The 288,358-nt window shown below is 45.1% G+C and overlaps 5 protein-coding genes across 11 annotated transcripts in view; 3 read left to right on the forward strand and 2 right to left on the reverse strand.

The window, feature by feature from the left end:
* Positions 1 to 3,027: 3,027 nt before the first annotated feature.
* Positions 3,028 to 119,781, forward strand: LOC146222202 (phospholipid-transporting ATPase ABCA1). The gene is made up of 50 exons (XM_084691923.1): positions 3,028 to 3,133; positions 7,350 to 7,482; positions 12,195 to 12,288; positions 12,668 to 12,809; positions 13,145 to 13,272; positions 14,958 to 15,085; positions 16,048 to 16,251; positions 19,360 to 19,446; positions 19,635 to 19,845; positions 23,865 to 24,004; positions 24,847 to 24,963; positions 28,538 to 28,735; positions 31,730 to 31,935; positions 32,204 to 32,380; positions 37,845 to 38,067; positions 41,305 to 41,526; positions 44,234 to 44,438; positions 44,814 to 44,930; positions 45,616 to 45,787; positions 46,999 to 47,130; positions 47,872 to 48,011; positions 48,975 to 49,112; positions 53,706 to 53,917; positions 55,066 to 55,147; positions 56,137 to 56,339; positions 57,096 to 57,144; positions 57,467 to 57,574; positions 57,831 to 57,866; positions 58,628 to 58,767; positions 61,988 to 62,115; positions 65,837 to 65,935; positions 66,868 to 67,057; positions 76,249 to 76,343; positions 76,479 to 76,584; positions 79,749 to 79,823; positions 81,264 to 81,430; positions 86,109 to 86,286; positions 86,973 to 87,088; positions 87,627 to 87,771; positions 92,559 to 92,682; positions 93,959 to 94,088; positions 94,247 to 94,373; positions 98,680 to 98,742; positions 100,038 to 100,144; positions 102,244 to 102,385; positions 103,563 to 103,697; positions 105,655 to 105,758; positions 107,813 to 107,905; positions 114,899 to 115,142; positions 118,834 to 119,781. Exons 2-50 carry the CDS (start codon positions 7,417 to 7,419, stop codon positions 118,960 to 118,962), a joined length of 6,774 nt encoding a protein of 2,257 aa, XP_084548049.1. The 5' UTR covers positions 3,028 to 3,133; positions 7,350 to 7,416; the 3' UTR covers positions 118,963 to 119,781.
* Positions 119,782 to 119,861: 80 nt separating this feature from the next.
* On the reverse strand, positions 119,862 to 140,856 carry LOC146222203 (trans-2,3-enoyl-CoA reductase-like). The gene is made up of 12 exons (XM_084691922.1): positions 140,528 to 140,856; positions 134,650 to 134,701; positions 131,086 to 131,130; positions 127,886 to 127,989; positions 127,550 to 127,659; positions 127,179 to 127,284; positions 125,040 to 125,112; positions 123,537 to 123,580; positions 121,172 to 121,229; positions 120,761 to 120,846; positions 120,589 to 120,634; positions 119,862 to 120,481 (listed from the first exon to the last, which is right to left on the reverse strand). The coding sequence occupies exons 3-12, from the start codon at positions 131,093 to 131,095 to the stop codon at positions 120,351 to 120,353; spliced, it is 768 nt and encodes a 255-aa protein (XP_084548048.1). The 5' UTR covers positions 131,096 to 131,130; positions 134,650 to 134,701; positions 140,528 to 140,856; the 3' UTR covers positions 119,862 to 120,350.
* A 5,215-nt stretch (positions 140,857 to 146,071) lies between these two features.
* Positions 146,072 to 148,152, forward strand: caap1 (caspase activity and apoptosis inhibitor 1). The gene is made up of 6 exons (XM_084691593.1): positions 146,072 to 146,281; positions 146,556 to 146,747; positions 146,871 to 146,955; positions 147,078 to 147,141; positions 147,265 to 147,329; positions 147,474 to 148,152. The coding sequence occupies exons 1-6, from the start codon at positions 146,171 to 146,173 to the stop codon at positions 147,932 to 147,934; spliced, it is 978 nt and encodes a 325-aa protein (XP_084547719.1). The 5' UTR covers positions 146,072 to 146,170; the 3' UTR covers positions 147,935 to 148,152.
* Positions 148,153 to 242,848: 94,696 nt separating this feature from the next.
* On the forward strand, positions 242,849 to 264,827 carry elavl2 (ELAV like RNA binding protein 2). Of its 6 annotated transcripts, none has more exons than XM_084691643.1 (8): positions 242,854 to 242,983; positions 250,752 to 250,842; positions 252,026 to 252,269; positions 256,095 to 256,198; positions 258,473 to 258,626; positions 259,596 to 259,821; positions 260,427 to 260,465; positions 262,132 to 264,827. In XM_084691643.1, exons 2-8 carry the CDS (start codon positions 250,771 to 250,773, stop codon positions 262,460 to 262,462), a joined length of 1,170 nt encoding a protein of 389 aa, XP_084547769.1. In that variant the 5' UTR covers positions 242,854 to 242,983; positions 250,752 to 250,770; the 3' UTR covers positions 262,463 to 264,827. The 6 variants fall into 6 exon arrangements, with proteins under 6 accessions (XP_084547772.1, XP_084547769.1, XP_084547774.1 ...); XM_084691648.1 differs by having other exon boundaries at positions 259,596 to 259,782; XM_084691645.1 differs by having other exon boundaries at positions 259,599 to 259,821.
* Positions 264,828 to 280,258: 15,431 nt separating this feature from the next.
* The window catches only part of LOC146222206 (glucosidase 2 subunit beta-like), a 112,688-nt gene continuing 104,588 nt past the window's right edge, over positions 280,259 to 288,358 (reverse strand). For both annotated transcript variants that reach the window (XM_084692180.1, XM_084692179.1), the window contains 2 exons: positions 284,385 to 284,484; positions 280,259 to 281,016 (listed from right to left, as the gene is read on the reverse strand). In XM_084692180.1, coding sequence (XP_084548306.1) covers positions 280,879 to 281,016; positions 284,385 to 284,484 — 238 coding nt within the window. In that variant the 3' untranslated portion in view covers positions 280,259 to 280,878. The remainder of the gene's footprint in view (positions 281,017 to 284,384; positions 284,485 to 288,358) is intronic.

The raw sequence follows: 288,358 nt of genomic DNA on the forward strand, positions 1-288,358 counted from the left end.
AATTATGTTTTGAGCATTCACACACTGGAGAGTTTGACTTAAAAAAGTGCAATACAAATTGCAATATTCCTCCAATACACTTCCCAGAAATAACCCCTGTGTAAACCTCTTCAAAACAGGAAGCATACTATTAATGTTCAATTATGACTTTTTCTATACCTCACTTTAATGGTTTGGAAAAAAAATAGGTATGCTTACCATATGGTCATTATATTGGAACCCTGGCGTTGTAGCAAAAAATGGCAACAGGTGAGTTGAGTTAATACGTAATTAAGTGTAGAAAAGTCTCCAGCTGCTTTAAGATTGGCCTCTCAGCACCTAGTCATTTCTATGACTTCAAAAACTAATATTAACTATCGCACACCATCCTGGAGATCTTGTATTACTAATTTATCAGTTTCCAGGGGACAGAAAATGAGCTAAAAATGTAACGATATATCCCAGATCTCCAATTAATTTAGTGTCCTACAGCTTAGGAAAGTAGAGATAGGCAAGACCATATTTCTCTTTCCAGGTGGGTTCTGCACTTGTGTGAGTAGTGATGCATCATACTCTCATAAGTTTTGAGGGATGAGAAAAATTGTGCCAATCATTCTGCTGAAGTATCTTGAAGGAAATGATTAAAGTAGCCACGCGAAAGCATCGACACTGAGCAAAGTAAAGAATATTTCAGTTCTGATTATCCATTTATACAGTTGTAACACCAATCAATAATATTGAGACAGGAGTATAGTTGCTTGTTTGTTTTTTACGTAAAAAATTGTGGTTATTTATATGACCTTGGTTCATCAACAGTCTTATCTTTATCCACTTCTACCCTGGCTTTCATATGCATGAGTTCTCCGAGGATACGGTCATAGTATGATTAAAACCAACTCTGCGCGTGTTGGAGCCGGATGTGGAATCACTGCATTGGTATGTAGCAGTAGCACCCACCTCACCAGGCGCGCGGCTCTGCTCTCTCCTTGTTGCCTTGAGTCGGAAAACACTTCATTAGTCCAAGCAATTACTTTGGGCATTGGAGGCTTCACCTTGGTGCCACACATGCAGTGCATTTCTAATTGAGAGTATGGACCTATAGCAGACACCCAGAGGCACATACACTGGGACCCCTGAGCTGGCACAAACCAAAAAGTAATGGGGCCGTTTTAGGAGAGCAGGCTTTAGTCATAGCTTAGGCGATCGTTTTTGTCACTGTGTGAGACGGTGTCGTTTTTGTGCCCACATTTTCTTTAGCAAAAGCCTATTTTCACGATTGTTGGATATCATTTTAGACTGAAGAAGACTGAAGAATGCAATTATTAACTTGCTTCAAAGTTACTTTCTTAATAAATGAGGACTCTCCTGTGGTAAGAGTGATGTTTCCTGTTTGTTCCGGTCTGCCTCCACAATAAACACCCAGCTGATTTGCATAATGATTCCCTCCCTGTGCACCTGTGGTATTATGCTTTATCACTGAGAACAATAAACCCTTGGTCCCGTTGTTACCAAATTATACAGTCACCATAAAACTCAACAGCAGATGCACTTAACGGCTTTCCCCAAGTGATGCACCCACTAGTTGATCCTCAGCAGCATTATCAACATTTTCAACTCGGCTGTGTCTCATAACTTGGCTCTTCTTGAGCCTATCGGGTCCACTAATGTCAAATATTTGAGTAATTAGGCTAAGTTCATGCCTGACATACTGGTGAATTATTCATGTTTCGGTGATGACGTGTCACTGTGAATGAATGATTGATCAGCGATTCTTTTCACTCTAACCCGGAGGACCAGATCGTTTAAACACAAGCACACGGTGTGCAGCACCAACATCAACAACAGGAGCTCATGTAGAACATGTGTCCCAGCATCACTGACATCCAAACAAACAATCACTTTGTTCTGAAAGATTTTTAACATGACCTGGGATACGTGAAGGCAATCCTCCTGGCCCATGTTTACATCAGGTCAAGTAGTCTCCATGACGGGGCAAGACCACGTGCTTGCTGTGTACGCCTGGGTTAAGCTTGAGAAAACCTGTTGTGTAACACCACCTGAATCCTACCTGGATTTACTACCCTAGGCACAGCGTCTCCATGGCAGTCATTTGCATAGCCTGCTCTGGGTAAAAAGGTGACACCGAGGGAGGAGGGAAAGAATAACTAGAGAGAGAGCGAGTGAGAGAGGCAGCAAGAAGAAGGGGGATTTGGAGTTGGGCTCTGAGGGAACGGACTTGTTTGGAAGTTATTACTGGTTTATTTATTTTGTGAGCCCTCAAAATGTGCTGAATGCGATAATTATTTCCAAAACGCCTGGAGGTAGGTCATTTATTATGTTTATTATTTTTGATAGAAGGCATTCCGTTTCCTAGCAAGGCCTCAGAGGTTGCTTTTGGTTTGTTGCCGGTGGGACTGCTAAGCCACTGCTGTAGTCTCTAACAAGACATGCCTGCCTTCCTGCCTGCCAGCCTGCCTGTCACTGGACCTTCCTTGAGGCTTGGTGTCATGTTAGCTGGGCCTGCTAAAGCACTGTACATAATGCAACAGCCAATGCTTTGGGGCTTGAATGGAAGTGTGGCATGTTGAATCTATTGTTGCTCACTGTATTTTCTTTCAGCCATGAACATGAAAATGTTCTTGTCGCCACAGCAGGATTTACAATCAATAACTTGACATGCAGCGTAAACATTTTTGCATGATTTATGAATATTTAATCTGGCTGATTTATTAGTCATGGTTCCAGACAGCTGAAAGTCGGTTTGAGGTAGAAGGGTACAGATATCCCTGAACGCTGCATCATTGACCGTACAAACACTTTATCTTTGGGTTCCTTTGTTTTGAATCAAGGTATTACAGTCAATGTTTTCATTCTTTGACCGTAACAAGCACACTGCATCCGGATTTATCTCCAATTATATCACGCACTACCTATACGGAAAGCAGCCGGCTTTTACCTTAGATTGAGCGGAAAATACGACAGAGACAGTGCTGGACTTCAGACTTTAGTGACAAGGCTGAACTAAATGATTTACCGAATGGTTGTGAGTGTAGCTTATAGATTGCAAAATGCAGGTCACCACAGATAAGGACATATGTGATTGGTTGTATATATTCATGTGCCCATGCTAACTACGAACAAGAAGAACTCATGAGTGAGTATTCTAATGGTCCTACTTTAAGAACAACATAACCAACTGTGGTAGTGTCACATGTCATGTTTGCTTTTCCATATTGACACGAGACATGTTGATAAACCCTAAGGGAAACTAGGTATTCTACAGGGAATCATTTGTTGGCATTTGGTTGATAACATGTAAATGAGGAAAAACAAATTATTTCCTTGAAATAATGTGCTTTTTGTTTCACATGTGTTAGCATACACGTTTGTCCAAAGTAGATTGCAGTTAGTGCAGCAAATAATCAAGACAGTCAGTTTTGGGAAATGAGCATGTGCATTCCATGTTTTGCATTTCAAATCAGAATTTGAGTGTAAACCAATATTATTCAGTGTATTTTGACACAGTAGGCCTATGCACCGACCAAAAGTAGTGAAAAGGGTTATTATTTTGCCAGTGTAATTGATCCTTTTCTGAACTATTTCATTTTGCTCTGAATTTGTATGTCCATTGTCCTGTATGTTCAAGACTAAAAATGTGATGCTGGTGGATGCTTGTCAATTCCCAGGGTCAAAACAACACGTAAACACACTAAAAAACAACATTCATCTGAGGCAAATTGCTACACGTCTTGACCTAATTGCTTAGATGCAAGTGCAAACCCCTCAAGACCACCCGTTTACGGTCCATCTTGAGAATGCTTTTTTCTAAATGGGAAAATTACCCCTTTGAATTTTTTATAACGGTGCATTTTAGGCTCAGTTTTTTTCTTCACTATAAGGTTTTCTAGGTGGTCATGATCAAATATTAATAGCAAGACGATACAACTGCTTTGACAAAGTGTATACAGAGGCTCTTGAAACTAGACATGCAGTAGATATCGAAGACAAATCTAGTAACAAATTACACATTGTCTTGTATTTTACAGTCTAAGTACTATACAGGAAGTTTTACTTACAAACCTTAAGCCGCTTCAGGGTTGGGTTCATGTGGAGGTTTACAACTTCCTTAAAAGTCATGTCCCTGAGATGCACAAGACTAAATATTTGCCACACACAAACACACACACACACACACACACACACACACGTCCTGTGTTCTCACCACATCACACAGACAATGGAGTAGAAGGGGCTGGCTATTTGTTGTTAAAATGTAGTGTCTTGATGGCACCTGCATTGTAGAATTCTTACCAGATGTTCAGGAGGAGAATGGTTCTGAGATGAGCAAATCCTCAAAGTATCACTCTGTTTTTTTTCTGTTTTTTTTTGTCACCTGCACAGATGTTCCACAAAATCTTATTCACAGGTCCTTAAGAATCCTGGAGATGTGAGAATGGCAGGCTGAACAGACGGGCCTTACTGCCTTTTTGTTGTTGAGTGTTTTAGATATGTATGCCCAAACCAACCACCATCCACATACAAAATACTATATCCTTAAAGCAAAGCCTTCATTTAAAGCGATTTTAGGGACATCAACTTTTAATGATAATTTTTGTTCATCTTATCAGGTTGTAATACTGGTGATGGTGGTTTGGTTCCATTGCGCTCAACGGGTCAGTTTTATTTATTTATTATGTAAATACATTGAGCATAGGCAAATCTTTTCAGACATCATCCGAGTCACATGCACAGCACACCTGGACTTTCAGGTTATTTTGTCTGCTACACTTTGCGTATATTTGGTGAACAGATAATAGTTTCCTCCATCAAAGGAGTCATTTAAGATTGACGCCTGATGGAAATAGCAAACAAAGAAATCACAACAGAGCCGTTCAAAACAAAATGGCATGAACATGTTTCAGGAGCTAAGAAATAACTTCTGCAGAGTTCTCTAGAAGGTTCCTGGTAGAGCGGATCCCAATGGTTGTGCATGACCCGCAATTTCACCTCTCCCCGAAGTACTAATTAGAACAAACTACATTGTGAGCCGTCCCCTATAACCTGCCCTCAGAGACAGATTCAGCCCTCTTGTGCAGAGCACGGAAGAACGTGATGGAGAGAAGAGAAGTATGAAGAGAGATGAGAGGATGAGCAAAAAGGAGAGGAAGAAGGATAGAGAGAGGAAACAGAGAGAACATGTGCTCTTTTGGGGGTGTATGGAAGAGCCCTTTGTAATGGAGGCTTGCTACATTCCCCCTTCCATTCCAAAGACAAATACCTGTTTACTCGTTTCATCATGGTAGGACCTGAAATAATGCACTCTCATGTAGCAAGACCCCAAATGCCAAGCATACATCAGCGCTTTTGTCCCCTGGATGATTTATCTTTTTCTCTCTCTCCCCCCCGCCCCCCCTCTCCTCCTTTTTCTTGGTTGCACATTGAGAGATGTCCTTTGTCCCTACCTGGAACAAACGGCACCATTGAGGTAGCTCACGAGTGCAAAATGTGCCATGACAACATATTTCAATTATTCAGACACATTTCTATAAAACAAATGTAGTGTCCATGCTGACCATGCGGAGGTATTGTTCTCACTAGAGGGTCCTTTGTTGTGTTTGTGTAACTGCCAGAAAGCAATGCCACTCAATATTCTCCCCTCATTTCCTGTTTTCGGAATCTCTCTTTTGATGCGTACCTCACAGATAGAGGCTGGACCCCAGGATATTGTCTGTCAATGTATGGGCTCCATATTCTCCCTAAAAAAGTGTTGTTTGCCTTTCACGGATGACGGGATTTGAACACAGACTCTGTTTCGAGCTGTCCTTTTCTTGGCACGTTACTCGTTTCAAAAGACGTGGCTTGAAAGCTGTGCAAGCAAATGTGTTTATGTGCAAGGCAGCTGTACAAGGACACTGGCTCTGACACTGTCATCCTTATGGATGACGTTTGTCATCTTGATCCAACTGTAGCCATTAAAAGTACATAACTTATTTATTTTTTAGAAATGTCGAAAACAATTTTTTTCCAAAAGATTCAGTAGACACAAAAGACCATTTAGCTACAAGCTGAACGACGGACTAAGTTGTTGATGTTCTTCCATTCCTGGTGTTCCGGGACTCAATTCCCTACACCATTAGTCCCTTCCTGGCCATTTGAAAGTACAGTTCTTCCTCACCTTTAACCAAGACAGTTAATAAACCCTCCTATGAGGTTGTGGTAAATAATGAAAACACACAGGGGGAAGGGGGGTGGGGAGTGGACCCTGGACAGGAAGAGGAAATGGAGCGTTAAAAGCAGCACATTTGTCAGGACTCCCCTCAGGCGAAAAAGTGCATCTTACCCCTCCCAAACACAAACAAACACCCTCACCCATCCACCTTGTGCTTCCCAAGTTACTTTGCAATAATTAATTGCAAGCTGTGAGTAGGACGGCTAGCATTGAGGGGCGCAAAGTAACTTGAGGAGCACAAGGTGGATGGGCCTTACAACGGTCTTCTACGGCTAGTTGGGTGCTGTAATTGAGAAACATTGTGCTGATATTCCTGATTAAGTTGATAAATTGCTCATTGTTAAATAAAGTGTTTGTCTTGGAAAGCACTCAGGTCTAATGCACGCTTAATAGAATGCAGGGAAAAGGCCATACCGATGATGGGACCATAATCTAATGAGGCTCTGTTGATCAATTATTGGGTTTTTAATAAAGGTCACAGCGCAAGTGTAAAATGCCACAGCAGATCAATCTGTGTTTATTATCTGTTTAATCAGAGTGCCAGGACCTGTAAAATCTGTAGATAGTTTTGGGTGTAATATCTAATCAACTAAATAAACAACGGTCTCCAATGACTTACCCCAAAATATGTTGTTACTTGTGTTTTAATGGTCAGGATGTTTATTGTAATGAGAAATATGAAAAAGTATTGAAGTACAGTACAAGGTGCCACTTATTAGGACAGATACGTTACATTTACAGTCATAAAGTTAATGCATGTTACTTTTGAACCTTTTTTGAACCTTCATCAATTAACCAATTACAGCCATTCTTAAAGAAGATTCACATTGAAGCCATACCGTCTCCTTGACCTTGATGTTACACTGTTCAAGCAATGCAGGACTGTGTGTGTGTGTGTCATTGCTCTGCGAAGGCTTCATTAAATGCTAAAAAGAGCCTATTTCAAGAGGGATCTAATGGATACGCATGCACTACAAAACCCTATACATCATCGGCGAGTGGTGACAATAATTCACAGAACAGGGGCCTCGCCACCAGACCAGTGGCCTGGGGAAGTGAGTGATTAGTGACGCTCCCCCATGATGCATGGCTCTCTGTAATAAAAAAAAAAAAACCAACTCCTGCCTTTTATTCCCTCCAGGGTTTATTAAGCGAGGCCCGGTTGCCATAGCGACGCGTTGGCAGGATATTGCCACGGATAAGGCATAATGGGTCTCCTGACACAGCTGGGCCTGCTACTCTGGAAGAACTTCATTCTCCGAAAGAGACAAAAGGTACCTGCGCCCCCACCACCACCACCACCACCACCACCGCTCCCCCTCCCCCGCAAATCAACCTCCACACGCCTGCTGAAGGTGTCCCAGCAGAGGGGTAAAACAAGGGTGTTGTCACGTCACCGCAGCTTTCGGTGTCGGGGCAACAGAAGTGTTTGTCTTGAGAAGGAAGAATGGTCATGGATTTGCTTTGATGGTTGTCTCTTGGCAATGTGAGCTGCATTAATTCCCTCCTGGCAAAAGAAGCGCAGTATCTCTCCTGCCTGTTCTGCCACAAGCTCATACGGTAGATTCCGTTGTGACAAAAGCCAGCATGCTGCTTATGTATAGAGTCAGGGTTTTAGGTCAAAGGCTTTTCTCACAGTTTAGCCACCTGTCACCCAGTAGAGCTTGTAAACGTTCACCACATTATGACACAGGCTGCCCTGGGTGTCATGTGGTCAAAACAGATCTCATTGTTCCATAACTTGGGCAGTTATTGGCCATTTACAGTGTTGTAAAAAGACAGCATCTCATCAAAAACAGTCACGTGTTTTCATGATTGCGTCCTGGATCATAGTGGGTTCAAGGCCACTTATGAAACTTGTAATATGCTGCTAGCAATGATAACGGCATTCGCTTGATATATTGTAGCAGTTTTTTGTAGACAAGCTTAAAAATAGGATGGCTCTTGATGCGTTTAGTTTAGTTAATTTGTCATATTTGTTATACAAGTATTATTATTAAATATGCCTGGTAAATGGCCTTGGCCTGGTATCTGAATGTATTTATTTGAGGTTCAACTTTGCCTGAAAACATCTCATGTTTATAATGGTTCCAAGCTGGGGTCAAATCATCAGTTGGGGGCACCAGAATGTCAGAGTGTTAAATAGCTGTTTCCATAGTGCAACACACACACACCAACATACACGTACACACCTTTGTGACTCATTGTCTAAGGTGACCGCCTTGGACTGTAGCTGCAAGGTTCAGTGACCATTATGTCTTTGCCCCGGCTGATTCCCTCGACCCTAGTCATTAGCTCCCTAACTCTGTCTCATTACACACACACACACACCCTTCTCCCTCACGCATGAGTCTAATGTAACAGCTAATGATGCACACTGGGTATAAGCCACCATAACGTCTCTACCGCGCCATAGGCTGGCAGCCCCATACCAATGCCTGATTTTCCTGTCAGGAAAAAAAAGACCCTGGTTGTTTTCATTGTCATTTGAGCTTTTATTTGGTTGATGTAGATGTTTATTGTCGTGTTTGGATCAGAGAGGCCCAGAGAAGGGCTGTGTATCAGGAAATGTACAGCTCTAAACATAGACTTAATAACGTGGTGTACTGGTGAACCACTAAAGATGTGGCGATGCTTTACATATAGGTAACAGTAATTACCATGTAACTATACATACCAATAATAAAAACGTTGGAGGCACATAACATACAAATTGCTGTGTTATTAAATGGTATTTAATGGATGCTTTAAAGGGGCAGTTGAGAATTCACATCCACTTGCTGTCTGGAAAGCTAAATCTCCCCTTCCCCTAACAAGCGTCACCCCCTAAGTCACGTGTCAAACTCCGGTCCTCGAGGGCCGCTGTCCTGCATGTTTTAGATGTTTCCCTGCTCGAACACACCTGATTCAATTAAATGGGTTGTTATAACGACCATTCATTAGAATCAGGTGAGCTGGATCAGGGAAACATCTAAAACATGCAGGACAGCGGCCCTCGAGTACCGGAGTTTGACACCCCTGCCCTAAGTGTTCCTACTGTTCTTATGCAACTACAATATTGTTAATCAAGTTATAGGGAACACTCGATGCCAAATATCTGTGTGTTCAAAGTTGGGTGAAAATTGGATGAGGACAGATTCAAATAGTCTGATGCTTTGTTCGTCCTGTTTTGGCCGGACGACATTCGATCGTTCATTTAGTTGACCGCTGCATGACAGAGATGTGATGTCACAACCACATTTCTATGATTCTGGAGTGACCTTTGCTCAGGGTTTTTTACATGGGTGTTGTTACAACAGAGACAACAAACATAGAAATGGCACACAAGCATTCAGTCTGTGTCGCTAAAAACATGGGGATTGGGTTTTGGCAAGTCTGACGACAGTTAACAAAGGACAGTAGGACGTCTGGAAGGCTACCGGAGGTTAATGACCAATTATATGAATGTCTCACCAAGCATTTTAGGATTTTATAACGCGGGCATGAAACCGATTTTATGGTTCAGTATTTCACATAATTTCATAGGGAGAGATTATCTAGTCACAAAAGACTAGTGTCCAATGGCAAATGCCTAGAGAGCCTTGTATTCAGAAAGCTCTCTCTCTCTCTCTCTCTCTCTCTCTCTCTCTCTCTCTCTCTCTCTCTCTCTCTCTCTCTCTCTCTCTCTCTCTCTCTCTCTCTCTCTCTCTCTCTCTCTCTCTCTCTCTCTGTCTCTCTGTCTGTCTCTCTCTCCCCCCTCCCTCCCTCCATGTCTACTTTTTCTCCGGAATATATGATAATTGAAATGACATGAATTTCACACAGCTCTCACTTGGAGTCAGATCCCCTCTGCCACAAGAAGGACTTTGGGGGGGTTGGGTCAGGGAGAGGGGAGGGGGGGATAAAGGCACTGAATGTGAAACGACGCAGAATGTCTTAGAGAAACAGATGTGACTTCCCGATGGTAGTTAGGTGTAAGTGTACGACAGCCCCATGTGGGACATAAGCACCTTACAACACATTAAGGGACCTACTCAGCTGTGGTTTTTGCTCTACGTACCACAGCAATCGTTAGGGAATGCTTTGACTACTGATTGGATTTGACTACTGATTGGATGCTCTGTCGCCGAGTTGAACCGGGACAAAAGTCGCCTGCCGCCGACTGTGGCACGTATTTTACTTCCTTACCATGCACCTGACCTTTGACCGAGTGTCGCCACCGCTCCGAGCACACAGCTTGTGTGAGAACCTCATTCCAGGTTGCTGCTAAGCGGGTCGCTCCACTGAGTCGAGTGAGGGATGGACACATGCTGGAGAAAATGATGAGAGAGAGAGAGAGAGCACAGGAGAAAAAGAGAGAGAGCACAGGAGAAAAAGAGAGAGAGCACAGGAGAAAAAGAGAGCGAGAGAGCACAGGAGAGAGAGAGAGCACAGGAGAAAAAGAGAGCGAGAGAGCACAGGAGAGAGAGAGAGAGAGAGCACAGGAGAGAAAGAGGGAGAGAGAGAGCACAGGAGAGAAAGAGAGAGAGCACAGGAGAAAAAGAGGGAGAGAGAGAGCACAGGAGAAAAAGAGAGTGAGCCCAGGAGAAAAAGAGAGAGAGCACAGGAGAAAAAGAAAGAGAGAGAGCACAGGGGAAAAGAGAGAGAGAGCACAGGAGGAAAAAAAGAGAGAGAGGGCACAGGAGAAAAATAAAGAGAGAGAGAGCACAGGAGAACGAGTGCCTGTCTGCTCCTAGGATGCGTGAAAGCCTCAATAAGAGAGTGAGGTGAAGAGTAGAGACGCTTTGTAGCATTGTAAAAACATCTCCCGCACAGCATGTCCTGGAACCATGTAGATATGTAATGCGTCAGACCACCCTTTTATAGCATTGTTGAGGCACTCCAGCACAGGGATGAGAATAGTGCCACAAAACATTCTAACCTTATCATTCTTTCACACATCATCACACTGAGCTCACTCCCAAGATGAACTGTGTCGATTTTGACGGCCGCTGGTTTAGGGACATAGGTTGAAGGCATGGACGTTGAAGTGAAAAACACAAGAGACAACTTCACTTCGAGGTAACAAAACTGCCAGTTCTCCGAAGGGGAAATGACGTCTAATGAACACTCTTGCCACGCGCACACACATAAGCCATCATGTCCTCCATTTGTGCCTTGTTTCTCTCTCTCTTTTTCTTCTTCCTGCTCCCTGGGGTTGTTTACTATAAAAGCCCCGGCATGGCTTAGAGGATGGTAGGTGGTGAAGTGGAAGCAGAGGAAACAGCCAGGCACTCTTGTTTAGGTTCCAATTTAAAGTGGGGTGGACACAGAATACAGAGACGAGACGGTAGAGAGAGGGGGGGGGAGGGGGGGGGGGAGAGGGGGGGGGAGAGGGGGGGGGGAGGGGGGGGAGGGGCTGGGGAAAGGAAGGTGAGGGGGGGGGGGGGCGTGGTTCGGGGCAGACTGAGTAGTCAGGCGAGCTTGCAGTCTCATCCCCAGCAAACGCCCGGAGCTACAGTGGTGCCGCCGAATCCGACTGCGACAGACACTTTGAGGCTCGCACACATTCAGACAGCAACACATGCTCGGGTGCACCCTCCCTCCCTCCCTCGCTCAGCTGAGCTGGACCCACTGGTCCGAGAACAACAATTGCTCAGAACTGGTGCCTTTTCTGGTTGTTGCCGTACCGCGGTCTTTAAAGAAAGCTCTTGTCAGTTGCATGGTTCAGAACTGTGTTTTGACTTACTCACTGTATTATTTAGCAATTCATTTCATGTTGTTTTTATTCGTTTGTTGATTCACTTTGACTATTTAGTGGATAATATTGAGAAACCATTTCAATCCAGCAGTTACTGTATTGTGGCTTGACACAACCTTTTGTTAGGGCTTTTTATCAGTGGTGAGGTGAGCTTGTATCGCTTAGATCTATACCAACAGAAGAGGCTGTAGTACCGAAAATGACAGCTACACACAGGGAAGCGACAACACAATGCAAGTTGACCCCAATCGTCTGTTTTCTGTGCAGATCCGACTGCTGATCGAGCTGATATGGCCACTTTTCCTGTTCTTCATCCTGGTCGGCGTTCGCTCCACCAACAAGCCCATCTACAAAGGCCAGTGTAAGTACACACAAGCTATCAGGGTGAAGTCGTTTCCCCCTCAAAATATCCATGAGAACGTAAGCATGTCACAGTTAACGAGGTGCTCGTGCGACTCGTCCAGCTGTTGTGGCTTCGCGAGCATCCCTGTTACTTTTCATCTGCTTCTGCCACCCAACTTTGTCAACTTTCTGTACTGTCGATACTTTGGAAAAGTCAAGATGACCTCCCAAATGGTGCCCAGCTGTGTTCCTCCTATTGAAGGCCTGCTGGGGATATGTGACAACGGAGACCCATTACAGCAACAGAGGGTCCCCCCCAAACTGGGAATTGGACACCAAAATGTATTTTATTTTTGTATTACTTCCCTATTTCTCTCTCTCTCAAAACCCTATCCTAGGTCATTACCCAAACAAAGCCATGCCCTCCGCGGGCGTGTTGCCGTGGTTACAAGGGATGATGTGCAACATCAACAATCCCTGCGTGAGCCACCCGACGGCAGGAGAGACCCCGGGTCAGGTCAACAACTTTGAAGGCTCCATGTACGTCCTTCTGAGCTCTGCTCTTTGGTGACTCGTGACTGTGCACATACATGTCATTGGGGTTAAGGAGTGGGTTGTGAGTGTCTCCCCCCCCCCCACCCCCCTCCCCGTTACAAGAACACTCCATCTGAAGTGTTTGCCGGTTTATCCTGTGTAGCATAGTCACTCCGAGGTCAAACAAGTCAACATAAATGCTGCGCCGCGACTCATACATTTAACCTTTTCAAACTCTGAACGGTTCAGTACAGATTCAGCCTTCAGATTCGAAGCCTTCCGTGCATGTGTGTGATGTATGAGAAACCCATCTGACCTGTTTCTCCGTCTTGTTCGACCAGAATCGCAGGGCTTCTGATTGAGCTTCAGACCCTCGTGGTCGAGCGATCCATCCTGACCAAGGCTCAGCGTCTCTCTGGGGATCTGGACCAATGGGCTTTGATCTTGGAGAAGTCAAATCCAGCCAATGGTAGAGTACTGATGTTCTGATCCTACGCACAGATCATATCTGTAGATTAGTAATTGGCGAGTGTGTTCGCGGTCATGTTGCTCAAAGATATAGGGTTCTGGCAGTCCATTAACAACCGTAGCAACCACGCTCCCAGCCAAACAGAGAATGATGAAGCTGTTATCGTTACCGAGTAATGGTTCTGCGGTAATTGAAACAGTACGTACTCAACAACGCTGACAATCACTTTGACGGTGGCCTTTTATCAACGGAAGTAGCCCCTTCACGTGGATGACAACCCCAGAGGATTTGTTATCCTCCCAGATCCCTCAAAAACAAAGTCGGCCCGTTATTTATGATGCAATTTGCCCCGCAGACTGGCAGATCGTTTGTCTTTATAAGTTGCCGCTCTGCATTAGGCTCATTTGGTCTGATGATATTCAGAAATTCATAAGGCACCTCATTTGCAAATAGGCAAACGGCAGTCAGAACGCCGCCATTGTCCAAGCCTCAACAAATGGCTTGAGAGTCATTTGCATTTTGGGGTCACGGGCTTGTAATATACAAGATTAAATCCATCAGTGATCTAAGCCGCCGCATAATTAATGGTCCACGCAGTCTGAGGCGAAAGCCTGAAAAGGTCATTAGGGAGAAGGAGAAGCAGAGGGATATCAAAGGATAGCGATGGCAGAGGTGATCGTGTGGTGTGGTTTTCTTTTTGGGGGGCTGCGATGATTAAAAGATGGAGGTGAAGACTCCAATCTCGAGAGAAACAAAGTTCAGAGGAAGGCCAGAGCGTGTTTTGGTTTCGACCCGCGTCCTGTCGTTTGTCCGCCCTCATTGATGGCGTCGCGATAATAGAGTAGGTAATAAAAGGTGCTTCTGGGAAGTGGTAATCGTTTGAGCAATGCGCTGAATGAATCGATCATTAATTATAGTTTAAGTAATTAATTCCATTCAAATATTGATGGCGACTTTCTCCAATGCGCCAAAGGTGGCTTGGCTGTAGCATACTTACCTTGCCTTTTGTTGCTGTCAGGTTCCATATAGTTCCGTGTAGCCTAATCTTAACTCTTTCAGGTGCCGCAAGCAGACTGTATTTCCCATTTTAGCCTTAGAGTAGCGTAGCATCGCAGGGTACGGCTGAGCATCTTTCAGCCTCGAGCGCTGTCAAAAGGGGAGGACAACATTCAACAGTCGATTGATTTTGATGCTCGTCTTTTAAACCAGGATCATCAGTGGACCTAATCATGAGTGGAACTAATCAGGACAAAATGGCTGCTTAACAAGCTGATGCATGTTTAGCCATCAGGTGCCAGCTCCCCCTCAAAAAAGGCATTAAACGTCCTCCTAGCTCTTATCAACGTTGTAATTGCAACATTTGCCTGGAGAACATTCTTTCAAATCAATGCTTTATGACCAAAGACCCCCAAAAGCATTGTGTTTCACCAAATGAAAAGGGGGAAAACCCCTGTTAAAGCAAACCATCGTGGATATGCTGTTTATGAAAGTATGGATATGAGAATACCCAACCCTATCCTGGTTTCTATGTCTGGTTGGCACATGACATCCTTCCCTTTGAAAGACTGTTCTAACTGCAGTTTAAAAAAAATTTTTTTTTACTTGAAATCCATTCTTTTTACTTGAAATCCATTCTCCAATCAAGCAATGATATATTATTGCTTCTTCTTCTTTTCCGGTTGAAGGTCAGCCCATTGCCCTGAGGAGCATTCTGAATGACAACGAAAAGTTCACCGCGTATCTGAGAGGGAACCTATCCGTGCCCTCATCTGTCGTAGACGGGCTGATGTCTTCACAGCTCCGCATGAATCAGGTACGTGCCGTTCCACAGGTGCTAATAACATCACCACATGTGGTCGTTTGGATCTCTGAATGCTGTACCACACGTCAGGTACCCAGCTAACCTTTCAGGCTTTAGTTTTTGGTTTCACTGACGCACCTGTTGGAGATTCAAGGTAACTGGGAGAAACTCATTGGCAAATACAAGTACAGGTGTATTCTGTGAAGGTCATCCACTGTTAATGTGAATGTGTTGGTGACTCATACTTAATCCCAAGAAGTGTTTTGGAAACACAAGAGCAGTTTGATTGAGCAATTCTGCATCAACTGCATTGAACTGCATCACTGGAGCACAATTTCCCGCCATTTGCCATCAGTCGAGGCAGGAAGGCAGTCTTTGAGTGGCGTGCAAGGAGTATCCACCTAAAAAAAAGAAATGGATTTGCGACCACGTGTGGTTCGACAGAGTGCAGCTGTCACTGAGATAAGTGTGTGTGTGTGTCTGTGTGTCTGTGTGTCTGTGTTTGTGTGTCTGTGTGTGTGTGTGTGTGTGTGTGTGTCTCAGACATTCTCCATTGACATCCCGTCATGCTCTGAGAGATATCAGATGAGTTGGAGGAAGGGAATTATGTTAGCTTCTCATCGACAAGGGTGCTCAGATAGAATGCGCAATGATCGTGAGATCTCCCCTCAACTGTCTCTGCCGAACGAGGGTGTGTCCGTCTACGTAAATGTGTTTCAAGATCAGAGATCTCCCATTTTAACGAGCGATGAAAACTCCACGCGTGCCGAATAAATTGCGTCTTGCTTTGCTGCTTAAATTGCTGCTTTGCACGGCTCCCTTTTCCTGACACGCAACCCCCGAAGAGGAACTCGCGCAACTCGAGCCTCCAAAAAAAGGGGGAAAACCAACAACTGTCAAGTAAAACACTCTCTGTCTGTCCCCCCCCCCCCCCTTTTTTCTCCATCCCTACTTGTACACCTTTTGTTCACCAGGCCATGGGCACGGGCACATTGGGCCCAGACAACCTGAAGACTGCGCTGTGTGACGGCGCCAGTCTGGATAGATATGTGCTTTTCACCAGCCCTGCTGACAAGCAGGCCTTTCAGAACATCAGCTGCTCTATTACCCCTCAGCAGCTGACAGGAGCCAGGCGCGCTTTCCTGGAGAACCTGGACTCGAGGAAAGTCGTCTCTGCGGTGAGTCAACTCGTCTCCCCTCGAACCAAGTCCCCTTTTTGTTGTGTTTTTCTCGGGTCGTTGCATCATTTATATATCAGTTCTTTTGGTAAAAGTTGTACCTAGCTTCCTTGTACTTAGCTACAAGTCCACCTCGACTTGTTCAAAGGATGCATTGGTTTCCAGGAATCAATTGTGTATCTGGTGAGTGGACCATTTCTCACCAAATGCACAAGACCGGATTCCAATGATTGAATCCTGTGGCTATTCCATGCTCACAGCATTCCAGTGCATTCTGAGGTCAAAGCTGTCAGCCTGCTCCGTTTATTGCGCTTTGGACAACGAGAGACAGGGACTGTCAAATGTTGGCTCGTTTGTATTGCAGCTTGGGCAGTCTAGATATTCAATTTAAAAGAAAAAAAAACCTGGGATACTGTGTGTGTATACACTCACTCACACACACACACACACACACACACACAGAAAATGTATACGTATAAATATATGCCTTGTATTGGGACAAAGTGCATCTAGGAGAATCTGTTGGTGTCTTAGCATTGATATTTACCGGATGCTACCGAACCCCTGCTCCCCATTGCGCCGATGAAAGAGTGCACTCTGCTTCCAGAGTTTATCTTTGAGAGGAAATGTGTGGGACAGCAAACTCAATGAATAAGTGATAAGGCAGAAGTTCACAGGATGAGGAAAAAGCCATTTGAACAACTTAAGCCCAGGGGCCTCTTCACTCATTGAAGAGAAAGCCTCGACAAGATATGACGAGAAAAAAAGAAAAAACGTCTCACTGGCCCCTGGAGTAAAATGGAGGCAAGAGAGAAAAAGAAGTCCTTCACGATCTGAGCCATGAGATTCTGGAATAATGGCGATAACAAAAACATAGAGATGGACTAAAGGGGGAAAAAAATGGGTCGTGTTTATCGCTGTTGTGTTGAGTGGAAGTGGAGTGAATCAGACATCTGTAAGAGGTGAGCGTGCGCTGGTTGTCTTTATACGTAGGCTATAATCCAACAGATCGAGAGGGCAGAGAGGGGGGCAAGGTCCAGAATGTAGGTGGTGTTCAGATCACCTGAGGGTGTTGCTGCATACATGCAGCGAGGTCCTACTTCAACTAAAAATGATTAAAAAAAAACAAATCAGACTTTTCCCTTCAGCAGGCATTACATGTGGTATAGTAAGTGTTTCACAAACCCTCGCTGACCCAGTGCAATGCACAGTGTTTGGAGTGTTTACCAGGGCAAATGGCTTGCTTAAAGGTTTTCAGTCACAACACTCATACGCCTTGGCTAATTCAATGTGCGCACGGCGTGGTGAATAACTGCAATTTTCGAATTTGACTACATTTTGCTGTCAAATTTCAATTCTGGGATTTAACTGAAGGTCACGTGAGAAGGTTTTGTTGCAAGAAACTTTTATACACGATTATCCGTAGACCCAATGGAGGTTGGTGGGGAAGAAACACATTGTGAGTAAAAAGATGACCGTAAAACCTGTAATGCTGTAATAATACCTGCCATGACATACATGTTTTGGGTCTTGTTAGGTGCCAAAAACCTAGATCTAATCCGGTAAACGGATTTCCTTTGATGGAATGGAACATTCCTAAACTCCCATCCCATTGCTTTTGGGCTAACATACTGTATGCAGTGCAGCAATATCCCCTCACCAGTCACACTGTCAACAATGCAATTACCGTTTTGTGTTCCACAAAAGAGTGGAGAATTGTGAACATTTTGCATTCCATACGTGGGCTGTCGGACAGGGTCGTGCCGCAGGTCTCTTTATCTATCAAACAAATATTATATTGCCTCAAGTTATCTCTGCCCATTGAGTACTTGGATGTGATTTCAAGCAGTTTTGCTCCAAATTGCCAGAGAGATATCTAATCAACTGGTCTTATAGCTTCTGTATTGCTGCCGAGGATAAAATTGAGGCAAAATTAATGTACTTAGAACTCAATAATGGAGCCAGAATTTGCCAGGCTAAGCTGCAATTCATGTGACAGCCAGTTGAATTTATAATGTCTGTGCCTTTTTTTAAAGAATACTGCAAAGAATCTGGGGTTTGATCTTTATTTCCCATAAACATTCTCCCAATCTCTTCTCTCTTTCTCCCCTTCCCTCTCTCTCTTCTTTATCTCTCTCTTTGTCTCACTCTCTCCTCTCCCCCTCACTTTCCCTGCATGGATTTAAAACTGCATTGTTTGGCTCTGTGAAGGTCAACAGGGACTCATGTTAGCATACTCTTGACACATGAAAATGATAGGGTTTTAAAGGGCATGAGTTGCTGCCTAAAGCTATTGTGATGTCTTCCCAGTATGCATATTATGCACTGTATCATTCCCCCCCCCAAAATAAAAAAAGTTCTAGCAAACAATATAATAAAGGATTGTTTTGCTTTAGAAAACCTACTATTTTCATTGTCATTTTCCGATTGTCATTTTCTTGTTACAAATGTCAACAAGGTCTTTAACTTCATAATTCCAGGAATTGAGAGAATTGCTTAACATGATCATTTTCATATATTTTCTAGGTCATCATGGCAGAAGTGTACTGTCAGATTGACATTATTCAACAGGTCACATATTCAACAGTCCAAATGTAATCATGCAGAGGCAATCGTTACAAACACGATCAATAGTTCAAGGCTTTTCACAACCTTCTTGGACTGAAGAATGAATAATGACCACCTACCTCGATGAGTCTTACACGTCATGTGATAGGCTCACAAGAAGGTCATGTCATTTCTGCCCTCATGGTTTGTGCCAATGAGACTTTCAGTTGCATTGTACAGAAAGGTAATGCTTCCAAAGTGGAGACAAATTTGCATTCCAAAAGCATCTGAAGATTTGAATATATCCTGAAACATTGTTACATTGTTGTCTGTTACAGTACTTGCATTTACTGTTGGCTATGACTATCAGTTTAAAGAAACCAAAGTCTAGAGACTTGCTGCAAACCCCAACCATAATATTTTAAATGAGTCTTCAAAGTTCTAATGGACAAATGGACCAAAACTACCTGTTTATACCTACCTGGATGCAAAGAACTGTCAAATCTAACATGTGTCTTCTGAATGGTATACCAATATTTCTTTCCTATTCTAACCTTTCAGATACCACAAACCTTGGCTCTGGATCCAAGAGAGACATTTAACTTGCTGTCCAAAACATCCATGGATGCAATACCAGTGATCGGAGAGGTAGTTGTTTCTCTAAACGTGGATGGAGAAATTGTGCTGGGCTTGATCTTTTGACTCCTAATGATTCGCTTACTTTAGAATCAAACACGATTTTTCCCCTCCTTTTGTGAAATCCTCAACCGATCGATAGTCTTGAAGGAATAAACGTTGTCTTGTTTGTGACCCTTCCGACCTGCCTGTCTTTATAGATAGCCGCACTGCAGAACTCGGATGTCCTGAAGGCTGCGTCCGAGCTGGATTTCAGCGAAGACATGTTTGGCAGCATCAACACGCTGCTATGTGGTCAACAACCAGACGGCAACCCCACCAACACGACCAGCGCTTTCCAAGGGTTCGGAGGGAGGCAGAACAACACGGACAGCAACGACACGTTAGCCGGCGCTGGAAATCGAAATTCCAGTAAGTTTTGCTCAGATAAACACATGGAATTATATACAAATTCATACAATCATACAAAGGGCAGTACTCACAGCAGGGTAAGACTTCCCGCCAGAATAAAAATTGGATTTTTGGGAAGCTTTAGTGATCATTGGCTTTTCAAAGTTTGGGTGGTCTTGTCTCAACACATGTACGTCAGTACTGAATGTATAAACAGTAAGATTGCTAAGAGGACCTTCTAATGTGCATTTTGCTCCTTTTTGCCATCCTCCGCCCAGTAGCAGTAGCAGTAGTTTACGAACGCACCAAAACATGGCACTTCACCATGACGGGAAAAGTGGCATTCATAAATGCTTCAAAGGTCAAGCTTGTTGTCGCTCCCCCCCCCCCCCCCAAAAAAAAAAAACAACCCTTATGATCACGGGTGTATTGCTCTGTGAAATTGATTTTCCTGTCGTTGGGAGCGGTGCACTGCTCCCGCAGTACAGTGCTTCACTGGGCTGCCATCACTGGGCTGCAGTGCAATACACAGCCTCCTCCGTCCCCTCAGTTCGGAGACATGCAGGAGGTTAGGTGGAGATACAGGGAATCACGCAGCAAGGAGGCACATTAGAGAAAGATCCAGGGTGTAATTTAGACCGACAAGTCCCGAGAAGTAGCTCATCATCATGTGATCTTATTATGTCACGCAATGTTATATGTAACTTTGTTAGAGAACAGAACAGCCGTGCGCATCCGTTTCCTGATCAGTTTGAGAAGGCTGTATGTTCCCTTTAAACTTAATGAACAGATTCACCAGTGCTGGTCTTCCTTCCTCTTTGACATCTCAGCCAGGGCTTACTCTGCCATAACAGGCTCCAACTGGGAACACACAATCGATAAACACACACGACCCCATGAACTCTCTTCATAACCCGCTAGTAAATACCATTGAAAAGCTTGAAATGTGATGGTGTGGTGGGCAATGGGTTTAAGCAATTATTTGGTTTGGAATGAGATATCGTTATTGTTGTTTGTGTGTGCTAAATAACTCATATTAAGGTCAATAGGGAGCTGAAAGACTAGGTAAGACATGTGATACCCTCAAACCAGAAAAGACAACTCACCAGTTTATTTCCTTGCTGATTATAACAGAATGTGTTTGTCCCTAGGCTTGCCTCCTAGCACTGGGTCCAGCGTCACTTCTCAGGGACCCTGCTAATTGGGGAGGGGGGGGGGGGGGGTGCACTGTTCCCTATTCACTAACTGCATGTTCTTTGGAGAATCCACAATAAATTACTGTTTTTTTTGTAAGCAGCATCACTCGTTACAAATGAGTGAACCAAAATGTGGTCGTGATGAGACCTTGCACCTCTGTTTGCATGCTGATAGCTCTCCAGTTTGGCTTGACCCTTTATTGTCATCTACATTGCGTTTACAGTTACAATGTCTCTTTGCAGCCATAAATCTCTCATTTGAGGGCCTCCAACTGTACTCTGTGGGATACTGAAATAGCAGTAGCAATAGTCAAGTATTGGTGAACATTCAGTTCCCTACCCTATTCATTTATTGGGGCATTAAGGCACGTCAAACTGTGTCATTAAACGAAATAACAGGGGACAGCTACTGCTGCCTGTGGCAGCAAACAGCAATTATTGTTTTCACCTTTTCAAAGAAGTACAAAGCATGAACAGAACTCGGATCCATCCGTTGCACCTTCCCTCCCACGAGGTGCGGCGTGGCTCTTCATACGCCACGTCGTTTGGGATCCACGCAACTGCTCCGTTCTGAATACAAAATGTCGGTCAAAATGTAATTGTGTGCGGGAAGAGGCTTTTTCTTCCACGTGGTGCCATTTTGCGTGGCGTCGCACAAAGAAAGGGTTTGCTTGAAGTAAACGAGTGAAGCACACGATTAACCACACTGAGCAACATGCAATTGCAGATGTCATTTCGAAAGCCTCAACAGGGTTCTCTACTGCTTCAACACCTGAGGCGCTGGTAATAATTACCTTCTGCAAGAGACACTACTTGTGATCCCGAGGGCTCGGGGTACGAAAACGTCTGCTCATTTTAAAAGGCACGGTTTTGTACTGTTCACTCCGAGTCATTTGCTGCTCACATCACTGTGGCAAGAGGGGGGGGGGGGGGGTCTGTGTTGAAACAGCGGTCTCAACAGAAGCTCGTTTGAAGGCCGAGTGAGGGGATGTTGGGGCGCGCTCACGCACTGCATTAGTGTTGTGTACGTGTTTTTGCCCGGTTTGTGTCTCAATCTGTACCACTGCACCTGCACCTGCTAGCCTGTGTATGTTACTCATTGTGCTGGTCCCATGTTTTTGTGTGTGTGTGTGAGTGGGAGGGGGGGTGGGGGTGGGGGTGGAGGGGTTGGGGGCCCAGGGGGTTGTCCATGCAGGTGTGTGTGTCTGTGTGTGTGTGTTTGTTTCCGCAGCTTTCATTTGCTTGACTTGATCCTCTCTCCAGGGTGCAACTCAAATTGATTAAATTCGCCAGGTAAGACGAGAGGCTGAACGGAGCCTCCGAGCAATTACCTGGCAGCACGCCTCACGTAAACTATGGATCCTACACCTTCCTACCGTCCATAGTGTGATGGAACACACACCTTTTTTATTTTATTTTTGGATGGGGAGGGGTGGAATATAAACACCCACATGGTTCGGGCTCCGCTTTTGAACGGCTCGTCCACATTCATCTAAGCATCAATATTTATCGACACGCTAGCCCCTGAGCCACCGGATACTTCCTGTTTCTGGGGAGCTAAAGCATTACGATTATAGGAAGTGACATCTGTGTGGTCAGGGGAAACGGCTGTCTGGTCTAAGGGCTGCCGCCATCTCTCCGTGGGGCCTCTCTGGAGCGCCTGAGCGCCACGGCCTTGAAGCGAAAAGGCACACGTTTATCCAACTTCCTGCATTCAAAATGGGGTGGATAAAATGGCCAGCTGGGGCATTATGGGTAGTTATGATAAGTGTTATTGCTTTCTTGTGTGCTTAGTTTTGACAGCGGTGGACGTATTGTTCAGGCTTGCTCCTAGGACTTTTCGGGCCTTGCCTGCTGACATACAACAGGCGATTTTCCTGGTTGTGTGCTGGGGTGGCAGTCTTTCATACTGTGCATCTCTATTTGTGGCTTGTGCTGAGAGCGGAATAGACTTGACCATCGCATCCTCTCCCGGATTTGAAGGAGCGCTCATAAAAGACCCGAAGAAAGTTTATCCCGAGGCAGACAGATACAAACATTCGAAACCTTCCACACATCAAGAGCCCGCGCACAAGCTAGCCCCGCTGCATCGCCCCAAGCCAGCGCTGATCCCGTCGATGCAGGCTCCTTGTGCAGCCCACCGAACCTGGCAGCATCTACATTGGCAGATTGGTTAAATTAATAATGATCCTGCAGCAGCTGAGCATATTGACTTGTTTTCTTCCTCTCGTCTCCCAGACCTGGCTTCCAAACCCCTCTATTTACACAGCTGGGCTAGATTCAAAACCGTCCTCCACACAATCGCAGTGCTCCGTTCCTTCCCCCAGTTCACTCCTCCTCATATACAAGTGGCAGGGCTGTATTAGCTACGAGCTAATGGAGTCATTCTTTGAGAAATAATTGAGTCTTTTGAAGTGTCTTAATTGCATTAAAATCCTCCCCACAGTGAGATGTGTAAACCTAGCCTCGATGTCGCTGCATGCGCTACTTCCAGTGCACATGTGGAGTGCAAACGTTTATTATCTTGGCGGTGGATTGCGGGATTGTTTTGATTGCAAAGGCGCTGTGTGACTTATCAATTAGGTACCCATTGTTCCCTCCCTGCATCTTCTTTTACCCTTCAGCAGAGCGTGGCAACTTTGAACTCGGCGGACATGATCTCAATTCCTTAATTCTGAATTCCGTCATTCCTAAATCTTCCATTCCTTAATCCTCTCACAGTAAATCAACAGTCCTGGTCATGCAATGCAGTACTCGCAGATTCATAAACATTTGGCTGGTTGTGTTTATTTATTGTAAAGGGCTGTTCCTTGGATTCTTCTAGAAAAGTCCTTACTTTTTCAGGTGCATTTTGCCAGACCTTGGTGGAGACCCTGGAGGGGACCCCTGGTCTCCGGGTCATCTGGAGCACCTTCAGACCTCTGCTGCAGGGCAAGGTCCTGTACACTCCAGACACACCTGCAACCCGACTAATGGTGAAAGAGGTGAAGAATCCACCCCACACACAGTCACACACACACACACTCCCCTGTCTGAATGCAATCTTAACTCGAGTTGCCACACATGCCAAACCTGTGAACTGCTTGGATCCCTCTGGGAATAATTGAGCAAAGTGTTTGGGATTCTTACTAATTGGATATTTGAACTCGGTAACCTCCATCCATTCCAAATGGGCGAGGAGGCATCCACATTAACAGGAACTAACATGAACCAAGATGTCACCCACCACAGACCCCTCCAGAATCCCTCCCCCCACCTCCCAAAAACAGATCACAATCCAGCAAGAGATTAGCTCAGGGAGAAATGGAGGATGTCATGTATTTTTTTTCATGCCATTTCTCCAGATATTGACATCATTTTTATAAACCGCATAAGCAAAACAAACACATGGGCACAGCTGGATATTTTAGCTGGGAATATTGAGTGGTAGGTATCGAATAGGAGTGCTATCCACAGGCTTCACTGTGTACACGACTCTGGTCCTGGCATAGGAATCCCCCTCCCATTCCCTCCCCCCCCCCCGCCTCTTCACACCCTGGCAGTGCTGGATTGTTTACAACCCAGCGTTCGGGGGTAAATAACCCTATTTACATTTGTCTCCGCGGGAGGTAGAATCTGATGAGGCTCTCCAGGGAATAGGTGAAACGCACAGAAGCTGCACGCTCTCTCAAGGTCGCTCCGGCGCCAAAAGAAAATGAGTTGACTCAGTGGTTAGACTCCTCTCAGTAGGACGAAGGAAGGGGAAGTGTAGTTGGTTTTCATAATCACCATTCTGTATTTCAATATTTTTTTGTCCTTTTTCTTATTTATTTATTTTTCTCCCAAGGCGAATAGTACATTCAACGCCTTGGCCATGTTGAAGGAACTGGCCGACGCCTGGGAAGTTCTTGGACCTCGGCTTTGGAACTTCCTCCAAGATGGCCGCCAAGTCAATGCACTGCGGGTAAGTTGAGCTGATATTTGAGTGGCACTGCAAGTATTTAGAGGTGCTTCTTTGATTTCTCTCAATTTACTCTGGAAGAGCTGATTTTTTTGAGGGTCTGAAATCAGAGCTAACCAGTCAGCCTGTCAGCTGTGTGTGTTGGATATCAAATTTGAACAACCCCATCCATGTGATTTGAAGATCAATCATGTGTTTCGAATGCACTTTTTTGATCTAGTATTGTGAATACCTTTTCCAGTTAGACACATTTCAGATATATAGAATGGCTATTCTACTTTGTTGCATTTCCTGCAGGGTAGTGGAAACTGAGAGGGAGGTGTAATAATGGATAAGTGCAGGATAATTTTCACCTTACCGGTCAGGCGGAAGGGATTAGCTGCACACACCTTCCCCATGATCTCTCTCTCCCTTTCCTTTTCTTTTCTCGGTCCCTCTCTCTCCTTTTCCCTTCAGCCCATTCTCCTTTTCTCTCTCTCTCTCTCTCTCTCTCTCTCTCCCTCCCTCCCTCCCTCCCTCCCTCCCTCCCTCCCTCCCTCCCTCCCTCCCTCCCTCCCTCCCTCCCTCCCTCCCTCCCTCCCTCTCTCTCTCTCTCTCTCTCTCTCTCTCTCTCTCTCTCTCTCTCTCTCTCTCTCTCTCTCTCTCTCTCTCTCTCTCTCTCTCTCTCTCTCTCTCTCTCTCTCTCTCTCTCTCTCTCTCTCTCTCTCTCTCTCTCTCTCTCTCTCTCTCTCTCTCTCTCTCTCTCTCTCTCTCTCTCTCTCTCTCTCTCTCTCTCTCTCTCTCTCTCTCTCTCTCTCTCTCTCTCTCTCTCTCTCTCTCTCTCTCTCTCTCTCTCTCTCTCTCTCTCTCTCTCTCTCTCTCTCTCTCTCTCTCTCTCTCCCTCCCTCCCTCCCTCCCTCCCTCCCTCCCTCCCTCCCTCCCTCCCTCCCTCCCTCCCTCCCTCCCTCCCTCTCTCTCTCTCTCTCTCTCTCTCTCTCTCTCTCTCTCTCTCTCTCTCTCTCTCTCTCTCTCTCTCTCTCTCTCTCTCTCTCTCTCTCTCTCTCTCTCTCTCTCTCTCTCTCTCTCTCTCTCTCTCTCTCTCTCTCTCTCTCTCTCTCTCTCTCTCTCTCCCCTCTCCCTCTCTCTCCCCCTCTCCCTCTCTCCCTCTCTCCGTCACTGGGAGCTGACATTACTCCCGTGTCACTTCAAATGAGCTTATAGGCAGCTAGGGGAGTGGGCGCCAGAGCTCCATATAGCGAGGGTATTCATTACCCTAGCCCTAACCTTTACACAAATGGGCCGGCAATTCTCCTTTGTCTTCATTTTCCTCCACCCGAGTGAAGCAGACTCCCCACAAGCCTGTGGACCCAGCAGCACATGTGCTGTGTCATCCACAGAGGTCTCTCAAGGTTTTTCTGAGACTTTTCCACACTTGATGGAGCAATTACCCCACCTGTTTGAGTTGCAGCTGGGTGGCTTATCGTTGGCGGGAGATGGGAGGATAAACGCACGTGTCATTCTCGCCTTACAGCACAGGGGCCGGGAAAGTCACGTGCCGTATTTCAATGCGGTCCTCAATTCACATGACTTTTCAATGTCGTCCTTCCGTTTTCCATCTTTCCACAGTCATGCCTCGGATGAAAGTGTGGGCCAAATGATTAAAATGTAAATGTTCTCGATACTGCGACAGACTCTCCGATGAAACATTCAAACACATGCTATGTGTTCAGAGCAGTGTAAAACACCGGCCAGTGTGATTTTGGTTACAGGATGTATTCATTGTGTTGAATTGGACATGACTCAACAGTTGGTGAATGATATCAAGTTTTTAATGAGGAACGTGCTTCTGATAATTATTGATGATAAACCATTATATCCCTATGTCTGTTGATAAAGGCTTAAAAAAAGAACAAGTTTTACCTTCCCTGTTCGCCATAGGAATCTGACAGTTTTGCCTCTTTCAAAGGCCGTGGATAAATGGGGGGGAAACAAGTTTTTTGTTTTCGGTTAAAGACCTTTTCTTGTTAGATAATCTAATCTGACACATGGTCAACAAGGTTAAAAAGCATATCTGCAACTATCTGCTCCAAATGCCACTGAGCATTAAGAACAGAACGACATGCTTACGCATACTTGTTTGTAGCACACAAAGAAGTTTGCCGCAATTCAATTAATCAATTCCATTCTTCTTTTCCAACCAAGTCGCTATTGTGAAGACTGAATACTACATTTACAGTCGAGTTTTATGGTTGCATGCACCGCATTGAATTTCTGATAAAGATCTTGAAATGAAATGTATTGCAGCCACTACCATGAGGCCAGAAGATATGGTAAAGCTGATTTTCAGAAAGGTCATGGGCAGCATAGAGATTACCTCATTTGACTCTTTGACCCCAGATTAAACAGAATATCATCAGAACTGTTGACACTGAAATGCCAGCACACACCAGCCCCAACATGTTTCAACCTCTGCTAACGTACTGGTCTGCCTAGAATTTAAAAGGTGTAACTGATTGACCGCTGACCCCAAGAAATCGAAGAATAAAGGGAAATAATCATGGCGTCTGGAATATACATGTACAGTATATAGAGTAAATGACGCGGAGACGATTCTTCATGAGGTTTCTGCGTTAGTGTTTGGTATTCCTATGCGCTTATCGATCATTGTTGCCATGGTTGTATTTATTCACGGTGGCGCTGCGAAGCCAACTTAAACAGAAGGTGCTCAAACCGAACCCGTGAAGGAACCACCTGACCAGAAGCAGGTTATGGAACACGTCACAGCTTGACAGGGTCCAGCAAACACAGACCCACTGACGGAAGTCCATTTGAATTCAGATTAGCATATCTCCTCCTCAACCTATGCCGTGCCGAGCGGACTCATGCAGTGAAGGCATGAGCTGACAGCGGGAAAGGGAAGGGGGGGGGGGTGTGCAGTGGGGCGTTCACATAACTGTACATACAGTATGGATGCGTGTAGACGGGTGCACGCCCGTCCGTATGTGCATGCATAAATTGTACTTCTGTTACAGTGAACGTGTGTCTTTCGATGTGGATGTAAATGTGCATGGGGTCTGTATGTTTTTCTCTGTGCGTGTCTCTGTGTGTGTGTGTGTAGCCTGTCAGAGAGTGTGTATGAAGACGCGCATCTGCGCTCTGTGTGTCTGACTGGCGAGATGCATGTTGACGTTCAGGTCCTCCTGCTTGGCCGTGCCGCGCGGCCATGAGAGAGAGAGCCGTGGTGTAAATCACAGAGCTGGAAGTACAACAGTGCCATCTAGCTTTAAGTGTCTTTTAATTATGTCTGCTTAAATGACAAGAGCACCGCACTGTCCGAGGTCAATGCAAGTCTTCTCTCATCGCGAGATGTATTGGCGTAGCCCGTTTGACGCGCAATGTCACAGAGGGCTTCACACCCGCCCGCAGATCCGCACCGATAAACCGACTGAGCCCTCGGAGAAGACAAGGAAAAATTCCCAAAGCTCCATTCCCAAATGGCTTCCCCGGGCCTCCGTCTGGCATCGCATCCATCGTCACGTAATCGGGAAGAGTGCAAATGACCAAACTCCTAAAGCCTTCCTTCTGATTTCCAAATCAGACCCTGTTGGCTAATCCGCTGTTTGCCGTCGGCCTCAACCAGCAACTGACGGGCTCAAGATGGTCGGCCGAGCAGCTCGCCAACTTCCTGTACAACGGGCCCCCGGAGGAGCGGCCCGCGGGCATGCCGCCCTCAGACTGGCGCGACATGTTCAACACCACCAGCCAAGTCCTGCAGCTTCTCAAGCAGTTCATTGGGGTAAGTCTGTATTCACTCATTTTATCTCTACAGATTTGATTTCTTTCAAAATCCCTATTCCAGTCCATGTTTAGTGTCCTTAAAAAAAAAAAAAAAAAGTCTAGTTAAGGAACTTTCCCATGGAGTCTTGAAATAATATTTGGTTCTACAAGTGGACTGCTTTGATGTGTGGGAACTTCACCGAATGTTAGCAGTAAGCTGTTACTGTGTTTGCTGTTATGTCTGGTATGATTGAAAATTTGTTGTAAAGTTGTTTTTGTGTGAATCCCTAACTCATGAAACATAAAGTATTTTTCTCCGAACAGAAACACACAGGCAGGTACTGAGAATTCGATATATTGATCTCTGAGGTTGTGTGCAGTCATACATCAGGTTCGATTTATTAGTCACGTTTCAAATTCCTTATAATGTGTCCAAGAGGACTGAATGGGAGATGGCAGGGACTGGCTCTGGGGCTTAGCTACACATGATAAATGTATTTCAGGCTGATCTGATCGAGTTTCTGTCCCTAACCGTCATCAAATGTACAGTTCTAAAAATGGATGTTGGGTTGTAGAAATGTTCTGGCTAATCGTGGTGTTGTTTTGTTGAGGTACACCTTATGCTGCGTGTGTTGACTTGGAGAATATTGGTAATAGAATATCCGTGCTATTTTATATTTACATTTACATGTAGTCATTTAGCAGATGCTCTTATCCAGAGCGACTTACAGTAAGTACAGGGACAGTCCCCCCGAGGCAAGTAGGGTGAGGTGCCTTGCCCAAGGACACAACATCATTTTGCATGGCCGGAAATCGAAACAGCACTTTTTGGATTACTAGCCCAATTCCCACAATCTGTTTATACATGTCCAAGTCAACTGATGTTATATTCTATCTATCTATCTATCTATCTATCTATCTATCTATCTATCTATCTCTCTATCTCTCTATCTATCTATCTATCTATCTATCTATCTATCTATCTATCTATCTATCTATCTATCTATCTATCTATCTATCTATCTATCTATCTATCTATCTATCTATCTATCTATCTATCTATCTATCTATCTATCTATCTATCTATCTATCTCTCTCTCTCTCTCTCTCTCTCTCTCTCTCTCTCTCTCTCTCTCTCTCTCTCTCTCTCTCTCTCTCTCTCTCTCTCTCTCTCTCTCTCTCTCTCTCTCTCTCTCTCTCTCTCTCTCTCTCTCTCTCTCTCTCTCTCTCTCTCTCTCTCTCTCTCTCTCTCTCTCTCTCTCTCTCTCTCTCTCTCTCTCTCTCTCTCTCTCTCTCTCTCTCTCTCTCTCTCTCTCTCTCTCTCTCTCTCTCTCTCTCTCTCTCTCTCTCTCTCTCTCTCTCTCTCTCTCTCTCTCTCTCTCTCTCTCTCTCTCTCTCTCTCTCTCTCTCTCTCTCTCTCTCTCTCTCTCTCTCTCTCTCTCTCTCTCTCTCTCTCTCTCTCTCTCTCTCTCTCTCTCTCTCTCTCTCTCTCTCTCTCTCTCTCTCTCTCTCTCTCTCTCTCTCTCTCTCTCTCTCTCTCTCTCTCTCTCTCTCTCTTTCTCTCTTTCTCTCTTTCTCTCTTTCTCTCTTTCTCTCTTTCTCTCTTTCTCTCTTTCTCTCTTTCTCTCTCTCTCTCTTTCTCTCTCTCTCTTTCTTTCTCTCTCTCTTTCTCTCTCTCTCTCTCTCTCTCTCTCTCTCTCTCTCGTTCTTATCACCTAAAAAGCACACCACAGCAGCAAATGAGTATGGCTTCAGGAATGAAGCCATATGATTGCCATGTCTTCGAGATCCATGCTAATCTTATCAAGCTGGATGTCAGTCAGTCGCTCCCTTGCGGGGCCCATCGTGTCAAGGCTGCGCGTCCCCCCCAACTCCTCACGGCAAAGGAAGTGATCGTGGATGAGCCCAAGGGGGATTTGGGGAAGGCGCCCCCCCCCCCGGCCATGTCTCTGTCAGGCGGAACCTTCCGCGGTGTGGGAGTCTAACTCCTCTGATCGCTGACTTGTGAGGGCGAAGACGACATGTCAGGTGTTTTGGGGCGGGGGAGATGGCTGACGCTCTATCGAGCGCGTTTTCCTTCTCAGCCCATGAGATTCCCGGGTAAGGTGGCTTAGGGGTGCATTGCTGACTGGATGTTTACGCCGTCACATCTGGTGGCTGAAAACATCCATATGAACTCTGCGTCAACCGTCTGTAACGCAGTCGACCCAGCTGTAGGGTATTCTAACTTTCAATCTGTAGATCATTTCGACACTGAAGTGACATTTTACTACTGATTATGATGATTAGTGAGTCTGAAATCATCTGCTGAACGAATGCCTCATTAATAATATGATGCGTGGGAAGAGAGATGCGCCAAAGCATATAAGAGAGAGAGAGCTATAAGAACCATATATATGGAAGGGAGAAAGGACAAAGATTGTAGATGGAGGGGGGGGGGGGAAAGGTATCATAACAAGCTGCAGGGATGGTGTGACATGTGGACAGCTGTCAGGTTAGACCGCCCTGCCTCGCCGGCTGACTGGATCATTACAGTCCACGGGAGACTGGCTACAGAACCGTGCTGCATTGCTCGTCTGAAACCCCGGGAAAAACACGAGCGACGTCATTTGTAACCGGGCCTTCCTCCGGCCCCTGCCTTGCCTAGCAGTCCAACACATTTACACCCCTTCACCATCTCTCGGACTGCCCGTCTTCCACTCTCTGCCCAGTCACTCCTCGTGATGGATGAGAATGTTCCAGAGTTACAGTGTTATCCGCAGCCCTGCAGGGGGGGGGTCGCCATATGTCGTCTCTCGTCGCGTTCGTTGTCGCAGATCGTGTTCGTTTAATGAGATTTTGGGCAATACAGAAACAAAATATGGCCTGTTAAAGAAATGGGGGGAAGGTGAATGTTATGTAAAATATACAAAGGAAAACAAGCAGGTTTTACTCCTGTTCTTCCAGGTGAAAAGACAAATCATGTTCTACTCCTCCTCGTTTCAGCGGAGACTTTTCTGGTTCTCGTTTACAGTGTCTGGACCTAAATAAGTTTGAGGCCGTCCCCAGTGAGAGGCATCTGGTGAACAAAGCCCAGGAGCTTTTGAAGGAGGACAAATATTGGGCCGGTATCGTGTTCCAAGACCTGAAGAACGACGCCAGCCCCCCCCCTCCTCACGTCAAGTACAAAATCCGCATGGATATCGACGAGGTGGAACGCACGAACAAGTTAAAAGAAAGGTATGCCGTGCTTTTCTCCAAAGCAAGTAGGGAATGCACTACTGTACTGTACTGTACTTAACGGCCTTAAACGTATTCCATAGAAATTCAATATTGGAAATAGTGGTTTTGCTGTCATGTCTCTCAAACCTCTCTTAGCCTTTCATGTGAGAAGGGGGACAGCAGAAAGAACTAATGTTGGTTAAACGTTTGAGACTGTGTTCCCCTGCGGTTTCTCCCCTGTGGCTTTCTCTGAGACTCCAGCTGTGGCGCGTGTTGTTTTAACTAGGTTATGGTCCCCGGGGGCCAGAGACAACGCCTTCAACGACCTGCGCTACATTTGGGGAGGATTTGCCTACCTCCAGGACATGATGGACCACGGTATCATACGCACACAAACAGCCACGGCCCAGCCCCTCGGTGTGTTTGTCCAGCAAATGCCATACCCCTGCTATGTGGATGACGCGTGAGTGCCAAAACCTTCTTGTATGTGCCGGTTCATGATTAGAGCAGGGAGGAGGCGTTACCGCAATAAAGATCCGCTCACACTGGGAGTTGACACTCGGCGTTATCACAGACCTGTGTAACGGCCGTCTCAGTCACTTAAGGTCTGCAGATTTCCCAGTGGAAACTTGGAGAAGCTACCTCTCTTCTTCTTTCTTGTTTTTTTTTGTTATTTCTATGTCGATTTTTGCTTGTAACTGGTTTCATGTGCCATTAGTGGCTTCGGAGGGAAGAGAGAAACAACTTGTGTTAATATTGGAAAAGCAAACATGAAACTTTAATGAACTTAAGGTGTTTTCTGTCATGAATTGTGGCAAAGGAGGATTTTCTTTTTTAACACACAAAACAAGTAAGCAGATCAGTGAAATACAAACACAACAGTTAATTATTCTGCCAAACCACAAGTAATACCTCAGTACCATCCAGTTCAATGGTTGATGGATCGTAGATTATTCAGTCTACCATATTTGGTCCAACCATACCATTCCATTCCATCTCTGCTTCACAAGTAAGACCGCAAACACAATTCGCAACCACAAGTCCTTTGTGTGCGGAGATGGATTGAAGCACTCTATTCTCTGTTACTCAGGTTTTTATCAGTGGTGCTATGTTATATCCCATTAGAATACCCATTTCTTACCAAGGGAGAAAAATGAGGTGGTATTGCTCTCAATCTTCCGCAGCAACGATCTTCAGTGTTGAGAAAATGACTGCCATCTACACGGCACTATCACCTCAATTAATAAACTCAAAGCCCAATGATGTCATTGGGGAACCGATAATTACAAGGGAGATTTAAGTCCAAGAACACAATATAATCTTTCAGGGAAGGATACAGATCTTTCCCCCCCCTCACCCCCCACCCTTTGGATTTCACTGGGGCAAAGACCATCGATTTAATTTAAAAAGTATACACCATGTATACCAAACCAGACTAATATGAACTCCAAATGATTCTTGACTTCCATATATTACAAATGGCCATACTCTAGGAAGAGCATGCATTGAATGGTAAATATGAACAGGATGTTGAACTGTGAATGTGGCAGCATAGCCATACATGTACCGTACACCAATACAAATGAATTTGATAGGTACCGTGTTAATTTGTTTTCAGGGAAATACTCAGTCTTCCAATAGTCTTCGAAACAGAGACATTGAAAGGATGACATTGTTTCAGGATCCAAACAAGAAGGCGAGCTCATTTGCAGAGTTGCTAATGTAGCTATTGATTTGGCTTCAACAACAGGACATGCAAAAGGTCCTGCAAGAAGAGATTATTTCTTAGGCTGATCATGGACTTGTTTTCAGGTTTTAGACAGTCGTTTTTGACCAGGCAGCACACACATCCTCTAATGACTCCGTAACACACCTGTGTGTGTGTGTGTGTGTGTGTGTGTATTTGTAATGTTTCAAAGCTTTGGCTCTCCGAATCACACATTTGAAACCGGAATGTCTAGTTCCTCTAGCAGCCGCTTGTGCGTGCGCTCTCTGGGGGGTCTGCAGCCAACATGCAGTCACATTCTGGTGGGCTTCTGTTCGCTCCCAGGGCGCTTAAGGCAAGAAATATGTTTCCTGTTCATCATTTGCAAGTGAGTGTTGTGAAATGAGCTGAAATGAGGCAATCACACTGACGCATAAAGCCATTCCACCGCCTCAGTTTCTTTTTCCCGAAACAAAGGATTCATAATTACGTAAGATAAATGGGAGCCATAAAACAGTGCAATACCCTTGGTCCCTCCGCCATTTACTCTTTCGCCTGCCTAGCCATTTGGGCATTTGCGTAAATTATTAACACTTGAAAACTGTTATTTCATTCATTAATAATGAGAGGAGAATTGCAAAAAGGAAGATGCACTAAGATTCAGGGGGACACGCTAGAAAAAAGGACATCTCTGGTAATCATTTGAATCTGGGACTGTGTTGCATTGGTGGCAGAGAAAAAGCAGACAGGGAGTTGTGCATTCAGATGAACATGGCTGTAATCTTCTGTAACTGTTCTTCAGGTTGGAAAAGGCCTGATCTGACTTTAAAATGCAATTCAAGAGAAGCAAGAGCGTTTCAGATGTATTTATACCGCTCATTAACAATTGAAAGAATGGCCCTGTCACTTCAGGGATATAGAGCAAATAATACATTTGAATTAATACTGTAAATAATACACTAGGTTGGAACTTGAATAGAAATCGTCACACTTTCAAGAGGGCATTATGTGATGCTCATTCTCACAAGACTTAAGGAGCAACTTTACATCCCAATTTCAGCCTTAACACGGCACTTCATTTATATATACATACACACACTGTGTATATAAATATACAGTATATATATATTTTTTTTTTTTTTTATGCTTTCTGGTTGTGGTGTGGTTGAATTTTTAGCTGTATTTATTCTTTGGCCTTCCTCAAATGCACAGTGATAAAAGAACACTGGCAATGTTCATACACAGCCTGTCCCTATGATGTCCAGTATCTTGAAAAGGCACTCACATTTCGCAAGTGTATTCAAATGTTTTGAACTACTCGGGACAATAATAGATCTAAAAATGACACCAGACCCAGGTTGATAACCCGTGTTATGTGTAATCAGAAGGGCTTCGGTGTTTAGTTACTCTTTGTTCCATATGAAGATATACACATAGTCGTGATGTTGGATTAAAATGTCAAAATACTTAAGCAATCATAATGGAATGTCAGCAGTGGAACATGGATATGGAGTGCTATACAACGTATAACAAAATAGAAACAATGATTTAGAAACAGATTTGTGAAATGGCACAACATTGGCCGACCAAGCTGTATTTTGACTATATACACGTGCAAACAAATTATTACAAGTGCACATACTGTTACATCAAATTATTTTAAAAACGTGTTCAAACTCCCCTGATGATTTCTTTTGCTGAAAGCTAGTCAGCATCAGTGATGCATTTGCTGAAAATAAGACAAGAAGACTTTAACATAATTACCAAATTCACTTGGGTTAGAGCTGCTCCTCCATCGTTTGCTTCGGTTGGAATCTAGTCTCCCGCCTCTCCTAAATTTAGGTCACGACTGCCGATGTAACTCAAGCCACGTAACATGCACCCAGTAGGAGTTATATTACTTAAGCACCCTCAATCGATTGAAAATGTATTATTCAAGAGCATCTGGTGGCAAGGTTGACAGTGTCAAACGTGCTGAGGGTGTCTGATCTTCCTGAGTGTCGAGAAGGGGTTAACAGGCACAGACTGTCATTAACGAGACGTTACTATAGAATCCGCGCTCGGTAATAACGGGATTAGTATTCAAGCTGATGCAATCATTACCTGAGGCATGGGGTGGAAAGAAGTCTTCCCTAGAAGCATCTTGAATCTCTTCAGGAAAACTTGTGTGACATTGACAGTTAAATCTTCAAGTTTAAGTGATGCCTGACACACTTTTTCAAAACTGTTGGCTCCCGGTTTTGAGTTTTATTTCTTCTTCTTTTGGGTGAGAAGGATAGCTTAGTTGCTGTTACAAAGGTTCCTGTGACAGCAAACGTTCCTCTGGGAGAACAGGAAGACTCCAGCTATAAGGCATGCATCTGTGTCCAATACGTGATGTGCTGTGCATCTCTGGTTTTCAATTCCAACTGAATCTAGCATCTTGAATTGTCGACTTAAAGAACCATAGTGAGTACAAGGACTGCACTGATAACACATGGTAAATGGACTGCATTTATATAGCGCTTTTCTACCCTAGCGGCACTCAAAGAGCTTTACAACGTTTGTCTCTCATTCACCCATTCAGACTCACACATACCGATGGCAGCAAGCTGCCATGCAAGGCACCACTCTGCCCATCGGGGGTTCAGAGTCTTGTTCAAGGACACTTCGGCACATGGCCTGGGAGGAGTCGGCGATCAAACCGCCGACCTGGGATTAACAGACGACCTTCTCTACCCCCTGAGCTACAGCCGCCCCAACATATATTTCTCTCTGCTCTGTGAATGGCTTTTGACATTTGATGGAGGATGGGGAAGAAGAGGCCTTTTCAGCACTTTTCATCCTGTAAATTGATTTATCACAGCCCTGGGACATTGAGCTGTAATTTGTAGTTAATGTGAGAAGTACGTCTGTGATCATATCAGACAATATCTGTGTTTTTTGACCATCTCGAGGGAGCAGATTACCCAGGATGTCTTGCAACGAACAGCTTTTCCAGGTGGAAAAGGCACTCAAGAGAGAAAGAAAGGCTTGAACTTAAGGCTCTTGTAAAGAAAAAGAAGACAAAAAAAAGACTCTTATTGTTCAGGGGCAAATGCCCAATCAAGAAAAGTAGGCTTTTGTGCTGCTCGTTTTCTATTGGCTGGGGTTCAGTAGGCCCATAAGCGAATCAATCCCCTAAAAGTTAGTGGAGAAATGAGCTCAGTGTAAATGTACTGGAAATGTACTTTGATACATTCTCTTAAGCGCAATGCCTTGGAAGTGGGATGCTATTCTGCAAAGAAGTGCACAATCCCCCCTCCCCCCTGTCCACCTAGCTATGAGAAGATGTGCTTTGCTTGCAGGATGTGGATTGCATTTTCGGGCTGCAAGCATAATTAATATGTGAAATCCATACTTTGTCAAATGTTAAGGCCAGTTTATACTCCTTTACTGTTTGATAGAGCAACGACAGCACTCTGTTATATTGGAGCCTTACAAGATATTGACATGGCATTTTGGTGGCATTATGAAGCTGGGTTTAATATGGTCTTATTGTACTGTTACGACATCAAATCATACATCATTGTGGACATGACATGGAGCACTAAATGGCTAGATTGAGCTGATGTGCCAGCTTTATGAAGGTTAGCTCATGGTAAAATCCACCTCGTCGGTGTTGGATCTTTCACTGTATTGGGTTCCTGATTAAAAACCATCAAAGTGTTCGGCACCGTCGCACACACGGTGTGACGATGACATTTACTGCATCAGCGTAAACCTGACTTCCTCTTTTGATATTGAAACCGAATGGGTCAGTTCAGTGAATGGAAATGTGGTCGGGGGGCGATTGTGGGTAGGGTTAAAATTGATTTGATAATCGATCATGCAGCATTTTAAGACAATTTTTTACGACAATTTAATGAGAACCTCTCAATTCGATAGCACGTGTATTTACGTCTAAACGCTTTATAGGGCCGGTACCTTCATTTTTTACAAAAAGACACTCTCAAATTGATTCAGTTATTGATGCAACAAGCTTTTAAGACTCATCACTGCACATCCTGTTCAAACATCTTTCGGTATCGGCACAAAGGGAAGTCTACAACAGATAATCAATAAATAATGCATTAAGTCCCATCCTGTTGCATCTTCTCCATATCAAACGCCGGCCAGTCGATTTCCCCCCCCCCACACGCACACACACGCCCCCCAGCCGGCTGTTTTCTGACCTCTTCGATCCACCTCCCTCTGCTACCAGCTTCGTCCAGAGCATCGGCGGCATTCTCCCCATGTTCCTGGTGCTGTCGTTCATGTACTCCATCTGCATGATGATCAAAGGCCTGGTGCTGGAGAAGGAGCTCCGGCTCAAGGAGGTCCTGCGGTCCGTCGGCGTCTGCAACGGAGCTCTGTGGCTGGCCTGGTTCGTCGAGAACCTGGCCCTGCTCGCGGTGCCGTGCGTTCTCATGAGTGTCCTGCTTAAGGTCAGTATGGAGGGCGGATGTGCGAGGCGGTCCAATTCACAAAGCGCACGTCATGGGCCTTTCTTCGCTACTTGTTTTGCGAGGGGGTGCTGGTTATTGGGTTGTGACCCTGTACACTAGTGTGACCTGTTACAGTATCCCTTGCTCAGTGTCCACTGGTCGTGTTGACTTCACGCTGTAAGCATGTTCGCCACTCTCACTCAATTAGGTTAGGGGTTAGGGGTTAGGGCTAATCCTAAACCTTTGCATTTAGAAAAAATAATTGCTTTAGGATTTGAATTGGAACAAATAAATACATTGTTTTAGGCGTTGTTTCATGCCGATGTTATTAATTTCTGATACACAGTCACATTTTGAGACCAGTATCAGAAAGCAATTGACAAACTTCAGACAGTTAGTGGTTTTGTATGTTCTAGATGTATACCATGACTGTGCTTTGGAGTTGGTCTGCCCCTGTTAATCACACAACAACTGCAGTAATTGAAGAGAAGCTTTGAGAAGAATCAGTCTTGACCTTTCATTTCTCACATCATGCCTCCATGCTGATGATTGAGCGTGGTGCTAAAATTGTAATCTTGCTTAATTGGAAATCAGCTCTATTGTGTGTAATTCCCGCTCATTTCTTGTGATTGCATCACTCCCTATTGAACGTGACACACATTAACCCGACCCCTACTGATAATCGGTCTTGAGAAGATATGGCACTGCAAAACGTAGGGCTGACGGGAGCTTCAAAAGTGGGTCAATAACAAATGTGGGTTGTGTGACACATCGCTCCTCTTGGAAGGACCAATCAAGGAACACCTGGAATGCTCAAAGCTGCAACCCATACTGAAATTGTGCAAAGATCTTCTTGAACAATTAGGGATCTAATCCATATTTACAACTTTTTACATCTCTTTGAAGAGGACATATAGTACATGAAGTCTTCACTTAGTCTCAGTGTTCTGGTTGAGGGAAAGTGCATGTTGCCTCCTTGCAATGGAAATAAAAACACGACTAAAAGAGATTCTGAAAGAAATTCTGCAGTAAAAGCTTGGGACCACAATTCCCCTCTCTGGTTATAATGCCTTGCCCTGAACTGAAAGGTGTCTCTCAACTGGATTCATAAGTTGATGCCATGTTTGTGCCCCGGGGTCATTGGTCCTTTGGCATGTCATGGAGTGGCCTGTGGAATTCACCCCCCATCTATGGAGGGAGGGGTGTCTAAAGTCAATTGAGGGACACATTGCAATGGGCCACTGTTGGTGCTCATCAATATTATCTGCCAGTGGGGCCTTCTCCTCTGCCTCTCTATGCATAAGCTAGTCAAATAAAAAGAAAGATTCTTTATTTAGATCGGTTAATCAATTTTTGCAGTTTAATTAGAAAATGTTCCTGGTAAATACAAACGATATTTGAACAGCTGAGGAAAATGTAATTTCCCATCCCCTTAATGTGCTTGCCAGCCATCAACAATTTGTAAACATTAATAACAATAAATTGAGTTAGGTGGGTGCCTTGAAGGAACGATCGAGCATGATGTGTATTCAAATCATGGTCCCATTCTAAATGATAATTTCACGGTCATTTTCAGCACATTAATATAACAGGGAATCAGAAGGTAATTATCCAGTGGCTGTGTATGGATTAGGTGTGACCAGTCATCATCAACACCTGAGTCCTTTTTTTCCCCTTCCACCCGTTGCTGCGGTCTGAATGTGTATAGCTTTTGGAGTGTTATTATTTTAATAATTGTCACATGAGTGATGAGTTGATCAACTTCGGCCTCAATTTTGACCTATTTGTCTTCCCCTCAGGGTAACTCTAAGATAAGGTAAAAAGAAAATAAACAAGAGGTTTTTTTTGCCCGTAGTGAAAAAATGTCCTTAAAACAATCAGTTTTCGCTGTCCTTACAGTAAAGTTAGTATACTCTATTTGTTGTTTTTCGACATGGTTACCCTGTTCATCTTCTAAATGATTTATTGCAATGCATTCATTGTTTACATCAGAGGAACGAATACCCCTAGTACAACCGTGAAGACAAAATCACGACCCCTCAATCTACAACAACCTCCAATCACAACAGCTTGCTGTAATTAGCCAACAGGCCCCTCTTTCCATCCTGCACCCATCCCAACCCCCCTCCCCCCCCCCCAAACCCCTCATCCCACGTCCCTAGATTCCTCCGCACTCTGGCGCGCTCCCTGCCGCTCTACCTGACTCTGGCCTGGATCTACTCGGTGGCCATGATAGTGAAGGGCATCGTCCAGGAGAAGGAGGCCAGGCTGAAGGAGACAGTGAGGATGATGGGTCTGAAAAGCTCCACCTATTGGCTGAGCTGGTTGGTGTCTAGCGGGCTGCCTCTTGCCGTTAGCGCCCTCTTCCTCACCCTCATCCTCAAGGTGATTTGTTGCTAATTCTGCCGTGATTCGAGGTAGATGCTTGTCTAGTCTTGGAGGGCTTTGTTCGTTAGATCATTTTGAAGTCAAATTAGTGGTATAGTCATAGTAATCATATGAGTATTAGTGTAGACCTCATATTAGTTATATTCTCATGTTAATGCAGATCTCTGGTTGTGTACTATTGGAAAGCAAACCTGCTTGTAAAAGTTGTGTTATGAACAGTGATGTCATGAGCACTAAACTGCACACAGTTTTACTTTTAAAAGTTGAAACACACTTTAACTGCAGGACACCAACTATGGTATTACTGTGAGATACTGTAGGTTGAAGTTCTAGAAGAATAGAAAAGCTTTTATGAATACCCCTCCTGGATTAGAAAATGGTCTCCCTTAAATTTGTGGTGAGCAGATTGAGGTGAACTCTGGGTGGTACATTCAAATCACCATTACTCTTAGCCAGACTGTAGAATAAAAAGAAAATGTATGCTTAGAATTCAAGCCTCGTAGATTGTCATCCTTTTGGATTGCAGGATTCTTAACCACCCAGTGATTCACCCCTCTCTCCTCGTCGCTTTCATCATCAACAAGCTATTTCAATCAAGAGCTTCATTTTCTGCACTGACGCATTCTTTCAGGGAATAATACACTCATCACCGTCCATCATAATTGCTCTGCTTTCTCTCCGAGTGACCTCGTCTTGAATGTTTGAAACGAGACAGGGCGTGTATCCACCAGCCATGTTCTCACGTCTGTTTGAGACCGCCCGCTCGCTCCACCTCTCTCCACCATGTCGCCTCAACCTGTCTCCTCCCCCCCCCCCCCCCCGGATCCTGCTCCGCCGCACCGGGAACAGTACGGCAAGGTGCTGCAGTACAGCGACCCCTCGGTGATCTTCGTCTTCCTGCTGGTCTTCTGCCTGTCCACCATCATGCAGTGTTTCTTCATCAGCGTCTTCTTCTCCAAGGCCAACCTGGCGGCCGCCTGCGGAGGCCTCATCTACTTCGTCCTCTACCTGCCGCACGTCCTCTGCTACGCCTGGCGAGACGTCATGGGCTTCGGCGCCAAGATCGCCGTGGTGAGTGGCTTCCCCTTCTGGTTTTCAGCAGAGGAGTCTTTCCCTTGAATGGACTGAATGGATGAACCTTTTGTTTGAGGTTGTATTTTTGATTTGTTTTAAGTTGGGGGTGGGGGGGGGGGGGTTCATCTGAGTCTTGATTATGCGGTCATCGGTGCTGTTTACGTATGTTTACCATGAAGGAACTATTGTAATGAACGTCTGACGTTGTTTTCATACTGGCACAAGTTCTCACCTCATAACCAAAGAAAGTCTGGTTTCCAAAAGTTTGAGAGGAAAATTGTCTCTGACAACTTGAACTTTTGGCTTTATTGTATTTTTTAAGAACAGACATGCTGTTTCATATCCTATATAGCAAAGTTATTGAGCTTCTAAGGTCTTTTTAAATATGACTTTGCTGTCATCTGTGTGTAGTTAATGGATGATCCTTGGTTGGAGAGTGAATTAATCTTTGGGAGGGTATTTCAAGTGAAGTGGAGAGAAAGAACAAATCCTTGCTCAATTTTCAATGTAGCCTTTCTGAGTGACCAGTTTCGGTCTGACGATTTGTCCTAAAGCTCGTGCCGACAAACCCGCTTCAAATCGAAAGTTTTCATAGCTGGAGGGCCTCGATGCATCTTCTTAAACTTTGAAGCAGAAACACATTCCATTGTTTATAGAGTGTGGCACCTTGCTATAGCCCAAGAGCTATCTCGCTGTGACATCTGACAACACTTTTTCTGTGTGTCTCTTCATCTTCATAGAGCACCCCATCTCTCTGAACCTTGTATTGCGACAGAAGTAATGACATCGTTACAACTCCAGTGTTTGGTTTTTTTCTTTCTTTGAGATGTCTTTGCAGTGAGGTATTTGCAGTTGTCTGTTTTGATGCTTTCGTCTGGGTGTCATTCCACATTCCCGTTTTCTTTTTGGTCATATCCATTGTGCATAGACAGAAAGAATCCCCCGTTTAGGAAGTCATTTACATCATGCTCTCTCTTCCGTCAAAGTGCCTTTGTGGAGGTCTACCCCTTTTTCGCAGCCCTCGCTGCTCTGCTAATTTGCATGAACAATATTTCTCTGACAGACATCCCATTCTGTCTCATAGTTTATTTATTAGGGATCCCAGGTTGTATTCCCCTTACCGATGAGATGGCCAACAATGCATGCCTCTGCATTAAACTGGCACCCACCAACCCACTGTTGTATTCATTGGACTACATTTGGTGACTCCTGAGGTCCACTTGCTTGTAGCCTACCAAACACTTGTTAATAGGGAAAAAGGTCTTAATAAGTTTGTAAGTTAACTATATTAAAATCAATAAGCATCTTAAAATGGCCAGATTACCTAACAACTAATGCTTTTTCATCTTATGGCATATCATACTTAACTGTAACTCTAATATTATCACTTATTGTTTATAGTCTTATTAACACATGAAAAGCAACTTATAAGGGTGTTGCAATCTATTCATTATTGCTTATTACAAGCACCTGGATCTAAAGTGTAACCGTAGATTTCGAAAAACATGTAACAATGAGGCAAAAACGAGACAAGGCAAACGATGATTTTACATGACAGATTTTGCATGCTCTACCGTATGCTGAAATGGCAATCTTCAACCATTGTTTTGGTAAGATTTTTGTGTTTATTTATTTCCCCCTCAATCAGCACTCATTGTTTTCTTTTGTTGCCAGTTGCAACTCTTTTCCAACTGCTTCTCAAAATGGCAGGGTAGTTATGTCTGCTTCTCTTTCTCCGTCCCAAACTCTGTCCTTGCTCAAAGTCAGACGAGCTGTCCTCGTTCCTCCGTCAGGGGGTCAAAATAAGGTTACCGCCTGCACTGCTATTTTGTGATTGGCTGTCGATTGGGTCAGCTGAAACCGTCCAAGGGGTGACTGAAGGCATTGTCCATGGCTGTGAGCATGGAGGGCGGTCAGAGTGGCACTGCAGAGCACAGCTGACTCTGGTTGTCATGTGCAGACAGACAATGGACCCCTTTGAATTTCCACTGATGTCGCGGTGGAGTGGATACAGCACACTTCCACACAAGGCTTCTGGTTCTTTTTGGACGTTAACGTCGAACTCTCTGAGGCCTCGGCAATCGTTTGCGGCATCTGCCTCTGGGTTTAAATGTGGAGACTCAATGAGGCATGACCAAACAGCTGGCAGGCTGCATGGCAGGGATAGACTGATGGGCCTTCAACAAGGATGTGTCATGGGCAAAGGATCATCGAAAACGTTCCGCAGTGCGATTGCTTCAATCTTTATTTGTAAAACATGGTGTGTAACCCTATGTATTTAGTTATTTCTTTTGTCATTCCTGGTTTGCCTTGTATCCATAAACAATCAGTGCCCAGATAATAGTTTAATAAATTGACTATTTAGTGATTCTTACTTTCTGCATTGTAAACTGTTTGTCGGTGACACTTAGGATCCAGGTGCTCATACTAAGCATTGGTTAATAGATATTATTACTGCATATTAATGTTGATAAGCATCTTATAAGGGCCTTATAACTAACACTCATCACATGCCACTGAATCTAAAGTGTTAGCCTGTTCATCATGTATTGATGTTTATAATTTTCAGTGCACACAGCAGCTTCCTAATCTATAGTGACAACTGACACGCGTCGTAAAAAAGTGGAACTTGAGTTACAGGGGGAAATCAGTTCATTCGATTAAGCACCACGTAACCAAGGATGTCCACGGGTTCCTCTCCCAGAGTCTGCTGTCGTGTGTGGCCTTCGGGTACGGCTGTGAGAACTTCTCCAAGTATGAGGAGCAGGGCATCGGGATCCAGTGGAGCAACATCCGCAGGAGCCCAGAAGACGGAGACCGCTACAGCTTCATTGTGTCGATCTTCATGATGCTGGTCGATTCCCTTCTTTACTGGTTTCTAACTTGGTACATCGAGAATGTGTTCCCAGGTACTCACGATAGTAGCTTCATCATATGTTGTTTGGGCTTGAGCAATAATTATTCTCATAACGTTGTGGAAATATGTAGAACTATGTCATGGCAGACTCTGAACAATGTACAGTGCAGCTATATATTTACAGTTTTACAAGTTGAATTTAATTGTTATCATGCCAACTCATTCTCTGCACTTAATCAAGCATGCCATAGTCAATAACCCTTAAGCACAAGGGCCTAGTATTAATTCCATTGGTTCTATTTGGAATAAGAGGGAGGATTTGGATCAGGCTTGTCTGTGGAAAGTGCTCATCCACCCCCCCCCCCTCCCCACCTCCAAGCCAACTTATTATTAGAGTGTGAATAATATTGCCCATGCTTAATCACAGGCCAATATGGAATCCCCAAGCCCTGGTACTTTCCTTTCACCACCTCCTATTGGTGTGGGACGACCTCCGCCAGTGACGCTGACCTCACTTTGCTCAAGGAGCACGGAGAGTATAACGGTGAGGATTTTCTGAGCTCGCCTGTGGGTGTTACACAAAAGCGACTTTATTATTTGTCGCACTCTCGACAGGTCATTCCCATCACCGGGAGAATGGGATCTCAATGCAGAAAGCTAATTGGAACGGTTGCCACTGAATGTTAACACCTTGCCGAAGGCTTGGGAATTGGATAATTATAGAGCAGAGTGTGCACGCACACAAAAAACCCACAGTTCAGCTTAGTGTCAAGTCCGTATTGGTAAATTAGCTTTTTATAATCAACATTTGGTCGGGGGAGGTGAGAAGGTAGTCTATTGTGAGGCTTGTTTCAAATTGTCGACTTCCTCTGTGTTAATGGTAATGTGGGTGGCACCATGTGAACATCACACATACTTGTTTTAATATGAAAAGAAAAAAAGATGAACCTTTTACAAAAGAAAAACAATACCACACTTTGATACATGGCAAAAAAGCTATCATACAATTGATTTGGCACACGCATAAAATACTACGGAAAAATACAAGATTAATACAGAAAACGTTATCCACTGAAAACGTTATCAAGGAAACAAGGAAAGGAGGGAAATCTAAATATGTAGCACTATTTTAGGGGTGTATCAAAGGAAACTATTGGCTAGTTTTTTGATGTACCTGATTTAGAATGACACAAGGGTACACTGTATTTATTTGATGTATCGTTCCAAAGATCGCCTGGAAAAGCCAGCTCCTGACATGAAGGCAGGGGTTTCAATTAGGAACCTTGTGAAGATCTACAAAACGGGTAAAAAACTTGCTGTGGACGGCTTGAGTGTGGACTTCTACGAAAACCAGATCACATCTTTCCTTGGTCACAATGGGGCCGGGAAAACAACCACCATGTAAGTACGAGGCACACTACACGGGTGCGAAAACGCGTGTCCAACGACCAATTATTTCCATCAAAGATGTGGCCTTGCTCGTGTTCAGAGGAGTCATTGAATGGTTTGACCTCAGATACTGTAACTAAGAATGTACAAACAATTTAAAAAGTTCCATTCTATCTTGGTTTGAATGCCGGCCTGAAGGAATGTGTTCCTATGTGTCGTCCATCAAAATTAACTCTCAAATTCCATTTCACCATCACATTTCCTACCATAAATAACTTGCCCTCTGTGTGTCGCACACCGTGTACTTTGGTAAATAAAAGTTACAAGATCACCAGACTGGACCTACTCTAAGTTCTAATGGCAGGATTTACTCTGAGCACCCAGCTTACTGCAGCCCCAAAGCAGGGCGGTCAGTTAATTGCTTGTCAAAATGGAGTAGAGAATTCAGAGTCACAAAATGGAGACTCGACTCAGAGAAGGAGAGAGAGAGAAACAGACGTGGGTGTGTGTGTGTGAGCTCAAATAGGCAGAGAAGAACAAAAGAGGAGGTCTTGGGTGAGTAAGCGGAACGAAAGCTAGATCTGTTGGGAGGGGGAGCAAAGCATGAAGGTTAGCGGACAGGACAGAGAGCAGCTTAGTCACCCTCTGTAGACGCGTGACCACCAAACAGTTTGTTTGAGGCTGACTTGAGTTTGACAGTACAGATGTCTAAAGGGATTGTCTGGAGGCGTATGGATTATTCTTTTGTACAGTTGTCTTGTAGTATTAAGTTGCCATGCAGTGTTTATATCATACAGTGAGCTGGATGGTCACTGTACACATATGTAGATACAGGGTGCCAGTTTTCCAAATCACTAAGGGGGGAATTGGTGGCAAATAATATACAATTATTTAAGGTGTGTCTATATGTAATGTCTGTATGTAATGTCCGTTTCTACTGATGACAATATGACTGCATAGGGTCTACAATTTTTGTCCACAAACCGTACATATTATTACCTTGACATGGTTATGTATCAATAATGTCATTCTGCCGACATGCTCTGACCTTTCAGCCTCTGTCAAGCCCAGCATGCCTGGATCAATCCCGACATGTCTGTGCAGAACCAATGTCTCGCACAGTGCATCTTTTTGCATTGCTGCGTATAGTCATCACAATGGTGTTGTTGATTTATAATTCCAGTCCAGAACCTGTCCTCCGTTTCCCTTCCCCCCCCCCCCAGGTCAATCCTGACGGGACTGTTTGCACCTACATCTGGGACGGCGTTCGTTAACGGACTTGATATCCGGACAGACATGGACACCATCAGGAAGCATTTGGGAATGTGCCCACAGCACAATGTTTTATTTAATGAGTACGTTTTGAACTCTACCCTCCAGCACACACATACTGTCCCATGCATTATATTATAAACACACACACACACACGCACGCTCACACACACTTGGCAGCATTTGTTGAAAATGTCTTGGTAAGGTTATGAGCAATACCAATTCTTCTGGAGGCGTAGTTTCAGAATGGTGTTATACTCATGAAGACGCCTTTACCCCGAGAACGATTCTTCCAAAATATGATTCAGGATCTCACTCTGTTGCGTCTAGTTGCATCATTGCAAACCATTATTCTCACTTTCAGGTGATGGAGTCGGTCTCTCTCTCCTATAACTAGTTTATCACTCGTTCTCTCCCTTTCACCTGAGTAATTACCTGTAGTCTCACTTCTCCTTTATCTCATTTACGACTGAGCACCTGTGAATCACTACCATGCATATAATTTGGTTTCCGTACAGAGCCAAATGTCTGTACTTTGAGTTTTATTTACAGGCACGCTACAGGCAAAGATGTTAGGAAAGTCGAAACAATACCTTTACAGTATATGACTTTCGCCAGGTCTTTAAAGTGGAAGTATAAGTGCCCTGTTGGTTGCATTGTTGTGTGACAGCTTGATAACAAATTCATGTTTAATTCAAAATCAGCTAGCACCGACTTCCTGAGAAGTTCTGTCCATTTTTCATAAACCCTGGAACTTGTGTGGGAGGACTAAACGTGGATAACCTTTCGGGAAACCTTTTCCCCACCTATCCGTTTCCTCTCAGCTTGACTGTTGAGGAGCACATCTACTTCTATGGCCGTCTGAAGGGGCGCAGCCGCGCCGAGGTGAAGATCGAGATCGACCAGATGATCGCAGACGTGGGCCTGCCGCACAAGCGAAAGGAACTGGCCAAGAACCTGTCAGGTCTGTGTCATTGCGGATCCTAGTGACAGCTCTATCCTGGGAACAAATGATTGCAATTACACACAGATTAGACCTTAACGTGATGACACTTGATACACTGAGTGTGGCTGCATGTCTGTTTTGTGTGTCTGCGTATCCTTGGGGTTTAATGTGTCATGGGGAACTCCCAAAGGAGGCTGATGTAGGTTTCTGCCTGCCCCCACACCAAACCACTTAGAAACATGTCAAAGTATAGGCATTATTTGTCTGCATATAGACATGCCTCTGTGCTTGTGTGTTTAGGGGTATAATCCATTGTCTAGGGGACAATGAATGACGTGTATGATAAATTGGCTCCAGTTATGGGGTTGCTAGTGTACAAAATTGCTGAAATATGACTTTCAAGGTTCATCTGGCCTGACATTTCCGCTACATTAGCACAACATAGGAAGCATTCAGCTCCATCTCCAGGGTATCAGGTGTGCTGGTGTCATCGGCAGTCACATGAACCTGAAGCTGTCTCGCCATTTCATGCCAGACTAAAGGCAGTAAACACGTTTTGAAACACTGACTAATACTGAACAGGTCTCTTCGAATCCTTCTCAGTCGAATACCATTCGTTCCATACTGAATTAAATAGAAACAATATCCGAACATCCATTCGGTTCTACTGATTTAGCTCCACAAGTGCTCAGCAATTGTGACGGTAAATAATATATTCTAAATGGCAGTAAGAATCCTTGCAGAACAGACAGTAAAAGGTGAGTGATATCAATTTGAAATGGCAGTTTGAAAAAGAAAAAAAAGGTTTGTATTTGTGGAAGATTATTATTTCAGTTACATTATTATTACATTATTAATATAGTAAGTTACGAGTTATACATGACTATGATTATGACTATATTATGACATTTTTTATAATAAGTTATTATGAGTCAGCATTGTAATGTCCACTGAAGGCGCGCAACCATTTTTGGGTCTTAGGTGGGATGCAGAGGAAACTGTCCGTAGCCATCGCTTTTGTGGGCGGCTCCAACATCGTCATCCTGGATGAGCCCACGGCAGGAGTGGACCCCTATGCCCGCAGGGGGATCTGGGACCTGCTGCTCAAGTACAAACAAGGTCTGGATCCTGCTCCTACGCCAGCTTTCAACGATGCCATGTCGTTGTTGTTTTTTCCTTTGAGTTTCCTGGAGCACTGTTGAAAAAGTATCCCTGGATAAATGGGTCTCGACTTTTAAGAGTGAGCGTTTAACGTCGTGTCTGACCTGCACCTGCTAAAAGAACTATTTGACGTGTGACTGAAAAAGGAGCTCTTGTATAGCAACGAACTCCTGGCTTTGTGTCTTTAAATATATATTGTGTGTTCCAAACCACTTTCCTCCAATGACAAGGACTGTGGCCAGATTATCATCTTGGTCTTCCATATCAACGCAATCGAGGTAGAAACAGATGGCCACAAGCCCTTTCAATCAACATGACATTTTAACACACTCAATAATTGTCTGCAATTTCTCTTTTGTTGTTGCCTTGATCCGGCCATTGCCAGGGAGCCATACACAAACGTTATAATAACACATTTCCAGTCGATGTCTAAATGTTTAATGTGCATCGAGCGACATACCGCCCTCGCTGTGTCATTAGCCGGGCTCTCTAATCAAGCCCTTTCACTGTGATCCAAAGCTCAAGAGAACTCTTTTAATGAGAACACCCACATCAGCTAGCTTGAAGTGAGTCATATTGTAGCTATGCTAAGTGCCCATGCTAAGTGACGATGTCACACAGATTTTGAAGCAGGAGTCAGAATGTGTTGAATGTTTTTGTTTGATTCCCATTCAATGTATGGTGTAGATTTGTACTTATTTGGTGCTGGTTCTTGTTGGAGCTGCCAGAGTCTGACCACTCACTGATACCATTCAAGTAATCGCCACCGCACTAATCCTTGCCCTGGGCTTATCAGTCAACAATCCCTTTTCAAATGAAAGAGTCTGGGAAATATTGTAAGCTTATTGAAACAACCTTTTTGGATCTCAAGTCAAAGTGTTGGGTGTCTATTTTAGCTGTCTCTCTCAATGGAATGGAGCAACTTGTTTACATGTCTTAACTGTCAGAAAACTGCCTCCTTTGATTATTCTCTGAGGTTCAACATCAACGATGGCTGTTTGCTTGCACTTCTGATGTCATTAGCAGGTGCAGCTTTGAAGTAGCCCAGCATATTGCATTTCTGTGTAGTGAATAGGTTATGAGAGGCAGTTAAATGCTCATCACTGAATGAATATGAGTATCAAGGGGAAAACATCTCTTAAAGGAGAAATGTTCACTTTAAGGGACCAGAAATCCATACAGGGTGTGCTGGTGGGGCTCCTAAATCGCAGGCAGACTCAGAATGTTGTCACCAGCCCAGCCTCTGAACTATTGATTTACACTTTTCACTCCATGAACAAGTTTTGACAGCCCTGCTGTGCAGCTAAGGGAGATGGCGTGTCATGTCATGTCATGTCCAACAGACAAAGTACATTAGATATAATGCAGATATCATAATAAAACAATTGTTTTTCCATGATTTGTAATATCCCACTATCATCCCTAATGTGGATTATTATCTATTGTACCTCTGCAAAGTTGATTTAATCACATTTAGAAAAGGTTTAGGTCTGAAAATAGACTCCCGGCTATCTGCAGCGTGTTTTTGGTTACCGGCAAGGTAATACAGCATTGAGCACAAACATCTGAACATAAAACAAAAACCCATGAAGTTGTTAGCAAATTCTAAATTCATGAAAGAAATTAAGTTGGATTAAAGGCCTCATCTAAGATACATTCCCAGAAATTATGTTGATGAAAAATACTAATTAGCATGCCAAAGAACTGCCACAAATTCAAAGCAAATACTAATATTCCAAACATCACAGCTGGAGAGACTAACACACCAGATACCTTTCTTTGTCTCACTTCATAAGCAGCTCTTTTCTAACAGGTTAGTGTATTGTGTACTCTGGTTGTGTCACTGTGGTGCTCGACGGTACTGCTTCAACCTGCCCTGTACTAAAATCCATCTTTGGCACTTTGACCTCAGAAAATATCTGCGTCACCTAAAAGCTACACATGTTTATACATATGTCTAACCAACAGCTGAGTAACACTTGGTCAAAATTGGCAGTTCAATTCAAATGATGTCCCTTTTAAATGTTTGAAATTGTAACGCAGAGTTGTTCGATCTTATTTGGTATTTTCATGCGAGAGTGAGTTGCCGGTTGAGTGGAAAGAAAGAAAAAGATTCATTACGTATTGAGACCTCGACACGTATGCGCGCACGACGTCACTTGAAGCGTTGTCTCTTCGCACCCCACAGCCAGCAGCCACAACTCTCCATGCTAAATGAGTAAACAGCCAGCGCACCTCTGGATTATGAATGAAACTGTAAGGGGTTTACCTTGTTCAAGATAATGGCACAGCATAGAGACAACGTGAGAACTCTAATTGTAGTCCCTATGAAAGAAAACAAGCAGACCGACTCCAAACTAGATGAGTGCAAATGGAAGAACATGCTTCTAATTGTGGCCTTTTAATGTGAATCCATTAGAGTATCCATGTTGAGTAGTTTGCCAAATGTCTGTTTCATTTATTGCTTCAGCAATTAAAAGAAGAAAAAAAAAAAGTTCAAATCCACACATCTTTAGACACAGAAAAAAAGGGGCTTGGTGGCACATTAGTGGCAGCGTGTCAGAGTAATTAGAATTTGAGGTTATGGATTCAGACATTATTGATTTAAGTTAAACAGCCTCCTGTCTCAAGTGTCAATGAAACAACTGATTAAAAGTTTCACCAAATGATACATCCAAATATAAACGATGTTTCTTGGTTCATTTAGACAAGTTAATGTCCATGTCCTTCCACTTGATTTACAAGCCAGGGGGCTTCTCTGGTTCCTGATCTCTTCCCAAGACCATGTTGTACGTAGTCACTGCACAAAAGATTTACCCGCGATTTCCACACTGCTTTGATGTATCACTTGGTGCTGTAATGCAACACAACATGCCATAAATCAGCGAGACTTTGTGGGCTGTGCTTCGCCCCAGCACATTTATTTTTCTCCTAGCTTCCGTACGATGCACCGGGTGTTTATTATTTCACCTTGTAAAGTATGATACTACCTCGGGAAACCAACCACAGCCACCAAAACTGAACCTTGCACAAACGGAATTACCCAGCCTCAAACAAACTGTTTATCCTTCAAAAGAAGCATGTTTTCTCTGTATAGTCATCAGTGCTTGTGTTCAGCTTTCGGAGCTGTATCACAAGTCAAAACACTGATTGCTTGGTCTTTGCTGACACGTTTCATAATTTCAAAGAGGTGTGATTGGCTAGGCAGCAGAGCTGAGAGTAGTTGCGCAGCTCTGTATAATGACCTGTGTGTGTGTGTGTGTGTTCGTCCTGGGGATAATGCGACCAGGGGAGATACAAATTGAACAAGCTCAGAGGAAAGAACAAGAACAAACGTATCGTACTCAGCAGTCGACCCTGACCTCCAATAATAACGACCCCCAAAATATAACATAAACAACAGGGTACGGTCAAATCACGCAGCTAATCAACAGATACTGGTGTGTCATAACGGGTGACGGCGAGCCTGACGCTGTCACACCTTGTGTCGACAAACACAGATGGCATAGGCTGATATCTATTATTATATATTATAACGGTCAAATCCTACTCATTTAAAATATGTCAGTGTCAGGTCCATAGAGTCATAATAATGCAAACTTTCGACAAGTGCCCAATTTTACAAGCGTCCAATTGTCTGCCGAATACCTCATACCCACAATGCCTTTTTTTCCCACTTAAGATTTCATCAAATCTGTCTATTTGAAGCTGAAGGCTTACCATCGTGACAAAATGAAAGCAGGAGGTAGATCTGTGTGTTTGGAACACATCCCAATCAACACACCCACAGTGCACAGTAGCAGCAGGTAAATGTGAATACTGGCAAACATGCTACCAGCTAACGACATCCAGTGAGATGACCATGCTGTGACTTCATCACAGATCCTGGGATGATTTCCTGGTTGCCAAGGAAGGTGCTGATTAAAACACGTTAGCTTCGGACACGTGGTACATTATGACCTCACTTACCTCTGTGAAAACGTTGGCTCTCTGGCTGTGTTGATATATAGCTCCGGGCATCATATCAGTAGCTCTTATAAAAATAAAAATAAAATTAAAAAATGATTAGACAAATGAATAAATATGGTCTGTGTGGCTAGAAAGATGTTTTCACGGTTTATTCCATTGGAATTGGATTGAAGTAGTTGAGTTATAATGTAATAACAAAACAAAAAAACACCCACACAGTCTTCCACTGCATTGATATTAAAATGGCATGAATTGAGAACTAGAGGGTGTTGGCAGCAAAATGTTGATCAGTCTCATGAGCTTTGTGGCTTTGTTTGAAAATAAATCGCTGCAGATTGTGAAATTGTCTCTCGTGGACATTTTTTCCTCCACCTTCTCTTACTTCTGATCATTGTTGACAGAATAAACAATGTAGTACCATGGCAGCCGACAATAGTTGGGCGTAATCTTTCACTCAAAAAGTCTCCCCAACACCTCACACACACAAGTACTCTTTCTCTCTCATACACACAAGCACACACATCCCCTTCACCAACCTCACCCACAGTAATAGTTTTGTTTTGCTTCATGTCCCTCCTGCAGGCCGCACAATCATCCTCTCCACACACCACATGGACGAGGCGGACATCTTGGGAGACCGCATCGCCATCATCTCCCACGGGAAGATGTGCTGCTGTGGCTCCTCCCTCTTCCTGAAGAAGTGCTTCGGCAGCGGCTACTACCTGACCCTGGTGAAGGTGGCAGAGGGGATGACCCTACCGCACCCAGCATCCACGCACACTCAGGTCAAAGAGGTAACTCGAGGAAATGCAGTTTGTGTTGAATTGGAGAGACAGTAACAATGGACCTAGTGTCTATAACCGAAAGCCTTTAGGATCTAACATGGCAAGGTAACTACTGCGCGAAAAAGTGAACATTTTACAGAAGTTACAAGAGTCCTGCATTCGGTTGTATAACAACCACAAAGCTAAAGATAACCTGTTGTACGTACTGAAAAGATGCCAATACCAATGTCTGAGTCTGTATGAAGCCATGTGACTGTACACATGCACAATGAGCCAGACAGTGTCCAGTGATCAGTTGAGTGAGCTCCTTTCTGCACCCAGAGGGAGATGGTTCACTAGTCCATTATCGACACACTTCTCCGAACTGCGCTCCGACGCCTTGCCCTCCCCTGTAATGATCTGTGTTTAGTCTCCTCCCAGCATGAAAATTGGCAGACACCTCCGCGCTGGATGATACTAATTGTCGCGAGGGAGGGGGGCGAGTACTCAATCTAGCCTTGCGCACTTAGTTTTAATCAATAGGAGCAAATGAACAAGATGCACCCATGCTAGTGGGGCTACGGCAATTACCATTAGTCCACAGGCTCTTTGTGGAGACTCAAGTCATTGAACACCGTTGTGGGAGGAGGTTCAGCAGCCCTCCACCCTGCCCTGTCACGCCCGACGCTTCACAAAACACATTTAGTGTCCAGCAGGTACATATCGAGCTACAAAGAGGACTCGGTTTTAATAATCGGACCGTCCGTCAACTCAACACTGAGGAAGTTAAGGAAGTTACCCGACATTTCAACAAGTCGTTCCCCCAGCCGTGGCCAACATTTAATACCAGTGTTCATGTCACTTTTGTGGAACTGCAACCAAACACGACAGAATAGCAAACTGGCCAGATGAAAAATGCAGCATCAATTGTTACAACATGGGTTGGAGCGGAAACCTGAACCTCATCTGTGCTTCAACCGAGAGAGCCTCGGCGTTATGGTTCCTTGAAAGTGTACGCGTTCAACCTCATCATGTCATGAACTCCATGAGCACAATCATGCAAATGCCTTGCATCATTACCGAACGACTGCTGAGAGCAGACTGTGAAGGGGATGATGTTCAGGCTAAGAGGCCAACTGTGGTGAAGGCCTTTTCCTTTGTCCCTGGGTCATGAATAGGAGGAGGCCTGTCCCTCCACGAACAGCAGTGTGGATGAGGGGATCGGCAGCCAGAGCTGGGACAACTCTTCGGAGCCCTCAGGTACGCTAAACACTCTCCCAGTGCTGACGCTTATCCCAACGCTTAACGGCACAACATTTCGGTGGACTTCTGCACTGACTTTTTCTTCCCTTTTCTTTCTAGTCCCTAGTTTTGATTCACAATACACCATTCCGGCAGCGTCACAGTCGATATCACTCTAGTTGTTCTACCCATCTCACTTCCTAACCTGAACTTTCATAAGGAGTGGTGCCGACCGCCTGTTGATTGTTACTAGCTGACTGGCTGTCTTGTCCAACTTGCAGCAGTGGAAGGCAAAGAGGTCTGGCCCCCCCCTCACCCCAGAGGTCTGGGGCTGCAGTGCGAAGCTCTGATGAGACCACCCATGGTCCCTTGAATGCCTAGCACACCCTTCAAGGACTTTTTCAACATAGTTTTTTATCAAACTAAATTCAGTAGAAAACTGTTCATGGTTTCACGAAGTGAAAAAAAAACAACATCTTAATGCAGATGGTGACAGGGTCATTCCTCTCAATTACAACCACGGGCTGGTAGTTAAGGCCAACGTGTGAGAACGATCCATCTCCCTACCTCCTCATAAAGCAGCTGGGCTTTGCTTGGTTGAGCAGCTGTGATTATCTATAAGAGCACCGGATCGATAACGGAGGCGGTGTTTGGCTCGACGCTGGTGCTGATTGATTCTAATGGAGATGTAGCTCCTCGATAGATGAAGGGGAACGTGTCCAAACTCTGGGCCTCGTTTAGAGAGGTCATGGTAATGGTGATTGTCTCTTCTTACGACAGCAATGTTCTGTTGTTTAATCTCTATACCCAAGTTGTGGCAATGGTAAGTGAGTCATTTGCGTCACACAAAGTCATTCCTGAAAGGTCCTTCAGTACCTTTACTGTGTTCCTAACGTACGAGGCGGGAATCGAGAACCCGGGGCGGCTCGTGGTTCAACGAGAAAAGAAGAAATGACACCGGAGGCCTTCTCATTGTCATCACTAAAATGGTGGTTGTTTCCCTCCAGACCTTACAGCCATTAACAGGCTGGTGCACAGGCACATACCCGAGGCAGTGTTTCTGGAGCACATCGGCCAGGAGATTACCTACATCCTCCCCTACAGCGGGGCCCGGGACGGCACCTTCGCCCTGCTCTTTAAGGAGCTGGATCTGGAGATGGGCGACCTGGGAGTCTCCACTTACGGAATCTCCGACACAACACTGGAGGAGGTAGGAGACTCTCCATGGAGGGGCCAGCTGCAGTGCCGCGCAAAAGTCTTAGGCGCAAAGAGTTCAAAAGTACTGCAGAAAATGCTTCAAGAAATCATGAAAAGACGAAACAATTGTTTTGTTTTGCAACAGGGCACTTAAATACTGCCACACAAATTCAGAAGATATAAACATGCATATTTAAGACAGCATTCTTGTTCAAAAAAATCTTGGGTGCCTAATCATTTTGCACAGTGCTGTATGTGCAGGCAAACATGTCCATACTCTATGCACACTTTCACACAGGCACAGATAGACAAATGCTACCTCACTCAAATTCCACATTTTCTGTCTCTTAAACAAAATGGTTAATATGCTAAAGAGAGCATGGTCCGTGTAGGTACAACCAAGAGACGGTTGGAAAACAAGCCCAATGCGTTTGAGTTGTGAGGTCGTCATGCCCTGTGGCTGTTTGAATAAATCTGGTTGGGAGTCTGACATACAGACACAACAAGGTTATTTTAAAAGTGCATGCCTCACACATTTACTGACAAATAGAAACAAGATGTCAGTCTGGCATTTTCTCATTCAAAATTCAAAACGCTTTACATGTATTTATTAAAAGTGATAAAGGCTGATTCAGGGCCAATTAGTAGTTGAATCAATCATGTATTTCCATCGAAGTCACCTGAACACACATAAGTGATTATGACAACTGTGTATCTTGTAACGGTCTAGTATGTATCTTATAGTCTGACAACTGCTTCCATTCTGTAGATTTTCTTGAAGGTAGCGGAGGACACGGGTGTTGATGTGGAGGAGCCAGGTGAGAGGACAAAGGCTTCCTGTGACTGTCTTCACTTCCGGTTGTTTTCAATCCATTATCTTGCCTATCAAGCTATGCTATTGGTTAGCTTGTTGTTCCATTCATTTGGATACTTCTTGTTTGGATCAATAACACCTAACAGCTCTCAGCCTTCTCAACACTGTCTGCTTAAGTCTTTACATTCCCACTTCCATCAATGGAGCCCCATGCTTTTGTATTTCATAATATACAACCTTATAGGTTTGTGTCTTTCTGCCCTTTGTTATTTATAACCTCAAAATGGGTCAGGGCAAAACTACAAATCATATGTGTATTCCCACAGCTAAAAATGAAGCATTGGTACGAGACTGGAAAAGGAGTTCCCGTGAATCCAAGCGGAACAGTGTGGCTAATGTCAGGACAGATTCAGACCAAGTCCCCATGAAAAGTGGTAAGTACTTTTTTAGTACCTTTGGAACTTGCGGGTAATTTAATGAACATCAATTTACCTTTCACAACCATTGCCCTTAAATGAGTTTATAAAGAATTTGCGAAACAGTAAATCATATTTTGCAAAGCATAGAAAACTATTCTATTACTACTATTTTAATACAATTCTAAACAGATTTATAATGCCTTGCAGCTGGACGTCAGTCTCAATCACTATTCTCTGTTGATTTCTCTATCCCTTTTTGCTCTAACCAAAGAGGATTTTAAGGGCCGGTTTACAAGCAAAGTGGAAGGTAAGTAGTGAGGACCAATGACTTATCTTTTTGAGGAGACGGCTTGAATAACTGTGAATATTTCTTTAATTTATCAGTGATTTCAATTAGTTTTGACCTTGAATAGAACATGAATAGGGTTAGCCATTGTAGTAGCTTTATTACTTTATCTCCTCATGTGAAAGTCATTTTTCCTCCAGATTGGACAATCGTAGTCTTTTGACCTCAACGGACCTCTTGAAAACTCTAAACCATGAAGTCTTCTGAATTAGTAATACTCGCAGGAGGACTTCATTAAATTCCCATAATACAATATTAAAATTGCCTTTTCAGTGTTTCTTAGCCATGACATGAAATTCAATCAATGTTTTGTTTTTATGTGTGGTTAACTCCTGACTCTCCTCCATTCTGAGTCATATCGCACTTTCTTTTTGGGCGAATAGATCATTCAAAGGATAAATCATGTTGTGAGTCATCATGCCTCTGCAATGTTGTCAGCTATGTGGGAGAGATGTGTTCTCACCATGTCAGTCTGTTTGCTTATACCTGTGGAACAAACAGAACAGCACATGACCTCTAGGTGATATGGACCTCTTGATATCTACAGATCCCTTGCCACCGCAAGGAACGGTTTCCGGTGTCCGGTGTTTGTAACCCAAGAGTCAATCTCCTCGTTGTTTGAGCCCTGTGGATGGCCGAGCTCAATAAATCATCGAAAGCATCTGTTCAGATTAGCCAATCGCAACGCCGTCACCTCAGCTATTGTCCTCCCTCTGTCGTAGCCTCTGAGAAGGTGGCCAACACCAATGGCAAGGGCTCCGTGGTGATCACCGGCTGGGAGCTGATCCGCCGCCAGTTCCTGGCGCTCTTCATCAAGCGCTTCCACCACGCCAGGAGGAGCCGCAAGGGACTCGTCGCCCAGGTAACGCCCGCTGACCGCAACCCAGCTAGGGTGCACTACCGTTATATACCACCGTGCCGCGGCGCTGTATTCATTTACAGTGTTCCTCCTCCATGTCACCGTGGAGTACGTGGAGGCCACAAAGCGAATTGGTGCGATAGCATTCTGAGGTCTTCCATTAAACCCCGAAAACCCCCATCCGTGCCTCCTAGCCTGTTGGTGATCTTACCGGCTCACAGTGTGTTGCTGTCGAGATGCTTTAGAACCGATCCCGCCCGACCCGCGCTTGTACACACACGACTAAAGAAAGTGTGTTTTCTGCCAAACTTCACCCCGCTAACCCGATAAGGTGTTTTTAGGACACTCTCTGAATCTCTCCCACAACCCACTCCAGATGCGTCACCGTCTTAGTATTGGCAAGTGGGTGGTTCATCCAGCCCGAGGAGAATGCTCTCCGGTTACCAAGGAGACCGAGTTCAATGTTACTTTTGGAGAGCAAAAGGTGCAAACTTCCTTTATAATTTGGAACAACTTAGACGGAAAGGAAAGCCAATGAGAGACATCCACGGTTTATTTTCCTAATTTGCAAGTATGCAAATAATGTATTTTAATTAGGCGTGCATCAGATATCATTATCATAACAATTAAGCATCTGACAGGTTGCTATTAGCCTATTAAGTGCATGTCTGTATCATTTTGTTGATTATAAGCATTATTATTTTAAAAAGTCAAAGCCAATAAATGAAAATAACTTTAAAAGTCAATACCAATAAAAGGATATCAGTTTGCATGACACGACCAATTTCCTTTTTCAATATTTTGTCAAACGAATACACAATGATTTGCATACAACATAAATACATACAAGTTTTCCTTTGAAACGGCGGAGCGATCCCTCACATTATCAGCCATTGCGAAGCCAATCCCATATTCATAACACGTGTGCGGACATCATGTAACCCCATCAGCTATGAATGTTATCTTGACATTGAATTAATTACACTTGAAAGGCATTGTGGAGAGTCGTGTCTCTCCTCCTCCTCTCTGCCTGGGTGCGCACGTTCCGCTGCCTGTTTGAGACAACGTTTTCTCCTGTAATACGCCGCTATACCAATCCCCATTAGTCACTGTCAATCCACATCATCCCTCCGTTGTATTTGCCGAGGTGTGTGTGTGTGACCAAGACTGTGTACTCCAACACACCTCTTTCTGCTCCTTTGTCTCCATTCATGTGTCAATTGTGAGCCGGACAAAGGGTTTTTAACATCATGTAAACAGCTCCCATTGTGAGCAGATATGACTATGGGGCTAGGTAATCTCTTTGAAAGGAGCCCGTTGGGAATACAAAAGAGATGATGGCGTGGAACTCAACAGGAGTGATTTATGAGGGAGGAAAGTTGAGGACTGGCTCTTGTAACGTTGGCTTCAGAAATCTGGTGGGCAGCAGATCCGGTGGTGGCACGCCAGCCGGGCTGAAAGAAATCCGTCCGCCTTCTCCGCTCTTTGCATGCGTTAGGACTATCCCATGCAGTAGGATTGATTGATATGGCTTGTTTCGTCCGATGGAAAGGCCACGTGTGTGACATGGTGTTAGAGTCTGGAAGGCGTGACCCTTCGACCAGGCCGTGCAACCTCGTCCCAAGACTGAATCTTCTTATTCACTGTTAACAGCCAATTTTTTTTGGTGCAGCATTCTGTTTTGTTTGCCCCTTGCAATAGTAGTTAATTACAACTATAATGGATATTAAATGTCACTTGCCGTCATGAATTGAGTCAAAGGGGATGGCAACATGACGAGATTTGAGTTTAAAATGGGACTTGATTATGGCCATTGCACGGTTGAAACATGACAAGTTCATTTGAAAAGCAAATAGGAGCCAACCATCTGCAATTATTCACTTGACTATGCTGTGAATAAAACATTCCCTAATTGTGTTTTGGTGTTTACACCAATTTGGAAAGTATTCCATCCTTATTTTCCTGAGGAAGTTGAGAAAGTGACAAAGTCATGCATCCAGTCCGCGAAGTACACAAGCTTTGACAACGTCATGACATGTCTCCAGTGTGCTCACAATAGAAGAACTACCAGCTGTCACCCTCAATTACTGTCAGAGGGAGGGAAAACGATGGAGGGAAAGAAACTGGAAGAAAGGAGAGTTCTGTAGTCATTTATTTTGTGCGCTCTCACTCATTAGCCTTTCAGTCTCTTCGGCGTGCGTTTTCCTCTCCACACACACACACACACACAAACACACACAGACACACACAACATGGAGTTCTGTAGTGAATATAGAGCCCTCCTCCCTTTTGTATTGTGCCATTTCGAATTGAGCTCGGCAATTTCGGCACCCACAATTAATCAAGTTCAGCATAGCTCCCACTCCTGACGAGCACCTTCCGAACAAGTGATTAAACATTTAAGATATTGTGCATTTTCTCTTTAGACCTCGTTCTCTTTTGCCAGCTCCCCAAAGAAAATGAAAAGAGAACACGAGGGAAAATAAAATGGAGTGGGGACTGCAGAAGTGGAGGGCAGCGAAAAGTGTGCCGCTGCTTCGACGAAAAAAGAGAATAGCAAGAAATTAATTATGCTTGAGTGGGCGGGCGATGGTGCCAGCGTTTGGAAGTGTTTAATCAAACTCCTTACACATGCACAGCAGCCAAAACAAGTTCACGGTGAGCATATTAATTTCCACGGCTACGCGTCTCTCTCGCGTGTGATTGGTTGCATCACTTAGGTGCTTGCGTGTAAGAGCGCTGGGGGTTGAGGCAGGGGAGAGACGGAAGGTTGGAGGGGAGACGATGTAACCGGTCTTCTGTCACATTTTATGAATTGTTTTCCAATCTCAGCCATGCACAACAGTGGAGACGCACATACCCATAGTTGATTTGTTTTGATAATACTTTCATACTTATGTACAGCAGGGCATAACACAACTCCTCCCACCCCCCCACACCCTCCAATCTCCCCTCCCCCTTCCCCACACACTTGTATACAGTAGGTTGTTGGGATAGTATTTGTCATTCATTCAGCCGACATCAGAATGCCTTATTGGTTGCTTTGCAGAAGCCTGTACATTTCCAAGCAAAACCACCCTCTGACTTATTCAAAAAGCCTCAAACGGCATGGTTTTCGACCGGTTTCTGACGTGACCATGCGTGTACGATGCCGGTGTGTTCCGCGAGGTTGTAAGACGCTCCCCGTGCTAACGTTGGTGCTCCCCCCTCCCGTGTGTCCCAGGTGGTCCTGCCAGCCGTGTTCGTCTGCCTGTCTCTCATCTTCTCCCTGATCGTCCCTCCCTTCTCCGAGTACCCCAGCCTGGAGCTCCAGCCCTGGATGTACGGCCTCCCTCAGACCACCTTCTTCAGGTAGGCCTCCCTCAGACCACCTTCTTCAGGTAGGCCTCCCTCAGACCACCTTCTTCAGGTAGGCCTCCCTCAGACCACCTTCTTCAGGTAGGCCTCCCTCAGACCACCTTCTTCAGGTAGGCCTCCCTCAGACCACCTTCTTCAGGTAGGCCTCCCTCAGACCACCTTCTTCAGGTAGGCCTCCCTCAGACCACCTTCTTCAGGTAGGCCTCCCTCAGACCACCTTCTTCAGGTAGGCCTCCCTCAGACCACCTCCTTCAGGTAGGCCTCGCTCAGACCACCTCCTTCAGGTAGGCCTCGCTCAGACCACCTCCTTCAGGTAGGCCTCCCTGCTGGCAGGCGTCCAAAGTGTCGAGAAGAGGAAGAGTTGTTTTTTTTCTTGCGCTGAGAAGCCGTTTCCCTCGATGCTGTGGAGTGGTGGGTGGGATTCGCGTCACTCACACCCAAGCGTGCATCACCCAGCTGGGTGCCCGCTAGGCTGCCGGTAGGCGCAAAAGCAATTAAGTGTGCATACGAAACACTTCTGGGCAGGAGTGTAAGACAGCTTTCTCTCAGCGCTGTGCCCAACCTGACAGCAAGCTCATTTGGCCTCGTCCCTTACACGAGAGAGAGAGAGCTTCCCGTGCACATCATGAGCTCCCCCTCCTTCCTCGTCTGCCCAAACCCTCAACAGCCTGTTGAATCACGTTCCGTCCCTCGTCGTTTCATGAGATGTAGACGCTTTTTTAAACATTTCTTTTGGCAGTACCATGTCACCAGGTTATTATTTATGGGACAATTATGTTGAGTAGCTTGTTAGAGGTGGTGGATGTTTTTTGGGTGAAGACAGAAAGTGGCAAAGCTTGTTTGAGTCCCTTATTCCACATGCACACACAGTATTGTGTGATAAAAGATAAAGATCACATTTCCTTTTTTTCTTGCTGTAGCTACACATTAAATCAGAATTTTCTAAATCACAAAAATAGACAATATTATATGAGGGGGAAAAAGCCATGCTGAATATTCTATGTGTCTCACTATGCATACTGCAATACTGTAAACAACTGCTGGCAGTGACCAAAGATTCTTATTGGATTCCTATAGCTCCTACTCATTGGTATTCAACCTGGGTTTCCTTATCCTATCCTGGGGAGATCATTGTATTGTAATAGATCGATCTGGTAGGATGACTCAAATAGACTTTCAGGCCCTAGCATGTTGCTATGGTAATCACATACTGGTGTCAGACTGGCTGTTAAAACTACACATCCTCCAAAAGAAAGTGTAGTCCATGGTTTTCTCCCACACACAAATCCTGACCCAGTTCATTTGTTTTGTTTTGTGCATTTGGGTGTTCCAATAATAGCAATCTGAATCATAACGGATGTTGGTTCAGCCTATAGGTATCGAAAATGAACAGCAAATATATATGAGGTTTGGGTGTCTGGGAAAAAATAAAGGATTTTTTTTTTTTTTTTTTTTTTTTACAGCTGCCATAGATGGCCTGAAAGTAAATGTAGACACATTTTCACAGCAAATTAAAGCTGCACTTTGTAATATTATTAAATAAATTCAAATATAAGAAATGGTGCTCCCGATTTGTCTGAACTTCCACACTTTCCTCCAGCTTGAGTTTGATTGACAGTGATTTAAAAAAATAAGACAAAGAGGAGATCTTGCCTTGCCGATTGGCTGGAATAGGATTGCTGGAACATAATTGGCTAGAAAGTAGCGGGCTTCTCCAATTACTCTAAATTAGACATTCCACTGGCAGTAGATTGTCTGGGTTGCTAAATGACTCTCAGATGTCAATGTCAGATGCCCATTATCTTACATGTTTATAGGGAACATAATTTTCCTTTGTCCCCAAAACAAGACAGTAAGTTATTCGAACAAGAAGATATGCTCTTCAAAAAAAGATTGCCTTTCCAGGTTTCCGACGGCCAGTGACCACCAAGTAGCCGTGTTACGGGTCACATCATTAGGGAAAAAAGTTATTTCTTTACTGCATAATCTGACATTCTACCCATTCAATTATCGCACATTGTCTTTTCCCCTTGAATTATTTGAAGACACTTTCCCTTAGCTCTCTCTTGTCCCTTGTTACTTGTTTTTCCTCCCTATGATTTCACAGCTTGTGTTGAACCAGTTAATACCCCAACCCATTGGAAGTGTAGAGAACCAATTTATCCGGTGTTAAAAAATAATGTTGACATTGTTAGTTTTCTGTTAGTGTGTAGAATCTTAAAATGTAATATATATGCGAAATTCTCATGTTTTCAACAATATCGTCCTGCTACATAAAATGAAGCTTTTTTTTTTTTTTTACTGGGACTCCACGGAATCAACAGTAACATTTTCACCTTTCCATTTCTACTTTGTATGCCTTTAATGTAAAAAATATAAATGAATAGCACAGTGCAAGTGCTGTTTTGTTCAGAAAATGTGTCAAATACCAATAACTTAGTTTTTTTTTTTTTTTTACTTGGACAATGCAAGCAATTTGCTCACAATCTTCCTCTGCAGATGATTGTTATAGGATACCATACTTTATTGAAGTATTTTCCTTTTCAGTGGAGGAACTACAAAGGAGTTTTTATTTCGACGAGTATGTTTCAATCTTGCAATTGTTCATGGAAAAACAGATGGCTGAACATAATCTATTTTTACAATCATCCACTTCGATTGCTCTTGCTCACGGCCGACCAAACGATAGCCTGACCTTCATGGGAGGGCCTCTAAATGATACTGTGAACATTGTATTAATCCCAACCACCATCCTTGACCACAGCTGGAGTCTGGCCACGATCTGTATAAAAGTTGCCCCCCCCTTCCCAGAGAATGCTTAAGATAAAGGGCAGACTTTTCTATATCCACTGATTGTGTAGAAAATGCCCTTTGCGGTCCTCAAAGCAGTACATTTACGTGTGTAATAAAAAGGTACACAAACACATTTACTGCGAACATGCATGTCGAGAGGGGCCTTACCTCTCTCTAAGGTACTGACACAAAGCCTTTGTTTGGCATCTAGACGTGCACTTCGACCAATGTGTGCACACCTACACACATTACATACACACCTATTCAATTCAACTGTGTAGTTCAAACTTTCTTCAACAAAGTTTGATCCCTAGCGTGTTGGAAATGCGACTGATCCCTTCCCCAACAGAACGACTGTGTCATGCAATGATTTTTCTCTCATCCTTGATTAAGCTAAACCCAGTAGCCTTTTTTCCATGGTAACCAGCACTGATTTAAATGCAACACCACTATGCACACTACAATATATCTAATTTCCTTTTGGATCCCACCGCTACGTCCAGATGGATCAGAGTATAACGATCATGTAATCCGTTCTGATGCCAGGAGCCAAGCCCTCAGTGAACTAATCAATGCTATGGCACGCTCCATCACCCAAACGGACAGCCTGCACTTTTACACACGTAGGCTTCAAAACCACAACTCCCATAGTTCCATAGGGTGTCAGGACATTGGCCTACAATAATGAGATTCAGCAGGCCTTGACTCCACTTGTAGTTCACTGGAAAACAGTTTTGACTGTTCTTTTTCTTTTTTATAGACCAGATTCTGGCAAATTACTCTGGGCAGCGTCCTGTGGGGAGTTTGTTTGGTCCAAAATGGCCACTAATTAAAAGATTAGAAGATCGCCTTTTGGATCATTTTAATTATTGGACCTCCTGTAAGGAATAACAGTGACTAACTACAATGACATTTATCACAGTAATGACGGGCCTGATAAGCTGGAGGTGTCTCGTGTGGTCGACTCGTTGGTAAACAAGCCTGGATTTGGAACTCGCTGCATGACTGGGGACCCCATACCGTGAGTAATCTGTGAGGATATTTTGGCACTGCTAAAACATTGCCTGCATGTGTTTTTGTGTGTGTGGGAATGTGTGTGTGTGGGAATGTGTGTGTGTGTGGGCATGTGTGTGTGTTCTGTCAGTATGTCTTATCATGAAATTGAGGGTATCCAATTCAGTGACAGTGTCTAGTTCTTCAGATCTATAAGGCCAAACCGAATTTCTTGAAGCCAATTAATAAGTGGTTAACATTAGCTAGGAACACATTTTTCTAATCTGTTCACATCTGACTAAGTAAGATAATGAAAAGCTATCCTAGCCAAACTTCCAGATAGGGGGAAATAATTCATAGAGCGACAGTTTGAGCTCCCACACCATTTGAATGCAGTGGAGCAAATTCAAGAATCTACCACAACACATTCCTCAAATATTCATTGCATACAACATGAGGCATTTACTCTCTGCTTAGTATGGTCGAGATGAGAACATTCATTATTAACCATATCGTTATAACTTATTCACCACAGTTAATGTATTCATCCCTTTAGAGGCCCTAAAGGAAATGTGTGTTGTTGGTGGTGCTACACCGTGTAGCACTGTTTGATTAGAGGTTAAAATATAGTTGTCATCCGTAGGCAACACCCCAGGTATATAATGTGATCTCATCCAACTGTACTCTGTCAAGTGTGCTCAGTGGAATATGACTTGGCAAGCTTCACAGCTCCCTTCATGTAATCGAGGTGAAATGACGGAAAATGCTGAGCTAATGCTAATGACAATTAGCACAATGTTGACTGAGAGAGTGAAAGGTCAAGGTGTGTGCGTGTGAATGAAGGTTTTTGTGTTCACAGTATGTTATTGTTTAGGTTGCTGGTAACCACAAGCTGGGGAGTACTTTATTTGAGCTGCATCCATGATTGTGATGATGATTATTTTGTATTTTATTTTAAAGGAAGTTGCCGTGTGCCTCAAACGCCTCTGATTGGTTCACCCCCTCTGTGGATCCATCCATCAGCGACATCTTCCTCAACGGGAATTGGAGCATGGCTAACCCCTCCCCTTCCTGTCAGTGCAGCACCCCTCAACGCACCATTATGCTGCCTGACTGCCTTCCAGGGGCTGGAGGTCTCCCCCCCCTTCAGGTGGGTTCACACACCTGGCGATCCCAGACTTGCCTAACCCAGTTCTGAACTGCATTCATTAAGGCTCTCGTTTGGGGTGTGACAGTGTTTATTAAGATCCAGAGACGGGTCATTTGTTGTTCAGCCAATGTTCCTGCTCATGGAGTGAGTGCTGGTTATGTTGTTCATGTCTGATCATCAAGTCAAAGTCAAAGTGAACTTAATTGTCAATCAGACCATGCAACAAGTAATTAAACAAATCGAAAATGCGTTTCCCCATACTCAAAATGTGCATGATGCAACATTTTAACGTTTGACATAATAGTGCAAACAGACGTCGACAGGTAAAAAACAACATATACGATAAGAGCAACATATAGGAGTAAAGTGCAAAATGCTGAATAGCAGCATGGATACTATATGTTATTGTGCATATGAAGTGCATTGAGCTTACAGAGTAAAAAAAAAAAAAAAAAGAAAAAGACATCATTTAGCAGTCACTTGGTCCTTAGTGGGTGTATGTGGTGCAGGAGCACCTGTTCATGATATTTTCTTGAGTGTGTTAAGTAGTCTGATGGCCTGTTGGAAAAAGCTGTTGCTGAGTCATTGTTAGTGTTGAACCGCATGCTGCAGTAGAACTTGCCAGATGGTAGGAGGGTGAACAGTTAGTGTGCTGGGTGGGTGGGGTCTATGGTGACGGTAGGAGGGTGAATCAGCGTGAACAGCAGAGGGCGCACAACCCTGGGGGACCCCAGTGTTCATGACGGTGGTCCCTGAAGAGTTTGGACCAGCTCTTACTGTCTGTGGTCTGTCGGTGAGGACGTCCAGTAACCAGTAATCATCTGTGGAATCTGGAATGGGTCAAGTGTAGTAGGGAGACTGGATGTTATATGGGCCTTGACCAACCTTTTAAAGCATTTCATCATGATGGGAGTGAGTGCTAAATGATTAGGTCATCATCTAACGCCTGTACAGCTCACATGCCAAGGAAGGAATTGGACCATTCCATCCATTTTGTATTTTTCTCAGTTTACCTGGCCCAGATCTCACAAGATGGCATTGGAGAGAAAAGTGTATTTGGTGTGATTAAGTTTGTCATATGTTCAAATCTTGTGTGCCTTGTTGTTTGGGTGTGATGTGACATGCTGTAGTAGTAGTTGTTAATTTGAGTGAGGTGCGATTGCAGGAAGTGTTACGTGATAATTGTCAGTGAAGGCGTTTGTTGGGAAATAACGGTCGCCTCCTGCTTCCGACTCGGTTCCTCTGCGAACCTCGGTCTAATTGGTTTGACCCTTTAGCCTAGTAGCATCCAGTCAGCCAATCCCTCTTCAGGAGAACTGTCCATGTTCGTTGTGCTGACTCGGCAAACTCTCTGTCTAACATGAGTCTTGGCTGGGCCATGCGTCTGGGCCCCCTTCCCCTCCAAGGAAATCAATGCCAATGTTTTATAGGCCATTACCCTAACAACATACATGGCCGAATGCAGGGAGGGGTGAATGATCCCAAGCTCTCCCCAGCAGATGCGATCCTGGCTGGGGATCGATCGATGGGCCTCAGCTGTTTGCTTGGATTCTCCCTTCTGACCCACGGCACTCTAGATTTCCTGTGGAGTTTCGAAATAAATACATTTCAAAAAAAGAATGTACTCTATAAGTGGGATGATGTTGGTAAGCTCCATGCGCCCCTCCCTCCATCACCCAAAACAAACCCCTGCTCCAGTAAGAGGTGCGCTCCAGTGACGTCTCTGGCCTAGTTTAGCTGTTTGCTTTTGGGAAGGTGTTGTATAGCTAGGCTTTCGCATTTTGGGCTAAAATGAGTTGTACGTGACTTTGCAAAGCACAATGCACACCCCGTAGACTGTGCTAAATTATTAAAGCGCTGTGATTTAAGATTGGCTTCATCATTATTCATTGTGAACGCCATCAATACATTGCTGTGTTGTTGTGAGTTGTTTACTCTCATCAAACACATCCGTCCAGCAATGGTGCTTTGATTCGAAACACATCAAGGAACTAAATATAGGAGCATCGGGAAGATTTTTATGATTGAGGTTATGGAAGGTTATTTGATGATAAACAATAACTTCCTCCTTACTTGAAATCACTTACAACTGCCAACTTCTGCCAACAAAAGATCCACAGAGGATCAGTGTCGATTCTTTTTTTTTCTGTCAAGGTGATTCAGCTCTATGTTTGAGACCAACTTGGGAATAGATCGTCCATTTTCTTCCCAGCATAATCAACAAAAGTAAAAATCGGTTCACTCAGTTTGACCTTTTACCACAAACGCATCAAATTTTGATGACATAAACTTAGAAAATAGAAACCCTAGCCTGGCTGCCAGCCCAACTTCTCCCCACCCACAAAAGAATTTGGTCGGGAAGTTGGGTCTGGAGGGTCTCGTATTGGGAGCAACTATATAAAACCAGGATCTGGGCGGACCAATGAAATTGCCAGGGCGGGCTTTATAAGATGATGGACAGATGATCAACAGTAACGTAATCAACGTCACAAGAGCCCTTGGGTTGAATTCGTTTTCAACAAACAACATATTACGTTGCTCTGATTGGTTGTAGGTCTATCCAATTGAGCGAAGAGGCATTTGTTTTACGAGTTCGGTTGAAACACGCCCCATAGTCACAGCCCGACGAAGAGTTTTCAGACTCATATTCTGACAAGAATTATGAGTATGACAACGTCAGGCTATAGAAACCCAATGGGAGTTGTTAGTTTTTTTGCGGAGAGGAGGGATGTGCCTGTGGGGTGGGGGGGGGGTGGGGGGGGGAGGAGACGTGCAGTAAACGCCCCGAGCCAGAATCAAACCCGGGGCGCGGTGTTAAGGTCTTAGCCTCAGGGGAATGAGCTCATACCCAGTGAGCCTCCAGGGAAGCTCTGTACTCTAATATTCACTGAGGGGCCAATCTGCAGTACATCAGAAGGAATGTAGCAAAGGTCTACAAATGTAGAAAGAAAGTGTGCCGCCTTCACTCAAACATTTCCAAAGTGATAAATGTTTGATGGTTAACATCATCATCTGAATCATCCATCCATCAAGCTTGGAATAAGTTGGAAGTGTAAAAGGCCGTAACAAGACTGACCCAGTTTGCAAACAAAAAACTAAATGTTTGTGTACTTCATACCTGAGGCCATAAAGCGAATTTACCAAATAAGCCAGACTTATATCAGTCAGTCAGACTCATTTCTAGTTCATTCGGTTCCATAAAGCTAGTTTAACGTAGTTCAAACTCAGTTACTATGGTAACTTGTGCTTCGAAACTAGCCTGGTCCGGGTCAGGCTAATTGTCAGGCTTAGACCGTGCTGTTGCTTAACCAGACGTTCCTGTAACACTGACTCAACGGGAAAACGATGATTTACCACAGACATTCTCATTTTCGTATTCTCATCAGTTCAATATGTAGGCTACATTTATAGAAAATCAACTAAAACACATAGACTACAACATTTAGCCTAATTAATTCAACATTGATGAACAATGATTTGATACACACCATAGGCCTAGCCTATGTTAAATGTATGGCTGTGGGGTAGTTTGTGATTTCAAATGTTTAGGCATCAGGCATAGGCCTATACCTCAATCTAAATTATCCAAGCGTATTTATCATAGCTATATAATTGTTAACAGTAGCCTCCGAATGTGAAACAAACCTAAACACATCCATCTATCCTCCACAAAAACCACGTTAAAAGGTTTGCTACTGGATATAGTATTGATTAATAGTTATTATAGCTATTTATTTAAAACAAGGTCAAAAAAGTCAATTTAGATGTTTAATGGTGTCAGTTTTTTCAACGTCGTAAAGGTCTTAAAAAGTACCTCGACCTACGTAGCCTATTGTTCATGTCAATCATGGAGTGTCATTTTATTTTGATAAAGTGGTGGATGAGGGAGCCGTCTTAGTACGCGGCTTAAAGGGAATGTTCTTTCTGGAAGAAGTAATGTGGCCGTGTGCATTGTTTTTTGCTGTGGTGGATCATATGATCCATGTTCTACCTCTCTGGCTGCTTAAGAATAGGGTGCACGCGCAATGAGCTTGACTACTTAAATCTGACTTGAATTCGTAGGAGTGCGTGAGCTGAAATCGGCCTTTATGGATCCGCTTTAGCCGCGCTTGACTAATGAAACTAATTCAAGTCAGGTTTGGGACTTTTGAGTCCAGCTTTTTTGAGCGGCCTTTATTGGAACAGGCCTCTATACTTTAACAGGAGTTTTTATTTTTATTTTTATCATCCCGTTCACGTCATCTTGAAGGAAAACACATGAAGCCTCGCTCTAAAGCCACGGAATGTCCTCTGGTGAAGACCCTGGGACCAGGAGTTGGCATTTTGCACTGATGGCATTTCTTACAATACAGAGTACATTTCTGTGCTGTGTGTGTGTGTAAGTGTGTGTGTGAGTGCCTCTATTTGTGCCGAGCCACCTCACTCTGAGAGGCTCTCGAAAGAAGCCAATGACTTCCACTAAGCGGAGCCCATGCTGTTTGAGGAAATGACCCTCTCTGAAGATGGCCTGCTCGTCTACCTCTCCGTCATTTGTTCTTCGTCCTCTCCTGATCATGAGCCCCTGCTTCCACGGCGGCCGATCACATGCCCGACCACTCACCCACCGGCCTGGACGGACGTGTGACGCCTCGTTGAGCCTGCGGAAGTCTTGCTGTGCTCTCCCTTTCACTGAAGAGGCTCAAGGCCTGTGGGGGGTGGGGGAGTGTATTATGGGATGGTTGTCAAGACAGCTGGACAAAAGCAGCGGCCTTTGCGTGACCTTTCGTTTTTTTTTTTTTCTTCTTTTGACGCGCTCGTCTTGAAAACGTCCTCAAGGTGTTCATGTTTTTCTTTCTGCTCCACGGTGCTGTGCGGAAGACTGGAGCCTCTATCCGAGTAGCTCGCCTCCACGTCAGCCCATCTGTTCTTCCAAGTCCCTCATTCTTTCTCAGTGCCTCTCTAATCGCCCGACATCTCTCGTGACTGTCTCCCCTTAACCGACACAGCTTTTAGTTTCTCGACTGAAATCCATGTGTTTTTGGAGTCTGTATTTTTGGAATGTGCTGGAATGCGTTGCGGAACCTTTAGTGCTGGTATACAGATGGGGATCTAGTGTAGGGGGCAAAGGTAAGTGTTTGCTCTGATGTACCAGTAGCATTTTGCTACGCGACACCATTCGCCAGCCACTCTCCTTTATCAGTTCCCTAAACGACCCATCTGTTCGCTACTCTGAATCGTCCTTGTTGTTATTTGTCGTCCGATGTTCCATGCCCTTCGAGTGTAATGCTTGCGACATATATAACACTCAGAAGTGTATTACGTGTGTGTGCGTGTGTGTGTGGTGGAGGTAGATAACATCTCACCAAATCTGATATCACCTTGCAGACTGAAAGAAACATATGACTCACAAGATAGGGCAGACAGTGCCAGAGACATGGGGAGTATATCAAGATAGATGTGCCCCTTTGCAAGGCGAAGCCCACCCAACGACCCCTAATACACACTAACACACACACACACACACACGTAAGCTGCACGCGCACACACATACCCAGGCGGAACACACACATTCGCGGGCGCACTCGGGCGCGCCGCGCAATCGAGGCAGAGCGTTCATTTATCACGAGTGCTCTATTGCTTACCTCCAGTCTGCGGGCCTGCGAGCGAGGACTAAATTGATGCGTCTCCCAGTGGCAGACCACCAACACAAGCCCTGGGACACCAGGGAGTATCTATTCCCTTTGACCTGAAAGGGTTCGCTGCTGAATAAACCATGACACCTCTCTCCCAGACTTAGTAGTGCATTCTTTTTATCTTTTGTCCTTTTCGACCATCCCAATATGCCCTTGAAAAACGACTGAAAAAGAGGGGACAGACTATGCGTTGGTGGAGGGAGGGGGGGGGGGGCAGACACACATTGAAGAGCGTGGGGAAGGTGGTGTGAAAAAACATTGTTTCCATGGAAATGGCATGCAACAGTAAGCCCCGTTATCAATTCTCAGGTATTGACTCTCGTTAGCCGAGCGATATTTAACCTTCGCAGATGAATAGACGGCGGAGCGTGCCGAGGAATTGATAAAGCCTCTGAGGGGGTTCTCTAGTACAATTGATGTCTCTGTCGCGTCCAGATTGCTCTAAGTAAGTCCCGTTTGCAAATGACTCTCCTTAGGCCTAATCTATCAGTACCCCCTCCCACACACACACACGAAAGTCCTTTGGAGTCAGTCGGATAGATATCACCGAGCAGTGAGTCTTCCTGTAGCAGTTGGCCTGAGGTATCCAGGCTGGGTTCTGTAGCAGTTGAATGCTGATGGGTGGGGACTTGAGGTGCAGCTCCGAGGTCAGGACGATGTCCTCCATCCGTTGCGATTGCCCTGTCATTCACGTGGCGTCTCTGGTCTGAAACGGATCCGCGAAGGAGGCGAGAGATACATACTCAAGGTTTAGGACACTTGGACAACTGAAGGACTTTTTCAAATGCCCACACTCCCATTTCAGTGTGGTGCGCCTTGGGGGTCTGACAGAACTCAAGTATTGATACAATGGGGCTTTATCACGTTTTATGTAAGAACAAAGCTCTTATTGGGGGGGGGGGGGGTATTTTGCGGAAATAGATTAATGAGAACCACGGTTTATCGCCAAGCTGGTCAATCCCTGCCCAGGACTCACAGAGGGAAACAGATTGCCATATCTTCTGTGTAAGAGCTGTTGTTTTGGGCTTCTGTCCCCGCCAGATCCATTTTGGTTTCAAATGACCTGTCCGGAGCCATATTCCGGGATTTGGCGGGAGACGTGTTGGAAGTAGGAAAAAGGTCGAGCGGCTGTGGGATGACGAGGCAGATGGTGGATGAGGCACTGCAATTTGTTTTCCTTCTTTCTTTTGTTGTTGTTTTGTTTGTGTGTGACTGAACAATACAGCAGGGGTTTCTCCCCTCTGCCACCGTCTCCACTGTTGATTCTGATTCCAAAGATGGCCGTCGCAATAATAGACCGCCGTTGGGGAAATGCTGGTCCACGGCTCTGTGGGTTTGGGAGGCGGTTTATTGGATCCTTCTCTCTCAGGGGTGAACGCTGTGACCAGCACATATGGCTGTGTTGGACTCAGTTGGGGATCCATTCACGGGATATAATTGCAGGGAATCAAAACTGGACAAGCGAACCACGACTGCGTTTTGATGGTTTAATAAGCAAATTCGCTGTGGGCAGTGAAGAGAGAAACTTGCAAAAGCTTGCCTACGGAGATCTGTGGCAAGTCTCAAGGTCTCTCCTGAGAGAGATGTGCGTCCCCCCCCTGTACAGTGCCTTCTAGATTCAGTTTTTTTCTACAGTGAAACCTGTACCAACCCCACAGGCCCACCATATCCCACTATTCCCAACACATACGTTTGGAATCTGACTGTTGGTTGAATGACACTTTCCATCCACACATTTACGGTAGATGACCAATTAACAAACAAACCCCGACACTCCTTCTCAGAGACAGACATGCAGGCAGACACCTGGAGTGCACCCCCAAACCGCCTCTCTAAAGACAGTTTCTGTTTCCAGCGAGTCCACCGCCCCTTTCCTCAGCAGAAACATAATTAACCTGATCATCACTTAGCACATCTGAGGATGCATCCGGAAACAAGATAGTGCAGCACAACTTCACAGGCAGCTAGACGCGCGCGCCAAAGAGGAAGCTGCATTCGCACGATTGGGCGTCTCTGCCAGGTAGAATTTGATGATGTTGCCTTTGAGGTTCGCCCAGATTCCGCCCGCCGCTGAGAACGCGAGCACGTCTGCGCCTCTTATCGTCTCACCGACACTCAAGTGTGTGCCAGCTCATTCCCGGGATTTGATTTCTCGCCGTTTACATTCACCCCTTTGTTTGCCTCTACTCTGTGTGCGAGTGTTTGTGTGTGTGTGTGTGTTTGGGGGGGGGGGGTTGGTATTTGGGTGTTGTTCGTGCCTCTGTTGAGCATGTGCACACATCTGTGTGTGTATTGTGCGTACCCATCCATTTACAATCATTTAGTTAGGAGTGACATTACACCGTCGGTGAGCGTGTGAGATAATACACTGAGATTTGGATCACCTTGAGAAGGAACCATTTGGAACGAGCTCATTTTAATTAACACATTCTGACTAAGTTGGAAAGCATTCGTTCTTGTGTTTGTTAGTGCCTGCTTGAGATGCCTGTATCCCCCAAGAGAGGAGCATGGTAGTACTGTTTAGTCTGTTTGCCTTATGCCTGCACCTCTTCTTCCTCCTCCACTTCTTATGTATGCTTTGTTGGAGCATTTCTCCAGCCTACCCTCCTCTTTCAGCCCCACGCCTCCCACTGACATGTGACCAGCCTCTTTGGAAATTCATTTTCAAGACTCCATGCATATCTCTAGCCATTAACCCTTACCACATAACAAGGTGGGAAGAGGCCAAACACACACTGCTAATCGACACAGCGGGGAGACTGTTCAAACAGCACTCCTTAATGGCGTGTTTACCCCTCGTGAGCATGCGTGTGTGAGCGCGCGTGTGTGTGTGTAAGGACATTGGGGAAGATGGGAGGTTCTCTGGTTCCTGGTATGTAGTCCCCCATTAAGCTTGACCAGGGATCATCCTAATCAACGGCGTAATGGGGCCCTGACACGAGCCCGGCCTGAAGTGTGTGTGTGTGTGTGTGTGTGTCAGCTCGCGTGGTCGGCGTTGCATCCTCCTCTAATTGTGTGTTTGAATGGTGCCAATTTATGCAGAGAAGCGGGCTAATTACAAGACTCTGACATTGCCCATGGCTTCAGCCGAGCGCTCTAATAGACTATTACCGCGAGGGTGAGGACGCCTTTCCTGAAGCTTTGCATGGAAACGAGGCGAAAACGGAGCTGGGCGCGTCCCGTCCAGCGCGTCCTGTTCTAGACCCCGGCGGTTCGTTTGGGAGACCTTCGCTTCGCGGACGCTTGCTGCTCGGTCAACCTTCATCGAGGTTGGGCCTATACCGGTGTCGCTGGCCGTGTTTGTTTAGGTTCATTTGCGCCACACTGTTTGTAATTGTCCGTGTAACCGGCCTCGGGGACCTAATTGCGAAGCGCGTTTGATTCGGTGGCACTTGGTTTTAAATGAGCATATGTTCTCAGTCCTAACTGACCAGGTGGAAGGACTGGGTTGACATAAAAATGGGGGGGGGGGGAAGAGATGGGAAGTAAGCCGTTTCTGTGTTGTCGTTGTTGCTGCAGAGGATACAGAACACCACAGACACACTGCAGGACCTGACAGGAAGGAATGTGACTGACTTCCTGCTCAAGAAGTACGAACAGTCAGGCCGAAGCAGGTACAGTCACTGCGTGCGTGTGCGTATGCACTGTGTGTTTGTGTCACCCTGTCATGTCAACTCTTCTGACTTGCAATCTGATCTCGCACTCTCTCTCCTCCCTCCCACCTTCACCACCCCCCCCCCCACACACAGGTACGGAGGGATCTCCGTAGGAGGGGTCAACTCCCAGGTGCGGATGACGGCGCCGGAAATTGAAGCCGTGACCAGGGATTTGAAGATCCTGTTCAATTCCTCCATGGTAGGCTGCGGTTACTGGAAAACATGAGGGTGGATTCATAGCCGTGACTTTGAAAGGGGATAGCGTGTGCGCGCGCGCCTGCTTGGGTGTGAGTTTTGGTGAACGTACCTGTTATCTTATGTGCAAGTGAGTGGAGGGACTCGGATGTTGACTGAAGGAAATCATTCCTTTCCTGAAGACCTCAATTTAACTCATTTCAGCTCCCGCATTAATGTAAACCATGGCCTCATTTCAAGCCCCTTAAAATGCCCTCATGTCTACCGTCGGGCTTCCAGGATTTGAGGAACACGGCTCAAACATGATTTGAGTGGCTTTCAAATGTCTGCATATTACCTTGGAACGGAGCTATAACAGAGCTCCCAGTACCTTTGTCGGGTGTCCATGGAAACTGGGCACCGGCGCTTTAAATGAATTTACCTCTGAATCTCTCAACTGCTTCTCGCCTCACTCTCTCCCTACTCGTCGATACACACACACATTCTCTTGCCAACACACGGCACTTTCCCTTCCACACACACACACGCACAAACACTTTCACAAAATGTTTAAACCCAACAAAGGACTTAAAACTCTCCCTCTACCTCTCTCCAGACGCCCCCCTAACACACAAATCCCTCGGTAATAACAACTTTAATTTGCGGCCCTGCGATATTACACCCTAACGACTCGCAGCTCTGTCTTGTCAAAACTCTGCGTTGTCTACAGGACATGTCGAGTCTGTTTCTGCAAGGGAAGGTGGGGAAAAGAGAGCGACAGAGATAGACATAAATGATTACTGTTCTTCCTCCTGCAGACTTTTGGCCTGGCGGTTTTCTTTTTCAACTATCCACCTTGTTTTAAGTTTGGGAGAGGGGCAGGGGTGGGGGTAGGTGGGGGAGTATCTGGTGAAATGAAAGGGGAGCATGGGTCTTATGCTAATGAGGTAGTTGACACGTTTTGGAGATTTGGGGGATTTTCAGGAAATGAAAGGATAACCTGGGTAAACACTGAAGCTTAGGTCTTAACCTGGGACTCGCATCACGTCACACTGTTTTCCCTTGCTGTTTAATTCATCCCAACGGCATAATCTCAGAAGTTGGAAGAAACACCGGAAAGCCAAAGAAACAACATCCACCACAGTAAGATTATGAATTCTTTAGCAGAAAAACTTCGTAAACAATAGGCTCTAATCCCACTTACTATAGTCTGGGACTACTTTCTGGCTAATGCGGCGTGCCGTGAGTGGTCAAACACCGGTCACACCCACTCAACACGATGAGCGCTTACGCGTGGTATCATTTGAAGTGGCAGAGGCAAGCTAAATTGCCGTCATTCTCCTTGAGCGCAAAATGGGTTGGTCAGGGATTAGACAAAGTATATTTTTCGGAATCTTCATCCGCGCGCACGGACAAACACGCGCCCGCAGGCACACTGTCGACAATTCCACTTTATATTTGGTTTGTCACTCACAAAACCTCAAATTACCCCACATATGGGGTAGTGCGCCCACAGACACGTGCACACTGGCACACGTTTAAATGCACAAAACACACACACACACACACACTGATTCTCACACTGTGTGGGACACACAAAGGGACACACATCCAAACGCACACAGGCATTAAAGCCAGAGGAAGCAGCTTATCCACAGAAAGACCGCCTGCCCGCATCCCCCACTGTTGTGCGAGTCAGTAGGAGCCTCCCTCTCTCCCCCTCACCCTCTCTCCCTCTCCGATCCCTCATTCCCTCCCCTCCTCCCTCCCTCCATTTCCCAAACGAGAATGGTAAAACAAAATATGTTAAAGACCCCGTCTTTGCAGAAGGCAGAATTATGGACAGGCAGCAAAGCCTTGTAGTTTGTCCGGCTCATGAATAGGTAATGAGATGGAACAGGGATGTTATTTAACACAAATATTTCTGTCAGTACCACCGGCGTGTGTGTGTGTGTGTGTGTGTGTGCGGATACGTGTTTGTGCGTGCGCGTGGACGCATGTGTGTTTGCCCCCCCCCCCCCCCCCCCCTCTTTGAAATGGAGCGAGGAAGCGTGCGGGTATGTAAATACTGTGCAAACACTGTTTCATGCCAACGGCAGAAGATGTGGCGTAAAGAAAGATGGCCTACATAAAATGTTCAGAAAAGACCAGCAGGATCTCCTCCTCCTCCTCCTCAGTCGCCTAGCAGTCCTCCCCTAGCCTGTGCCATCGGGGGCTGAGCCTGCGTCTCTCGGTCCTTATCTCTCAATCTCCAGGTTCCACCACCATAAATGCACGCCCCCCCCCCCCCCCCCCGACACACACACACACACTCGCTGTCTGCCAACGTGTTTGACTGTTCCTTTCTTCCTCTCCTTATCTTTCTAATTTGTGTCTCTCTCTCTATCCCTTCTTTCTCTCTCTCCCTCTCTCTCTCTGTCTCTCTCTCTCTCTATTTCTCATCCCTCCTCACCCGCTGTGGTCGTGTCACTTAGACAGGAAAGGCCCATTTCCGTTCACATCACGCGTGGGCGCGTGGCGCAGGCAGAGCAGCGTAGCACCGCTGGTGGAATCACCCCGGTGGTCCACCCCAGTCTTCCCGCCCCCGCAGCTTCCCATCCGGAGGCCTCCTCGCCAACAAAACACAGCCCCAGCAGATTCTTAATGTGACCCTGCCGCCCCACCAACCACAGGACCCCTTCCCCCGCGCCCCTCCTCCCTGCGCCCCCCCACCCCCCCCCCCCTTTAGATTCCTCGGAGCACTGCATAAGCAGCTCTGTCACTGTACTGTGCTGTCCGCTCCATACGGAGTCGGTCCTGACTGTCAAGTCAGGGCTTTCTACATTTTTATGTCTGTGTTGAGGCTCTCCATAAAGAAAGTGTGTGTGTGTGTGTGTGTGAGCCTGTCTTTTTTTCCCCTTGTCTCCCCAAGCTTACTGTAAGCGCCTGTATGTACGTGTACCTGGGGGTGGGGGGCGGGTGGGGGGTGGGTGGGGGGTGGAATGGTGCAGAACACATTTGCCCGTGTACAGAACGCGAGGCTCAGCGAGGACGCGGCTCTCGCTGTTCTACCCCTCGCCGTCTCCGACATGTTTCGCATCTCCAAACAGGAGACGTGTTTTTTTCCCCGAGCGCGTCCAATTAAGTCCCCCTCACTCTCTCTCTCTGTCCCTCCCTCTCCCTCTCCCCCTCCCCACTCCTCTTCATCAGGATAACGCCACTGATCAGATCCTGCAGAATGCTGAGACCCTGCTGAAGGAGCTGGGAACGCGGGAGAACCTCAAGGTACTCCATCACTGGCCCAGAGAGCAGAGCCTCCGACCAGGACTCGTCTGTCTTCCTCGCTCGCTCGTCACGCCTTTGTGAACCGTTTGTGACGGTACACACGCACGCACGCACACACACGCTCGCATAGATGATATGTAAGAGAGCAATATGCGCCGCTTTTTGAACGGTTTTTGTCTCTGAACACTCATCATGCTGAAGCGCTTGTGAAGAATTTCCACTGATGTGTTAGCTGGTAAGGTAAAGAAACGCTTGCAGATTTTCCACTTTGGCGGGAGCTGCACACTGCCGTACTGTTGTATAATGGGGTTTAGTCAGAGCAGCATTTCAGCTTCCGCAATCCCAGAGCAATTCTCAGCCTGAAGCAATTATGCACTATACGGCACTGGTGAATTAGCACGCTTTTCTTTTTTTTTACTTTCCAGCTGAAATAACTCCCAATCCCTTTTTATGTCTTAAAATGTGACTGGACTCAATGGGGACAAACCCAAATGGCCTCAGGAGGATCAAAGGGAGGAATTTATGTTTCGATATGGCTTCGTGAAAACACACACATTTGTACCCTCTATAGTGACGTCGATTTGAAACTGTGTGTGTTCCTGTGTTTGTGAGTTTGTGCAAGCTTGTGCATGTGTGCAGTGTGTGTCTGTCTCGTGTGTATGTGTGGGCATCTGCATGTGAGCGAGCTGTGTATGTATACACTTCCAGTGAGCGTGTTTGTGTCTGTGTGATGCAGTGTTATAGTATGCCCACGTAGGGGGCATCCACCCAAACACCATCCAATCCTAATTAGAGCAACACTGCCAGCAGGGGGTCCCTCTCTTTCCAGAACATTCTTCATCCTCCTTTACAGCAGGAGGCACCAGCACTGGGAGCGTTGCACAACTGAGAGAAAATACTGCTCCCTGTAGTTATTTATCTCGCTCTCTCTTGCTCTCTTCCTCTCTCTCTTCCTCTCTCTCTTCCTCTCTCTCTTCCTCTCTCTCTCTTCCTCTCTCTCTCTCTCTCTCTCTCTCTCTCTCTCTCTCTCTCTCTCTCTCTCTCTCTCTCTCTCTCTCTCTCTTCCTCTCTCTCTCTTCCTCTCTCTCTTCCTCTCTCTCTCTTCCTCTCGTGGCAGTTGGTTGTTATCCTTATTCTGCGCTGTGTAGTTGTGTAACGAAAACATTCCAGTTTGCTTGATCTGTCAGGCTTATTAGGTAGCGTCTCAACAAACAGTTGTTTGATCACGTCACCCTTGATACGAACTGTGAACTCAACTTTTCAGCTGCCGAGTCGTCAACTTATATGCAGCCTAATTTATGAAGTTAGTTACGCGGTTGTTTCCATCACTTTTTTTGTATTCCTCAATGTCGCATACTCTCTGCCACTCTCTCTTCTCTATCCCTCTCACTTTCTCTGTCTCTCTCTCTCGCTGTCTCTCTCTCCCTCCCTCTCTGTCAGGTGTGGTTCTACAACGAGGCGTGGCACAGCCTGGTGGCCTTCCTCAGCGTGGCCAACAACGCCATCCTGAGGGGCAACCTGTCGACGGGCCAGAGCCCGCGCGACTACGGCATCTCCACCTCCAGCCACCCGCTGAACCTCACGAAGGAGCAGCTCTCCATGGCCCTGTGAGTTAGCTGCCCGCACAGCTGCAGTGTTGGCTTTCCGGGGCCTTGTGTTCCCCATCTCTAATGACCTCTAATTGGAACACAACGGGAACCTGAAAAACGATGTTCCGACCTTGTTCCCCCAAAGATCTACAATTAAGATTATTGCATTTATGAGGTATTATAACTTGAAACAGGTCACATTTTGTTTGCATTTGGGTCCAATGTGAGGGTTAATGTGTGTTAGCATAATATTGAAATCCGAAACATAGGATCTTGGGAACGATTGACCTTGGAAACTTAAGACCCCTAGGAACATAAAGTAAGATCCTGGGAACAAAGATACACTCCCTCTATTGTCACAGTTAGTTAGCATTGTTGTTAGCTTGCATTGTTGTTACCAGCTAGCATTGCTGTTAGCTAACTGACCTCAGGGGTCCACACAGGAGGAGAGCAAAAATATTTCCTATTTGAACTGATGTATAACAGGGCAGTGATTGTCCTGTATTGGAGATGAAGCTGGGATGTCACAAATAAATATTTATAGGTAGGAGGGGGTGTTGTTTTGGAAAGGATAGAAAGGTAGGAGAGATGAGAGAGGAGGGGGCGTGAGAGAGTGGAAAAGCAGGAAGGAGGTAGAGAAGGAGGGAGATGCGGGGGGGGGGGGGGGAGAGAAGCAAATGTGAGGGGAAGAGCCCACGTGAGGTATCCCCATGGGATTAGCATACTTTAGCCTGCGGTTACCGGTTTGTAACCCAGTGATCAGCCCTGGGCCATGGACAAGATCTCCCATGAGACCCGGGGATTAATGACTGCCTTGCTCAAGCACTAAACCGCAGCCCTATACGGTCTGTCTTAATGCTGAGCATGAACATTCCCGCTTTCCATACTGACCTATAGGGCCTCCGTATCCCAGCGTCTGGGGCAGATAGTGGGCTCCGCACACCTGACAAAACGGGCAAATGTATCGCAGAACAGGTGTGACTTTGCAGCAGACAGAGAGCACCATACCCGGTTCGCTCGAGATGACAACCCAGCTGGCTGTGTCGTGCCTCGATTAAAAACAATCTTTAAATAGTGGATGCAACAACTCCTGCAGAGAAGGCCCCCCCCGCGTGGGAGAGCACCACAGGCTGGTATTTACGTAGCGCTCAGGTGCGAGACACAGCGCTGAGTTCGAAGACCCGCTGCGGGAGGGGGGGGGGGGGGGGGGGGGGGGGGGGGCGGGGGGGGGAGACACAGTACTTACGGCGACCTGCCACTCGTAGATTCAGCCCTAGCCCCCGTCGCTCTCTCTGCCTCGACAGTATCTCTCCCGCTCCCTCCCTCCTTTCATTCACGCTCGCCAATGAGTTATCCCTACAATTGATTAACCATGATCCAGAGCTTATCCTGGGATCTCACTCGCTGTTAATGTGTGTGGGGGTTAGAGGGCTACGAGTCATCACGGGATCACAGTGAATAACGTTCTCTGCCGTTAATCGAGGTACGGTGTCGACAAAGGTCGTTTTGACGCGTTCCATTTTGCCAGGACACTGTGCTCACTGTGGTTAGGAGTTGTGAATACCCCTCATGGAAACATCGCACGGTTGAGTTATTATTAAAAGTGTCTGTCAGGTGCAGTGAGGGTGGAGGTTAGCCCATAAACATGGAGTCCAGACAGCTGTCTGGACCGGGCTGCCATGCTCGTCGAGTGTAAGATGATGAGTCATGGTATATTCCTGCACCACCCGGAGCTATTCCTATCTCTGGTGATGCAGAGCTGCCTGTTGAGTTGGTCCAGATGTCCTTTAAAACAAAGGCTGACATTTAGTCTCCCGTATGCTTGTCTATACAAAGGCGGCGTTTCAAAGCATCCTTGAACGCAAGCAATATTATTCCGCGGTGCGCTTGGGATTAGAATGGACTTTAACAAAAGATGCTATCGAAATGAACTCTTGAAAGTGGCTTAACTGTTTATACACCGAGTTTTTAGTCTTTCTCTGCATGATAAACATTGTGTCTGAATGTAAGCATTCGAGAAATGACCAGCGCAGGTCATTACGTTCCTAACTGTTATTGGACACATTTCTGTTACCGCAGCATGGTCCCTGACCTTCCCCTAGCTCCATCCCCCGCAAGGGGCGACACCTGGAGAACGGCGTGTATGTAAAACCCCACCTCCTCTCTATTTATCTCAAACCTGTTTCAACTTAAAGCTTGATTAGCACGGCGGCATGTCCCCCCTTCACATCAATTAGCCACTTTCAAACGTTCGAGGTTGCATCATTAGCGATCCCGGCGCTAAAAACAGTCCACCGCGCCGCAATTTCGATAAGCCCTACTCAGATCTGGGGCGGCACCCACGGCGTAAATGATTTCATATTTATGTCGTCCTAATTGCGTCTGGTCTTGTACTGATAAATGCAGGGCTACGGCGTCGCGGGGGTAAGTTAGTTAATATGTTAATCACACGGCAGGTAGCCCACCGAGACGTTCCTACAGGACAGAGGGAACGGGTGGATGAAATATACCGTCGTCTCGTTCCTAGCTAATTACGGCCGTGCAGCAAGGACGTCCCGATAACCAAACAGCTCAAATGAAGATATATCGTAAGGAACTGAAGGTCACCGTCTCGGGAACAGGAAGATGCAGCAGCCGAAACACTTTGTGCTTCGCGTGTCAGAAGACAACTTCTCCGGATCTCCTGTTTTCTTGTAGCCTATTCTTCGGAGACTTGACTAACACAGCTTGACGGAACACCTCCTTCCAGGGGCGCCGTATAGGGGGGAAAAGTTAGGGCGTTTCCCTGACTGACAGGGGCCCCAAAACATTGAAAAACAAATAGATTTTTTTTTCATGGGGCACAAAATTCCTGGTGGCGCCCCTGCCTCCTTCTGATCAATGCCGTAGCTAACAATCCAAAAGAACTAAGGTACCACAATAGCTAGTCCCCGACCTGTACAATACATCATTCATCTCGACTTCTGTGGAGACGAGTGAAGTCTGGAGAAGGGTTTCATTAGTATGCTCTCCTTGAAAAATGCAGGAAAGTGAATTATTCAAGTTCAGTTAACTGACCTTTGAATGTACTGTAAACTTTGGAATTATGTGTCAAGTTTCCAGTTCTTGCTTATTGGCCTCTAAATCCTTATAATGTATGACTAGAGTTTGTGGTGGCTTGAGTGGGGGTGCGAGAAGGGAGACTAGACCAGCAGGAGCTCAGAATTGAAGGAATACGTAAGTTGGGACTTTAAGTGGAGTTGGCAATGTTCCAGATATATTTTTATGTACAAACAGCATAGAACATATCTTTTCCGTTTCAAAAAATGAAGGCCTAATTGAGTAATCCACTGCATGAGAGCACAGACTTAAGAAGTTCTCAAATACACACATTACTGTTCAAAGAAATGAGAGGTTATCTAACTGGCAATCTCATGGCACTCACGCATTTCATAAGAAATGATTGACCTTGGACACATTTCAGCATCAATGGCTTCATTCTACTTTTGACAAGATTACATGAATGTTGTGCAAGTGTATTATATCTTGGCACCCAGTGCTGAGATAGAAATAATAGATCTGGCTTAGTCCTAATCACCGTAGGAGAGCTATGTTTTTGAATAAGTCGCAGATTCAAATCCCCCCTAAACTGTACGTCGCTATGCTAAACAAACACATGATTTCTTACGACCCTAAGAGGCCGTTTGTATAGTGAAGTGTGAAAAAAGTGTAAAAAAGTGTAAAAAAGTTTGAGTTTTCTTGATTTTAGGGGCAGACTGCATAGTTTTAGTTGTGACGTTCCCATGAGTCGGTATGAGTGGGTCATTCATGCCGGAGGACCAAGTTGAAATGACAATTGAACATGCGCATTTACCCCCAAAAAGCTATCAAAACGTACCTTTCATAAATCAGGGTTCGAGCAAATGGTAGACCAGTCAATAACTATTATTCAGTGCCTACTAATCAGACTAGAATGTTCTCAACCCTTGTATGTTCACATCTGTGTTACGCAACCAGTGTTTGGGCATCTGACGGATCCATAACGTTATTGTGCTTTGAAAACGTTCCAAACGCAACTTCTGTCAACGAACCCAGAGTGTTGTATTGCAGTACTGTTGTGCGGATTCCCGCAATCGTTGAGTAGTTCCCCACGCTTTGAAGCGCGGGGAACTACTCAACGATTGTGGGAATCCGCACAACAGTACTGCAAGAGACGCACAGACAGCCAGGGAGATGGACAGGGTCTTGGTGCCTGTTCAAACAGCTGCTCCAGGGCACAGGGAGACAGAGTGATGGCCCACAGCAAACCTTTTGGTTCCACGTCCACCTCTTTCCACCTACCTACACAAACAATGTATTGCCCCCAGGTCCAGTGAAACCCGAACACCAACTGTATTAGAAATGGGTAGGAAGGGGGGTACACGGTGAGCACTGAATGAACGGTGTCGTCTTCCTCTCAGGAAACACAGAAAATGGGGTCCCACGGACCCAAACCCACGCAGGGGTCAATATTTCCCCTTAGATGACACAGGCAGGATGCAGAACTTATTACTATCAACCCACTGAACCGCGTCCATTAGCAGAACAGCCAGGGCACGTTCAGGGCGTTGTCGCAGACGGAAAGCGCCGGAGAGAGCCGCGGCCTTGGCTACACGACCCCCCCCACCTGACGCTCCCTCGACACGCCTCTTCTCCCGGCGTTTGTGTTCATCTGCAGGGCCACGACCTCCACCGACGTGGTGGTGTCCATCTGTGTGATCTTCGCCATGTCCTTCATCCCGGCCAGCTTCGTCCTCTTCCTCATCCAGGAGCGGGTTTCCAAGGCCAAACACCTGCAGTTTGTCAGCGGGGTCAACCCCGCCGTCTACTGGCTGGCTAACTTCGCCTGGGACATGGTAGGTATTAACCTCTCCTGGTCTGAGCCCCCCCCCCCCTTCCCCCCCTTTCTGCCTGGGCCACACGTCACACACACACACACACACACCTCTTACTGTGTGGGGTGTAAGTGAGATGGAATTTGAAACGGGGCTGGGGGAAGAGGGAATATGAAACAGAACTTGATCTCAATGTCAACTTTGTGGATGCTGTGTTTCTGAGGTTTTGCTTAAATGATGTTTGAGTTAAATGATTTGAAAGGAAGAATATATCTTGGATCATTAGTATTATTAGTGTTCTTTATTGCAACTTTCTATATATTCCATTGCATCATTTAATGAAGTTTGCCAATATGGTTGCAAAGTAAATCCTGACATGTTGTAATCAACCTGGGGCTGTATCGAAAGAATATTCCAACAGCAGTGATAGAGAAGTGCTCAATTAACTCTCTTGCCTGCAGGATGACTGAATAAATCGTTATGGACTTGAACTGAATTATTGACATTGCCTGCTACTATTGGTGAAGCTAAATGAGTTTTGTTTGTCAAGTCATGATGTCAGCACGGCACTGCACCTGCCGTTGGCACCCACACACCTCTCCGACGTCACGTCCCGTGAACGTCAGTCCGGCGGGCCCCGACCGAAAAGCACCACAAACCAAACGGCTAACGCCAGTGTCTCGTCGACCTTGTGTTTGACTTCCCAGTGCAACTACATCGTCCCGTGTGTCATCGTCATCGTCATCTTCCTGTGCTTCCAACAAAAATCCTACGTGTCACCGGCCAACCTGCCGGCGTTGATCCTGCTGCTGCTGCTGTATGGGTAAGCAACCTGATGATGCCGGATTGTGCTTGTCTAGGGTCCGCCGGCCCGCCTCCCCGATCGTTAAGCTGCCTGGCCGTTTTGGTGTGATAGGAAGAAGGAACATGGGGGGGGGGGGGGGGGGGGGGGGGGGGGCTTGGAGAAGACGAAATCCTGAATACAAATTAATTTGTGTTGATGTGTACAAACACGAGAATGAAAAGGCAAAGTGTAATAATGGATGATGATGCTTTTTTGGGGGGTAAAGAAAGTTGAAAACGTTCCCTCCAGCTATGTAAAGGCCCCGCACTGTATTGTTAATTCAATCTTACGGTTATTGTTTTATTTATCAAGCCCGGACTTCACCGTGGTTTTAGCTTCTGCATGGTTGCCCACAGGAAAAACAAGACTGACTAACAGGACGGTTAATGTACAACTGGCATCAATTCAGCATCTATATCGTGTGGAGAACAGCAACCGAAACCCCGTGCCTGTTCCTGTAGGCCAGGTGGGGGACCCTCTCCTCACCCCCAGCTGTTTGTCCCTAACCCTAACCCAGGTGGTCCATCACCCCCATGATGTATCCGGCCGCGTTCTTCTTCAGCGTCCCCAGCACGGCCTACGTGGTTCTCACCTGCATCAACCTCTTCATCGGCATCAATGGCAGCGTGGCCACCTTCGTCATGGAGCTCTTTGACGACGAGGTGGGTACACGTACACGTGCGCGCGCGCGCCTCGTCGTTTACAGCACCACACGCACTACTCAGACATGGAAACAAACACAGGATCAAAGTGTACGTGTTTTCGTCATCCTTTGCACAGATGCTGTTACATTCTTGTTAGGTCCTGCTACATAGTGTAAAACAGAAAGGACAAGGGTTTCTTGTGCCATCTAAACACTTGGTATAGTACAGGAGGTTCCATCATTTCAGTGTTAATGTTGCACATGTGTAGCAGTAGTGATGTGACAGTAGGTGACCCAATCTCACACACACACACAAGTTCAGACATACACTCACTCATGTAGAATGCTCACACACACATACACACTTTGTAAACGACACACAGATTTGCTCTATAGTAGAATTTATATATCTGAGATTTAAACCCTGAAAAGCAGTTTATTTCTCTCTCTGTCTCGCAAACACACAGTCTTTTCATTAAAGGAAGCATTACTCATGAAGTTCTTATAGTTGGGTAATGTGGTTATATCTGGCTAATTGAACCCATTTCCAGGTGTACATTCTCCTGAGGTTAGAGTAAAAATAAATTATTATGCCCGCTATAAGAATTTTTTGAGGTGGTATTTCTCTATTCCCTTTAATGTTTAATTGTTAAGGGAGAATTGTGTCTTTGTAGACTGTGTTTCATCCATCTTTCATCCAGGTTCATTTAATGTGAGAGCTTCGCTTCTCTTTTGGGAATCAAACAGAAAGAGAGAGGAAAGTTGGGAGGTGTGAAAAGAGGAGAACTTTGGGAACAAAGAACAGGAGGGAGATTCTTCCTGTCAGGCGCTCCTGTTTACTTTTCTATTAGACATCTTAAGCCTGTCAAACTCGCTTTTCCTCTCGACTTTGTCAGCAACGTTGTATTCTCAGCAGTTTCTTTTTTTTTTTTGACCTGTGCCACCAAAGCAGATCGAATATGCATTATTTCGGCAGTTAACTGTTTTAGTTTGCATGTACTTCGCCCTGATACATTATGTATCTGTATCTATATGCCCTCCACTTGTAGTAGGCTTTCCAAATTATCATTTGATATTCTGTTTTTTCTCAGCACTGTAACTCTGATCACAAGCCCCCCTAATCTCCATCTCTGTCCATCTCTGAAATGCATTTTCTGAAACCGCTTCACTTCAAACAATGTCTCCCTCATTGCAAGAGTTCCTCTTTTGAATAGCGATGTCATTATCATCGCCGTTCGCCTTCCTTTCCTGTTTCTTCAAACAGCGGGCCCCGTCAAACTATGTCAACGCGTTGTTTTTGCTGTTCGAACAAAAACATTTTACCGGCACAGTTTAAAAGAACGATCCTAACGAGAGCTGTTAATGCGGCAATGGAACGGCGCAAGTGGCTCTCCGCCATGTTGTGCCAGCGACCTACTGAAGTCCTGCTTGTCAAGGGCATTGCTGCTGAGTTCGAAGCCTGCCTTGTAGCTCTCAGGGTCAATAGAGACATGACAGAGGGGAGGGGAGGGGGGGGGGGGGGGGGGGGGGGCGCGACAACCCCTAGCAATCACTTCCCGTGATGTCAATACAGATACCGGACCCCTGTAGCTGCCCAGGATGGACACATCAGCGCCCCCCCAGCCCCCTGACAGCCACAGAATACATTTTGCTGTGACGGGCAGACGCATCCAGGCGTCCATATTTCCCTCTGCTCGGTCCCGATAAACCCCGTCGGACAGACTCGACGCTAAAGCGGCCGCCGTAGATAAGGCGAAAACAGACCACGCCCCAGTTACTCCTGACAGGTGGTGGTGGTGGGGGGGGGGGGGGGGGTCTGTATCTGACAGCTCAATCTTTTCCCCCGTTTCTTTTCTTTTTTTTCTCCTCCCCCCCCTCCTCCTCCTCCTCACTCGTTCATGCCTTACTTCCAAGCATGCGTGGCGGCGACGGCTAAATGAGAGCGGCCATGTAAAAGTACACCGCGGCTTCTTTTCTTTTTATTTATTTATTCCGTCTCATCCAAAAGGTCGGGCGTGAATAAATCTGAATCCCCGACAAGAAGACATCTGGGGGAGGGAGGGACGAGAGTTGAAAAAAAAAAAAAAAAAGAAAAAGAAAAAAAAGGCCCACAACCAGAAAGGGAGGAAAAAAGCGGAGACTCACAACGAACTCCATGTCCCAGTTTCATCTGGAGACTGAGGGGAGCCTGGGATATATTTATTTGGTGTCCAGCTCCCCGTGGATTGCATCAATCCCTGTCTGCCTTGCATGCATGAGATGGTGCCTGAGTCAATACATGAGCCTCTAGCTACTCAGACAGAGCCACAGGGCTCCTATAGATCTGGTAGGGTAGGGGGTCAGAGAGGAGTGTGTGTGTGTGTGTGTGTGTGTGTCCGTGTGGGGTGTGTGAGCTCTCGGGGTAGTTGAAAGAGCTGCATGAGTTCTGCTGTGTCACAACCTCTTGGCCGGTGTTGCAGCATACGAGTCCAGCAGCCTATCCCATCTCTGCGCCCCGCAGCTTCATTGCCGCACATGGCCGCAACTTTATTTCGATACGCTAAAATCTAAAAACGCAGGAGAGGTCATTTTCCAGAAGCGAGTGGTGACCACTTGACTTTACGACTTTATCTTTGCGCTGCGCTCCCTCCCTCTAATGGACACCAAAGCATGTAGGCCTCGTGACAGCACATTATTTTCGCGGGCACATCAAAGTTTTGGATGAACACTCTTTGGGATTCGCAATGTGCAGCGGGGGTTGGAATGGTTTATGGTTGGCTCTCCCGTGCGCCTGCTGTTGAAGCTGGTTTCCCTATGCGAGTCGTGTCCCTGCGGTGAGGGAGGCAAAGCTGGGGGAATAGAAACACTAGGCAATATGGGTCAGACCAGGGCCTTGGAGACTCTTCCCCCCTCGCAAGCTTTTGAAAATGATTTATGGGCACGTAGCAGAAACTTGGGGGAAGAAAGCGTCCAGCGTTTCATCACGGAAAAAGCCCTTCACGTCTCCCCCACGCACCCAGAAGACGCGGGATTTGGAGTATCGATCTCGAATGAGGTCTCGCCTCTCTCGACGTTCCCATCCAAGACGGACGGCCCTTGTCCGAGCGAGGTCATCCCTTTTCGTGATTTGTTGATTTATTGGAGGTGTTTATTTGAAGTGCAGCGAGTGGTGTTTTTTTGTTGTTTTTTTTTACCTGTCCTTTTTAGACCAGTCCTGTGCAAAAGTAGGACTGCGCGGCATGGTCCACGTCCACATTCACTCGCTAACACTTCCCGGCGAGGTCCTGTTTGTCCTAACCAGTACGGTGACGCACAACGCCACACACAGCGCACATGGCCCACGTTATCCTCCCCGACATGTTAGCTTAAGGGATCCCAGAGCCTCTAAGTCTTCCCTGCAACGCCAGGATGTTGATCTGGATGTTGAAGCGCGGGCCAACACACAGCTGGACTTGTTAGACTTGCCTTTGACACAGTGATCGACGAGGTGTTTGGCTGAGGCATTCACACCGAGACCAGGAATTTAGGCCGGCGATCAACACCGTCATGAGAGGAGAACAGTCCGTCAAGTTGCACCTTCTCAACTAGAACCCGCTATACAAACAGCACCAACAGAGACTCCCGAAGCAAGCAACGCGCTACGTTGCGCTGTGGGAGTGTATCGAGTTTGGCTCTCATCACCGTGCACATGTACTGAGCCCAGCCGCTGAGGTTGTTGTCGGGCGAGATATGGCGGTTGGAAAAACCGATAGAGGGGAAAAAGCTACGTCTATGTATCATGGCAGAGACTGATCGACAGCATATGTTGGTTCCCGAGGGGTATTCATCACAATGGAAATTCTCTTCATTTACCGTACCGCAACAAATCCAATCTTAAAGGAGATGTAGACGTCTGGGAGTAAACAACTGTTCGGCTTTAGGTGTCATCGAACCATTGTGTCGAACCAACCATGTCTGCCCGTCTGCCTGTCTGTCTGTCTGTCTGCTTGCCTGTCTATCAGCATGCCTGCCTGTCTGTCTGTCTCCCATCAATCCACCCCTCTGATATCAACGTGTCTACATCTCCCTTTCTCTCCCTCTCCTTTTAGCCGGCACCCTCCCTGGCTAATGAGAGTGCTAGTGGAGACCAGGAGCTGCAGCTGCAGAGTACAGGGAGAGGCAGACAGACTTTCATTTAATTAATTAGGGATTGTGTGCTATAAAAAGGCACCGTCGCTCCGTGGTAGCCCGGGGGGAGGAGAGGTGGGGGAGGGGGTGGGTGTAGTGTAATCTGGATGGGCCCGGACACGATAGAGGCTGACCTGGGTAATGAAGCTTCGGCGCACCGAGCGATACGTTTCGTGGGTGCGCGCGCCGCGCTCCAATCCGTCGCTTTTTTCTATTCCTGTAATTGTGTGCCTGTACGACTGGGCCTCAGAGAATGGTTTTGTGTGTGTCTGTGTGTGTGTTTGTCGTGTGAGAGAGACTCCTCGCGAGCGCCGCTCTCTCTCATCAGACGCGAGTCACGAAGGCTCTTGTTTGCCGCGTCTGCTCCGCCGCATCCCCCCACTCCACAGCACAATTCCCCTCCGCTGACTTTCAGAACGCACAGCACAGAGGATGTTTGTTGATTACCCAGGCTGGCGTCACAACGCCACAAGCACTTTCCCCCCTTCACCGCCCGACTCTTTCCCGAGGCCACTCGACAGATTTGCATCTCCGCGGGCGCCGCAACTATAACCCCCCCCCCCCCCCCCACCTTGTATGTAGCTAACGTTTTTGTGTGTGTGTCTGTGTGTTTGTTTCTGTGTGTGTTTCTGTGGGGGGGGGGGGGGGGTTTCTCAACAGAACATCTCCCACATCAACAACATCGTGAAGCAGGTGCTGCTGATCTTCCCTCACTTCTGTCTGGGCCGAGGGCTCATCGACATGGCCAAGAACCAGGCCATGGCCACGCTCTTCAGCAGCTTTGGTAGGGAGACCGCTCCACACCAACACCTTTCAGGCCACACTGATTCCCATAGGCCCCTTTTAGACATGGACGGTCACAAATGGCTTTTTGGGGAAACAACGAGATAAGAGACGAGAAAGAACTTGGTGAGGCTGGGAAAGGGAAACCATTCGGGGAAAGAGATGTGGAAACTTTAGGTGTGCGTTGTTTTTCTCAAAATACTGCTGGGTAGGTACTGGCTCCTGTATCTTGCGTTCTTAGGGAATTTATTTTGGAGAGGGAAAACAGTTTTATGAGTTATAGTGAACAGGATCACTCGGTTAGCACAAATTGTGGGGAATTGAATCATCATCCTTATCGGCGGTGAAGATCAAATGAAATGAAAAGACCAGAATCACTCTGTGCCATGTTTTCAAGGACGTAGAGAGAAGCCATTCAAACTTTAATCGTGTTTTAGCTCGTGAATGTTTATAATGTTTATAGCATAGTATTCTGTATTCCGAGAGTTCACCAACTGAGTGCACCAAAGGAATTTACGTTTCCTTAATCTCTAAACCCTACTCCTACAGTTGTACCAATACTTCATTGCGTTCGTCCTTTCATTGCTTTAAACACACTGCAACCATTCCACACTACATTCAGCCAGATTTCCCCGAATGAGTTGGGCAGACACATGGCGAAGGGTGGGGGGAGGTGGCTGGGCCGTAGGGGGAGGGGGCGGAGGGGGGGGGCAAGGTTTATCTGAAGTGATGTGGAAGGAAATAGCAGTTTGAGGAATCATTTTGCGGCGGGAAGGGTAATAAGGAAAGCTATCATAAGTTAAAAGGGCCAGTCTTGAGAGAGGCTATTTGCCCGTTAGAATGAGACGGAAAACGTTTAAGTCGTCCTCTGTCTTGTCCCCCTGAAGCAGAAATAGAGGGGGGGGGGGGTGGGGGTGGAGAAACGAAGTTTGGGCTGTCAGTATTTCTGAAATCTATGCATGGATGAAAAGAGGGCTTGGGGAAGGAGAGCGTGTGTGTCAGGAGTCAGAGGAGATGAGAAGGCCTTGCCGAGCTGCGGGCCTTCGCACAGGCAGTGAGTCAGCTGCAAAAACACGAAAAAAAGAGGAGAAATGGCAGCCTCTGCCTTCAAAACTGTTTTCTTAGATCAGCGTAGATATCACACACAGATACCCCCCCCCCCCCTTTCAGAATGTTTTTTCCCCGACCTTTTTAATCCCTACAGTTCCTCACGAGTGACGCGTTACCCTGCTGTCTGCTTGTAAACCAACCTGCCCCCCCCCTCCTCCTTCTTCCAGGGGAAGACCGTTTTAAAAACCCTTTGGGCTGGGACATGGTGGGGAAGAACCTGTGTGCCATGTCCATCCAGGGACTAGTCATGTTCACCATCACACTCCTCATCCAGTACAAGTTCTTCTTCAAACCCAGGTACTGCATGAGAATACAGCTGAAGGGGTCTTCAGGTAACACGTATACATTTATTGACGTCAGACCTAACGAGAACAATCCACAGCTGCTGTAGGTGACAGTTGATCCAAGTCGGCGACATGTGACTGGTGGGTTCCCAACTCTCTTTCCGTTTGCAGACTCTTTTCCGGCGAGTCGCTGCCCAGGGGGGATGAGGACGTGGACGTGGCTCGGGAGCGACAACGCGTGCACCAAGGGGGCGGCGGCGGCAAAAGCGACCTCCTGCGAATCTGCGATCTCACCAAGGTACCGACGCGCTCGCGACGGGTCGGGCCGTGCGTTCACTGGGTCTGGGCTCCGGGCAGGTGTACGAACCACGCGTGACCATGGGACTCACATTCTCCGTTAAGTTTGAATAAGTGGTCGGTTTCGGATCATAAAAAGATCCTCACCCCTCCCAAACATCTCGCCACACCGCCAAAAGCCCATTTACTGCCACTCAGTGTCAACAAACGAGAAGGCAGGTTGGGCTAAGCTTTGGTAAAATGACATCCAGCCCTGGAAGAGGGTCTCTGCTGAGTCGGATTGAGACATGACTCCAATTAAAATCAGACGCGCCGGTGTTGCCAGCTGTTTCTCTCTGGTGGCTTCCTAAGTATGTCATCCAGTTTTGGATAGGAAGCGAAAAGGACTGTCGAGCCACAGCTGTGGGCACATTTTATTGAGGGGTGTGTGTGTGTGTGTGTGTGTGGGAGGAGAGGGAAGAGGGGGGGGGGGTAGGATCTTCTTTGAGGAGCACCAGCCATGGTTCTCAGGGGTGCTAAAGCCTTAGCCAGCTGTCGCTAGGTCTCCTCCCCCACTCTCACCCCCTCCCCACCACACCTCACCAGCGTCAAGTGAGCGAGTGCAGCTCGGCATGCTGGGACGGCGCGAGCCTCATCACCGCCCAGATTAACACCCTGGCCGAGAGCAGATGTTCCTCCCACGAGCGCCCGGGAGAGGAAGCGAGCGTGGCTACGGCAGCCCCCATTGCCCGACATCTGGCCAGGCTTCAAAACCCTCAGACAGCTCTCTCTGACGCCCTCGCTCTCTCTGGCACTCAATCATTCACCGCCTCTCGCCGAGGACACCTCTGCACACTGCCGGGGTAATTAACGAGCAGGATTTGAATATAACAGTTGGAGGAGGACTGTAGAACTTGCAGACTTTCACAAGGTGAAATGAACTGGAAAGACGGGGAGAAATGACACCTCTGGTTTCTCGCGACGTTTTCAAAGTTACACTTAGCCTCCGTTAACCTTAGCTAATCAGCCTTAAAGCTATGCATATTTAGTCTTCCCACGTATCAAAATAAAGAGCATCTGAAGCATCATACCGTATCTATTCATCCTTTCTTCAAAATACGTTTCAAAGAGACAAAACAAAGTCTCCTTGGTTTACGTTTGTGTGTGCACACCCAGCTACCGAGACCCTCTACAACAGGAACAGCAGGCATCAGAACATAGCCCTCCTCATCAACGCCCACATCAGCTACTCGCTATCCGAGCGGTGCCCAGATAACGGTTGATCAATGAGCATGCCAAACCAGACCGCCGGCCCACCATAAATCTGAGCCATGTCTCTCAAGCGATTGACAGGAAATCAGTCATATGACACTGTCCTCCCCCCCCGGTCTCCTTCTCCCAGGACGGATTTACAAATGGCCAACGGCGGGCCGAGGGCCTAGCGCTAGCCTCGCGTTAGCCTAGCGGTGTAATCGATGGGCCGGGGTAATTGCGATAGATACGACCCCCTTAGCGCTAGCAACGCCCCACTCGCTGTCGGCGTGACCTTACAACTGCTCTGCGGGGGGGGGGGGGGGGAAGTTTGATGGAAGACAGTGACAGCTGCTTGGAGTGCAGAGGAGACTTGTGAGTTATGAGTGCCGTGGCACCGCTTCGAAAAACTACACAGAGATCTCGTTCAGGCCCGTTTTAGAACTTGCTTTGATCATATATCAATGCTCTGAAGTTTTCAAGTCGGAGTGTTTAACTTGTGAAAGCCACAAGTTATTTTTTCACTCAAAACGTGCATTTGTAATGCCAAAAAGCCATAAGTAATGCAGATGTATGATTTATTAATTAGCCTTAAATATTTGATTGTGATAGCGTTGATGTTACTTGTGGTTGAGCTCAATTAAGGTAATCCATCTGCAAATTAAACAGAGATTCCCCGACCCACTCTTCCTTTGCGTTTGAGGCTCTTTTCTCTGGAAGTTTCCCTGTCGCCCCACATCAGGCTGTCATTCCACAGCTGGTCTGATTCTCCAGCTGGTGTGTGCAGGATACTGCTTGGCTCTGTGAAGCCCTCTGTCTCCTGTGTAGACCAACAGCATTCTCCCTCAGTTTGGCTCTTTTGGTTAAGACACTCGCCACCCCCCCCCCCCCCCCCCCGGCCCCACACTTACACACTGATTCGCTCTCACACATGCTCTCACTCTTTCTCCCAAACACATACCGACACACTCACTATCTGTCAAACACATACTCACGCTCACTTTCTTTCCCTCCTGGATATACACCCCCCCCCCCCCCCCCACTCTTGCTCTCTCTCTCCAAACACATACTAACACTCTCTGTCTCTCCCAGATATACCCACGCTCTCTCCCTCTCGCTCTCTCGATATCGCTCTCGCTCTCTCTCTCTGTCTCTCTCTGTCTCTCGCTCTCTCTTGCTCTCTCTCTCCCTCTCCAAAACACATACCAACACTCCCTCCCACGGGTTCGGCTTACAATGGCTTTATTTGATTTATTATGCCTTTTTCCCCCAAACAAAACTCCTTGTCTTGAGTTAGCAGTGTTTCCCGGGTATGTGAAGGAGAGTAGTTGGTCACGATACTGACAAAACATCCTTGATACAGTTAATCCAGGGAACAAATAAATGCAGTAAAACGCCATCTTCAGCCTGCAATATAGACTATGACACGTAGGAGAAGCGTGTAATTTCAGAAGTCATTCAATATTTGTGGTTTATTGTTTACACTTTATGGGCCATCTTCAGCAAGACCCAGAGCAGGGTTCACCCAGACATCACTGGACTTGATATGATCATATACTTCAAGAGTGTTCACACAAAATACCCCCATGCAAACATGGACATTTGACACTGTCGTCTCTTCTCGGGTGACTGTAAGACTTTAATGACGCCAGGCCCAAAGCCCTTCGGTCTCACCGTGGCTTGGAGCCAGACAGACTAATGCAGGAAAAAGTCACTGATGGCACTAAAGAAGCCAGCATTGAAGAAGCGTTCAATCCCCCCACCTCCCACCCCCCACAAAACCACACAAGCACGCACAGCTGGACTTCACCCCTCCCTTCCAACCCGACCAGACCCACAATTACCAGCCAAATGATGCCGTGACACTGGATTATCAGCTCCCCCGTGGCCCCTTCTCCAGGAAAGGTGTGATTTCATCCAGCCAAGAGGTAGACACACAGCTGACAATGATCCACGAACCCCCGGCCCCCAGAGCAAGGCAGAGATGTGGCCCTGACTTTGAGTGCTTAATGAGTTCTAAATCGTTCCTCACACCCACCATGGACCACGGCTGGCATTGGCTCCTCCCCCCCCCCCCCCCAAAGTTCCTTTCGCACCCGCATCCAATCTATTCTCTTCCTCTGCGTGCATGCCTTTTGTGAGAACCCTTGCTTGGTGCAAAGTGCTTCATCCGGTCGATTTTCCCCAATTTGTGTGTTTATTCCCGACAAAACATTCTTTTTTTTTCCCCCTCCCCCAAATAGCGGTTTGTTTACCTCTTAGAAACTGCCGGATGATGCTGACTGAGTAAGGGAAGTCGTCCTGGGTGATTAGCTTGCGCGCAACGCGCTCCTGCGGATGATGTTTGCAGGAGGGGGTGGAAGAACTTTGGGAAATGCATAAATCGTTTTGGAGATCTGGTCCGAGGGGCTGGACGTTCAGGGATATGGATGCGTTGTGTGGGGAGGGAGTTTGTTGTGAGGGAAGTCTGGTTTGTACTCTGAATACCAGATACACTCTCTCTCTCTCTCTCCCCCCCCGACACTCTCCACGGCATGGAGACGAGCTTCCCCATCTTTCACTTAGCTTCTTGATCTCGGGCGTGCGTGTCAGGAGTGGGGAATTCTCTCAGCACTATCAAGCCACACTCTGCCAGCGTTGCTCCTCTTGATACTGGGGCGTAATGGAGCTTCTGCCTGTGTCTGGAGGGAAGAACTTCCATCTCTGTTCCACCTGAGCTGCCCGCATCCTGCCATGTTGTCTCATTATCTGTTCCCGTCGACTGTATTTTCTCTCTCTCTCTCCCTCAATCTCAGCATCCTTTCTCATCTCCGCCATCCCTCTCTCTCGGTTTCTCCTCCGTCCTGCATTGTTTGACTCTCTGATCGTTCCTCAACTCGTTCCCTCGTTATCCCTCCCCCGCCCCCTTCTCTCTGCTCGTCCACCCTTCCTTTCATCCCTCATCCTTTCCGTCATTTTTCAGTCGTCGTCCCCCGCTCCACCCTTCCTCGCCCCTCTCTCGCTTTCTGCCTCCTTCTCCTTATCTCTCTCTCCGTCTTTCCATCCCTCTGATTAATTTCCTTGTCTCGTCGCTGCAGGTGTACCGAGGGAAGAAGGTTCCCGCTGTGGACAGGGTGTGTGTGGGCGTGCCCGCCGCTGAGGTAAGCCACACGTTTGCAGGAACACGCGTGCGTGCACACACACACACACAGCAAACACCAAAACAAAACAGGGGCCTCTGGAACGGACTCTGTGGAGTCCTGAAACAATCCCCAAAAACAATAAACACACGCACGTGCCGCAAATAAACAAATGGAACGTCTCTGCAAGAGCAGTGAAGCCATGAAACACACATACCTACACCAATCAACACCCAAATATGGATTCCGCCACAAATATGACCAGAGGGAGTATAGTAAAAAAAAACGAAAACAAAAAGACCTCTTCCTCTTCCTCTGTCTCAGAAGTCTATGATTCCCACTGCAACATCACACACACACACACACACACACACACACATACACAGAACAGGCCCTTATCCTCTCTCATTGCCATGTTTACACCTGACTCAATGTAAATGCCAGTGGGATAATGTGAGCCAGCGCCTCACCGATCCGCACACTGTGTTTCATGCATTATTTACCTGCAGCTTAGCCCCTCTGCCTCGCACTCACAAGGCCCACGTCGCAAACAAGCACGGATCGATGAATGACACGAATCAAATATTTATTCGGCGCGAGCCACCCCTCTCGCAGGGTGGGGTCACCTGACCGCGGGACCCCTCCCCCCGCGGGGGGCGCTCTTCCGCTAGCCGACTTCCTGCGGGAAAGGAGATCAGTAGTGGCAGAGAGAGGGAACCAGAGAACCGGAGGGGGCAAGAAGGAGAGAGAGGGGGAGAGAGAGGGGGAAAGAGAGAGGGGGAGAGAGAGAGAGGAGTGCTCCAGTAGAATGGGAGGGAAAGGGAGAGTGAGAGAAATGTGTCTGACTTATCGAGCGGCTGATGTTGATCAGTGCTTTTCAGACACAGCTAGGGGGAAACCTGCTTGGGGATTTTCTGTTTTGGAGGGGATTTTGCGCGTGTTCGTGTGCGCATCTGCGCGCGTTTGTGCTGGTCTCGATCTCTTTATTCTGAATGAGTGTCTGCTCCCCACACACTGTGCCTGTGAGTGGAGACTTTGAGTTGCGTGTGGAGCACATGCATGGCATGAGTTGAATTTCAACATGTACCCCATCCAGGAAGTTGATCCAACCAGGAATTGGTTTCCTCTCCCGCGCTCAGAAAGAGGTTACACCAATTATAAATAACCCGGATCACCCTCCCCGTGACTCACAGGCGCTCAGCGCTGAATTACAATGTTATCAACGTGTACATTCAAATTCAAGCTCCGTCCGTCTCCTGCGGTTTCTAACGAGGCCTGTGTGTGTGTGTGTGTGTGTTATTCTTTTTGGTGGGTAGTGCTTCGGCTTGCTTGGAATCAACGGCGCGGGGAAAACCACCACCTTTAAGATGCTGACTGGAGACATCGCCGTCTCCGGAGGCGAGGCCTTCCTAAACGGATACAGGTGAGGCGCTAACAGCTGTTAGCCGTGCGCTAGCCCACTCATCATAATTACCCACACAAGATGGCTGCTCATGAGGGGATTGAGCCCAGGGAGGTAGCTGGCCAGGTTCTTCTGTTTTCTCATACTCACTCTTTCATGTCTCTCTAATGATTTGTTTAATGTTTTGGGGGGGCGTTTTTTTAAAAATGTTTTTTTGTTGCTGTTTTCAGTTGTCACATTCTCACTGTCTTGGTCAGATTCTTTTTTCCATGTCTGGCTGTTCTCTTGGTGTCGTATATTACTCGGTCACTCTTAGCTCCTTTCTCTTGAACTCTCTTTATAGCAATTTTCGACCCTCTCTCTCTCTCTCATTATATCTCACTCGAGTGCTACCTATGTTAGGCCGTCATTCTTTCTCTCTCCCCCTGCCCCTCTCTCACTCATTCTTTCTCTCTCCCCCTGCCCCTCTCTCACTCATTCTTTCTCTCTCCCCCTGCCCCTCTCTCACTCATACTTTCTTCTCTCGTACACTGTATTTCTCCCTCCTTTGCTCTTGTTCTCTCTCTGCGCTACACCGTGCCTGACACATTCCACATTCCCTCTCTTCCCTCCATCTCTCACATGTTCCGTTGCTCCTCACATCTCCTCCCTGCCTTTCCCTCTATCAACCTCTGCCGCACTCACAGCCAGACACCAGAAAAGCCTCGTACAATCTGTGAGGCAAGAGTTTCTGTGCTCAAAAATAAGACACTTTCATCCACTCGAATGCAGCGAGTGCAGTTCTTTTTCGAGTTTTTATTTCTATCTCACTTTTCTTTCTATTCTTTTTTTCGAATTCCTTTTCGCAGCTCTGGTATCTCTATGGAAACAATCCGAGACGAACGGCCACAGCCAGGTTGTCTGGCGTCACTCGGTTGTTGCTATAGTTATGTATGTGAAAAACCTGTAATTGGTTTTGTGTTCAACAAAAGCGACATTGAGCTGGATAAGGAGAGACCCAACACGGCAACGCTAATGTTAATTATTGTTGCTAACGGAGATCAAAGACAATCTCAGAACCCACAGGGAAAGAAGAACAGACGAGGGGGAGTTGACAAAAGTCCCCCCCCCCCCCCCCCCACACACACACACACACACACACACACACACACACACACACACTTTTTGTTGTTTTCAGATCGAAACAATGCATAAGATGTGGGGGGAGTTGTCAGAATCTGAACTGTGGGAACAGCTAACAGAGAATAACATCCTGCCCCACAAAATCTGAAATGGGTATTGTCTAAGTTTAGGTAAAGCGTGACGCAGATACAGCCACCCTGCGAGCGATTACTTCCTATTGTGTCACAGCGGGGTGACGTTTTTGATGTCATTTTGAACCCCCCCCCCGCCCCCACCCCAGCCGTCCCCCACCTTGGGTGAGGCAGATGAACTCCAGTCTCTATAGACAGCAGGAAGCTGTTCAGTTTACCGACACGTTGCTTTGTGCACGTCTCTTCCCCGTTTTTGTCCTCCACCTTCCAAACGACACACAAAGATAGGCCCCATGGTGTGAAGCCAACACGCATGCCATAGCTCGCCTAATTTTAGATGACAGATAGTTGAGAGGCGGAGTCACTAGAGACCCTCTGTGTTTTCTCACACATGCACACACAAAACAAAAGCCTTTTTTTTGTGGGGGGGGGGGGGGGGGGTTGGGGGATTTATTTATTGCCTTATGTCGCGCCACGTTCCATGAGTATGGAAGATAGGGTCTTTTCATCACATACGTGCGTGAGATGAAATATCTGAAATTCTCAAATACCGTCCTCACCTCCGATTTTCTGTAGGCCGCCAAATTGATTTCTCAATCATACCATACCAGAATCAACATTCGAACAACATTCATTTGAAGCAAAGTGGTTACGATATGAGTGTAAGCCCCAACCTCCTAAAGCAGCCTGAAGGAAGCTGATAAACTGCAGGTCGAATCCCCCAAAATCAGAGCAGAGCACAGCAGAACACGTCAGCTTAAAGCAACGATGTGTTTTCACACGTTTGCAGAACCACGTTTCCGAGCACTGCCTTGTCTCCTTCCTGTCCGCAGAAAGCCATCTAACGCCCGTCTCCCCCTCCCTCAGCATACGCACGCAGATGCGGGACGTGCACCAGAACATGGGCTACTGCCCGCAGTTCGACGCCATCAACGACCTCCTGACCGGACGCGAGCACCTGGAGTTCTACGCCCGCCTGCGCGGCGTAGCGGAGAAAGAGGTCGCCACGGTAACGTCTCCCCCTCCTTTTGACCTTTGCCCCCACCGGATGCGATTTGTCCAGTCCGGGCGTACGCCATCGTCGCCCGGCTTGATTTAATTAGCTCTACGTGGGAGCGCCTCGTGTAGGTTGGTATGGAGACAGAAAACAAGACAGACAGACAGCGAGGCCATGGGGGTGCGCTAAATATCTAAACACCGGACTGACACCCGTTGTTATTGGCGAAATATGTACTGCAATCTAACAAGGAAACTGACATGTCATGAAGTTTGCCTTTGCAGTGAACAACACTCGTGTTTGAGAAGTCCCCCCCCCCCCCGTCTCACAGCGGCAGGAGTTTTCCAGAAGCACACAGAAGTGTGGACAGCCCTATGGTGGACTAGCGCAGACTAAAGAGATAGATCACCTCAATGGAAACAGCCATATATTATAAATAAGGGTAGCTGGTTGAAGAGTGCTGGCCACAGGGTAATGTCGTTCTATTATTCACCCGTCCCCAGTAGTATGGCCAACTCCAGCCTGCCTCCACTACCCCCCCCCCCCACCCCCCTTCCCCTCAACAGCACCGAGATCAAAAGGGAAGAAGCCTAGCCTCCAGCCCCCACCACCACCTCCTCCCCACATCCCCATCCAGGCCCTCTCACCACTAGCCAGGCCTTTGATCTAGGAGGAGCACCACGGGGGCACTGGGACCCAGTTTCATGCCGTCAGCACCGAGCCCAAGGCAGTCAATAGGACCAACAGTGGCCATTTTGGCTCTGCACCCCCAAGGGGAGGCTGTCAAGTTTGCAACATTGTCAGAGGGACGTGTCAATTCACTGTAAATGAATGCCTGGCTGGGTTGGGGTGGAGCCTCTGGAAGGTTGTGGTTGTTGTGATGGAGTTTTTGGAAGTCTCCCCTCTGGCGAATGTGTTGGATAGGGGGCTGCTGTTGTGGGCCTCTGCCTCACTGCGGTGGCCCTGGATCAAGGTTGTGTGTGGGGATTTCCAAACAACATGCCTGCTCCTCCGAGAAACTCACCCTACACACACCCCCTCCCCCCAACGACCATAAATCAGGTTCTGGAATGACCGCAATGACTGTGTGTGCATGTGTGCGAGCGGTGGTGTCTATGTGCATGAGCAACAAAAAACCAGTACGATTTCCAGAGAATGAGAAATTGGGATTTGTGTTTTTATTGATCAGGTTGCCGCATGGGGGATCCAGAAGCTGGGCCTTCTCAAATATTCCAACAAGTCTGCCGGGACCTACAGCGGCGGGAACAAACGCAAGCTTTCCACCGCCATGGCCCTGATTGGCTGCCCCCCCGTGGTCTTCCTGGTAAGAAGGCGGGCCTCGGGCTGAGATGAGAAGCATCTTGCTGCGGACTGGACCGAATAATCACAGTTAACGTAGATTAACGATTAAAGAGCGTCGTTAGTTCTGCACAACAACTTCATTTAACTGTTGGGTTTTCTAGCTGTCGACCATCCTAAGACCTTATAGTCTGTAGTTCACCCAGTAGTATTGTGATTTGAAGCAGAAGAGGCAAATTATAACAAAAATGAAATATTTCTCTTTCCTTTGGCAGTTACTCTCTTTTTGCTGTAGCAATGCATTTGAACAGACCCAGCACTTAAGCCAATTACAATTTGAATTCATATTTGTTTGCTTTTCACGAAAGAATGAAAAATGAAAGGTAACAGACATTGTAGGGGTTTTCTGGAGGCTATTTGGTATTTTCAATAAAGGAAAGATGGTTCTATCCTCCATTTGTTTTCATCCTACTATCAAATCCTTATTGGATTTCCTGGAGGATTAGAAGTAAATTAAAAGAAGATGGAAAAGGGATCAGTTTTTCAAGGGTCAGCCTCTGGTCACGTTCTCATTTATTTTTCATGGACTGCTCAATCTTGTTCTGAGTTTAAAGCATACAGATCGCTGTTTGTCTGGTATTTAGAACATGCGGTGGGCCTTAGGACTTTAACAAGGACGCTTAGTGGCATTGGCGATGTTCTAGAACGTTCTTTCTCATGGAGACTAAATGGAACCTTGATTGGCCCTCATGCCATCCTTTATGATGAGGGAAGTCTTTTTGTCATTTTTGACAGAGATTAAACGCATGGTTGATAGAAAAACCTGCTTACAAGTCAGTGACCTTAAAAGTGATCTCAAAGTACTGTCATTGAAATCTTATCTTTTCAATTTCAAAAAGCTATATACCTGGGTTTGTTAGCACCGTCTCTGCAGAGTGCACACAGAATAACATTGAATAAACAGTCACAGGAAAATAAACTCGAATCCACATGCTTGTGCCCAGACGGCTTACTGTATTTCTGTCAGCAAGCCAGGTCGGACTTTGAGTCAGGGACTGTGTCTGTTCTGTGTGGGAGAACACAGAATCATGCCCGGCTGGCCTTAAGGTACCCTGGAACCCCCGGATTTGCGCGGGGACACAGTCGGCATGGCGATGTGGATCCCTTGTGGGATTTGTCTGGGGTACTGGCAGGGCCTGGAACACAGGCAATGGACTGAATCCTGCCTCCCTCCCTAATCGTGCATGGGCAGACTAGCCCGAGGTCTGACAGAGACATGGAGAGTGTGGGGATGCTGTGTGTTTGAGAGAGAGAGAGAGAGAGAGAGAGTGAGAGTGAGAGAGAGATTGTCAGGAGTGTGTGTGCGTGCGTATGTCACGTCGAGAGTGCCAGCTCTCGTGCACAAAATTCCCGTGCATGAAATACTTGCATTTTCTATGCTTTCAGATTGTGTGTGTGTGTACAACAAGTGAGTCGATGTGCATGCATATGTCGTGTGTCTGGGTGAGAGGGAGGGAGAGGAGAGTCTTGTGTGAATTCATTTGGCTGCCTCTGAAAGTGTCTGGCCCCTCCGGGCTCCCTCTGGTCTCCCGGCAGCTCTCTGAATGTAAAGCTCCTCTGCTCAGCTTTGATCGCACTGGTCAGTGTCACAGAAGCCTCCCCAAACATAAGCACACTTTCATGTGAAAACGGCACGAAAAAGCTGTTATAAGGCAGCCAATTACAGAGTCGTTTCAAAAGTGGTCTCCAGTCATAAGTTGGTCCAACGTTTGTCACCATGACACTTATTTAACGCACTGAAACTTTGAAATGTCTTGACGGGTACCTTCTATTTCTATAATGTATGTCTATATAATGTATGTCTATCTCTTGAATGTATGTCAAGAGAGCACGAGTCCGGTCTACATGATGTATGTCTACTGTACACTAAGATGGCCTGTGAGATATGCGTGGAGGTGACGTCTGGTGTCGTGTGACTGCAGGATGAGCCCACGACAGGGATGGACCCCAAAGCTCGCCGGTTCCTGTGGGACTGCATCCTGAGTGTCATCAAAGAGGGACGCTCGGTCATTCTGACGTCGCACAGGTGACCCACACAAGAACACGCCGCAAAGATGGCATACACTGTGCATTTCATACATGGTACTAGACTGGGGGTGACTCACAGTTAGACGTGTATTCCGAGGATCTGGAAACGATAACGGGACTATACCTCTGGTTACGTTTTCCGTTTGCCCAAATCCACACGCATTTCCAAATCCCAAATTCAGTTGGATTTACAGCAGATAGGACGGGAACAGTCTTTGTACGTTACAGCTCGGAATTCATCATCCATGTCCCCCCCCCCCCCCTCCACCACCAGCCCGCCCCCCCATCTTCAGCAGCCCCAGAAAACAAAGGGGATTTGTTGTCTCAGCGTCAACGCCTGACTTGCGTCCAATCGTCCATGTCGACAGCAGGTGCTTTTGTTTGTCAAGCGGACATTCACCAGGTTTTACAAAGTCATAATCCTAATGACGCCATCCTTCATCCTCCAACCAAGACGGCGGAGGGAGCAAGGAAAAGAGGCAGGAGGAACGCAGCACACCAGAGAATAGACCTCGTGTGCAGATGTTCTCTACCGCCCTGCCTAATTGCTCTATTTGTCGTGGGGCGGGCCCAGGGGTGTCGGACGGAGGAGATATGAACAAATGACCACGCGGGGGGGGGGGGGGGGTCGTGGAGCATGCCATTACCCAAGTGGGCGGCGGGAAAAGCGGATTGGGTCTCATGCCTCGCGTTATTAAATGAATCACGGGAGGGTAGATATTTGTAATCAACGCACGCTGGCACCTACTCTGCATAGTTGACCTGGACACCGTCCAGGTGCGTAGGTAGGCCTTGTTCACACAGAGAGTAAATGCCTTTTTTGGGAGCGAAATCTAATTGAACTTGGTCCTAGAATTTGAATGAAAATTAATAATCTGTTAAACCTCTGTTTCCCCTGAAATTGATCCATATCCCTGTTCCTCCCTGTTCCTCCCTGTTCCTCCTGTTCCTCCCTGTTATCTCCTGTTCCTCCCTGTCCTCCTGTTCCTCCCTGTTATCTCCTGTTCCTCCCTGTTCCTCTCTGTTCCTCCCTGTTATCTCCTGTTCCTCTCTGTTCCTCCCTGTTATCTCCTGTTCCTCCCTGTTCCTCCCTGTTCCTCCCTGTTCCTCCCTGTTCCTCTCTGTTCCACCCTGTTCCTCCCTGTTTCTCCCTGTTATCTCCTGTTCCTCCCTGTTCCTCTCTGTTCCTCTCTGTTCCTCCCTGTTATCTCCTGTTCCTCCCTGTTCCTCCATGTTCTCTCTGTTCCTCCCTGTTATCTCCTGTTCCTCCCTGTTCCTCTCTGTTCTTCCCTGTTCCTCCCTGTTCCTCCCTGTTATCTCCTGTTCCTCCCTGTTATCTCCTGTTCCTCCCTGTTCCTCCCTGTTCCTCCCTGTTCCTCCCTGTTATCTCCTGTTCCTCCCTGTTATCTCCTGTTCCTCCCTGTTCCTCCCTGTTATCTCCTGTTCCTCCCTGTTATCTCCTGTTCCTCCCTGTTCCTCTCTGTTCCTCTCTGTTATCTCCTGTTCCTCCCTGTTCCTCCATGTTCTCTCTGTTCCTCCCTGTTATCTCCTGTTCCTCCCTGTTTCTCCCTGTTCCTCTCTGTTCCTCCCTGTTCCTCCCTGTTCCTCCCTGTTATCTCCTGTTCCTCCCTGTTATCTCCTGTTCCTCCCTGTTCCTCCCTGTTATCTCCTGTTCCACCCTGTTCCTCCCTGTTATCTCCTGTTCCTCCCTGTTCCTCCCTGTTCCTCTCTGTTCCTCTCTGTTCCTCCCTGTTATCTCCTGTTCCTCCCTGTTCCTCCCTGTTCCTCCCTGTTATCTCCTGTTCCTCCCTGTTCCTCTCTGTTCCTCCCTGTTCCTCTCTGTTCCTCCCTGTTATCTGCTATTCCTCCCTGTTCCTCCCTGTTATCTCCTGTTCCTCCTGTTCCTCTCTCTTCCTCCTGTTCCTCTCTCTTCCTCCTGTTCCTCTCTCTTCCTCCTGTTCCTCTCTCTTCCTCCTGTTCCTCCTGTTCCTCTCCCTCTCTCTGTCCTCCTGTTCCTCCTGTTCCTCTCTCTTCCTCCCTTTCCTCCTGCAGCATGGAGGAGTGTGAGGCTTTGTGCACCCGCATGGCCATCATGGTGAACGGACGCTTCATGTGCCTGGGCAGCATCCAGCACCTGAAGAGCAGGTAGGCTCCACGCGGACACCGCCTCATTCTGGCCCTCTCTGGCAAAATCATGATGACAATGGCTTCCTCCAAACGCTTTCCCCCCCTCCCCCTAAAATGTGTGGCCTGTTTATGCTCCATCGTGCTCTGACTAAAACCCAGTTTTGAGCACCCAGGACACTCTACTAAAAAGCAAACGGAACTCCATTAAACGAAACAAAGCAGGTTTTATGTGTTGTTGTAAAGAGTGTGTAACTACACAAACGGGGAAAGGGACTCTTTATTTGATTATGAGAGGGCAAGGCACTATCCCTGAGGCTCATGGGTAATTTGTGGCCATGACTCCCTTGTCCCCCATTCATGGTATTTTGTTCTAACCTTGTCTCAGACATGCGTCAGGCTGAATGGTACGTTTGCCTGTTCTACCTTGTATTTCTTGCCAATTAAACTTGACTTCTTTGAACATTATATAGGATGTATGTTTTTTTGAAGTCGTATTCTGCTTATTTATTTTTCATACCGGCCGTGTGTCTGCAATAGGAATCAACTTCATTCTGCGTCACGGCTGTTGGACCAAACCATTTGAAACCTCCCTCTTCTGTACTAAACGCCGCTTTAAATATCTGCCTTCCTCTTTGTGGCCGTGAATCTTTTTTTAACTCCTCCATCTTAACACATCCACTCTTAATGGCCTTTATTCTAGCCTCTTAATACATTGTGCCAGGTCTCGATTACCAATTTCCCCTGACCTTAACTCACAGCACTTAACTGTGCTCTCTGGTATTCACCTGACATTTTCCTGGCCTGCCTCCTGCCCCGGCACCCGGTCTGGTGGTAGGGGCCGTGCATGAGGTCAGGGCCACCTCTGTGACATTATCACAGCTGAGAGTGTGTGATCATCCATCGAGGGAGAACATTGCACCGTCAAAAGGGAGAGTTCATGTGTGTGCATGGAGGACACTGTGTGTAGAGAGAGCAGTGTGATCGTGTGTGCAGTGGCAGGAGTGTGTGTGTGTGTGCACGTGGGGGAGAGTGTGTGTGTGTGTGTGTGTGCACGTGGGGGAGAGTGTGTGTGTGTGTGTGCACGTGGGGGAGAGTGTGTGTGCAGAGAGAGCAACGGGAGCTGTGATGGTGCCACACCTTCAGCCGGGCAGGGAGGGGGGGGGGGGGGAGGATGTGACGACCAACACCTCACCAGGTGTCTGGGGCAGGATGGACCATTTGTCAAATTGGAGAGAGAGACAGGGAGAGCGAGAGGGAAAGGTAGAGAGAGAGAGACGGGGAGGGAGAGAGAGAGAGACGGGGAGGGAGAGAGAGAGAGACAGGTAGAGAGAGAGAGAGAGAGAGACAGGTAGAGAGAGAGAGAGGGACAGGTAGAGAGATACAGGGAGAGAGGGAGAGGTAGAGAGATAAAGAGAGAGAGACAGGGAGAGAGGGAGGGAGAGGTAGAGAGAGAGGGAGAGGTAGAGGCAGAGAGAGAGGGAGAGGTAAAGAGAGAGAGACAGGGAGAGAGAGAGGGAGAGGTAGAGAGAGACAGGGACAGAGATTGGTAGAGGTGGAGAGAGAGACAGGGAGAGAGAGGTGGAGAGAGAGAGGGGTGTGCCGACCCATCCCTCCCAGATGTTAGGATAATGGACAGATCCTCCGTGTCTATTACATCCCGCCCTCACGAGACGGGAAACGCAGCCACAGAAATCATTTCATGAACACCACCGGAGCGCAGGGAAGGTGAACGGAAGAAGGGACAGGAGAGGGGGATGGAGGGAGCGAGGGAGGGAGGGAAGGCAGGATAGGGTTAACAAGCTCTGCTATCTCTCCAGCGTGTCAGACCACACAAATCACTCACTTCGGAGAGATAAACAGAGAGTGAGGAATCCATTGATGTTTCTTTTTTCCCCCCTCCCTTTTTCTCGTGGTAATTGAAGTCCTGTGAAAAGGTTGTTGGGGGGGGGGTGTGGGGGGGTTCCTTTAGAAGGTAACGATATTGCTTGGTTTGCACAGACACAGTGAATAATTTCCAATTAAGCGTCCCTATCTGGTCGGCGGTCGCTGTAATTAATGTTTCATGAGGTGTGGGCTTTAGTAATGACCGAAAACGCAATTAAGGGACTGTCTGTTCTGTTTTCGTTCCTCCTTGCCGCCACGCGCACGCACCTGAGAAATGCACTCCCCCCCCCCCCCCCCCCCCCCACGCCGTCAGCAATGAGGACAGACACCCAGAACTCACCAGGGGGCAGCCCATGGCGTGTGATCCAGGGCCTTCTCACGGCGCTCGCGAGTGACGTGCGGCCCAACGCAATCCGTCGCCCGTCAGCCACGGTCTCTTACGCTGCCGCCCGCGAGGTGACGGGCTTCCCGCCACCTCTTGCTATCACCCGAGCTGCCGTCGATTTGGCGGAGAGGAACATTTCCATGAAGCTAGCTGGCGGTGTGTGGCGGCGCGAGGGGCAGCATGCCGGTGGTGCGTTTGACCTGTGTAGATGATGGTGTTTCCCCCCCCCCCCCTCCTCCTTCCCACTCCCCCCCCCCCCCTCCCCCTTCTTTCCTCCATCCCTTCATCTCGGCCCGAGGGAGAGTGCTGAGTCTCACTGCAGGCGTGGGAGCTCTCACATGCCGACCCCCCGTGGGGTGTGTGTAATACACGCTAGCCCCCTCGTCCACCACTCGCCCCCTCCCCTCCTCCTTATCCTGCGCCCGTCTCCTCTGCTCACCTACCTCCTGTCCTGCGAAAAACCTCTTGCCACATTACACTCATTTATTCTCTCTCCTCCTCCCCAGCACTTTCTCTCTCTCTCCTGCTTCCTTTCCCTAGCACCATCTCTCTCACTTTCTTTCTCTCTCTCGCTCTCTCCCTGTCTCTCTGTAGCACTCCCTCTCTCTCCCCCTCTCTCTGGTGGCCAGGGCTCGCCCGGCCCGCTGTTGAGCTTGTTAGTGCTGCCCTCTCCAGGACGTCCGTGAGCCTGTCTTTACGACGGTGCTGCCTGTCAGACAGCCTCACAGCACCGCTGGCCCTCCTGTATATCAATCAGGCTTAACCGGGACAGACCGAGACAGTGGGAGCCTCTTAAGGTGGGTTAGGGGGCATTGGACGCGGCATTGAACACGCATAGTCCATCTCTGTGATTGTTGGGTTGTGAAAAAGACTGTTCCGGCACCACCACCTTCACCCCTCCCATCTACTCAATGCAATGCATTATCTGTCAAACGCTCACAAGGGGTTAGGATTATTTATGAAAGCTACAGCCATGAGAAAAGGGGAAATGAATGAGAGGCCGTAAAGTCTTTTTTTTTTTTTTTTTCTTACTTTACAATCCAGAGAGCTCCCAGGTGTTAAGTAAACCAAAATGAAGTGCACTGCCAATAAAAAAGTGCCAGAGAAAGCCCCCCTTCCTGTAAACTTGTCAACTGGGAGCACCACGCAGTTTCTCTCTCTTCTTTTTTGACAGCCATCTCTCATATTGCTAGTCTGCTTATTGAGGCTGTTTCAGTGCCACACATGCACTGTCGGGCCTGCATCAAGACCTTTTTATTTTCTCCCCTCGCTCACTATGAGGACTGAGATATAAAAAAAAAAAAACTGCAAAGTGCCTTTAATGCATTAAGGCAATACGGCTCAGAGTTTTATAAGACCGCGGAGAAAGTTTGGATCAATCCTGTAGAGTTGCCGTTGAACACTCCAGTAAATAAAGTCTCCTCCTTGGTGGATTGACTCAGGTGCACTGTGGCTAAGTGTCTGTCAGTCGCTCAGATGGATGGGCAAATAATGCTGCTCGCACTTTACAGTGAAACAGCGTTGGAGCTACAATTAATACCGCCTGTGGCGGACCGATACTACAAATCCCATGAGGCCGTTGGTGGTAGGACTTGAGTCCACACGTGAACTGTTCCTGTGTGCCCAAGTGCTCAAGAATAGCCAGCTGTAAAAGTGTAAAAGAGCAGTGTATCCATGCACATCATTACAAATGGGCATTGTTACATTTTGAACAGTACATGTCCTGTACTGCCTGTGTGTGTGTGTGTGTGGTGGTCTGTGTGTGTGTGTGTGACCATGCTTGAATAAAACATGCATCCAGCCGTTGATGTGGCGGTGCCATCCACAGCTCTGCCCGGCAACCCCACCGCGACCCCCAGGAAGTCGACCTCCAGCCTCACTCCAAACTCCTCACGCCGCCAGCCCATGGTGTGACTCCCTCCCCCTCCACACGTCAAATACGGCGGTAGTCAACGACTGGGGTGGGGGGGGACCTTCCTGTTGTCCCAGGTCACGGTGGAAACGCGCCGTGTCTTGGTCCCCTCCCCCTCGTCTCCGAAGGCTGGCTGTTATTCCTTGGAAATGACCCGGAGCGTGGGCTCTCCCGCCGGGCTGAGAGGAGTGTAATCAGGGAGCAGAAGCAGCGGGCGGGGTCAGGGGCCACAACCACACTGAAGGGGTCCGATCCCCAGACGGACACAACATCCCATTAGTGGAGACCGCCTTCATTTGTCCACGGGAAGAGAGAGGGGAGGGGGGGGGGGGGGAATGGCATCTTAAAGGTATCCGGCACGGACGTCAGGGAGAGGTTTCTGAGGGGCCAGCCAGGCGCTCGTTCAATATTCATGCCGCTACCTCTGCTCCTTGTACGCTGTGTTGTGGTGACCCACTGTGATCAGTGGTTTCACGTCTCTCTCTCTATGAGGCGGGCTCGTGAATATAGCTTGTTTAAGGGACCGACGCCGAGAGGAATGAATTAAAAGAAAAGCATTCACCTCCTGCTGCTTTCCCTTTTAGCCCAGACTGGTGACGGCGTGGAAGACAGAAACATAGCGGGGCGACAACTAGGGAGAGCTAATTGATGTGCCCTTAACAGCCATCGGTGCGCCACGTTTGATTGCCGCGGTCGACAGACACCCTTCAGCAGTACTCTACAAAATACTTCTGGAGCGTTCCGTCGCTGTGAAATCGTCGCCGGTCCTCCGACTCTTGATTGGCTGGTGAATTGAGCTTGATGAGGGCGGCTGGAAACGGGGAGGGATGTGCAATAACAACGACTGAACGCTTTTGTGTTTTGTTAACTTTGCGGTTTGTGCACAACACATGCATAGGCCTACTGAAACGATGTGCTGGCAAAGGAATTAGATGGGTGATGTTTTGATTAATTCTGAGAGGTATGTTGTGGGTAACTTTTTTTTTTTTATTCCATTACTCTGTGTTTTGCTGTTTGGGTGTTTTGCCGTTGAGTGCTTTAATCGTTACGATCCCCTTGCCGTCTCTGAGCCATCTTGTTACGAGAGGACTTGCCTCCTTTTCACAAGGCCTGTAGCCTACTGACCACCCCCCTCGCTCGGCCCCCTGGGAAATGGAGGCTGCCCATTCACCATAACTCTAATTGCCACTGAGGGAGCCCCTGCCTCCTCCTGCACGTAGCACTTACCAGGCACAATGGACACTTCCATGAGTAAATGTAACATTAAGGGATTAATTAGGTAGAAAACAACGGGTCATAAGAGTGCTAACGACAAAATAACAAGGCAAAGTGTCTTGCTTCTGTGCACGCTAGACTTAGCATTATGCAAGGACTATTGCTGAATGTTAATTATTGGGTTGTTTTTAGCACTCTGTGAAGTATTTTATACAACAATAAGCATCTGCTTTTTATGCCTGGCCCTGGTTTTGGAATATTTATTTATTATCTAAGAAACAGACCAATTTCATTCAGTCATGTAACCAGATTGGAGCGTTTGATAATGGGTGTTTAAAAAATGTTAATTTAGCAAGACCTCCTTATGACTCTGCCATACATGTAATTAACTTGCCAAGGTCTTCGTAACAATGTTTTGTTTATACATTGAGTACCTTCTTTGGAGACATGGGCATAATGAGAAACCAGTCATTTGGGCCAGCGCTAACCTCCAAGCACATCATTAATCTTCATTGCCACCTTCAATTAATTTCCTAAGGTTTCACAAAAAACCTCTGACTTTTTGTATCTTACTTGTATCTTCTTAGGCCTCACTGTGGTGTGTAGTCAGTGGTCATGCGACTCGTTCTGAATACGTGTCGTTTTTTTCAAGCATCGAGTCAGGAACAACACATCCATGGGAAATGAATCTTACCTTCAGCCGGTGTTGTCCAGCAGCTCTTGAGCTCTTCCACCCGGTCACGACACGGCGTCCCATCCGGCCCCCCCTCCCACTGTGCCCAGAGGGCGAGCCTCCTGGAGCAGCTCCCACTGCAAGCTTTCAGCGCTTTGGTCTCAATTTAAGCGCTGACGTCAGTCCTCCCGGCGCGTGCACCTGATCAACAAGCACAAGCCGTGCAGGGATAAGTGGACGGAGAGGGGGGGGGGGGCTCATTCCTTCAGACGAAAGCCTGGCGGATGTTCCGGCACGCAATTTTGCGGTCTCACGCCTCTCTCCATCTCTTTGCCTCTCTCTTTCTCCCCCTCCCCTCTCTCCCCCTCTCTCTCTCTCTCTCTCGCTCACCTCCTCGTCGAGGCACCTGCTCCTCGACTCTGAGCACCCCGACACGCCGGGAGCTTTCAGCCAGCCGGGGAAATTAAGATCAATTATACATCCTCCCTACCTCCCTCCCTCCACCCCTCACTGCAGTCCTCCATTCCCAGCCCCCCCCCCCCCCCCGTGATAGCCGTGCACATGCAGCTACTGTGTCATGCCACGTACAGAGAAGGGGAAATGCAAGCACTTTATTTAGTCTCCCTCGTCAGAACTGTGAACTTTACCTTGGATGTACAACACGGTACTTTGTGCAGGTTTGAAAAGCTACAATTGCTACCAGTCTAAATTAGATTTGGAAAACACTTTCTTGTGTCTGTAACTGGACTCGTATCTGCTTAAGTCAGTCCTCCCTTGACGCTTGTGTTTGTCCATGTCAGTCATCTTCATGACATCTTCAAACAAATCTGCTTTTCATTCTTTGGATACTTGCGTACGTACATCACTGTGTCTGTGTGTTGCGCTGTCACCGCCCCTGGTAATATATATGTGTGTGTGTGTGTGTGTGTCTGTTGGGATCAGGTTCGGCGAAGGCTACACACTGATCGTGCGCGTCGGAGGGTCTCCGCCGACCCTGGCCCCTGTGGAGGAGTTTGTCCAGGAGACCTTCCCCGGCAGCGTCCTGAAGGAGAAGCACCACAACACCCTGCAGTACCAGCTCCCACACAGCGAGGGAGCCCTGGCCACCATCTTCAGCCAGTTCACCACCCACCAGGAGAGACTGGCCGTGGAGGACTACTCGGTGTCGCAGACCACCCTGGATCAGGTGGCCCCCTCACCTCCTCTCAGCCACGACACATCATTTCTCTTATATCCTCACACTGATTTGAAGTTGTCCTCACAGTGTCAGGCAGGTATTGAACTAGGAAGCGTGACAGAGGCAGTGTTGACGTTCTTTGTGGGGACCCAGTCTTATCATCCAGGACTGTGGCCTGTATCCTCTTGCAGTGTGTGTCCTTGTCACCCACAATGCTCTGTGTCTACAGTGACACTACTACTCTGTGATGATCAAGTTATCTGTAACAGTGGCACAGAGGCTTGGAAAACGGATGATTGTAGCTCACCTGTGTTCTCCAAACCAATGCCTAGCATTCGGCTTGCTGGCCCAGTGAACAGTAGAGTCCAGCGAACGGTCTGTCAGTCCCAGGTATGAATTGAATTCCGTGACAGTCACTGCACTTGTGTTTTCTGAGTGAATCTCAATCTGATGCAATCCGGCTTCTCAGCAGCGAGTGTGTGCGTGTGTGTCTGTACCTCAAAGGCGCCCATTAGCTTGGCAGCGGAGGACTCTGGGAAGGCGTGCCTTCGGAGGAGGTCAGGAAAGGTTTGTTCGCCCGCCCCATGGGGGAGGTAGAGGAACTGCCTGGAACCAAACAGCCCTCTTTATTTTTCAAGAGGCTCTCCAAGGCTGTGTGTGTTATCGTGTCAAACCCAACCCCCCCCCCCCCTCAAATAAAACAAAAACAAACGTGAAAGCTGGAATGCAGTAGCTTCTATTTACCAGATCAGAGGGAGTAAATAAATCATGGCCAGGCTATAAGGTCAGCATGTTTAAACACAATACTGGAGACGAGAACAGTACTGAGACCCAGACGGTCAGTTTTCAGATGTTGATTTATTGAGGGCAGCAATGACCTTATAGTGTAACGCCCGTCTTGCACTACAATTATTATTGATCCTGCATCAGACACAGGCTTCTGGGCTTGGTGTTGACTTACACAGAGCTCACGTGAACTCATGGGCCACTGGTAGGGTTTGACTGGAGAGATATTTAAACTGAATGTTAGAATCCAAGGAGGGGGGAAATAAGCATGTTAGTATTCACCTTGAGCAATATACCGCGCTATCAACATTACCCGAAGAACACTGGGTAGAATCCTTCCCACACATCCACTACTGAGATCGAAAATATACAACTAAGCAGTTGCCGGACTGAGATTCTTTGGAGTCGACAATCCAGCTTGTCATTCGATAAATCCCTTAAGGACGGATGACGCCTGCACACTCCCCCACCGAAGTGTGTTTGATAGCTGGAAGTGGACTAGGCCTTTAGTTAGAGTATACCTTTGTCCTGGGGAAGACACTGGCGCACATGGGTGAGGTTAATTGAGCATGGCTGTGTCCTTCCCCTCTCCCTCCACGCCTCAACAGCCATCTCATAAACACCCAAATGCCCCCTCCCTACAAGAATGAATGCCCAGATCCATCTGTCATTAAGAAAATGTCACTCATCAGCACCAGAGCATGGAATGGAGGTCCTCAACCTCGCGAAGATACACGAGCTCTAGTTGATGAGGGGAAAAAACATGCATGGATTATCTGTGTGCTTTAGTATGTCGAGCAGACCTTGTCACAAGAACATTTTAATGAACTATTTGAAATATATTTTCTTGGGAAACGTTGACAAGGAACAGCCCGACTGACGAGCTGCATGTGTCGTTTTTCCTCAGTGAGTAAGTAGGAGGTTTTTTGGTTTCTAGATACCTAGGTACGCTGCAGCAGATGTTTCAAGCCTCAAGTCTTCAGGCAAAGTGGAGCCAGCAGAGTCCAAAGGGAGATGTTTGTTTATAGCAATGGAGATTTTTTGTATGTGTTATTTTGAGTCTTCTGATATGGTCACAATGTTTGGTTTGCAGACTTTGACGAAAGGTCATGCTGAGGTTTTTCCACGATCTGTGTTTCACGTTGGTTCATTTCCGGCAAACTCAAGTCTGCACTTGGTGTTGCAAGCATCTTTTAAATGGATCTTAGGCCCAGGGTTGTCTTTCAAAGGTATCACATACCTACCACTCTGTCCTATGTTTCCCCGAGCCGACAACTTTTTTCTTCCAATTAAGATGGCAGACATTATCTGACACCAGAACAGATTGGGAGAAATCGGCAGAACAATCCCTTTCTACTGAAATGAAATACACTAGGCTGATAAAAAACTGAGTTCTGCGCTTTCTCTTTGACACAGAGTTGGTAGAGGAGATATCATTTCACAAGGGGATTCAAAAGGCTGGAGGAGGGAGGAGGCTATTTTTTATTATTCTCTCACGTCTGGGCAGTCTAGGAAAGATATAAAAGAGCACTTGTTTCATGCCTAAAAGTCTACTGTATGTTTATGTGTTCTGCACCCAAACACTTTATGGGCTGTAACTGTTGAGAAAGATATACTTCATAGGCTGGTCCTAATGGACAAGGCGGAGCAAGTGAAAGTTGCCCCATAAACTGTTTTGTTTGTAGAGAAAAAGAGTTGAGCATAAGTGCTTATCATTGGCTCTGGTAACACTAGTCAGGAAACATCTAGACGTTTGTTCTCTTCAGGGACTCGTTTCCTCTTTAAAAATATATAGAACTTTAATGAAATAGCAGTGAATTTTCATCTCACGTTCTTTTCTTTGTTGCCGCTTTTCATGAATCAAAGCAGCTCTTTTTACTCAGTGACTTTGAAACTATTGTTGAAGAAAAAGATCCGGTGTTCAATATTGCCAGGACGTGTGAACACTCAAAGACGAAACAATAAGGAACTCGTAATAGATCTTGTGTAAGACACTTCCTTGTGTCATTGAAAAGGACAGAACACAAAAGTGGCTGTTTTTTCTTTTATGATGAAGGTACAGGTTTTGGGAATGTGTTGACTCTGGGCCCCTCTGTTGGGGCAATGATTTGAGCTACATCACCTCCTAACCTGATGACTCAGTTAATATCAAATGTTCAAAATGTTTTTTAGCATTTGGAGAATGAAAACAGTTGTCATGGGGCATGATTACATTTTCTGATTACTAAAACACAACAGCTGACATTACTGTATCTAAAACTATTATTATATGGAGCCTTACAGAGAGTGACACCTTTTTCACATATACTCTAGTGCAAAAACTGAGGGACGAGTAAGGGTGGGAATAATCCATATGTGAGATAACAATAGCTGATGTGGAGGAAATTGGGATTGTGTTTGTCAGGTTGAATAGATGTTCGGGGTCAAGAAAAAGTACTGTGTAAACATCTCTTGTGATGACGACAGGGAGAGCACTGAGAGTGGTCATGGACTGGGAGCTGTGAATCTCTTTCTCTGAGACTGTGGTCACGTCAAGGTCTGGTTCTCTCTCCAAATCTGCCAATCAAATAGGTGGAGCTCTCCCTGTCGTCATCAAGAGACGTTTACACAGAACTTTCTCCTGACCCCAAACATCTATTCAACCTGACAAACACAATCTACTCATCAATAGCAGACTCACATGAGAACATACTAACTCGTTTCCTATGACTAGTTCTATTGATTACTGAATAATGCAAGTACACAGGGATTCCCAAATTCCTCCACACAAGCACCCTGAATATTCTTTCATGCTCAAACATAAGATTCCAGAAGTGACTGTCAGATGCCCAGTTGTGCCCTATGGTTTGTCCATCAGCTCGAATCACAAGTGTCACCTCAGTGTGTCTGACCATCTCGCCCTCACCTCGCCCAGGTCTTCGTGAACTTTGCGAAACACCAGCATGACGAGAGCAGTCCTGTGACCTACGACAACCCTGTGGACACGTCAGACGAGGTGCCCATGGAGGCCTTGAAGACAGCCCTGGCAGCAGAAAAGGTCTAAGTCCCGTCCCCACTTCCTGGTTCTGTCTGCTTGGTGAACCCCTTCACACCATGTCCAGCTACCTCAGGTCCTGGGTCTATACGCAGTGGTTTTTTTCCGCTTGTAAGCACATTTCCCACGTTTTAGATATATCAAATAGTTGCACCTTGTAAAACAATTACGTAGCTTTTAAGAAATATTGCAGCAGTCATGCTTTTTTTAACATATGTAATATGTTATGTGCAATCTGAACATCATGTTTGTATCCAGAAATGTAGCTGGTTTAAGTGGGGATCACCAGCCAGTTGTATTTAATGTATGCCTATTTAAATGGATACCAAAGCAATCAAGCATAACACAGCACATATATTATTTGAGTAATAAAGGCAAAGATTTATGAAATGCAAATGAGGACTTGGAACCTAATGTTAAGTCTATGCACTTCTTCGCTTAACATGTATTTTGTGCAATACCAAAATCTGTATATTTACTGCAGTGCCTACAACACAATACCTGACTCAGGAACTCTTAGCAGAAGTGAGAAGGATATGTTTACTGTTTCAAATGGTTATGCTACTACTCTGCTTTTCTGGAGGGGGGAGGGGGGAGGGGTCTTTTTTTGCTGACAATATCCCTCAAGGCCTATGTTGGTCGAGCCCATTTGGTACTCCTCAACTGATAGATAACTTGAGTTTTCTATGCATGCATAATTTCGTATGTCACTCAATGCCATTGCATTTATATCTTGTTAAATGTGGAAAAAAATACATCCTATTTGTACTGAATATTGCTTTATGCCAAGGCAGATGATTAAACATTTACACAAATTGTAAAGACAAAGAGCGACTCCCGAGTTTAATTTCAAAAGTATTTGCTTCATTTGTTTAGAGATTCATTGGGCCCTGTTTAAACGTCAGTTTGATCTGTTCAGCTAGTCTTTAGTATTTACTCTCAGCTGTGTAAGTGCCTCGTTATTTATTTATTTTCCGATGTTATTTGCACCTTTCCTATGAGTCTTAAATTGCATGCCATCTTTGTTGTCACTCACATGTGCAGCTTTGACAAAGAACTCTGAATTGCACGCACGACAGTTAGTCGTTTCACTTAGACAGAATGATCCTTTTCTTCATAATAAACAGACAGAAAGGCATACTTTAAGTCAGTCTTCCTTCTGTGAGACTTTTAAAGGATTTAAAGAATAGTGCTACTCTCAAACATGAAAGTCCTTTCATGCATCCTACCCAGCTCTCATGGAACCATCGAGTGTTCAACATTTCATTCTCCTCACAACCTTCAGGCCCCTATCACTGTGTACACTACAATAACAATGACATGAAAAAGTATCACACTCACAGTGTAGACACTGTACTGACATCAGTATCCTTCAATTGACCTTTGACCCCATTCAGTCAGAAGAGGAAGGGAATAACTGCCGTTCTCCAGAACCTTCTAGCGTTCTTCACCTGGCGTAGGTATCTACCTTGCCTCCTCCTTGCCCATAGAAGCATCTGGACAGTTAGCAGACTAGCGAACACCGCCACTACAGAGAGATGTGAATAAATACCATATTAACTATATAAAAACCATATAACGTTTAAATACAACTGGGTGAAACGTTGACTTGCAATTAGTCATTTACTACCGTACCTGGAACGGTTTGGGTCATGATGGATAACGCTAGCCAAGCGCCAATCTAAAGAGAAGAGAAGACTTTCAGATTTCAATGAGGCGGACCTGGGTCATTTTAAGGTTTTAACAACACCGTACGTACATTGCATAATAATGTGTAGTGTTTATTGGACGTCTGGGTTTCTCCTACCTCGTACGTGTACTGGGGGCAGTGGACCAGCGTGAAGAGCCAGGTGAAGGGGTTGGAGGTAGAAGTTGGATGTGTTAGTTCATTACCTGCAGACAGGGTCACAATATGCCAAACAAACGCCTCTGAAAAACATGCACTAAAGAATTCCGCCCCTCAATAAAAAGAACAACCCTCGTTTTGTTTTTCGGAAGGTGTCTAACCTCGGCCACGACTTATTAGAACAACATTAGAACTGGATGCCACAGGCGAAATGACTCAAATCATACCCTCAGAGGGCAGGAAAACCGCATCTCTCTCTGCCAGTTCTGAACAGGGTTTGGAGAGGGAGCTAATGGAAGCAGCCCCCCAGTTCAGTTCGTGTCCTGTAGCTCCACACGGCAGATCTGGCAGAGCTCCTTCAGATGCACTTACCTGTCTGTCTGTGTCTCGCCAAACTGATGTGGATGCACAGATTGCCGCATTCGCAGACCTGTTGAAATATCAGATGCCGATTATTGCCTCAGCAACAACAAAAACATTTCGCTGTGGCTTCACAGATTGAACAGACCATTGGCATTCAAGACAAGATATACATCTTTTCGGGGGGTGGGGGGGGGGGGAACCATCCCCGATAATCTGCTTTAGACGCACGGGGACAGTCAGCATAAACCAAAATACAGTCAGTTTATGTATGTCTAATCACACGCATCGACGCCTAACTCACCAACACATTATTGCTGCCAGTAAAATGTGTCACTTCTGAGTGTGTGCGCGTGTTTGGTTCTGTCTCTACTCTGTGTGTCATAGGGATGATAGATAATACAGTATGTGTAGTAGCTCTGCCACTGTCAAGACAGTGGCAGGTTGGGTTAAATAGGGTTTCTCAGACAGAGAGCTGTAAGCAAAAGCATCAAAACAAACCATCTACTGGTTGATAAATTGTTCCTATTATCAACATCCAAGTGAATTGCCTACCAGAACTGTGCAGACCATACTTTTGCTGCTTTCTATTTGCCTGTTGAACAGTGAGACTATGAGTTACTGTACCGTTTACTGACATTTGTAGTATCTTCATACTGAGTTCAACATGTGACTTCCGCTTATCCATTGCCCAAACAGTGCCAAATAAAGCACCTTTCAAGATCGTCTCTCACTAGAACTCTCCATGGACATGGACAGTCAGAAAGCAGTATTACTTCTCGTGGTATCATGCCTTTAAATCATATAGCGTGATGCGCTCGCTAAACAGAAACAACTTCTGGGGAACAGCTCCTGGTGAATGATTGATGAACCCAAGAAAGGCTTAGATGAGTTTCCTCCAGACCCCCTGCCTGGCTTCCATTTGTATCTTGGCTTGAATGCCGACATACCTTTGATTTTCAACACCTCGCGCATCCAAAGTGAGACATTAATGAGAAATAGTAAGTACCTTAGCCATCTTAGCTTATGACCCCTGGGAAGTTAATAGTGTGCAGAGCAGGCAGACTTACTTCCCTCCCTTCTCCATGCCGATGCCGGCTTGACTTAATCGCAGACCCCTGGAGGGTTTCTCTCGCAGGGAGATGGGAAGATATACCAGAGATGACAAGCCAAAGCGCCTCACCTTCGTTAAAGGCGTGTTTGAGTTTATCCGCTCGCCTTTCCACAGCCGGCTCTCTCGTTTCTGACAATCCACACCGTGGGCCGGTGTGGATTCAACGGAAGCCTCGTTCCTTCGTTTTGATTGGAGTTCATTTCGAAACTCCACAGTGGGGGGGAAGGGGGTCTTCCCCAGGCCAGATATACTGCTTCTGAAATACCCACGCTGCTCTGCTCTATTAGAGAGAGTGGGTGTCCTCCACAGGGTTCACTCTCATGGCGTGACATGACGGGGCAGTGAGCGATTATGTACATATGAATAATTGAACATGCTCCGAGTCACCTTCGCAGTCACTCTGCCAAATCATTACTTCAGCTCTCCTTTGCTCTTTCCCAACTAATACAAAAGATAATTGTCTTTTCTGAACATTACAGAAATGACCGCCATGATTTTAATGAGAAAAGTGGAAGCGTTTTTTTTCATATTGATGGAAATGCATCATTAGCACATCCCTCTGCTCTACAGAGTGGGCTTAACGGCTACATCAGGCCAAATTGATCTGGTACGATCCTGCCATTGCCATTTGTTTCACAGCAGTGGTAGCTGTACATTTTCTCAGCATGATATCTTCACATGGATCCACGAACATCTCAAAAATCACAAGTGCCGTTGCAAACATTGCCAAATCTCAACTTCAAGGTTATGGCTATCCAAGTCTGAAAGCCTTTTACTATCAGAACACAGTAAAAGTAATTATGTGCCTTCCGTCTTTGTGAATATAAATGAGATTTGTGCTCAAACGGCTGTTTACACAACGACTTCCTTTTCAATTATTTACAGAACAGCTTTTAGTTGCGTCCTTCGGTTTTCTCCACTGGTTAGGCAGAAATGTTGCTCACAACACTTGAGGCTTTCTCAATTCTACTGAAATACAATTCAGACAAGGAGAGGTTCAACTGTGACGCAGGCTTGCTAATAAAAATGTCTCTTAAAGTAGTTGTTTTCAGTGACTTGACTGACTAACTTAGCATTCTTCTGCGATGCTTTAACTTGGAATTGGAAGTTAAGTAGCTATTATCATACTGTGCTTGAGTTCAGGCCAAAATGAGTCATACTGAATACAGAAATTAAAACAACACACAATGACAACTGTTTACTGTCTTTTTTAAATCTATAAAAACTAGAAATGGCAACAATCCTACATGACATGTAACTCACCAAAAAACAAACCAGGGAAGGAATCACCTGCTTGCCGGAAAAATCTGAAAAAAAAGAATACAACAGGATATACGTCAAATTGATGATATCCTAATAAGAACTGAGTGAAAAAGTTGCTTAATTTGATTGAACTCTATTTTAACATTTAACTGATTCTTGGTTTCCAACCTATTAACTGAGAATATTTCAATTATTTTTCAATTTGCTCTTTAGAGAGGCGCGTTCCACCTCCTGTTGTGCCTTTTTTATAAGAAACCCTCAATGATTTTCACAGACACAAACCCCATTGAGAGTGTAATGATGTTTTGTATGTTTAATTCATTTTAGATTATTTTTACTCAAGTTACTGAATTAGCGTGTGGTGCCTTTCCTGTACTGTATGAGATGAGAGGATCATGATTATGAAATCTGAGATTTGTTTTTGTGAAGAAACATCTACAAAATGTTGACTTGAGTTCTACAGAAATATGGCAAAATCCAGCCCAACGCAAATTAAACTTCAGTTCAAATGTGGGCGAGCCCAAAAGTGTCATCTTTGTTGTGTTGTGTGGAGACATGAGTGGAATGAGCTATATGGAGACTGTCATGGTCAAAGTTAACTGTCATTCCATGTTGTTTTAGCTGTACCTTAAAATATTGCATATACCATCTAATTTGCAATTTTTCCATCCTTCTCTCCATTTTATTTTGAGCACTGCTGGTTTCATTTGAGGCGTCTCACCCAGGAGAGTGGGCCGTGAGGTCTCAACAATGTTCCAGACATTTCCTGTGGTTTTGTCTACAAAGAACAGCATCTCTCGAAAGCGCTCCGCCAATCTCGCCGACAACAGAACGGAAGTAACGAGCACTCGCCATCACGCTCGCCACTTCAAACCCCGGCCGTCTAATAGAGTGGAGGGGAAGAGGTGCGGGGTACGTTCGCAGCAAGGTTGATAGAGAGGGGGAAGGGAACGAAAGAGGGAGGGATAAACTGAAGGAGAGTTCAAGGCTCAGACGAGCTCTTCTCTCTAGCTGTGCTCCTCTCCTCGGCACCACGGCCTCCCGCCGCTTTCCAATCTGTTTTGTGGGCGGGCCGCCCGCCACTCCGCTCCCTCCGTTGATCTGACATCATGAAGGGTCTCTGCTCCCGGAGCCGCTTGACGACGGAACCTGTCAGCCGCGTAACCACGACGACGGCGGATGAGAAAGCGAGCCGAGGCCGCTGAGTTTGAGATGCCGACGCCGCGGCCCGCGCGGCTCCCAGCATGCCTTGCCCCCAGCACGTCACCTCCCCGGCCCGCCGCAGCCTGCGCCGGGCGAGTCTCTCATTATTCACTTTGACGGGGCCTCGCAGCCCCGCGGAGAGCGCCGGCCGTGTTCGCGGGCCCAGAGCAGATGTTGAAAGCTGCACTCCTGCCACAGTTATGCTAATGCTAGGGAGGACAGGTACGCCGCTAACTGTGAAAACGAAAGGCAGCGTTCCCCCCCCCCAACAAAGCGTGTCTGTTGGTCAGCGGTACTTACATGGAGGGGTGTACAAAGGGTGGTTGATGTAGTATCCCAGCCAACAGGTGAAGCCCCAGTAGAAGGCACAAACCTGCAGGAGAAAGAAAAGACAGATGCGGTTGTTTCCGTTATTTAATTGAACGATTCTCCTCGCCACAGTGTTTTCCTCCCTCTTCAGGGCAGGGGTAAACTCCAGAGAAAACGGCCCTATTCATGCAGCTCACACGCCGCCTCGCATTGGCATGCCCGCCGCCAGAGCCTGATCGGAGCACATCATAATTCATCCCCTGTTCCCCGTCTTGATTGAGGGATCCATGGCCGTACACAAAGAAGTGGACCCCCCTTCCCCTCCCCTCCCCCACCCCCAAGCCTCGGTGTCGTCGTGGTGACAGAGAGCACCACCAGACCTGGGCTAAGCCCACAGCAACGTGAGCCCCAGGTCCAATGCTGTGCCGGATTTGTGAGACATATTTTTCTGTTCCTCTAATCAAATGAGGTTTGACCTTCCCGTCTTTGGAATACAAAGTAGGCTCAGCAAAGTCCTTCTATCTCGGAGCCAGATTTGAATCCAGTGTGTGGTTGCTGCTGCAAGGAAAGCAACAGTATCAGCACACTGCACTGGCAGATAAGTGGAGTCGGCAGGAAAACAGAGAGGAGATGCATATGTTTACCATCTATATTCTTTGCTGCGTCAGGGAATAAAAAACAAAAAACGATAAAAAAAACAAAAAAAAAACAGAAGGACACAAAAATGGCTGACCTTCCAAAAGCGTTGCCAGCTGTGTGAACTCTTCAGGAAATCCTCTTATTAACAAACACAACACTCCTGAAAAAAAGCCAATATCATCCATCTGTTGTCAACTTTTGAGTGTGTGCAAAGTGGAGTTACTCGAGTTAACACAAAAGAGAATGTCAGACAGACATTTTTGTTGAAATAAAAAATAAAGGTCCTTTATCCAATATTCAACTTATTAAATCATCGTAAATGTGTTTTCTTTGTTAATAACTAGAGTTTTAATACACTCAATCCTTTAACAAGTCTTGAAAAATTATGACTTCTCTGTGACAATGGCCCTCATTTCCATAAAGTTAATCTCCTAAACGTAACAAGCATGGCAATTTTTATTTTGCACTTTATTGTTTAGTATGAAACACTGCGCCAGAATCCCATTATTTTATCGGCTTTAACCGGTCACTCCGTGTGTGGGGGAGGGGCAATCACATTCTTTCATGTAGCTTGAAAATGCTAATGTGCCCTTTTGGCATTCAGCAAAACTCAGGAGGATCCTCTTGGAGACGAGCAGACGAGGCCATCGTTGGCATCCTCGCTGGCTTGGCCCCACGGTCTTAGTGACAAGGAAGCAATTTAAAGGAAATGCAAATGGCCCCCCTGGTGTGGGGACGTGCATGTGGCGGTCTCCCACGGTAACAGACAAGGGTCTCTTTCGGTCCGTCTGTTCTGGAAGCGCGTGGTCAAAGCGAGACGGACGTTTGTGAAGCATCTGAAGTCGACGAGATGAACTTCAAAGTTTGCGGGGTTTTTTTTGTGTGCGTTTATGGTATGACTGACAAGCATGCACATTCCCTGGTTGGAATGAACAGATCGATTCTGCGTGCTGATCCGTCTGCACACCTTGTGTTGCGTTGGGTGAAGTGCGCGCGTGTGTGTGTAGGGGTGTGGGCGCAGGTGGACGTGTGCTCGCACTGCCAACACAATTGATTGCCGGGGCTTACAGGCCTCAGTGAAAGGCCCTGTTTGGGCACCTTCTCGGGGCTCAGTGGAGCCACTGAGCTGCCCATGGCTTCCTCCCCTCCCCTCGTTCCCCATGCCAACAAAGCATGCCAAAAGGACACAGAACTGATGGAGAAAAGTGTGAGGGAAAGAGTCTAGGCTCCTAAAAGAGCCTTCCGCCTTCAAACCCTTACTCCCCAGTGATTTCTGCAATCCCAGTCTATTCTGGTCATCGGAAAAGGCTTGACTTTTGTGTTTTGTGCACAGCCTTCAGTGTCTCACGTCCCGCGGCCGGCCCTTTGCTACCACAGCAGGTAGCGACACAAAGGAAAGTAAGCAAGCACCTGTGCGCAAATGAAAACAAAAAACAAATCCGAAATATGACAACCATGGTCGGCATTTCATTTGACTTGTTTGTGTCGCACCTTGAGCAGGCTTCCCAGTGGTGTGCAGCCGTCAGAGACACTATGAACAAACAGGATTTCCAGCAGGTGTTTCATGTAGTGCAAAGAATGGCAGAAGCAGGCCAAGCTTGAATGGAGAAAGGGGGGGGGGGGGGCAGACACAAAATGGTGGTCATTTGTCAGGAGGCATAGTTATTTGATGACATTTATGCTCCACTTTACTGATAAGGTGCGTGCGTGTACCACTGTATATCACTGCAGATCATCCAAAACCTCATTCGAAATGGGTCGTTTGACCGCATTTCTTAAACATATGCAATAACCTCACAGTGAATTAGGAGAGCATAATCTGAGCTGGTCTCTGTGGCATGGGGGGATACTTTATTACTTACTCCACCACCTGGTGGCGCCGTCTTTTGGTTGCGTCGTCATACACGCTCGACAGTCGGAGGTAAAACACCAGATATATTAGCAGAGGCCCCACATACTGCGCAAGAAAGACCTACAGCCAAGGGGGGGAAAAAAAAGGTTGGAGACGTGATTAAGCATTAAGATCGACTAGCTTCTGGTTTCAAACAAACCAGGCGTGCTTCCATTCCCACACAGCCAGGACTTTCTTCATTCAGTTTGTGAGTCACGACATGCAAGTTGTCAACTCGCAAGGTCAAACAAGTGTACTGACATCCCACTGTGTGAAAGCACTGTTCGGGGAGGGGGGGGTTGGTTACCGTGTTCCAGCCAACCTGGCGGCCCAGATCTTCCGAGTACACCGAGAGCAGGGGGGAGGTGGCGACGGACCTCAGGTCACATTGGTCCCTGAGGAAGGCGCCGTCTGGAGGGGATGGGGGCAGGGAAGGAGAGAGAGGTGAGGAGAAGGAAACAGCTTGTTTGTGGAAAGCTCACCAACACAAGCATACAGGAAGGGAGAGAAATGGATTTTATTTCTGACGTGAACATTGAGAGCACATCGACTAGTCATGCTTCACGTTGCAACGGTTCACAGTTTAAAGGCAATTCCTACAGATACAGATGGGGTATGATAACAGATAACATGATAACAGAACATTTGGTCCATGTGCTGCGGTGACAATGTCATCGGATTGCATCATCTTGTTTTCTGTAAGACGAGGCAGGAAATTACATGAGCCTCCTCTCATTCAACCAATAAAGCTCTAAACGAGGGTTTGATTAGCTACCGACATGAACATTATTTGGATCCTACACCCTGCAGATAGATTCAAATATATTCCATCCTGCTATTCTTTCAAAATGCAGCTATCATACCCCCCCCCCACCTCTCTCCCCTCCCTCCCGCCCACCTCAAATCTGAGGGACAAAGTGCTGAATATTTGCATCTGAGATTTGAGGTCTTTTAATAGGGTGTTCAGCCGACAGGACACGCTTACAAAGTAACGCATTTTCACCGAACATTTAACCTTGCTGTACTATAGGGTAAGTTCTCATGAGATTATTGCTAGATAAAAAACATGTGAAAGCGGTGCCGGATGTTGTTCACCTTATATAAAAGACAACACTGCTGAAAGCAGAACAATAACTTAATAAAGATAGATATATGCTTAAAGTAGACTAACTTCCTTTCGGGAAAACTAATCAATTGCTTCACTCAAGATGCATGTCTGGACACGCCAAGGCGAGTTAATCGGAGACAGGAGTTACGTTTCTTTAGGAGCTTAAGCCATCCTCATACCCAATCTCCACTGTGACCAACGTTGGAAGCGATATCTTATTTTGAGGAGGATTCGTTTGTCCTCCGGTTTGATCCCAATAATATTTGGAGGGCAAGTTTAATAGTGATCTTGACACCACTGTACTCCCCCCCCCCCCCCCCCCACTCTCTCTCTACCGCCTGTGGTCCCAGAGAGATCTCATCTTCAGGAAGGGCCGAGGGTTTATCATCCCCCTGCCATTGTTGGATAGAGGGGACATCTGCGGTGACGCTTCTTAACAGCTGGGAAGGTTCCATTAAGGTTGCCCCCGGCAACGCCGCCATATTTCCTCCATCAGTGTAACCGTGGCGATGGGGTTCTCAGGGAGATGACCTGAAGCCTGGCCTCGTCTGAAGCCCAATCTGTTTGGATGAGCGCGCACACACACCCTAATGCAGACGCACACACCCAATGACAGACACAGTCTCTCTCTGTCTCCCGCACAGACACACACACTGCAGTCCCAGATGGGCCCATTGCTTAATGAGGGTCACCTGTGTGCCATGGAGGGGAATGATTGACAGGTGGCAGGTGCACTGACTGGCAGGACCATCCACAACACAAAAAGATCGAGATGCCAGTGTCACAAGAACACTTAAACACACACACACACACACGCGGACGAGGTTTCCACAGCCTGCTCTGACGAGCGTCAAAATACTTGACCTGGTGCAATGGTGAGCTTCCTCTGGAAATTGCTACGAGGGAAAGCATCAACATTGAGATTGATAGCCAAACTTTTTTTTTTTTTTTTTTTACATTTTTATGGAAAGCAATCGCTGAACTCTTTTGATGAGCGATTACGTCCGCCATCAAATCTCGTCTGATTCATTGGAGAGAGAAAAAAAAAAGTCCTGACTGCTTGAATGTGATTATAGACACCCTGGATGCCCAGCCTCCAGAATTCAACCAGAGAGGACCTCTCTCATGATGGGAAAGGAGATATGAAGTCATCCATCTCTTTGTTGTTTATCTCGAGGTGTCCTTGTTGCTCATCTCCTCGATGGTTCAGCATCTGTTATTATGACAGCGGAAGGGGCAAAGACAGAGACGGATTCGCTGCGAAACTTTGGCGCTTTCATTAAAGTTCCCGCGTGGAACGTTGATGCCATTTTGATAACAAAAGATGGAATGGTTGCGAACGGCATCGAGGGGCGATAATCAAGCGTGCGGACGGCATTCTAGGCATCTTCTGTAGCCTATGACGACCTGCGAGAGACGTTCCTCATGAGGTCACCGAGGACTCTGACTGCCGAAGGGCTCCATCTGAGCGACACGTTTCCTCCAACCTGTGGGGTGTTCTGCTGTTGGTTATGTGAGATACTGTATACCGCAGGTGTCTGCGAGCCATTTGGCATCTTTATTCTCATGTAATTATTTGTGATCTGGATTTTTCCATTATTGTCATTTCTGCTTTATTGGGATAGACAGTGAAGAATGACAGGAAATTAGAGGACAGAGGGGGGAGGAAATGGTCTGAGGCAAATTGTGCCCCGTGCCCCTGTGGTAAAGCGACAGCCTGTGTGGTACAACCGGGTTGTTCTGAAGCGAGTTGAAGATGTTAATGATAGCTCTATGTCTCTCAGTAATTACCTCAGCGCAACTGAAAGAGGCAGGATTGGTCTCAAGTACCCATTGTTTCCTGTCGTCTTTCAAGCCTGTCTAATTGTTATTGTTTTCTTTTTCATAGATTCCCCCCCCCCTCCCCCCCACGAATGATAGAACCACTTTGGAACACAGCAAGCAAACCATGAAGTGGCCGAGACATTCATCTCAGAGATAAATTGAAGTTGACTATAGAGTTTAGACAAATATGTGTTGATGCGAGGAACTATTCGGGCATCTGTTGGGGCACCATATGGGCCCACCTGCTAATGAGTATGATGGACCTTTTAATAACTTGCCTAATGTCTGCTACAGCCGAGTGAGGAACTTACCCAGCCAAGCCCCACCTAGTATTAATGAGCTGTTCCGTGCTGAGCCTAGCCAACTTGGTTCACCATGTGGAGACATTGTTGGCTGTACTTCGCGGGGAAGCTTGTTTGAAGCATCAATGGAATTTTCATTTCGACTGAACTTTTCCCACCCCCCATCCTCAAAAACAACTGACCAGAAAAACCGTTTCACCAGATTCAAACTCCTTGTGAATCTTTCCTCACAGCTGAAGACGTCCCAACTTTATTTGAAGAATGTATACTTACTGACACTCATCCGCAGTCCAGTTCTACACGGGTGTCTGGCAGGACCTGAAGCACAGAATGGAAGAAGAAAAAGTTGAGAATTTGTAAATGGCTCAGTATTGGTGCTGCCAAAATATCTACAGTTGGTAGCATTTTTTCAATGTAATTGTCTTTTTAATCATTCAATACCTTAGGATCAATTTGCCTGAACAGTTAAGGTAATGATTTACACACTGCCTTGGATAATGCTAACATTTTGCATTGTCACTCTCTGTGTGCTGTACCTTGACATATTTGTTCATATTTACTCCTTAAGCTTAGGTTTTGGAAAGTGTTTCAAAGCTGTAGACTATGGATACCTTTTTTACATTTGAAATTAAAGCAACAGGTGTTTCTCCGCTTGAATGAGGCAGTACCAATAGCTTGTTCGTTCTCATCGACTGTCAAGAGAGCAGAATGTCTTTATCTGACTGATGAAGACATTTAGGGGACTGATTCATAAGCCAAATTGGCTTCGTCTGGAACTTGATCAAGGTAGTTTGATTGTAATTTTTTTGTTTGTTTGTTTTTCACATTAGGTGAATGTGCCATCTGTTCCATATGTTCTATCTTGCATCGAAACATAGCCTACTATCATGCTTGAGCATTCATGCTTAAGCATTCAATGTCTGTCAGGTCCATTGCCATTAAAAGTTTAGGCCAACATATCTGCCCATGATCCCCAATCACGCCATTGCGGTACATCAGTGAGGCCATAAGACTGGGTTGTTTACAAAAGCTAAACGGGTAAAGAAAAAATGATTCCACGCAGGATGTTTTGAAGTTGATATTGTGGTGCTACTTGATTTGCTGGGACCAGGCATGCTGACTGTGTTAACGAGCAACTCCCCGTAGGGTCTGCATGACCGCCACACATCTCCAGGGGCATGTGCGCAGCGGTTGGTGCCTAAAAAGCCCCTGATGTTCAGGCGCATATGGCTATCTGCGCCGCCTGTCAATGGATGGTGTGTACAGCACAGTACAACACCGAGATAGATTAGCACTCGCCTTCTGAAACGTTTTCCTTTCATCTTGACCCTTTTTCACACTTTTTTTCCCCACCCAACGGGGGGGGAGTGCGAAGGTGGTGGCAGCAGCACTGATACAAAGTCAAACATTCCTCGACTTCTCCGATGACAAACCAGAAAGCGGTTCATCACACCAAAGCTGGTCCGAAAATCTAAAAACGTTCTGGAACGTCAGAGAGTAAATTCAACACCCCCTCCCCTAAAAGCAGACCTTAGTCTTATTCTGTTCAGACCACTTTGAGTTCTAACATCTTCCACTGACCGAGTTAAGTCGAATATTTACACGTTAGTCAGAAAGCTAAATATGAACGACCGCAACCGTCCCCAACCTCAACTGACAACCCAGTTTACATAGTGAGGTAGTGTAGTGTGTTGGACTGTTGTCTTCCCCCCCAGAGTCCTAAATCGTACTTTTAATTGTTAAAACATAATTGCTAAAGGCCATGTACAGTAGCGATGACGCACACATTTCCCAGCGTGCCTTCCGGCAGGAAAAGGTCGATCAACTTCACCGGTCTCTGCCTCCAGTGAATCCTCCAGGCGGTAGCTGGAAGCAGACTCTCCCGCCGCGAGGCTTCGCCTGCCCTGTTTCCTGGGGTCAGAGAACAACTCAACATCCACACCCAGCGAGGTGCCCGGTTGGAGCAGGGAGCGCACGCTACCGCCGGGGTTCTCAGCTTGCAGGGCCAGAAGTCTGATGTTCCATCTCCTCTCCTGCTCTGTCCATCCGCGGGTCTGGAGGGGCTGGAATTTCTGTAGATCCAACTTCGGACACCAGTGTATTGTCCTGCCGCAAGGCATTCTGGGAACCAAGAGCGTCATCTCTACAGAATGTTATCCTTTGTCTGGCTTGTCGTTCAAGGTTTTGCATCTGCAACACTCGCATCGCTATGGTAGCTTGGTAACGCAATGAAAAAAAAAAAATGATTGAAAGTTATTTATGAACTTTCGAGTTTATGAATATTCAGAAAGGCACGTTCCGGGACTCGGAATTCCTTCAGAAAAGGAAGTACTCCAGTAACGGCGACTTACCATAAGGCCACACAGCTTTTGATAAATGTCAGCCATGACAGGCAGGGGTGGTCAGGGACCAACATGTAGAACAGCCATGAGAGTTGGAAGCCTTAGCCCTCGTGAAGCAGGCTCGGCCCAAACCCACAGGCCGTCCACGGGGAAATGAACAGACGAGCACATGCCGCAGCTATCGGGTTATCATACACACATCAAACGTATGACTTGATAGTCTTTTGAGGAGAGCGGCAAGGGGCTGAGACCATGGAAATGGATTGGGGGGGGGGGGGAGCTTCGTAAGCGGGGTATGACTGAGTGAGGGGGTGGGTGGGGAGGAACTCAGGTGAGGGAGACTGAGAAGGGAGCCCAGACAAGAGTGTAGCAATAATAGTTAACACAGGGAGGGAGGGAGTGTGAGTGAGAGAGTGGGTGAGTGGGTGAGTGAGTGAGCGAGAGAGTCAGAGAGCTGTTTGCTTGATACTTAAGAGATGCTTCGAAGGTGGAATTACTTGTACCTAAAAGTATAAGGCTATTGCTTCCCCCCTCTACCAACATCAGTCAGGCATTCAACATCTACATAGCTGGTGGTGTGGAATATGATATGGGAATGTTTGAACTCCTGTTGTCCACAATATAACCGGCGTCTCAACATCCTAACTGTGCTTGATGATACTGTGCTTTTTAATGTAAAACCATTATCTTCCTCTTATCGTCCCTAATCTACTGAGTGAATAGCAGAACTGTCCATGGGTCTTTAGAGAGTGATCAATTGTAAAATTGCATGTTTCTGAGGTAGGACAATTTTAGACAAGAGTGGTTGTGAATAATGAGAAGTATTGATTGGCTGGGAATCACAATGGATGTACCGATACTGCCCCCTAGTGGTTCTGAGAGCTAAATACTTTTTCTTTGCAGTAACAGACAGTGACAGCCAGGGAAGAGGGATGTGACAATCAACTAGCTCTTTGCTTGAACTGCATAAATGTATAGCAAGTGCACAAATTGTAAACATAAAACCTATCCACGGCTGGGAAAACAAGCTTTCCCCACACTGTCAATTTCAGTGTTGAGGGATCAATCTGTAAGTAAAGGCAAACGGAACATAGTGATATGAGCCTGTGTGCCCATTGGGTGGATTACCAAAAAACCTCACCTCCAAAAGGACGAGAGATTATTCTCTCTCCAAAACCCTTCTCACCTCTCCTCGTCCCTCCCTCCCTCCCCACTCCCCCCTTCACCTCCTGTTGCCATCTCTCCCCTTTTCTTAGCCAGTGTTCCCTCTGATATCTCTCTCTCACACACAGTAGATCCAATTACGTTCACCTAGCCAGCAAGTCAGCCCCCCCCCCCCCCCCCTGACAGAAACAAGGGTGAAACCTTTAACCTCCCTCTCCCTCTGTCGCTCTCTCTGTCTCTCTCCCAAACGCCCATGCCTAAGGCTAAAGCACTTTGATAAATCTGTGGGGAAAACAGCGGGAAAACCGCCCACCACAAAGACGATACTTACAGGCTTTATGGAATCTATTTTTCAGGTCAAGAACAGTTGAGGAGGGATGCACCTGTGGAGAGAGAGAGAGAGAGAGAGAGGAGATGAAAAGTGATTAAGTAGCGACCTTCATTTATTGCCGTGGAAACCAGGGGGCAGGAAGGAAGTGATTTATGACTGTCGAGGCCTGTCCTAATTTCAGTCGGAGGTAGGTGACACGAGAAGCAAACGTCATTGTGAGCCGCGCCTCGGGCGATGACAGGAGTCGCCGAGCGATCACACCTTCCTTTCTTTGTCAACCCCCCCCCCTCCTTGCCACCATCCCCCCCCCCTCCCCCTCCCCCCCCCTCCTCCTCCTCCCCCTCAGAAACAGTTGGAGTGTGGATTGAAGATTGTCATGCAGAGGGAGGTTGTCACACCTCCACAGAGTATGGGTGCCCTCTAGGAGAGTGTTTCCACACACACAAAAACAGAAAAAATAAATAAATAACATTCTACCTTCCAGCAGCTTCTCCTCCCCCATCTCTGTGCATTGCTGATAAGTACACAAAAAACACATACAGGCATAAAAACACAGTCTCATACAAAAACTCAAAAATAACTATCGAAATACACACTCTTCACACACAAACTCTCAAAACACACACCCAAGACTCGAACACATTTTCAGACTCCAGTGATTCACCTGATACACCACTCTCTCCAGTCTCTCTTCTATATTTATAGAGATTGCTGGCTTCGGGAAGTGTTCCTGGATCCTGGCCTTATCACATATTTACCCAGTCTGGAGTTGAGACGAGGGGAGGAGAGTCTGAATGTCAGCCCTCTGCCCCAGCCTGTCTCCACAGGGAGAGTGGCCGCAGAGAAAAGGGGATTGTGGACGCTCTCAGGGTAGTCCTGATCCTCTGCCTGGGGACAGATGGCGCCATCATGCCCCTTGGACAAGCTAACGAGCCCGCCGTGCCAGGCGGCGTGGGGCGAGGGCCAGGCGGGTCACGTCGCTCAATCACGACCGCCGGGCGCGGCGCGGGCAAGGGTCAGTCAACAACCGGCTGCCCCAGAGTCCAACAACGGGTCGGCGGCCAGCGGCAGGACGAATCAGGCGACTCGTCCGTGGCACTCGCCCAGACCACCTCTGACCGGGCCGCGAGGGAAGGGGGGGGGGGGGGGGTGAACGCACGTGGCTGGGTCGAGGTCGAGGCAGCGTACGGTGGAGGTTAAGCAAGAGTGTGGCTGGAACTTTGAGGTGAAGAATCACAACTCATCGTTTTCTTCAATGAATAAGTGACTGCTTCCGATCCCTTACCCTAATCCATGTTTATTTCAAAACGTAACATTCCAAAAGAGCATCCTAAGGGAACCAAGTTCGTTTTGGCAGTCTATTCAGTGTTGTGCAGTTTTTCTGCAAAGCGACTTGAAAACCGCAAACAGGATAGATGAAGATTAGGTGAGTCGACCTCTTCTGTCATGAAAATTAATGCATCTGTGGAATAGCAAGTCTGCACTTAAACTCCTTATATCCCTCAGATCCCCCTGTCCCACCGCGATAAAGGTTAGCATCTGTGCCTGTGCTTTTAATACCTCAGTTACTGCCAGCTGTGTTCTCCAAAGTTTGTCATTCGTGAAGACTTTGTCCATGCTTGTCTGGACTCCAACAATATGCCATGACTCAGCCATTTCTTTTGTGAAAGCTCCCTTCCTACTACTGTACATATCCTCTTGATGCCAGGGAACAGCATACAAGTTCAAGTCTTTTATTGTCAGATGCACAGACCAACACAGTGTCAGACCGGGCACTGAAATTCTTAGGACAAGACAACGCAAAGCAACCTGGCATAACAGGACATACAAGTACTCTGAACAAGTTTATACCTATGACAAGTTAACATATAATGTAATAGACCTCCAAAATAATAATCGAGAGTATACCAAACCTATATTACTATTACATTATTGACAGGATGTAACTTATTTTCCATGGAGGGGGTTAGTAGCGTTTGACTCTACTTATGTTCATCCAGGCCATCAAAGGAAACATCGCAATGATGGGAGAACACAGAAGCTTGTTGGACTAAGTGTCATTGCATTGGACCGGCCTTTTGTCTGTCTGGATACATGGAGCCTATTCATCCTGGCTGGAGCTCGGAAATGACCTGCACTCCCAGCATCGATTCCTCATCCCCGATACATTGACCCTCTTTGCTGGATCCGGGCAAACCTTCAGCCTCTTCAGAGAGAAAGGCTCTCTCCTGACTTAGACACGGGTTGGAGAAGATTCCGACAGTCCTCACCCAGGGACCTCATTTGTAAAGAGTTGAGGTGTGAAGAAGATTCGGGAGGGGCCAGGTAGGAACTATGATGGATGATTGTTGTACGCCGAGGACGAATGACGGGTGAACGTCAACGACTAAGGACATCTATGATGTATTGCATTTGCACCCGGCGCTCTGTCTGGTATTAAGTGGTTCGGAGCACGGAGTCTACATTCAAGTGTTTTGTTTTTCTCCTGAGGATTTCGGGACGGACGGAAACAAACTCAAAGTTATGCAGAGAGTTGCAGTGGACAGATTAGCATGCGCAGTCAGTCATTGGCTGATTCAGTGGAGGCTGCTTTGTTCTCCCAATCAAAGAAGCTGGAGGTAGATTGATTGATGGAGCATTGTGAAGATTCCCCTGGCACGCCTGTGTCTGTTCCCCTCTTTATAGAGACTCTGATGAGCGTGGCTCAAGTTTGATTTTGTGTTTGTGTGGGTGTTATGCGTTTGTGTGTATGTGTGTGTCATTGGCAGATTTGTGTATTAGTATTAGCAGTTGCCTGTACTAAAGTAATAGCAAGCACTGTATACATTGAAGCCTCCTCTTTATCTGCATGATGTCCTCAGGAAAAGGTGAACCTGTGCCATTTCCTGGAACTCTGTCCATTGAGCTATACAGTAAATGATCTGCCTATGATGTCATCGATGATCTGGGATGAGGCGAACATACCGCTTTCCTGTTCTGCAGAGAAACAGTGCCATCTATGGCACAAAAAGGTTCCCCCTCTTAGAAAAGACAGGCCGTCGTTATTTGACAGAAACGCGTAAACATGATTCTCATCCTTGTGCTTCCGGGTACGGATGATGACACGCACAGACAGTTAAAGGTGAATCGAGGTCAGATGTTTCTTTGCTGCTATACAAGTATTCTCTTTCGCATGTATGGATTTCCTTGGAAGAATCCTCAAAGGAGATTATGCGGTATACATCCGTTCAGCAGGAGATGTGTCCGACCAGCTCCTTAATAACGTGAGCGCGCCCTTGCTCCTCTATTGTAAATATCCAGTTGACCGTAGAGAACAGCTCTAATGTGTCAGGCTCCGGTGCTCCTGGAACTACTTACTGTTGAGGTGGAAGCCTGACAAGCTGGAAGCAATACTCTAGCCACCTCAGGATTCATTAGTGCTTTCTTTCAGCATGAGCTGCCCCTGTGGCCTTTCCCGTTTATTAAGCCCTGAAACTCTGCTATGTGTGGGGATTTCGATGTATCAAATCATTGTTTGTTTCTATGTAATACAATCTGAGGCTTTGAGACTTTGTTTCCCTGGCCTTGATGTGAAGCTTATTTGTTTTAGTGTTTTGTCCAAGTTGGACCAATATTACAGAATGTAGCTGGAAATGTTGCATGGTTGGTGATTCAAGTCAAATTCAGCGTAGGCCGGGGGACAACTCAATGCATACTGTTACAGCATTTCCTCTGATTCTGTATTCAACAGGAAAGTAAAAGTACGAAGTACTAAACCTAACATGTGACGGGTTACAGTTTGTCCAGAAACTTCCACGTCAACCGTTTTCATTCAAGCACCTCAATGCCTAGAACACAAAACAGCTCAGCACAATGTAATGATCAACGAGCTTGAGCAGCCCACAGCCCTTGAAAAACATGGCATTAAGTATCCTGCTTTTCAGAACAAAACGGCAAAGTGTCTGGAATGAAAAGCCACCAAATGAGACCGTTTGCCCGGATAACACCGGCCGTACACATTTGATTGTCATCTAAACAGGTGCTTTTCAGGTAGTTGACTGGAATTGGTGAAGTGACAAAGGAACAGTGCTGGGAAAATGGGGGGAGAGCGTGCGAACATGCAAATGTATGGTTGTCGGGCTAAAAACAAGCTGAAAGTCACATTTACGCTCCTCCGAACCGGAATACATGGCTCTCTCAGCAGGTGGCCCACCTTCTGCGTCATCATCGTTAGCCCAAATGCTTCCGTTTTCCGGCACAAATCACTACAAATGCTCATAGTTTTTGGGGCTGAGGACTCCACGGTATTGGAGTAATACGCAGTATTATTTCCTCGGATGAAACCCTGCTAATATAGCTCGCTCTGCTGTAAAACGCATTGTTGTTGACTCACTCCGGGGTGCAGCTCCCAGCGTCTGCTCTTCATCTACCCCTACATGCCCTGGCAGGAACTGGAGTTTTAGTCAAGAAAACAGGAGATCCAGGTGTAAAGCCTCAGCTGGGTCAGGCCCCTCGCAAGCAGGCTTGTGCGCCTATTATTTCATTTCCAACATGGCCCCTCATGTCCTCTCTCTATGAAGTGTGATATAAGGATGCAAACTGTACAGAATGTTCTGGCTAAGAACCAGGAGTCAGAGGTGTCTGGGAGCTGAGGGTTCTCCAGGGCTAGGAGTCTGCCAGATCCCCTTCCTCTCTCAGACCTCAATTACAGAGTAAAAGGAGAGGGGAGGCCAAATCCCACGTGGCACCCCTGCTTCATCTCATTCCGCCGGACCTGACAGACGAGCCCTGCATGTTCTCTGCCCTCTCCTACTCGTCGTACACACTGGCGTACGCGCACAAGCCTGCTCGCTCGCCCGCCAACTCTAATGCCCCGCTCAAAGCACACACGCGTACAGTGCACAAACTCTCCTGACGCGCACGCACAGAGACAGAGGAGCAAGACTTTGGAGAACTTTGCAAGTGAGTTGTTGGCTCCTCTCGCACTTCAGAGAGGTGCTTCAAAGTTCACCTCTTCCTCTTTTACACACTTGCCCTCAGTATAGAGTTTACACACATTTCAAAACTTCTACCAACTAGTTCCACCTGAGACAGTGCTGTGCAAAACCTATGCAGGTGTCACACACATTTTCATACCAGCATTGCATCTAAAAACATCCAACCAGTCCATACAAACACAACTGTATTCTTTATCTCATCCTTGTTTACCAAACCTTTCTCACAGCTCACAAAAAAAAAGTAGAGTGGCTTAATCCAGAAGACTGCAATGACAGCTGGAATACTAATGTGACTTTCATCACTTGGTTTATAAGAATCACTAACCACCTAAAAAAATTGCTTCATGTTTTCCCTGCACCACAGCATGCACACAAAGATATTCTCCAGATGATTCCGCGCTAAAATGGAGGAAAGACCACAAATTTCCTTCAGTTGAGTAGTTCTGCAGCTGTCAAGCATTTTCTTTAGCATATTATCATTATTATTATCTTATTATCAGGTGTGCTGGAGCAGGGAAACATCCAAAACATGCAGGACAGGTACTCCCAATGACATGGGCTTGAGTCCATGTGTAAAGTCAAAGTCACAATCTACCGAGTCCTCATTTTCTACATTTACGCCAACCTTAAATATCTCAAAATACCACACAATAACAGAAATGCCAGTTTCTGACCTCCTGCTTTTAGGATGAAAGTCCGGCTGTGGTGAAGGGGATTGGTATTAAGGCCGACAGTCTCCTCGGCAAATTCAGCTCAAGGGTCGAGCGAAAACAAGTAGCGGATTCGAATTCAAGGCAATATTCCTTATGGAACTGTGGCTATGGCTGCGCATGAGTTTCTAGGGGAATTTCAAATGCTGTGGTCAGTGACATGGATAGCAACATAGTTCAGCGTGTACTTACCAGAATCTTGTCTGATGCATCTTAGTGTCACACTCAGGTTCCATTGCGTCGCTCGTGGTGGGTTCCTGATTTCCAACTAGCGTCCACTGACTAGCACACACAACGACCACCTTCCACAAAGAATGCAATTTAACCTAGCTATGGCAACGGAGAGCCGTTTTCGGTAGGAGTGAGTTTAACCAAGTATACTTGGCTAAGGGCTTGTAAAACCAAGGCAAGAAATGAAAAGGACTTAAATTGAACGGAGGAGTGATAGCGTGCGGTGCAGGTCGCCAATTTCGCGTTTGCATGACTGATGCTGAACCATAGGGAAAGACTTGGCGCGGTTGACCTCTATTAGGCAAGTTCTTAATTGAAGACCCGGACCAGGGGCGAATCTAGGTTCCCACTTTTGGGGGGGGGTAAGCCCCTAGATAAAACCTATTATTTTTCCTGTGACCCAGCAAAACTAGGGGGGTCTGGGGGCATGTTCCCCCAGAAGAAACTTTTGATATTATCATTTTAGATAGTGTCCACTAGTGGGTTTTAGGAAGACAAATTAGCAAAAAAAAATTTTGGGGGGGGGGGGGGGGGGGGGGGGCTAATGAAACTCCAACCCCTCCAAAAATAGGGCAGGATACGCCCATGGCTCGGACAATTGCGGTTTCAGGCTATCCATGTTTGTGTAACTGTAAACTCAAAGAATTTGAGAAACCAAAAATATGCTGTATAGTTAGCAATCCGTTACAAAAAAGCCATAGATGCTAAAAACGGTGTTCGGAATAAGTTGCATCCAGGGTCAATGGTAACAGGTGTCATGGTGTCACTCATCAGTATGATTTTCACTTTCTCGGTTACATTAGTCAATGAAAAATACTTTATGTTCTTATTGAAAAGTCTTCAGAACAGGCATAAGACATGCATGAACATATCACAAATCAGATCAATCTTAATTGGATTGAGAGGTGATTTACACATACTAAGTAGGAGAACTTCAGAAGTATAAAAAAGGATCCACTTCAGCGCTAGGCCATGGATTTAAAATCAACCCCAGCAAGCAAATCCTGTTAAGTGGGGAAACGATTGATACAAGGGAACACACCTTAACTACTGAGGACACATAGCAGAGGCTGCTGATAAGACACAGCAGCTCAGCTTAAAACCGGTCTAATCCAGTTGCTAATGCCGCAAAAGTCCTTTAATGCAGGCGACTTTACCTGCACAAATCCCTCCACCCTAAACGAGAGAGCCAGGATGGAGTGTGGCTCACGGTGAGTAGAGATCGCAAAGGTTCGATAAAAGGAAAGGAGGGAAGGGCAAGGGGTTCTGTTATCCAGTCAGCCTCAATGATAAATCACTGTCCACACAGGAGCCCCAGCAGGTACTGGCACCGGGCCATATTATCTCTCTTTCTCTCCCTCCATTTCAATCTCTCTCCTGCTCTCGCCCTTCTTTCTCTCTCTTCTCCTGGCACTAAGGCTGGTGTTGGATCTGTCAACAGGAGAGGCAGTTAAGGGACTTTATATTATTGCATCTGTCATGACTTAGCTCGACTCTGCTGCGGACACTAGCTCAATTCCATTATCAGACACCACCTCCCTCTTGCACTGCCCCATTGTTGTGAGAGGGAAGTGTCTCATCCAAAAGAGGAGATCTCTACTACTCCGGGGTACACAAGTTTCGGGGGGGATTGTAACAAGGAAAGGATCCTTCGCCAAAGTTTAACTAACACCCAGTAGGTGCTAAACAAACTACAGGAGAGAAAAACACACATGCAGATACCCATACATGTGCACAGCAAAAACACACTACCTTATCGATGACACACATACTCCTTCCAGTTTGAGGGTTCAGGACCTCCACTTCTATGTATCCTGACTTGTTCCCCAGTCTAAAAAGGGTTCCCTGAGGATCAACCCTGTTTCCAACAGCCTGTACATTTCCATGGAAGTTTCTAGTCGCATTCTGTTGCATCGGAGGCATCTCTTGACATGGGATCCTTAGAACTTCCAGAGCCAGGTTCTGGACTAGACAGAGTACCGTCTTGGAAAAGACAAGTTGTTCTCTTAAATAGCACCAGCCGGCTGAAGTAATTCAGGGAACAGGGAGTTACATGCTGCATGAAGTGGCATAATGTGCGACCCAGAGACAGAACAATGTCAAGCTAACCACAGATACTATATTTAAACCTGACTGATGAAACATCTGCTTTTTTCTGTTCCTCGCCTCGGGCCTTCATCCTCCAATCAGCCAAAGTTAGTCAGCTTATCTCGTCTCGTTGTTGACGGCTCACAGTGTGTGCAGAGAGGGATGTGTCTCATGCTGGAGGGTACTGGGAGATAAGTGTACACATGGGAACCATTTTCCGTCAGTAAACTTTGGGGAACCCCAAATATAGCTCAGGATGAGGGCATGGTGTAGCATACTATAAAGAAACACGACCACTCACAAAAAAAATCACTAGGAGGAAATATACATGCAATTACATGTATTTGTGGATGATGTACTGTTTGGATCTATGTCTTAATTTACCCTGTGCACTCTGCAGAGGGAAAGCTAGGTCATTATATCAATGTGATCCACATGCAGAGCTGCATCGATCAGTTATGACACCCTTGTAGCCATAGGCAGTGGTTATTGATTCGGTCAGTCTAGCTTGCAGAATTACATGGCTCATTAGGTTATAGAGATTTCTGTCTAACATGGTCACCCACACAATTAGGACAGAGTTATTTGAGTCTAAAAACAGATTCACATGATTATAAGCTGGGATAGACTTTCTAAGGTGTGGAAACTGGAGTACCCTGTGTTTCAATGATGTTAAGGACTATGCAACATAAAAAAGGTGAATCCTTCAACATGACTTGTCGTCTTAGTACTACCTTGGATTTGTCCGAAATGTTTGTACTTTAGTATCTTTGTTTCGGCATATTTGACCTCCAAACCTTCTAATCAGACAGGCCATTCTTCCGTCCATTGGACATTCTTTTTTTAACTCAAATGTCAGGAATGTGCCTCGCTGTGAAGGGTGTGAAAGAGGGGTGACAATGACATCAAATGACAAGAGCCTGTTTGGAGGGCCGTCTTAGCGAGGCTTGTCTAGACCGGAGTACAGTGCCAGGCACAGATATTTATTGAGACTGCTATTTTAAAACCAGGGCTTATAACAGTCTTTGCACTTTGTAATGGACTTTACGTAGTTAAACGTGTATTTGAACTGGGGCATCTATATACCTTTTTCTCCTTGTGAAGGTGTCAAATGTTTTATGTTTGGAAAAACATTTTCTTATTGGATTTAGCTACACGCTGCCTACTCCAGAGATTGTTAATATTTCGGACTTCATTATAAAGCCCAGGGTGTCCTTTTAATTGGGCCAAATAAGTAAAGGTTATATGGTTGCAGGGTTACATTCATGCATTTAGCAGACGCTTTTATCCAAAGCGACTTCCAAAAGAGAGCTTTACAAAAGTGCATAGGTCACTGATCATAATAACGAGATAGCCCCAAACATTGCGGGTAGCCAAAACATGAAGCATACATTGTGAAAACTAAATAAGTCCCAATGGGAAGAACCATAAGAGCATGTAGTTAAACAAGATACAATTAAACAACATGAACCTCAAAAAAGTGCAAGGGTGTACCTGTGGAAAAGGCAAGCAACAAAAATATATTACGCAGCAAGTACAATAGTTTACAACTGACCTACAAGAGCAACAAGTCTCTCAATAAGAGTCATTGTGATCCTGGGAGAAACATCAGGTCCAGACAAACATTCCTAAGTGCCGTTGTACTCCTGGAACAGGTGCGTCTTGAGCCTTTTCTTGAAGATGGGGAGACAGTCAGTGTCTCTGATGGAGGGGGGGAGTTGATTTCACCATTGGGGGACCAGACAGGAGAAAAGCTTGTGTTGGGACCGGGCGGTCTTGAACGGTGGGACCACCAGACGGTTGTCAGAAGAAGACCATAGGTGGCAGGTGAGGGTGTAAGGCTGGAGGAGAGACTTGATGTAGTTGGGTGCAGTCCCATTCACCGCTCAGAAGGTCAGAACCAGGGTCTTGAATCTGATACGGGCCGTGATGGGGAGCCAGTGGAGGGAGATGAGGAGCGGGCATAGGAGCGTCTGGGTAGATTGAAGATCAGGCGGGCTGCTGCGTTCTGAATCTTCTGGAGAGGGCGGGTTGGGCATGCTGGGAGACCGGACGAGCAGCTAGGTGGAATGCTCCGACAGGTATCTCCAGGGTTACTGCCAAAACCACTATAGGGACATAAATGAATTGTTGATATATAATATATTCAGCAGTATGTGTTTTAATATGTGTTCTCCTCTCTCTTTCAGACAAAGTAGGGCTTGGTGAGTCAGGAGGTGTTAAGTGGTGAAAACAGTGGTTGTGATTCACTGGAATCTATGAGCATTGGGTCAAAAGCCCCTTCAGGTACATTAAAATGAATGGAGTAGCAAGGCCTGTCATCTATTTAAATGTTATTTCAATGAAAAATTGACAAGCAATTGACCTTTTGTTCTGCTGTGCTAACATCATCAAACGGTAATTTTGCATTTCCATAGACCATAGCGTTCTACAGAGGTGAGCCCATGAAGTGACTCCCATCTTTCAGTTAGCCACAGTTGAATTCAATGAACCTCCTCTTATTGGACGAGGAAGGACGAGTTGCTCCAACAGTTAGGCAGTGCCACACACATAAAGCTCGGTACCCATTAAGATGAGTAGAATTCAAACTGAGGTCGGCCGGCATGATTACCACCATGTGCCCTGGTTGGGATGAAGCCTGGACTGGACTTACCCGCTAACACGCTGGCAGGTCAACAACCCACAATTGATGGTTGTTTTTCCCCCATATGCATGGTTTTCCAAATGCATTGGCCCTGCCCGCTGTGCCACTGCCACCACAGAGACCTTAACAAGGCGATATTCCCACTCACAGGAGCAGATGTTGCTAAGAAAACACAGCGTGACATGATTGTGATCGATGCTCAATGTCCCACCAGATTCGCTGCATAATTTGGCGGATGGCATCAGGATAACAACCTGCATTAGCCGGAGACAGCTGTCGCCATGGTGCCCAGGCATCGGGAGCCCTGCGATATTCTCCCCGCCTTTTTACCAGATAAGAGGCAGGACAACCAATTAGAGTGATTTACAACTCACCGGCGCCGAGACCGCCTTGAAAGCCCAGTTTCTGTCATGCCGAAACAAATGCAAGGGCACCTGAGGCCTCAGTGGCTTGGCCGCTAAAGACAGTCAGTATTGTTTGTTCTTACCTAGCCTGGATCTATGTTTAGCTTGTTTTTTTGGGATGCCTGAGTGTTTTCCTGAGGAAAATGGGGCCTAACCATCCTAGGTCTAGCAATTGGAGTGAATATGGGATAATTCATTGTGCATTTGCTCACAGTGAGCTGTTTAGTCTGCATTACAGTAGATGTGGGGTGTCACAGCATGAATATGTTTTTTAGGAGAAAAGAGGCCACCTGACCTGTTTGCAGGCTTTGCACTGTTTATCCAGCAGATGGCGCTAGTGCGTGGTTCTCGGACAAGCGACGAAGAAGAACTTATTTGTACATCCGTTTCGTAAGCTATCTGCGACAGTGTTTTTGTGTTAGCTTGATAACAGTAACTAGGCCGCTACCTAACTATTAGATTTAAAACATGCTAAAGAAGAAATCTACAAGCAGGGTCAGGGATAACAAAAGGAAACATTCACAGTCAGAAGAGCAGCATGTAGACAGAAGACCCAGAGGCACGGAATCCAACGTGGAGGTAAGGCTTGCTAGCTTAGCTACTTTCGAGCTACATTAGTACCATGGCATAGGATTGTAGGGTAGCTAGCAGTGAATTACAGTGGTTGTAGCTGATCTAGTAGCTATCTTACCACATCACGGGAAGCGTACTGCTCCTATTCATACATTGCTGCCTTGAGTTATTGAGCTAAATTGTGACGGACGTCAGTATGTTGAAAGGTATGAATACGCATCACTGTAAACTTGTAGCCTGTAACTGCACCAGGTTGAGCACTTTTTACCCCCTGACACAGGACTTAAAGGATGAGTTGGCAGACCCCGAGCTGGACAAGGTTGGCAGTGATATCGAGGAGGGAGGACTGGACCTGAGTGTGCCGTTCAAACCGATCAGTGCTTACCTAACCGACAGACAAGAGATGCTGGACCAATGCTTCCACGTGCTTGGGGACAAGAAGCTGCAGAAAATGCTGCCTGATGAACTCAAGGTGATTCTCACCATATATATATATGCAGCATTAAATTAATATGAAAGGCCAATTATATTAACGGGCCACACAGCAACTTCCTCCCGCCGACTGAAATTGCTGTCTTTCATTTCTTTGTTTCAGAGTTGTAGTGTGGAAGAGATTAAGAAGCTTTGTTTGGAGCAACTGGAGCAGCTCTCACAAACCAACCTCCTTCAGATCCTTGCAGGTACGACAGGGTGCGTTCAGCAACACGCATAACTCTGCTGCCTACTTCCAACAGTTTGTCATCTCTTTGCATGTTCTGCAAGACCATGTATGCATTTGTAACTCTGGTTGTTGTTTTGACAGGTGAAGAGCTGACTGTTTCCTCAGGAGGAGAAGAGGAAGGTAAACTGGGTGTTTCTGAAAGCCAGTGAGTGACTTCCCCTAACTCCCACAGCTCCGCGTAGTGCACTCATAAGAGTTGGTCTTTAACTAAAAGAATGCGACAGAAGGAATCCTTGGATTAACATTTGTTGTTGTTTTCACTTTCAAGGCAGGATAACATTGTGGATTCTACGTCTTCTCTGAAGGAAACTTGCGAAACGGAGGATAAGCAAGGTTGTCCGTGTCACCATTTTGTGCATGATCTCAAACCAGCACTTCATGTACATACAGCATGCATTTCACACAGTGTGCTAATAAAAAAAAAGAGTTTTCCCTATGTGTCTAGGCTAACCTGCAACCTTTCATGTCATTTGACAGAGGATGCTGGCTCGGGAGAAGAGAGCGACGTCCTCAGCATTAACGCGGACACGTACGATAGTGACATTGAAGGACACAAAGACAAGGATAAGCAGGCTATCAAACCCGAGGAAACAACGGAGGCCTCCAAAGAAGTTGCCACGGCAACGTCTGAGCCTGTCGAGGACAAGCCCATAGAGACCAAGATTGAGTTGGAAAAGGACATAAACAAAAGTGTGAATGAGATCCTAGCATTAGCACCAACTCCTAGCCTTGAGGATGATAAAGAGCTGGTCGGAGCACCACCCGTCGAGGCCCCAGTGCTCGTTGCGAGTCAACCCGTCCAGAGTGCACCGCTCCCTGGACCGGCTCCAGCGGCGTGTCAGCCCTCGGTCCAGCAGCTGGAGCTTCTGGAGCTGGAAATGAGAGCCAGGGCCATCAAGGCCCTGATGAAGGCTAACAACGTGAACAAGACATCATGAAAACTCCTCAAGCAAAGACTTGCATACCCTTACACAGTGCTCATGTTCATTTCTACAGGAATTGTAGAATGACTTGAGTGAACTATTCTTGTTCCGTGTGTACATATTTGTCCATATTGTATGGAAACCAAAGTACAGTGATTTTATGGATCACTGTTTCTGTGAGATAAATATTGTGAAACCTAAAAACGTTTGATAAAATAATTTTCTTTACTTGACTATGGATGTTATTTATTTGTATTTTTTTTACAGAATGATTTTCCTAAGTTAGTATAGAACATTAGAAGGCAAGGACTTGTTGTTGTTCAGCAGTTAAGGTGTGTCTGAAAAGGTTTGTGTCAATCTCATGCATTTGCAATACGGTGTACTACCTCCTCTGTGCACTAGGTGGTGACGTTACTCCACCATACACATGGCATTGCATGCCTGAGATCTTTGTTCCACCCATTCCTCAAAGTGTACACTTCCACCCTCCTTCCTTTATGTTTAATACAATGGATTTAAGGAAGCATTGACTATTGAACGTCCACTAGGTGCACCTAATGAATGTCCACTAAACCATGAGTTCATGTAAGGCTCATTGACCTCACTGTATTAACAGTCATGGAGCAAAACCAGGTTATAGTCTATATATTAACTACCTGCTCGCAGACATTAACAAGACAATTACCTATTAAGAACTAGATGTGTCAGGGATATGGTGCAGTGCTGGCAAACAATCTTGTTTTTAACTAAGGGACTTTTGGTTCATGTTTAATGAGTATGTTGATAGTGTGTTGACCTTGATGAGAGTACAAGTTCAGCACATACTGTTGGTCAAGGGAAAGGATCCCCCAGAGATGTTTAACATGAACAGTCAGCACCCCCATACCAAGCGGATAAAACGTCTACGATGGGCAACAAGTCGTGTAATTGGGCAATTCTCTTCACCCATATCAAGTAAAGGACTTACCCTATTTGATCCATTAAAAAAGCTTTTGAATTAATTTCCGGTGCTTTTACCTCTTCTCCGGAACTAGAATTAATAGCAGGCTCTCCTCTCACCTAACAGTTTTCTGCTTTTTCTTCATAAATGTAGTGCTGCCTCTTTGTGCTGGTAAACTGTCAGGCTGGGGCATGTGCAATTACACGCAGGTTTCCAGCAAAAAAACTAAACAAAAAAACGCCCCGCCCTGCGGGATTGAATGAAATGCAGGATAAGCGCCGAAGTGCCTCTTGGGTATTTGCATTTAAAAGAGGCTATTCTTTGGTGTGTGTGGGGGGGTAAATGCAGATATAATTATGCTATTCTCTACATGGTGGTTTAGTAGCGGGTATCTCTTGTTACTCATTGCTGATCTCAAGGGGAAAATGTCCACTTTGCAAAGTGAGTACAAAGAAACTGAAGTGGCCGTGGTGTGTGATTGATGAATATTTGTTGGTGTCATTTTGCAGCATTAGGGTGTGAATTATTATTTCGAATGAGTGAAAAAATAGCTCCGACAATCAAAGTGAAGGACTGGAAAAGAGAAGGATGAATGATGAGCTGTGCTCTGCATATAGGTTCTTTTTGGACAATGCTTGGGCTAATTGTAATTTGTTGGAGCATTTTCGGCTTTCAACCTATGGTTGCTTGTCTAGAGGAAAAGCCCAAATATAAAATGCCCTATTCTAATTGGTCTCAGTAGGAAGAATATCAAATTAAAATCCCCCCTAGTTCAGTTGCACAGCGTGTACTTAAAAACACCCTCAGCTCAACTCATCACATCTGTAAGTGCTCCACGTAGATCTGAAAAAGAGGTGTAAGACATTACAGCACTAGGGGGACCCTTAGTGGTGTGCTGAGATACTGTCACTGAGGTTTCATCTATTTGCTTCTGAGATAAAGAAGTTAGTGTGCAAACATATCGACTTATGGCAAAAATGTAGCTTTATTTCAAGTAAAATCCTTTGATTTAACCTATACACTTTAGTCACAGAAGATTGTTTGTTTTCTTAACAATATAGTCTGACCAAAAAGAAAGATAAAAATCTTGTTTGTGTATTGTTTTATTTCACATCCCTACCGAAAAGTTACATGGGGCCTGTCAGCTTAGCTTTGGTGAAAAAATACACTCATCATTGCCAAACATTTCCCATATTCAGAAGCATCCATAAAATACAATTTCATAAAATAAAGTGTTCTGTCTAATGAGATAGAAATTGGATTGAAGCTGAATAAGTTAAGTAGCCAAGGGGGTCATATTTCTGCCAATGTGTTTAGCCTACACTGGGGCGTCAGTAACTATTGATGGGAGTGTTTCCTCTGCCAAACTGTGAACAAATGACGAAAGGCAAATTCTGCATGCATCTTTCAGTTTTGTTTTCCAAGATGGCCGTCTGCCCACCATGCTATCAATCATCAAGTTCTGAGGCACAAAAAAAACAGAGAGGTTTTTCCTCTAAGAGGTTTCTAAAATCTCGGTACTCGTCTTTGTGTATACTCAATCAATGTGATTTCAATGCTTCTTGTGCAAGATTGTTATTACACAGCTTGACAGATCCTTAATCTTCTATTTTTTTACAGCTATATACATGTATTTTACAGATGCTAAATTGGCAGTATACTGTGTATCTGCCCATCAGAGGCAATCTCTACATTTTCATTATCATTTGCTTATTTTAAAGCCCAAGGAAATCTGATTGCACAGCAATCACAGTCACACAGCTTGTCTCAAAGCGTCTGTGTCATTTTTCTCGCTGTCTACACCTCTCTGGAACCTTCGTTCTATACTCCTTCATGAAATTAAATTGAACCAACAGCACATGCTGACAAGCAATAAATAACTTAGCACCTCTGAGTGACTAAATTAATTGATTTCCCTGAGCAATGATTCATCATGCTCATTTAATTTACATCAAGTTAAAGCAGCATATATGTTTTATCAAAGGAAGATATATCAAAAACATATAAACATATAAAATAAGATATCGCGGAGCATTTTTTAAAAATTAAATGGCCATTCCTTTGATGGTTTTAATTGCTGTTGAATCACTAATAATCAGGATTAGAATCTTCAAAGATTCTGCTCTGAGGACTTCAGTACATTCACAGTGCAGTCATGACTCACCCAAGAGGGAGTTTGGCAATTTAGCAGAATAAATAGACTGGTAGTATTGCCAGAAAACATGACCTTGCACACATTTTTGGGACCAGAAAGTGATATAGAGCAGTGAATTTTTTACCTCAACATAGTTGACGTAAGGTGCAGTTCTTCAGATGAACAACCACAAAACTGACATAAATATTTGCCAAAAATGACTACAGGCATTTAAACAGCGAGCATGAAAACTCATACTGCTAGAACCCTATAAAGGCTCAATTTTTCTGCCTCTTTTTGGAATATTCGAAATACTGTTCTTTTACCATATAAAATCTGCATTTTGAAAAATTCCTCCATCCTTTGACAATTGACTTTCAGATTCTCTCGGTCCTCTCCGCTTGAGTTTTTCCCCAACTGCAAGGCCTGCATTCAAATGGCACATTAATGCCATCAAACAGTCATTGATATTCCGGCGAGTCAACCAGCGGGCCAATAAAGCAAAATACTCCTGACGGATATGGAGAGACATCGGGCAGGATGGATGACCTCGTACAATCAAACCAGCATAATCGAATGAAATATCGAAAAATTACATCAAAGCCAACTCCCTTCGCGACGGGCTCAGCTACAAGATCAACAAGCATAGTCCTCGGAGGATTGGTGGCGTGCTTTCTGAGAAGACACCATCAGCATGTTTAGGATTATTCTTTTCTTTTTTTTTGCAAACTTTTATGATGTCTGGCTCTTATTTGTTTTGATACCTTGGTCTGTAGGCTAAATGTAGGGCTGCAGTTGTGGTGCTTCTGAAACGCCTTAAAATATAACAATACCAAGAAAATGGATGAAAATAAGATTAAATGGTTTGTAAGAAGTTACAAACCTATGGTTTCAATGCTAAAAGCCCATTCTACACCTGGATTGCCATAAGGCAATTGACAAAACATTAGGTCTTCTTGCAAGCATTAGTGACAATAAAGATTCCAGTTTGAAAGTCATTTGAAACAGGGAGCTGTATGTAATTTTTTACTGTGATACACTTGTTATTTTAGCGCACATCAAACCCTACCGAGTCATTCAATAATGTCACTCATTACATTCAAGAGCTTTAATACTTTATAAAGTGCCATTGTCGAAGTTTGAAACGAAACTCCTGAACATCATTAAGCTGTGTGTGCGTCTTTGAATCTAAGACACTATCCTGCAGGCTAAACTTTAACAGCTGTTTAATTCCAGCCCCAGCTGTGTTAGAACATCTATACACTACCAAAGTGTCCCGAGATGGAAGATATATCACTGTGTATACCTCCAAGTATATGGCCCTGGATTCTCCCCACGTTTACGATGGTGAGTGAATAGCACCTCAGTTCTGTTGGCGCTGGGGAGACATTGAGTTGTCAGACTCCCTGTAGGCTTCTCCTTCTTTTTTATTTGGACGATCTATTCCCGGAAGAGTCGCAAAGGATGGTGCTGAGTAAATTACTTTTGTCAAACTTGTGATAAACCTGTCAAATGGTTCCTCTACCAGGTGGCAAGAAATGGTCTTACATAAGTAATTGTCAAAAGGGATGTCAAGAACAGCATATGCCCAGTGATATTCTGTCAGTTTTTCCACTGAGTCTGCTATGGCTTACTGGTCCTGTCTAATGTTTCAACGAGAGGCGCGCTACATTGTCTTATTGGTAAAGCCCAAACCCAGACTAAAATAGTATTCACACAGGCTTAATATTTTTGAGAGAGCAATCTTCTGTTTCCCAAGTTAGCTTTTTCTTCATTAATCAGGGAAAGCTTCCTTGGCCTATAGGTTGTCATCTGTCGAGCAAAAGTACATCATACTGAACCAGGACTGTAGATTTGAACCACAGACTCACAATATAGTGTATATCTAGATTTTATGCCTCAATGTGAGATCGGTTAAACCTTTGGCCAGTCCAACTACTTGATGTACCCCCAAGACATTTTAACACCAACCGAAAACCACAAAAAGCTTTAGAAAAGACACACACATACACACACACACACCAGCTCTCAGCTCCACTCTGCCTTCATCACGACATATGAATAGAGTGTTATTTCAGCCCAACGTGTTGACAGCCAATTACCAGCTAACGTCCGCATGGCGCATCCAAATGTGATTGCTTGTCCCCTTCTTTGATTGCGAAGGGTGTTACAGAGACAGTGTTTTTGTGGCTTTAATGTCATTTTGAAGGCAAAACAATCAGAAGCAATGCCTTTTAAAAGCCACAGCGGTTTGAGGATTGAGGGCTTTTCAAAATGGCTCTCTCTTTCTCTTTTTCTAAGTTGTGCTGAGATGAAGGTGCCTTCCAGTTCTATTTTGATAAGTGAGAATATGTGTTCATTTACATAAATGTTCCCCGTTGTTGGAGTAGAACTCCAAATGAATTTCTTTTGTTGCATAACACAGTTCTGTTGCATAAGACTTTTCTAATGGCTGAAGGATGTTCTAAGGGTTTTGGTTGGTATAGGGCTGTTATAGTTATATGTATCGGCAAGTCATCACAGGTATCATGATTTGTCGGCTATGCGCACAGTCATTTTTGCAACAATCACTCTCCCATTTGAAAAGACGAGTAAAAAATACAGTTCTGTGCTACATTTACTATCTGATGTACTGCACTTAAAATGATTCAGCGCCTAGTTAAAAAACTAACTATTGGTCCTGCAACAGTTACAAAATGCATCCATCTAACAATGTTGTCTTAACACATAGCTGTATCAGCTTGCAGTTGGTATGACTGACATTTATTAACATTTGATCCCTACTGAGAACAACTCTCTCTCAAACTCAGTTCCCATTAGTCAACTCAGTTCTATTAGTTCTATTCTCTTACAAAAAAAATACACTTTTTAAATGTGGCACAGTCAAGTATTTGACTCCAAAACTCATCATGATAGTTATGAGGCATTTTCAGGCACATTCATGGTGAAGCCTCCATTTTGTGACTCCTTGTATATTAATAACCTTGTAGGGTCATAAGCAATTTCTAACGTTCTGAATCACTCAGAGTACTAATGGCCAGTCAACAGTTTGAGCAATTGAAGTCATTTCTATTGAGAGTCATGAGAAAAAATGAATACAGTGGTGTATGTATGCAAGACATGATATAAGAGGCCCTAGTGCCAAGTTGAAGGACTGAATACGTTTGACATTTGGAGACAGATCCCCCCCCCCAAAAAAACGATTATCCTCTGGCCGTAAATAAAACAGGTCCTTCTGCCAACGAAAGTTAAGCCCAACATTTACCAAATAGCGGTTCTTAGTCTGTGTAGCAGAGAAGTCATAATGGCCTATTTGGATCTTTTATCAAGGTCTTATCATCGCAGCACCAGAATCATTACACAGCAGAACATGGAGGAGAGACAACATCATAAAATGAGTCTCAATCAAAACCAAGCAGAGCCAGAGAGTAATGGCTCCCCGCAGCTGAATATGCGAAACAATCAGTTTGACACTAGTGTGCTTGTTAACCTCATCATACGTCTTCATTTAAAAGATGGAGGACAGGGGGGTGCTGAAAGGAGGTGACTGTTTGTTATTTAAAAGTTTAGACTAGATGAAATCATTTGGGATTTGGGTTTTGGCTTTTGAGGTCCACGCCAATGGAAAAGGTAAATGATGGGATGGGAAGACTACTCACTCACTGTCGGTATAACTCACAGAAGTGGAGCCCTGTGAGATCGATGAAGAAAGGGGAAATGGTATCGGCCTGGGTGTGTCAATACTTTCACTGCTTTGTTTTCAAAGCATGGTGCATTTCAAGCATCTGAAATTGCCATTGACAAAAAGTTTTACACTGCCCATTTAGTTAAATATTTCAAAGAAGCACAACTGATCGCTCCCTTGCAGGAATTTCCGCCATGATAGAATCTATTGCACATGGAATGACCCCGCGCAAAATGTCTCCTTTGAAGACAAAAATGGGTACGGAGCATCAAACGACACACCCCAGTCCTTCAAAAAAAAACAAAAAAACATCCACAAAGTGCCTCCATCTTCTCATACAGGTAATGCAAGAGGGTAGAAGTTTAGGCGATGGAAAATTGCAGCCCTTTTACACTGAGAAAGAAATCCCCCTGAAAGCTTTCCTGAGTGATGTGCAAGTGTCTGTTTTTGTAATGGGCTATGCCATGGGAATGTTTCCATGGAAACATGGCAAAGGCGCGAGTACAGCTCAGGGTTGCTCTCCGGGGAGTATCCGGGTAGTTTCAGTTTAGTGGGAAACGGTGATAATAGCAGCGTGTGTCAGATAGAACTCGACTGCTGAAGACTATGGCTTGATACTGTGTGGTGAAGTTAGGGTTAGGGTTTCAGATGTTTCCACATGTTTCCACATGTTTCTTCTCCATTTATGTTTATGTTTAATGCTCTACTGATGACAGAATTGAATGTGTGTATAAAGCTCCAGATTAGGTTTAGCATGCCTGGTAGGCTGTTGGTTTAGAGTGGTAGGGTGGCCCAAGTTATCATTGGTACTTAGTCTGCTGTGAAAACATTGAATCCCAACTGCTGAGTCAAAATGATTAAGAGTTTCGTATGCTTTGACGGCCCCCTTTGGCCCTGGTTTTGCCATGTGCCATTCCTCATTGCCCATTTCTTTCGATTCCGCCTCGAGTTCTTAAACCCAGAATCGGTGGGTGTGGTTTGAGAAGAACCTTGGTTCCATTAGATAGTCCTCCCCATCCCTTTGACATGGTTCTTCTTCTCTTTCACAGGCATCATGTGCGTGTCATTCTCCTTTAGCTGGCCTACACCGGTCGCTTGGAAAACAGGGCGATGTATTGGATTAGATCACAACGTTGCATAAATTACATTCACAGCAAGTATGCGATGACAGACCAGAAAAAAAGAGGCCAAAACCCTTTGGAGTAGAAAATGTCACATTAATTTCAAACACATTACCCCCTGCCGGAAGACCTAATGAAAAAGCCCATTAGAATGTCATACCTGCTTACTTGTGAATTCTCCAGAAAGTTTATTTGATATGTCTAAGCCAATTACCCAAGTCTCAGTGATAAGAAACTGCTCAGCAGACCTGAACTAGGGTCTGAATGGAACGACGGAATTGCTGAATATCTCGACAAGCCTCCGTTTTAAATAATCAACCGAGTTCTAAGCAGAAATCTGAGGAACTAATTTTCCTGCCAGCGTAAAGGTTTCGTCCTTGTCCCACCTTTGAAAGGTTCAACTGATAAAGCCAAATTAAAGACAGGCTTTATGAGAAGCCAGTCTTAACTTCTTCTCTGGCTCAGTTCATTCAAACAGAGATTGGAGAATTTGATAGGCAGAAAACACAGCATAAGACAGTCAGTGTTTCACGGGTTTCTGACGGTTACTGTAGTTTTCTGTATGAATTGTCACTGAAAAAGAATATTCAATCTGATTGAAAACTTGGCAAACAAGCAATTTTTTAAAATTGTGTAACTACATTGTAGACCTTTTGTGATTCCCCTATTGCTTTCTACGTCTTAGCATTTTAAAGATCCCTCATATCTCCCATAAGCTACTGTAAGTAGCTTGCATCCACAGTTCTACACGATGTATGTGTACTGTATGTGTTAGATATTGACACAAGGGTTTGCCATTTTTGAAAAGTGACAGTAGACCTTTTACTTTGTGTGTGTTTGCAACATGGACTCTCCCCGGATGCTCACTGTTTCCTGTCCTCCTAAGATGTCTGCTGGAGCGAAGGGACAAACATTGGATGAGTCATAGCGCAAACAATTCCCTTGGATATGCCCAATGTCTTTCTCTCCCTCCCTCCCTCCCTTCCTACCTCCCTCTCCCTTTGGGGTAGAATCGTATTTCTTTTTCACCCTCTCCCTGTCATACACACATGTGCAGGCACGCACACACACACACACACATTTTCACACACTCTCTTCTAAGACACACACACACACACTCACACAGAAACACAAACACACAACCCTTCTGCGAAAAAGTCGATAAAAAAATACATTGTCTTCTCACTTTCTGCTGTTGGTGTCTGGCTGTCTAAATTGTCTGAGAAAGCAGTGGAGTGTGAAATTGAGTTCAAAACTGTACGCAGCGCGAGGGGGGCCCAAGACGAGCGTATGTTTGCTTATTTATTCATATCCCGTTTAAAATTCACTTGCGGTTTTGCATGAAGAGGTCAATTAACATGTTGTGGTGTTGTTTCCTCCTCTCGGCAGAATTCTAGAGTCGAGGTTGACACTATGAATGGGAAAGGTTTTCAACGCTGGCCTTTGACCCCCTCAGATTGGCTCCAATAGATTGGTCATCTCAGGGGTCAACGCCACTTTCAAGTAAAAATGTCCAGATAAACGTTTCTTATTTCTCCGTTAATTCGAGTGCTGTGAACCAGGGTGACTTCTTCTGAGGTGGTCCCATTGTCACATTCCCCCATTTTCTCCCTTCTCTCTCAAAGTTTGGTGCCTGCTCATAGACCGACAAGGTCACTTTTGCTGGATCTACTCGGCAGTAAGGAAGCAGACTCCATGATTGCGTGCCATTTCTTAACCCCCCACCCCTCTATGAAACACTAAAGAAAAATTGGCCCTCTTCGCCAAAGTCAAAGAGCCTGTACCAGACTAATAGCACCTGTCCACAGTAATTCAGTGGAAACAAATGATTTTACTGGAGAATGTGACTTTTCGCTGCGTTTTTGAGATTTAATCAACGGCATTACGCACTGGCTCCTTGGTTTCCATTCTCTCTACCTAGGTGCTATGATGAATGCTTTGTAACCAGATGATATATGCCTACAGATTGCCAGGCGAATTGCTGTCGTTTTGAAGAGTAATGGCTTCTCTGAGTGTCTCTATGCCAAGATCATTCAGGGATTTCAGATTCTTCTTCTCAGGAACCGGGGCGAAAAAAACTGTGATAAATGCGCAACAGTGGCATTGTTAATATGGTGCCCTTCTAAACTTAGTTTGAAGGCTTTGTGAATGTCAGAAGCCCTCTAACGATCATCTCTGTCAGTGGGGGGAAAAAAACGAATCTTGAAATTAGTTTTTAACATGAGTAGTACTTCCTCTGCCCTTTAGTGTCATCGAAATTACAGATAAGACGTTAACCTCCTCAACTCTAGACTTTACTTTGTGACTGACAGACATGTACAGACAGAAAGAAATACGACCATTTATCCATGAACTGTCAAACGGTCCTGGTAACATGTCGGAGCCTCATGTTACATTGTTGAGCTCTGTTGCACAAGGACATTTATGACTTATCAGAATGCAATTTGAGGCAAAAAAATAAAATGCTAATCAAACCGGAGGGTTTTAAATATTAAAGAATGGTAGGTATTCTGTTTAAGGACACAGCAGTTTTAGACTTTTGTTGTGTTTGATGAAGAAGTGTTTTGTCCATCTCAAAGGTCAGTTGAGTTCTGGATTTGAATAAGTATTTATCAATCTGTAGATTGGGAGAGAAAACCAGACCTTTGACAATAAATGACAACACAACACCAAGCTTAGGTCTCAATCATGTCTCTCTCAGTTCTGAAGGCCGGAGGACCATCTTTTATAGGGCACAAGAATGTAAACATAGATAGTGACAGTCAGGCAGATATGGGGTTACAAAAGTCTCAGAGAAAGAGATTGACCGCTCCTTGTAGTCATGACAAGGAACGTTTAGCCAGTACTTTCTCCTGACCCCGAACATCTATTAACCCTAACACATAGACACAATCTACTCTCATAAATAGCAAGCTCACATGAGAACATACTAACTAGTATCCAATGACTAGTTCTATAGATTAGTGACTGTTCTATTGATTAGTGAATAATGTAAGCACACAAGAAATCCCAATTTCTTCCAAAAGTTCCTAATTTCAGTCTCTGTACAGGTTAAGCACATACAGTATCCATTGTGTATCAATTTTAACCAGCTTTTTGTTCCTGAATCTCAGTTCTGAATCTTGTGTGTTTTTAATGTGGACATGGATATTTCAAATACCGATTACGGTATCCAGGGACCTTACTCCTTCTGGCGTTGAGCCAGATGAAAACCGCACTGTTGAAAACCATGCCGAAATGACAAAGGCTGCTTTTAAGCTAATCACAGTACCTTAGGGACATGTTGGGCCATTATCTACTTTTAAGCATCTGCACTCATTAACTGGGTAAATACATAATTACTGTCATCCTAATTAATGTGTCATTTGCCCCTGTCTTTGGCTTCCAAGAGCTGCCATCCCTCTCCCCCTACTAACTCTGACATGCAAACTAGCAAACAAACAGATTGCATTTTATACTTAATAAGTCATTTGCCCTTTTCTGAAATGCAAAGATGATTTAATGCGCCTAATGATGTCATTATTCCTTCTAGGAAAATACTCTGCATCCAACTAATGCCCCCAGTTTAATTTCCATAAAACTGTCATATAAAATGGAGATTATCTTTGTCTTTAGAGTGCTTCAGGGGTGCTTTTAGGGTGTAAACTTTATAAAGAGAAAAACCTGGACTTTTGTACGTAAAAATAAAGGACAGGTGTTTGTGGCATAAAACTGTCCTGAGACAATATTGTTTGTATATCTGGACCTACACTGTAGAAAAAGTTTATTTGTTGACAATAATAATGATTGTTGTGATTGTGTATTAGAAGCCATTTGGGTTTATTTCCAGCTCTGATGCTTGTGTCAAGCATTCTCCTGGGGCTGTCAAAACAATAAATTAGTAAGTTGTTACTGGTAGCGATCTCCGGCAGCTCTGGTTCCTCTCTTATTTTATAGTACTCTTATACTGCAGTAAACATCCCCATTATCTCTCCTATGTCAGAGACCTTGGGCACTTTTGGATGGTTTTTGATGTTTACAATGGTTCGCCTCAGTACCCTTAACTTTGGCTTGTGTGAAACTATGGGAGAAGAAAACATCTTAGAAATCTATTTTCTATATTTTTCCATTAGAAATGTGAACATTGCAAGGATGTGACTGTAGGACTTCTGAGGTCACATTTATAGGACACAGGACTTACTGGAGCAGCACATAGCTACTAAAGTCACAATCCATTTGGACAGCTTGCTAGTGGTCTCTTCAACATACAGGTTTAGCGTCAACAACCACACCTCCACATCGCCGGCAATGTTGGAAGGGAGAGAAAGTGACATTTGGGGGGGCTACAACAGACCCCACCACAAAGCTGTCACATGCCATCGATAGTGCACTCTCTGCCACCCCCCGCCCCTCCCCTTTTTCTTTGGAATCAATATTTCAGCACCAAATGGCAAGCACCTCCCTAAACAAAAATAATTTTCCTTGACAAGCTGAACAAGCGTTAAGCGGGACCATGGAAGGTAGCTATCCTCCGAGCCAGTTAAAAGGATTTTAATGAGGAAGGGAGCACTAGCAGGGAGAGGACCCCCACAGACTCCTAATACAATGCACTGCTGCCTCATTAAATGATGATGAACCTGGGCGCCAGGCCGCGCCAGCTCTGGGACCAAAGTGCCACTCCACGAAGCGTCCGTTCACCGTTGGGGACAGCGGGCACCAGCTGGCAATCGCACCACAGCCCTTCCTTAGATGCCCGTAATGGCTTCTGTTCCTTGGACTGCAACTGGGACAGAAAGGAAATGGCTGTTTGGCTCCTAGTACAGTATATCATATATTGGATGTGGCATAGAGGCTGGTTTTATTGGCATATGGTTGACGGGGATAATGCCGCAGGGTTAGGGTTTGGCTTTCTGTCCCTCGTTTGAATCTCTTGCTTCATGTTTTGTGCTCGCTATCGTGACAAATGGTTTGTGTCTTTGTCAAACAGGCTCTTGGAATACACCTGCAGTTCTGATTCTAGGACCTCTTCTAAGGCAGTTATGCCAAACTCATTTTTCTGCCTGTTTTTGGTTTCGCGATAATGGAAGGGACGTGGGTTTTTGTTTGAAAATGTAAAGCATTTCCAGCTCCCCAAATTAAGAGGCTTTCAGCATTGAGAGAACCCATGGCATATAACAAGCATGAGCAAATCATGTCATCGCCATGAGGCGATATTGTTTTTCAATTTGAATTACTGCCTAAACGAAGCATTATGATACGAGCGCACACATACACACACACACACACACACACACAAAAAAAATGCTTGCCTTATTCTCCGGGCTTTCCATGGCTCCTGTTATTTTAATCACATTGAACCATGGTTTTGTGGAATAATAAAATGAATGGGGAATCTAATTTTAAACAGCTTTCATTTTCATTCAATTCAACCAAGGGCATATTTTGGGGCTGTTTCTTTCCACACTTTTAGTTGTTTTTCTTGGTGCAGCAGGCGGTGAATGTCCTGAAACGCTCAAAGCGTTTGGATTACCCACATAATATTCGGTGCCAGCCTGCAATTTAATCTCTGTATTGCTCGCACACTGTCAGTAAAGTTATTACAAATCATTCATTCCACAACAGGAAGTACATTACTGTTTTTGGCTCTCGTTATTTACAAGCATACATGCCGAGCATGTTATGCAACATAATGACAGAAGTCTTTTCTAATGTGGCACAAACACATCAAATTGTCCCTGGGACAGAACGTTTACTGAAAAGCAAACAAGTGACAGACAAATCACAGCATATGTGAATCTATCAAGAAATCCTCTCTGTCTTTACAACAGCTCCCTTCAAAATTGTTTATATGCTCAGAATTAGCTCTTACTTCAGACTGACAGCAGCTATTTGCAACTGGCATTTGCAGCATGCCAATGACCCTATATTTATAGGTACCTAGAGTAGAACTATTTCCAAAGCATTTTTGTGTCTCCCACGGAAACAGAAGGGGCCATTTTCCCACGTCACATGCCCCCTTGTCCGGTGAAAAATGACTGTTTGTTATTTCCATTACTGTCTGCCAAACCGCACAAAGATCATACTAGCAAAAAGGGATGGTCTCATTTAATTTCTAGCTATCATACGTAATTTTTGATATTGTCTTGAAAAGGGTAAGTCAAGTTAGGATGTTGGAATTGTTTCCCCAAGTTATAAAAGCTATATTTAGTTATGAAAGCAATATATATAGTTATTAAATCAAACAGTATTTGAACACACAGGCACTACACTGTACCAGTAAAAAAAATACTGGAGTTTGAGGACCTTTGATTTTGCATGTATGATTGAGCAAGATTGTTCAACCAGGCCAGTGCAATATTTCTAGGTCATACTCTTCAGAATTAATGAGCATAATTAAACAAGTTTTTTTTATTCTTGCTGACTGCAGCTTTCACATTCACTTGGTTGAGGTCATTTCTGCCCGTTTCGACATACTGGACAGGCCTCGTGCGCTTCTGTCAAATGGAACAGATTTCCGAGCCAGAACCGTCCCCGGGGAACCAATGCACGGCTAAACAAATGACACCAGTTTGAATAAGGGTCCAAATGAACTTTCCTTGAACTAGAGGTGACTGGTGATCCATGCAACGTTCGGTCTCCCTTCCCTCTCTCTCTCTCTCTCTCTCTCTCTCTCTCTCTCTCTCTCTCTCTCTCTCTCTCTCTCTCTCTCTCTCTCTCTCTCTTTCTCTCTCTCTGTCTCTCTCTCTCCTTCTATTCATTTTCAACTCTCTAGATCTACTTCTGAAGCAGCCCAATGCTGTGGTACTGTAGTTCTTAAGCTCGAGTCTCTAACAAGCAGCTGTCACAGCGCAGTGCCACTTCGCTGCTTCCTCATCATTGGGGACTTTGTTTGAAAGACAGCAGTTCATTTTCCGACGTGCACTTCTCCCTTGCGCCTCTCCCGCTGAACGCGACCAACCGACTCCGTTCATAGGTCACCGGTTTGATTTATCAGCTGCACCGAGGCTTTAAGCGACAGCAGCCGTAGTGTGCTCCCCGACTTGAGCTGTGTGGCGAACACTCTTGGCTGTTCCAGCCAGCTGCTCCAGGGTTTCGACTTCCGTGGTTGTGTCACAACAAAAAGGACTAAATGTAAACATCCACACGCATATTGTGGGTTGGGAGAGCTATATCAAGTAGAGGTATGCCCTCTGTAAAAATCCTTTGGAGTATTTGGCTATTCCACAAACCTATATCAAACCTGTACTTAATTCAGAGGCCTAAATGAATAAGTGATAGTGTGTGTGTGTCTGTGTGTGCCAAGTTACACTGAAGGTTTTATATCCACAGTGACATTTTCTTGTCCTGATTTATGGCCAACAGGGGGCAGTGTAACGTCTCACAAAGATGGGCTCAGAAGCATTATCACAAAGGAGCAGAGAGGAGAGACTTAAACACATTTGGGCCCCACCTGCAAACCAGATCTGGTTATTACACAATATGTGTGTGGATTCATCCTTCTGAAGCTCATTCAATCTTCTTAATATATTTGGATGCCCCCCTCCCCCCCCGCCCCAACCTTAATTTATATTCGAACAATGTGTTTGACTGCCGTAGAAACTAAATCACTTAAATTGCATAACTACACTTGAAAGTCCTTGTAGAAAGTGTCATTTAAGAGAACACACTTGCCACACAGCGCTCGACCTGGGCCAATCAAGAGTAACAGATGCAACCTTTGACCCTAGCGTGTTCACAGATGGCTTCTTTGTTTACAATTCAAGCTGCTTAATCATTTGGTATCATGCAGGGTCTAGAGCAATGTAAGAGCTGTAACCCTCAACACGTCTCTCCCCACCTATAACACTTCGACCCAAGTGTCAATGTGTTGTCGAGTGTTGATGTCTTTGGTCATGCATTTTGGAATGTTGCTCTGCGCTACGCACACAGTTTGTTTTGGTCAACATTTTGTTTTCTTGAGCCCTAGTGTCCACGTATTTGTCAGTGATAGGGTGTTGGTCTTTTGAGCAAACCTGTAACCTGTGACAGAGATGATACAGACCTTAGTAGACATTGTCATCGAAGTGGGTTAGGAATGAAAAGTGCTCAAAGCTGCCCAACAAACACTCTTAAGAGTGGCAATATAACTGTTAATGATCTGTAATGAATCAGTAATGAAGCACCACTTTAGCATTCTCCAATGTGTTTAGCCTTCACATCCACACGAAGGTTATTGCAATTATTAATCTAAAGTAAATACCAATTAATATGAAATGAGTATTGAATAGAGCATGCGGGATTCCATAACATTGAGGATATTCATTACCTGCCTATTACCGATTTAATCAGTCTTAATTGTTGTCAAGTTACTTTCATTATCTTCAAATAAGCCATTTTGCACATTAGACAGTGACCCAAAGATGGTTCCGTTTCCACTTCAAGGCCTTTAACGTTCTGCTCTGGGATATTTTAAATTAGCTTTAAAAGATACGACCAGTTTAGCAACTGCGTAAGTATTATCTATTGAATTCAAAAGTATAATCAATTGAAGCATCTGGAGGTGTCAAACTGAGGACTTTGAAGTTGAAACTTTTGAGGGCAATTGTAGCTGTACCTGTGAAATTGTAATACATACAAAACTCTCTCACTTACATTGAATCCATCTCTGCATATTTTTGGAAATATTTTGCCTGATTATACAAAAGTAAGCAAATAAAAAACTCTCCCACTCTCCAAAACGACACTTGAATCATGATGGAAATAATAACCAGTCTGTTCCAAAAATCAACACAGTCAAGCAATTATTTCCTAAACTGTGATTCCTCCAAAATGTTCCTTCTTCTGCCCTCAAATACTTTAATTAGCAGTGACCTTGAGAAAACATCCAACATCCAACCACATCAGAAACAGTGGTGGCAGGGGCGAAGGGGGAGCTGGCTGGCTGGCTGGCTGATGCCCCATCCAACCTGACTTCCTGCGGCCACAGGAAGCTTCCATTTTAGGGATTAAACCCACCAGAACACCTCCTTATCTGTGGCACAGAGCTCCCTACTTGGCCAGCTGGTCCTTACAGATGAGATCTGGACCGCCACTGCTCCAACCGCCAGATAGGCAACCTCCATCCCCCCCTTTCCGTTCCTCCATCCCCCTTTCACCATACTGGTTCTCATACTAAGAAGACAAGCTCACTGTGTTAATGCAAAGTAGAAGCACTTTTTACCCCCTCTTGTTGGCCCCCAAATAGAGCTAAAAACACACAATTGCTATGTCCTCAGCCCAATTCCAGCACCCTCTAGCCTTGTGGGAATAATAGTTGCCACATTGATGGTAAATCTGAATTGAGGTAAACAAATAGTTTGCTCCGGAGTGTCTCCATTTTAGTCACCATCATTAATTCTCACTGTGTCAGTATATGGAAATGGATTTGTACTTCTTAGCATGTAGGTTCTAATAGGGCGTCATTAAACAAAATAATTTAAAAGCCATTATTCATTTCTCCCGGCCTGGTATTGTTTCAGCGGATCGTTAAAACAGCATGGTATACAAAGTACAATTAAAGCGTTTAATTGATTTCTCACACCATTAATGCAAATGAATGCATTTCGAACAACACTGAAAATAAACTTGCAAAAATGGATATCCTGCTGTTCCCAGCAAATGAATAACACAAGCCTCTTATACCTTTTTTATTGTTGGTGTGGTGCCGCAAATGCATCTCATGTTTGAGTCTTCACATTGATATCTGTTGTTTGGCAACTTTTCCTTTGAAGTGAAAACTGTGCCAACGCTCACGTTCCTCCCCTGTGTGTCTCATTTTGTCAATCCAACAGGGGGGGGTGGGGTTGTGTTTCCATGCTAGCCCAAGTGGCTGCAACCAAAACAGCTCTTCTGCGAGCCTCAGGGTATGAGGATGGTTGTTTTGGACCATTGTTATAGCACCATACAATTTCCACTATGCCCCAGAGCTTATTAGAAGTACTGCTATCTTCTTTTTTATAGCTTAAGCATAACTTTAGAAATACTGTCTTTCTCAACCATGCTTTTGAATTCTGGACCAATACAATACAAGACTCATGGCCTGCTAAATTGTGTAGTGCATTCCCCCAACAACACTCCACGAACACAAACAAAAGGTTCACTGATTAACAAACCATTCAGTGAACCTAGTGGAAGACTCTTTGGAGGCAGATAGTTTTTTAAGTTCAAATTTAAAAAAGAGCAAGGTCACTATCACATTTCCTCCGTGTTCAGCAGATTCTTGCCACACAAGCCTGCACCCGAGAAAGATCCACTCTCAAATCAATACGGCCCTGGTCATACTCAAAGTGGTACAATGTCATCGCAAAGACAGAAATACACATGGTTTCCATGACAGAGTCCTTGACGGATACGTTTTTTTTCTTTCATCTTTTAGGTTGTGTCTGACGGACTTGAGATATTAAAATGACTTTCAGGCGTTCATATCAGGTGAATTGTTTAGAAATCACTGCAAGGTTTGTGCACAGTTTGCCCATTTACTATACATTTTTGTCAAGTTGGGTACAAAAGCTATGGTTTCACAAGGTAGTTGTGTAGTCAGTGCACAGTTAAGAGAGCTGACTGTTGATGTCTAGGTTTGATTCTAGGCCTTGCAGTGGCCTTCAGAGACTAATGTTGGGGTGAGAGACGCAATGTCGATGCAAATTGATTCGGCCGTCATAAGGCTCAAAAATGAAGGTCGGTAAATTGGAAGCACAGCAAAAAAACGCAGTTCGGTTCATCACTAACAAACAAAACAAAGACTGGTAAGCTCAAATGTGGAAAACAACCTGATCAGCCAAAAAAGGCCACTATATAGAACTATAAAGAACTGAATTGTGGAAAAAAAGAAAAAATATGACAATGGGCTCTTTTGTGACGTTGTTGATTACGTTACTGTTGATCATCTGTCCATCATCGTATAAAGCCCGCCCTGGCAATTTCATTGGTCCGTCCCGATTCTGGGTTTTCTGTAGTTGTCCCCAATACGAGACCCTCCAGACCCAACTTCCCGAACACATTTTTTTGTGGGCGGGAGAAGTTGGGCTGGCAGCCAGGCAAGCCATTTGTTATACAGCTGTAAAAAAAAAAAAAAATGTGTTTGGCTTCAGCTGGAACCAGCTTGCTTGTGTTCATTGCTCAGGTGACTGCTGACCGCAGCGGCAGAACTTCATACGGAAGTGTACAGAAACATTTGATCTGCTCAGGTAGATCCAGATTTCTTCAAAATAATTTTCTTCATCATGAAATTTGTTGAAACAGTGATAGCAAATGTACTGTCCAAGCAACCGAGGAGTCCAAGTCAACCCAAAGAAACTAATTAAGTGTTGCATTTACATGCTGAAGAGGAAACTGAAAGCATAATTACGGCCTTCAGAAATGTTTCTTGATATACAGCCTAAATTGGGTTTCCCACAAATGTTTCATAATTATTCTGAAGAAACAGGGGCACAGCATCCAATCAAGACATGTTTGGGTCATGTGGGCAGGGCACTTTCGCCTCCCCAAAACCAAGCACATAGTTATGCTAAATAGTGCACCTTCCTCCAATCATCCATCCCTCCCTGGGTTGTCTGCGTACTTCATACTACACAGAGTAGTTCATAAATCACACACTTAGCTAATGTGGCTTCCCTTTTTGGGGTGTAGGGGAATAATTACTATGGATTGGTGGTGGTGGTGATTGCAGAATGAAAGTAAGCACATTTGTCATTGTTAACATGTAGCTTGGAGCATTGGACCACAGAGGATTTTCTGCATTAAATGAGTGTCCAGAGGCCCTGTCAAAGCTGACTCTTGTTACAAGATTTATGTCAGTATCATTGATGTTAAAGCTGCACGATATATACAAATAATAATTTCATGTCATGTTAGTCCATCACTCGTATGTTCTCAAAATAGCAATTGGTTGAAACAAACTTCGATCCTTCAATTGGAGGCCCGCGGTTGTAGTTCAGGATAGCATAGAGGCTTGCTACAGTACCTGTGTTGTCAAAATGGCTACTCCTGAGTCATAGTGTTTCTCCTACTGTGTTCAATCTCTAGATCCTTAAGATGTCTCGCATCAGGGTACAAGACTGCTTCTTTTATACTGATGGGAGAAAGGGGAAACAAGATGCCCTTTCTGAATGATAACGGTGTCCTGTTTTAAAACAAGGTGCAATGTCCACCATTACAGCACTTTTCAGTTTGACCGCCTCGGGTCATTGCAGGGAGAACGAGAGAGAGAACGAGAGAGAAGAGAGAGAGAGAGAGAGAGAGAGAGAGAGAGAGAGAGAGAGAGAGAGAGAGAGAAAAGTTTTTTTTACAAAATCCAATTCGATACAAATTTAATTTGCTCTCCCAAGTTAGAGACATCGGAACCTTTTCGCAAGAATAAGCTGACACTGATTTCATTTGTCTAAGTAGATAAATCATCTATATTGAACTTGTCTCTCACTACATGTCACTGCTTAAAGCTGATTTAATTTGCCTCTTCTTGGTAAGGGAAGTACTGATGCTTAAACATAGGAACTCTGAAGGTTATACTGAGGCAGCATTTTAATCAGAAATGCTCTCCTCCTCCCCTTCCTTCAACAAGGTTCACCCCTCCAGGAAAAAGGGTAGGGGGTCCTGCTTATCTCATCCAGAACTTTCCTTACCAGGACATGTATCCGCATATCTCAGAGTCCGTTTCTGAGGTTTCATTTGCATTGCGGTGTTGATAGTGTTTGTGTTGCTAAGCACCAGAAGCACGTTTAAGGTCGTCCATAGCAAGAGTACTTCCTGTGGTTGAAAGAACAGGATGTTTCCTCCTCTTGAACCCTTCTCTCTCTGCGGATAATCAGAGCTCTCTGGAGGGAAGACATCTTTGTTTGGGCTGACGAAGGGCGTATTTGCCCCACGGCCCTCACACCATTACTAAACGTAATGTCGCTTTGAGAGAAACGAGCGACATTCAAAGTGTGTACGGGCGAGCGATGTGTGTGTTGGCTAGGGGATTCAAGTGTATCCAAGGTGGGATCAAGTGCCCAAGGTGCCAGGGTATCTCTCATGGAACATGCTGGAGTGCAGATTCGGGTTTGGGGTTTTCCGTCTCCCTGACAAGTAGATGGAGTTACAGACAGAGAGGGGGAAAAATGGGATGAAAGACAAATCATTTGTGCCCACGACCGAATTTTGAAAGCTATACTTTATGGGGTGCTATTCTGACAAATTGCTTTTGTACATTGGGGTGGGCTTTTTAAATAATGCAATCGGTTAAAAGCTCTCTATAAATGCTATGATTGTACAGAGTGGGTTGGTGGAGGCTTATTGAGTGCATTTATAGGAAGAAGGGTTGTAACTTATGCACCCGTGAAATATGACCACTTTGTGTTTTTCTTTTGCACTTTGACGGGGAAGGATTCAACAAGAGAACAAAGTGTTAGACAGGAGGCAGGAAAACGCCACTCATGTCGATGAGCCCAGAGACCTTTCAGCTCGAACGTCTAGAATAACGATTACTTTGCGACGCCAGATACTATGTTGGTATCGGGACACTTTAAATGGACTGTAAGGAGATGACGGTAATGGTATGTTCTGTTTACCTTTGGTCTGGATGATGACGTGTGATGAGTAAATGTCCGCTGCCATTCCCAAAGATGGCTTCCACAGTTGAAGACATTTTTCAATCCCCCTAAAAATCGGCTCCCTTCCTCCACGTTGTAATTAAGAGTTATCCAGGCTGTCTGGTCTCACAGACATCCAATCACAAGGGACGGCCCATGTCTTATCACACAAACACACATACAGGTCCACCATTTTACCTCTCATTGGCAAGGCATCCGGCTCGCCCCCCCGGACAAAGCCTGACAAAGTGATGCATCAGGTTCTGGGGTATTGGCGTGTTGATCCATAGTCCCACCCCACCGCGGTGGATATTGGCATTTGCCACTCAAACGCCTGTACCCCCCGAGTCTCGTAACTGCTGATTAGTCAAATGTCCCAGCTTGGAATAATGAATGTTAAACACCGGGGTCTGACCTCGGGGGAGGAACGCTCTTGATGGAACGGCGCAGAGGTGAGAGCATGGCAGGAAGATTGGACAGGAGGGCCGCGCCCCCCGGAGGAAGAAGGGGGCCCGGGGATCGATGCTAACGTTAGCACAGGTTAACCCCCGCTGTCCTTGTGACTCGACGAAGCGTGACACCCCCCCCCTCCCCCCCAAGAGGGGGAGTGGAGGTGAGGGTGTCTGACATTGGCCCAGACGTTTAATTGTCCCTTAATTCATTTGTTTATTGCTTATTGAATGAAATACGGATGTGTTTATAGTGGTGGGAGGAAGGGGCACGGGGGGGGGGGGGGGGGGGGGAGGTTACCTGTCTTTGTGAACCTTAAATGCAACTACCTACTTTGTTTTGAAGTTATATGTTCCATTTAAACATGACAATTCATCAGGGGAGAAACTTTTAACTCCAGTGGTTCTATTTGTGGCGAGACGTTTTAATTGAACACCTGGTTACTTTACATTTCTTCTGAAGCTACCACTTCCCAGCTCAGAACTACATTTTAATTATTTTGTATCTCGGTGATGTAGAAAAGTTACTTTTTGTATTAGTTTAAAGGCATTTGTCACTTTGAAAGCAAAAGTAGTTAAAATCAAATGAACATCAATGAAAACCAGTTCTTACAGCCAATAAACACTTACAAGATGATATCCTGCTTGTTAATTCTCACTAATACAAGACACAGGATAAATATTGTTTGCCACATGAACATAAACTACACAAAAGATCTCCAACCAGCTTATATCATCTGAAGCATCCAGTAGGTTCCATAAATCACCTGAAGGGATGTTTGAATTGGAAGTATTATTTTTCATTTTGATGTAATAAAATATTTAGGGGCAGGCTGAAGTCTGAGGGACTTGTTTGACCTTCAAGGGAGAAAGATTACCCTGTTATTACAGTATTTATATGGCTGTCCCCTCCCGCACAGGCAGAGGTATAAAAATATTTAATTACTCAATTAACTGGGTGGAATATGACCCTGGAGTCGACAGGTGAGGGGAAAAGGACACGTGACTGGCTTCAACAACACAGACAAGGGTGTTTTCACTGGTTTAGAAACCTAATATTAAATTCAATCCGAATTTTTGATGTGATGTGTTTATGCAGCAGAGCAGAATGATATTATTAGTACAGTGAATTGGAAATTGAAATAGGAGTATTTCACACATACGATTTGAAAGAGCAAAATTATTACAATGGAGACCATGCCTGAAAATCCTTTTCTTGCAAGTCGTTCATTTAGTGCCGTCTTCAGTGCTGACCAGCTGACCTGTGACGGTGTTGGTAAGATTTCCCTGCTCCTCTGAAACGTGACGATGGGACTGAGATAGTGGGTCCAATCACCCTTTGACACTAATGCATTTCGGGGGGGTCAGAAAGTTGTATTGTTTTCAGCCTGACAAAACAAAAAAGCTTTTCAGTGAGAGCACTCTCTCCATTTAGCTCGGAGACTGTTTCAAATCCATGAAGATATGGATTCCTGGAGAAAGATTCTCCACCCAGATGAAAGTCCAAAGCGCCGAGATTCGGTTAACTATCGATTATTCGTCTCTTAACTCGACTGAGAGGGAATTTTGTAGTGATGAGAGGGGGATTATGGATGAGAAGTAGCAGTGAGAGCTTGATTAAAGAGACGGTTTTGCAGTTAACATTCTAAGCTCCTCTTGGAGTGGAATCACAAGTTTTCCACCCTAGTTCTCACAGCAGTCTTGTTGACGGACATCCAATACCTTTTCAAGACAAAGCAACAATGAACCATCTTCACTTGGTGCAGTTGTGATGTAGTCAAACGAATGGTTCCCATGTATGGGTTATCACTTAGATATATTCATGCTTTCACAGACTGTCTATAGTTCAGTGGATTAATCATGTTTTCCTCGGTTAAAGACTGCTGACTGTAGTCAAAGAAACCGTTTTGGAAACAATTCTGATAATGACATTTATGCTGACTGCAGACAAGCACTTGCATTGAGGGGCGATTTTCTCCTGCTTTACAATTTCACTACGTTGTGAAAGTAAGATTTTCTTTCAACATCGTATATGGATAAATCTATCACACGTTAAGCAAAAGCTAGAAGTTCAAGAAAGAAAATGTAAGTTTCAAAGCTACAAAAAAAACCACATACAAAAACAGCAGTCAACAATGGAATTTTTCAAAACTTTGACAGTGGTTTCTGATACCGGCAGCCAAATGCAAAAATTCCCAATTGTCCTAACGTTATGAAAGGCCAAAAAGCAACCTGACCTCCTAATTGGTCATTACCCAGAAGTCTTTAATGATTATAGTTCCCCATTTCATCAGCAGTGTGACCTCTACAGACATCGCACTGTCATTGGCTGCAGTTTTCGGACGTATTCTATGCTCCCGATTTCTACACACACATTTCCACACACTTCCTGTATGCACGCACGTACGCTATGAAACCAAACACACCCATACGCTCAACCCGGGGCCTTGTTCTGGGAAGGCCTGCTGTGACATATCATGTTAATGTATCAAACTACCAAGTGTGAAATCCAGAGGGGATCCCATGGCGGACACACGATCAGGAATAGATTAGCAGTCAGCCTCCCCCATCCCCCTTTTCACCCACCACCAGAACTGTAAAGCCCTTAAGACCTCAACGCATATGAGGATGTCCTACGACGAGAAGCTAACCCTATGCATATTGACAAGCACCCTGGAGATCAGCTCCGTGACCATATTCAGGCCAGACAAGGACATAAGACCAAAACAAGTCATATATATATCATACTACGTGACGAATGTCTCGCAATGTCAGCCACCCAAGACTAAGGTTTTGGTTGTTCTGTTCTACACTGATCCACACCGCTATGTTGAGGCTTACTTATTGCCAATTTTGAGTTGTGTTTTGGGGGCTGGGCCAAGTGTGGACTGACATGATAATATGCACATATAAAACATCTCATTTACATCCTGGTGTACTATACCTGTACCGTTGCATCAGTGGACTCCAAAGCCAGAATCGTTTGACCCAATTAGTGTGTGGCCAGCCGTCACATGGTATCACGATTAGACGTCTCTATGAAGACAAGTTGATTCCCCCTCAGTGGGCTGAGAGCAGTAACGTCTGCCACTGCGACGCCTGTGACGGATCTCTCAACAGCAAAGAGACTGAATTGTCAACCTGATGTCACAGTCTTGCGTCTTAGTGGCAGCAGAGGAGCAGCCGTCTTACGTAAAGACGCTTGCTTGATTATTAAGTGAGGCGATGGCAGACAACTGTGTCGTTTAAATGGCTGTTTCCTTCTTGGCGGATGATTAGTGAACCCCTTTGACATTTTGAGTTTTACCAATGAGTAGTCATGTTGCTTGTTTAAACCTTTTGGTTGCATCACTGTGGTCCAAAACTTGTTTGCCGTGTCCCAAAAATGTCTAGTCCCGTGAATACTTATCAAGTATGGAATTGGGTCATGGCAACCTTTCGACTCTAGATTTGATGTTGTTGTTGCTTTACAAAAATGAAATCCCACTGCTGAGTGTTTTCATGCTGACAATTAGTGGACATAATACGGTTGACATGTCCTTTTCTGTTCTTTCAGGTTAGAATGGTAAAATGACATGACATACAATTACAGTTGTCAGGGATGTCTCCACAAGACATGAACTCTTCCGCAAATGGATTTTCCAATCTCTCTCGTCCTTTTCGCAGTAGACTTTTCGGGGGGGGGGGGGGGAGGGGGGGGGATCAGTGCGATTAAGCCGTTTGGGTCTAACAACATGTCAAGTCACGGTGATTTGGTGTTGTGTATAAATGGCAGGATTCTAAACGTGCTCGATTACAATGTCACAAAGCGAGGATTATCGTTGTTATTGGCAGATTTGTCGGCTGGCGTGCCACCGAGGCGTTGTGGAATCTCAAAGAGAGCAGCAGCGGACGGCGTGTCCTGTTTCTGACTTTGGAGAGGAAACTTTCTTTCTCTCTATCTCGCACATTCCCCCACTCTCTCTCTCTCTCTCTCTCTCTCTCTCTCTCTCTCTCTCTCTCTCTCTCTCTCTCTCTCTCTCTCTCTCTCTCTCTCTCTCTCTCTCTCTCTCCCCCACTCCTTCTCTGTGAACCATTTACTGACAGGAAACATTACCCCCATCACAGATCACTAGATACTGTTCGGCCAGATGTCAAAAGAATCAGATTGATCACGCTGCAGTAGAAGTGCTGCACTGTGGCAGCGGGGACAGTCAAATGGCAGAAAATAATAGGACGCTCACTACAGGCCTGACAGATAACTTTGAGGGAATCACACAATAGCCACCACATCATGGCCAAGCCTTCACAATGGCACAGACAGGAAATGTTTTTTTTACATTTGAGCTGTCTTCTTCTTTTCACGCATATTCAGATCGCATGCGATAAACGTACAAGGAGAAAAATATCAATACACAGAAACTGGGAGAGGATCGTGTGCATATATGCTGACACGTTGAGGAGTTATGTTCCATAAATGTGTTGATGTTTCGAATAGAAGACACGGTGAGCAGGCCAGTTATTCTTGTTTGTTTCCAACTCTGACGCCTCCATGATTTATGTGCAATTTGCTTTTAATTAGAGTTCAATCTCATTTGAATAAAAACATCAATGCTTATTCAATATAGACAATTTATCAGCAATTACAGAACCCATTAAAGTATAATTAGACTTTCACACACACACACACACACAAAAAAAAAAGAAGAAAATAGAAAAATCCTATCGGGACAAAATGATGTGCATCGCAGTGCATATCTTAGCAACATGTAAGAATAGCTGTATTACATGTGATGGTATGGTGTGATGCTTTCCAAGAAAGATGTCAGGTGGCTGTTAAGTTACCTGATTGTTTCCTGTACCGAGGGTCCTGACTATTTTTGCTGTTGCAACACTATGACACAATAAAGATGGAGCGCCAACTTTGCCCTCCACTATTACCATCCCACAGACCATCCTTCATCACTTTGAGCGCGTCATAAAACTGTTTCTTATACTTAACAGCAATTGTTATACAGCAGGTTAAGTGATGTTTTACTATCAGTTCACCATGTCTAACCTCATGTTACATCTCTTATCAGTTAACATGATTTCATTTTCATTTTTTACCTGAGAAAACCCAACAGTGACGGTTGTATCGTAGAAAGCTGTTCCTGTTCCTAACTGCTGCTCGGCGGTAAACTATAATGAGTTATTGGTTTCGAAACGCGTGACCCCTCGACCCCAAGATCAATGACGATGTGAGCAGCGAAAGGCAAACTGTGACTCCTCATCCCAGCAAGTTCCCTCTGGTATTGTGTTTGCTGTGTGCTCTTCCCTGCGGCAGCACAAGCGCACTGAGGAACATACAATACGGACACGGGCTGTGCCTGGGTCGTAGCCCCCCCCCGACACAAACAAAAACACACACACACCGTCCGAGCCGTTTAACCTTGAGCTGCTGCGAACGTCAAACACATATCACCCCCCCCCCTCCCTCGCCTGTGCCTCGTGATATAAATCAAAATGTCCGCCGCCGTTTTAGCATGAATCAGCAGTTTAGAATACTGATTGAATTTTATCTTGATTTCATAAAACATTCAGACAAACCAATTAAAGAGGTGGCCGACTGCAGCCACCAGCACTCAATCCATCATGCTGTCACGAGTGTAAAATCAGAGTGACACTAATGTAGTCGATATGTTGATGTATTTGCGATCGGGTAGGCCTACAAGAAAGAGGAACTTGATTAGGGTGTGGAGGATGAATCCATGATTCTAGCATGATGCTGACTGAGGCTCTCTGGCAAACAGTGCAATGGGTGAAGGAGAAAGATGGCCTGAGAAGGTTCCAAATCCAGAATGAAGAGTGTGTCTGTGTCCGAGCCCTTTCATTAAAGCTGGCTGAGTTAGACGACTTTTTTCGCTTTTTCCTTCAAGGATTATCTCAATGTGTCAAGTCATTTGTCTACATTCACAAAACAGCCAGGGCTACACTCTAAAGCATCATCATGCAGACCTGCATTATATTGTGTAACTATTAAACTAAGACCTTTGACAGCTTTAGATCTTCTCGGCGTTCACAACGTTGCTTTTCCACCCCCTCACCCTACAGCCCCCCCCCCCCTCCCATTTACATCTCCAGATACGACCCCCTCTGAATCCCCAAACGGAGGTGAAATACAGAGCAGACGTTACCCCCCACCTACGGCGTCCCCAGCAGTTAACGGTGTACTCCCGGCGAGGACTCCCACTTCACTTTGTTTTAAGACGGAACACTTAATTACTTGCCGTCCCGTCCGGGCAGTAAAAAGCCTTTATTGCCATTCTGTAATCAGAATAAATCCTCCAGCCTATTCAGCGGCCTGACGCCCTTCCATTGATTTACAAATGACCCATATATTATTAATCAGATGTTTTGCCTCCCCCACCCCTACCCCCCCCCCCCCCCCCGACCAAAGTTCTCCCACAGACAAACAGGGTTAGGGTTAGGGCTATCTGTGAGGGCAGTTTGGCCAACAGAGACCGCCGCTTTTGAAGACTCCTACCTCAGCTTTGTCTAAGATGCGGCTGCGAGATACGGTTGCAGTGGACTGATAGGCACAGCCTCTAGGTTGCATGGGCTGTGGCTGCCTCGTCAGATTGTTAATACAGAGGATAGAGACTATCACTGCCTGGACTTTGCACTCTCAACTTTCTCTCTCTCTTGTTTTTAAGTGGTTCATCTGTCTGTCGGCGAGAGGGCAGATGGGATGGGGAGGGAAAAGGAAAAGGAGACACGCACACAGACAGGGTGAATAAAAGTATTTTCACGCGGGACATGAAAGTTTATAGCCGCCTCCGATGCTGCCTGGGGGTCTTTATAAAGATTTATTTCCACAGACAAACAAATTAACAGAAGTGCGTGATGAAGGCTAGTAAATCATGGAGCAACTGTCGCGGCTCAGAGATGAAAACAGTGCCAAAGAAAGTCGGAGCGTAGGATATTGGAATGATTTACTACAAAGGGATACAAAAGTGAACAATAAAAATGCAGGAGGACACAGTCCCTTACACTATTTGACTTGATCGATAGTCATGACCCATGAACCCATACTTCTATGAAGACATGCAGACTAATTCCTGTCTTTCTCTCATTTTTTATTCAAATCAATAATGGTGGCGCTATTGGAAAAGAACACGGTTTTAACGTCTCACTGAACCAACCTGAACTCCTCTGAACTTGTGCTATTTACACAAAGTACTGTTGTACTGCACAAAGACATTCCAGGAAGGGCACAGAGAGAACTTGATACTGGCCAGGCCACAAAATGGTGCAGTCCAAAGGGACTTGTCATTAAAAGCCAAGCAAACATCTGACTGCAACACAGTCCAGCGGTCACACACTGCATGAGCGGCCATTATCGACGGCTTAATGAAACCAGAGACTTGATTTGTTTGGTTCTTTGAGCCAATACGAGCGAGTGCGGGAATTGAATAAGATGTCCGTATTGACCCTTTGTTTCATGTTTCGGCTCGAAATGAGATCACAGAAATGAAAGACGCTCCGATGATCTCCTCGGTAGACAATGAAGATTAATAAAAGTCTGGAAGATATTTAGAAGGTTGAGTACTTGAGAGAGGTTTGGGAGGGTAACTTTACTTCTAAAGTGGTTCTGTGAAACTATTTGGATTTAAGCCTACATATGTTTGTATGTTCAATACAAATACATTTAGGATAATGGATTAACATAATGTTATTGTGTTCAAATCTCTAACCTTTAAATATGTTAATAATCTTTCATCCCACTCGACACATTGGCGATCTGAATGCAGTGCAGCAGGTATTACTGAATCAACAATGTTGACCTTGTATAGCAACATTAAGCAGCTTGACTCATGGGACAACAAACAGTAGCAGCTGTAATAGATTTATGACGAGGCTCTAATCCAAGCATGCACTTTGTTGTAGTCCTTGAGCTCGCCTATTGTTTTGCCCAATACTGAAACACTCCCACCCATTCACTCATAAATCTTTATCGAGAAAGTCATATGCAAACGCCAAAGGATAGTCCTCGGAGCTTGTCTCAGAAACGGCCGTGACAACACAAGGTAATCGTTCAGAACAACATGCAAGGGAAGGAAAATGAAGATAAAATCAAGAGAAAGTCAAAACACGAGAAAAAAATGCAGACTTAATTTATTCCCTTTTTGTTTACAAACGCACTATCTAAACCGTCGAATTGGAAGTGCTATGAAAGGAGAGTGCTTTGACTTTACACGTGCCTTTGAGGATAAAGAACAAAAAGAATCCAAATCTGAAAATTGTGTAGGCATTTATTTGAATACCTTCTGAAACACAGTTCCCCTGCTGTATGCTTTGATTACAGAAAAGCAGCCACAGTTAAAGCGAAATGTGGGGACATGTAATGGAATGCAATCTGCAGTTCTAATCCTTCACTGTGCACGTCCATCTTCCTCCCAACTAAGTTGAATTTGATCTCTGAGTGGAGACTCCAAAGTCCTCAATTCCAAATCAGCGTTATAAAACAACATATTACAAAAATGATTTACGATTAGGCCACGTTAAGTTTTGGGGAAGCCTACACTGAATCTCTGCCACTCTTGTTTAGAGATGACCCACATGTACTTTTAACGCCCTGTTCACATAATCACATCGTACAATTAAGTCTGTAGCAACTGTTTAAGTGTAGTTCTGGTGAATAGTTGTCACCAAGTTTTATCAACAATCTTTACACTTTTCATTGGCTTGTTTTTGCTCAAGATGAAGGCACTCCCATCCTTCATTATCCACTGCAGAGAGAGCTGACAGTTGACCATTAGGTGAGAAAAATGTTTGTGTAAACAGCAGATGCCACGTCTCCCTGTGATAGGCTGATCAATGAATAACAAACAAGAAGTCAAGGAATTTCCTGAGGAGAGCAAAGAGCGAGAAAGTCCCGACGCATCCGCTAACTGTCAGAAACAAAACAATCCCTCAGCTTCTCGAAAAACAAACAGCTGTCAAAAAGTCTCTCAGGAACGCCTTGCACACCTCAGCCGCCCCCCCCCCCCCCACAACCACCACCACCACCACCACCACACCCTCACCCCCCCTTTCCGGAAACCGAAGCCCAACTCACGAAAAAAATACATCTTTATTGTTTATTTTCTTTTCTTTTTTGTACGTCTCAATTCATTTTTTTATGTAACCTGCCATAAAGCAAATCAAGCAAACAGCATACCCCTCTGAGGTGCTCTCCTTTAATGCGTCATCTGGCTGTGTTGTGGTTTCTACACAGAATTACTTCCTATAGCCTGAAGAGCCACTCATGTGATCTCCACCTTGGGAGCTAAGGAGACTTAGCAGCAATAAAATCGCCATATTATTACCTTGCACTTTCGCACTCTGAATGCAAATTATGTGAATTAAGGGGAGGATGCCATTATTAGATGAATAAAAACTGTGGAACATAAATTACAACTTTTCTCTAAGTGGGATTTTCCTCTGCTTTCCTTCCTTGTGTGACCTGAGTGGTTTGTGAAATGAGCATTTTTCAAGTCTCACACACTGTAAAAAAAAACATAATATATTTTGCATAGCAGTGTATTTTGCTTAGACATCAACCAGCCAATGTGTATGAGTCGGTTGACGTCGGTTGACCTTGACCAGCCTTTTTACATGATAGTAACATTGGCTGTTCTTTGTTTGTTTCCATAGCCAAATAACTCCAATCTAGCCACTCTTTGGTTATTTCTATTGAGAATCCTATAACAAAGTGCCTTCGGGTGTTTCTACTTCCTCCCTCCCCCTCTACCTCCTTCCTCTGCCCTCCTCCTCTCCTTCTCCTCCTCTTCCCCCCTCTATCTCCCTCCTCCTCAGCCGCACCCTAACTATCGTTCTTTTTCCTCCTCACGAATTGCCACGGCACAACTCTGGCATCTAAACAGAGAAACACATACAGACAAAACGTTGCCCTAAATAGCATTATGATGTTAGTAATTATAGTAGCATGATAGTTACTGTGAGTGGAACCCCTGTTGACGTCACTTATTGACTTTTTGGTTTATACTGTTCATCAAACAATCCCATGCCTTATACCTTGTTTCCTTGCATTTGTTTCAATTACCCTAAATATGATGAATTTAATTGTCAGAGCAATGTTGATTAGTCATTTTGAGGCATATTAAGGGGCTACCCAATGTCCAGCCTAGACATCTACATCATCTGTGCTACATTAATTAGTCACTTTCACAAAGCTGATTCCAACTTCCCTAAATCGATTTGTCATTCTGTTTATAAAAAAAGAAAATACGAGTGAACCTTTTCAACCCTTCTTGTGAGTGATCTCAGAAGGATGCAAGTCATATTATTTCAGTGTTTGAGTGTCATTTATTGTAGCCATACTCAAAACAAACAAGGAGACACTCAAGAAGAAATCACAGCACTCATACCCTCACATTCTACACCTTGCTGATATTGACAAGTAGAATCAAATATTTGGATAGGATATATAGAGTTTCCATGTGAGAAACGATAGGTGGTCATAGAATACTTGCTGAACCAAAGCTGTGATTCTGAATTACCAACGTGCCTCGTCCTAGGAATTCATTTTCAACTGTCGAAAAATGGATGAGACGAAAAGGAGAGAGATGGAGTTGAAGGGGAAACGTAAAAAAAAAAAACGTTAAAAGTTTTAGCGCATCAATCCTCTCCACCAGCTGTCCAAGGTGACATTTCATTAGTACATTTCGTCAATAGAGAAATAGTCCTGAGAGAGGGTGTAGGGTGGTTGCAGGGTATAGGGGGAAGGGGAGAAGTCATTGAGAGAGAGAGAGAGAGGGAGAGGGAGGGAGAGAGAAAGAGAGAGAGAGAGACTGGCGGACAGGCACAGTCCTTTTTCATTAGACCCATCCTGACCAGCCACCGAAGATTACCAAAAGCCGCGACTCACGAAACGAGAGCAGGGGGAGCCCCCACATCCCCTCTTTAAACTCTATTAATCATTCATTCCTCGCTTTTCTTCCCTCTTTCACTCTTTCTTCTCCTCCCCTGCGTGGCTTCGCCAGCCCAGGCCACGTGTCGCTCCGTCTGCCCAAGGTCCGAGAAACCCATCTCTCATCGCCTCCCCCCGTCTCCCCGTCTCCCCAGCTCCGTGTGACAGATGCATTTGAAGCAAAATCACCGGCATAACGACTGCTGCCATTTCCCATAACGTCCTCATCCATCAATTAGGACGTTTCCAATAAGTGGGAGATGGATATGGCAGAATAAGGCCGGGGCTTCGATGCAAACTTGCACAGACTCCCAGCCAATCGGGGGGGGGGTTCGGCTGATTGGGCTCCTCCCTTTGCGAGGCCGCTGTGTGGACCTGGCTGTTTAGGAATGGAGAAGGAAGGGATGGGTTAGTCACCTGGGAACTTTCTAGAAGGCTGGGGTTACATGATCGAACAGTAGCAGCAAGCGTATGTAATTTGAGAAAAGATACAGTCCAGCGAGGAATTCGATATTCCACAAGGGTCAAAACATTGATTTAGCATTGATGGTTTGTTGGTTTTGGTCTTGAAATGCAGTTGAGTTTCCATCTTTGAGGCAGAGGGTATAACCTTTTATGGATTATTAGCAGTGGGATACACAATTGAGATGGTCAACAAAAGGGACACATTTCTATGTTGGAGAACACAATGTACTTTTCCAATCTGCCGCAAAGCAAAGAAGTTCAAACCGATACTGTTCGTCCTGTGTCAGCCTCACGCACACAGCAGACCCAGAAACACTCAGGGTGTGGGTTTTACCCTTCCCCATATTCCCACATCCTCTTCAGGCTACTGGAGTCGTTGGCATAACTGTTACACGTGGCTGGTCTGTTGCCCGCTCTTGAATGAGAGAAGCATCAGATGAAGTAAAAGGGTGGGTGAAACGGAGTTTTTTTTGTTCTTCCTTGTGGTGGTACAGAACAACCTCTAGGCGCCTGCAGCTCAGAGCTGCAGAGTCAAAGCAACCGAAACGACTTGCCCAATCACGCACAATAGGAGCCCGATCCTGCTGTGGCTGTGCGCTTGTTTGCTGATAGAAAATGCCAAAACAAAGCAAGGGAAGCCTGTTGGGCAGTTTTTTTGTCTTCAATTGATTAAGGGAAGGGGGTGCAAAGTGTCTGGAGATAATTAGTCCTTTTGGGGTAAACAAACACAGCACTTTAACTGCTATTTTGGAGCTGTCACCGCCATCTATTATGGTAATTTTGCATCACTTGACTGTCGCTAAATTGTAATTAAGCGCTGATCATCAGAATGACTGTGCTAGACTGTGGTTTTCAGTGGAAGACCCCTCACCTTAACATTGGCAATTAGTGAGGAGGCAAAAGCTCTTCAATCTTGTGTTTGTTAATGAATGACAGAGTGTTTTGGACCTGGTAACACAGAGTGAAAAATGTATGGTTTGGTTGTGTTAGAGTGGACTGACAGTGGGAGAAGGAGCCACAATATACAACAACCACATTTGTATTCATTTTCACCTGTGCATTCTTTTTAAATCCCACCACAGCCATGGGAATAATCAAAGTGTATTTTCAGAGCCAACATTCAGGGAAAGGGAAACAAGAGGTGAAAAGGTAGGAGATGAATGTTCAATTCACTTCCTCAATTATTAAAGGGATCAAGTCATTTCAAAGGAAGGCCCTCATCACAACACGTGATTTAACAGCACTAAAAGAGAAACTGAGATTGCGATAGGAACATGTGTAGAGTCAATTAGCAGTTAGCTGTGTCAGAAAATTGAGCGCTGTTTGAGGCCATGCATCTTTATTTATTGAAACAGAAACCAAATGAGTGATTTCTCAGTAATGGATGTAATTGACTGAGTCTGAAATGTTTAAAAGACACAATTTTAGTTAGTTCAGTTTTATCGCCATGCCAAACATCATTTATTGCTCGGCAATGCAAACTTCTATGGGAATCTATTTTTTTTACCCAGTATGAAAACAGCTTGAAGCAAACCACACTGTTCTGAGGCACACCAGTTTTAGGTTTCATCCATTTCGGCATGGGGTTTGTTTATTGATTACAGACCCCATTGGCAGAGTAATCCTCCCTAATCCTTACACGGCTAGTACAGTCCACTGGGAAGAAGATCACAGGAATAGGCAAGCTTGCCATACAGGCATTTAAGCTATTAATATGGAGGTTGGTTTTCAAGGGATCTGTCCCTGAAAAAGTGACAACTGGAATTCAATATTTTGTTTATTCCTTTGCTCCTTTGCTTACATGGCAGTAGATTCCTTTACTTGTGTATCAAACCTTGTGACTCACATTTTCTGTTAAAAAGCATCTTTACATAATGTTTCAGTAGGCGACCACGCCCCAATGTTTTAATGTGATCCAGATGTTGGTGCCATAGACGCCCTGTCATTGCTACACGCTCGACATGTCGACAACCCAATGCGACACACACTTACAAATACAGTTGTGTCATGCTCCAGTGAGGAAATTGACCCGCAGACCCATGGCGCATGTGTGATTACAGCAAGCTCCGCTCAATGAAGCCATCTGTATCGATTGGGACCTTAACACAAGACACACTTAGCTTCCGGAGTCCTTTCATGTTAAGAGGTTTAGCCCCCTTTAGAAACTCCATTTAGATGAAACCCACAATGGTGGATAAAGACAACAAGAACTGCTGTATCCTGTTTTGCAGTGTGCATGTGAGTGTGGGGTGGTTGAAATTGAACTGTGTGATAGGATTATGAGGAAACAGTGAAAATGCCACCATTTTCGTGTTTTCACAAAGCATGAAGCCACCATTTAAAGTCCTGTCAATGCCTGAAACTAAGTATTGATCCCCCCAGACCATCTTGGAAGGCCCCAGAGCTTCATTGTGTATTGACATATTATGTATAGCAGATTCATTTTGCTGTGTGTGGGTGAACAAAAAAAAGAAGCTATCTGTTGTGTAATATGTAAGCCTGACAATTTTATCCACTTGTGTGGAGACGAGTCGCGACGATCAATTGAGAAAAAGTTTGTCATCGCCATTATAGGCAAATTGCCAATCAGACCCACTTTGGAATAAATGGATGCCTTCGGAGAAAACAGAGACAATGGTTGTTTACAATATAGCAGTGTCACCCCAAACGTGACCTGGCAACCCTTTCTGCGGTCATGATCGAAAATAACCCTTTTAACGCAAGCCGATTTAAAGTTACGGAGGTTACTGTTTTTCAGTTTGCTTTAAGTAGGGCAATGTTGATATCACTTTGAAAGGGGGGGGGATTACTCAGTGAAGTAAATTGCCCTGTCACTTTGCGATGGGTATCGAGGCTGTATTTTCCTGTGACACCCGCGTTACAGAGGCTGACTTTAGCACCGGTGACAAGGTGTTGCTATGGATACCTGGAAGTGAGCAGCCCACTGTGTATCCATGGACAGTTTACACACTGTCAGTCTGGAATAAAACCACACCGCCTTTTATCTGTAGAGAACAAAGAAGGAAGTGGGCAAACATTTCTGAATATGTTAATCGTACGTAGCTTGTTCTTCATTTGAGGTGTTTGGGTATTTCATTCTCTGAACCCGGTCTCCCACTGTCATGCATTGGAAATGAATGTGGCATGTTGTGAAGGGCATCAACAACACAAATGCACCTGTAGGCGTCGAGTATTGAAATGGTTGAGCATTTGGTTAGGAGTACTGTCTGCTGGGAAGTAAATGGCTTGGGTCTTGAGACAAACACCGGCTTTGTGTTTTACTGCAGCTGCTTTTTCTTGTGGTACTCTTTCAAAAACCTCAACCACAGAATACTTTTTAGAGCATATTGAGTATGTGTACTATATGAGTTATATGTAGTGAATATTTTGCAGTTGTTTATTGAGTGATATTTGGTAGGAACAGAACAAATCCCATTTTAAATTTGACATTACACAGACATAAGTAACCTAGTATTGTTGTTCCTTCAGAGCAACATTTCAGTCAATGCTCACTGCATGCTACAATATCCGTCATACAGAACGGAAATACCAAAAAAAGACGGCACTGAAGGTACCATGACAAGGAAACTACAAGGACAGAAAATCGAACATGGACAAAGAGGAAAAGCAAGTCAACACACGTTACCTTTTGTCCTGTTAGTAATGTGATTTGAGCTTGATCTGATTGTGCACCCTGATATCACGTCTGTGACATGGGCAAAAGCTTAAATATTGGATTTGAATTCTTATCAGAGTCCATCTTTTTTGATCTTCCTCACCGTATGATAACTACCACACACTAAGACCATGACGCAGGTATGAATAAAATGGATCCATTTAACCATGAAGTCACATTCGTCCTTGGGCTCCCTCCTTCCCTGTTCCTCCCTGTTTTGCAGAGCTGAAAAGAGAAACCGTTTTGAAGCTATCATTACTCTCTCTGCAGTCAAATGTGACAGTCAAATTGAATTTCAAAACTATGCTTCACGGCAAAGTGTCCCTGAATCTTTCTTTCTTGTCTCTCCCTACTCCCACGTCAAACCACTGACCCAAGAAGAGGAAACAGCATTGTATGTGTGTGTGTGTGAGAAACTGAGAGAGAGAGAAAGCGGGAGAGAGAAAGAGAGAGAGATTGAGGTAATTCTTTTGAAATAAAAAACCTTTAGCTCTTTAACTCTTTTCAACAGAGACTAAATGTAAAGTGTGATTGTCAACACAGTCAGAATGTCAGCTTGGTAAACCAACATTTATGATTGTTACAGCCATGTCCTTGGTCAGCGCTCCATATCCTTTAAAGAAGTTTACAGATAACAGCTTGAGCACTATCCAAAACTATCTCTGTTTCCCTCTCAGAAAAATAAGACTGAAAATTGGATAATCCTGGAACCTGTGTAAATAAGCTTGGCAAATCACCATAATTATTATGCGTTCACACAAAAAAAAAAAGAAAAAAAAGATGAAGCTTGGATTTTGTAACATCCATCAATATGGTAATTTTAACATTTACTTTCTCAGTGCTCTGTTTCTTGGTTCTGTACTTTCCACTCACTAAGTCCTGAAAGAACCACAATGCTACACACAAACGCATACACTCACACACACACACACGCATACACACACACACACAGACACACACCAAGCTTCAGAGAAACTATTTCATCCTGAGAAGTTGCCTTATCTCCCCACAGCTCCTTACCTCTTTATTCTGGCATTAACATTCTGAAATATTAATTACCAAATTATCCTCAGCAAGATGTTTCCCTTAATGGGCTCCAGGCCCTGTTCTTTCCAGACAATCCCAAACACTTTGTGACACGCTGTGACTGGTCTGTGTGCACAAACACTGTGTGAGCCCTCGGTAATAATCAAAACCATTTCAAACGAAAACGCCAATGTCACCAGCAAACATTGTCTATTATTAAACAAATTGGGCAGGTTCAGAAGCAAGTGTTATCATGTCAGCAGAAGGGGCTATAAATGTTTGTGAGAGTCTTTGGGGTGGATCGTAAACGCATAGCTGATGTATTGAGATGTTTAGCTTGACTGATCAACATCTCAAGTGAATCTCAAATGAATATGACCGGTGAGCCACAATCATTGGTGTCAACATAATGTGGAAACGTATGACATCTTGTATTAACATGATCCTGAGACTGATTGTCACCATCAAAGGGAGATGTTTTTCAGTTTTCCATTGAGGGCCTTGACATTGCTTGATCAGTGGTCAGTCAAAATGTCATTATTGTTGCCCAAACTAATTTAAAGGGGATGTTGCTGCTTGTTTTTCAGCTATTCATTCAACTGGATGTAAAAGCATATCTGAAGAAACCCATTACTGTCAAAGTTTCTGAATTTCGCTTGATGTTTTCGTCTCAATCCCATCCAAAGTCCCTTCGGCTCCCAAGAACCTTCTAGTCCTTACCGGCAGTCTCTCCACCAAGAAAAAGCTCCACAACCGTCTCAACGCGACACAAAGTCAAGTTTTGCTTCTCTTTAACGCCGACTATAAATAAAGCTGAATCTGCGGCCAGAAGAAGGTCAGGATGGATTGTGGAGCGCTGCATTCCCTGCGGAAAACTCTTGTTTGTTGTCCGTTCCAGTGTCAGATAGAGTATTGGTGAGGAAAGTGCCCGACTCAGCAAGCTGCAGGCTCGCCGTCAATGATAATCCAATGGAAGGCCCGATCTGTGAGCTGCTGGACCCGGGCCCATGCACAGGACGATAGGCGTGATGCTAGGCTGCACATTGTCTACTGTTAAGAAATTGCTTTACAGTTCGATACTGTAAGTGATAGAAATCAATTAGATACACAAGCTGGAAGACCGGTATTGCAGTTCTGGAAGTGTAAAGCTCGTATGCCGTGAAATGTTTTGCTGCTGCCGTGGAAGCTTTCCGTCTTTCGATCGACTGACGTCGAATGTATCGAGTGGTTTTCTTGTCGACATGTAACATGGACCACAATGGATTTCTATTGAGAGCACCTTAATACAGTTTGCTCTAAAGCTGCAGGATAAAGGGAAGCCAAGTCTGTTTTATGCTTTTTGAATCTTCTGATACTGCAGCCCTCAATGTGATGGCCCTGTACAACGTGTGGCGCTGCAATGTAGACTGTCAGTGCATTCGTTGTGTGACTGAATGGGTCTTGAAGTCAGGGTCGCTGTCCATTGTGTTGGGTGCTGAACGGTAGAAAGCCCTGTCCCTTGGATGGAGTGCTGAAACTGAGACAACTCTGCTTGTACAGTGGCGAGGTTTGAAGTGCTGAAGCTGCCCCATGCAGATGTTTGCTAATCCACTACTGCCCTTGTAAACAGAGTAGCAAACTTGTGCTTGGTGCAGGAATAGTTGTATATGTGGTGTTTAGATGATCTAAACCTAGAATGCAGCACTACATAACTATCATAGTTTGGTAGGATAGGGTTAGGGTTAGCATATTGCCAGGGTGAGTACACATGCACACAGATCAAAATTGGTTGTATAAGTTAGCATAAAATACTTTATTTATGTAGCACATTTCATACAAGAACTGCAGCTCAAAGTGCTTTACATAAAATCAATAAAAACCATATTCTAAACAATGAAAGTATTAAAACCCTTCTGAAAACAGACCGCAGTCTTTGCGGTAATCCAGAACAAACAAGCTGCAGTCTTTGCGGTATCTCGAGCCACAGTCTTTGTGGTTAAACTTGGCATAAACTCGCTTCTATTTGTTGGCGTCTTCTTAGACTGCTTCGGGTCTCCAGGTATCTCACACAGACATGCAGAGGACATCAAGCAATCACCACTGAATTAGAGTTCAATGGCACCAGTTACATACTCTACTAAAAAGATCCCAGTGGATTTGCCATTAACACACACATGAGTACATACACACACACGCACACACACTACGAGCAAATGTTGCCGGCATGTCCAAATCCAAGTTTGCTTTTAAATATTTCAAAGTCATGAATACCATTTCCGGGCAGCATGATTAAGTCCCTCTGCGATGCATTAGGACATAATGACAGTCACTCCAAATACCCCGCATGTGTACTTTCACCCCAACGTGATTTAGCCCCCTTAGCACCTGAGACCATTTTTTTCCCACCACAGATACAGAACAGGAGCTGCTCACTGCTAATGCTAATGTGGAATTGATTCATGCACTCAGTACAAAATCAATAGGTGAGCCTGTTCATTTTGACATGAATCAAAATGGCCTTGCTCGTTTATTTGTTGTTTAGTGTTTGCTCATTTCTCTCGGGTACTCTTGTTGCCCTGTTTGTATAGATGAGGGTTTTTATACAGCAATTGGGATCATATATTTTATAGTGACATACCTGCAAGTGACATTTGAGCATTTAGCATATACAGTCACGTGAACGTATTAAGATAAAACATGTTATCTTTAAGTTGCGTTACTTTGTGCGAGTTGTTCATAAATGCGAGTCTTTATTACCTGCCAATGGGAATTAATCGTGCAGGCTGCGGCCCCTCCTTAAAGGATTGTACCTTTGGTCGGTTATAATTATGTGTTTGCATGTCTTTAAATGGCACGGTTCATTCATTAAAGACCACGGAAAACCTTGGAAGGGACGAAAGTTGACTAATTCCTGGAAAGCAGGACATTAATTATGATGTGCTGTAATTGCACATCTTCGGGCCAATTATCTAGTTCAAGTGAGTGCTGGCAGTCCTGCCCTAGGTGAATTGAAAATAACCAACACAATGTACCACTGATTCACTCCGTGGTTGCACCCAAATAATGGTCTGTCTCATTAACCCATAACACAGGGAAGGGTTCAGTAACTCACAACACAGGCCAATGTTCAGTGATGGTCTATCACATTAACCTGAAAAAAGCAGAGCTAGAATCAGGCATACTATCAGAATCAGAATGACATGAGCACATCGACTGAAGTCTAAATCAAGCTCCGTAGCCCTTAACTCTCAGAGTATCATGTATGTTGCTTTGGATGTGTATAACTAATCAATTACTCTTGAACAGCGCCTTTCCGTGACCGATGCCAATAAACAGCTTGCTGTCTTTTTTCAAACATTATTTTTGTTTTTTCTTTGCTCAAAATGTATTCCATGTAACACTTTTCGTCTTAGAATTTCTCATCTCTCTGAGAACATCCACAGGGTTCAAAAAAATCCTGTGTGTGAGAAGTGCAGTTGGGAAGGTGATCAAATGGTGGCCCACGTAGCCCTTAGAACCGGGGACAGGAAGTGGGCGGACAGGTTCCCTCCAGGAACAGGCATTTTAAAACAACAAACTGGTCCTGTGGTCCCCATTGTTCCTGAAGCATTCGGAGCAGACAGTTAGGATGTATCTATCTCCAGCGGTTCAACAAAGCAGAGAATGAAACGGTGGTACAGTATCAGTGAACGAGCAGAAGGAGCAGCACGTCTCTCAAGGTCTTTCAGACAAGTTTGTGAATCCTCTACTGCTGGTGCCATCATTCACGGTGTGCAAGATTTCTTTCATTTCTGAAATTTGAATGTACTTGTCTAAGAATATTTGATAATAATAAAAAAAAATGCCATTGGCAAATTACCAACAATTCTACAGCAACACGAGTCACGACAAGTCTGTGATGCTTCCGTGATACATTTACAAGAACGTATGTGTAGTTACCAAAGATATGTTACTTTGCAGCAATATACCAGCTCTCCATACACTTACCTTTAACCAATGAATCATATGTCAATCACTGAACACGATTGAACATCTTAAATGTCTGGGAAAGAGTTTGTGCTAAATTCCTCACTCGTCGGTGTGAACGTTCTCATTAACATTCCGCTATGGTTCTTCCATTCCATCCGTTTACATTGAGAAGTTCCCCCCCACCCCCTCTCTCGGTGACCTCCCTCCTGTCCAACTTGACCCCATCCATAATAGGAATGGTTCTGAGTCACTAAACAATTATCGCCACCTCTTTAAAAATGCACACGTCTTGGTGACCTGTGGCCGCTTTAGCAGGCTGATTAATTTGCCGTTTATCTTGGAATATCCTATCGATTGCGATGCTTAACGTGCCCAGATCCCTTTTGGAGTATCCCTGCCCGTACCCAATCAAAGCTTGCGCCCCGGCCCTCCTGTCCAATCCGACTCCTCTGGGAGCCCCACGGTGACAGGCGGACGAGTGGGAGACATGACTGCCCTTTATTCTACACCTCTGTGACCTTTCTGAAGTCTGGCAATAAGTCTCTGGACTTCGTGATGGTTAAAAGGCTCAAAGACTCAAAGGCTGTTGGACCTCAAAGAAATGATTTATTGTTTCTGATAATGTGAGTCAGCCCTTTTTGGAAGAAGTTTGACAAACTTTTTTTTAGAAGGGCTTCCATGATGTGATAAAAAGTGAACACCTTGTTGAAGTTTAATAGATTAGCAAAAAATAGTTTTTTTGACTTTTAAAACTGTACACTTCTTAAGTCCTTCAAGTATATCATTTCTTAAATATTCCCCTAGCACTCATGTCAGCACACATACTCTTGATTCAGCCAGGACCAAAATGGCCACCTGTTGAGATATGAGATATCATATATATATGAGCATGAGATAAAGTCCACCTCACTCCATTCCCGATATGAAGACCACGCATCCCCCCCACCCCCTCCCCCCAGCTCAATTAAATACACTTGCCCTTTCAGCCCCACTTACCTAATGTCTGGCGACGCATTGATCAGGTCCCCCTTTCTCTCTGTCATCCACTGTCCACGGGGTCTAAGTACTGATGAGTTTGGACGGGCGCAGTCTCTCGCGATACGCTGTCACAAGGTGACGGGATCTGTGACCTTTACAAGTTTGGATCACAATTTGAGCGAGATTAGCCGACACCAAAAATGTAAATGGAAGAGAGAAAGGCCAACAGAATCAATTTCTTCGTAGATATTGTCTGCCAGAGAGGCGGTGGAACGGAATAGAAAACAATTGCACTGTTTTAAAAACAAAATAGAGAAAAAAATAAGTAATGGTCTGCACTGACCTTTTAGTCTAATTCTGACTATTAAGTGCAGTGTTTGTTTGAGAATCTTCCATTGGCCTAACCTGTGATTAATGACATCTACCCCTGAGCTCTTAAAAGCAGTGGTTTAGTATTTTCACCCCAGTTTAAGATGATATAGGGTTGTTGTATGATAAGAAATGCCTTTTTTAATCCATTTTGAAATGGAGGCACTCACCGGCAAACCACTTAGCTTTTGAATGTAAATTTCACAGTATTTTTCCGATGGCGTGAAATGCTCTTGAGCTTGAAGGATCAATACTTTAATATGCCTCCATGTCAAATAGCCTGGGAATGAAACACAGCTCCAAAGGCTAATCATAGTTAATGACTAACTATGGCTGAGGGGCTCATCATATGTACTCGTCCCAGGGTTTAGCAACTTATTTCCTCACTTTGACTTATCTCAGGTCAACATAAACAACCTTCACCAACTCTGGAAGAGGGAAAGCTAATGCATTTCAGGGGTGTGGGGTCAGGGGGGGTGTACAGGTTAGTGGAAGATGAGTTCCCACGATAAGAACTACCCCCCCACCCCATCTTCCTCCTCTTCTGGGAAGGGGTCAGGGTTGGGCGGTAATCCAATATAGCTGATTCACTGCGGCGCTTTAATATGAGGTCACAGATGCTCGGAGGAGGGGGGAAAACGAGTGATTGTCCTTGAAAAATGCCCTTCCTGAAAGTGAAAAGATGTAATACAGTATATAGGAGTGGAGCCATAGGTGGTAAATTAAATCTATCGGTGAAATGGATGTCATTTATAACCAAACAAAGGGCTGACCAGGCTTTTATTGGAAGAATTTCAACTTTACTGGGAGACTTTAGATATTTAAGCTGGCATTTGAGTTTCCAAACCAGTCAACGTGTACGACCCAGTCTTGCCTGGACAGATTGCAATCTCAACAAAGAGCCTCAATAAACAAATGCACAGGAATTGGCCTTGGGACTGCCAATGGCTGCTGTATGGAAATTGCATTGGCTTCTTGTCGATGGTAATGTCTTGGGTGGCAGGGTCACCTAATTGGTTTAAAAAGTAATTTGCCATCAGGGAGAAATTGTCAATGCACCGTGTCCAGACCTGACCTGGCAAAGCCATGACCTGGACTTGCATGTGATTCAGTGGCAATTTGTTGAAAACGGTATGCAAACGATCAAGATCATTTTATTATCTTGTTGCAGGGATTGTCACTTTTACCTTGATGCAGGGTTTCATTGTTGTCATATCTGATGGTATAGAGACAAAAAAAAGCATATTGGACAATTGGCTTTTTATGAGAAATGGTAGGATGTGTATTAGGATTGTACTTTGTTGAATTAAATTTGATAGCTTTATCAAGACTTTATTTAATCAAATCAATAGTCATTTTTGTGCAAACCAACATGCATAGAAACATCAAAAGAAGATCAGTTTGAATAATGGTTTGCGTTCTTATAGCAAGAGTACCGAAAGCAAAACACTCTCACATACATGCACAAATGAATTTCATGAGCATTTCAACGTCAATAAAAGGTCTATTTGTGACAGGACAACCAGAGCAACAAGACAAACTCCACATTTACCCACATTCGCACCAAGCTTTGTCACTTCTCAAACACATCTCGCTTCTCTCTGGTCAGTGCTGCCCTTTCCGGAGCCTGAAACACAACATATTCAACAGACAGAGACAGGCACATGAATGGACGTCAAGAGATGTTATCACAGACATTTCAACCTTTTTGAAGTATCAAAAGGCTGCTGAAACATGTTTGAACACCAGACTGAATTACGCTGGCTGCCGGCATCCACTGATGTCCTTGATGGGATGTGATAGCCATGTAATCAGCTGGTGAGCGGACGCCTTCCTCGCTCAATGGGCCCTGCATTAAAATGACTATAGATTTATAATCTTGATGACGGAGATGGACAGACAGCCAGCAAGGAATGAGCTGCATATCAAATCATATCGGCACCTCAGTCCTTTCAGACCTGCTTTGTGATAAGGAGCAGTGCTGTCTTTGGATACAGAAGTGATAGCAAGCTATGGTGAATACTTTACACCGACAAAACCGAGGTCCTTCAGACTTTGTTTAACTTGCTCCTGTGGAGATGTAGCCTATATGCTGAACTTGAAGACTCACTCAAGCAAATAGTAATTGTAAAGGTTTGCCGTTATTTGTTGCTTCACACACATTAAAGGGGAGCAGTTAGCACAAGGCAAGTGCAGTCGTATGCTAACATGCAACAACAAAAACGGCCAAATACAAATACCGAACAGATTGCAAAGTTATGGGGTAATGCATCGCGCCCCTGTGAGGATCTTTGACTCTCGAGTCGTGAAAGGTGCGTGGGCAAGTGCGGCGGTTTTTCATTCCTTTGCTAGGCCGCCGGTTTCATCTACTGATATTTCTCAAAGCATGACTCAACATCCTCCTCCAGTGCAGAAACCTGCTGTCGCCGACTTCACATCTCATGTCTGCCCAAGAATACAGGATCAATCACTCGCTCTGCAAGAGTGAACAACATTGATCTGAGACTTAGCAGCAGCAGCGTTAGCGCTAGCCGCTAAAGAGAGTGGCAGCAGCGCTTGAGCCCATTTGGATCACAGAACTCCATCCTCTTTTGGTCGACGCACAGCACACATTCTACCTGACTAATTCTCTTTTGGTTTTGAACTCACAAAAGCAAAACTTCCTGCATTTTTCTCATTATTCTGTGCTTCTGGACTGTCAACTGGAATGACAATGCCCTTGAAGATGATGGCCTCTGCTGTTTTCTCTGTTGCTGAAATGACAAGAGTACCCAAATGTTTCATTTGTGATAGGTAATTGTGAGCCATGGGGTGCTAGAAGAACAATAGCAGTGACAAGAGGACAGCGCTAAAGTGGCGGATTCTTGGAGCTAATGGTGCTGTCACAGGCTAATTACACTGTCAGCCACTATTACCATTGAGACGGCCATCTTGTCTTCATTTTGCTCTCAAGTCTCAACTTTAAGGCACTTAATAGTGAAGCCTTATTGTGACACAATGACATGCTATAGAAACTCATGTCCCTTGAAAATCGAATCTCTTGGAATTGAGAGGCATAGTCGAGGAAATCTCCAGAGATTGTTCATTTCTATGTTTTGATGTGCAATTATGTTGGCAGTGTACTTGTAAGTTATAGGTGATATTGGGTGATATTGCTTTGTTGGTTTGATTGACTGTCTGAAAAGCTCCCTGTTTGTTTCACAGCTAAAGGAAATGAGTCATGATGAGAAGAATATGAAAATAATTGACTTGTAACTGTTTATAGGTGTCATAACTGTACATAGTGAGGAGTAAATTGATTTTTGTAACCTTACTTGCACAATAGTACAGTTACTGTGTGCACACGTGATGCCATATAATTACATGGTTTAGTGGATTGCACGAAATGATATATTGTGAAAGATGTACAGAGCACAGAAATGAGAAAATGAAAATATCATTTTTAATTGGATCTGAATTTGTGCATGTAGATCACAGTGCCATACCAATTGAGGTTATTATTTTTCGATTATCAGTACAGACCGTTGTCAAACCTTTTAAATACTGTTTGCAAAGTATAAAACGTCCAGTTTCAGAGAATTACCTGAAAGACGAACACTGAAGGGTACATTTTCCTTTTGTTTACAGATCTTTTGACAATATGACACAGATGAACTAAAAACATTTTACATGTGAAACCTTATCCGTATCCCCGAAATGTTTTAAGGCATCAAAATGGCAAGCCCACTCCTCAAGGGGCTCTGCATGTCAACAGCTCTGACTCAAGCGTGCCACATCAAAGCCTCCAGCAAATAGATTCCTCCTCCAAATCCAGGCAAATCAAACATGGCGGTTGGCGTTTGTCAGCAGGCAGAGGTGCGCGCACTCTTATTCATCTCTGTAATTTCGGCTGACATAAGTGGGGATGCTATAGCTTTTGTGTCACAGGCTGAGCACTGGAACATTGGCTTATTGGTTATGGTTGAATAATTCATTTGAACTGCGAGGTGAACCTTTGCTATGTGGTCCATGTCAATGACTCCATCTCGGAAAAGGGAGTTGAGGGTTGTACAATAATATGAGGGTGAAAATGATCTTGTTTTTTTTCCTGGTCCCCCCCCCCCCCCCCCCCACACACACACACACACACATATCCGTAGGATGTCTGCTGTCACAGCAGAATGATCTCCACACACCAAGTCTGACATACTGAGGCTGCACCAGCAGCAGTGCATGTTGGCCCCTAGCCCACATTGTTATTCACGCTGTCATAGTGAGCGAGAACAACACGTCGAACCGCTCATGCTTATCAACAATTCCCCACATTTGAACTGCTCTCCATCGCTGCATCAACATGTTGCCATCTCGCGATGATGAATGTTTCGAAACGATTCAATAATACCTTTCTGAGTTTGTGCTGACGTACACCCGACAAACATTCAACAGAATCAAAATAACGTTTTCCTTCGAATACATAGACATACTTCCAGCGCTTGCTGCTTTCACATTTCTTGGTCATACCTCAGTGTCCACATTACCTTGGCCTGGATCCAGCAGCACAGCAAAATCGGAAGAAATGTTCACGTTGTACGTGTTAACACTCGTGAGAAATGGCTCCCATCCTTAAGCATACCAATGATACTGCCAAATAAAATCTAATAGCCCAGGAGCCTATGATTCATGTTTTGCTCCCTGCAGCTACATTAAATACCCATTGATCGTCCTCCGACACCCACCCTAATCCTAATGCAAAAAATAAATACCAAATAAATTCCCCCAGCAGAGGTATCCAGCTCCTGGAGAGGCCGGGGCGAGCGCCTGCAATCAATACACGCTATTGGGTGTAAAATAACCTTTTGATGACCAGAGAGAAAATGCGAGCCACTCTGACCATTTCTCACACTCCTATTGATCTCTCCATTTGCTGGTGTTCAGGTCCGACCGTGCCATCGAGGCCTCTTCTCTCCTTTTTTCTATTTTCTTTTTTGGTAGCGTCTGTGTTTAACAAAATCCTCCTCCCCTGCTATATGTAAGGGCTACTGGTGTGTCCCCCACCCACTCACCCACCCCACCCCGGTTGCCTTAGTGTTGTGGAAGGTTGCTTTAGGCTGTTTGAAGTCTCTCTTCTGAGAGAGAACTGTCCCACTGTGCTTTCTCAGCTGAAAAACCACTGCTTGGGTCCATTTAGATTTTTTCCCTGTTGTTATTTTTGCTGGAGTTTACTGTAAGTAGTAACAGACTTACTGCTGCAGCTTAACTGTTGGAAAATTGATCTCAAACAGAGAAAAGAGGAGGATGTTATTTCACAAAATATAAAATGTAGGCAAACAAAGTACAAGCAATCTGTTGTGGAGACACGGTGATTACATTCCCATGAGTGGGAAATTAACATTTGTTACACAAACAGGTTGAGACACAGTTTCAGTCTTAGATTTGTTCGCAGTAACAGAATAAATATAAAACCCTGCATGACTGTCTTTAAAAGCGTATTGTCAAAACATACTCTTGAAAAATAGTTTCTGGTAGTACACTTACCCCTGAAAAAGCATTGTATGAAATGGCAGTGACACAACAAACAAAGTTTGAGCAGCAATCCAATCCTATTACTTAACTTGCATTATGCCAAGTACTTGCATTCTGCCTCTCACAGGAGAACAAAGTCACTTAGCATTCTCAGGGAAGGATCGAGGCCCAGGACACGTAACCAGACTGTCATTTTGATCAAATTTCCCCTGAATTTCCCAGTTAGCTCTTGCATCCAAATGCTTTAACCTGTGATCCCCTGCTGTTCAATATATTTAATGAAAAATGTTCATAAATCTTGCGGCTCCATCAGAGTCGCCGACTCAGCATTCTTTGTGGGCTTTTGGCGCCGACCAAATAAGATTTGTACCCCTATACGAGCGGACATTTACTTTGTCTGGAGTCTTATTACTGTGCCCATGTCCAGGCATAATGTACAATGATGCCAAGGAGCATGGCTTATTTGCTGGGTCATTAGGTTAAGGGCTAAAAGTTATTGAGCGGATGAGGAGGTGTGGCAGATGGGATCAGGAGACACACAGATAGGGCTATGTGGCGCAGTGCAGTCTGCCAGTGGTTTTCCTGAGTTTTGTTTTTTTTCACCTTTCTCCGGGACGTCTTCTGAATAATGTCGGTGCCGAGATCCAAAAGAAAGATCTGCCTTTAGCGCTGTCGGCCATGTTGACCTTTCTGCTGGGCATATGCCACGGATCGCCAGCAAACTCTGTGTTTTTTCAACCTCAATGTTTTTTCAATATGTAGCCTGTATCCTTTCTGGGTGTGCACAGTTGGTCACAGAAGATGAAAATCCCCTTTACAAAGAAGCCTGAAATGGAATGGAATTCATACATTTCTTATCAGTGTCATTCATCAATTTTTACTGCATGCTAATTAAAGTCAGGATAGTTAAAGTTATTGGCTCACAAAAAACTCATTACTTATGCTTGCAGAATGAGTAAAGGATTTTCCTGAAGGAAGGACTGAGCTGAAAGTGCTTTTGAATTCATCTCCCGGTGAACAGTCCGGCCGTGAATGGGATTAGCGTCCCCCCAAAGATGGATTATGATAGATTACGCCACCCCTTTGTGATATGATCTCCAGGAATAATTGTATGGACTAGAAATAGAAGCAAACGAAGGAAATGGGAAAAGAATGACCATTTTCACAGACTAGCAAATGAGGGAGGAGGAGAAAAGAAAGGTGAAAGGAAGCAAATCAATCGTTCAATCACTCGCTTGTGTTGATGTGCACGTCCCGGCTCGTTTGTCATGTTACCATCAATAGCAGGGATTGATCCCACTGCAGTGGCTATGGGGTGTTGGCAGTCTGTGGAACCCCGTCTCTGGATGGACGCCAAGCTGGTCCTACATCTCTTGTGATGGAGCGTGTGCGTGCGCGTAGCAATAGGCACGTTTGTACCTATGTCGTTTACATGTAGGCCTGCTTGTATATATAGAATCAACCTGTAAACAGGGCACACGTTGAATGATAGAATACAGCAAGTACTCGTCGATCGCGCAGTTCCACGTTGGAGGCGGGTGTCGTGTGTGCATGTCCAGCCTGTGTGGCCTAAAGGGGACGGCAGTGTCGCAGCATGGATCTGCATCCATCCCAGCTCCAGCTCCAGTTCCAGCTCCAGCTCCGGGCCGGCCCTTCAGCAGCTGCTCCCAGACACCCTCATCACTCTTCCCCTAATGAGCCCAGGGTGAGATGGGAAGGGACCGGGGGCGGGGTGGCTAGCCCTGGCCCGAGCAGCGAGGAATCATCCCCGCCGTGTCACAAGCTGGACACGCAAACGTTCGGAAAAAAAACGGCCATTTTAAGACTCCTCAGGTGAGGTCTGAAGGCCAAGCAGCTGCCCTCTTTAACAAACTGTGGATCCGTGAGTTTGAAAAGTATGAGACTTTGAAAGTATCACTTAACTTGCAATACTTTTATAGCTCGTGACAATATCATGTTCTGTGCCCTAATAATTGCACCTCTGTTGCTTGCTCAGGTGAATGAATATTTATGTCATCAAGCAGGCATCACTTTCAGTTAATTTTATAGGAAGCAATTGAACAGAAGAACCTGTTGTCATTCCAGAAATATCAGCAATTATCATATCATCACGTTAAAGTATGCCTCGTCTGACTGCTATCTGGCCCCAGACAAATTCAAGGAGCTCTTTTGTAAATGATCGACCGTTTGGCAATTTACCGGTGCCCGGCGTCATTCCCTGTTCCCCGCAAAGCATATCTCGGAGGGCATTCGCTTGCCGCCAAATCGCTTGCAATTCCTGTGAATCAGCTTAAGAACACCACGATTTTCCTTAAAGCAGCCCCCGCCCTCCTCTCACAGAGCCCAAGAAAGCCCGGCTAAGAAAAAGGCAATTAAGCTAATGCAGTGTGGGTGTCATAAGGTTGGAGATATTTCAAGAGTCGAGCAATTTACCGCCTGGAAAAAGAAGGGGAGAGCGCCTTGCATAAAACATCCCCTTGCCTACAGATTTATTATGCTTTTAGTTGTGTTATATGTGATACAATTAGCGCCAGGTGCCAATAAGGCTCCCACTGCTCAAGGACGTGGTCATCGCCTGGCCATCTGTCATTAATTGCATTGTCCTTTATGTGTCAGACGGCCAGACCCTGGGGGACGGAGCGGGTTGCCCCTCCAGACACAGATAGAGATGGTGCAGTCCTGGGAGTCAGGTGGCTGAGCGGTGAGGGAATCGGGCTAGTAATCAGAAGGTTGCAGGATCGATTCTCCGCCGTGCCAAAGGACGTTGTGTGTCATTCGTGTGCCTACTTGCCGAGGGGCAATGTCCCTGTCCTTACTGTAAGTCGCTCTGGATAAGAGCGTCTGCTAAATGTGAACGTCCTGGCTGGTGGGAATCCATCTCCAGTAGGAGATACAGTAGGGAAGATGGGATGTTGTCGTTGTCAGACCCAGTCACGCAGACCGTCCCCAGTTTTGTTACTGTATATGCAGTTTTACGGACTGCTACGTAAAACGGTCACTGGACGTTCCTGGACGATGAAACCAAATTGAACTTAACTGAAAACCCATTAAGCTTTGCCGTACAAAGCTCTTTTTTTCCCCCCGCCCTCAACTTCAGTTGCCTTTTTGCGTATTTGTCATGCAATGTGGTGTTGTCTCAGTTGTTTCACACTGTGGCCCATCATGTCCCTATCAGCTCATTGGCTTGCAGTCATCTTCATTAGGGAGCAAATGGGGAAGAACTGCAGAGGGCAGCAATGATATGCAGAAGACCCTTGAGCGCCATAACACATTGTGGGAAAGGGAGGGGAATTCTAAACACCAGACTGTGAAGCGACGGAACAGAGCCGCCTCATCATGTCACGTCTCACACAACAGCCCGTCCTCCATATCTGAGAGACCATTGGAAGCGCCTGAGCAACTGTGAAGGGTTGTGTGACGTTCTGATGTCGCGCAAAAGGTGTTCAAACACAGACAGACCTGGATGGGGTCTTACCCCCTGGGGTGGTGTGTAACACACATTGTCTAACTCTCCAGGTAAGATCTAAAGAATGTGGTCTCTTGCTCACTGTTTCTTCGGACGTCGGCGAGACCGGCTTCGCCATGGGGGGTGGAGTCATTCAATGGTTGTGTGATTTGTCCAGTCCCTATAAACAAGCAAAGTAGGATGCAGAAAATTCAAATATGTGTGTGGTGGCTAAAACCTTTATTTTGTATGGGAAATAGCTCATTGTCCAAACACGTTGTGAATTGTGAGTTCTTCTTGTTTTATGATGATAACGCATCAACATACAGGGTATCAGCAAAGTGAGCCCAAACCTTAGCAACACAGGTTGCTACAGTACTCAAACAGCTGTAACACAAGGAATACACTATCACTTTCAATTGCCAAAAACACAAAGAGTAGAAATGGTAGCTGTTTGTAACATGTGTTAGTAGTGTTTAAATTAAAGAAGTGTGATTGAATTGAGTGACCTTTGACCTATACAGAAATTTTAAGAATCTTTGGCAGGATCTTTATAGTCCCTTCAACTCAATTCACTTCGATTCCCTTTTTTGATCCTGCAGGAAATTCAAGTGTTTTTGTAACGACCTGTGCACAGTAACATCATAGGGAACAAGTAAGGAGACACACAAGAGCAGCAATGGCCAATTGCTTCATTGGTGTTCTTAGTGATAACAAGGAATTCATTTACTCCAATGTGTTTTCCTTTGGTTGAAAATGTTGTCATGGTTATTTTGTACAGAGTGCGGTCTGTAATGAAGCATGCATTATTGCAGCCTCTAACATTTGCACTAAGGAGTGAAGCGCTGTGGAGACTGAAAGTGTAAAAGAAGCGTGAAAAGCTTCCTGGGTCAAAGGTCAAATCCTTTGTTCGGGATTTGTTCTTTGCAGCTTTATGAAAAACATTTTTTTTTTTGTATTTTCACCACAGATATGTTTAGGTACTGTGAAAACAAAACAAAATGTCATTGATGAAAACAATGACTTAAACACTGAAATACATAAGAATGAATCAGTAATGTTTTAGACTGCTTGTGAGAAAACACTTGGGGAGTTATTTTGGGGGCTGACTGATTGAATGTGAAAAGGAAATAGGACTTTTCCTATTCCTATTCCTTATTTGCTGAATGCAGATATATCCAATATGTTTTTTAAAGGAAGATCTTTTTTTCTGAAGAAATTATTTGCAGAAACATCCTTAAAACTAAAAAACCTGCATTCACTAAGCAAAAGTAGGCTACATGAACATACAGATGAGAAAGCACCTTTTCGGAAATAGTTTTTTGTTCAGGCACTCAGGAACAAATGTCAAATGTTTGCATGCCAGTCTTCAACTGTTCAAAAAAAAATACAAAATAAAAGAGCAAAAAATAAAGTGAAAGTGGCAGACATAAAGACCGGTAAATGAACATCCGGTTTTTGACTCGACACGTTCAACTGTCATTGATGTTTTCAAGCTTAATAGGATTTGATCTAAATTTAGAGGGATCCTGTCTTGCTTCTGCAGGAAGGTATTTAACATTGAAATGGAGATACCGGTGCAAATTTCTACTTTGCATAGCTTTCTGACAATGTGTCATTGCACCGAACACTCGTGCCTGCATAGAGGGTTGCGGAGAACGCACAGCGAATGTGCAAGGGGCGTCTATTTTGGGGGATGAGAGAGACACAGGGGCTCAAGACCCGATCCCCAACTGCGTGTTTAAAAAAGAAGATGGCAACCTCTTTGCATTGTGGAACGACAGGTGGGGAGACGGGTTGATGACACGAGCTCGCGTGAGCGCTTGTCACGTCAGAATCCCGACAGTGTTCATTTGGCGTCAGAGAGGTGTGGAGCTGACAGGCCGGAGGAGATGCAAATGATCGTCTACGTTCTACTTTCAGGCTCCATAAAAGCTACTTGTTGGAAGATAAGTTGGTCGGGTGATGCAGGGGCTGTATGGCCCATTTGTGGCACAGATGGTGAAGCTTGATTGGCAGGTCTTCATGACTGAATTGGCATCATAGTCAAGAAGGAGGAATTAAATGTGTATCAACCTGTTTGTTGGAAAGTTATACTAGTATTTTCATAGTCAAAATGGCAAAGTTGTCTGTGGTAGATGTCCCACAGAGACAAATATGTTACATTCGTATTTGTGACAATAACATAAATATATAAATATATATATTTGCTTGTGTTCTTCCACGTGCGTTCTTCCAAACGTCAATAATGCAGTGCTGGAACTTGGAGGATACAATCGGGAGATTACCTTAATGCTTTAATTAGAGTTGTTTTTGTTCAATAAATAGGCAAATTGGTTCATCTGAGACAGCTTGAGACTTGTAAATATTTTGAAATTATTTGTTAAAGGGGCTACAGAAGAATAGACACAGAAATGACTCTGAGATGGGCAGGGGAATACCAGGCAGAGCTCAACCATCTGTGCTGTTCTTCTGCATCTTTTTATCCATTAGGATTTCAGAGAGGAGGTACGACTAGGATTTAGAATCCAAGCTGGCAGAAATCACAGGAAACTACCAGAATGCGTCCATCTTGCGAGCGAAGACAACAAAGGCTTTACTCGGATCACATCCCTTTTTGTTAATTTCAACAACTTGCATTGAATTGGCAACCTTGCAAATGTAAAGGAAAGATCCCTCTTGAAAACATTTTTGAGTGTGTATAGATGTTAGAGCTGAGAAGAATGATAGTGAGATAGAGAGTAGTATTTACAGTACATACTTGAGTTTGAATCACATTGAACATAAAAGCCACTGGATATAGGTCTATAGGTATTGAATTGCATCCCCTTTTGAGAGTATGTATTGGTGTTGAAAACTGCATCCCTGGTACTTTGAAATAACAGGAATGAAACAACAAAGACCCAAGTTGAGGCAAGCAAATGAAGTGAATTTATGATTTCTGTCACAGATTGGACCAAAGTCAAATCAAATCAAATGTATTTGTATAGTCCTTTTTACACGCGAGCATGTCACAGAGGGCTTCACAAACGCCCATAGAACTGCCCCTCAACCAACCAAAGTACATCCGTTTACCAGCTGGTGAAAACAGGTAGCAGGAATCATGAACAAAGGGAATGTCATTACCAATACTAGACCAGAGACTAAGTTTGACAATGGTTGTGATTTGCACCTAGTCACCCCTGAACATGAGCATGCATCATGGACATTTTCAAGGACTTTTGTTTTACTCCACACTTTAAAAATGTCGAGGTAATGTGCAATTGTGGACAGTGTTTATGAACAACCGTAAAGTAAAACTTAGTGTTGCGTCAAAGCCAAGCTATTATGCAATAAAAGTTAATGTCCATGAAGAAAAGAGGAGGACAATGCATCATTAAGGGAAGATTACTGGACTAACTGTCAAAAGGATGCACTGCATTGTAACAACACCATTTATTATGATGGCATGGAAAGATTCTGCCTAATTTCCCTTAGAAATGCGGGAAAAGTTGAAAAAAGCAAGTGTACATGCAGTTATAGCAATCAAACACAAACCTGAGCTCCAAATGTTCTGGTGCTTCTTAAATGCCCATATAACACCCTAATAGCAGCATTAAATCAAGCATCCTAAACTCTGAACAGTCAGTCAAGGAAAGAGTGCAATTTCAGGCAGGCCAAAAAATATGACACTTCTCAAGCACTTTGGCACTGACTCATAGCAGATGTTGAAAAATCAATAGCACCAGCTGCCCTATTTTCCTTTTCCTCTTTTCGAAAACATATATATATATAAAAAAGGCCATCCTCAAAGGTTAATGCTTGTTCTCTCTGTCCGTGTAGCACCACAGCCTGGAGACACAGGGCCTGATGGGATACTGGGGTGGAGTGTCCCGCGGTCAGGAACATCTTTGGCATTTCAGCCTACCCTGAAGATGATGTCATAGAACGTTGACATTACACAGCTCAGAGGACGAGGCCTGTGCCGTCTTTGGGGGTTAGAGAGTGATAAACCTGTACAGAGGGATCAGTACAGTGGGTTAAACAGCTCTTTGGAATGATTTGGGTTTCAGAGGAGAGATATAAAAAATGGGATTGCTATTTGGAGGGGGGCGAGGTGAAGTTCTAAAGCTGTTTTTGTTCAAAAACCACTTGGCGGCTTGGAAAGGCACAATTTGTGTGACTCGCGAGTTCCACAGGAGCGTCTTGGTTGAGGAGTGGATGGTGGGGGTTTCTGTGTCTCCACGGGTACGAAGAGGCTGTTGCTGCTGGGTAGACAACATTCAGGCCCCCTCGGCGTGTGGGTTACAAAGTGACATCCAGGAGGGCCGTCACTGTCGGTTTACAAAACTGTTAACACTGATCCTAGTTCGTTCACACCTCTCTTTTAACTTGAGGATTCCCTCTTGCTACTGTACTCCTTCATGGTGACAATGACTTCGTCGAAAGCACTTAGCTCAATGCAGTCGTTTGATGGTGACATCACCACATCGCATCCCACACGTTTCACCATTCAAGACAGCCCACTTCAGGTTGAGCTAGAGGGGGCCTTATTTTCCGAGCAGTCGCTCCTTTCATTTGACAAAAGGGAGATGATGAGCTTGAAGTCTGCCATGCCATTGGACGAGCTGTCTCCGATATTCTCTTTTCCTTTCTTCTTCCCCTCCGACCACGTATGCAGCCGGGGCTTGGAGGACATACCACAAGGTGACATGTGACCCAGAAAGGACGAGTCTCAGGCTTCCACAGACAGCAGATTACTCTTTATCACATTTCAAAGAGCGGGGACCTTGAAATAGTGCAGCTTTAACATAATTAGCTGCCAATAACACAGGCACAGTAGTGTATCCTGTCTTTTAAAAGATGAGTTTTTGGAGTGTCACCTTAACTCCTTTCTCTCCACCTCTGACCCTGATATGCAGGCTTTCTGCTGGCGTCACGGTTTTCTTTCACAATATCTTTTTGGAATTTGTGACCCAAGTGTTAGTAGGGTTAAATAAAAAAATAATTGAACAAGTGTTCTTTTCAACAGTATTTGACAAGGTGACAAACAGATGACACACTGTCATTCCTTCTGTAATTATTCTGAAACTGAATAATTTTTTTTTTTTAAATCCAGTTTCTACAAGTTAATTTGTATTTTTGAATCATTTAGTTTTGAGAGAGTTAAAAAAAATTATACTTTCCAATGCAAATGATTACTTACTTAATAATGTAATTACAACCCCCCAAAAATGAGAGAGTCATCTACCATGATTCTGTCTTACCTGGTTACCTGGCTATGAACAAGTCAATTCCATTATAGGTACATATTTGCAACACAAGGAGAAATTGGGCATGATAACCCTAATAGCTGTTGACATACTGCATCAACAGTCAATCTCTGCTCCATAATTGCATCGAGATCTACCTTAAATGAATCGCATTAGACTTGCCTGGCTACAAAATTACCCCTCAAACCAATCCAAGGAGAGGAGGGGGGATGTGGTGGACTCAGTGAGACTACCTTCATATTACACCACACTACCTCTGCTTCTTTGTGTTAAATATTGCGATTATTCATGCCTCGGTACAAAGCCTTACTTCGATCATCCCTTGTGGCACATTAGATTGTGTACCCTCCACTTAAGCGACTTGCAGCTATCTTGCTGAACACTTAGCTTTTCCTCAGAAATAATTGCGAGTGTACGATACAGCCATTTGTGAGAGCAGCAAGCGCAAATATTCGAACATTAATGAAGTCTTCTGTTCCAAACCCTGGCCGCCATCGCCAAGTTTCATTGGAGGGTTTTTCTCTCTTGTTCGGGTCAGTTCGATACATTTGCACAGATTGTGTGTGGCTGGCCAAGTCCTTGCTGGGGCAAGACATAACTTAATTGCCCACTGGTAATGATCTGCTTTAGCTCCATTATTGGAAACCATAAACCTCAACAGTGAATGGACTCAATCTTGTTAATATCGATTTTGTTAATGTTAAAAGCACTGAGCAGATATCTTAGGGGAGATATAGCCCTGATGTCCTTTTTGGTCTAGAAGAGAGGGAGAGAGGGCGAACGAACGGGAGATGGGAAGAGATGCACTCTGATGCACTGCACCAAAGAGAATGCGTATCTAATCGGACACCTAGCAGGCCTGGCTAATGTCTTGATAGGGCGTAAGTGGATCATTTCTGCCCTTTGAAAGTTACCTCTAGTGCAGCTCGAATGAGAGACAGGGAAAAAGCTCTTTTCTGGGCTGTATTGGATCTCTTATTTTCCTCTTGCCAGTAATATTTTCTGTTTCCAGCCTTATTGATTTTGGATTAGAATGGTTTTGTGTTTTGCCCCGGCAACATTTAGATGCATAATGATTCTGCCAAGTTTGTCATTGAGCTAAAAAAGCGTATTTCTTTTCGATTTTTGTTGAGTCTTTTTCCCCAACAAGAAATTGTTGGGAAGGTGGATGTATATGTCTCGCACGAGGGGTAAGGAGCTTGATCTTCCATCTCATTCTTGCAGTGTCATGATGGAGAGTGTGGCCTGTTGCCGGGTGGAGCTTGTAAAAGTGCTTACTGAGGAACCACGCCAGCTGGGATTGGCCAATGTTTATCCAATCACGTTGAAAGGTGTCCTTGATAAAAAGAGAGAAACACCATTCCATCACGTTTGAGGCTAAGCCTACCAGTTTGTTTCTTTAAGTCTGTTACATCATAGTATAATTTGGAACTACTTGTTTAACATTGCCTTTAGCGTGTAAGCTCCAGGTTTGTTAAAATCTCCAACTTAACGTAACATTTCTGTCATACTTCAAATCTTCCCTTTTGAAAAACTCCTCCATGGCATATGAATGAAAAGGTGTGTGTGTGTCGAATGTGCAGAAAATACCACGGGTGACTCATACCTTAATGCTTCATGCATTCATATGGAGATTTTTACTCATAGATCATTTAAGGAACAGTAGCCACTCTGATTAGTATTCCTAGTTCTAATCGCGTCGGGAAAGAAAGTAGACAGCCAGCAATGGCGCAAGTCAACAATTACCTGATGGCCGCTCAAAATGACAGGGTAGCAGTCAGCCTTCCACCATCCCCACTCACCACGATTGATGAGTTCATTTATCTCCCCCAAGCCTGTCCCTCCGCCTCTGTTACTATGAAAATGAATGGCCCTCACAAAATGGAGGAATCGTGCCCTGAAAGACGTCTCTTTACAATACCACAGAGGCATATTTATTTCATCTTAAAGGGGAGGTTTGGGGTCACCCTCCCTAGTCCCTCTCCAGTGACATTTTCCGGCTTGACATTCTGTGGCATTTCCAGTTAAATATTGCAGATATTCCTGCAGTGGAATTAAAAGCGTGTCTAAAAGGGACGTCAGCATTAAAAACTTTTCCTCGCTCTCCCACCGTCCTTCCTTAATTCACTCTCTATCTCTCTCTCATTCCTCCATCCCCTCTCCTTCCCTTCCTTCCCTCCCTTCCTCCATGCAGCTGGATACACAGGTTTACATGTGTTTCCTGCTAAGTGTGGCTCACTGGCATCTCCAGGCATGATAGGGATCCTTTTTAATCCAGGAGGATTACAGGGAATTCTCCCTGGAATATGGCAGAGACCGACAGCCTGTTTGCCACGCAGTAAAGGAAGCTTATGGTGCTTATAGTGCAATTTTGAACTCGTTCAAATGCTCCGCGAAAACTCAGCAAGAGCCATTTTTAAACACACCAAACATGGTCATCTTCCATGACATTTAGATAATATCAAAATCTGTCCATATTATAGACCCTGGTATGATTCCAACTATTGTCAGAGCTGGATAATTGGAGCATTTTCCTTCTACCTCAACCTCTAATCTAAAATAGCATTATGCATCAGTGGGTCAACCGTCTTCACAACAATTATTGCACATAGGCCTGCTCCTCGAAATGTCAATAATGACAATCACAGCCACTTCCAACCAGCCATTTTGTCAGCTGTTTGTCTTTCAGAGCCTCCGGGTGGTATAATTTGCCCAGTCACTCAGAGCGAGCAATAATTGTGAACCCTCTGCTCCCATGGGTGCAACCCTGAACATTCAAGATCCTCGGAGTGCTCCATATTGATTCACTACTGTAAAACAAAGACAGGATGGGGTCTTTTTTACTGTCCCCGAACAACACTGTAATCATAGTGCTCGTGCTTTCTTCCTTTTTTGGCTATTGGCTTTTTGAAATGGACTCGAGTGAGTCATGGTGCTCGAGGAGCTTTGTCGTTTGACGACGTAGCATTGCATTTCTGTGTGGTGTTTGACTGTGTGCGATGGGTTTGTTTTACCCTCTCCAAGGGTAAACTGTCTGTAGTCAGACCTCACATCGCTGTGAAGGGTTTCTACAGGGTGCTGTGGTGGAAATACATCAGCTGACAGATTTCCTTAGACTGTCAAATATTAATGCCAGTGACTCATCCCCAGTGATGACACATAACAGAATGGATTTAGAAAGGTATGGCTTCCTGGTGGTATTCTTTGTTGCACCTGACTCATCACTTCAAATATAGGTCTTTTGTATATGGACTCACATGCTTTGCTTACATTTTAAACGAAAGCTATTTTAAAACAAGGCGTACACCATACATTGCCGTTATTCCTGCAGACATAGCTGTCTTGCATTTTAAAGAAAAAGCAAAACACAATCTACTGAGACGAATCCAATCGACTAAAACCAACTCAGTAATCCGAAATGACTGTGTGAGAAATTGAGTTTGATAAATGTCCCTGGCACACGTGTACAGCCTGTCTATGTTTCTCGCTCTCCGAATGCAAGGCCATGGCTAAAAGTTACATTAAAGTAGCCACACTTTCTCCTGCTGTGTTAGCCGTGTGTTGTATTTGTCCTTGGTAGAGGAGTTTAGGCTTCGGCTGTTGGGACTGATTCATGTGCCGCTTCTCTACACTCTACACATCATCCACACTCATCATGGAGAATCTCCCCGTAAATAATCCATGATGAATATGCTGCAACACCCACCTATAAATCTTAGTCATTAGAGGCTGGGATTTCATTTTCCGCTTCCCTCCCAGTCCGGAGAGATAACGATCGGGTCTCGAGACTACCGAGGAACAGGGTAAATACACCGAGTTAAAGGCCAGGCAGAACTAACTTTGCACAGTTTAGGCTCGTTTCAGTTCATCCAATTGCTGTCCGGCCAGAGGGTATAAACATTTGCTTTGGTCATTTGAACATTTTCCTTCCAAATCAAATCCAGAGGGACAGGAGATAGTAATTGATTGTAATCAAAATGTAAACTAAGTCTGAGCCTTCCTACTAATGGATTTAATAGTATATTTGACTCGAGAGGTGAATCAATCTTACATTATTGACCGCAGAATCCTGGAGGATTAGGCGGGGGGCAAATGGGTCACCCCATCGGCCACTGTTTGCCGTGAAGAGGCCCAGCGTTCGGAAGAGGTCCTGGGTTCTAAGCAGTTTAGCATATTGAATGGAAATTAACCTTCCTCTCCAAGGGAGAACTCAGGACTACCAAATCCGCTTTCATTGGCTAATTCATCCATTATTGTCAAGGGAAAGATATGACTGCTAACGACCACTGCGGAGCAATGCTCAGCTGGACTTGTTCCACAAACTTTTGCAACAAAAACAAAAACGATTGCAAAGCTTTCCTTACACGTGCACTGTCGTTGATAGTGTTACTGTCGGTGACATCATCAATGTGCTGGCCGTCTTACAATCAGTGACACCGTCAATGTGCTTATGTGACGGGTATGTAACAGCCACGCTCCGTCACACTGTTACACTCACCCCTCTGAGACTCACTCGGGCGGTTAGCTAACGCTAACCTAGTCAATCTGGGTCACAGCCTAATGTGACGGGTATGTAACAGTTGTAGCCATGCTCCGTCACGACAAGGTATCGTTCGCCACTCGCGGGATTTGAACGCTCGACCTCCGACTTGCCAAGCGCGACCACTACCAACTACGCCCAAGAAAAGCTAGCTCTTCATCGATGCGACTGGCCTTCTACATACATGAGGAGTGAGTTTCACGGTTTTCACACCGTTACACTTACCGTGTTACAATCAAAGCCGTTTGGATATGTATGTGTCCTTCTTTCCTAATGTCAAAGTGAGACTTTGACAGAAGGAAAGAAGGACACATATATATATCCAAACGGATACACATGTCCAAGTGTGGTGGAATATTAGCTGTGCTCTCTTTGTCAGTGTTTTCCGTGGCAAACGTTTTTATGTGGCATCAAGTGGGCCTATTATTGACACAGTAAGCATGTCTGTGATGGAGCAACTCAGCAGTTAGCGAGCCCCATCAATGGAGCCAACAATAACTTCTGCAGCAGCCCAGCGACAGCACCAATCAATGGCACATTTCAAATCACGGCTCCACCAAGTGAGATATGGATCGCAAGCCCTGGAGTCTCAGGCTTTGCTGGTATTGAACATCCGTGGCATATATTTACACCAAAATTGAGAAGATAAACCATTCCGCCTTACAGACAACCCGAGCCGTACTTCTGTTGCCACGAGGCCGATTTTGCAGACCTCTTAATCAACACGGGCCCTGCCAGCTTCGGTCTGAGAAATTAGCGATGAAAAATTTCTGATTGTGCCATTAAAGAGGCCTCGTTACGGCCTCTGCAAGGACAATTTACACACTCTAATCTTCTGAATGTGAATGAGGCTCTGATCAATTACACACATTACCTAGGCAACTGATTGGTATGTGGTTGGGCAGTCGCCCTGCTAGGGTAGTGCCGTGGCAACTGAGCAGACTGCACACACACACACCACACACACTCTGTGTTCTGCGGCCACTTGTATAGGCACACACACAGACATACACACACACAAACTCATCACTGCTTCCCAGCCTGTGTTGACGCTATTGTTCCAATGTCAAATTAATTAGCTGTGAATAGCATCTGCAGTCATTAGTTTGCTTTTCTCCCCCCAAAATGTCTCTGTGTGTGTGGTTGCACCCAGATTCTCTGTGCATAGGCTATTTGGGTTGACGAGGTGCGCTGGTAAGTACTTAATGAGGACCTCTGTTTCAATTTCAGGCTCGTCAGGATGACAGCTGCACCAAGGTTACTGTTGAAGTTGTCAGAGTCAAGATATAAGGAACTGTTGATTTGGAAGCAATAGAAAGCTTGTCCTTGGTGTGCCTTCCCTGCAGTTTAACTGATAATATGCATTTGCAATGCTTCAAGGAAGCTCAACTTTTAGTAATGTTTTGTACCGGTAATAGCATTCAAAAGAGATAGGTACACGATGGTCATTGGATATATTGGGCCACATATTAGTTTTACTGCATATTATTTAGGATGTTTTTATTTTATTTCGACAAAACAATCGCACACATAACCAGCCCAATCGTCCCAAATATCTTTGCAACACTTTTGCTGACACGACCATGTCTTGGAATAAATATTTGTTTCGGCTATTACGTTTTTTCACAATGTAAATCAATCGGTTTGAAATGCAATCTTACGCAATCTCCTTTGCATGGAAGTCAAAATCTATTCGGACATATCTTCAATCTTGACTGTTAACAACTATTATGAGGGCCTCACCACCCACTCACTGTTTATGATATGCCTAAAGCTAGATCAAAGCCTTGAGTTTTGCTAACCATGGCCGCGACCAGTGCTTGCTGGCCAATTTGTTGCTTTTGAGAAATCCCCCAGTGTGCCTCCTCTAATAGCCAGGGGTGCTTCCAAATGGAGCACCCGCCAAGACTCATCCTCTTTGAAGAATGCCACGGCAGTTAATAGATGCCCTGGAAGATGCCCATGTTCTTTTCTCCCGTGGCACCGTGGGCAGATTGCCCCCTGCCACCCCACAGCTCTCCCAGGGCCTCCGAGCTCATGCTAACCATTGGAAGGGGTTAAAACCCTGGACTACAGCCAGATGCATTATGGTCCGGGCTCCCACCACCAATCATCAAGCTCCTCCGGCTAATATATTTTCCAAGAGAGCGTCTTACGGATGAAAGAGCTGCTTTTGAGTGTTGGGAAGAAAACCAAGCCCACAGATATACATGTTGGATTAACCTTCACTGTCAAAGGACACGAGCAGAGAGGAGCAAAGATACCAGGGCTAATGTTTTGTGCACTAAACCGCAAATGCCATGATTGCTTTGGCTATTTGTGTTTGTCTATAGAGAGATGTTCTTTCTGACAGACCCATTAGTTGAGGAGATACCACAAAATTCATCATAGTCACACTATGGTTGTTTCCCAAATTTATCATGTCATTACTGGTTCCCACACGAGCCGCATGCAGACACAATTTTCTGATATGATCAGATATTTATCTGGTGTAAGGAAAATCACTTAAAAAGGTGGTGGATCCAAATTTTCAATGGTAGTCATAACCAGCACCAGTAACTGAATATGCAAATGAAGAAGTCGTTCATCAGAGGACTTTAAAAGGTCTTCATTACATCTTGATCAGAAAGTCATTTATCTCGCCGACTCTAAGACTGGCCTCTCAGTCTGTCTGCTAGATAATTAATATCTGCTTATTGAGTAAATGAAAGTCATTATCTCGATTTCCAGCGGATAATTTATCTGTCTCTGTCTTGCTGCGACAACATTTTACGGTGAGGGCCACTTTACACCGGTAGGTATTGATCAGACTTTTGTCATGTGCCACAAACATCCTCGGAATGCTTCTCTTTGAGTATCCATGTTGTTTCTCTGTATGGTTCCCAAATAAACATCACACCTAGATGTATGTGGGAAACAATTGCTGTTTGTTTCTCACTACCCCATTCTCCTTTTATGTTATATTACATTGTCTTAAAACCTTCAAGAAGATCTTGTAGTTATTGTTTTCAGGCAGCAAAGTCCATGTGTGCAAAACACCAGATGTGGCCTGATTAATCCTCATGTAAGCTCAGGTATCCCAGAATGCTGTATCAAACAATAACCATAGCAACATATATTGATTTCAGTGCAGAAACAATACCCACCTGTGGGTCACTAATGAATATTTCTGTCAACAGTTCCAAGTAAACACCAAAGATAGACCAGACCATTGAAGGACTTTCAGATCCTTCCCTATTAGTGGAATATGTGAACATGTTCCACATCTCAGATCTCACATGTGAACTTATTCTATTGGAGGATGGGGAGAATATAAATAGTCGTGTAATGCTGATGTTATGAGATAACGTTTTGACCATACTCATATAAACTATATTTCTCAGTTTTATTCTTCTCATAAGATATAGTACATGACATGGCATTTTGCATGGAAAGTCTCCTCATTTTCTGGGCGGAACACACACATGCAGTGATTAAAACTTCTGTTCACAATATGTAAAAGCATTTGTAGATTTGCTAAATGATCTGTGGCATGGGATGATTTAAAAAATGATAAAAATCAGAAAGCTAGGGGTTTGAAGCTACGGTGATATCTGTGTTCATTTTGTACACGTAGCCTGTGCCACATCAAGCACGTTTATTATGGGTATTTGTGGGGCACTGGAGAGGCTTTCTTAAAGTTAAGACACAGAAAGTTACAGTGGTTTCCCCTTAAATCATCCAAAAGGAAATTGAGTTTTTCTTGATGCGCGGGGATGCTGGGACTTGTAGTCCCCATGTGTCCTGTGCACACACACGCATGCATGCATGCAGAGCAGGGACTGGTCTCTCTATCCGGCCCCCGCTGTGAGCCCTCGGGGGGGGGGGGGGGTGAATGAAGTCTGTGGCGTACATCTCCCACATGGACAATCCAGGGAGAGAGGCTGCCTGGAGTCCCCGCTGGCAAGCCTCCGGCCGGGGGTCGCCTCTGCTCGCCTGCTCCCTGTCGGCTCGCCTGGCGGGTGGCCTGCATTTGGCTCCCGCCCGCCGGGGCTGCCCCTCTCACTAGTGGAGGAGGTGGAAGAGGAGGTGGAGCAGGTGGCGGAAGAGGGGGAGGCAGAGGAGGCGGATGAAGGGAGGGAAGAGGAGGAGGTGGTGGCGGGGGACATTCTGCGGGACTGCTTATCTAATACGGCGAGGCGTAACCGCGAGATAAAAGAGCTAAAGCTGGGTTTCACGCTCGTGTGGAAAAAGCAAAGCAAACTGACGGGAGGTGGCTAGCAAGGGACACATCTCAGGTTCCCGCCGTCGGCACAACATCCATACACCGCTGTTCAGCTCATTTAGATTGACGTTAACAGCCAACTGAACATCTAAACAATACAGGGTTAAGTAGAGTATCTCCGAGCATGTGCTGACACTGGTGTCCACATGCAAATGACTAAATACTTTAAAACCGTTGTCTAATACATTGTGTACCATCCTCTTCATTAATCCTTCTGAATGAAAGTGGTGTTCCGTTCAGATGGATAAATGACTCTTCAACTTAAAATAACAAGATGAGTCACGGAAGGCTCTTTTGAGCACCCGACAAGTCAGTCAGCTTTCACGTGGCCCCAGCTTACCAGCAGATGAGTTAACCAAAGAGAGAGAGAGAGATTGAGAGAGTGAGAGAGAGAGAGAAAGACGGCGAAGAGACAGACGAAGATAGAGGCCTAAGTACGAGTCTCTTTAGAAAGTGGCCATTTGGCGACGAAGCTACCTGCTACCGAGGGGCTTGTCCTGCTGACGCCCTCTGGGGAGTACTCCGACAGGAGACTGACAGGAAGCTTTCTCTTGACGTCTCCATCGTGGCCTCCCTCTCTTCTTCGGCTTTCTCTCCTTCGTCTCGCCCGGTTCCCTGCTGTCACGACACGCTCCATCACACCCACGCCCTCGCCCCCACCCCCTCGCCCCCATCCACCCCGCTCTTTCCCCTCACTCGCCGACACATACCTCACCTTGTTACATAAGACACACCCTTTATCACAACATACAGATTCACACGCGCACACACACACACAGACACGAACTCACACTCACTCACGGACACACACACGCACACTTTCGCGGAAATGAAATGTAGCTGATCCGAGCGACTCATGCTAAAAGGGCTGGGAGAATGAAGTCTTGTTGTTTTGATCATTCTGATCATACAGTGTTGGGGTCCAAAGCAATTTCCTCCGTCCCTCCCTTCCTCCTCCCCTCTCTTCCCTCATTCCCCTACCTTGCAGCAACAGACATAGATCCTGAGACGGCGGAGATTGGTGGCCAGGATGTTGAATATTTCATGAGGCGAGAAAGGTTAGATAAGATCCTCTGGCGCTGAGGAGATACCAAGCTTCTCCTCCAGCGGATCTTTTTTTGGGCGGAACCAGAGAAAATACATTTCAATGAACCAGATAGGGGTTTTGAAAGTGACCCCGGTACAAGGAATAACATCTAGTGTGCTATGGAGATAAACAACTGAGTGCCATCTAAACAAGGCGTGGAAATAGGTTTCCTGGAATGGAATGATTTTTTTTAGCCCCCCCCGTGAAATGTTTAGATCCTTTATAACAGAACTGTGATGAAGTTGAATAGGTCCATTGTAAATAGAACACAAAGCTTCTTTTTTTATGATCTCACATACCGTGGCACGCACACACACACACACACATACGCATGCCAGAGTGTCCACTGGAGAAATTCTCCTCTGCCTTGTCTCCCAGTCATCCTTCCTCCCTGGGCAGCCAGGAGCAGCCAGGGGCCCAAGTGCTCACTCACATCCTGTCCAGGAACATGGGCAGGAGAACTGGGATCGGGTCAATATTGCACTACACACACTGTGGCCAAACACCTCAGTTCTGTTGAAAATGTATGGGGTATCTATCTGGTCCCCCCTAACTATCTGGGATGTGAGCACAAGGAGAACATGCAAACTCCACACAGAGAAGCCATGGAAGACCTTCCGGTATGTTTACCTAGTTGTAAACAGCTGTGTGTACTAAACACATTTCAGCCCCCCCCCAACAAACCTGGCTTGACAAATCCACAAAGTATTCTATTTTCCCTGTGCTGTACTGTATCTATGTTAAATTGTCAAACATGTACACTGGGCAGGTTGCTTGGGTTCCAGATCTCTCCAACAGGATTAACACTCTTCAAAGCGATAATAGATCTTGCGGAGCTGAATTTCTGGTAGATCTAGAACCATGGGCTGAACAGAAGTACGTTTAAATCGTGTTCTTTTCCATTAACATCTTCTTTATTAAATTGCTGTTTTCATGCCCTAAATACAACTCTAAAGCTAAATACTAATAGCCTGGCCCTGGGGTGAATAGTAGTATCCACAGTAAATTACTCATGTATGCATAACTGACAGTTGGATAGCAATAAATCCAGTGTCATTGGTACTTGATTAATTATGTTGCTAGAGACGGGAAACAGACATGCAGGTACTGAGTGATTTAATGGCAAGTTAAGGTATAAGAAAGCCAAGACAACAAGCTGAAATACGTTGGATTGTATTATTAACAGCAGTGGACATAACAGCGTTCTATTCATAGTTATGCATTTATTTCAATGGGTGGGGTGAAGCTAGGGTAAAAAAAACTGTCTCCAAATGTACATTTCAAAATAAAAGCACACATTTGTTGTTTGGACTCTTTGACCTGCCCATTCATGTTGTTTGTATTATAGATACGGTAGTCTAACCGGTGTCTGAGATAGAGGGAGCACGTGCATCAGTAGAGTCACAGTTTGTTGAATTTCCAGCAATAATGTGAGGTTTTTGCCAACCCATTATATCAAACATTGTAGTTCTTATAATGTTAGTCAAACAGCAGAAAGAGTGCCATGATAGGTTTTCAGGACATTTTCCGAGCCACTGACATTTGCATGTTCTTATTGGCTGAAGGGAAACACAAATACAGAATGGAGGATTTATGGTGGTTCAATGGGAGGATGGGAGAATGGGGGGGGGTACTGTAGAGTCATTGAATGTTCTCACAGGCTTTCACCGATCGGAGAGATCCTCAAACATTACCGTTATCACGAAAGAAGCCTCCGCAACTGAGACCAAAGCTCCGACAGGCGACATGTTTGAGTTCTTAACGGTAAAGGTCAGACACGACTTCCCCTTCTCTGCCATTTTCACTGGCTTTCACAAAACGGAGGCTGCACTGTTTTGATGTTAAAGTGTTGCTTTTTCTCTTGCAACTGAGAGAGACACGCAACCTGAAAATACAAAGTATTTATTTATCTGCATGGGTATTTCCAGTGAATCTGCTTCGGAGATATATAGTTTAAGCCAGTATCTTTCCTGACAGTGGTAGTTTGGAATTAGACTCAACGCCCAAACCTTTTCGATAGATACAGTAAATTCTATCAAGCCAAGCTTTGCCTCAGTGGCAGCTTATGCTAATAACAAACAGTGGTGCACAAACCAAAAACATTCCGATTTACAAATGTCAACACAGCAGGCTCCCCCTCTCTGTTTGCCCTCGCCCTCTCTCTTCCCTTTTAGGCAACAGCCTTGCTGTGCCCGGTGTGCTTAATCAGTTCAGTGTCTGTACGAGCGAGCTCATTTTCGGGCCCCTTGACCGCTAACTTTACCTGACACGGGGGTGACGAGCAAATGAGACTCGGCCACCATTCCAGCTAATACAGAAATGCGCTCCCCCTTCTCCAGCCGACTGGACGGTGAGTCACTACTCGTCGCCGCCACAGCGAAGGCGCGCGCCCACCCACATCGGTATAGTGAGGCCTTTCATGTTCGAGGGCCTTTCCTCTCAGTGATGACTCGTTAAGGGGGCTTTATTGGAGTGAGCCTCCGCGGCCCGAGGACCCCACAGCACAGGAACGGCGACCTCCAAAGTGCTTGTCAAAGTTGGAGGGCTGTTGAGGTGTTCCGCGGAGCCCCGCGGCGTATAATGGCTAATTGGATTGGCTAAACGATACACGGCCTGGCGGTGTGCATTTGTGCGCAGGCACTGGCGAGGACGTGGGGTGGTGGTGGGGTGGGGGGCGGGGGTGTAGGTGGTGGCAGGGTTGTTGGGCAAGAAGCCACTCCCAACTGATCCCTGGTGCTGATCCCAACAGCAAACCATTCAATCAACTAGCGACAGCCTGATTTGCTAGTCGCCTCGACGTTCCCGGCGTTGCCCACACCTGTCCGATGTATTCAGATGTCAGATAGAGATGCCAGTAGGGCAGACTCTAAGGGTTCATTTGTGAAACCTGCTTCCGTTGTTTACCCATCCCAAAGTTGGTCCATGGTACCCAAGCTTTGTGCCAGCTCTCTTCCCACACTTTCATTGGCCCTTGGATCTGAAGAACACCTTCATAAACACACAACGTTGATTCGATCCAGAAATCCCCTTTCTCTGTCAGTTACCTGTCAGTTTTAACCATGCAGGTAATTACCATTCTGTTTGGTGTTTGGTCCAAGGGCACAACCGGGACAGCGTCAGTGTCCGCGCAACTCATTTGCAGACCCCTGACGACAAGCCCGAGCTGAATAAATATGCATACGTCGGCCAGGTAGCGTGCAACCTCCCAAGGTCGCCGTACAAGGGCGAGCATTTGTAACCCACAGAGGAACATTGGCCGTGTTGTTGCATGTGGTGATAAGACAAATTCCTACGTTTCGGGAAACGTGACCACCCCCGGGCTGCTTGAATTCATTTGTGTCACTCCCTCGGGGGAGGGGGGAGGGGGGGGGGGGGGCCGGTGGGAGATGTACAACCTGTTGCACATTATGTGCAGGTACATCATTTACAACGTTCATGTTTACATGTGCACGATGCTGTACTTGCCATGGTGGTGTGGTGATAGCTGCATGCGTGAGAGAGCATTTGCAGTGTTTTCATATGCTTGGGTGTTCGCTCCCATTCACATTTTGTTTGGAATAACAGTTTTATATTTTCTTGTCTATTTAGAAGACACTTTCATCCAGCTACATCATCAAGTCAGCGAAGCAGACAAGGAATTACTAAAAGTGCACAGTTAACAGTTTGTACAGTACATGTTCCTTTTTCAATCTAATGCATTCAAATGCATGAATTCAAAAAGAATCTCCTTTAAGAATGTGCAACCGACTCCCAGTAAGGAGAATGTGGACTGTCGTTTGATTTGATTGGTGTTGTGGCAGTGTTTTTGCCAGAGAGCTTCCCCGAAACTAATAGTTTGTCCAAACCAATAACGAATGACCTTCTGCTGTGTACAGTAGGTCTTGTGGGTGTTGGCATATTGCTGCACATTATCGTGAATCACTCGCATGTTCATTGCCTGTGACAAAAAACGCTGTCAGTTCTAGTAAGTCCTTATATTTGCCCTCATTCCATTGGGGGGTATTTTGGCCATTGCTTAAATGCAAAGAGAAAAATCCACCTCTCTCTCTTTCTCTAACTCTCTCCATCACTCTTGCCATACATGGCCTAGCTTGGTCCCAAGGGGGTAATCACTACATTTCCCTGTGACGCCTGCTTGGCTAAGCAGTTTTAATACACAAATCAATTTTGCATTACCCCCTTCTGGCGGTGAGTGCTCGTAGTGTGAGAGCTATGAAACTTTGATGGGCCTTTAGCATGCAGATTGCAGCCCCAGTGAATCTTAAATCCGGTCAGGGATGTTGTGTTTTTTTTTTTCTTTCTTTTTCTTACCAAACAATGTCAAGGGAGGTTGAGGCGCCGTTTTTTTTCTGTCAGAGTGACTGGTGAAATTGTTATTCCATTTAAAGTTTTTGCAGTATAAATATAGTTTCTAAGAACTTCTTGTGCCAAAGAGATCAAGGAAAACGGAACTCGCGGTCTTCCGGATGGTTTGCCACTGCGTTTTCATTTTTTGTGAATACAAATAGAAGTGAAGATGAGACTGCCACCAGAGAGAGCCTTGACATCTGCTTGTCCTGCATCCAATAAACCCCCCCCCCACACACACACACAGACACACATAGACCATGTGTATAGATAAGTGTTATTATATATACGGCAGAGTGTATTCCAATGTTCCAAACCAAATGACTGTTTTACGAGACAATAGTTTGCTTTGCTGCGGCAATTGTATTGTGTGACGCTGTGAGAAGCACTGTGTTTTAGGTGTCGATGACTTGACTGCAGTTAGAAATTATGCTGGCCATAATTAGCTTTCACTATGAAATGAAGCTATCAGGGGAGCAAATGAAGAAATTTCACACTTTGGAAATTAGATTTCGCAAGGTGCTGCGTCGACGTCCTTGAATACCAAAATCCCTTTTTGTTCCTTCTTTTCTCCTCCAGCCCCTTTTGACGATAGTCGACAAAAATCTGCGCTGAATGGCAAATCTGACTCTGACTGGCTCTTTGAGTTGCTAACTGCCACATTTGTTAACGTAATGACTTCTTTGAGTATTGAAATAGGGAGTGATCTAAATCAGCAATGGGTGACCTCTACAAGGCACTGGCACTGGACCCAGTCATGTGTTGAATAGTGGAGTCTGGCTACTGTACATTAGAGGTGAGATAAAGGTCATTTTAAGAGGTAGAAGCTGTCATCTTGAATGATAATCAAGGGATTTTAAGTCAAGTGTGTAGTCTATATCACTTCAAATGCGGAGGTAAAAGTATCAGGTGACATAAACTGAAATGAGATGAACTAAGAAATCTCTAAATGTTTCTTGTTTTAAAGAGGTGTGAGGTTGGTGTTGCTGACTGTGATATCTTGGAACTGAGGACTTTGATAATATGAGTTCTCAGAATGGAAACCACATATAATGTACTGTACATATCATGTAAACCTGCATAGTTTAAGAAATACTTTATATCAAGCTGTCCTTGTGGACAGAAGTGTCTAACTACAGTTATATACATTTACATGTAGTCATTTAGCAGACGCTCTTATCCAGAGCGACTTACAGTAAGTACAGGGACATTCCCCCCGAGGCAAGCAGGATGAAGTGCCTTGCCCAAGGACACAACGTAATTTGGCACGGAAGGGAATCGATCCGGCCGACAGTCAAACTAGTTGAATATTTGGATATATCCATACACTCTAATTCAATGCATTTGTAGTTCATTTCTCAATTCAATGCAGAAAGGCTATTCGAATAGTGTACATTTGATGTCCTGTGATGAGGGTACAGGATGTGCACAGACTTAAAAAATACGGAATACCTTACTGCAAAAAACAAGATGCACCACTCACTACACCTTCGTGTGTTCTGAAGGGGATTGTTGCCATGGTAATGGTAATGTCACTTCAATGGTAAAGATGGTAAGATGGCGGGTGGGATGCATTTTATATGCAGGTGCTACGCAGAGAAAGAGATACAGATAATGGAATCAATTTCCTGTGATTCCTGAAGCAGAGAGCCCAGTAAAGAAATAATGAAGGAATTAAATGAGCTATTGCTAAACATCATTTGGCAGTTTCCAGAGGCTATTGGGCTCTCAATATCTTTTCTGGTGCTGAAATTGATATAGTATAAGCTACTGTAGGCTTTCAACCACGTACCAATCTCCCAGTATTTCTCAAGAAGCTTTCTCCTATAGGACTGCTGTGATAGACAAAAATTGTGCCTGGGTGGTATCATTATGGCAGATGTATCTCCAATAACTAAATATATAAACAATTGCCATTTACTTGACAAGTAGTGACATTCAGAGTTCATTGTGTGTTCTTGCCATTGCAGAGCCCCTTCTGTAGCCAAGCTAACAAGCTAGCGACCTGGCCCTCTGGCCCATGGGGCATGAGAAACCAAACTGAGGAAGGCCCTGGAACACCTGACTGATCTGTACAGAGACGGTCGGATTTGCTTTTAAGAGAGGAGAAGATGGTGTTAAGAAGTAGTTTGAGAGACGGTGTGACCATGAAATTGACTGGCATATGTGTCAGAGGGTGAGAATGAGAGGAGCAGATAAAGGGAAAAGTCCAATTGGATGGAGAAAGAAAAAAGCCCTAGACTGTGGCCTGTACACTTTCAAACGGGTGCTCTTTAGAGGAAGGAGAGGCCATTGATTGAACAACCTCCATTAGGTTTCCTGTTTAATACGCAAGCACATTCCAGTTGTTATCGTATGTTGAGGACCATCTAATCTATTTATGTCCTTGCTTGTGTTTGTATCTGATAGTCTGACTTGTGGCTCAATGACAAAGATTTTTTGCTACCATCTGCTGGTTCAATACTAACATGCTTTCGTTGCACTTTCGACCAACATTGTCCTTTGGACAGCAGTGTCTAGATGAGGAGCATCTGGAGTAGCTACAATGTACAATCTTGCCGAGGCATTTCTGGAAGGGTCTGTTAAAAAAACAACACACAATCGCAGAAACTGCCATGTCAGCTGGAGTCAAAGAGGTTATGGCAAGAACATGTGAATTGACATCTGTGTTTGTGACATTGAATAGGAAGTGCCCTGGCCGACTTGACTTTGGTCGTCGTGTGAGTGAGCGATGCAACAGAAGAGATAGTCACATATAATTCACATAGTGGAGTAGAGATCACCCACACGCTCCACTGTAAAACTTGGAACGACGTTCTCAGCAAGTTCAGGTTCCTGAATGTTTGACTTGGCAGGTCACTCTCATGTTTGGTTTTGCAGAAACTGCCTCTTCCAGCACAATCTGCCAAGTCTCACTAGCCAACCACAAGTCAAGGTGACCAAAACGCATTTGACATAAAATCTATGTGAAGGCCTCTGTAAAGTGCATGTGGGTGGCGGTGACACCTGTGTGTGTGTGTGTGTGTGTGTGTATGTGTGTGTGTGTGTGCATGTTTGCTTACAGCAAGTGTGGGTGGGTGGCCATGAGTAGTTGGTGTGCATGCGCGTTCCATCGCAAGTTTGACCGCGTGTTGCTTGTGTGTTTACATGTGTGAGTGTGCGCGAGGGGCGGAGCCTGTTTTCACGCGCCTGCTGTGTGCGTGGTGCTAGCTCGCGTGCTTGAAATAGGTTCCTGACGGCTATGTGTGCATGCAGGTGCTGGGCTATGTGCTGGCCACCCGCCCAGCAACCAAACCCCTGTCCTTGTAGGAGTGCATCCCCAAGAACAAACCCTGGGGCGACTTATTATGGTCGTACGATGGCTTTAGCCAAGCGTGATGAAAGCAAACAGGAGTCCAGATGTGTACTCGGCACAGAGCCTTATCGATTGACAATCTTCTGTACATATTTGAGATCTGTTTAGAGCCAAGCTATCTCCCAGGGTGAGCTTGTCGAGGGAGGAGTGGCCTTCTAAATGTACCTCCAGTTTGGCCTTCCATCTATGGCTACTGTTGGTTAATATATATATATATTTTTTTTTTTACATACAATGGTAGTTTGAGAAAAAGGAGGAGATTCATCAAACAACATAAACATATGTCCTTTAAAAAAGGGTTACAAACAACACAGGTGTTTTATTTGGGGATTTGCCCCTGGTGTATGACTCAATGAATGTTTCCACAGGGTTTACAGACCCCCCAAAAATCTTCTTCTTTGTTTCTTTAAAACTGAATATTTCAGAAGCTTAGTATTTTATCAGCCTTCTTTTCGTTTGTCTGCTTGATTGGAAAGTGTGTGGGTAACTGAACTTTCAATTGAAGTAAAGCAAACAAGACTGTTGACACACGCAGTCGCTTCCCTTCAGGAGTGCCTTACACCTGCTTTCTGCCCGTTTCATTTATCTCGAGCAAAACTGACGCCCCGTGTCTCAATCTATTTTGTGTATCATGCGTTCACAACAAAACGATCCCCCTGGAAAACATTCTCACCGTCAGAGCTGGAGAAGGCTAACGATGCCGCTTTGAGCGTGTGTTTTTTGTGTACGCGTGCAAGTGTGTGCGTGAGCACGGGACAGGGAGACAGGGGAAGAGGAAAATGGCGAAGGAGGGTAAAAAAGATGCGAGTGGCCCATCTATGAAAGCGCCATTAAATTGTCAGTTATGATGGATGTTCTGCCTTTTCTGCATTAACTGGTACATTAGAAGTCATTAATTCTTCAGGAAGTGCACTGGAGATCAGTGACTCCCAGGGGGGTCTCAGTGCCTTGATAAAGCAGGAGGGGAGAGAGAGGGCTGGAGAGTGAGAGAGAGAGAGGGAGAGAGAGAGAGAAAGGGATGGAGGGATGGGTGAACTAGATCCTTCCTTATAGCAGGAGGGAGAAAGATCCTTTCAGTGTGATGACCAATTTTGATGTAAATGACTGCTTTGTGATTTTTCATGGCCTTGAGCAAGGAGACCAACATGAGCTCTCTCCCTTTTCTACTTAAAAAGCTGCTCATAATTGGATTCTAAACCAGCCTCTTTTGTGGCACTATAGAAATACAGCCAAAGAACAAGACAGTTAACATTCTACAAGGCAGCCCATTTCTTTCAGCAGATATTAGCAGGAAACTGATTTAGGATAACTTGTGACAAACATATTCAGGATTAAGGGATTCAGTTACAGTGTGGCAAACAGGTAATGTATTGCTAGGTTAGGCTATTCAATACATCATATTTTGGGGGGAACAGTCTGCACCGGTTGGGCGTGCTCCAAATTATCGAGCTACATACCGAGAGGCTGGGCTGGAGTTTAGAAACATCTGCGCACTGAGTTGTCTTACACGTCCTTTGGCATAAATTTAAGACGGTGTGAAACGTAATCTCACATAGGGAATTGCATTGAAATGCACCGCTCTGTAAGTAAATCTACACAATTAGAAAGTTGCGTAAATCGATGTATTTTCAATTGGGTGCATGTTAAAATGCATAAACGTGACGTGTGAAAAATGGCAATGGTTAATTTTTCCAAACGGCAGGTTTATTCACAACTAGATAATTTTGTACAATGCCATTGAGTGATCATAGGTATTCTACGGTAGCAATTATTCAACTCCGTTTGTCAAGTGCCTAAGTGAGTTTGATGTAGAGGAAACCTATTGAGCAGCGCCAGAGAAAGCAGTACTTTTCCCCTAACACCCATTTTCCACTTGTCAACCAGAAAGCAACATTTCACAAACAATTAAACAACAATTACTGGGCACTGTGCACTTTGTAGAGCGGCTGGAAATTGCATACAACACCATCTCTCTCTTTCTCTTTCTCTCTCTCTCTCTCTCTCTCTCTCTCTCTCTCTCTCTCTCTCTCTCTCTCTCTCTCTCTCTCTCTCTCTCTCTTTGTCTCTCTCTAGCTATCAGGAAGAAAAACCTTGAAAAAAGCATTAACATTAAGAAAGAAGTGGGAACATGAGACCATTGCATTCAAAGTGATCCCACTCCTGACACCAATGCACTTTCCTCAAGTTCCATGCCACCCGGCGCCTACTCCTCCGGGATTCGGAGCAGTTCCATGTCTTCCCATAGTATTTTTCTTGCGACCTGCACCTTGAGGCCTTGCCATCTGGTGTGTTTACCGGCAATAAATATGTTAGATAGGGGTCGACGGGGACGAGTGGAGAAAAGAGGCCATCACGCCAAACTGAAATGTGGTGCCCACCCCAGTCGCGCAATTCCCCTTCGACACTCACGGTGACCGAGACCGCCAGCAGGTATTTATCATATGGCGACAGGAGGTCGCAGGCTAGCGGATGACCATTGTTACCGCCTCTGTATTTATTGTCGGGGCCTCCCAGGCCAAGATCGCAGATGGCTTTTCTCCTGTTTACTCATTTTTAATGTTCTCTTGCTCCGAACGGAGATGTGAGAGGAAATTGGCTGAAGTTGGATATTTACGGTCGCCCGCTCTTTTATCAGGAACTCTAGATTGATGGCGAAGGCGGTTGTCTTGTGCTGAACCTTGACGGTGACAGTTTGATCATTTTCATGAATTTAGCAGTTCTTTGACAAGTTTAATTTACACTGTCCAAGTTTTATTTGACGCATTGACGGTTGTTAAATTGAGAAGTTGCATCATCAATGGGTCGCCTCAACGAACCATGACAACTCATAAAACTGTTGAAATGTTCATGAAGATTTCTCAGACATAGCTTCTTTTTCAGTTTTATGTTCAGTTGTATCCAGTCTGAGTTTTCCCTATAGATCATATTTAATTTAAAATACTATTAAATCATTGTTTCAGCCAGCTAAATCTGTGCCACAACTGAAAACCAGTTTGTCACAGACTTAAATTTAGGTTTTGCATGTTGAGGCAAAAAGCCAACAGTATACAGGAGATAAGTGTTTCTTTCTATTTGTCTGTTCACAAAAGCATAGTAAAGCTGTATGAATCCCTAAAAACATTAGATTATTTATATACATGAACATACCTTACTAAATGTCTAACCATCAGAATATATTTAAACATCAAAATAAAACAGTGAATAAAATGCCATATGTATCTTTGTTTTAGTTTTTTTACAATCAATATCAGTAAATTGGATCCTTAACCGTATCTCACTTTACGTCAGTGGCTAAGATTCCACACTAAGAGAATAGGCATGTTATTGTTTCATCAATATCAAATATCTCTTGCAAACGTCTTTTGTTTTTCACAGACATCGATGTGCAACAAAGCATGAGGAACACGACCCTACTTAACCTTGCCACTCCAAAGAGGTCAGATCCAAAGACCTTCTCCCCCCCCCCTTCTCCCTCCCTCCTTCCCGTCCATCAAATTCAACACAGAGACGACGCAGGCCTCCGGATGAGCCACCTCACCGTGGTCCATTTGTCTCTTTTATGGTCTCGTCTGATGATGAACGTTCGGAAAAGAGAAGTGGACTCGGACCCCCGGGGGTGTGAAGCGTGCCAGAACAAGCACTCCAGCGTCTCCCACGCTGCCCACACCTTCTTCTGAAGCCAGACTTATGTGGAGAAGGGCCGTCGTCGCGTCAGACCTTCCCTCTGGCCTGCTAACCTGGACTCACCTCTACCTCATTCCCCCGAGGGATCTCCCACAACACAGAAGACCTTCCGGATTGATCTTTCCAACAGAAGGAGGAGGGGAGAATTGTCAGTAGCGTAGCAACCGTATCGTTGCTTTGCAGTCCATCCACATTGTGTAAAGAACAGTGCAGGGGAATCTTCTGAGATCAGTGAGTGTGCATACTACTGCAGAGATTAGGCACCATTTGATAACAGGGGAGTTTGGCTGTGAGATTTTTCAAACAGGCATCACAATCGACATAGAGGGTCCGTTTCACTTTTAGAGGCTTGAATTACATTTATGTGTTTTAGATGAGGAATCACACGAGATATGGATTATTTCCCCCATAGTTATGAGGACTACAAGCCCTGGGTTATCGATCCAAATAGTACATGGCCAAGTAACCACACACACACACACACACACACACACATAGATCTCCACCACAAAATGTGACGGTAGCCCCACATTGTCAATTACTTGGACTTGAAAGTACTCTACAGTGGCAACTCTCCACGGAATGACTATCTGAACCTTGAAGAGAATGTGGAAGTTCCCATAGGGATCCTGAAGGCAACAGCCAGAGTGCAGTCCTATCAGAATTCAACAATGGACTCACAGCCAGCAATCACAGCGCACAATATGTTTATCAAAGGTTTGAGCCAATTGCTAGTTCTGTGGAAAGTGCACCTGCACGTCTCTCTCTCTCTCTCTCTCTCTCTCTCTCTCTCTCTCTCTCTCTCTCTCTCTCTCTCTCTCTCTCTCTGCCTCTGTCATTCTCTGTCTGTATCTCCCTCTCTTACTCTCTATTTCTTTCTCACACACTGCATTTATCGTAAAGATCAATAAATGCAAGTCTGATGCTTTTGAATTGTTTACATTTGTGCCATGCATCTTTCAGTTTGAAATGTCTGGAGAAAAAACCCCAGAAGTGGATGGAGAGAAATATTATGAAATCCATTTTCCTCTCACAATGTACGAGCCTGTTGTCTGAGTCAGTATTCATCATTCTCAATAAAGCCACGCGTCCGAGACTCTTTTCAGAGCAGTTGTAATTACAGTGCATTCAGATACAGCCATGTTAGATTATTCGGGGGCAGCAAAACTGTGGCTCTCAATAATGGAGATTTCCCTTTCACTGTCATGTGTCATCTGAGTCTATAAAGAAGATAAGAGGGGGAAAAAAAGGTATTTGAAAGCCATATATTAAACACGAAAAAGACGTCTATCAAAAGCAACCCTTAACTTGAAAAAGAAAATATATTGAAACTGGAATTATGAACTGTCAGGAAAGTGGTAAGTCATTTCCTTTCCCCCCTGTGGCCATTCATGGCCTTTGCTGCCTCTGCTACTGTAATATTAGAATATATTAAAACAATAATTATTTTTTGACATTTAAACGTTATTGCTTTCACAAAAGCCTGTTCTTTTCAATCCGCCTTCTTGTTTTGGCTAAGAGGAGTTGGCACATATTACAGACGTATTACAAATGACAGGTTGTCATGTTGTTTTCTGTCGTTCCTGGAACTCCCCTTGCCTTACTGACTTACTGACGTGACATCTTGGTCACACCACAAAAGCATCAATAATAGAGTGGTGTCCACGAGGGAGAGCATACTGAAACTTTTATGCTGTATGTCAATTATGTGTCCCCTCCACCCCATTGGCTGAAGCACCCAGGAAGTGCCGTGACACTTGTCTCTCGGGGGGGAAAATGTTCCACGCTCACCATGCTCCAGTGACATCCGCTACCGGCCGGGTGACATCATAAGCCATAAAGCAGTCTGGCACGTGTACCTAAGCTAAACCCGCAAGGAATACGTGCGTGTGGAAATGCCACGCGTTATCAACCACTTTACTCACCCTAGTGGCTCTGAGTATAGTACGTTCTGTTGAATGTGTCATAAATGATTTGCTGTAACCATGAAATGACTTTATCTGTTATCCAGATATAGGTTATGAAACCATGCCATTCCTACTAGAAGGTTCCCAGTGTTTAATGATACATGGGCCGGTAAGTCAACATGAGTCATCGGATGTTGTGTCTAGACACAACGTTTGGTTAATTCTTAGGTCAGACATTTTAATAACTTATGACAAACATGTTTGCCCTCTGTTGTGTTGCAGGGTATAGAAGCAAAGAAAATGGCTTCTATACAATTTTATGTACTTATAAATTAACAATACAGGATGGAAGATAACACTGCTTAACAACAACAGCACAGTTAACTCATGTTGTGAGTCAGCTGAACCTCACCTAAAGGATGGTTACGTTTTGATACTGTGTTGTGTTCAGCATTCACGAACGGCTTATAACATAAAGGGACTCCTGCATATTCTCTGGTAAAACTCCCCCATTTCCAGTCATATTTGTTCTGGACAGCAGAGAAGACAGGAAACTTTTGCGTAGACTCTCCCTGCTGACCCATCTTGACAAGAGGCCATTTTGTTTTTCTTTGTGCCTGTCAGGCTCCTCTTCTATGTCTCCCTCCTGGCTTTTGGCGCGCCATGACATGGTGGTCCTCGCATGTTCGCCGAAGCGTAAAATTCCGTCGTTACAGACAGCGGGATTCGGGTACCTGCCGTTTGACAGCAGTAGATGCAGCCTTCACAGTTTCTGACAGGGCTTTCACGCTGGCCTGTGGGGTGTTTTTTTTCCGCAGCGCATACAGATTTAGCGACGGTGTGCCTCTAGGCGGATCCATCCCCACAGGAAAACTGTCAGCCGTCGACTTGATTGGCCCGCGGTCACACCAGGAGCATCAGGAGGAGGAGACGGACATGGTCTGACCCCCCACGCAACCAATCACAGTGTCTGTCCACGCCACAACTTAAACGGTGTGTGCAATGAAAGCCGCTTCTCTCATTTGAATGTCTCGAAGAGCCGTTCATCTGAACGAAACCGCGTTTCCGTGTCCTTACCGGACTGGTAATGCTGGACAAGCCATGATCAGGACTACACTGAGAACACAACTTAAAACCCTTATGAAGGATGTTTATTAGTGGTGTTTGTATCTCCCTCGATGCTACAAAGACAGCATGAGGGGTCAAAGTAGGGCGTGTGTGATTGTGTGGGAGGGGTTGCGGACTGACACTATGGTAGTACCCAATAGAGCTGCTGTACTGGTAGTGCCAAGAGGCTCCACGCTTTCTGGAAACCACACTGGCCTGTCAAAGCAGTCTCCAATTACAGTAGTCCTCTTTCTCTCTCTTTCTCTCTGTTTCTCTCTCTTTCTCTCTCTCTCTTCTTTTACTCCTCTCTCACTCAAAGCTTTGTTTTAGCGGTATCACTCAACGGAACCGAGAACCATTACGCCAAAGTTGTCAGAGAAAGAGTCTCTCTCGCTCTCTGTGTTTCTCTCTGTTTCTCTCCCTCTCTCATTCTCACCATCTTTCCCTCCTTCTCCGGCGTCTGTGTGTCATCCTTCTCGTCTAATGAGAGGCAGGGAATCTGAGCAGGGGGCCCCTGGAGTTTGACAGAGACGCCCGTCGAGTCCTCCGCAGTTCTCTCTCTCTCTCCCGGCTGCAGAGCTGTCTTGTCCTGGCAGCTTGATTCTAAACTGCTCCCCAGAATGGGCCTGCTTCTTCGAAAGCTGCCACGGTGGAGAATCAAAACCAAGAGAGATGTGGAGTTTGCCGGGTACGAGACGAGATATTGGACCTTTGAACGGTTTTCTCTGGAGAGAGGGCCTTAGGGGTTCCTGTTTAGCGTCACTTCCAAACCAAAATCTCGGGTTTAACTTCTGTATGTCTGTATTGTGCTGTATGTTTCCAAATGTCTGTTTGAATGTTTGGATATGAAGGGGAAATTGTTTGTTTACATTTTGCTTCAACAGGCTGGTACAAGGGTCACTTTCTCTGATTCTTTCTTTTTATTGTTCCCCCGGTGAGTAAGTGAAGAACTGAAAGAAATTTATGAAGCTGATATTAAACCAAAAGCCAAAAAACTGAAGCCCCCCCCCCCCTTCCCCAGTATAAAATACCACTCCCAAAGCTTTAGACATGACATGATAGCTGACATTGTGAAATAACCAGTCCCCACAGTACCTGAAATGGCAATAGTAAAAGTGCTTTTCTGGATCAGACTTTAGTGTGAAATCCAGGCCACGTCTCTGCTGGCGAGTGGTAGCTAGAATCCCTGAGGTGACATGAAATGCAGACACAGTGTGACTCCCGCCTCAGCGCCACAACACCTCTCCACTCACACATCAGGCCGACAGCGCAACGCTGCAATGCACGTCCCTCCCTCTCTCTCTCTCTCCCCGTCTCTCTTTCTCTCTCTCTCGCCCCTAGACATTTTGACACACTTATGTATAGTATAACAAATGTATCTCTGAGGTTTTGGAGAAATGGTGACATGTTTCATTGAGACTTGCAAAGCGCAAAAAGGCTATGTGACTATTCAATCAAACTTGCTCCACAAATCCTTTTTTTTTTTGTATGCGTCTGTGCTTGTCCCAAATTCATTGCTATTATAAATTCCAATTGTCAGTCTTGGTTTTTTTCTTTTATTCATTTGGTTCTTTTGTTCAATTCTTTGGCATGTGACAAACGGGGGGGACTTTGGACTGGCAATGTTCACAACTCTGGAAGTTTATGCTTTCTCTCCTCCTTCCTCATTTGGCTGCTTACAAACTTGAGTGGATTTGTTGCATCCACCCTTCACTATGATATGAGATGATATACAGCCCTACATCTGAGATCAGAATCCCAGAGAACTGGGCTAAAGAAGGAGAGATAAAGGGACAGTGGGAAAGAGAAAGGAAGGGTTGCAGAGAGAAACAGAGAGAGTCTTCAAGCAATCATTGCTCTGGCATACATGCCTGCCTGTCAAGTAGGTCAGTACGGTATCTGCCCCAGACAGGTTTGTATTTCAAACTGTCCTTCCTTTCAAGTACATTTTTAAACATATAAAAAGGGAGAATATCTGTTTTGTAATGTGTGTCCTTTAACCACCAGCGTGATCATTGGACCTTAACAATAGACACTGCATGAATATCTACCGACAAGTATCCCTTACTTAACTCTTAACACTGTGCTAAAGTTATTCTTGACATGTACAGTAAGAGCCATACATAAACTCAATATCTATCAAGATGTGAAATTGAAGAATATGGGCCAGTGACAATAGGAAGAGCTTAATCCTGTTTTACAGCAGCCCACAGTCTGCAACAACCACAACAAGATGACGACTGTACTCAGGTCTGCTAGCTGCTTTTTTTCAAATTATATTTCCCAAATGTGGAGACTGGCCTCTCCATCTTGTGGACTCATTTCATGCACACTCTGCTGGTTCTGAAATAACCACATCAGACTCATAATAGGCCATATTAGACCAATATCGAACAAGCTTTGAACTTGCATAACTTGAACCTCGCTGCACAGTAGTTCACTTTCCTATGTGTCCCTCTGGAGAATTAAAGATTAATTGGCACCCCCCCCCTTTTCAAAATTGATTAATTACAGTAAGAATTCTTGGTGAATCCAGAAGATTAATGCTGTGATATTTGCCCATTTGGATTGTTATTGATCTATCTTGATTTGTAAAAAACATTTTAAAAATAACTGTCTTTTCTTCCCAAGAGGCAGTGTTTTGTTCAGAAGTGCAGACATGCTATAAACTACCAAAAGACTGACTGTGATTGTCCTGTTTTCTGAAACTAATAGGTAAAGGACTGTGTAAAATAAAGGTTCAGTTAATTGGGCTGCAAATGGTTGAGATGGTTACCAATGGCAACAAAAGAGCAAATACTGTATTACACAAATAGTCCTCTATTTTAGGTCAGTCATTATCCACAGGGCTCAAGGACTCTTAACCATATAACTGTAGCCTTTTTCAAGTTTTATTTCTATTCACTAACAATGAAAAACGGTGGCCAAACCTTCCTTCTGCAGTAACTTAAATAGCTGTAAAAATTTAAAAATACTATTTTGTAGCACATCTATTCGGTTCACCTCATCAACTTAAGCTAACATTATATAAGCATGCATGTTAAACTTCTTCTTGCCACGTTTGAGAGTTCTACAGTATAGTCAAAGCGACAGTGAAATAATCGACATACATTTCTCTGCTCGGAGACAGGAGAGTTTTTTGTTAGAGTTCCTCTGGGAGGCAGGCCCCTCCAAACACAGGATTATACCCATTGTGATCTTCCTAAGCGTGCCGTATTAGCCATATTCTCAGGGAATCTCATGAAAGCGACTTTGAAACGCAGCTCTTGCTCTGATGTAGTCATGTCAGGGGACAGGCACACAGTATCAGGGAACGCGAATCTCAGATTCAATTATGGATCCATTTTAAATTAGATATATTTTGAGTTGTAAAACAACAAAAAATAACATCCCAGACTGTGGCTTTGAAATGGAAAGAGGTAATTTGCGAGATTTAACGCGGGATCTGCAAAGACTCCTCCCCCGTCTCACATACACACACACACGCACATACACACACACATACACACACCCCCTACGGATGTGGGTGTTGTAGCCTATCAAACAAATGGGGCCTGTAAAGAATAGCTTTTCCTTAACAGCGAGTGCAAGTAATTTTGACTTTGCATGAGAATAGAAGGTAGATGGAGTGTCAAACATCACACCAATAGGGAACATTTCAAATATAGCAGCCGTGATGTAGCTCAGTATTAAACCACTCAAACCCTTCATACTTGCAGGCATCTGTGCTCACGGTATTTGCCTACTCATATTCCATCAATCCCTACAGTATTCCCTACCCTCTGAACTGCACGTACCTGACAAGATCTCAAAGTTTTCCGACATCCAAAACTGCATAGAAGTTTATAGGCCTTGGTTCCTATAACATCGGCCTGTGGCAACAGAAAACCGGCACACACCCAAACCTCCGTCGTTTACAATCCGACTCATCTAAAGATGTGGAGTGTTTGCTTGTGTGTCACTCGTCCCCCGAACCTGTTGAAATCAATAAGGGGACCTGGACAAGCTAAGGCACGCCGTTGGCTGCAGGTCACGTCAGCTTTTTGCTCAGAGTGTTTGTCCGTCTGATTGCAAAGGCCTCTGGGATGGCGTTCATTGAGCTTCCTGTGATCGCACACGGGCCGGCGTCATCGGCGCATGTGATCTTTCATGACAATGCAGGAAGGGGGAAGCTTAAAGGAAATGGGCATTTAATTGTTTTTGTTCTTGTTACTGTTTTTGCTTTTCGCATTGATGGGCATATGCAGTTCTCAGTCAGAACGACACACTTGCCTCCTCATCAACCTTTGGTTGGTGGTTGCGAGGTTCCTGAATTCCCATCCTTTAAGATGATTCATAGGCTAGTGGATTAACTCATTGACAAGAGGTGTCTGAATAACAACCTAATACTAGTGGTAGATGTTGTCAGTCATGCTGGTGTTTAGTTTAGGTTTTGGAGTGTACTACTTCAAATGTACTCATGAGCTTCTAACTAGTAATGCAGATGCAGACATATGAAAGGCACAGTATGACCACACAGGGAACAGATCCTTGCTGTCCTCTGATTGAACTCTGGTCCTTGCTGAAATTGTGCTTTTTGCCATCATGAGCGAAACACATTGTCCATTCATCTTCAATCAGGCAGGATTGTCTCATGATTACAAATGTTTTTACATTGGGGCCATTTGGCTGTTTATTGTACTGATGTGTCATTGTTTTACTAACTCTAGAAACAGGGAAGTGAAAGGGGACCAAGGTTGTGTCTCTATGGTTAAATTACTTATTGGTAGGAATCCATTATCTCTGCAAACTCAGATGGCTGAATAATTAATCATCCTATCACTCGTTTGTTTGACCCAAATGTATAACATTTATCCTTCTCTCTTTGTCTTCTAATGAAATCTTCCCTTTAATTTGGAAAAGATTCTTCCGCTGTTGGTTCCTAGTGTTTAGACCGCTGGAGTCCTAAGTGAATTTCAATAGGGCTAATGCATAATAAATTGCATTTATATGGCACTTTTAAATGCAAGGTCAGAAACACCTTGAAACATGCATCTGGAATATTAGTGACAGCCATTTTGTTTCCAAGAAGTTTATTGTCAACTATTTTGATACCACTCACTTTACAGTAGATGCTCATTTTCATTTCCAAAGCTTCCAGTACAGTAACATGGCCATTTGGTAAAATTGGCTGTTAAAACTCACCATTTATTGGGGTTAATCTTCCTGTCTTGCCTTTCAGAATTAGTCATGGCGCACAGTAATGCTTTACTTGAAGGGTGTCTTCATGTCCATATAGCACCTTTATGCAACCATCCATTGCACCTTTGTTGAAATGAAATTCATATCAGCCTTCATGACATTAATTCAGCATGAGGTAATGGTTACTGAAAATCAGAAATTGTAGTGATATGCTTTTTCAGATAAGATTTAAAATTATGAACAAGGAAACGTCAGTCAAACTTGGTTATTTGAAAGAGCTTCTGCACAGTGATTGGAAAACTCCTACTAGAGAAAGAACCCATCCATGAAATGATGTGGCATGTAAATGTATGCCCACTCAATAACTTAAGGATCAGAAAATCCTTCAAAACTGACCATGACAGTCTATATTGATCAGTTTCTTGTTCAAAAGACATTAAAGCAACTACCATTGGTATTCTTATGGACATTAGTTCTGAGTTGCTTTACTGGATGAAAAGGAACGGCTCGGATCAAATCACACTTAAAACGAGACAAAGCGGCATCGTTGTTTTAATGATGCCCTTTGTTTGTTGTCTGGAAATTCCCTTTCCAATCTTTCGGGCCCTGTGAAGGCTTGCCAAGGAGCGGTGCTATAAAGCCAGCCGATTTCTTATTTTATCTGTGGACAAACAAATCGATCGCTGTCTCCGCGGCACCTGCTGCCCTCCCCCGTGCCCCGAGGAGGCATCCTCTCCGCTGTCCATTCCACTCGCCAATCAGACTATTTAGGCCGACCTATTTCTGGGGAGAATGATGCTCGGGGTGGACAAGCGCCCCTCAATGTCTTAGGGGGGAGAAGTAACGAGAGGAAAACCCCCCAAAAACCCAAACGTTTTCTCGGGATCTTGACACGTTTAATTGAGATTTCATGCCCTATTTTCTCAGAGATCCGAACCCTCGCTCCCTTCTACCACAAACAGTATTTCCCTTAGGATCAAGATGAAAGAAATTGTTTTCAGGGTTTATTTGTTTTTTGCAGCTTAAAGGACTTTTTATCACACAGAACAGCTTTTCAATAAGAGAGTGCCTCTTTTATTCAGCAGACAAAGTGACTCAACTTGCTTTGCTTTGTCTGAAAGGTAATGAAAAATGAATCCCAATCAACTATTGATAAAACGCTCAGAGGAAGTGATGGAAGGCTCACGGTTTCATCTGTTACAATGATTAATTATTTGGAATACACAGATTTGTCAAGATGATCACAAACACCTTTTTGCTTTTTGCAACCTGTTTATTTAAGTTATGTTCAGTATTCTAATATCTGAATATTTTAGCCTTTTGTCTAATACTGATAGCAGTCTATTTTCAGTAGGTGAGACTATAATTTCAGACAGGTAGACCACTGTAAATATAATGGAATACATTTTGCCCCTTAAAGTTAAACCTAATTTGGTGTATTAATTCTCACCGGAAAACCTCACCATAGAACTACTGTGAAATTTAGATTAAACATGGAAAAAAAGGAAGAAAGCACCTGTAATAAGTTGAGAGGAATAACTGTGTACCTTTGAGATTGAGCATATTTATAGTTTGAAATAGACGGTAACTCAAATGCATACTATCATATGCAGCCCATCAACATGGGCTGACTGAGTCCCTTGTGCTCTCGTTATGACATCACCAGAGCTTCCATTAAAATGCTGTTATGGCCCCAGTGGGAGTTCTATTTCCCAGCAGGCCCCAGTCTGCATATGCTACAACCGGTGACATCATGCACCATCACCATGGCCAAGGGAGTTCTATGGAGAGGCAGTGATCTCAGAGCTCATTCGCTTCTGTGTGTCCTGGCTTTGCTTTGGTGAGATGTATTACCAAAATGACATCAGAGTAGATGAGGCCAGGATTAAAAGGGCTAGAGATCAAGCAATTGCTCTCGACTGACACCGACAGTGTTTGAGTTGAACCTTCGCTGTCTGTAATAAAGGCGGTTGCAGGCATAATTCCTCCAGAGTGGAAGGAGCAGCACTTTATAGTGCACCTAAAGCAAAACACCATCATTTTGTACTTGATGAGGGGGAAAAAAAACACTTCCTGCTTTTGCTTTACCCTTCCTTTGAAGTGTTTTCTGTGGTTTCCGGGAAGCATTTACAGGCCTATATTCTCTTAATGTGAAAAATACATTCAATGTTTCCTCTCAAGAATGATAGGTAAAGGTGTGTTATTAATAGTGTTGATAATAATATGCTATGGTCTCTCTCTACGGTGTCACCATATTCTGTTCTGAAAGTCCCATCTGACCATTTGTCTGTATGATATCTTATTTCAGTTTCCCCGTGGCCCTTTTACCTGATAATAGCACTTAACGCCCAACCTTCACGAGCAGCCAAGAAACATGGCCTTAAAAGCGGTATTTTACAGCAATTATGCTCATTATCTACTTTCAGCTATGTTAAGAAGAACATGTCGACATATTTCATCTGGGTCCCAACGGAGTGCATTGTAATCACCTGAGTACAACACCAGGGTCATTGACACTAAAGGGCCTCCAAGACAGAGCGTGCTAATGTCTCACAGGAATTTGTATTGACATCTTCACCTCTTCCACCAGTCTATTGGACACGCAGGGAGGAAATACTTTGGTAGAAGAAAGAAAAAAAAGGGTTAGCCCCCTTTGTGGCCTTGCTGTTCGACAGCAAGTGCTCTTTGGAGGCTGCGAAGGTCAAGAGCGCTCACCACTGACATTTAACGGCTGTGGGTGTGACCCACCAGAAGAGTGATACTGATTATAGCGAAGAAAGAGGAGATGAGAAGAGCTGTACTGTATCCTGGCTCTCCATATCACAGAGATGGATTAAGTTAATGACCTGGCACTGAACGGATCTATCACCTGGGGGAATATACAAGTAGTACATATTTGTGTCCCTGAAAATACAAATAGGCGGTGACCCCCAAGAGCACTGTTAGGTTTGTATGTCTGGGCTCCTCCCTCCATTACTATGATATTGTCTTACAGTAAAGAGACCCTCGATAACTCCTTTTAGTAGACAGTCTATGAGTACAGTATGGTATAATGGTTTCTCTGGCTTGTAGTTGGGCTGCTAGTATTGAAACTACTTAAAAACAACGGAAGCAGTTGTTCAGAGAGGCACAATATGTGCACAATATTTAAACAACGCTTGAGGGAAAATTCCCATATTCATCAATCTTGCCACTCAAATTAGTTTTATTTAGTTCAGAATGAAAAATGGGTTATGCACTAACACTTACACATGGAAATTACCTTTTGATAAGTGATACAAACTGCATTCTATTTCTGTAGTTTCTATAATTTGGAACTTTAAAACTCAAATGTTGGCACTGCTTTTGGACAGATAAAACGTTAATTCACATTTTAAGGGGACAATCATCTTATTTCGACCAGGAAATGGTTTATTCAAGAACAAGGGTGAGGTCGGTAAATAGTTTGCTGACTCCATTGTGGTATGATAGCTGTGAGGGGAGGGTTTGTTTTATCAGGTGCAAAGATGTGTGGGGGAGGTGGAGGTTGTGGTTGGGCGGAAGGGCAGGACCAGTGGAGGGTGTTATTTAGGTTTCTTAAACACACTGGATTATAGATGAAATATATGTTTGGTAGGCTGTTACTAGCTTCACACTCCATCACAGTAGGTGGCGGTGTGTGCACCTTCCAATTGGGTCTGCCAACTAAAACCAAAGAAGAAGAAGAGAAATATATTGTTTGTCAATCTAACAGGTGGTTTAGATCAACTGGCATGGAGTAGGTAGTGACAAGCCATAAAGAATTCAACGTTTGTTTCTTCCTGAAGGATTCTTAAGTGGGAAACAGTAAAAGACAATAATGCCAATTCACCCTTTCTCTGTTGAGCCATTTTGTCGCTACCAACATGGCTGTCACTTCACTGTCGACCAGGATTGGCTTGGCTCGACAGAAGTGTGCTGTGGAAGCCTGACGTTCAGAGAGAACCCAGCTGGATTCAGGCTACCAAAGTCTGGTAAGGTATAGGTTTTGACATCTTCATATTTTGTTTTCCAGACTTGAAGCCATGTGGGCCTTGTAACATCAGGGGTAATTTGAAGACTGTATAGTGGTTGTTCTACACAGAAAGAAGAGTGTTGCTGTTGTAGGTATGTAGTTCTTCTCAGTGTTCATCCAATAGTGCTAGAGAAAAGATTTGTGACAATTGTATCAAGTTTTCAACAATTTTGCTCTGTAATTGAACTGGCTGTCAGTATAGGGGTACGATAAAAGCAACCAATCTGAAAAAAGACACGTTTGACCCAGTGCTCGAGCAGAGTCTGTAACATCCTGATAGCTTGTATGCTACCGTAACCTCTAACCCCTTGCACACTAACCTCTAACGAAATTAAACAGAGGCCCTCCCACTTTGCAATGTGAAATGGCTTTCTTTATTTCCATCTCATGCTGTCACATGGTCACTGTAGTAAGAGGCCGAGATTCTCCCAAGTCACATTAACTGCAACTGTTGAGGTTAGATAGTTCTTATCACCGTTTGAAAGGAGATGATGAGAGATAATTGCAAGGATGTATTAGAGCAAAAGTTTACCTCTGTCCCATTTCTTTGTGTGAACCCATTAGCCATGCCCATTGTAGATGCTACCAAAGGTTCCTTGCACATAATTCAAAATTAATATGCTCCACTTTGTGTGAGAATTTGATCCAACTCCAAGATTTCACTCTATAAAGAGCAACTTTTCTGGCCTTTAGGGATTTGCCATGTTTCATTATCTGCATAGAATGCAGAAGGCTCAAACTGAGTGTGATATGATATACAATTGATGCCTTTCATAGTCAGCCACAGTAAGGGCTGGAAGTTACAACAAAGAAGGCTACTGTCATTAAGTCTAACTTGACTGCATCCCCATTGAAAGATTTAGTAGTTGTGGCAATGGAGTAATGAGACTAGGGGATTGCCATTTTGCACACGTATTTGCTGTTGTTGACACACCCTTTTCCAGAACTGCATGTATGTAGTCCAAATTGAAAACATTTAAAAGAGAAAATTATGCATTTCAGAACATCCACTGAATTGGCTCTACATTTACCGACATGCTATCTTAATTTGTTGACCAAAATATAAGTATCTTTGGGTTTTATAAGGTTATTGAAATTATAAAAATATATAACTGGTACTTTCATGCTACTGTTGACGTGTTTAAAACGACACACAGTATACACTTATGATAATTGTTCTCAGCGACATTGGTAGGGGAGAAATTATTCTGGGCGTGTTAACGTTATAGCCCTATTCAATTCACATAACTGATTCAACTGTTGCAACACCCACCTCGTGGGCATATGTACCGTTATGCCAATTGTGTCATGCTGCAGGGCTTTCACAAAGTTTTCGTTATTCCATTTAGTATCTGCCTGTTTATCAGTATCTTGTATCGTTCCGCCCTCGGAAAAATGTGTGCATGGTTCTCTGTATTGACCAGCAAGTTAAGGCATTAATGAAAATGAAATGTTTTGCTTAATCTCAGCTACATCTTCAAACGTTCTAATAATAAGCGTGGAGCATGTTGTGCATCTCAGAGGGACAGCGCGAGCGCACTTGAACCTTATTCGCTGTCCATGGTGCTGAACAGATTCAACGCTCAACAAACAAGTCATTGTTTTCAGATTTAGTGGTACTGTGCACGTGTAAACGGAGAAAAGCACTCCTTCGTTGCACTGTTAATTTACCAATATATCAGGGTATTTTTTTTACTGGATAATAACCCGTAACTGACTGAATGCATGTAGGCTATTTCGTAAAACGTTGCATTTTACAGGCTGGACTGTTTATCAACTGTCCTGATGTCAAATGTGTATTTTGATATGCTACTATAAGCAAAACCGTCTAGACAAATTGTTCACCCGTTCAAAAGGACATACTGATTGTAAAATAACCTATACCATCAGATGTGGTTCTTGGTCAAATTCGGAAGAGGCAACTTGCAGAAATATACTTTGTTTGACCACAAAATTACAACAGATTGTTTTGTTCTTCTCGCGCTGAAAACCTTGTATATGGCACTGGATGGCCAGTTATGTTCGATTTTAAATTCCATATTTAGAAAAACGCTTGAACATTTTGAATGACATGGAAAGGGGCGAATAGAATCTTTGGTGTGCTTGGATATTGAACCCAAGGAGGACCATGTATAGCCAATTATATTGAGGCACCACTCTGCATCACTGTGGATGCGGGGCGACTCCGAGTATACTTCCGCGTGTATGGTGCTCGTGTGTACGTTGAATGGATGAAACAGCGGAGAGGTATACGATTGCGGTGATACGGCCCTATATATGTGCTGACAGGACTATCTTCCTTTAAAGACAACCTCCTCCTTTCCTCGGTTTTCACTTAGTGATGTCGCGTATTTGTGTGGTGAACCTGTAAAGAGCAAGACAGGCAGAAGCCGACTTTTTTAATTATTTGATTCCTTTTATTTCTTCAGTTATTTTCCTTTCATTTGAGGCATTCGCTCAAAGGGACCCAATTCTGTATCCTGTTTTAATAAATATTTTATTTCATCCTTTTACCTTGTTTATGTGTTAATTTTTATGTTTCTAAGTTTGAGCTAAGAGAAAAGGCGGAATTCATATTTTTAGGCTATTGCCAAGTGTTTTCTTGATTCTCTATTTTCCAAGAGATTGTTTGCCAGAGGACGTCCGTAACTTTCATTTATAGACACGGTAAGATGTTTTACATATTTGCTCATTCATGTATAACATTTGAAATGTATATTTCAATCATTCTACCCTCAAATCGAGTGTATTAGACCATGTTCTGGTATAGCCCAAGACTATCATGCATCGTCTGTTACGGACATTTAAGTCGATGTTATCGTTTCAATTTCATTTGCATTCGCTACATTTCAAATGCATTAATGTAGAATTGTAATATGTGTTTAGCATAATCAATCTCCTTATGCAAAATGTGAGTGTATTCCAGTGATTGCATTCCAGTGTCAGCATACAGCCAACTACAACACGTTGCGTGCCGGGAGAACCTGAGGTAGCCTACTGCTTAGCTTATGTTGCCTCAGTAGCCTATGTATACTTTTGTAATTTTTGTCATGGTCCTTAAATCTTATTGGCTATATGTGGGCTGTAAATGTTGAGCTTAGACGCCCCGAGATTCGCGTTGGTTTGACCATTAAATCCCTTATAGCAACAAGACTTTGATTTACTATTCGGAATGAGCATTGTAAGGTGCATGCAACTGATTTCAGAAAATTGATTATAGTTGAGCTCAACAATAGTCTATTATCATGCCTGGTCCGTGCTCTCCAATATAGCCTACTGGTGTGGTAAATACGTTCACATCTGTCTCTGGATTTAAGGCATACACACCCTTTTCAAAAAGGCCTAGGTGTTTCAACTGTATTGCGCAATTCGAGGTGTGCGTTTCTAGCTTTTCTAACCGTAGGCTACCTAATGTTTGACTGAAACAGGCCTTTCCTGGTACATCCTGACTGTTGAACATTATCTTTGGCTTATCCTATAGGGCCTATCATTAATAACATTTGACATGAAGTCTAGGCTATCCTAATAATGTAGCCTGCCGCCTTTTACAGTATGCCATCAACGTCAAATCTTAAGTTGAGATTGATTTTAAGGCGGATGGCCGAATGCACAGGTCTACTCATGCCACATTTTGGCTTCTATTGACTAATTCAATGCCTAAAGCAATAACGTTTAAATCACTGCCACTGCACATTTTCAGAGCTTCCATGTGCCACACACTTAAGAAATTTGTGTCTCTGAAAGACACCAACTTGCAGCTTCTCGGAATGCAAATGTTGTGTGTATCTTCGACTGTGATTTACGTTCAGTAGAATTTATTACAAGACCAGTCCTTTCGGTTAATATAGCCTACCTCAACACACCTGAAGCGAATTAAATGGCCATCTTGCAGAAACGGACGTGGACTCTTGTCTCTGATTGGCTGTGGTCTACTCAGTTTACTTAGGGTAGTTAGTTTCCCGCCGCTGCCCACCTATTGTCAAGCTTGCTAACTTTGGCGAAGAACGAAGCAACTGATGTATGAGCCTTATCACGTATCAAAATAGCTGTGCGCTGTATTTAGCATCTAAGGTAAGATAACTTAAATGGCCAACACTAATTGAGCCGTAATGTAAATTAGGCTATATAATAACAAAGCCATCTGCAATGCAGCTAGCACAGTCAAACACAGGCACTGTTGCAGTTAGCGTAAGGTTGCTCGCTCTGTTCGAGCTAGTAACTAGTAGCTAGGCCGGGTTGGTTGGCAAATAACTAGTACGACGGCCGCACAACATTCCGAATATAGCCAAACTCCTAATACAAGTTGTGTTTATTAGTTAGCCAATTGTGATTTAAAGCAATGCATTCGTGTTTCAGTTTGTTTCTGCGTGCTATACTAATTTAAGAAGCAAACTTGGATAGTAGCTAGTTATCTTAGGCTACTTTATTAAAGCGTGTGGTGGGAGAATCTTCACCTTTCAATTTAAAATTATTCAAGTTGCCTTGCATTCAATGTGGCAATTTCATTCTTTCATGAATTCGAATTTTTATTGCTTAGGTTAGTTGTTTATATTGTGACTTGATATAGACTACTTCGGATTTAGGTTTGGGGTCCCAAGCCTGAACATTAATCTTGTAAATTGTATGTGGCTAGTATTTGGAGCAAAACTTGATAATCACACACTGCTGTTGCATATTTCATCAAGTTTTCGTCACATTGAGAATAACACTAAAAGTTTGGTTGCCACAGCAAAGATCTGTCCAATTTGCACTTTCAAGCAATTGCCTTTCCACCGCAGGTGTCACAGATTAACTAATTACATGCCCACGCTTAACTCGCCTACGTTTCAATCAATTGAAATGTTATTCGTTATTGCGGACATTTAACCATTTAGACTTTACATCCTAAAATGTAAATCTGAAGCCAGAATTTCAGTCTGATTTTTTGAAAGTTTTAAGAAAATGTACTTCCTAAATTGAGTTATCTTTGTCTAGTAGCATATATTGGAGGGATGTGGAACAGCAGTATACGCTATAGTCTCCTACACTACACCCTCTCAATGACCGCAGGAAGTGCATGTCTGTCCCCTTTGGTTGACACCATAGTAAGGGTTAGGAGTTATTTTGGACATGCATACTTTTCCACACTTTGCTATAACAGGTCTTTTGTCTCATTATATGGGAGATGAGTTAAAGGTATCATAGATACTGTTTAAAGTTTTATGTAGTACACCTTTCCCTAGCACTGAGGTGTTTTCTATTTAGTCAAGGTAGGCCTTACAGTCTGTCTAGTGCTTAGGGTTGGGTTATCTGACCTTGAGTACTGAACAGGCGGTGTGTCAAGATGCCTCAGCATTGTCTTAGGCATCTGGGTTCCAGTGAGTAGGCACTCTGCGGTGAGTAATCGTCAGTCAGGAGGTTGTGAATACATTACGAATTGTCAAGCCAGCAACTGGAAGCGTGGCCAGTTAATTTACGAGGAGGCTGCTGACTCACATGTCAGCCACAGCCCCCCATGGGGGTATAGGGATGGGGAGGAGGGGCTGGGTGGCTACCAGGGGGATTGAGGGCGTGGTGCAGTCTGTGTTGCCCTTTACGATCCAGTTGACCCTGGCTTCTGACTTGCTCTTGTGCTTCTGAAATCTGAATAATTTTAATTATTATAATTTCTTTTTGAGTTTTGTTTACTTTATTCATCTTTCATGGTACTTTTAAGGATGTAGTGTCTACAGAGCATTTTCAACAATTTTATTGTTGACTTAATTCAGTTAACATTTCAAAGTGGGAAGTCTCAAGTGGATGGGATGTTGTGTTTGTTACTATCCAAGGTGTTGTAGTAGAGCCAGCTAAGGTGTATTTTCACCAGTCCTCTTCTAAATCAACACAAGTTGAGGAAGAGTCAGTGGATGTTCACAATTGTTTATATAATCCTGAGCCCCGACACTTGGCTTTCTAAATAAAGACTTGACAGACCTCCTAAATGAAAGGAGAGGGAGTGCACTTTTAAAGGCCAATGTAGAACCTCGCTCCACACAGCCCAGTGTGTGTCTGACCGAGAATGGGGTTAGATTACAGTGGGAAGTTCCAGTGTAGGGAAAATATTTCGACCCCCCCCCTCCCCCTCCATCCTCTTCTATCTCCAGCCCCTCTCCACATTTGCAGTGAAGGCTTATTATGAGCTGTGTGGAGGGCTGGCATGCAGTGTTCACCCCCTCCTCGTGTGCTGCGTGTGTACCACAGGGCGTCCCTCCCCCAGCGTGGCAGATCATTACCTGAGGCATGCTCCGCAGTGTCCTTGGACCCTGTCACTGCATCACAGACGCTCCCCCCCCCCACCCCACCCCCATTGGATGTGGGTGGGCTGCAGGGTTCACTCTGAAAACATGGATGCAAAATGAATGTATTGTAAAGCAATGTTATGCTCAGCATCCTGCAATACTTTCAGACTTGCATGTGTCTGATATTAAACCACATATTCCTGACTTTGGAGGAACTAGCCTTTAGCTGATTTGATTAAGATTTTGCTTTGAAGGTCCACGTGTGTTGGAGAACCTGCACCTCTGAAAAATGTAAATGTTAATGGTATAAGCAGGTGGTAAAGACACCATGAAACCCATTTGAAATCTAGTCTTGATGTCATATCCCCTGACCTCACACAACAAGAAGTATGAGTAAAGTGAATTTGAGGGTTAATGTAGTTTATTTTAATAGCAACATTCCACAGGAGCCTGAACCATATTTAAGAAGCTGGTAAGTGGTGCGTTTTAATAGCTTAGTCTTAGTCTGTGACTCGGATCAATAGTAATGTCCAAACTCCTTAGGCTTGGTGATGAGGTACTCCTGGATGTCTTTAATGGTAGGATGAGCGTGCTGGTGAGGTATTTGGAACACCAGCACACCAACATCTCACACATGCTTGCTTGATTTAATGCCAACTGCAGTCCTTGGAGATCGTTTGGGTCATTTGGCTGAGCAGCTCTGAGGGAGTGGTAGATGAGCGGCCATACTGTCACTTTGAAGTACATGGCCCGGGATCTTGCCAGCAGATGTCTTGACTTCTCACTGTGGGTCTCACTACTGGAGCTGTTCCCCTTGCCTGCCATATTTTATATTTGACAGACTTCATATAAGAAAGAAAAGGGAAAAAAAATCTAATTGTGCCAGTTCTATTGAGTACAGTTTGTCCATGAGAAGATATTCTAGATCTTAAGGCTAGTTTTCATTACTTTAAGGCATTTACTGAGGCTGCCATTGAAAGGAAGAAATGTAACAGCCCTTTTGAAATGTTCAGTCTTGCTCAATGGCAGCTGCTGTGTGCTTTGTGTTCAGTTCGCTGCCAGGGGGCGCTCACTGGCATTCTTGGCTGTGCGAGTTTTAAAAAGCATCCTGAGCTTCAAACAAGCTGCGTTCTAAGTCACCATTGTTAGTGTCGAGCAGTAAAACGAAATTCCAATGATGGTTCCAGAAAGCCTTCACAGAGACCACTGTTTACCTAGGTTGCTGTTGTCCTCCCTCATGCCTCCATTGATTAACAAACATGGCTTATTCAGCAGATTATCATCAATTTCTTAGTCTCATCCAGCAGTCACTGCAGCCAAATTGCCCTGCCTTGTCGCTATGTCAATTAGCCACTAAGGCTTATGTGATGGCGTAACGGTTCCAAATTCTCTCAGCCTCAGTAGTCTTAAGTGTGTGCAGCCCACCAGCCATCTTTAGCAACATTGGCTGAAACTCTAACCTAAGTGTTGGCAGAGTGTTCTTTTAGTGTGTCCAGCAGAGCTGGCCATGAAATATTAAATAGCCAGGGTGTCAGAAGTCAAAAGCATTCACCTCATACAAACTGGTATATTTACCCCCCCCCCCCAAAAAAACAAACAAACAAGACATTGTTGACCCTCTTCAGCCAAGACGTTCCTTTTCTTAGCATCATTGCGTGCGAGCGTTCTCCCCCTGTGAGACGGTTGTCAGATGTGAGAGGAGCAGTAGCTAAGCTTGCTGCACTTTAATGAGTCTTAAAAGGAAGCCTGCTCTGTTGGGTAAAGCGGTGGAGGTAAACGGGTTTATTCCAGCACTCTTGACGGAAGACATAAAAAGAACCTCATGATCTTTAGCCGCCTTTCCTTTTTTTCTTTTTTTTTTTTTGTACAAAAACCCCAACCCTTTCCTGTTCTGCAAGGCCTCCAGGGGAACAAGATGCTCCGCTCTCTCAAATGCCAGCACTAGAAGCAAGCTGCTGGCTGGCTGCAGGAACTAAAAGCCTTTACTGAGATTTTTGGGTGAGGCGTCTTGCCAAGTTCCCTTTTCCTAGTGTTTATCTAATAAAACATTTCAGACTTGTGGCAGTGTCTGTAGCAGGACAATAGCCAATGTTTGCACTCGTTGCTTCTTAAAGGTGAAACTATCATTGGAGTTGTATTGAGTGGTTTCTTAGCATCACAGTTGGGTTCTCTGCATCCTATTCCTCATTTGGCAGTTTAATAACTGCATTGCTTTGGATACCTTTGGTTAAAGTAGCATAGTGACTGGGTGTAGTTGTTTCGGTACAAGTGAAGATCTGAGAGAATATGAAGGAATCAGGCCTATGCAGGAGGAAGTCCAGGCCTGCACTGCATCATCAGCTGTTAAGTCTGTCTGTGGTAGGAGACAGTAAAAGAATGGCTTAGTCTAACTGATGAGCTAGGACACCTTGAAGGCAGTAGACACGTGTGCTATGACGACTGAGAGTGCATTTCCTAATCTGAGGTTTGAATGCGAGAAATCGTCTAACCTGTCATTAATATTTTAAAGTGTTCCCACACCAGCCATATTGGGAGGACTGCAGTCTGTTTTTTCCTGTGGAGACTGCATGATCAGTTCTACGAGTATCCAGGTGCAGCCTAAATAATTTCTTCAGTAAATTCTAGGTTGCAATTCTGAGGCCCTAGTAAAAAAAAAAAAAAAAAAAAAAAAAAAAACTTACCAGTGGAGTTACAGCATCGACCTTGGTTGAGGGAAATGCCAGTGTGTTTCTAATAAAATAGTTCCATTGTACCGGAGCTGTGTAATGTCACTTCTTGATGTGCTCAGGTTTACTGAAAAATGTGGATGTGCTCAATCCATTTGGCGTCATTTGATTTCAGTTGCTTTAGTTTAATGTGTGCAGAACTGGCTGCAGGTATGTGAGACCCTTCCCAACTTCTCAAAACAGATTTTTTTAATTCTAGAGATTTACATTTAGTCCTTTAGCAGACGCTGTTATCCAGAGCGACTTACAGTAGTAACTACAGGGACATTCCCCTGAGGCAAGTAGGGTGAAGTGCCTCGCCCAAGGACACGTCATTTGGCACGGCCGGGAATGGAACCGACAACCTTCTGATTAATAGCCCAAGTCCCTAACCGCTCAGCCATCTAATTCCCTATAGAGAGATGCATGGTTAATACATTGTATTAATGCTCATTTTGTCAACACTGTTCATGAAGGGAAGGTTTGACAGCTAAGTAACAAACAGCCTTGCCAATTTGACAGTCAGTAGAAGAAGAGTTTTGACTCCAATGTTTCCTCCTCTGCTTTGACTGGCATGCAGGTAAACTCATCAAGGCCAGTTGGAGTTTTGGCGTGGGAAGTACTTTCTTGTGAGCCATCGTGTGTAGTGCCACACAAGAATGGCAGTTCAAATTAAAGTGTTCTACATAATCTTACGCAGCCAGGGTTATGTAAACAGAAACTCTGTGGAAATAAACTGAAGTAGAGACTGTAAACAATTGATTAAAACGTGTCATTTGCTTTAAACAATTCAAAGCAAGTCGTCTTTCCATGCAAAGTTCAGTGTCAGACTGTTGCCAGTGGCAACATTTCTCTCTGCCTTGTGCATTTGTACTTGTAGCTAGCTTAGGTGAGTGGGTTGCAGACATTCATATGTGTAGTCACCTTTAATACCCTCAATATTCGATAACTATTTAACACTTTTGACATCTAGAGTTCAGAGAGGCAGTTCATACATCCATTAAAGGAAACAGCCATTAATTGTGATGAAGATGTAGCAGGTATAGAAAAGGCTTTTTGCAATAGTAAGACCCCTGCTTTTGCCATGCCTAGTTATTTACAACTGATGCAGTGTGCCAGTAGTGCAGAGATCTGTTTCCATGGCTTAGTGTAGCTTAACATGGCGGCGGACACTTTTTTGTGTTTTTTGTCACCAACCGCTCCTCCAAACAACTTCACACGGCACGTCTGTGGGTCCTGAGCAATACAGCTGACGAAGTTCAGCTTTATTCAGTGCCCGGTTTCTCAAGATAATCGAGCCACAGACACACAGTCCTGCCTTTTTATTGTTAGATATCGAGAAGAGACACTACCATCTTAGCCTGATGGTTAGCAGGGTGATATTCACACTTTATTCCAAAGGGTCGTTAACACAATGATTGCCTTTTTAGAGTATAGGTTTCTTCAGTGGAGATGGACCTGCTTATTTGTAGACTTTTATTGTAGAATAACATCTATTTTTCAGTATTAAGGAAAGATGCATTTAAAGCCAGTATAGCTTCTCAATTATTTAGAGTTGTTGGGCTGTACTGGTTAACTGGCTACTAGTCAAAATTCATTGTTGATCTGGTTGTGGTCAAGGGCAGCATCACAGAACCTTTCCACCTCCCCCGGTTCTCCCCTCCATCAAGACCACTTGATCATTACCCCCAAATCATAATCCATATGATGGAGGAGATGGAGGGAGGAGAGGAGGAAACGAGCATCCAGGGAGAGGAGGACTGGGTAGTATCATGTATGCTGTGAGTTTAGAGCTGTGGAAACAATGCAAAGCTATGCATTTTTCTGTCAAACCTTACTTTAAAATAATTATTTGGCTGTTGAATATTCAGTTTTCCATCCACTGTATCAAATGTAGCCATTTCTAGTGGCTCCTGAGAAATGTACGATAAAAAATGTCTAATTTGATGATGCACTTTTGACTCTTTAAAATAAATGTGCTTTTCATTCCAAACTATCAGGCCACATGCACTGATTTTGTGCAAACCAAATCTGACACATTTTCCCCATGTAGCAATCTTTTCTTATCTGCTGGGACAAGAGATTTGATTGGGCTACACTTGAGGGAGTGGGTTTTTGGCTGAAAAGCTTTTCCACAAAGGACACGAAAACATGACGTCCATTTGTGCTGCGATTTTTGTTTGACAGTTTGTACCTTCGCTTGCCTCAATTATTGGAACGGCAATCTCTATAAATATGCAGAATAGACTTGATGCATATTCATAGGTTTGGAGGAAACTAGTCTGTAGTGATCAAGGAGAGGAGGCATATTCATAGGCTATGTGATGTCCTTTGATATATTAGTCTCTGAGCTGTGCTACTCGGGTGTGATGTTGGCTGTATGACTAGCTATGTATGACTTGTCTAATGTCTATGAAAAGTGGGTTGATCCCATGCTATGTTCTTGAATAGCAAGAGGGTGATGTTAATGCATAGTGTGCTGCACAAACAGCGTTGGTCGATGTGCGTGTCAGTGTAGACTAGCAGCAGACGCGAGCGCCGTGACCCAGTTTGATTAGCGTCGTCTGATATCCGTCTGATCTCCCTGTGAAGCACCCCATTCACTCATCCGATTGTCATTCCTCATACCTCTTGTGCCTTTTCCTCATGGCATCAACTCCTGCATATGTCTTCCTCAAGTCTAGCTATTCATCCTTTGCTAAAGAGGAATTGTATGAAGGTGAAACACTCCCAGTTTATAGCAACTCTGCATCGCCGGTGCAAAGACTCTCCCCCTCCTCCTCTTCCACAATGACATGTGATCCCCACTGACTGTTGATGTTGTTGCTGCTGATCTAACATACAGTCCTTTTTTTTTCTTGTGTCACATTTTTGCAGACGGCAACTCCAAACTAACATGGCAGTCAGACTGTGCGATGTGGCTTCTCTGCTTAGAAGTGGCTCGTGGGCTGCCGAGCCTTGGACCGGGGTCTGTGGCTTTCCTCCTTGAACTCATTTGGCCAGCAACACTCAGTGCTCAGGCCATACCAATGACTTTAAGCTCCCACAACTTTGTTTGGACGCCCAAATCAAGTTGATCTGAGCCGATTGTGTTCATATGATTTTTAATTTTTTTTACTGCTCTCTTTTTCAAAGTTGGGGTTTAAATAGCTTCAAGTTGCCCATGGGTATTTTGCTTTATTGGTATGGTCTAAAACTGTGCACTTAATTGTTGTTTTGTGTGTTTTTGAATGTATGTATTTTGATTACTGTATGACGGCTTTGGCCTCACAGAGCATGAAATTGACCATCTAAATTTGAAAATAGTGTGTGTATATAATAACCCAATGTGGTTATTACTGTAATAATACTGCTTGTGTCTGGATGTGTTAACTAAGGATGTCTCTTCATTTCCCCTCTGGGAGATGCTGCTAACTGTAGCGCATCAGCCAAGCTGTGAAGAAGTGCCTGTACTCCCTCAGTTTCTTTACAAGCACTTGAGTCTCATGTCTAAATCTTTTGTTTTCATCACACATTTCGCTATTTGGCTGAGAGAGTCGATACCACTGTTGACAAGTTTGTTCAACTTCACTAGTTTTGCCTTTTGAAAGGCCTTTCTTAACATAACTCAACGCACAATTTGCCTCATCAAAGTCTTTGTTTTCTGCCAGATGGACACATGCAATTAACTTGAGGAGCTTCTCTTTGCTTCATCCATAAACTTGAAAAGGACATCTGTCTGCTTAGTTTCAGAAACTATCTTGGGTTTCCTTTAATATAAGGCGTAATATAACCTTTGTTTCATTTCCAACAATAATCCATATTTGGAAAACACTTTTAAATCTGGTGCACAGCCTGTGCTTTACAGTGGAAGGTAGGGTAAAGTTACAGAGAGCCCAATTAACAGTATTCAATACTCATTTCCTGGGTTAGAATGTCTGGTCCCAAATGGTCATATTGGCAATTCCATTAAAAAGATGTCATGATCTTGTGTTTCAAGATCATTTAGGCAACATGCAGTGAGAGTAGCATGAATGTTTTGTCATAGTGGAAACCAGTAGATACAGTATTGCTGATAGGAAATGGAAGCATCCTTTTTTAACTGTCCACTAGAGGCTGCTTAATGGGCTTTATTAGCATGAGGTTCTGACTGGACTTTTCTGTCTTTTCAGCAGGTGATTGCCGCCATGGAAACACAGCTGTCCAATGGGCCAACTTGCAACAACACGAGCAATGGCCCCTCCACAATCTCGAACAACTGCTCCTCTCCTGTAGAGTCAGGGAGCTTAGAGGACAGTAAAACTAACTTGATAGTCAACTATCTGCCTCAGAACATGACCCAAGAAGAGCTGAAGAGTTTGTTTGGGAGCATCGGGGAGATTGAGTCCTGTAAACTAGTGCGCGATAAAATAACAGGTAATGTAACTTTTTCATTATTAGATTTTTTAATTTGATTTATAACATAAACAATTATGTAATTTAGTTTTATTTGGAATATATTTACATTATGCTTTTTACCTTTAATTGTTGTGGGTGGATACAGAAACAGCTCTCTGCATGGGCTACTTTTAGCTTATGGTCTGTTGTACTGCTATGGCAATACTGCATGCCCCGCCACTCTCCCCCCCCTGCATGCGTGATACCTTGGTCTCCTGTGTCATGAATTATGAAATCCCTGCATTTTACCCCCAATTACAGCAGGGCTCTTGCATTCTGAGAGTATAGCCTACTTAGTAGGGGCGAAAGAGGGCTCTGACTGAGCAAAATGTTGTAATTAGATGCCATATCAAGTGAAAACCATTATGAAACGTACCCAGCAGCAAACCAGATTGACTTACTCTATTAAGGACTGATTTAATTGTGGAATATCACTGGTTTCATTTGCACTGGAGTACAGAGGGTGTGCGTTGTCCTCCTAGCCACAAGCAAACGAGCAACGAGCCCCCCCCCCTCCCGAAATACACAGACCAGAGAGAAGCTGAACTGTTGTAGACAGCATCAGGTTTCTTCTGTGTTAATAAAGCACGTTTCTTCTCTGGCAGGGATCATTCTCTTTACATACTCGTATCTGTGTACCTGTTCATGACCTTGTCAGCTGGGAGCTGACGGCAGGGACAGTTCCTACCACTCGTGGTAGCTGTGAGTACAGAGTCTGAAGGGCTGGGGGGGGGGGGGTGATCTGCAGCTGGTCAGAGTGCACACCGCCACTGCTCCTCAGACGTGACTGGATAGAGAATATCTGATGCCGCCGTGTCAGAACTTCTCGCTGCGCAAGTCAAGGTTACTTAGACCTCCCTCCATCTGCTGCACATAACTCACTCTCCTAGGGACTTAGAAGGCAGTTGCGATGGAGTGCAAATGCATCTGTTTCATTAGCATTTTCACCCTGAGAAGTCAACACCGCCTCAGTATAAGGCAGCCAACCCCTTTCTTATGAATGGAGACTGGAGGACATGTGAATGATTCCCACCATTGCAGATTTATTTACTGATGGATCTACACCCCAGGGTAGTCCGAATTCATTAAAAACGCGTGCAAAAAAAAATGGTGCGCACAACCACCTCTCTGGCTTTGAAAAATTCAGAACGTTAAATATTTTACAATGCACACGTGTAGCTGACCAGCATTCCAACGAGAGCCTGTCTATTTGCTTGCTTCTCTGTAGCTCTCCAGCTAGTAATGGTTTGTCTCAAATCTAAAAATGTATGGCTATCTCTGAGCATTTTTAAGCTAAGTGTGTTCCTGTCCTGACATGCCTACTTTTGGCTTCATTTTTTTAAACTCTAATAAAGGGCCCCCATTCTCCCTAAAAACCCATTTGCAGTCATTATGTATAGGAACTGGTTGGCCCGGCAACAACCAGTGACACTGTAGCTCCCCACTTGTCTCTTTCAGGAGAAGAGATGCATTAGCATGTCATCTGGCCACAGGCTCACTGTTTAGGGTGTCACATGGGGCATATGGGAGTAGCTCCCACACACGCACGCACGCACGCACACACACACACACACACGTGGTCGTGAATGTGACTGGTTTAACCACAGAGGATGGAAGTGTTGCCCTCCTGCTTAGCTGGTTAAGACGGGCTGACTGGTGATTTGGGTTTGGATTGTTTAGAGAGATTTTGATGTAAACATGAGCAGTGGTGTTCAGTGCAACCGTGTGAGGAGAGTGAGCACAAACATGCTCACCAAGCTACATATTTAACACGGCAAGTGAGACAATTCTAAATAATTGACGTGCGCGGCGAACCTAAATGAACGGAACTGTTTGAAACCTACCTAGCGTGAAAAGACCTTGAGGCCCTGGCTGCAGTCCCCCGATATCTAATTTCTCTAAGTAAGGTTACTCTCCAGGTGCTGCTCAGACCACAAGGGAAGAGTTTTCAGGTCGAGTTAGTGGTGTGTGTGTGTATGTACAAGAGGAGTAAAATCTGGTTGTTTGCGGCACAGTATGCTCGTCTTGCTGTTGAAGCTTCTGTGGTCATGCTGGCGTGTGCTGGGTATTAAGCAAAGTCATTTGCTGGTTGATAGAAATCAGGCTTGTTGAGTTGTTGCCATGTTTGTTGGGTGGAAACGACACACATTGCCTTGGAAGGTTCTTTATTTGCTTTCCAGCTCCAATTTGGCCTGCTTAGAAATTATGCATTTACTAGCTTTTACACCAATAGCTGGAGAGAGAACAAAAAAAAAGCGTGAATTTGCAGATGAATACAAATAGGCAATAGGCCTGAATGTTGATGTAGACTACGCTCTCGTTCAAGCCCTACTCCTTCTTTAACTAATGTAACAGCCACAGGCCCCTGTGGCTGTGTGTTTAGCTTAAGCCAACCTACTGCGGTGTTCCGGGGCCACCTCTTGTTGAGTTCCCACCAGAGAGCTGCCTCTCTCCCCTTGAGCTGCTGCTGCTCACCCTTGATGTCCTCCTCCTGGCTCGCAGCCGTAGACTTTACCCTGGGCCATGGACCATGTCCTGTTTAAAACGGAGATCCCACCAGACACACACACACACACACCGCCCAGCACAACACAACACGACTGGGGAGCCAATTATAGTATAGGCAGATGTTTGAGGCAGCCCCCTATCTGAACAAAGAGAGGCAGGGGGACTGCCTCCACATAAGGACCCAGAGTAATTGCTGCCTCAGACGGTGGTTTTCTCCCTCTTCACATGGCAGAACCCAGCAAGAGAGGGGAGCGGCTTTGTTTGCCCTCCAGGCTCCTGAAGAACTGTCATCTCACAAGCACATTTCAAAGGCTCTCGTGTTTCTCCTGGCTATAGCACTCCCCGAGATGCAAGGTGAATTTAAGTTTATGAACTGCTCTTCACGGTGTCTGTGGAGCCCGTGCTAGCGGTGACTCACGGTGTTGAGCCAGATAGTCCGAACCAGAGGTGGTAAGCCTTTTGCTGTTAATAGCAGCTAGCATTGGGCACAGTTTTTCAGCAGAGAGCCCTCAGAGCCCCCCTCTTGATAACCCTCATTGAATTTGAATCCCTGTTGAACCATGAAATCTGTGCATTTGATGTCGACAATATTAGCCTTCTTATGTAGCCGCCCGTGCACTTAGTTTGAGGGATAATTTGTGTGTGCTACCAAGGGAGTAAGAACATATCGACTTGCAAGCCAATTTAAGCTAATCTCATATGAGGTTTCTGTTTCATTCCGTTTTTTTATATTAATTTATTTATTAATTCAAAAAAAAAAAGTTGTTGCCTCCGCTGCTGCTTGTGAACTTGACTGGCAGTGGAATTGCACAGAGACCAAAATGGAGTGGGCGTAGGAAATTGAATTGCCGGTGTGCACATAAGGAGTGGGTGTCAATCCATTGTAGATTTTGGAGATAAATGATGGAGGGAGCCTCTGTGGACCTGCTGTGTCAGATGACTCACTGTGAACCCAAGGAACTGTCTGGTAATTTAAGAAAGGGTTGTTGTTTTTTGGTGTGTTTAAAAAAAAAAATATATATTTAAAGATGATGGGCCCAGCTTCAGGGGCCAAATTGGTAGTTGTTTCAGACAGGCTGTTTCTGTGTTCAGCAGCAACCTCCTGGTTTCTGGTGAATTAGAGAAGTCATGACGGAGACAGTGCGTCGGAAGAGAGGGAGGGCTATTGCGTCGCTCCAAAGGATTGAGCAATGTGCCAACCTGACCTTTGCAACTCTCGATTTAACACTGATGGATTTATTTTGCTGCGTTCAAGCAACATACTTTGGATCTTAAACCTGTTTTTTCCCCTTACAGGGCAGAGCCTAGGTTATGGATTTGTGAATTACGTGGACCCGAAAGATGCAGAAAAAGCCATCAACACCTTAAACGGCCTGAGACTTCAGACCAAAACTATTAAGGTAAGCAGTCATTGATGCATTTGTGGTTTAATGCCATGAATTCATGTTTTTTAATCACTGTACACAAATCTCACTACATCCACTTCGAAAGTGATTGATACCCCCACAACAAACCCTTTTCTACCTACCATATTTCAGTCTTATCCGTGCAAGGGATTGAAATTGGACTGGTTAAATATCCAACTTTATCATTAAGTCTGGCATCAAGTTCAAAAACAGCCAGCAGTGAGGGGAGAAAATGGAGCCTTTTGTTAATATCGTCAGCACAGCTCCAGGCCTCGTGTATGTAGAGCAGAACAGTTTCTATGGTTGCATGTGCAGCGGCGGTGTGCGATGCCGGCACAGGGAGGTGGCTCCTATTAGCATTCATCAGGCAGCACAGGACAAGACGTGCTGGAGAGAAACTCATTTGCTTCATACAGTGCATCAGGACCCTGTGAACGGTGGGCTCTGATTTATTGGATGTGAATTTTTTTCATGACCCCCCCCCCCCCCTTCCTCCACGGGGCTGTGCGAGGCGTCATCTGTATTTTGCCGAGGAACAGGGGAGAGGGAGAAAATGGCTGCATGCAACACACACACACACACACACACGAAAAAAAGCTGCATTCAGAGATAATGAATGGATTTTGAATGGCGCCAAATTGTGTACTGCAAGCTTGATTACCGTAGATGTGTATATATATATATATATATATATCAAACATATCACTTTTATTATCACTACCCCCCCCCCCCCCGTGCTCCCCACACACACACACCTACCCACACACTCGCTCCAGCCCAAACCTCAGAAAGTAGAACACCGTTTTTGTTTTTTTGTTTTTACATCACCAAAATTCTCCAGCTGCTCTGTCAGAAGTGCAAATAAACCCTAGTGTGCCAGAGGAATCTACTTTGCAAGTATTAGCATCAGATGAAGTGAGACAGTATGACTGGGGAGGGGGGATGAGGGGAGAGTCAGCTTTCACTGGGGGGGGGGGGGGGGGTCTCATCGATCGGGGAGCACCAAAAGGGATCCTATTTGGAGGTTTAATTAAAGCAAGTGAATTGTATTGATACTATCCATCGGGCGAGGTTGCGAGCAGGCTTAGGCGCAGCACCATTTAGCGGGCCTGACACTGTAATTAAATACGGCGGCAGTGCACTCCTGATAATGGACGGCCCTGTCACAGACCTGCAGGCGCCCAGCACTGGGAGGAGCAGGATGAGGCAGGTACACGCACACACACGTTGATCTCTGCACATACACTTTGTAAACTCAAGCAGGAAAAGCGCAACCACAGTCGTCCTACACAAGCTGTGTGTACGTGAGACACTCACACAAAAGAGGGATTGTGCTCTGAGGAAAATGAATTGATATGACTGCTCAGGGGTGTAATGATGTATTGATCCCCAGCACCTGGTGGATGACTATCTGGTCCCTGTCTACCCCCCCTCCCCCCGCTTTCTATTACTTGGCTGTGTTTATGGACAAATGTTGATTTATGACTAAGCCGGAGACATTGGTTCGGCTCACGACCAGAGAGACAGAATCCACCCCTCAATATCTTGACTGTTCAAGGAAAACCAATGGACACATTAGTCAACACAGGCTTGGGTGTCTCTGCCATAAATACAGTACCAGACTGACCCGGCTCAGCAATCACTCCACAAATCTAGCTCCAGTCACCTCTGTTGAGTGGTTAGGACTCTGACCCTTTTCTCACTGTAAAAGGACTCCCCACACACAACCCCGACACAATACCGGCCTCTCTACTAATATATAAACATGGAAATGTATGAGAAGAAACCCATTTTATTCAAATGAAACGCACGTACATGCAGTGCCATAGAAACTCGAGGCTCAAAGCCTGGCCAGGCCACGCTGTGTTTAGTTGTTTTTGGTCTGTGCAGAAACACTTAATGTCAGTCCCAGGGCCTGGTCCCATCCCTGCTGTTCACACACGGCCTTGTGTTGCTGGAAAGCTCCAGAACCCATCAGAGGAGAGGCAGAAGTCCGCTCATGAATATGTATCTCCCCCCCTTTTAACTGTGCCAGAAGTATTTTATTATATCTATTAATGGGCTGTGGCCTATATGGTGGGGGGGGGGGGGAGACGATGGTGTGTGGGGTGCATTTAATTTATAGCTTTTAATTGTCCTGGCATGCTTTAGGCCCAGACATGAATACATTAGACTGAGCATTCTCTTATCGTTTCTCGAGTGAGCTTGGGGCTGGGGTTGTGTTGTCTGGACGAGTGCTAACGCGTCCTCCTGGGTTCACTCCTGTAGGTATCCTACGCTCGGCCCAGCTCGGCCTCCATCAGAGATGCTAATCTGTACGTCAGTGGCTTGCCAAAAACCATGACTCAGAAGGAGCTGGAGCAGCTCTTCTCTCAGTACGGACGCATCATTACCTCGCGCATTCTGGTGGACCAGGTGACCGGTGAGTAGGAGGTGACAGAGCCCCTCCCCCTCTGCTGTTACTCCCTCCCTCCCTTTCTCGCTCTCTCGGTCTGCTTGCAGTGCCCCCCCCCCCCCCCCCTCCCTCCAGACTGGCATTTTCTGACAAACCACCACAGCCAGGCCAGAGGAATGCATCATAGGTGGCCGTATGCGGTCTCCAAAATGACATTTTCCACTGGAGCCATTCATAAATATGCATAGATGGATGGAATGTGAAATGGCCTTGGAGTTAGAACTCTGTGATTGGTAATTTCTTCTGCCTCTCACCCCCACCGCCCCTCCCCTGATTCCCCTGTCCTCATCCCCTAAGGTGTAGCTGTAGCACTGGGTTTTCATGGCAAGAAATAAAATACATTTACAGTTATAATCTCCATTTCCCAACTGCCATGTGGAAATGGAATCCTTATGAAATACTAATAAACAGAATCTTGTGTTCACCGAGCCATTTCCTGCCTCCTCTACAGAAGAAATTTACAATATTCTCCCAGGCAAGGATTAGAGAAGGCTTCCATATGTCATTTTCTTTTGCCAAGCCAATTTTAGTATGTGTTTTTGTCTTCAATTTAAAAATGTGACTGGAGAGCAAGTGTGTGTAGTACGTACTAATGTATCCGCTGGGTTTTCCATCTGCAGTCATATTTCTGGTACCCTAGTCTGCCACCATCTTGAATCCTGTGGCTTATTTCCTGCTTTGATACATTTCCCTCATGGGAATTGTAACTCTGATGTGTTAAAGACTACTTAGATTTATTTAAGCAGTCTGGAGCTTTGAGCAATGACCCAGTTTGACCACAAATGTTGATATCCCTGTATCTGTCATGGATAATCTCTTTAATTTGCAGTGACTGGATTGACGTGAGCAAGCTCCATTGTGAATCGATGAGTGAGGGGGGGGGGGGGGAACCTTGCTATGCGCACATCTAAACAACAGGCTCTGACGTTTCCCCAGGAGTTTCCCGAGGGGTGGGGTTCATCCGCTTCGACCGGCGAATCGAAGCCGAGGAGGCCATCAAGGGCCTGAACGGCCAGAAGCCCCCCGGCGCCACCGAGCCCATCACGGTCAAGTTTGCCAACAACCCTAGTCAGAAGACCAGCCAGGCACTGCTCTCCCAGCTCTACCAGTCGCCCAATCGAAGGTACCCTGGACCCCTCGCACAGCAGGCACAGCGTTTCAGGTAACGGGGCACACCCACAACCAATAATAATGATGATTAGAGCTGAGCCAAAGGAACACCAGAGATGGCATCGTTTAGGTGTTAGGCCCCCCAAACTAATGAAAATGTTCCTTCTACTCTGTATTGTCGAACTGTTTTGTGTTTGGACTTCAGTTCCCCAACTTTCATTTCACAACCACACTTTGCTGTGGACGTCCCGCTGCAAATGAATAACACACTTTTATATAGAGATGATTTGTGTGTGGGTAGGTGAGTTGACTCGCATGTAATGAGAAACTTATATTGGTCACAGGTGTTTAATGTCACTCTTTGTAGGCTACTGTATGTAATTGATCCCTTACAATGATTACATAAAAGGATGGGTCTGCATTGTCCATCTTTGCCTCTGGTGAACCTTTTTGACAAAGGTCAATGTCAGTGGGGTAATCAGGAAATAGTTTCAAACAAGCCAACTGGAGTGTTCCAAGTGGGGATTAGGAACACTCCAGTTGGCTTGTTTGATTCCCAATGGGTAGGCATTTTTGGCAAATATGAAAATGTGTTCCATCAATGCACCTCTGGTTATGTGCTTCTACTAACACCTTGTTTGTTTTTATTTTCTCCAGGTTGGACAATCTGCTAAACATGGCTTATGGAGTGAAAAGGTAATTTATATATTCAAATCCTCTTTCCTAACGCAGACACCCAGCCTCCCATGAACTTCCAGGTCCCCCCCCCCCCCCCCCCATATCTCCGTAGCTTTGTGGGTGTGTATGCCCAGGGGGGTTTCAAGCCTGCCAGTGTGTAGTGAAGTGTGCCTGGTATGTGAGGCTAGATATTTGGAGGGGGCTTGTGTTTGTGTATGGGGGGGGGGGAGTGTATGGGGTGTGAGGGAGGGAGGCGGTCAGGGGATAACGCTCTGCTAGGCTCTGAGCCTGATTCACCCTGGCAGGAGAAAGGCCAGTGACCGGTCACATGACACACAGCCAGCCCCATACCTGATCCTGTGACCCTGGGCATTCTCTTTCTCTATCCTCCCTCCTTCATCATCCCTCCGTTTCATATTCCCTCTCCTCATCCTCCTTCCTCTCCTCATCCTCCCTCCATCATCCCTCTCTCCATCCTCCCTCTCTCATCATGCACCTCCACCATGGCCTGCTGTGGACTCTCTCATAGCCCATGTTTTTCACTACATTTATTTTATACTTGAGTTGTTGCAATTGGTTTTCCGATTCATTGCAGCCATAAGTCCTCTTCATTTGCCCGCCCTTGGACTTGACAGCTTTCAGTCACGTGTTTTATTACACTTGCATTTCAGTATTTTATACTGCTAATTCTCTCCCAATTGATCTTTCATAAAAAATGTTGTCCTCTTTAAAACATCAGCTACCTTTCAAGAATGTCCTCAATGAACTGTTTGAGCTCAATTTCATAAAATGCCTCCCAGATGCCTGATTTGAAGTACAGTAAAGCACAAAGGCCCGTCACTGGTGATGGTCGCTTTGTGATTGTTCCCCACCCCCCTCTGCTTGTCGGCTGGTGTCTTGGTTGCCTAATCTCTCTCCTGGTCCTTGATGCTGCGAGCACACCTGTCAGGCTGCATGTTCCCTGAGAGGCCAACTGGAGCAGCTAATCTCATCTGACACCTGCTGAAATAATTCATGCCCTCCCATGCACTTTGGTTTTTGTTTCTTCAAACTGCAAAAATTCCATTTACCTACCAAGCAGGATTCCAGGCTACTTTTATTCTAGTCATTTGAGTAACAGCAAATATTGCGTCGCACCCTTCAAAGCTTTTGATCTCCAGGAAATCCATCCCATCCTAATACATAGGAGTGGGTCAGTTTAGGAATTGGGCCATTTTGCCTTAAAAGTTAAAGAAGCCTTTCAAAATACTCATCTCAAGCAACATTTGACCTCTAACAGTCAACTATCATTGGCAGTGGTATGAGGACCTCCCTATCAATTAAACTACAGCTACCCAATAAAATAAAGATGAGTTAGAAATTGGATATTCTTTATGACCAATGTCCAATAACTTGCTCAGTTTATACTGGGTACTTTAAGTCTGTCCTCGGATGGGTTTAATCAATAACTCATAAGGGTTGAAACATGGTAGTCTTTGAACTTCTACACCAGAATGTCCACCTTGCAAAGGACAGAAGCAGAGCAAGAACTGAAGCATGAAAAGACTCCCAAATGTTTAAATTCCCGAAGGTTAGTTTCATCATCCTTTCTGCATAGCTCTGTGGGAGGTTCCAGTTAGGACTTCCAAGTGATGCTTCTATGTACTCTGTCATCCTGACCCGTGCTTGTTTTGTTTTTCTACAGCAGGTTCTCCCCCATGGCTATTGACGGGGTGACCAGCCTGGCTGGCATCAACATCCCGGGGCACGCCGGCACTGGCTGGTGCATCTTCGTCTACAACCTGGCTCCAGACGCCGACGAAAGCATCCTGTGGCAGATGTTTGGGCCGTTTGGCGCCGTCACAAATGTCAAGGTCATCCGCGACTTCAACACAAACAAGTGCAAAGGGTTCGGATTTGTCACCATGACTAACTACGACGAGGCAGCCATGGCCATCGCCAGCTTGAACGGATACCGCCTCGGAGACCGAGTTCTGCAAGTCTCGTTCAAAACCAACAAAACGCACAAAGCCTAATACCCACTCAGATTGTTTATAGAAAACTCTACAGAAAAATGGAAACCTACCGACCGTAAACTTTCTACATTAGTAAAAACATCTTTGTAAATCAGTGTTACGAAGGGAAACGATATTTAGCGTCCAACAATGTGATTTTCATTTTTTTTCTTTTTCATTGCTAGGCTTTCAAACTTCTTACACTACTTTATGTTGAACCAGAAAAAAAAATACTGCAGGTTTTCACACCTGTGACGTTGCATTCTCTTGCTGTCTTTACAGATGGACCTTTTAAAAATGTTACTGATAGGTTTTTGTCGTTTTGTTGCACATCTGCTTTGAAACAGTAAGTCTTGTAAGGCTTTGTGTAGTGATTTACTTTGTATTTTTCTGTGTTCTGATTTGCCTTGGGTGCGTTTGCGTCTTAAGTGGTTTAACAAAGTGTTTATTTGAAAATAATTTGCAGTTTTGTAAGTATTTTGTTAAACGTATTAATATGAGTTGGTTATTGGTTGGCTGCATAATGTTGCTTATTGTAAAATTAATGGCGAAAAAGACAAAAAAAATTCTTAAAGCAGTACCTTGCCAAAGAGCTAAGAACCTCTTTGATGTGGGTTTAAAAAGCATCTATTTTTATAAAAAGAAAAATTTGGAGAAACTTTTTACTGGACCTGGAACAAATATTTTGACTTGGATACTTTGACAAATATCTTCATATGACACCTTGTGAGCTTTTGAACTTTACCAGAAAGTTTGCAGTGGTTGAAATTTCTGGAGAGATTTATGATGTAAAAGATACCTTTTGAGATCTTTGTATTATCTTTAGATTCTAGAATCAATGGCAGTGCTGGTTTCATTTGTAAAATCATCTGTGGGTTGTCCTTACATCCTGGTTGTTATATGACTAGCAACTCACATTCAGATTTGATTTGGAAACAGACAGAAAAATACAAAGGTTTATTCGCAAAAGTGCATGCAAAATTATAACGTGGAAATATCTTAAAGGTAAAGGGGGGATAAAAATCAGTTCTTCCTAAACGATTCCCTTCAGACAAAGCTCATGGTGTTTTGTGGTGTACTTATACTATATCATTAAAGACTGGTTTTGTCTTGATCAAACCAATAAGGGTTGTACCTGCTTTGTATGATAGGGTGGAAGACTAGCCGAGAATGGCTGCAGCTATGAAAAGTAGTTTGAATGAAGAATGGGAAGGATTTCTCCTGAGCTTAGAGCTATGTAAATAAGTCCTTTTTTATGTTGAGTATTTGCCTAACTTAATTGAGTTTTTTTGGACTTTATTGCAAAAGTGCTTTTTGTCTTTTTTAAGAGTACGTACAGTATGATTTAAATTTTTGGATATTGCCTTTTGTTTCAGTTTTGCTGAAAGTTGTTTACATTCAGTTGAAAAACTTGATTTGTTGTCCTATGGACTACATTCGTCCTATGGAGTTGTTGGTTTTCTGGTCTGTAGTCTTGCTTTGGATATAAAAAAAAACTATAGACTTTTTTGTTGTTTTTGTTTTATATATAAACATTATAGATATACATATATATTTATGTGGTAAAGAATGGATATAAACCACAGTTTTGAACTATTTGATTACTTTTTTTTCTTCATATTCATATATACATAATGCATATAACCTGTCTTAAAATCGTAAAAGGTGTATATTGCTTTATTCACTTTGGGGAAGAACAATGAAGCAGTTCGTGACCATAGCAAAAAGGGGTCGCAAGAGATTGCCGAACAACATCTTGCTTATCTCGAACAAACAGAGGCTGGTCGGGCCTTAGATGCACTGAATACTGCACCTGCATCCTGCTTTGTATTTAAACTAATTACTAGTCATGCTTCCCCTTAAAATGAGCAGTGTGCTATGCATTATATATTTATCTTTGCGACTGCTTTTTATTTTCTCTTTTTTTTTTTTTTTCTTCCCTTTTATAGGTTGAACTTTTAGTTTTCCCTTTTGGTTCCTTGTAGAAGTGAAACTTTGAGTCTAGATGAGCTGAGCCCCTCCTGCTGCTCTGGGGTAGGCCTGCCTTGTCTCATTCCAGACCTCACTGCTCTTCACTCAGAGGAACGCCAAGAGAACCACCTCCGTGGCCGTTTGGTGTGTTCCGACGCTGAAGCAGTAATGTTCTGGCATGACATAACAGGACCCTCGTGCCCCCACTAGATCTCAATTCTAAATGTGAGAATGATTATTTATTTGAAGTTGTACAGTATGACTTGGCTCACAGCATTTTTTGGGGGGATAGAATATATCTTTTTGTTGAGTATTTAAAAGGATGTACATGTTTTTTTCTTTGTGTTTGGAATACAATACTTACTGTATTTTTTCATGTTCAGTACATCAATAAATAAGTTGAAGGGAAATGCAATTCTGTGCATGGGTCTGATGTGTACTGCTCAACCTCCTCCAGCTGAACCTTTCAGCCGTGTCACATTTCCTAACGGTTCCAGTAGAGGCAGTTACACGTTGGCCGTGATTCACACAGAACACATCCTTGCAAGTACTGTTGTTGATGGGTAAAGGTAACTTGTGTCATCCCTGTATGCTCACCAGAGATTACCATTCACAACACCAGACTTGTCTGCTGTCTCGACTAGATTTCTTTTTTTTTTTTTCTCTCATTTTTTAAAATGTACCCTCTGACCTTCTTTGGGTACACGGAGGGGGTTTATGTACTTTGTATTGCAAACTGATGTCCAGACTCCATTGGAGTGCTGCCAGTATTCTTTTGCATATATTGATTCACTGATTGGCATTCATACCCACATCTGCATCGGAGCGCAAAAGCAGCGTAAAACACAGGAAATGATGTGCGTGCAAGGTACACCAAATGTTGCCTTGTTTGTAAACATTTAGTGTACGTTTTTCCTGATGCATTTAGATAGATGATTACCATAGCCTCAATTAGGTATGAATCAGCTGTTTGACACAATTAACTCTTGCTTGACCATAGTTGTAATGACCATTCCGTCTTGGTACCAGGCTTCAGGGGGAATTTGTCCTTCTTGCTTGATTGATTTGTCACTACAGGGTAGGAGTGCTTTTAGCATTTTATCTTCTACTGTTGAAGCTTTATGGTGTAGCACAGACTTGGAAGTTATAGAACGCAAATCAATGTTCTGCTTTGCTTAGTGCGTCTCTGACCAGAGTTGTTCTGAAAATAACTGTTTACGAGCTGCCCTGAGAGTTAATTGGAGCATGGTTCACACACCAGCACTAAAACGTGCTGTCACAAAGGCAGCACAAGGCTTGAAGGAAGAAGCCTGATATAGAGTATTGATTTTCCTTATCTCATGCTCCACTTCAGCCCCGCTGGCTCAGTGAAGATGAAATGGCCTCTGCTTTGAAGTGTGCTTCCCTGCTGTGGAGACACCTCACACTGCCCAACTGTCATTTTAACGGGCATTGGAAGGACACCGACTCACCATTACCCAGCCCGCACAGCTTTCCAAACAAGTTATTTAAGTGTAAAAATAAAAAAAAACAACCTTACTTAGCTTAATGAAGACAATATTTACGCTGTGCTCAATCAAGTAGTAATTCTACCATTTCTGCATGATTGCTGATGGATAAGGGGTCTAATCTGCCTCTCAAAAAGCTTTCACAGTTCTCGAGACATTTACTGGCCCATTAGACAGGAGTCCTCTTAGACGCTGTCTTCACAGTCACGTGAACTTGTTGTCGCGTCCGTAAAATACGACGTGAATTGTCTGAAGGCTCCGAAACCTCCACACTCCTCCGCCTTGTGTGTCGATGCCGTTTGGGTAACTGATCCTGGCGTGTCAAGAGGATTTGCATGACTGACTCCGCGTTCGCTCCTATCCTGTGTCTTGACAGGCAGCCAGTATCATCATCACGGACCAGTGCGAGATGTGATTGAAGTTTCTACAGCTATATGTTCCGATTACAGGGTGTGCCAGGAGAAATAGGATTTGGCTAACAGCTGCTTCCAGAAAGCTTTTGACGGTTTGCTTCAAGTTGATATAGCTCAATTATTTGTCATGTAGGCCTGGATTCTCACTCGCAGTGCATGTGTGTGTGTGTGCGCGCGCCTGTGCCTGTGATTTTTCTGGACCCCGTCATTTAGTTTGACTGGTGCTTTTCCCAAGAAAAGACTCTGAACTGTTGTTTGCTTTGAACAAGTCGCAATTCAGATCTTGAGATGATAGGGAGAGAAGTGAATGATTGTGCCAGTCCAGGGGCTAAAATGAGTTTTTAAATTGTAAGTGCACACCATTTTATGTTCTGTGACCCCTCTTCAGCCCTCATACTGGAGGGGCAAAAATATAAAATTGCGTTTGGATTGAAAGCCATGGGTCAAAGCTTAAACCAGACCACAGAAAGAAACCGCGTTCCCTATCTTTTGATGCGCCGCCATCTGCACGGCAAGGAGACAAGATTTTCAGTTTGTTTTTTTCTCCATTAAGACCTGCAAATTTGATGGTGCAAAGCATGTGTGCATCATTTAAATTCGGTGGAGTTGGTATTCCATGAAGTTGTATGACTAGTATATTATAGGCGCATTGATCGTTTCCCATGCCCTTGGGAATAATCTCCGGTTTCAGAATTAGGATCTTGGCTCGGCTATAAACCTAGTGGCATGTGTCTGGGAAAGGTGACCCCCACAGAAGCTTCATTTGCAGTGTCCTCACCGTATCCCCCAACCTTGCACCCACCCACAACTATATTGATGATTCAGTGTTAAAAGAGAGTGGGGCAGTGCCACAGAAAGACAGATGTTCCCTCCATTGTCAAACCACCCATCCCCCCCCCCCCCCCCCTTCCCCTGCTCAAATCACCACGTCGGTAACGGGGGAGCTGATAAATAAAGCATGTCAGTAAATTTGGTCCGGCGCTGCTGATGTCAGCAGACACCAGCAAACACATTTGCATGCGGGTTGTCTGTCAGTTTGATTTATGGCATGGCAGATTTTCTATTACACACATTTATAGCAGGCACATATCTTCCTGTCAATAAAACACTCAACTGGGGGGAATGACCAATCCACAAGGACTCTCTTAGTCCTTATCAGCCCCGTTCTCCTGTATACAATTCTAGTCATTCATATTCAAAATACAAGAAAATGGGATATACTGGTTACATTTTGACATTCATAGCCAACAATGTATTACATGAGAACATTGTTACATGACAATGTTACATTCCTTTCAAAACATCCAAGCAAACCAATTTGCATGTTTACACAGCCCATTGGCTAGCTCATGCATACACAAACACCACCACCCAAACAAGACTCCCTACTGGCGTAGGTACTTGAGGTAAACTTTTTCTTTTTCTTTCTATCTATTATTCATCCTATCCTACTGTAGCTTAGCGAGTTTCCTCGTGTCATTCTGTTTCCTCTCCCGCCCTATCGTTCTCATTCTCCGGCTTGTTCGTCAGATTCTTGCCAGGATAAGATTCTCCCTGTGAGCACTTGTGGCATTAAACATTTATAAGTGTCAATGTATCAGTGAGAATGTGATCGTACCCAGTTGTACAGCAACCACAAAGTTGACATTTTGATTGGCGGTTGCGGGTGTGAGGTTGGGTTGTTGGGGAGGAGCACAAGCAAAGGCCTCGTTCAACCCCAGAATGGGTGTCATGGAAGAACATGGATAACGTGGCTTTAAAGACATGAAAAGAGATGAGTCACTGAGTCATGACTAGGTAGACCAGCAGGATGGGTACTTCAAGTGCAGTGATGGGGTAGCAAAGTTTCAGACGCGAGGACAGTGTTCTCATTGCTAAAATCCGAGCTCAAAGCTGCGGGGCGTGGGAGCGGTACTTTAACTGTGAATGAAGCAGCTTTTCTCCATGAACTGGGTCTTGTGGCGTGTGGGCCGAAGTACTGGGAAGGCACGGAGGGGTGTGGAGATTTTTCAGTCCCCCCCCCCCCCCCCCCCTTCACATTGATTCTCAGTAGCGTTGATCCGATTCTCTCCGTCCACTGAACAACCCGTTCATTGAATATTTGGCCCTCTGTTGAGCGATGTCTTTTATCCGCCGGTGAAATACTCTTGAACGTATTAAATGAAAAGGTTGTAAGTGGTTGGAGAGGGGTCCTTTTCCCCCCCTGTGGGCAAAGTGGCACAGCTACTCCAGAGAGAAATCCAGGAGGGCCCTCTTCTACGCGGTACATCTCATGAAGCACCTTCTGGAATGTCCTTTTTTTCTCCCCAAAGTCATTACAGAAACACTGATTCCAACATTTCACGCGGCGCTATTTAAAAGGATAAGTGGCCAACGAGTTGAGTCCTTGTCAACAGTACACTGATCTGAATGAGCAAACGTGCGAGTCACAAACACTGCCACCCCACGCCCCCCATCGCAGAACCGTGCTGTCGAGACCACAGCATGTAGGAGAGGAAGGTTGCTCTTTTGACTACATAGATACTTTTGACAAGAATCTTAGTAAACTTTATGAATCAGGTAGCGTATATTCCATTGAGAAACGTTATCGCTTGGCGTTATATTATGTGACGCACCCCCCCCCCCCCCATCTTTCTCATTAAGATGGCTGACTCGAAATGTCATTTGAGTGGGATTTCATTTCCACCCATTGATATCCAACCTCTTCACGGAAGTATGTGTTCACCACAGTCCACAGTCTCGTTCCCAGTTTCTCCACTCTTCCCTGTCCGTCGTAGTAGGCAGCAGTCAGCTCTCATCGCCTCTGACAGGATCTGAACGGTGAAAGCCAAATTTGCGAGGGGGGGGACGGACGGGACTCTGGCATCCCACTCATGTCAGATCACCGAAGAGCTGTCAGATCAGTCGTCACCTTCAAAGAGGGAAACATGCATGTTTCATCTGGAATGCTAACAAACAGCCAGACCCATGTAACTCTCCCTATGAGGCCTTGGCACCTCCGTAGAGTAAATGAGGCTGTGAAGACAAGGGAGTGCAGATTAGAATAACAGCCTTAACTAATCCATATCAGGACGACGAGGCGCCTCGTTTGGGGAAAGCGTGTCATTTCCCATTTCGCAGTGCGTGGGCAAAATCGCTTCCCCCGCCCCCACCACCACCCCAAATCAAGAAAACAAGGCCATCTCCTCTCTCTCGCCTCTGTCTGTGTGACACACAGACACATTCTCTTTGCTCGCCAAACTGCGTCTGTTCAAACAAAAAGGAGAAATCCATGCCTCTTGCTGTTGCTTCCGGAAATCAAACCCAATGACTTTCGGGGGGTGATGATTAGAGGAGCTTTCAGGCCCTGTCTCTGGAACAAGTTCTTCCAGCGATCGCCATCGGCAAGTTCTCCCCCTGTGGTTTAGTTCTCTGTGGCAAGGAAGGAAAAGTCAACGGTCGCGACCGTTCACTGGGCAAAGTCACCTGTCGTGAGGAAAGGTCCCCTGTCAGAGGTTCAAACTTTTTCTGTCGTCTGTTTCCAGTCTCCATCCTCCATTTTTGGGACTGGAAACTGGATTTATGAATACGTCTCACCAAGCGCATGTCACTGGCATTTGACTCTACATTTAAATGCGAAACCTCCCAAGAGATAGTGATGGCAGAGGAAGGCACTCGTTGCTAACGGATGAAGTGGCAGACTTCCCTGCGCAAATCATTACGTGCTGTCGAGTTTTTCTGCCTCTCCGATTGTTTGCCAGCAAAGCAGAGAGCTTGCAGCGCCCATTTTGCAGCGGCCTGTGTGCTCTGCACAACCAATGATGGGAGCAACATTGAAAGCGACCGCTCTGGTGACCTCTCCGCTATGCCGGGTGTCAGCTTCATTCTTTCCCTCCCATTCACTCCCATGCCTCGTCGCTGAGGTTTCCCGCATTGTGGAACACGCACTGCACCAGCCGACACTCTCCAGGTTTCTTTCTCTCTCTCTCTCTCTCTCTCTCTGCGGCACGCAGTGGAACAATCCCCGCTGCAGCTGTATAATAGAATGTCAGTATCCCGGCTCGGCGTGTTGGCGCGGGCCCATTGTGCGCCCGGTGGCCCTGTGTGGCGCTGATAAAGAACCCCGTCTCTCAGCCCCCACCACGGAAAAGAGCCACGCGATGCAGGTCCCCGTGACTACCTGCCCTGCCCGCCTCCCCACCAAACGCCCATGCCATAGCTCCTGTCGGGCACACAGCAGCTCGCCGGCGCCCCCGTGAAACCGAATTGAGGCCCCGAGGCAAGGAGGCAGGACACGGCGAGGAGATGGAGAGAGAATAAGAAAAGAGGAGAGAGAGAGACGGACTTGTGTGTGTCCCTGTTCCTTCGCTGCACACGCCGGACAGTCTTTATGGATTGCAGACGCTGGGGGCCTCACTGTGTGTGTGTCGATGTGTGCCTTTGAGAAGCCAAGCATTCACTGGAGTGTAGAGGCCCTGGTGTTGGAGAAACACATTACATTTACATTTAGCCGACACTCTTATCCAGAGCGGCTTACACTAAGTACAGGGACATTCCCCCTGAGGCAAGTAGGGTGACGTGTCTTGCCCAAGGACACAACGTCATTTGGCAAGGCCGGGAATCGAACCGGAAACCTTCTGATTACCAGCCCAATTCCCTAATCGCTCAGCCATCTGACCCCTATACACAGCATGTGTGTGTGTGTGCGCACGCGTGCAGATGTGTGTATTGGAGACTGTATGCACACACACACTTCTGAGCACATCCACCGGTGTCCACGCTGGATGGGTAAGGGGAGAAAATAGCTGATGGCTGTTAGGTTGTCTTGGCTCCCATGCTTTCATCTCTAATAAGTCCTGATTTAGGGATGACCAAGCCACAGTGGGAACGATCCTCTCCTCTCATTTGCTCTGCAGTGAGCCAAGATGAGATCTGCTCAAAATATTCGGTTGGAAAATAATGATGTTAGATTGGAGGCTCAGCTCGGTGGGCCTTAGTGAGGCTGTTTACTCTCACTGGCTCCTAGTAGGAGCCAGTGCTGTGTCCACCAATATAACAGAATGTGTAGCACCCGTTTAAAGATGGTACTTTGACTTTGTCTGCAGACTACAGAACTACAGATGTTTTGATGGTGTAGTGCAAAAAGTAATTCTGATGATTGACTACTGTGATACTTATTCTCTTGGCAAAAAGTACATTTGTGATATGTTGTCTAGACTGTGTGTGAGTGGTGTCTGCTACAGTGCTTCACCTAGCTGGAACTGTTTAGATTACGTCAACTATTAGTGTGGTTCCAAAGTCTAAAGCGCAATAGCCATTAGATGTGCAATCATATTCTCTGTAAGTGAAAGCAAATTGATACTACTTTTATGGCGAATGCCCTGTTGAGTGCAGCGTGTTGAAGCCCAACAGTTGTATTCCTCATGTTTGTTACTTAGAAGAACATAATCCAGATAGCCTACTGCTAGTTCCAATTCTTGATTTTGTTTATTTCTTTAGCGCTTGTCTCTGCACTTGCAGAAATGAGAAACAAGGCCTGGTTAGCGTTCCCTGTCAAAGCTTCATTGAACAATCAGAAATGATTACCTCCATTGGGGTAAACTGCTCTCACGGGACTAAGACAAAAAAAAAAAAAAAGGAGTCATTTGTTCCAGGGTATTAATTAGTTTGCTTTTGCTGACAACACACTTTATTAAAATCTCCAATCTGACTGTAATTTATAGCATCTAATCAAAGTTAAACTGGTGCCTGCAGTTCCCCAGGGAACGGCATTATTTACCCACCTCGAGTTGCCTCAGCAGCCCAGCTCAAATTCTTTTGACGTCTTCGTGAGGAGAAACAGTGTAGTATTTACCTCATTACAGACTCCTATCTTTCTCTGAGGGAAAGCGTTTGCAAGGCCACTTGTCAACATCCTTCTAATATTGACAAAGATAGTCATTCTGAGTTTTTTTAATCACGGGTGCAATAACAAAAGGTATGCAAAGTTGTTTACGACGGCGCTGCCTTGGAGCAATAGGCGTAATTGGCGCGCATAAAGAATATTGCACTTTGTTCCTGAATGCAATTGCAAATCACACACGTCGTACAGGGGAGAGAATAAAAATGACTGCGATGGCAGTCTGACTGTAGTGGAAATGCATTTACAAATTAAACACGGCGCACTGCAGAACCGGCCTTTTAGATAAAATAGCATGCTGAAGCCTTGCCCTCGGTGAATGGCGAAGCCGCCGCCTCAGCTATGACTGCGGTACCGTAAATTCTGAGTTGTTTACGGATGCTGCCATCTTGGCGCGCTCCGGGAGGGAAACTTGGAGCGTGGCCATTTACCGGCAGCTTGATGAGAGTGCAGCGAGGCGAGTTAATTAATACAACATCACCCGGCCCCAGAGGCAATGCTGCAAACCCTACGTGAAGGAAAGAGAGAGACTGTTAGACAGTCAGAGAAAGAGAGACCAGCGAGATGAGAAACCTGTCAGCTGCAGAAGACGTAGGCTACTGCTACTGGAGCAGCCAGGATGATGGAGAGTCTCCAATGTAATACAACTCCGAAACAGAACGGACTAACCAATTTCAATAGTGTGTGTGAACCGAGTAATCTGATTTGACATATGGATCTCTTGCTTTATCCAAATCGTCTCCCCCCCAGCCCATTCAATTCCCATTTTGCTGCTTATCGAATACAACTCACATGCAATGTCCATTTTATATTCCTATAGAATAAATTACAGTCTGAACTTCCCCAATGCAAAACATTTCGAAAGGCATTTGAGCATCCAATAGTCAATTACCTTTCATCTAGGTTTTTTCATCTTTTTTCCCCATCTAGGTTTTGCTTTGCAAATGCATTTTAACTGTTCAGAGAGAAATATGCAATAAATCCAAGTTCTCTCTGACTGTCACCAATGGCACTAACTGTAACTTCAAACAAATGAATCCTCAAGCCTTTCTAGATTTCCTACGAATACAAAAACAAGCCCACAATAACTTTGCTTTCCCTCCAATGTCATGCATTTGGCAAACCACAAGCTGCTGTATTTTCACCCATGGCACAGAGCTGTTGCTTCCCTTTAACTTTGGCTCATTGGGAAAAACTCTGTTGATCTCTGTCAAACGAGTAAAAACATGCCTGGAGACAAGGTGATCCACTGGGAAGAGCCTCTCTCCATATGTATGCATTTATTTTATCGAGTGAAAAATGGCTTTGGAGACTGAGGGTGTCAAATAACTGAGCTTTGCACATTCTCGCCTTGGGAAAGCGGGCGAAAACACACTGAGCAATAACATTCTGCAGACACTGCTTTTCAGGAGAATGCTTTATTGTAATGTATGGACTTGCTATACAGTTCAGGAAAGGTTATCGTCCGAAATGTCACGAATGCAGCCGACGTTTCTTCCTGTGTCCAACATGTACCCATTGCCTAAACGATGATAACATGGTTTCTCACTCAGCACTCCAATGCAAACATTTTGAGCAAATGTATCTTTGTACAAATCAACACCAAGGAGCAGAGAGGAATAATAGCCTCGCCTGCCTACACACACAAAAGAGATAGTTCTATAAATACACGCTATATAAATCTCCCTTTTAAAAAAAAAGTACGAGTTGTGCTAATGCAGAGAAGAAGAAAAAACGCTGGCTGAATCCATTTAAATGCCGGAGTCTTCTTTTGGATAGTGTTTAGAATTCACTCAATAATTACCATATTAAAATGCATGTACGGGCCTGTGCAGTTGTGGGGGAGAAAGATAAGACTGGGAGGGAGAAAAAAAGCTGACTGGAATCCTATCAGTCAGCTCTGAATTGCTTTATAATTACAGAGATGCAGAGACATAATTTCCTTCTAAAAATAATGCAAAGTTTCATTTTCCCTTTAATACTGTAGTGGGCAAACTACGACCGAATCCATTGACTTTTTAACCTCTTTGTGCATGTAAAGTTCCTGTTATTGTGTGGTTATGTCACAAGAGTGTATCAATGTGGTTGTCATGGATTCTCTATCTGCTTTTCCTTCTGGAAAGGTTGAGTCAAGCTCAAATGATGACATTTCGTGATGAAATCTCCTGTCAGTTTGTGTGTGTGTGTGTGCGCGTGTTGTGCGCCCACATGCAATTCACCAGAGAGGATGTGTCTTTTACATTTTAATCTGCAAGAAATTACCACAGCCCGTTGTTGTGAAAATGGTGGATCATGACTTCTTAGCATGTAAAGCTCCACAATATCCAGCCATCGCAACAAGTCAAAGGTGACAACAACATGGATACCTCATTATTAAGACATGCGACCCATTGACAAAATGAAAAATATGTGTAAGGAATCCTGTCACACACACACACACACACACACACACACACACACAGCTCCTCCTCTCGTCAGCGAGGTGTTTATTTATTTTTGTTCGAATTCCAGGGCTGGAGGGTAACAAGACTGGAGAGGCCGGTGTGCATGCGAGTATATGCATTGTGAGTGCGACGAATGGCAGGTTCGCCTGTGATGAAATATTCATCTGGTGGACTTTGATTCTGCACTCGACAGCTCTGATCCAGATGAGACATAGCAGAGGACATACCAAGTGGTTCTCAGGTGTACCGGATTGTTGCTCTGTTTTAATAAAGCAGGCGATGCCCAGCCGCACTGCCTTTGTTCCAGGATGGACTTCCTGCCATGCTGTGTGTTGCACTGTGCATTTAGACAAACGGGTTGTCTTGTTGACTTGGTGGCGAAGAACGTACAGTAAGTACTGCCAAGGCAGTTTGGAGTCATTTAGAAAGGTTTGCTCCCCGAATGGTGAGCAGGGTACAGAGCTGTGACGGTGTGCCTGGGATTTGTGGGTGTGCTTGCACAGCCATGCATTCGCGCGCGCGCGCGCGTGTGTGTCTTTGCACCTGTATGTGCGTGTGTGTGCGGTGTCCATGGGTAATGCTTCAGAGTGCAGTCTCCTCAGATCTCATCCCTGTGTCTCACCTGGTAATGAAAGAACAGCCGGTCCTCTGCACAGCCCTTTAAAATGGATGACTTCCCTCCACACCGACAGCCTTGCCCTACCCCCCATCTCTCGCCTCCTCTACCCCTTCCCTCCCCTCTCTCTCTCTCCTCTTACCCTCTTTATTTTACGATTTCTTTCTCTCCCTCTCATCTTCACGCCCCCCCCCCCCCCCCTTTCGTCCTCTTCAAAGCTCACAAACACATTTGTGATGTTTGCTTTGCAGCGAGGGCTCTCTCGATATTTACCCGGTGGATCACATCCACGGCAAATAGAAACGGCTGCAAGGGGTCAAGGGTCGTACAACAAGGCTGGCTTGATACGACCCTACTGTATGCATTTTGCATAGCCTTGGTGTTTGCTTCTTGTATTGCGAAGGTGTGGGGTGGGTGTTTACTGTAAGGAGATTGTTTTAGCATACCTTTCCTGACATACATTATGTAATGGGAAAATAATGACTAAGCCATAGCATGGCGGAAATGTAAACGCCGCAACAGAGACACGAGGATCTACCACAGTAATTATTCTCCATAATTGTATAAGTATGTGGAAACTGCGATGTAAAATGGAGCAATGACTATTATCAGGTTGATAACCAATAATTACTTACAAACTCTGAGCTCATTAGCCAAGCTCCTGTGGAGAGACTGGGCTCAATATAGCCCTCCAGAATCCCCTGCTCACTCTCCCTCCCATCCCTCCTTTCTCCCCCTCCTCTCTCCCTCTGCATATGCCCCCATCCTCTCTTTAGCCCCGATTACTTTCTCTCCTTCCAGAAGCCTCGTGCTCTCCCTCTCTCTCTTGGCCTTCCTCGCTCTCTCCCCTTACCCTTCCCTGCAAACGGCCTCCTCTCGGACTCTACATTCTTGTGGATCTTCTAATGTCGTTTGCATCCTTCCACCCCCCTCCCCCCCCCCCCGGCGCCCCGCCCCCAAAATACCTCTCCTCTTTCCCCTCCCCGTTCTCTTTTGCCTCTTTCTTCGTTTCGGGTTTGTTTCGGTCTCTCTCCGTGGCTGGTTGGATCTGTATTGGGCGTACTTGCACTTCTTTTCTTCCTCTCTGTGAAAGATTAAGCATCTCTTAAAGCCTCTCTGCATCTCCAGTCATCTATCATCTTAATGGGAACTGGGAGGGGGGGGGGACCATTTAAACCAGTCGGACGCTGACTCCAGAAGGGGCGATGGGGGACTGTTTGAACCGTGTTGTCATGTTGCCTCCCAAACAAGTGTCCCCGACATTATTTACATTGGGCACGGCCAGAAGCCCACAGCCCCCCGAATGAACCCACCCCTCCCGCCCAAACCTCCTCAAGTCCTGAAATTGTCATTCTCAAGACTACAACCCACCCCACGCACACACGTCAACTGGGCAAGGACACCCCTAACGATTGATGGGTGGTCCACATGTTAATCTATGTGCTGTGGCGGGGCGGGGGAAGTGCAGGCTGGGGTTGCGGAGCTGTAACGTGCGCGCGAGTGTGTGCTTCACTTTAGCACGAGTGTCTCTTGTCATTGAGTCAAGTGGAAATGGATACGACATCCCGCAGGGGGCGGGGCTCTGTGCGCCTGCGTCGACGGCTGAAAAGATCGAACGACGACAGATGGGGGGAGGGTTCATGAAGAGCGGCTCGCTGGACAGCCCGACGGACAGATGTGGCGTGGAAATAGACACGCAAACACTTCAGTGTGCATATCCAGACAACATTCCACAGCGGCACGTTCTCAAAGCACAGTACCAAACAACCCACACTGAACAAAGTGCCACTCAGACGAGACCAAAAGTCACCAATGCAGGAAAAGCCAACATGAGCCCGTAGGCCGACAGCTTTTGGCCCAAAGGTAACAACAAAGGGGCCTAGGCAAAAGCCAGTTCAAACGCTGGTGTATAAAAGTACGTTTTTGAAGCGGGACTTAAGAGGGGTCCGATCTGTCGGAGGGGGGATGCTATTCCACAGTCTGAGGGCTGGAAAGGCGAGGTCGCCCCCACCACCACAATGGACATCTCCCCCCCTCCCCCCATTTTCGGTCTCTCCATCTTCCCCCCCCCTCTTCCTCTGTCTTCCTCCTAGACTAGTCCAGTGCTCTACCTCCGTCCTCTGACCTCCTCCACTTAATTTAATTGTTCTTGTTGACCTTGTTGTGTGTCTGTCTGCCTGTCTCCTCCCTCTGGCCTTCCCTGCTCGCCTGTCAATCGGATTTTCTTGTTTGGCTGCATCTCTCTTTCTCTGTCTCTCTCTATCCTTCCACCTCTCTGCACCTTTGCGTATATCTATATCTCTATTCCCCCCCCCGCCGCCCTCACCTACCGGCCCCTCGTAGCCGCTAAGGCAGACTATGACAGAGAGAGAGCCAGATGCTCCTGTGTTGGCATGGCTCCGCCGTGCTCTGCACTGTCTCACCTGATGCCAATTAAAAAGCCGGGAAGCAACCGCGGAGCCAGCGAGCCAGCGGCTCAGTTAGTCAGCAAGTGGGAAAGACACGGCCAACGCGGCGCCCTTCAGATCATCTTCGTCAACATGGGGCTGCACAGTCCTTCCTGAGGGGCCTCGTTTGGAACATCGACCACGAAACAACGAGCGGTCGCACGTACGAGCGCCCTGGCACTCGCGTGTGGCGTTGGCCAAAGACGGCCAACCAAAGAGTTTGGTGCGGGTGAGTCGGCGTCACGGAAACTCCTTGAAAAGAGCGGGTTCGAGAGACTGCGGGGCTAGCGTTGACTTTTCAACGTTCTCCTGGGCATCGTGACTCCGGGCACCGCGGGCTGAGGCGCCAGGGAGATTGATGTCACTGTCGCACGCCGACTCCCCTCCCACAAAAAACAAGCCTTCTCTCTCTCTCTCTCTCTTTTTGCCGCTCCCTTACACCCTGGGGGTCTAACTGGCCTTTTTCAAAAAATACAAGGCAGAGAAAACAATCTCCAAGGAGAGGGTAGTGTTGAGGTACAGTGGGCGTACGCAGGCAGACAAGCAGCCAGGCTTCCAGGCCAGCAGCCAGCCAGACAGACAGGCAGAAAAGTAACTGGTTGATTGGGTAGACAATAAATTAGGTATGTAGGGAGTTAGGTAGGTAGGTAGTTAAGTAGGTAGATAAGTAGGTAGGTAAGCAGGTAGCCTTGCAGCTATGCAGGCAGTACTACCTACCTACTGTAGGTAGGTATGTAGGCAGGGAGTGAAGTAGGCAGACAGGTAGGCAGCAAGCCATGAGGGGAGGTGGGTTGGTAGCTAGACCACAAGGCAGGCTGGCAGGCAGGTAAGCAAGCAGATAGGCAAGCAAGCAAACACCTGGCCGACTGTGTTTCCACTCAGGGATCCTAAACTAGTTTCAGACGAGCTGAGTCTGGGATTTAATGCAATGTAAAGCCTCCGGGCCCTTTTAGCAATTTGAAGTCAACACACAAACACTCCCACGCACCCAGTGTAGAAAGACTTCCACATCCATTCCCCTTCATGTGCAAATGTGCTGACTGGAGGTGTTTGTGCGTGAGCTCGGTTTCCCCGCCGAACCCAACCCACAACTCACCCTGCGTAAGCCACCCCCCTTCTTCCGATCCTAACGCATACATCAATGAACGGGCCGTTCAAAACGCAGTGTGGGAACTGAAAGCCATTTGAAATGGTCGGCGGCTGCCAGCGTAGTATTTTGCAATGCGGAGGAGGAGGCCCAGCGATGTGTGGGCAAAGCAGGTCGGCCTATCCCCTCAGTAATGATGAAACAGCATGGGGTCTTTGTTGTCAACGGGGCAACACCATGTGTCCCTGCCTCGCCCCCGCCCCTCTCCCCAGTTTGACATCACAAACCGGTATATAAAAACATCTCAGAATGAAGCTCTCCCTAGATGCCTATATGTCTACTCGCCATCTGCAATATGTAAAGTAGCTTTGCTCTTGACTAGTTGTTTTTTTTTCCTCCGTGTGAGTGGCAGAATTTCCAGCTGTTCGCCCAAGTTAAGTGGCAGCAAAGAGGTTTTAATGTCCACATTAAATCAGGCATCTGTTACACTATTTATATTACCCCCACATTACAAGAGGAGTTCTATGTACAATGACAATGTGCCCCTCCCTCCCCTAAAGATAGGCTATATACACCATTCTTACTGTAGCTTCAAGCCAATTCAGTTGTGAATAAATATACCAGTGAGGTTGTCCTCATGCCTGTTTAAACGGATCCTGATAGCCCCCATCTGTAGACCAGGTGGATGGGCTGTGATGTAAGAACAGTACCTGCTAAACCAAGTGTTGCACGCGACTCGATAAGTCAAGTGTAAACAGCAGGATTGACTAACAACTCACATAGACGCTGGCTGCCTGCATCGTTTGCCAAATCCACATTCACACATTGCCTCATTGGAACAAATCATTCCATTGATAGCCAGCCCTCAAAAATGACCACTGTTACCCAGAACCCTGGCTGGTGTTGCTGGAGTCGATGGTGTGCAAGAAAAAAAAGAAAAAAATCTATCCATGCCATCACATGAAGAGCTACTGGATGGGAGCTGAAGCCAGCTAAATGGAGAAACAGCCATCTCTAGGCTAGAGTGCATGGCCGGAAGCCATCACACTGCTAGCAGGCAAACATCAGCCCAGATTCCCCACTGGGGGTAGGAATCAATCAGGCAGTCAGGTGCATACCTGGCAGTTGACTTGCCTCACTGACTCAGCCTCGAGGACACACAACTGTATGCAGACAGGAGGAATGTGTCAACAATACTGCAACTCTGCTACTTCACATCAGACGTTGCAGGTATGAATTGAGAGATGCTAAGATTTGTGGTTTTAGTCATTTATGCTGTTGTTATAAGATACACGGTCTCAAAGTTATGGAGGACTTTAAAAGCCCTGTTGGGTTAACCTTGCACCACCTTCCATCTCTTTTGGACCCAGTCACTTGAATTGAGATAAATGTTCTGAATAACGGTAAAGTACAATTATATTATCTAAAATAGTTTATTTGAGATTTTCAGTCAAATACAAGCAGTTTCTTATGCTCAAAAACAACAGGGACTATTCTCATCATTGATTGATATAATCTAAAATATATATATATATATATTTTCTGTCTCAAATTCAATGGAAATGTCGCAGTCATATTTGACTTGCCTCAAAAACAAGTTATTACCGATAATTGAACACGTTGGAGAAACCTTTACACTTGCATAAAGTACCCGAGCGGTATTCTCATCAATATAAAACCTAATAACAGAAATGTTGTGGTTTTAGGAGAACTAAGGAAACAAATAAAGACATTTTCAGGGACAACCAATTCAGTCAGAAACAAAACGATCCCAAGGCCATCTGGGTACATTCCACAAACATTCAACGGCACCCACATGAGTACAACACACAACAAAGCAAAACAACATCCAATCAGAGGTTGAGAAGAGGACATTACAAGTGAGTTGAAACGCCACAATGAATGTAACAGAACATGGGACCAAGCTTTGCAAAGGGTCGTTTATTGCTGTGCGGTACTTAGACACTTGGGACAAGGGTAACCAAGTTTCCCCGCGCACGTCATCGTCTGCGGAGGTTGCTCAGGGACACGCTGGCCCTGCCTCCTCCGGGTTCCGGCGGAGGAGGGGGGGGGTCACAGTTCGCTGTGTACGCCGCGCGGCCTCAGAGCTGGATGACAGGCCGCTGGAGTCTGAAGGTCCATGACGTACTGGCATTTGCTGGGCTCCCTCACCGATCGCAAGGCTGTCTCCGTCCCGCATGTCAGCGTGACCTAGAAAAGCAGGAGAGTGGGAGGGGGGGGGGAGCGAAGTGGTAGCAGGGAGACGGAGCAGAGGAGATGTTGTTGTTAGCCCGGGTCGAGAGCTCTGTCGTTTCTCTCTCTCGGAAAGCGAGGCTGGAATATTGTCCCATGTCAAGGACCCGATACTTCATTTCCCTGCCTTTGTGCAGCCAGCACGGCTGCCCCATGCTGCGTCTGGGAACATGCACTGGGCGCCTTCCGCTGAGGTGAAAGCAATGAGAGAGAGGCGCTTGCTACAAACGACAGAATTATGCCGAAGCACCTAGTTCCTAGTTATTTGTGGTACACAGGGTGTTACGGTCTCTCTCTGAATTAAATTGCAGCACACTGAGAGAGACAGACAGAGAGAGAGAAAGAGACACACAGAGAGAGACACAGAGAGAGAGACACACACACACAGAGAGAGAGAGAGGGTCGCCCCATTGTTGTTCCATATCCAACAGGTCTAGGTGTGAGTGACACAGGGCAGCTACAGACCTGCTCCTCCACAGCCTACTGTGGGACTGTGGTGTTGGATGTGCCAGGATATCATTACCTCCGTTGGGCCCTTTAATGGCCAACTTTTTCGTGCCCTCTTCAAGAAGAAGAAGGGGCGAAAGGCAAAAAAAAAAAAGGAAAAGTTATTTGACTTCTAGGGGGGTTTCCATAGCAACCCCTCTTATCTCAGTCTCTCTCTGCTCAGACAATCCCTCTGGTGAATAAAGAGAGAGAGACCTGGCAGAGAGAGAGAAGGTGAGGGAGAGAAAGACAGACCTGAAAGAGCTTATTGTGTTCAACTTTCGGGCAGGTAGGTAGCACCAGTGATTTCACGAAAGTTGACTTAAAATAGTGTGCAGGGAGTGTGGTGGGCTACTGGTGTAGGGTAGGGTAGGTGTTTGTGTACACAACAAATACATCAAACCAAATGGCATCTCCACGACACACATATTTCTAATAGTGTGCAAAAATTCTAGATACGGCTTCAACAGTAGTATACTGGGGTAGTGTATTGTGGTAGGGTAGTATAGTATACTGGTGTAGGATCGTGTAGAATACTGGGGTAGTGTATTGTGGTAGGGTAGTATAGTATACTGGTGTAGGATCGTGTAGAATACTGGGGTAGTGTATTGTGGTAGGGTAGTATAGTATACTGGTGTAGGATCGTGTAGAATACTGGGGTAGTGTATTGTGGTAGGGTAGTATAGTATACTGGTGTAGGATCGTGTAGAATACTGGGGTAGTGTATTGTGGTAGGGTAGTATAGTATACTGGTGTAGGATCGTGTAGAATACTGGGGTAGTGTATTGTGGTAGGGTAGTATAGTATACTGGTGTAGGATCGTGTAGAATACTGGGGTAGTGTATTGTGGTAGGGTAGTATAGTATACTGGTGTAGGATCGTGTAGAATACTGGGGTAGTGTATTGTGGTAGGGTAGTATAGTATACTGGTGTAGGATCGTGTAGAATACTGGGGTAGTGTATTGTGGTAGGGTAGTATAGTATACTGGTGTAGGATCGTGTAGAATACTGGGGTAGTGTATTGTGGTAGGGTAGTATAGTGTACATGGGTAGACTCGGCTAGGGTACTGGGGTAAGGTAGTGTAGTATACTGGGATAATGTACTATGGTAGGGTAGTGTAGCATACTGGGGTAATTTACTGTTGTGAAGTTGTGTATTGTTCATGGGTAGTGTACTGTGGTAAGGTACTATAGTGTACTGGGGTAGGGTAGCGTAGCATACTGGCCTAGAGTACAGTGGTAGGGTAGTTTAGTATATAAGGGTAGAGTACAGTAGTGAGGTCCAGTGGTAGGATAACGTTTCCTTTGATATTGTGGACCAGTCATGATAGTCTAGTCATGATAGTCGAGTCATAATATCTAGCTGGTCCTAACAGTAGTGATAAGCCGGCCTCATACAGCACACACATTTAGTCATTTAGCAGACGCTCTTATCCAGAGCGACTTACAGTAAATACAGGGACATTCCCCCCGAGGCAAGTAGGGTGAAGTGCCTTGCCCAAGGACACAACGTCATGTGGCACGGCGGGGAATCGATCCGGCAACCTTCTGATTACAAGCCCGACTCCCTCACTGCTCAGCCATCAGACCAACACACCCAGCTGGACGCATCACACTCGCGCGACGAGAGCCAATCTGTTGAAACCTTCCTTCGCTAGCCCTGAGAAATCCGGCAAGCGCCCGGACGGAGCGGCGCGGCGGGCCGCGGAGGAGAACTGAAGCCAGAGATCAAAACCCACGTCTTCACACACAATGGGCCCGCGACGGCGCCTTTCGCGGCAGCTCATTAGGAACAGCAAGTCGGACTCCCCCTCCCACTGTCTGAGCGTCTTTACAATGCCGGCCGCGGTCCCCCTCAGCCTTTGAATTAGTTTAATACCCTGCGTTGAAACAATGCAGAAGGGCGCACGCTCTGCGTTGCCATTCAGCCGCTAAGAGGTAAAGGAGCCTCTCGTCAGCGCGGAGGAAGAGCAGAGACGAGGTTCACCGTTTCAGATCTAATGAGGGACGAGTCCCGGCCCAGACTTCATTTGTGCAAGCCCGTACACGGCAAAAGAAGAAGAAGGAGGAAAAAAAAAGGGAGGGGGGAGGGGGGGGGGGGGGGGGGGTGGAGGAGGAGGGGGGAACCGTATCAAAGGAATTCAATTTAGGCTTTTCAAAGAGTCCCTGGATGGTATGAGTACATACATTTGCAGATTGCGTTTATTCAATCCATTTGAAGAAGGGGGCATGATTCCGCCCCCCCCCCCCCCCCCTCAAAAAAAAAAGGCGTGCTACATATTTTATTGAACAAATTTGACGCGCAGGAAAACGGAACCAGTAACTGTGACATAATAGACAAAAAGGTCTGTTGGACTGAAAGAGAGAGAAAGACAGGGAGTGAGGGAGGGAGAGAAAGAGAGAGAGAGGTGGATGTTGAGGAGAAGTTTATAAGTGGGAGTATCAAAGGACTGGAGTGTATTACCATCCTACCAGTCATTGTAGACTGACAGTAGAAAGGCTGTGAGGGAACAGGGAGTCTGTTTCACTGTTGGAGACTTTGCAAAATCCTGTTGGTCTGTTCACATGTGTGTGTCAATATTTAGACTTGTGCCTTGTGTTTACTGGAAATGATGAGGAATACAATAGGGTTCTGACTCAACCACTGTAGGTTTGGATCGTGTGTGTGTGTGCCTGCCTGCCTGTTTGTCCATCCATCTATCCACCCCTCTGCCAACCCAAATCTGTCTTCGTATCTATCCCTTTGTCAGCCTGCCAGTCTATTTACCCATCTATCTGTCCGTCAGTCCATCTGTCCATCCATCCACCCATCTTGTGTGTGTGTGTGTTTGTGTGCTTACCATAGTGTTCCTTGTGGGCCCTTGCCAACAGAGCTCGCCGCTTTCATACCTCATCTGGCAGTACTGGTTCTCTGGCGACCCCGCCCACGTCCCCCACTTCCTGGAACACAACCAATGACAGAAAAGAGCTAAAAAAAAAAACCCCGACAACAACACAATCCTTGTTATCAACACCGCCATGCTTTACCTGAGGAACCAAACAGGTTCTATTCATTAGTGCACCTATTCCAAATCAATTCCCAATGTCCAAATAAACACTGTTCTGTTGGGCATAGAGGGAAACATTGCTATCGCCAAACACCAGGTTTATTAATTGGAATATGGTTTCCCCCTGCAAAGAACAATACACTGACGAGGCCAGGTTGGCAATGCCCTCTGAGTGCCTGGTGCTGGCAACCCCTCTCTCTCCCTCTTTCTCTCTCTCTCTCCCTCTTTCTCTCTCTCTCTCCCTCTTTCTCTCTCTCTCCTCATACAGCAGAGGGGAAATATTAATTACCGTTCGTCAGAGTTAATTCTCTGTGCCATTCGGCGCAGAGGAGGGAGAGGAGAAGTGCACAATACTACTGAACCCAATCCCAAATGAGGCCTTGTGTGCCCAGCACTCGCTAGCTAATTATATTCTCACCAAAGCTCTGGAGAGGAATTAGGAGGCAAAAGTGGACAGTGTGCCAGTAGTCTATACAGTAATCTACCTCTGCCTTGCAAATAAAGCCACTTTTTTTGTTATAGTGTACTTACAGGGCACACTAATAATATTTATTATTATTTATTACTATTCCTACCCAAACCCGTCCCTCAGTTTTTGCACAACGTAGACATAAAGGTGTCAAAATGTTCGTCTCGTGCCCCGAAAGTGTTGCCATTACATTCTGGAAGGTGCCGTTGCGTGGTTAAGGAAATAGTTCATTTTTGTGGTGAAAAGTGTTGACAGAAAGGAAGCATGACTGCAAGAGGAGGACCTTGCATGCAGGGCCCCAGCCTGATCCGTGGGTGTGTCTTGTGTGATCCCAGGGGCCCATTCTCCTTCCTTTAGACTGGATCTTTGAAATCTAAGTGTGTGTACCATGTAAAGATGTATCTCCAGCCTTTCATGTTTTTTTGGACAGTGTGGTCAGGTTTTTCCTATTTAAATACGGCTATGGATATGTGTGTCAGGTTAGTTACATAATTCTCCCCCCCAAAAAATATATAAAAAAATGGAGCAAAACTGTAATGACATTTTGTGTGTGTGTCACTTTTTGCGTGCTAATCAAAAGACAATGCTTGACTTTCCTAATCTATTTATGTAACGTAGCATCATGACTAAAACAGTTGCCTGGTGTCGATCTATGCAGTTTTTATTGAAACACACCAGCCATAAATAGAAAAAAATAACTCCTATGCTCGAAATAAGGACACAAAAAAGGAGCAGGCTTTCAACCAAAGCATAATCTCACAAAAGGACAGAAAGCGAGCGGCCCTATAAAAAAAAAAAAAGCATTCGCTGTCGTTCGACCCGTCTCCTTTTTCGTTGACTTTTAATTCTTCAGCCTTTCAAGACCGCGGAGCCTCGAGCGAGGCCCCTCGCTCGGGGGTCTCGGAGTGGCGCTTCCCTGAGTCTGCATTCGTCCGCGCTCCGCGCACGGCTTATTCAGGACGTCTGAACGGGTCACTCAAAGGTGAATTGCTCACACAAGTGGAAGGGGATCGGCGCTCTGTACCTCTTCCCTTCTTCCTTCCACCCTGTTTGATTAGGTTTTAGCACTCGGTTAGTGCCAGGAGGCCCTCAAATGGATTGCTGTCAAGGCCCGGGGACGCGTGGTGCAGAGGGGGGAAAGTGACAGCGCCCGACTCTCTCCATCGGTTTGACCACTGATCCCTAATGCGCTCCCTTTTTGTGTGTGTGTGTTTGAGTGTGTGTGTGTGTGTGTGTGTAAGTGAGAGAAAGAGAGAGTGTGTGTGAGAAACGGCTGTCCGCCTGCGTGTGAGTGTGTGTATGTGTGATAGCCCCCAACCCCGCAATCCTCCACCCCTTCTCAGCCTCGGTCGCGTCCCCCGCCAGACCTCCATTCTCGCCCTATCAGTCCCACCCGCGCCCCAGGAGGCAAGCGAAGGCCCTGTCAATTAGGGCCCCAGTTATCACGGAGACGTGCCCTATAGACTCCTAGTCATTTGGCCTCGCAGGAGTCACAAGATGGAACTGCTATTGACAGAACAGTCTGGTAATGATAGCTTGTCACAGACTCGTATCGGCAGACCATTTTCTATAGTCGTTATATATATACAGCCCTCTAGCATTTACCCAAAGTCACAGCCAATCATACTTCCAGTAGGGGGACTGGCATGCAGTCACTTATTATGATCTATATCACCCCATGGATATGGGGAGAATGCTAGATTATGGCTTTAATTTCGCAAACATCCACGGTGACATTTAAAAAACCCTTAAAAACAAACATTCCAAAGTTACACTACGACCTCTTGACATATAACACACTATCATCTTAAGAGATAAACCCCCTCACCTTCAATCCCCCCCCCCCCCCCCCCCCCCAAAAAGCATACTCTATAACCAATAAAACTCAGGCAGGCGTTCTGAACATCTGAAGGGGTACACACACACAAACACACACACACACACACACAAGTAGTGCGTTTGCGTACAGTGTCGCCTCGCAGAGTGGCTCGCTGTCTTAAAAGCGCCAGGCTCTCCTGTATGGGTTCTACCGGCGCCGCAACATGGCTGGATGATCCTTAGCTTCCGCTCCCCAGGGCCCAGCAGGGAGCCACATTAGCCCGCCTCGCTAAACACCAGGGAAGGTGCGCCGCTAACGCATTAGCATTCAGTTCACTCCACAACAAACCCTACCATGTCTCCACCAAGGAAAATATATAAAAATTAATAATAAAAAAACAAAAAAATAATTTTATGTGTGTAAATACAGTATATATATATATATATATATATATATATATATATATATATATATTTGTATCTGTGTGTGGGTGATACACACTATTTAAATATATATATGCACTACATGTGTATGTTTATAGAATGAGTATAGTGTATGTTTGTATATATATACATATATACATACATATATACATATATATATATATATATATATATATATATATATATATATATATATATATATATATATATATATATATAATACAGGCAATAGAGTTCAGCTAATTTCCCAAACACATCCTTATACCTCTGCAGGGATGTGGGGGGGTAGGCCTTATTTAATTATAGCCGAGTATGTAAATAGATTTGTGGACGGAGGGGGAGAGAAAATTGGACTCCTACATTTCTAAAACCCATTTCCGTCCACATGGAGACTAGAGATCAGGACTGCAGACTTCAGTCTGATGATGAATGGGCAGAGATATTGAACATGGGTTCTTTTTTGCGGGGCTGTGAAACCCTTGTAATCTTGTTTCCAGATGCAGGCTTTTGGTCCATAGTGGTCTGCTCCATTGTAATGTTGTAAAATGCACCTTCTGTCAAATAAGGAGCATGGAGATGGTGGGATATTGAGCCTAATGGAGGTTCTTTTGCTGTTCTGTAGGACTGAGGCGTTAGCTTGCTCAAGGAGCACTGTCCTCCTGACTTGGAGAACCACTCGCATCCCACGCCTCTGACTGCTCCAGACTGTGGTTCACTCTGGACTTCTTTACAATGACTGAGCAAAGAAGACACAACATCCTCCGGTGGAGGCGTGGAGGAGAGAAACAGAGACACAAGACTGCAGGAAACCCGATGTTTTTGCGTTTGTGTTTCTGGTTTAGATTGAATCCACAGTGCTTGAAGACACTAGCGAGGTGCCAGCATGGTCATGTGACCAACATTTTCAGAAGGCCAACTGTTGTTTCACGACAGCCATAGCTTCCGAGTTCACAAGGATCTGTGCAGATAGTATCCTGCTACAGTCTGCCAGAACAATTGGAATGCATTTGTATCCCAAATGGATCCAATACATTTA

Source organism: Hypomesus nipponensis, chromosome 25 (assembly GCF_054491055.1).
Source record: "Hypomesus nipponensis isolate SF chromosome 25, ASM5449105v1, whole genome shotgun sequence".
Lineage (NCBI taxonomy): Eukaryota > Metazoa > Chordata > Actinopteri > Osmeriformes > Osmeridae > Hypomesus > Hypomesus nipponensis.

Excerpts from the sequence above, each read along its gene's own strand:
- caap1 (XM_084691593.1), top strand. The coding sequence starts at position 146,171 with ATGCTAAAGAAGAAATCTACAAGCAGGGTCAGGGATAACAAAAGGAAA. Across the intron at positions 146,282-146,555 it reads GCACGGAATCCAACGTGGAG|GACTTAAAGGATGAGTTGGC; the intron begins GTAAGGCTTGCT and ends CCCCTGACACAG. Across the intron at positions 146,956-147,077 it reads CCTCCTTCAGATCCTTGCAG|GTGAAGAGCTGACTGTTTCC; the intron begins GTACGACAGGGT and ends TTGTTTTGACAG.
- LOC146222202 (XM_084691923.1), top strand. The coding sequence starts at position 7,417 with ATGGGTCTCCTGACACAGCTGGGCCTGCTACTCTGGAAGAACTTCATT. Across the intron at positions 19,447-19,634 it reads CAATACCAGTGATCGGAGAG|ATAGCCGCACTGCAGAACTC; the intron begins GTAGTTGTTTCT and ends CTGTCTTTATAG. Across the intron at positions 56,340-57,095 it reads CCGACACAACACTGGAGGAG|ATTTTCTTGAAGGTAGCGGA; the intron begins GTAGGAGACTCT and ends TCCATTCTGTAG.
- elavl2 (XM_084691643.1), top strand. The coding sequence starts at position 250,771 with ATGGCAGTCAGACTGTGCGATGTGGCTTCTCTGCTTAGAAGTGGCTCG. Across the intron at positions 250,843-252,025 it reads CTGCCGAGCCTTGGACCGGG|CAGGTGATTGCCGCCATGGA; the intron begins GTCTGTGGCTTT and ends CTGTCTTTTCAG. Across the intron at positions 258,627-259,595 it reads TCTGGTGGACCAGGTGACCG|GAGTTTCCCGAGGGGTGGGG; the intron begins GTGAGTAGGAGG and ends ACGTTTCCCCAG.
- LOC146222203 (XM_084691922.1), bottom strand. Across the intron at positions 125,113-127,178 it reads CACTGGGAAGCCTGCTCAAG|GTTTGTGCCTTCTACTGGGG; the intron begins GTGCGACACAAA and ends TTTCTCCTGCAG. Across the intron at positions 120,635-120,760 it reads GCCCCCAGTACACGTACGAG|ATTGGCGCTTGGCTAGCGTT; the intron begins GTAGGAGAAACC and ends TCTTCTCTTTAG.